General features: G+C 38.8%; 1 protein-coding gene across 7 annotated transcripts; it reads left to right on the top strand.

The window, feature by feature from the left end:
• Positions 1-92809: 92809 nt before the first annotated feature.
• ELAVL2 (ELAV like RNA binding protein 2) lies at positions 92810-232793 on the top strand. 7 transcript variants are annotated; one of them, XM_060014849.1, is made up of 8 exons: positions 97443-97879; positions 158510-158600; positions 161386-161626; positions 193060-193163; positions 218354-218507; positions 221802-222027; positions 229384-229422; positions 230038-232793. In XM_060014849.1, the coding sequence occupies exons 2-8, from the start codon at positions 158529-158531 to the stop codon at positions 230363-230365; spliced, it is 1164 nt and encodes a 387-aa protein (XP_059870832.1). In that variant the 5' UTR covers positions 97443-97879; positions 158510-158528; the 3' UTR covers positions 230366-232793. The 7 variants fall into 7 exon arrangements, with proteins under 7 accessions (XP_059870833.1, XP_059870832.1, XP_059870831.1 ...); XM_060014848.1 differs by having other exon boundaries at positions 230035-232793; XM_060014847.1 differs by having other exon boundaries at positions 161383-161626.
• Positions 232794-288358: the final 55565 nt, after the last annotated feature.

Raw genomic sequence — 288358 nt, 5'->3', positions numbered from 1 at the left:
CACCAATGGATAGATCATCCAAAATGAAAATAAATCAGGAAACACAAGCTTTAAATGATACATTAAACAAGATGGACTTAATTGATATTTATAGGACATTCCATCCAAAAACAACATAATACACATTTTTTTCAAGTGCTCATGGAACACTCTCCAGGATAGATCATATCTTGGGTCACAAATCAAGCCTTGGTAAACTGAAGAAAGTTGAAATTCTATCAAGTATCTTTTCCGACCACAACGCTATGAGACTAGATACCAATTACAGGAAAAGATCTGTAAAAAAAACACACACATGGAGGCTAAACAATATACTACATAATAACGAAGTGATCACTGAAAAAATCAAAGAGGAAATCAAAAAATACCTAGAAACAAATGATAATGGAGACACGATGACCCAAAACCTATGGGATACAGCAAAAGCAGTTCTAAGAGGGAAGTTTATAGCAATACAATCCTACCTTGAGAAACAGGATGGGCTTCCCTGGTGGCACAGTGGTTTGGAGTCCGCCTGCTGGTGCAGGGGATGCAGGTCCGTGCCCCGGTCCAGGAGGATCCCACATGCCGTGGAGCGGCTGGGCCCATGAGCCACGGCCGCTGAGGCTGTGCGCCCGAAGCCTGTGCTCCACAAAGGGAGAGGCCATGGCAGTAAGAGGCCCACGTACCAAAAAAAAAAAAAAAAAAAATCTTCCAACAAACAAAAGCCCAGGACCAGATGGCTTCACAGGCAAATTCTATCAAGCATTTAGAGAAGAGCTAACACCTATCCTTCTCAAACTCTTCCAAAATATAGCAGAGGGAGGAACACTCCCAAACTCATTCTACGAGGCCACCATCACCCTGATACCAAAACCAGACAAGGATGTCACAAAGAAAGAAAACTACAGGCCAATATCACTGATGAACATAGATACAAAAATCCTCAACAAAATACTAGCAAACAGAATCCAACAGCACATTAAAAGGATCATACACCATGATCAAGTGGGGTTTATCCCAGGAATGCAAGGATTCTTCAATATAAGCAAATCAATCAACGTGATACACCATATTAACAAATTGAAGGAGAGGAACCATATAATCATCTCAATAGATGCAGAGAAAGCTTTCGACAAAATTCAACACCCATTTATGATAAAAACCCTCCAGAAAGTAGGCATAGAGGGAACTTTCCTCAACATAACAAAGGCCATATATGACAAACCCACAGCCAACATCGTCCTCAATGGTGACAAACTGAAAGCATTTTCACTAAGATCAGGAACAAGACAACGTTGCCCACTCTCACCACTCTTATTCAACATAGTTTTGGAACTTTTAGCCTCAGCAATCAGAGAAGAAAAGGAAATAAAAGGAATCCAAACCAGAAAAGAAGTAAAGCTGTCACTGTTTGCAGATGACATGACACTATACATAGAGAATCCTAAAGATGCTACCAGAAAACTCCTAGAGCTAATCAATGAATTTGGTAAAGTGGCAGGATACAAAATTAATGCACAGAAATCTCTGGCATTCCTATACACTAATGATGAAAAATCTGAAAGTGAAATCAAGAAAACAGTCCCATTTACCACTGCAACAAAAAGAATAAAATATCTAGGAATAAACCTACCTAAGGAGACAATTACCTGTATGCAAAAATTATAAGACACTGATGAAAGAAATTAAAGGTGATACAAATAGATGGAGAGATATACCATGTTCTTGGATTGGAAGAATCAACTTTGTGAAAATGACTATACTACCCAAAGCAATCTACAGATTCAATGCAATCCCTATCAAACTACCACTGGCATTTTTCACAGAACTAGAACAAAAAAATTCACAATTTGTATGGAAACACAAAAGACCACGAATAGCCAAAGCAATCTTGAGAGTGAAAAATGGAGCTGGAGAAACCAGGCTCCCTGACTTCAGACTATACTACAAAGCTACAGTAATCAAGACAGGATGGTACTGGCACAAAAACAGAAATATAGATCAATGGAACAGGATAGAAAGCCCAGAGATTAACCCACGCACATATGGTCACCATATCTTTGATAAAGGAGGCAGGAATGTACAGTGGAGAAAGGACAGCCTCTTCAATAAGTGGTGCTGGGAAAACTGGACAGGTATATGTAAAAGTATGAGATTAGATCACTCCCTAACACCATACACAAAAATAAGCTCAAAATGGATTAAAGACCTAAATGTAAGGCCAGAAACTATCAAACTCTTAGAGGAAAACATAAGCAGAACACTCTATGACATAAATCACAGCACGATCCTTTTTGACCCACCTCCCAGAGAAATGGAAATAAAAACAAAAATAAACAAAAGGGACCTAATGAAACCTCAAAGCTTTTGCACAGCAAAGGAAACCATAAAGAAGACAAAAAGACAACCCTCAGAATGGGAGAAAATATTTGCAAATGAAGCAACTGACAAAGGATTAACCTCCAAAATTTACAAGCAGCTCATGCAGCTCAATAACAAAAAAACCAAACAACCGAATCCAAAAATGGGCAGAAGACCTAAACAGACATTTCTCCAAATAAGATATACAGACTGCCAACAAACACATGAAAGAATGCTCAACATCATTAATCATTAGAGAAATGAAAATCAAAACTACAATGAGATATCATCTCACACCAGTCAGAATGACCAAAATCAAAAAATCTAGAAACAGGGCTTCCCTGGTGGTGCAGTGGTTGAGAGTCTGCCTGCTGATGCAGGGGACACGGGTTCATGCCCCAGTCCGGGAAGATCCCACATGCCGCGGAGCGGCTGGGCACGTTAGCCATGGCTGCTGAGCCTGCGCGTCTGGAGCCTGTGCTCCGCAACAGGAGAGGCCACAACAGTGAGAGGCCCGCATACCGCCAAAAAAAAAAAAAAAAGAAAAGAAAAATCTAGAAACAATAAATGCTGGAGACGGTGTGGAGAAAAGGGAACACTCTTGCACTGCTGGTGGCAATATGAGTTGGTACAGCCACTATGGAGAACAGTATGGAGGTTCCTTAAAAAACTACAAATAGAACTATCATATGACACAGCAACCCCACTACTGGGCATATATACCCTGAGAAAACCATAATTCAAAAAGAGTCATGTACCAAAATGTTCATTGCAGCTCTATTTACAATAGCCCAGAGATGGAAACAACCTAAGTGTCCATCATCGGATGAATGGATAAAGAAGATGTGGCACATATATACAATGGAATATTATGCAGCCATAAAAAGAAACGAAACTGAGCTATTTGTAATGAGGTGGATGGACCCAGAGACTGTCATACAGAATGAAGTAAGTCAGAAAGAGAAAGACAAATACCGTATGCTAGCACATATGGAATTTAAGGAAAAAAAAATGTCATGAAGAACCTAGGGGTAAGACAGGAATAAAGACACAGACCTGGGCTTCCCTGGTGGCGCAGTGGTTGATGGTCCGTCTGCCGATGCAGGGGACACAGATTCGTGTCCCGGTCTGGGAGGATCCCACGTGCCGCGGAGTGGCTGGGCCCGTGAGCCATGGCCGCTGGGCCTGCATGTCCGGAGCCTGTGCTCCACGATGGGAGAGGCCACAACAGTGAGAAGCCCATGTACCAAAAAAAAAAAAAAAAACAGACACAGACCTACTAGAGAATGGACTTGAGGATATGGGGAGGGGGAAGGGTAAGCTGTGACAAAGTGAGAGAGTGGTATGGACATATATACACTACCAAATGTAAAATAGATAGCTTGTGGGAAGTAGCCGCATAGCACAGGGAGATCAGCTAGGTGGTTTGTGACCACCTAGAGGGGTGGGATAGGGAGGGTGGGAGGGAGGGAGACGCAAGAGGGAAGAGATATGGGAACGTATGTAAATGTATAAATGATTCACTTTGTTATAAATCAGAAACTAGCACACCATTGTAAAACAATTATAGTCCAAGAAAGATGTAAAAAAAAAAAAAAAAGAATACTACATGAATTTTAAGAAAGTGTAAAGGAAGAAATGGATGATAGGAAGGGTAAAAATCAAAGATCCATTAGGAAAAAAATGTGGCAAAAATGCTTTTATGTTTGTATTTACAAACTAAATTTTTATTACTAATCTGATTAACATATTTTTTTAATCTAATGACAAATTTGAACCCTTTTAAGACAGTATTTTACTTTTCAAGATATTTTTTCAAGAACATTAATAAAATCAATTTTCTTTTAAAATGTAAAGTATAACGCTACATTAGCTCTGCGAGATCACCTAAAGTCATATTTTCTTTCTCTCTTCTAGACTCCTATGTGTTTATTTTCTATCTGGCTAGTTTTTACTGAATCACTGCCTAATGATGTATCTTCAATGGCTGAATTGAAATTTTAATAAGAGTTAAATAACCACATTGGATTTAAAGCATAAAATAATATTGCTTTCTTCAAAATCCTTTTTTTTTCATCTCCTTGATATATTTGCAAAGTTCTTAAAGGAATAGACATTTATCTGAGATGCCCCAAAATGGGTAACATGAACCCAGAAAAGACAGGTAGTCTACGGTAGGTACACACAGCCATGGCATGAATATTGTTCAACTTTCTTGTCAATTTTACTCAGACTTTTGGAGGGACCAGTTAAGCATTCATTACCTTTAATACTAAAAAGAATCTTAAAATGTGTTTACATTGTTTATAGTCCAACGCAAAAATCACAATTAAAAGAAAAAAAACACTTAAAGAAATGTGCTGGTGGCTTGTTTTGGCTAGAACCGTGAGGGTAAGAGGTTTTACACTCTGCATTTAGGATTTGGGATAGAAAAGTCTGAGAAGCAGTGCCTCACAACTAGCATAAAGTGACTTGCATATAATGGAAGTTCAGTAAATAACTGTTGATTTGATTTGAGTTGCCATCAGATGTAACTTGGAAGTCTTGGAGAGTTTACTTTTTGACACGTTAAACAGCGTATCAGAGGGAAGAGAAAGAGAAAAAAAACAAAAAAAATTCTGCTAAATGACTTCTTAACATCTCTCACAAGACAACTGGAATTCTCTGCAGAACACTGAATACTCCAATGGCTGCATTAGGGCCAACTGATTTCTCATATGTCTATGGAATAAAATCCAAATTCCTTAACCTGTTATGCATCCAGGATCTCAACACATCCTGTCCCATTTTGTTTTCCCATTTTATTACTCTGCTTTAAGCCAAATTGTACCACTCCCAGGTCTCCATACACATCCAAAATGTTCCTATCTATGTCTTTGGCCAGTCTATTTTCCCTAACTTGGACGCCTTTCCCTGTCCTGCCATTATCATCTACTAGGCACAGTCCAAATGCCACCCCTTCTAGAAAGCCTTCTATGATCTTTGACCCTGATAAGTTATGCTTCTTTCTGATCTGAATAAGAAATTTGTATATGACTCTTTCACTGAATTTATTTTCTGCCTTATGTTATATTTAATATGTCTTACTTTCCCTGTTAAATTAAAAACTCTTTGATAGAAGATAAAATATATGTCTTATGCTATGAACTCACTGCCAACTTCCTTTTGGATTCTGTCAACAGACTTTCAATCATTTTAATTTAAATGAATCATCCAAAAAGTTTATAGCAGTTAATACACCCACTTCTCAGAGATATGAAATTCAGTTTTTCTTTATGTAATTTAATTGATAGTGCCAGATAATGTAGAAAAAAAAACTGACTGATTAATAGCTGTTTCTGGTTTGGTGGAAATCACCAAAACAAAAGCTGGATAAATTACTTTTTACAGAGATGTTTGGTCTAGGTACAGAACTAGACTCAGTAGATAATAGTTGCAAGCCCTTCTCAGGACTGCTTATAACTATCATAGACTGTAAGATACACTTTGAACTGGTTTAAGTGAGGGCATGATTGCAGCAAAATATATATTTGTAATTCTCCCAATAATACACAAACATAAAAGCATGTTTGTTGTTCCTTTAGAAAGCACTGGAGGCATCTGAGAAAAAAAATAAAAGCACCACCACAACATCTCTTTGTATAGAGATTGCCAACAGGAAAATCTAAAATTCAGCATAAGCTTTGGAAACTAGTCAAATGCTGAGAAATCTACAGAATTTATTTTATAAAATCTTGTTTTTCTATTTGTTGAAGTGAGTATAGTATAAAAACAAATGGACATTAACATGTATGATTTCAATAGCTTTCTCTTTATTCCCGGTTTTACTGAGATATAACTAAGGAGTTCCTTTTGGAGTTACTTCCAGAAGGTAACTCCAAAAAGAACTGTCAGTCTGATTGGCTTAGATTTATGCAAAACCGATTTTTGTTGGAGGTAGCTCTTTGAATTGCCTATTTTCCTTAATTGGAAATTATCATTTTCAAGGACCCTTAACTCTAGTCTTTCCTCCTCTCTTAGAATTTCTCAGCTACTTCATCCTTATCCATCATTCATAATATGCACAAGTATTTCTGTTGCACAAGAGCAAATAAGTAAAGATTTTTTTTCAAAAGAAATAAATTATATTAGCTTACTCTACTTTTCCAATAACATGTTATTCAGAAGTGTAAATAATGTTATATCCTTTAGAGCTGGAAATTCCAAAGAAGGTGAATTACACTGAAATATACCTAACATCAAAATATGCTATCAACTACTTCAGAGAGTAACTGAATATCCATCTATTGTGAAGAAGTAGATTTTGCTGAATTCTGTTTTCCCTTCTTTTTTTTTCTTTAATTTATTTATTTATTTTTGGCTGCATTGGGTCTTCGTTGCTGCGCGTGGGCTTTCTCTAGTTGCGGTGAGTGGAGTCTACTCTTCGCTGCAGGTGTGCGGGCTTCTCATTGCAGTGGCTTCTCTTGTTGTGCAGCACAGGCTCTAGGGGCACAGGCTTCAGTAGTTGTGGCATGCAGGCTCAGTAGTTGTGATGCACGGGCTTAGCTGTTCCACAGCATGCAGGATCTTCTGGGACCAGGGCTCGAACCCATGTCCCCAGCATTAGCAGGTGGATTCTTAACCACTGTGCCACCACGGAAGTCCCTTTCCTTCTTCTTAAAGTCAGCTTTATTGAAATACAATTATATACAATAAAACTCACTCTTTCAAATGTAGTTTGATGAGTTTTGACAAATGTACACAGTCATGTAAACACCACCACAATCAAGAATCAGAACATTTCCATAAAGTTCCTTTATTCCACTTTGGGGTCAATCACACCCCTAACCCCCATCCCCAGGCAACCACTGATTTTGTTTTCTATCCCAATAGTTTTGCCTTTTCTAGAATGTAATATAAATAGAATCCTACAGTATTCAGTCTTTTGTTTCTGACTTCATTCACTTAGCAAAATGCTTTTGGGATTCATCCATGTTGTCTCATGTATTTGTAGTTCATCCCTTTTTATTGCTAAATAGCATTCCATTGTATGAATATAACACAATTTATTTAACCAGTCAGCATTTGATGGACATTAGGCTTGTTTTCAGCTTTTAGTTATTATGAATAAAGCTTCTATGAACATTTGACTACAGCTGGGCCTTTGTGTGGACCTGCTTATATTTCTTTCGGTTAAATACCTAGAAGTGAGATTGCTAAATCATATGATGTGTGTTTATCTTTATAAAAAACTGCCAAAGCTATTTTCCAACGTGGCTGTATCATTTTGTATTCCCAACAGCAACGTATGAGATTTCCAGTTGTACCACAACCCCATCATCACCTGTTACTGACAATATTTTAGTCACTATAATGAGTCTATAGTGGCATCTCAATGTAACTTGCATTTCCCTACTAACTAATGATGTTGAGCATCTTTTCATGTGCCTATTCGGTCAAATGTTTATTGAAAACTTTTGTCCATTTAAAAAATTGGATTGTTTGTCTTATTACTATAAAAGTTCTTTATAAACATTAAGTCCTTTTTCAGATGTGGGTATGGCTTTGCTGAATATTGTAGTACATATCTTTTTGAACACTCATCCAATGACTTTACAGGTCAAATTAGACAGGACTGTAGTACTCAAGATCAAATTCCCTAAGAACTGCACCATTCAAAGGTCAATTTCTACTAAGACTATATCACCCAGTGGTCAACTTCCAAAGGACTGTACCACTCAAAAGTCAAATTCTATAAAGGCACCCAAATGGCAAATTCTATGAGTACTATACCATTCAATGTCTTAGGGAGAACAGCTCTCATTTATCATATTCTGAAATCAATCACTGTGTGTTTATATCAAAGATGATCCAAATCTGTCATTCCATCAGATCATGTGTATACCTTGAAAACAAAAAATCTTAGAATTTATACTGAGGGCAATTTTTTAAAATATTTAGCAGTACTCTACCAAACTTACACTTTTAAAGATTCAATAAACCTTACTAACTCCGGTTCCTGTTTTCCATGTCCACACTCATATTGAAGCACTCTGTTATATTAATTTGTATTTGTTTATTTCATTGCATATCTTCTGGTGTCTGTTTTTTGCTTGTTAGTAGTATCTCTCCCCTAAGTTAAGAATCACCCTCTGTTCTGTCTTGACTACAGAGGCTAGTATATGGCTCAATATTTAGCTGTGTGTCACTTGGGCTCCCAGGAGGACAGATTTCACACTCAAAGAGAATAATAAGGGATTATTCATGAAACAGTAGACAAGCGTAAAGGAAACCAGCAAGCCACAATTGCTATTACTCCTAGGTCTGAAAAAAAATGGAGAGGAAGAAGTTGCTGGATCCTGAATAGAGTTAACTATAGCTACTGGAGCAGTGGTCTTTTGTAGGTAGATTCAAGAAACCTTACGGAATCAGGAAGAAAAAATACTTCAATCTTATTTTCCTTTCACTCTCCAATCTGCTGATGGGGACTACCACGGGGAAAACCCAACAGGAGGGTAAGAGTAGTAAATCACATAGATGCACTCCATAAATGTCAGCCTCCCAGGACACATAACAAAAGAGAAGAGTGAAGAGTGGATTTGGATGGGCCATAGAAATTATTAAACATAAGATGATAAATGTGCCCTGATCACTGAATAGTTACTCGAAGTACAACTCTAAGTGTACAAAGGAAATAAAATATAAAATAACAAGAATTATCAGTGTACCACAAAAAAAAATAATAACTCTTATTAAGTCAGATGTTCAACAGGCTCTTTATGTTTGGAAATATGGCCATTCCACATGGAAGAAATAGCACATATATTTAGGATTTTTTTTTGTGTTGTTTTATGACTAAAAATTAAATTCTTAAAAGAGGGTAAGGGGCTTCCCTGGTGGCGCAGTGGTTGAGAGTCCGCCTGCCGATTCAGGGGACGCGGGTTCGTGCCCCGGTCCAGGAAGATCCCACATGCCGCGGAGCAGCTAGGCCCGTGAGCCATGGCCGCTGAGCCTGCGCGTCCGGAGCCTGTGCTCCACAACGGGAGAGGCCACAACAGTGAGAGGCCCACGTACCGCAAAAAAAAAAAAAAAAAAAAAGAGGGTAGGGTGTCAAGGAAAGAAGAATGAGGGAAAGCAGCATTGCTTGATTTTTATTTCCTTACCTATCAACAGCTGGGAAAGATATTGCTGCTGCCATTCTTGAAACACCTACTGCTATCTTAAAAGTTACATTAAAAAAAAAAGTTCTGGGGCTTCCCTGGTGGCGCAGTGGTTGAGAGTCCGCCTGCCAATGCAGGGGACACGGGTTCGTGCCCCGGTCTGGGAAGATCCCACATAAAAAGTCCCATAAATGTTCTCTTTAACATTTTTCATTTCATAAAAATGTTTTATTTACCTCCTTAATCTAAGCATTTATATTACTCTCAGGAAAGAATATTGAAAATGGCATGAATTAGGTATTTGGTAGACATAAGTTGGTATTTTGGCTCTATCTTTATTAGTAGTAAGACCTATGGCAAAATATTTAACCTTTCTAAGCAAACATTTCCTCACCTGAAAAGAAAAAAAAACCAAAAATAGTAATGACTGTTCCTCAGGACCAGAGTAAATTTTAAGTAATGTGTGAAGAACTTCTCATCACTACATCTGGATCATCTCCGTTAATAGTAACCTTCCTACAGTTTTTACTTGGGGGCAGAATCTCTTTGGATCCTAAAGAATGTATTATAGATTCCACTTGTCAAATAATTCTAGATCCATTTTACCTGTAAAAAAGGGACAGACAAATGATGTAGATGACTATGGGAATACTCTTACCTATAATGTTTGCATTCAGTACTATATTACAATTACCTTTTTTTCTACACATAATCTGCGTTCACTCTCTAATTTTATTCAGCCTTGAAAAAAAAAAGTAACATTTTGGACTTCACAAAACTCTTCAAATCATCTATAAAATATGCTAGAAATAAATTATTTCCTTTAACCTCTAACTGAATGTAGGTGGGAAGTAAAGAAAGAACATCTGATAATCTCTGAAAATGGTCAATGGACTAGGTGAACAAGTCACGCATATGAATAGCACAGATGGTCATCACCAAAACCCAACAAGAGGCGCAGGACTAGACTAAGGAGATGCCTTGATCCTTCAGAAGAACAAACACATCTGGACTGACAAAATTCACACACTTTCTAAAGCAATTGATATTTTCTACATATTCTACTTCTAATAAACTTTGTACACAGCAACTCAAAGTTAAGGACTCGTAACAAAAATTATAATTTTATCATAAATATTGGCTCATCAAGTACTCACATACTCAAATATACCTTAACAAAATACTTGGACAATTATTTATTGTGAGTCTCAAAAGCAAGATCATGTGGGACTTCCCTGGTGGTGTGGTTGTTAAGAATCCGCCTGACAATGCAGGGGACACAGGTTCGAGCCTTGGTCCCAGAAGATCCCACATGCCTCAAAGCAACTAAGCCCATGTGCCACAGCTACTGAGCCTGCGCTCTAGAGCCCACGAGCCACAACTACTGAAGCCCGCATACCCAGAGCCCGTGCTCCACAACAAGAGAAGCCACCGCAATGAGAAGCCCACACACCACAATGAAGAGTAGCCCCCACTCACCGCAACTAGAGAAAGCCCGTGGGCAGGAACGAAGACCCAACGCAGCCAAAAATAAAAATTAATTAATTTAAAAAACTGTAAAGTAAGATCATGTGAAATGTCTTTTATTCTATTTATTGAGAAAACAATTTAAATAAATGTTTACATATACATTTACTTAATTTAAATTTTTGTTATTTGTGCGTGACTACTACTGAATTCAATTTTTTGTTCATTATTTATGTAAGTGCTACTGAAAATTATAAAAGTGGTATCTTTTCATTTTGTCTATTGGATAAATTTAGTACTACTAGGTAATGACATAATCTGATACTGGAAAATACAAAAGCCAAGTAATATTTTGACATTTGGATGCTATTACTATCTAGGACTGGTTATATATGCTTAACTAATAAGACAGATAACATTCTGTGAAACATCTGTGTTTATCAGCCAGTTATACACCTAAAATTATTATGTTACCTGAAGTGTTAAGCCTACTGCTGTTCAACCTACTGCTCCGTCTGGATAAAAAGTAACCTCTGGCGGGTTTCCTGGCCCTCAGGTGGAAGCAGATAAGTGCAATTGATGGAGACACTATCAGAGGAAGGACACTCTTGTGCTTTGGAACTAAAATATATAAATGAGACCCAAAAAAATCACAGAAGAAAAATTAGTATGGAAAATTTCAAAGTAACCAAATGAAAGAGGTGGGAGGACGTTAAACTTCTGTCAATGAATAAACCATCCCACCTGCTAATTTCCTCAACTGAGATTAAATCTAAACCACCAGCTTCAATTTTAAATAATAATAGGTACCATTTATTGAAGAAAGAGCTTTACATACATTGTGTCATTCAATTTTCAACATAAACCTATGAGGTATATATTATGGTTTCTATTTTATAAGTAAGAAGATTGAAAGTCAGAGACATTAACGATATGTCTAAAGTCATACACTTATCAGAAAACTAAGATTAAACCTAAGTTTTTCAGGAGACAAAGGTTGTGCTCATAGTCATGGTCCTAGGTTGTCAATTACATCAAGTGCTTCTTAAGATAGAAAACTCCTTAGGACAGAAACAGGCAAATAAACCATAACATCTTTGTACTATTGATAGATTCCAAAAGATTACAGCAGTGATAAAAAAAAAAAGGTTATGAGAGCTAGGTATATTGTTATCTCATGTTTATTTATGGCAATTTCTGTATTACTCTTGTCTTAGTGTAACAAAACCACCAAATTAGAAAATAGATCAACATTCAGTACATCAGAGCACTTCCAAAATGGCAGTTATTTAGGACCTCTGAAAACCTGCTTCTCTATAAAATCAATGAGGAAGAACACTGGCAAAAATCATCAAAATCAACTCTTCCAGAACTGTGAAATTAACTAAAGACATGCAACAATCCATTAAGTGTTTATTCAAGAAAAACAGATGAAAATAGATAAGAAAAGCAAATTTAGTAGCATTTTAACTTGCCCTAATCCTCTTCCCAACCTTGCAATAGCCTTGAAAACCAACAGCTTCACAGCAATGGTAGCTGTGAAACCCTTGAGCCTGGAGAGGGCAGAATGGGTTTGGAACTCCCCCTCAAAAAGCCCTAAGCCCCCAGAATAGCACTATTTGACATAACAGCTCCCTAAAAAGCACCATTCTCAAGGTATGTCTTTATTTGACCTGATGCAGAGGGCACCCTATGAAAATTGACCTTTGTCATTTGTCAAAAACAATAAACAATGTTTAATGTCAATTAATGTGGCAATTGTTTAATGCAGCAGCTGCCTGAAGTGGTATTTCAGTTAGGACTAACACGAGGACAACCAAAAAAACTTAAAAGGAAAAACTGGGTAATGAAGTATCCATAGGGGGCTTTGAAAAGCTCTGACATGTTACTGGAATCTAGAAGGCCACATCACATTGAGGGTTGTGTGCATGCCCAGGAAGGCCTAAGAACATACTAATCTCTCACCTCTGACTGACCATGAGGCTCTGCACAAGCAGAAAGTTAAAGCTAAGGTAAAGTTATAAACTGCCCATCAGAGCATTCAAGATATGCCCCAACACGCACATACAGCCTCTCAGCAAAGGTTGGGAGATTTATCCACACAAAGCATTTAAGGAAATCTCTGTCCAATCATGAGCTGACCACTAGGCTAACCAAGTGGAGACATCAGTAGTCAGACACAACAAAGAACACAGACTTTATATAATTATTCCAGGAAAGTCACAAACAAACAAATGTCAACAAATAGCAACAACAAACCCTGAAGGTGGTAGGAATCTAATATCCAAAATTATCACACTGTATTACTTAAAATGTTCATTTTTCAACAAAAAAGTATAAGACACTCAAAGAACCAGGCAACTATGGCCAATACACAGGGAGAAAAAGCAATCCATAAAAACAGTTCCTGGGAAACACAGATTATGGACTCACTAAACACAGACTTCAAGTCAGCTAATATAACTACATTAAAAGAATTGTTAAAAACCATATCCAAAGAATCAAAGAAAATTATTAGAAAAATGCTGCTACCTCACATCATATACAAAAATTAACCCAATATATATTATAAACCTAAATTTAAGAACCAAAATTATAAAACTCTTAGAAGAAAACATAGGAGAAAATCTTTGTGACATTGGATCAGGCAACGGTTTCTTAGATAAGATATGAAAGGCACAAGCAACCAAAAAATATATATATACATATATATAGATAAGTAGATGTCATTAATATTAAAAATGTTTATGCTCAAAAGAACACCTCAAGAAAATGAAAAGACAACCCACAGAACAGAAAAATATATTTGCAAATCATATATATAACAAGAGATCTGTATCTAGAATACATAAAAGAACACTTACAAGTCAATAACAAAAAGATAAATTCCCAATTTAAAAATGGGCAAGATTCTAAATAGACATTTCTTCAGATATATAAATGGCCAACAGGCACATAAAAAAATACTTAATAAAATTAGTTATCAGATAAGCACAAATTAAAAACACAGTGAGGTACTGTTTCATGCCCACTAGGATGGCTATAATCAAAAAAGATGTACAATAACAAGTGTTGGCAAGTTTATGGAGAAACTGGAAGCCTATAGATACCTAGTGTGAATGCAAAATGGTGTAGCCACTTTGTAAAACAGTTTGGCAGTTCCTCAAAAATTAAATACAGAGTTGCCATATGAACCAACAATTCCTCTCCTAGGTATATTCCCAAGAGAACTGAAAACGTATGTCCACACAAAAACCTGTATATGAATATTTATAGCAGCAGTATTCATAATAGTCAAAAGGTTAAAATAGTCCAAATGTCTATCAACTGCTGAATGGATAAACTAATGCAGCATATCCACGTAACAGAATATTATTCAGCCATTAAAAAGGAATGAAGTACTGACATATGGTACAACGTGAATGAACCTTGAGCACCTTATCCTGAACATAAGAAGCCATAACATAAAATACGACATATTGTATGATTCCTTCTGTATGAAATTTCCAAAACAGACGAATCCATCAAGGCAGAAAGTAAATCAGTTGTTGCCAGAGGCTGAGGGGAGGGACGAATGGAAAGAGATTGCCAATACATGGGATTTTTTTTTTTTTTTTTTGTAGTAATAAAATGTGAAAACTCTTCCGGGATTAGATAGTGATGATGGTTGCACAACTTTTGAGTATACTAAAAACTACTGAATTGTACAGCTTAAATGGGTGAATTGTATGCTATGTGAATATCTCCAAAAAAACTTGTTATTTTTAAAAGAATAAAATGCATTCATGTTGCTGTGGCCTTAGACCTTGGCAGAGGACAAATTGGGGCCCCAGGGTTCCGAGCCAGAAGCTGTTATCCCTCCCGCGCCCCTGCACCCCGCCACTTCAGACTCTTGGAAGGCCATAGTTTGGGGGCCCACCCACATGCAGTTCACTCCCAGGCACGGCATTCGGCCAGAGCACCTTTCCCCTACCTGTTCAGACTTCAGGGTGAGGCGCCACTGCTCTGTGACTCTGACTAGAGGGGGCTGAGGAGCCCCCAGAACATTAGGGACTGCATGACAGGTGGTGTGAGCCAAACGCCTACGGACCAGTCTGAAGGGAAGAACCGTCGGCCCTGTGGCACCGACCCGTCTCTCACCGCAGGGCCTCCCTGACGCGCCGCCGTACATCTCCCGAGATCCCGCGAGAACGGGTTTCCTCTCAGAAGCGAGATCCCGCGAGATCGGGTTTCCTCTCAGAAGCGAGATCCCGCGAAATCGGGTTTCCTCTCAGAAGCGTGGAGGCCGCGGCGGGGCGGGGCCTGGTTCTCACATTCTCTGAACCCCATGGCGCTCAGTGGGTACCAGGTCAGCCTGCCCCTCTGTTAGGACCCTCACTTACTGCCCCACACACACCCAAAGTCACGTACCTCACCCCGCAGGCTCCAACTGTGCCATGTTTGCCTTCCTGGGAAACTGCACACTCCACCCACTCGTACTTGGCTTTGGTCCCAGCCCTGGCCTCATCTCTCGTCCCTCCAGCATCCTACATGGGATTCAGACAAGAGAATATCTCCCGACGGAGGGACTTGGGCGAAGGAGCCAGCTCCCCCATCACCGGCTGCTGTTAGATGGGTTGTGTCGCAAAGAGAGAGCAATGCCCGGAGGCGGCTCTTCAAGGCAAGTGCTCTAGGACAGAGATGGACAGTCTCCTGTGATGAATTTTAGACGCTTCGCAGCTGTCAGGAGAAACAACTAGCCCTGAGGATATTCGTGAATGTCTGGGACTTTGTTGTATTTTTGTGTGAGAGAGTGAGTGTGTGCGCAGACCTGGGGCCCATATGGGATTGGCTGTACTTTCCCCACCCTCACACCCTTTAATTCTTTTTTTACTCCCCTTGCAGCGTGAAGTGCACTAATTTGAGTGTCTTTCTCTTTGTCCAAAAGAGTGTCCAGATAAGCCCAAGGTGCCTAGGGCTGTAGGCTGTGTACTCCTTAGTATATACACCTTGGATTCAGGGAGTAAAGGCCGTTTATTTCTTTGGGCTCAACTTGTGCTGAAAAGGCCATTTCATTCAATGGTATCGCCGCCCAGGTCTAGTAGTGAGACTTTCCTCTGCCATAGTTCAGGGCATCAGGCTGTTGTTTTGGAAGGTTGGTGTGTGTCAGTGAAATGTAGACACCCTGTAGGCTGTAGATGTGACGAGCCTTTCTCTAGGGTGTGAGGGTGGGGAGAGTATGACCAATCCCATATAGGCCCCAGGTCTGCGTGTGTTCAGGCAATCACAGAGCTTGGGTGCCCCTCTTTCAACTATTGGAGGCACTAGGCAGGTGAGGGTGACGCCGTCTATGGTTTGCATGGATGTAGAGGCAAGTGGTCTTTGGAAGGCACCGTACCCAGGTCTGCCAGAAGAGAAGAAAGATATGGCACAAGCTGACAGCATTGGGTATTATCAGGCGGGCTCCTGTTTGGGTCCTCTGCCTGCCTGCCATCTAATTTTCTAATTTCAGAGTAAAATGGCACGTTCAAGTTGCTGCAGCCTTAGACCTTGATAGACGTCAGATTGGGTTCCCAGGGTTCCATACTAGAAGCCTGGGTGGCTGCCCAGGGTCCTTCAGGGTCTTGGAAGGCTATAGATTTGTGACCTGAGTATGTGCAGTTCACTCCCCAGTTTTGGCTTAGGGAGATCCCTCCCATGTACAGCACTTGGGCCAGAGGTAGAGAGAGAGAGAGAGAGAGAGAGAGAGAGAGAGTGTGTGTGTGTGTGTGTGTGTGTGTGTGTGTGTGTGTAGTGTGTAGTGTGTGTATGAATATTGGAGAAAACCTAGTAGAGCTAAGACACCAAAAACTCAGGAGGAAGCAAAAATCACAAAAGAGAGTACCCCACCACAATAGTGAGTTTTTTCTTAGAAACACAAAACAACTTCCTGATCATAAACAGTGAGTGCAGGGAGAAAAAGTGGGCCTTAGAAAGGAGGGTGATTCATTTATTACTTAATTCTACTCCAGGGAGAAAACAGAATGAGTGCTAACACAAGTGAAATGAGACATTGGCCCAGGTAACTTACACCGTCACAAGGGACAAAGAGTCTCCTCATAAAAAAAAAAATCCATCTAACAAAAATGCCACCCAGTCATCAGACTTAATTCCTACTTCACAAAACCATAAAAGCTCTAATAGAAACCTGCAATCACTGTTCTTAGACTAGAGACCCTCAGTCAGAGACTATCAGGATAGCTACTAATAAGATTATGGTAGGCCCTAACCTATAAATACAAATGGGCAATCAAAAATTACCAATAATTAAAATGGACAAACAATGTAAAAGAAAGAAATATAAGAGAGGAATAGAACTCAGATACAGAACTAATCACCAGGGGTCAGAATTAACACAGAAAAAAGTAGAAATTTTTAAATTTTTAAAATAATTCTCAGAAAGTTTTGAGAATATTGCCTCTGTACTTAAAAAGTAAAAGAAAATAAATGATAAGCTACAATAAAAGAGAATAATTGAATCTTTCAAAACATATTTGCTAAAATTAAAATTTAATAAAATGGCTGAATAACAGAATAGATTTAGGTGAAAATTAGTTACTAAACTGAGAGATTCAAATATGGGATTATCCCATAATTTAAGGCAAATGGAGAAAGAAATCATAAGAAATAATGATTTTTAAAATGTAAGCTAGGGCTTCCCTGGTGGCACAGTGGATGAGGGTCCATCTGCCAATGTGGGGGACACGGGTTCGGGCCCCAGTCCGGGAGGATCCCACATGCCATGGAGCAACTGGGCCTGTGCTCCACGGCTACTGAGCCTGCACTCCAGGGCCCACGTGCCACAACTGCTGAGGCCCCTGTACCTGGAGCCTGTGCTCCGCAGCAGGAGAGGCCGCCGTGGTGAGAGGCCCACGTACCACAATGAGGAGTGGTCCCCACTCGCCACAACTAGAGAAAGCCCATGCATAGCAACAAAGACCCAACACAGCCAAAAATAGATAAATAAAATAAAATAATAAAATGTAAGCTAGATCCAGAAATTCCAGAAACTGTTAGAAGTTTGAACTGAATAGGAAAAAGAGACTAGAAGGAGAAAATAATTAAATTACTTATTTCCCTTAACTGAAAATTCAAATCTTTAGATTGATAGGCCCCTAAAAAGCTAAAAATGAGAAATGAAACCATACATAATGAAACTGCACAAGTATATTACACAGTCTGTCTAGTATATAAGATGGAGTTCTCAATAAATGTTTAAAAACTTTTAAAAATGCAAAAATTTTAATGAATGAGAAACAAACTAATGATAAGGAAATGCTAACAAAAAGAAAGCAAAAGTGATAACATAAATATTGGAAAAATAGCGCTGAAGGGAAAAACATCATTAAATATGACATGACAAAAAATGATATTTTAGGGCTTCCCTGGTGGCGCAGTGGTTGAGAGTCCGCTTGCCAATGCAGAGGACACGGGTTCGTGACCAGGTCGGGGAGGATCCCACGTGCTGCGGAGCGGCTGGGCCAGTGAGCCATGGCCGCTGAGCCATGGCCGCTGAGCCTGCGCGTCCGGAGCCTGTTGCTCCGCAACGAGAGAGGCCACAACCAGTGAGAGGCCCACGTACCGCAAAAAAAAAAAAAAAAAAAATGATATTTTATACAGTTAAAAGACACAATATATTAAGATGTTACAACAGTAATGAATATTAATGTACTTAATTATACATATTTAAAATATGAAAATCAAAAGCTATTAGAAATAGGAGAAGGTAGTTTCTGTCTCAGGGAATATGGGGCAATAGATATTTGAAGGACCTTCCACTACAAAACATTTAGATCCAGGGTAAAACTTTTTACTTTCAGGAAACTTCTTTCAGGAAATTAAGGAAAACTCCAAGAGGAAAAGAAAAATAAAGCTATAACTGAAAGAGAAGCAGTAAATTCTAGGAAAATGTGAAAGGTAGGGGTGCCTGAAGGATAAATGATGTACCAGGACTGCACCAGGCCTTGGTTCCCAAGTGAACCAAGATGACCACATTCTTGGTTTAAAGTCACTAGTATCCTCTAGTCTCTAGAAGAAATATTAGTAAATATATCCTAGGGGGAAAACATCATCAATTTAGTCCTTAAGATTTCCATAAATTCAGATCAAACCTAGATGAGCCTACAGTCAAGAAAATATAAACACTGAAGGAAATAAGTTTCTATGAATGAATCTCAGCATCAGTAATAAACACAAATTTGAAAACCCAAGAACTTGAGGTATAAAAATATCAGATATACAATGTAAAAGAACTTGTATAAGATAGTTGAAGAAATTTTTTTTAATGGAACTACCAAACTGAGCAAGCAACAAGAGACTATCTAGAGTGACCAGCAGATTTTTTTAAATAAGCAAATAAAATTTTGGAAATATAAAATTGTTGAAATATATATATTATTAAAGCAGCATTTTAGACACTGATGAACATAATTAATGACAACACAGAAAATAAATAGAAAATATGAAAGAGAAATCAAGAGACCTAGGTGATAAAACAAGAAGGTCCAACATGCATCAAATCAAATTCCCAGGAGAGAATGAAGAAAGTAGAGGACAGGCACTATTGAAGAGACAATGACAGAGTTTTCTAGAACTGATGAGAGATATGAATGCACAAAGACAAACATAATGTATTCCAAATAGGATAAGAAGAAATTCACACCTTGAAAGGTGTAATGCATCTGCAGTACACAAAAGAAAAAGAAACTGATTAACATGTAGATAAATCTAACTAAAATAGTCTGTATTAGATAATAATAATAATGTCTAATTTTGAAGGTTAAACAAAGACACAGTTATGAATTTTCTAGAGTGTTATTCAGGAATTCAAGTGTACTTTAAATGTAGAGGAAGGGTGTTAATATATGAACGTTAGATTTTTGCTTAAATGTACATGTGACAATATCAGGGATAAGGATTAAAAGAATAGAAATAGAAAATACAACTTCAAGCCCCTAGAGAAAAAATGAAATAAGAAAAAAGAACTGGGCTTCCCTGGTGGTGCAGTGGTTGAGAGTCTGCCTGCCGATGCAGGGGACACGGGTTCGTGCCCCGGTCTGGGAAGATCCCGCATGCCACGGAGCAGCTGGGCCTGTGAGCCATAGCCGCTGAGCCTGCATGTCCGGAGCCTGTGCTCTGCAACGGGAGAGGCCACAACAGTGAGAGGCCCATTTACCGCAAAAAAAAAAAAAGAAAAAGAAAAAAGAACTATAACAAACTCTGAAAAAAGTAATGAAAAAAGAAAAACAATAAACATGTCTAAAGCTGAATGAATGGAAAGCAAATAGTAAGGAAAAAAAATTAAAGATATAAAGGATTTGAATAACTGTTTAAGTTCAATTTAATAGATCCATATAGCAATATAGAATTTTGAACCCAGTAGTGAATTCACATTATTTTCAAATAGAAATGGAATATTTACATATACTAGAGTGCCAGATAGGATTAAGTCAGGAGACAAAACCCACACAGTCACAGTAGGCCTCAAAGGAAATATCAACAAAATTTAAAAATAAGAACTTAGACCACACTTCAAGAAAAAAAACAAAAAACTATAAACTAAAAACAAAATGCTCTATCTCACTACTTATCAGGGAAGGAAAATTCAAGCATCAGTGTATTAGTTTCTATTTCTGCTGTAGCAAATTATCAAAATTTAGTAGCTTAAAACAACACAAATTTATTATCTTACAATTCTATAGGTCAGAACTCTAACACAGATCTCAACTGGCTAAAATCCAGGTGATGGCAGGCTGCCTTCCTTTCTGGAGGCTCTAGGGAAGCATGTTTTCTCTTTATTCAGGGTGTTTGCAGAATTTGGTTCCTTGTGGTTATCAGACTGATGTCCTGGTTTTCTTGATGGCTATAAACTGAGGGCAGTTCCCAGCTTCTAGAAGCTACCATATTTCCTGGCTCACAGTTACCTACTTCCATCTTTAAAATCAGTAACTGTTGGTCAAGTCCTCATACTGCATTTCTCTGACCCTCTCTTCTGCCTCCCTTTTCCACTTAAAAGCTTGGGCAGACCAGAGGGCAGAGAGCAGAAGCAGGAAAAACTACAATCCTGCAGCCTGTGGAACAAAAACCACATTCACAGAAAGATAGACAAGATGAAAACGCAGAGGGCTATGTACCAGATGAAGGAACAAGATAAAACCCCAGAAAAACAACTAAATGAAGTAGAGGTAGGCAACCTTCCAGAAAAAGAATTCAGAATAATGATAGTGAAGATGATCCAGGACCTCGGACAAAGCATGGAGGCAAAGATCGAGAAGATGTAAGAAATGTTTAACAAAGAGCTAGAAGAATTAAAGAACAAGCAAACAGAGATGAACAATACAATAACTGAAATGAAAAATATACTAGAAGGAATCAATAGCAGAATAACTGAGGCAGAAGAACGGATAAGTGACCTAAAAGCTTGGGCAATTATATTGGGACTCACCTGGATAGGAAAATGAGGATAATCTCCCCCATCTCAAGCTCATAACTTCAATCATGTTTGTAAGGTACAATTTGTTAAATTCTGAGAACTAGGATGTGGGAATCTTTGGGGGCCATTATTCTGCCTACCACAGTCAGATAGGAACATACACAAAAAAAGACTGACAACATCTAATGGTGGTGAGGATGAAGGAAAACAGTATTTGTGTGTGTGTGTATATATATATTATATATATAATAATATATATATTAGTGTGTGTATATATATTATGTATATAATTATATTTATATATATATATATATGTTAATAAAACATTTTAAAGCCCAATTGGATGATATGGATCTAATTTCAAATGTAAGTTTTGGCTTGTGAGTCCAATTCTAGGATGTGCTCCCAAAGAAATACTGGCACATATGCACAGAGATACTGGATGTTTTTGTAGCACTCTTTGCAAGAGCAAATATTCTAAAGAGTCTAAATTTCCACTCATATGGTAATGATTAAATAAATTATGATACATCTATAAAACTTAATACAATGCAACTTTTAGGAGAATGAGGCAGAAGTTTCTGAATGTACTGATGTGGGAAAAAAGTAGAAATATGCATCAAAAGACAAATTGTTCCAGACTTCCCTGGTGGTCCAGTGGTTAAGACTCCATACTTCCATTGCAGGGGGCATGGGTTTGATCCCTAGTCAGGGGAACTAAGATCCTACAGGCCACATAGAGTGACCCCCCCCAAAAATTGTTCAGTACGTATAATGAAAAACAGCTAAAATAAAGTCTGTCTCTTTGAAATTTAAAAATACTCTCCTAAATTACTTACATTAAAGAGGAAATTGAAAATGATATTAGAGATTATTAGATTACTGACAAAATTTATGTGATGGGCAAAGAAACACAGCAAAAAAATCATAGCCTTAACTGCATGTATTAGCTGACAAGAAATAATTGAAAATAAATAAACTAAGCATTTAATACAAGAAGTCAAATTATAGTAAGAAAACCAACTTAAAATAAATAGTTGGTATTTATTAAGATAATAGAAAAATTAATGAGTTAAAAATAGAAAAAAGCAGAAATAATTTTAAAACTAGTTCTTCAGAAACAAAAATTTTAGAAAATCCTTTTTAGAAAAATGGTATCAATAAATAAAATTAGGAACAAGAAAAGGAACATTGTGAGATAATTTTTAAAGGCAATAACATAGAGATTGATTCCACAAGGTTTGGGGTAGGGGGAGTTAGATGAGCGGACAATTATAGAAAATTTCCCAGAAAGGCTTAAGCTACAAAATTTGAGTTTAAAAAGAGATAGGAAACCCAAATTAAACAATACTGAAAAAAATGTACTGAAAGTATAGTCAATATCTACCCTTCCCCCAGAATGCACAAGGCCCAGTTTTATTGGTCTATTCTCCCAAACTTAGAAAGAACAGATAACTCCTACATTATTTAAAATTATTCAGAGAATAGGAATAAAGATGAAAAGCTATCAAACATTGTATCAAAATTATTGTTTACAAAGAAACAATAGATTTCTATTTAAATAGACTAGAATAGATTCCTCTTACTCGTGAACAGAGATTTTAATAATGATAAATAAATATTGGCAATCAGGCCCAGGATTGTATCATGTTAGGGTTTATTACAAAAAAGAAAAGTACTTCATTAAAATGTCTATTCATGTAATTCAAATCAATAACAGACTGGCTTAAAAAATATGACTGTCTTGAAGTAACAAAACATTTTATGTAATTTCCCCAGCTGGTGGATGCAATCTGAGGCATCATCTATACGCACAACATGCAGGATGATTTCCACAATGTCACTCCGTATAGACTAAGGAATACACATTTGGGAGGAAAGGGGAAACAGGTATGCCAGTAGTTAGCAAAGGGAGAGATGGCGTAATCCTTCCAACATGTCACAGGGAGGCCAACCACCCCAGGGCACAGCTAGACGAGAGTATATGTAGGCTATTCCAGTGCAGGCACGTTAACCCCCACCCCTGCACCCACCTCCATATCCTCATTGTTCTTCCTTATAATTCAGGCATGAAAGTCAAGGTTTGGGGTAGGGAGAACACACAGGCTGCTTAGCATCAGGCTCTCTGGATCTGAGGTGAAAGCAGTTAATAGGAATTACCTGGGAAGGTCAGCCATCTGTCTTACTGGAGACCTTGGGGCAGTAGAATGCTGCAGTCCCTCTTGCAAAGGGACAGTCGTGAGGGGATGAAAGCTGAGTTCTCTCCTCCTGAAGTAGGGGAGGCATTCTTGCCCCAGCTAGCCTGATGTCCAAGCAAGCCCACCTGAACAACAAGGTCTCCTTTGCACAATTCTGCTTGTTGCCTCACAAAAATTCAATTACAATGCATGACTTTTCAAATCTTCATGAACTTGAATAGAAAAAAAAAATTCTGTTATTTTATTGGGGAGAATCTATCAAGAACCTGAAGCAAGCTTCATATTTAATAAAGATCAAAGGCATTCCCTATTGAAAGCAGGAATAAGACAAGGAGGTCCTTGCTTTTAACATTTCTGGACACCTTCTTAATCCAGTAGCAGCAAGAGAAAGATAATATTTTTAAAAGATAAGGTTGTCAATACTTGGAGATATGATTGACTACCTAGAAAAGAGAGGTTTCTGAAATAGTGATCATTTTATTTCTTAATCTAACTGATGGTTATGTGATATGTCTGCTTTGTAAAAGTCATCAAGCTTTTTATTTACAATCTGTGTACTTTATGTATGTACCCTATCCTTCAGTTTTGCTTCAAAGACGAAGCATAAAAATCAAGAAATAACCATGCATATAGATGGATATTTAGTATTAAATAAAATTAACATTTCAAATCAGTGGTAGAAAATTGACATCTCAGTAAATAATGTTGAGACAGCTATCTACTAAGGGAAATTTTGATTTAGATCACTTACAGTTAAATAAAGTTATAGATGGATGAATGATCTGAACATTAAAATCTATAAAACTACTAGAAGAAACTCTAGGGAAATATTTTTATAATTTTTGAAGAAGTTCTATATTAGCAAGTCACAAAGTCTAAGAAAAAATTGATAGATTTAGCTACAAGGTACCAGAAGCAAAGAAAAGATAAGTGACAATGAAAAATATTTACAACATTTATAGGAGAAAAATTAATAACATCAGAATTTTTTTTTTTTTTTTTTTTTTTTTTTTTGCGGTACTCGGGCCTCTCACTGTTTTGGCCTCTCCCGTTGCGGAGCACAGGCTCCGGACGCGCAGGCTCAGCGGCCATGGCTCACGGGCCCAGCCGCTCCGTTGCATGTGGGATCTTCCCGGACCGGGGCACGAACCCGTGTCCCCTGCATCAGCAGGCGGACTCTCAACCACTGTGCCACCAGGGAAGCCCAACATAAGATTTTTTTAAAGAGTGCATAAAAATCAATAAGAGAAAGACAATTCAATTTTTTTTTTAAAGAGCAATGATATGAACTAGAAATTTACAGAAAAAGCAATACAAATGACCAACACATATAAGTAAATATGTTCAGTCTCATATATTGAATGAAAAAATTGAAACTGGTAATATAATATCGTGTCTTACATAACAGATTGATCCAAATGAAAAATTTGGCAATATACAATGTTGTTAAGATATGGGGGAACACGAGTTATTAAGAGGTATACAAATTTATAGAAATTTTAGAAAGCAATTCAGCAGTATGTAGCAAATTTAAAATAGGCATACTCTTTGAGACAACATTCACGTTTAATACTATTCCACAAAAATACTAGTACAAATGAACAAAAGAACAAAATATTTATTGTTTGTAATAATAAAATATTAAATATATTCATCCCACTAGTAATAATTAAATCATATATATTTAAGTCATTAAAAAATAAGGGAGCCAATACGTACAAACAGGGTAAGATGAAGAGAGAAAGAAGGTCAAATAAAATATATAGTCCCATCAATGATGAAAAGAAAACTACACACGTTGCTGGGATTTTGAGCAGAGCCTATCAACGCCAACTCTTCCCTACTTAGAGAACATTAGAAATTAAGAGATAAGATCAAAGAGATGTAGGTAGAGAAAAAAAGTATCATCTTTATGCTGCAACTATAACTGACAAGATATCAAATGGAGCTTCTACTTTAATAGAGTAGTCACGTGGGAAAGAAACTGATAATAAGTAGGTGAAAAATAAACGATTCTCTCAGATGTTGATGAGTGCTTTGAGAAAAAAACATAACAATAGAAAGCTTAAGGGTTGGGATTGGGACAGGAGGAACTACTTTAGGTTGGGTGGTCTGAGAAGGCCTCCTGCAGAGTTCAAAATGCAAGGACTTCATTTTACAAGATCTGGGAGAAAAATGCAGAGGACCTAAGGCGCAACAGAGCTTGTTGAGTTAAAGGAAAAAAGCTAAGACAGTATAACTAAAACAAAGCGAATAAGATGTTGATAGTCAAGAGATAAAATTTTTTAAAGTAGACAGGAAACACACCCTATAGGGCATTTAGGTGTAGGTATGTATTTGGTTTTTATTATAAATACAATGGCAGGGTTTTGAATTCAGGCTTGATATAATCAAATGTAACATTCCAAAAGGACCATTTCACTGCTGGATGCGAAGTATAAGGACCACTTCACTGCTGGCAAAAAGAAAATCCGAAGGACCAAGGGCAGAAAAGCCCCACTTAGTGACTTCTATACTGTGGAGGCAAGAGTTGATAGAGGTTGCTCTACGAACTGTGGAAATAAATGAAAATAACCAACTGAGAAAAGCAAAGGCTATTTATTCAGAGCTTGCCATAGCAAGGGAGCTTGCCACCATCACTTTCATTTTGGCAGATTCAACGGCAGGCAGAGGAATGGGAAAAGCTTTGTTGCCCTGGGGAAGCTGTAGGTGGGTTAATGAGAAGTAAGTTATCCTGTGTGATTGGTGCATATTTGACTTTCTCTGGTTAGTCTTAAATTAAAAGCAGGAAGAAAAATTAGGGAAGGTGTCAGTTGTTAATGAAGTCTCAGCCATTTGGGGCTGATTGTCACAGAAGTAATTTTTTATTTTCTTGGATTGTTTCTAGAGATAGAATTCTGGCTTCCTGCAAGTCTGACTTGCAGCAGGCTGGCTTACAGGGCTGTTTATTGTAGATAAGGGGTTAGTTTCTTGGGCAGGTTGCTTCAGGTTATGGGTCAAAGTTCTATTATTTGGTCTAGCCATTGGCTGGTTTTATATTGTCTCTCTAGTGGTAGTAGTTGAAGAGGGAAGTGACTGGATTCATGACATTATCTGGCTGTGGACCTGTCAAGACTTGTTAATATATTGGAAGTAGGAGGGTTAGGAAAAAAGAAGACTCTGGAATCACTCCTAGTCTATAGCCCTAACAATCAGGTGTGATAGGTAGTTACTCTCAGAATCAAAGAAGTGAAATGTAGCCTGGGCCACAAAGTGGAGCACTTACATTCAGAGCAGGGGTCAGAAAAGTTTTTCTGTGAAAGGCCAGATAGTAAATTTTCAGCTCTGCGGCCATATGGTTTCTGTCTCTTTTGCGGCCATATGGTCTCCTCAACTCTGCTGTTGCAGGATGAAACAGCCATAGACAAAATATAAATGCAGGTGGCTGTGTTCCAATAAAACTTTATATATGAGCAATAAAATTTGAATTTCATATAATGTTCTTTTGGTTTTTCAAACACTTAAAACATGAAAACCATTCTTAACTCACATGCCTTACAAAAGTAGACAACAGGAGGGTTGGGTCCGAGGGCCATAGTCTGCTGACCCCTGATCTAGAGTCAAGGATTGTTAGGTGCATATAGTAAACATCGCGTAATGACTTAATACAAATTATTTTATAGTTCTCACAACTCTATGATGTCAGAACTCATACCATTTTAATAATTAGGTAACTGAGTCTAAGAGATAAGTAACTTTTGCAAGGTCGCTTGCCTCATAAGTGGCAATAACATTTGTTACTGAACTAACAACATTTGCCTTGGACTCAGTGTAAAACCTTTCCTGCCATTTTCCAAGCAGGTAACTTCAACACACTTGGCCTTTCTCAGCTTTAGTTTCCACAGTATTAAGAATGATAGTAATATATATTTATCTTTCTATGGTTGTTGTGAAACTCAAATAAAATAATCCACTTTGTAATGCATTTTATAAATTGAAAGGTTATATCTCTCCTCTTTCCCCAACATAGCCACATGGTTTGCTCCTTCATGTCTTGCAGGTCTTTGCTTAAATTTTACTACATCAAAGAGCTTTTTCCTGACCATCCTATTTAAGCTAGCACCCCCTATATTATGATGCTTTTTCTTCAAAGCACTTTTCACACTCTGATACATTGTACCTTTATCTGATTATTTATTGTCTGTCTTCCCACACAAGGACACCATTAGAAGCAATAAGAGAAAAGTGACTGTTTAAGCTCCTGCTATATCCCCAATGCCTGGAACAGTGCCTGATAGAAATAGATTCTTAATAAATAATTATTGGATTGATGAATACAGACATGTAAGGCATAACTTTGTTATAATTTTTTTCATTGTAGCAAAAACTCTAGTGGAAAATCTTTCTCACTGCACACATTCTTTTAAAAGAGGACAGTAGACACAGCACTAAAGTAGCTATGAAAATAAGCATTATAAGTACTAGAACTTTCCTGCTTCCAAAAAAGAACTCCTCTACAGTCTATTTTATTTTTAAGGGGAAATTTGTTGACTTTACTTTGAAGAGTTAAAAGAACTCTTGAGTTTCAGGGAACTGTGTCAGATGAATTCATAATACAATTGTCCCCCCTCATTTGCTGTTTCACTTTCCACAGTTTCAGTTACCTGCAGTACACCATGGTCCAAAAATATTAAATGGAAAATGCCAGAAATAAACAATTCATAAGCTTTAAATTTTGTGCCATTCTGAGTAGCATGGTAAAATATCACGCCATCCTGCTCCATTCCACCCAGGATGTGAATCATCCCTTTGTCCAGCAAATCACTTAGTAGCTCTCCTCATTATCAGATCAACTGTTGTGGTATCAGTGTTTGTATTCAGGTAACCCTTATTTTACTTAACAATTGTCCCAAAGTGCAAGAGTAGTGTTGCTGACAATTCAGATATGCCAAAGAGAAGCCTTAAAGTACTTCCTTTAAGTGAAAAGGTAAAAGTTCTCCACTTAATAAGGAAAGAAAAAAATTGTATGCCGAGGTTGCTAACATCTATGGTAAGAACAGATCATCTATCCATGAATTGTGAAGGAGGAAAAAGAAATTCATGATAGTTTTGCTGTCACACCTCAAACTGCAAAAGGTGCCACAATGCATAATAAATGGAAAAGGCATTAAATTTGTACCATAAGATATTTTGAGAGAGAGAGAGGCCACATTCACGTAACTTTTATTATAGTATATCGTTATAATTCTTCTATTTCTTTATTAGTTATTGTTATTAATCTCTTACTGTGCTTAATTTATACGTTAAACTTTATCATAGGTATGTACGTATAGGACAAAACAAAGTATATACAGGGTTTGGTACTGTCCACAGCTTTAGACATCCACTGGGGGTCTTGGAATGTAACCCCCGATGATAATGGGGGACTACTGTTACATAGACATTCAGTAAATAAACAAGAAATTTTGTAGTATTAAATGAAAACTATTGGTTGGGTTGGAAGATATCTCTGGAGGTTAATTACCTCATACCTTGACATCTTGTCTGTTACTAGTTGCAGCTACATTCTTGTTTTAACTTTCTGGTCCTAAACCCATTAAGTCATGCTACTTTGGTATAATTCTTAGACATGTCCAGTTTTTCAGGGTTTTTAAATTTTTATTCAATTAGCACTACGCCTCCAATGTCTCCTACTCAACTTCATATATTTGTATATGTGTGTAATTTTCTAGATGTTCCCTGAAACTCTTTTTACCTGTCTCCTATGACTTCCTATTTGTTGATTTACATTTTATTGAAATTTGCTTTCATTATTTTGTTAGTTACTCTTTCATTTCTTGGAATTCAAAATTGCAACATTGAATTATTATATCCATAAATATTTTTGAAAATTTACATTTTAATGATGAAGACAGTCTCATTCACATCTTTTAAGATAAAGATTTCTTTAAAAATCCTAAAGATGCTTTCTCTTAGTTATTGATACTTTTCCCTTTCAGTCATAACCCAGAGATTCACTACATAATCATTTCTTTCTAATATACCTGGAAGAATTTATTTATTATTATCTAAGTATACTTAGATATCTCAGAACAGAACTTGATGTGTAAACTGATGTTGTCTAAAAGAGAAAATAAATAGCAGCAGATTTATCACTATCCTGTTTGAAATTTTTGAATGGGTAATGCCATATTTTGAAACATTGAGAAGCTGCATCCTGTGAAAGTATTAACCACGTTAGAACATTACTTAAAAACCTAATGCTCCAAGTTAAAAATGCATGCAAAGCTATAATGGCTGTAATAACTCTAAGGAAAACCCCTCCAATCGTGGGTATAAAGAGCAACAGAGGTGTAAATATAGCTCAGATTAATAATTTTTATTTTCTAATATTCACTCCCTGAATATGTACATCATCCCAAGTCATACTTAGGTTTGTTTTAAAATGACAGCTACAAAATAAACAGATCCCAGTAGCTTCACAATGAAAGAAATTTAGCAGATATATTCATCCTAGTCCCACTGACAGTTATACTGAGGAGAATAATAATTTATTAACTTTATCAAAGTCTCGTGCCTATTGTCAAGATGGGACAATAATGGCAAACAATGGATGCTTGACCAAATTTAAGTTTTGTTATTTTAAACATTTTATCATGTGCTGATAGGCTGAAACATGAAAAAAGACATAAATTTCAACAGCATGCTTCAGGACACGGGCAGTTAAACATTTGTTTCCTGTCCTTTTTGATGCTTCCTTCCTAGGCAAAGTGAAAACTCTACCTTCATTATATTTGTCTCTAGGTTGACCTCATTCAGTGAATTGGGGCTACCACTGATCAATATCACTCTTTAAAAAATTAACAAAAATTAGAGAATTCTAGTTGTTTCAGCAATAGCTCAACTGTGTCAGTACTTATATTTTGTCTTATGAGCTCAGATTTTTAATTTTCAACTCTTGTGTAACTTTACAGCTGCTTTTTCTGATCCAATTAAATCCATTTGTCCATATATTCATTCAGAAAACGTTTATTGGGAGGGTACTATATGCTAGGCTCTAAACATATAGAGATGAATTTTACCGCTTCTGGCCACAAGAATTGTACAGTGAGAGTAACAAATTGTGTGTGTGTTTGTGTGTGTGTGTGATAATATCAATACAATACCATGTGATAAATGCCAACCATAGTAACAGTAGAGAGCAAAAGATGTTTTTACTTGCCTTGGCAGAATTGGGAAGGTCCTTCACAAAGAAGGTAACATTTCAAATTGCAAGGCAAATAATATTTTGGAAGTCGTAGGGGAGGAAAGAAGTCCAGACAGGAGAAACAGCATGGTCAGAGGCATAGAAATGTATAGGCAACAAAGAGAATTCAATAGGTTTCATAGTTGGAGATGACAGAAAATGTGACTGCAAAGAGATTAACTGACCATTCATCAAGGATGTTCCATAAAGGACTCAAAATTTGGGAGGAAGTTTGAATTCTAAGATCCCTTCCCACTCTATAATAATATCACCTTTATTATAATATAATAATATTACCCATATGGCAGAAATATATATTGTTCTTGCCTCAGTGAGTATTTGTAAAGTGAATAATCAGCTTCTAATTTACTTATTAGCAATTAACAAGTTCACATAAAGAGTTTGATAACACTTTAAGTATCCCTGTACTCACAATAATTGAAAACCTGCTACTATTATTGATGAATCAGTCTTGTAAACTGTTGAAAGCTATTTCCTTTAAGATATTCTTGGAAGGAACATACAGCTTGGTTATCACTTGCCTTAACAGAATGTCTTATGGAGAAATGGGTTGAAAAGTTCTATAATGGCTATATTAAATAAAGAGGTAAAAATGATGGGTTTTGTTGTTATAGTAAAAAAAGTGACTCAATATAATATTAATGGCAGATTTCTCTAGAAAAATGGTGTGATCATGATTACAAGAATCCCAGATATTTTATTCGGACATTTTCAATTTCAAATTGTTTTATTCACAAAATTAAATGTCCCTGAGAAACCCAAATATTCATAAACACATTGCTTAATTGTATCACAGAACTCAACATCTCTATTTTTAAGAATTAGTGTTTGTGATAGTCACCAACCATTCTGTGAAAATAATTTCAGTGTATTCTGCTCAGTTCATACAAAATTAAATTTATAATATTATGTATTTCATTGGCAAATTGAACAGCCTAGCATTTGATCCCAATATCTTGGGAAAAGAAACTCTCTAAGTAACAGTGGTCCTGCCAGAGTTTTCACAATCTAGCCAGATCTCCAAGACCTGCCAAGTTCTAAATGTAGTAGAATAAACACAGGCACACTTTCATGGAGAGAGTGTGCCCGTTTTTAATCATCCCTTTAATCACCTCCAACATCTGCCAGTTTTTCTCTTTCTGAAAGTGCTGCCACTTTAGCATGACCCCCAAGAGGCAGGTGCAATATATAAAAAGCATGGTGTGGTACTTTCCAATTGAGTCCCTCTTGGCTTTCAATTGAATGATGTCCCAGCCCGGTTTGGCTGAGATCAGACAGGTAACTCCTCTCCCCTACCATTCAATTTGACAACACCACAGGAGTACTGGAGTCCTGAAGGCTTTCTAGCAGTTCCTGAAATAAAATAACATAAAGGAGAAATATCTGAACAGGTGGTTCAGAATTCAAAATGACAAAAATAGTGTGATATAGCTGGACACTAATCTACACATGAACAAAAATAAACAAATCAGAAGAACTATGTAAGATTCATCAGCAAATCAGATGCCTTCATATAAAATAGCAATTCTGATTGCATATTAACTGGGGGGGATGAAGTATTGGAGACAGTTTACAAATCAGATAGATTCAAAGAGTGCTCCTACTGGGGCTTGGCTTAGAATAAATCCTGCCTGAGTACCCTGAAATTCTGAGTTTAAATAATCAATTACTATTGATTTTTCACTTTTGTTCTGCCAACATTTGGTTATTCCCTGGGTCACATAGCCTTGCCATTTGAGCTAACGTCAATAAATAATTTATTCATTCATTAGAATCTGTAGAGGTAGATGCAATGCTGAAAAATTACATTTAAGATTTTCTACAGTAAATATCAATCATCTTGTGTGGGATTTTAATGTTCATGACAAATCTGGGTTACAGACACCAACAAGATAAACTTATGTCTTGTGAGGGACTGGCTTTGATTAATTGAATTGCATTACTGCCCGAGAAAAGTGACTTAGAAAGAGTCCAACAATAACTTTTTGGACTTTGTAGCAGGATTATGAATATTAATTTGCTCATATATTAACAATCATGAAGTATTGTCATTATATTCTTTATAATTCTTGAAGGCATCAGATACAAATAGAGTATTATGGTCTGACTTCTATTGGCCAAGTCCATTTCAATGATAAGCTGTTGGTAAGAGCATAGAAGTAAAGATTTCTGTAGGAATATCAAAGTATAATAGCTCCCACTTTGTCTAATGGTACAACTAGTGCTCATGAAACCATCTTGATTAACTAGGAAAAGTTTATTCATTTCTTATTTATTACATTTGCTCTAAGTATTCTCTTTAATTTTTATGCAAAAACACCAGAATGCCTCACAGTGCTTTTCAGTAAGCAGAAAGGTATAGCTCTATCAATCACTTCCAATAATAATATTGGGGTTTTTTTCAGTTGGTTTTTTTACGTATATAAAGATGGTAAATGTTGCTCAGAATATTTTGGTAAATTAATAATGTTCTATTTCATCATATCATTTATCAATTGTTTTTAAAGATGTGTAAGAGTTATTTGTTGATTTCTACCTGGAAACCTCTTTGAAGGTAACAAGTGGTATACAGTCTTAACCACATTCTTACTTTTTTCCATGATTCAGTATGTAAAACTCTTAAATTTATGATTATGGAAACTTCTTGGATCTTCTATATCTTTCTTAATATTATGTAGTGTTTCTATAGTGCTTTTACAATTACAGAATTTTTCTCATCCATTTTCCATTCTATCCCCACATCAGGCATTTCCTCTGTTTTACTCCTGAGGAAACAGATACAAAAAGGTTAAGTGAAACCAAGATGTAAAAACATTACTTGTAGAATTCAAATTAGAACCCGTCATTTTCTCCACTAGATCGCGGTCTCCATTTGTCCTGCTTGAGTTAAACTTTGAGGATAATTCCTCCTATACACTCATTAGTTCCAAACAATGTTACATAAATTCAATGAAGTTTTGGGTACACAATCTCAATCCAGGACAATGAAGATGTGCCATTATGCTCAACTTTTAAAAATTAACTTATGAATATTAATTTATAAAATTAACAAAATCATAGATCATATGAACAAGATTTTCTTCTCCTAAATGAACTATTAATGTAAAGTTGGATTTTCCAAAAATGACCATATATCTTATGTTTCCATTGTAATTTTTTCAAAGGATTTTAAGTTGTGGGGAAGGTTAAGCCTTGAAGAAAATACATAAAACAAATATTTCCCTTAAGTTTCTTTCCATTAGCAACCACTAGGAACCCACATGTGGATATTCCAAATCCATATCCCATCACCAAAAGCGCATATTTTAAGCAATTCTTTAGATTCTTATGGATTTTTGTTCTTTTTCACACCAAGTAATTCATTCCTATATTAAGACTGACATTTTGAATCAGAAGATATTTTTATCAAATAAAAAATTAAATGATTGACTATCTCAACATTTTCATTTTACAAACACAAAATGTCGATTTCAAAGATAGATTCAACAGTGTTTTTTGTGACTCTAAATGATATTTTCTTTCTGCTTTTTCAAAACAGGAAAAGAAATTAAGTGAGGGTTTGTGTGGCATACAAGTGAACACAATTAAGGAAACCCTCATTGTTGTCTTCTGAATAGACTTGTCACATTACTATTCACAGCTTTGTCTAGTGACAGTGGAATATCAAAAAGATACTGAATAATATAGCAAAAATCTATTGTGCTACTGAGATCTAATCTTTGTCTGAATGTAATTGCCTTATTAAAAGATTTGCAAGCTTACTCTTTCTGTGATTCTAAAATAAGCTAAGAAAAACCATGCTGTAAAACTGCAACTATAGTCTCTATGATATGGCAACAGCCTGTAAGTCAAACTGAAAATTAAAACCCCATTCCATGGTTCCCCAACAATGGCATGGATGCTTCTAGTCCTACAATTATCCCTGGTGGTATGAATGGCATTTGGAAGACTTTCTTCCCATGAACTTAGCTTAGAGCGCCTGAGGAACTGCTTATGTAAATACGAGTATCTCATTTAGATTGTAATTTATGTTATGTAGCAGTGTCTGATTCTTCATACCTGTTCATTATAGCTAATAGATTCAGGATAAGCTCTTTTGTCTTTTTCCCTACCCTCTACCCCGAAACACCTTGCTCTAAGCCTTCCTAGGGGGAGAACAGTTTCACTGTTCAGTGGAAGTAAAGAAGTAATTGCACATACTGATGCCAATGCCCATTACAAATTGTCAGCTTTAGTAAATAGTGTAAGTGAATGAATCTTCTTCTACTTTTTTTTTTTTTGCCCTTCAGTCTATTCCTTTTTTATATATTGTAATGTTTTACTTTTATGATACTATGAAAGGCATTGCTTCCCACTCCCCTCACTCCCTTCACTCAGGTATAATAAGACATAATACATTCTCCACAGAAATAATAGCATTAATTCACTTCAGTTGTGACCTCAAGTCTTTATTTGTAATTGAGAAATGAACAACAAACCATTTCAATTTTCTATAATACAGCTATCTCATTTAGGAAACAGTAGGCATTTAACACAACCCCTTCAATATGAGTGGATTGAAGTAGGAAAGCCGGTGAGGATTCATGTGTGTTTTAGCACTGTGTAAGTCAGAAGAATTCTTTGTTATGCATCCAGCCTTGGTGGGTTTTGGTATATATTAGATATGTATAAAACCATGATGTATAAATCAGAGAAAGTTTTTCTTCAGTGTTCCCTTTGCACTTCAATAGCATGGGGGCAATCTAGTCGCATAATTGTGAATTTATAACTGCTTGTTTGCTGAAATGAAAGTATAAAGTTAAGTCTACTCAAACTATGACTCATCATGATGATCACCTGGAAACATCAACTTAACACTGAAAATTACATATGAGCTCATGTTCAAAACATAAAAATTTGACATACCAACTACATAAAATGGTATTTATTCAGTGAAAGTATTAACAAAATTCCAACAATGGAAGCTTGTTTATAATAATAAGTTTCTCCTTACAAATTCAGATTTTGGTTAGCTGTTATGGAAGTTAGGACTATATAACTGTCCTTAAAAGAACATTTGTATTCATATTATAGTTATATGAAATAAGACCAAATATATTTGCACATAATTTGCATGTGCCAATATATCTGTGCCTTCATTTTAAATAGTAACAGTTTAAACATAATTATTGCTTCCTAATAGAAGGCCATCACTTCATTTTTTTCACTTCCTTTTTCCTCAAATCCTCACTAGATGGGAAATTGGAAGACAGAAGAAGATGACTATAATATATTAATAGTCTCACAAGTGAATGTCTAACTGTTAGTGTCCTTGAGCAAGAATGAGGTAAATGCTGTCTTATAGTAAGATTAACCCAAGTCTGTCAAGCACATAGTACACAATTGTCCAATTGAAGCAAAATTAATGTGATAAAATTTAGGGACTCTAACTTTATGCAATTCTGGCAAAGCCATTCATTCATTTTCTTTCCAAAAATCTCTTGGATTAGCTGGAAAAATGTAAGCAAAAAGGAATATCCACTCCACCTTATCCCATCAGCATGGTTTAACCAAATTAAACACTCAATATCCTCGGGTACCCAAACTTAGATGGACAATTCTGATGTAAAAGAGGGAGCTATTAATAATTGTACCAAGACAACAAGCATAAACAGAAGTGTCTTGTGAATACTAGGAAGTATGTGTACTATATCCATCAGCCTAATCTCCCCTTTTCCAGGGCGGGATACACTCATTCTTTTCTCTTAGAACAGAGGTAGTGGGGAATATATATGATGCTGTTAACGTATCTCAGATGATGAAGGCTTAACTACTCCTGGAGACATCCTTCTGTAGTCAAAGGGGTATAAACTGAAAAGTTTTAATCTTTTAGTGTCTCAATTTTTCTTCCGTAAAATGAAGATATTGGAATGGATAGTTTTAAGATCTCTTTTCTGTTATAATATGCTTGGATTTCCCACATGAACTTGAAGTTCTGTGTTGTTAGGAAGAGGAAAACACAGTGAATGTTTTGCTCCTTGTTTTAAAAAATGTTAGTCATACACTAAACATAGGAAAATATCACTTTTTTTTTCTCTTAAATGTGAAATCCTTGATGGCCTGTTTTTAGAGATGATACATAAGCTTGCGTTCTAACATCTTCAAGGGAAAAAACATTTTTTTTACTAAAATCTAAGTATAGAGCAAAATCAAAAATAATAAATTGAAGGTGATGCAAATATTGTCATAAATTTATAACGTTTTAACTATTTTATAAGACAAATACTGATAAATAAATCTCTTCAAATTATGCCAACATCCATCCTCTTCTGAGTTTATATCCTTGTATATAGACTTCTACACCTTCAGTAGAGATTTTCTCTCTCCCATTTCTGAAACAAATTACTTAATCTTTGAAATATTGAATACTCATTTGTTTCACACAAGACAGGAATTTTTCTTAAGTCTCATAGGTTCCTTACAAGCAAGATCAGTTATATTAAAGCTTTATTTGAAGACAATTACTTGAAGCAGATATGGATGATTTAAAAATTAAATCATTAAAATGCATCCAGTACAATCTCATGAATATTCATGGTAAGTTTTCCATTTATTGGCAGCAGTTGATTATGTATTTTGTCCAACTTTTATTTATTTATTTATTTATTGCGGTACGTGGGCCTCTCACTGTTGTGGCCTCTCCTGTCACGGAGCACAGGCTCCGGACACACAGGCTCAATGGCCATGGCTCACGGGCCCAGCCGCTCCACGGCATGTGGGATCTTCCCGGACCGGGGCACGAACCCGTGTCCCCTGCATCAGCAGGTGGACTCTCAACCACTGTGCCACCAGGGAAGCCCTCAACACCCATTTTTGATAAAAACTCTCCAGAAAATGGGCAGAGAGGGAAACTACCTCAACATAATAAAGGCCATATATGACAAACCCACAGCAAACATCATACTCAATGGTTAAAAACTGAAAGCAGGAAGAAGGAAGGATGTCTTCAGGAAGAAGACAAGGATGTCTACTCTCACCACTCTTACTCAACGTAGTTTGGAAATCCTAGCCACAGCAATCAGAGAGGAAAAAGAAATAAAAGGAATACAAATTGGAAAAGAAGAAGTAAAACTGTCACTGTTTGCAGATGACATGATACTATACATAGAAAATCCTAAAGATGCCACCAGAAAACTACTAGAGCTAATCAATGAATTTGGTAAGGTTGCAGGATACAAAATTAATGCACAGAAATCTCTTGCATTCCTATACACTAACAACAAAAAATCAGAAAGAGAAATTAAGGAAACAATCCCATTTACCATTCCAACAAAAAGAACAAAATACCTAGGAATAAACCTACCTAATGAGGTGAAAGACTTTACTCAGAGAACTATAAAACACTGCTGAAAGAGATCAAAGATGACATAAACAGATGGAGAAATATACCACGTTCTTGGATTGGAAGAATCAATGTTGTGAAAATGACTATACTACCCAAAGCAATCTACAGATTCAGTGCAGTCCTTATCAAACTACCAATGGCATTCTTCACAGAATTAGAACAAAAAATTTTACAATTCGTATGGAAACACAAAAGACCCCTAATAGCCAGAGCAATGTTAAGAAAGAATAATGGAGCTGGAGGAATCAGGCTCCCTGACTTCAAGCTATACTACAAAGCTACAGTAATCAAGACAGTATGGTACTGGCACAAAAACAGAAATACAGATCAATGGTACAGGATAGAAAGCCCAGAGGTAGAACTATGCACATATGGTCACCTAATTTACAGCAAAAGAAGCAAGAACATCCAATGGAGAAAAGACAGCCTCTTTAATAAGTGGTGCTGGGAAAACTGGACAGCTACGTGTAAAAGAATGAAATTAGAACAATACATAACACCATACACAAAAATAAACTTCAAATAGATTAAAGATCTAAATGTAAGACCAGACACCATAAAACTCTTCGAGGAAAACATAGGAAAAACACTCTATGACATAAACCACAGCAAGATCTTTTTTGACCCACCTCCTAGAGAAATTAAAATAAAAATAAATGGGACCTAATGAAACTTAAAAGCTTTTGCACAGCAAAGGAAACCATAAACAAGATGAAAAGACAACTCTCGGAATGGGAGAAAATGTTTGCAAATGAAACATCAGACAAAGGGTTAATCTGCAAAATATACAAACAGCTCATGGAGCTCAATACCAAAAAAAAAAAAAAAAATCCAATTGGAAAATGGGCAGAAGACCAAAGTAGACATTTCAGCAAAGAAGACATACAGATGGCCGTGAGGCACATGAAAAGTTGCTCAACATCACTAATTATTAGAGAAATGCAAATCAGATCTACAATGAGGTATCAGCTCACACTGGTCAGAATGGCCATTATCAAATAATCTAGAAACAATAAGTGCTGGAAAGGGTGTGGTGAAAAGGGAACCCTCCTGCACTGCTGGTGGGAATGTAAGTTGTTACAACCACTATGGAGAACAGTATGGAGGTTCCTTAAAAAGCTACAAATAGAACTACCATATGACCTAGCAATCCCACTGCTGGGCATATACCCTGAGAAAACCATAATTCAAAAAAAGACATGTACCACAATGTCCATTATAGCCCTATTTACAATAGCCAGGACATGGAGGCAACCTAAGTGTCCATCAACAGATGAATGGATAAAGAAGATGTGGCACATATATACAATGGAATATTACTCAGCCATAAAAAGAAACAAAATTGAATTATTTGTAGTGAGGTGGATGGACCTAGAGTCCGTCATACAGAGTGAAGTAAGTCAGAAAGAGAAAAGTAAATACCGTATGGTAACACATACATATGGAATCTAAAAAAAATGGTTCTGATGAACCTAAGGGCAGGACAGGAATAAAGACACAGACGTAGAGAATGGACTTGAGGACATGGGGAGGGGGACAGGTAAGCTGGGACGAAGTAAGAGAGTAACATTGACATATATACACTACCAAATGTAAAATTGATGAACCTAGTGTCAGGGCAGGAATAAAGACATAGAGAATGGACTTGAGGATGCAGGATTGGGAGCGTGAAGCTGGGGCGAAGTGAGAGTAGCATCAACATATATATATTACCAAATGTAAAATAGATAGTTAGTGGGAAGCAGGCACATAGCACAGGGAGATCAGCTCGGTGCTTTGCGACGACATAGAGGGGTGGGATAGGGAACGTGGGAGGGAGGCTCAAGAGGGAGGGGATATGGGGATATATGTACAACAGAAACTAACACAATATTGTGAAGCAATTATTCTCCAGTAAAGATCTTTTTAAAAAAAGAAACAAAAAAACACCATGTACACATTTCTTAATTAACCTGCTGATACTTTCAATAATATTTTCAACTTTATGGTTTTTAAATGATAGCTATATATGGAGTTCTAGTAAAATAATTTTTTTTGTAAAATAATTTTTACTATAACTTTTTGTTTTAAATTTTACCATATTTTATTATAAAATTAACATATAACTATTACCTAAATTTTGTAAAGTAGAGAAAAATAAAAGGAAAAACGTACATCCAGTATCCCAACATCTACCGACAGTCCTTGTTACCCTTTTGGTAATCTTCCTTCTGGTCATTATTCCATAGATTCTTTTAAAATTGGTTCCAATTACAATGTGTAAAACTGTGAATCCTGAATTTAACATTTCACATCATAAAATGTTTCTTATATTAATATAAACTATGCATGAATGTCAATTTAAAGGATGTTATGAGAATTACATGAAGTAAGGCATGGAAAGGACTTAGTATAGCTCATGATACACAGTAACTGCATGTCAGCACATGTCAGCTACCATCTTCACATTATATTTATTATATAATATGCAACCATAAGGCTCTACCATAATATACATAACCATCTAATTATTAAAAGAAACTTAGTTTCCTTACATTATTTTTAGCTTTAAAGATAATGCTGTATTTGGCATATTTTGTACATAAAGCTGTTTCCATATTTTTTCTTATTTCCTTAGAGGAAAATTCCAGAACAGAATTACTGAATAAAATGGATGTTCATTGTCAAAGGCTTTTAATATACATCACCAAATATTTTGCAGAGGGTTATTCAACTTCTACTCCCACAAGCAGTGTATAAGATTGGCCCTTTCATGGCACCCTCACTAATATTTAATAATCTCTATTTTTTTTCCTTGGTGTACATTCATCTACTTCAATCATGTTCTTAGCTATATCCATCTCTAATACCATATCAACTTTTTTATTTTGAAGAGTGAACTTATTGACATAATTTAAGAGTACCAGAAAAGACAGAAAAGTAATACAAAGAATTCTCCAATATCCTTTACCAGATTCCCTAAATGTTAGCATTTTATTACAATTGCTTTATCTTTTTTTTCTCCTTCTCTCTCTCTGTAAATATAGATATAATTCTTTTCTGAAATGTATAACAGTAAGTTGCATAAATGACACTCCTTTACCTATACTTATTTTACATGTGTACAGTATAATTATCAATATCAGTAAATTAACATTGACACAATAATATCTAATCAACAGATTAGACTTTAAAGTATTTGTGCTATCTCAGGATTGGTTTCTATTTTCAGTTTTTTTTTTTCTGAACTATAGGTCACATTTTCCTGTTTTTTTGCATGACTAGAAAAAAAATTGCTTTATGTATTGGACATTGCGGCTGACACACTGTAGAGACTGAATCTTGTTATCTTCCTTTGAAGAGTTTTGAGATTTTGTTCTAGCATAAAAGTTGACTTGGTAGTACTCAAACTCTAAACTGTCTCCCCTTAGCTTTCCAACGTGATATCTCCTAGACTCCTCAGAGTCTTCCTCACGCATGCCCAGTTCAGGGGTTAGCCAAAGATTTTACAGATTTAGGGGCTCCCCACACTGTGGAGCCCTCTTTTATGTCATTTACCCCTTCAATTTTAAGCTACTCTGAGGGCCCTAAATGCCATACTTTATACCACAAGCCAATAATTCTGTGTTTCTTTACTTAAGCTGTCCTGCATTGCTAGGACTAGGAAAGGTCCTCAGGGAAAAGTCTATAATAAATGTGGGTATTACTCAGTGCAGTCTTCTTTCAAGGATCAAGTCACTTTTAGTATCTTTTCCTGCTTTTGGTTAAACTCCATGCCTTCCTTTTTTTTTTTTTTTTTTTTTTTCTTTTTTTTTAAACTTAATCCTCGGTTTACAATTGTTACATATATTTGTTACATTTGTTACATATAACATACAAATGTTACATATATTGTGGTTATTCCAATACAAGATCCATGGCTACTACTGGAACCAGAATTTAATAGTTTTTTAGTCTACATGATAATCTAACAGATTTACAGCAGCATTTCACAAAGTATGTTCTCTAGAATCCAAGTAGTTCCTTAAAACAATCAAGAGGAGGTTGTTATGTGGTCAAACAACCCTGCCTCGTCTTTCATCCACTACGCCTGTCAGATATTTACAATTGCATAAGTATATTAAAGGATATTCTAAGTCCTTAAGTAAATAAAACTATTAAACTTTAATATTCAGTGTTTCATTGATTTAATAAATATTTATTAACTCACATTTTAGTGTTTTTTTCCAGGCATATCTCATTTGGAACTCTCTTTTATTTTCTTTTAACACTTTCATATTCCATAACCTAGTGTTCTTTGTAACACACTTTTAAAATATTGCATTAAACGTATGGCCCTTACCTAGATTTTTAATTTTATCTCCTAGAATTTAATTTTAAAACTTTGCTGTTACAGAAAACTGGTGTATTACCACATAAACACATCATATTTGTTTTCTACCTCTATGATTTTATTTAGGACTATATTTATCAATATAGTTTCTCCTTAACTGATTAATTTATACTTCCCAATTATTTTACCATGAAAGTGGATACATTTCACTTTTTCCCTTAAAACCAGAATCCCACTAAAGATCTAAGACAGTTCATAATATTTCTCCCATAGGTGTAGCACATATTAGAGAGCATGCAGAATAAAAGTGAAAGCAGAATTACAACACATAAGGCAAAATGTCTTTTGTTGTTTTGTTATCCAGTAGTATGAAACAAAGTACCCCAAAACTTAGTGCCTAAAACAGTGAACAACTTCATGCTAAAACATTTGAAAATTTAGATGAAAATGAAGACTTCCTAGAAAGTATAACTTATAAAACTAATTCATGCAGAAATAAAATTATCTGAGTAGTCCTATTCTATTGAAGAAATTGAATCCAAATCAAAAATCTTGCCACATGGAACACTCCAGGCCCAAATGATATCACTAAGGAAGATTTCCAAACATTCAAGGAATAAACCATTCCAGTCATATTCAAGTCTTCCAAAGATTAGGAATAGAGGTTATAATCCCTAAATCATTTTATGAGGCTATCATAAGCTCATGTATGATATATTTATTAGAGAGCTCAGCCTGTAATTGCCTTCTCCTGTGCTGTCCTTCTCAGCATGTCAATGATTCCAGTTTTTCATTATGTAAACATGTAAAATATAGCATATACATTCAATATTAACTCACATTTCTGAGGTAGATTAAGAGGTACAAACTTCAGTTACAAAATAAATGAGTCGGGCTTCCCTGGTGGTGCAGTGGTTGAGAGTCCGCCTGCCGATGCAGGGGACACGGGTTCATGCCCCGGTCCGGGAAGATCCCACATGCCGCGGAGGAGCGGCTGCGCCCGTGAGCCGTGGCTGTTGAGCCATCGCATCCGAGGCCCGCGTACCGCAAAAAATAAATAAATAAATAAATAAATGAGTCACGAGTATGAAATGTATAGTGTGGGGAGTATAGTCAATAACTATGTAATATCTTAGTAGGAGACAGATTGTAACTAGACTCATTGTGGTGATCATTTGGAAATGTATAGAAATATCAGATTACTATGTCATGTAACAGGAACTAACATAGTGTTGTAGGTCAATTATAATTCAAAAACAAACTCATAGAAAAAGATCAGATTTGTGGTTACCAGAGGCAGGGGAGGTGGTAGGGGAAGAGAGAATTGGAGGAAAGCAGCCAAAATGTACAAACTTCCAGTTATAAGATAATTCTAAGGATATATAAGGATATACAACATGATAAATATAATTAACACTGCCGTATGTTAATTTTTTTCTATTTCTTTAATTTTGTATCTACATGAGATAATGAATGTTCATTAAACTTACTGTGATAATCACTTCATGATGTATGTGAGTCAAATCATTATGCTGTACACCTTAAACTTATACAGTGCTGTATGTCAATTATATCTCATTGAAACTGGAAGAAAAAATACATTACTTACATTAAAAACTAATTAAACATTAACATGTGTTAATGTATGATGATCAGTTCCTCTCAGTAAAATTAAGGGACATAGATGATTGGATTATAGGCAGTCTTTTTCCTTTAGATTTGCTGGATATACAGTCAGCCTTCCACATCTTCAGGTTCCACAAACTCGGGTTCAGCCAAACGCAAGTGGAAAATATTCGGGAAAAATATTTCAGAAAGTTCCAAAGAGCAAAACTTGAAATTTGCTGCATGCCATCAACTATTTACATAGAATTTACATTGTATTTACAGCTATTTACATAGCATTTACATTATATTAGGTATTATAAGTAATCTAGAGGTGATTTAAAGTATACGGGAGGATGTGCATAAGTTACATGCAAATACTTCACTTTATATAAGGGACTTGAGCATCCTCAGATTTTGTTATCCTAGGGCGGAAGGGCTGGTCCTGGAACCAATCCCCATAGATACCAAGGGACAATTGTAACGAGGAAAGGAAAAAAGGTTTTTAATGTGTGTTCTGTTTTCTTCTCTTTCTCCCTATAGCTGCTGAAGATAATTTTGTCATTGCCCATTTAGATTCTTTCCCTTCCTGCTTAGAACTCCTTCTTTGCTGGACCTGTTCTTTTGTGATGCAAAATATAAGAATGAGAGAGTGAGAGAGGGAAGAAGGAGGGAATCCTTAGCCACAACGTTCACATCTATTTACATAACAAAGAACTAGGAGAGAGGGGACAGGGAGATTAGAAGACCTGGGTATCTGGGAGAGTTCTGGGAGGTTCCTAAGTATGATCCTTCGGAGAAATCTTTACAAGATGAGTAAGGTGTATTTTAGAGAGTATAGTTTGGTAATATAAATTTGATCCCCTTTTTTCTTCTACAGATGCAGGTAAAGATTGAAATTACTTCTTAGTGACCATTGTAGGAGTAAGTATTGTTACAGTATTAGTCTTTGTTTATTTATGACACACTTCAAAGAATAAGCAATGTGGAGCACTGCAGTGAGCATGTTCCATTTTTCACAATATTAAAAGAAAAAATTAACCAGATATCAGCTGGGGGATTCCCATGTTTGTGACATGAGCAAACTTGGCTGATCTGATTTACAAAATACAAAACTCTACCCAAAATTACAACAAATTACTGAGGGGCTTATGTTCTCAAAGCTTCTTTAGCCACCTTGGTTCTTGCTGCCATGTTGCAGAGCCTGAACCTGGAATGAAACTTAACCCTCACTCCACTGTACACACACACACTAATGGCATGAAGTATTCATGAGTTTAATGGTTAATTACTGACTTGGTAGGGGAGGATGAGAAACAGGCTTATATCTCAGCAATTCAAACAATTTCCCATGGAATATTAAGTCTGAACTACCTTTAAATACCCTTTTGCCATCCTACTATTGCAATATAGTCCCGGGTTTTCCCCCAGCTTCCTGCTACTCCTGCCTCTTCTCTCTTTCTCCATTCTTCATGCAGAGGAACTTTCCCTCTTCTGATGATGAAAATACTAGTTAACATCTATTGAATATGTCATATATTTCAAACACAGTGCTAAGTGTTTTATACGTATTACCACACTTATTCTTCACAACAATCCTAGGAAGTAACTATTAATATTGTTATCCTTTTTACAGATGAGGAAACCAAAAGGCCTAGTAGTTTTTCCAAGTTTACACAGCTAGTAGTAGAGATGGAATTTGAACAAATGCAGTTTGATTCTAGAGCCTATCCTTTGAACCACTAGACTATGCTGCCTCCAACTATATATTGTGAACTTGGCAACTGCCACAACTTGCAACAAAATACAATTTATTCCACATGAGCTTTTTACCTGAAACCCTTCTCACCAAGAGAGGAATTCTGAGGCCAATTGCTAGGATGATAAAATATTTTCTCATCTCATTAAACTTATATTTTTAAAGCTTGAGACGAAAATCTGGCATGAAACAAACAACAAAAATTATTATTTGATCACACTAAGGATATTTATATTGACAGAGCAATACTTAGACTCAAAGCATGATGATCTCCTTGGGGAATAGAAGACAAGAGGGAAGGATGGGGAAAGGACTGGGAGCAGAGAGGATCTGAAATGGAACTTGTATCCTAAACTGAGTTAGGTCCTAGGGAAACTGTCCTGGTTGCAAAAGTAAAGCCATGTAAACAATGTTGTATCCTACATATATAGCTTTAGTATTCTCAGTCCATTAATTGGAGATCAGAGTCAGGAAATATAGGAATCAAACAATAATTAGGCATTAATGAGCTAGATGGTAGAAATGCAGGAATTCATTGTTCAGTATAAGTTCACCTGAGGGGAGGAAACCGGTAATATAAGATCTAAGGCAGAAGTTAGCTTTATTGACTGGACAAACACAGAGTAGGGGAAGCTACAAAGGAGTTCCTAAGAACATTAGCCCCTGAACATGAGAGTTATGTGGGCATCTGGAGGTTTTTGTACCTGTCAGGGTTCTTCAAAGAATCAGAAATAATAGGAGATTAGATAGATATAGATAGATAGATAGATATAGATAGATAGTTGACATTGATAGATAGAGATGTTATTTATAGATCTTATATTATTCTTATATAGATAGGTAGGGATATTATATAGAGAGATAGATAGACACATATACATGTGTATATATATATGGAATTGCCTTATGCAATTGGGGGAGCTGGCAAGTCTGGATTTTGAAATCTGTAGGGCAGATCAGCAGGCTGGAAACTCAGGCAGAATTTCTACATCACAGTCTTCAAACCGAATACCTTTGTCCAGGGAAACATTAGTTTTATGCTCTTAAAGCAACTGATTCATGTTATCTAGGGCAATCTCCTTAAGTTAAAGTCAGCTGATTGTAGATGTTAATTACAGCTACAGAATATCTTCAGAGCAACAGCTAGGCTGTTGTTTAACCAAAAACTGGGCCCTGTATCTTAGCCAAGTAGATATAAAATAAACCGTCTCAGTATTCTTTGGAGACATTAGATTTTACATCTAGCTACTAGGGGAAAAAAATGTGGAGCAACACAGGCGATTTGCCTCAGTCAAGAAAGACTCAGGACTGAGAGGAGGGAACTAGACTGGTGCTGGTTCTTTGAGCTGGACCTTTCTCTGAGAAGCTAGTGAAATGGGAGGCAGTACAGAATAACTTAGAGGATCATGGTTCTAAATGTTAGGTTAAATGGGAATCACCCGGGAAATTTGTTAATCCCTGCGTTTTTATTCTGTAAATGTGTGCTGGAATCTGTATTTTAACAATCATCTCAGGTGATGCTGATGCAGTTCACACAAAAATGACACTTGAGGAACAACTGAAGTTAATAATGACATTCATCCCATGACTAAAAGAGAAAGTGAATTCCTAAACATAATACAGTCTCAGCGAGGACAAGCTTCACCCACCAAAATGATAGAATGACCAGCTAGACCCGAATCTTATCAGCCCGCTGAAGGAAGATAAGCTCTATAAAACAAAAGGAAGCGATGGCCTAGATATGCCAAATGAATTTAATTTCAGAAGAGCCATTTTTGAATGTACAAATGGAATCAGAACAAGTCACAATTGAAAGCCAATTAAGGATATGGCCTGTACCCTACTTCCTATCCCTACGCCTTTCATTTGTTTGTGGTAATAAAATTAGAGCATAACACAGAGAAATAGAACAAAGTAACTGCAATGCTAACTGAACAGTTTGTTCTCTGTACCCAGTTTTCAAAACTGCTGTTTATGAAAAAAAAAACTTCATTCTTCTTGCCAAATGAGATACTCACCAGTTTGAATGACTTACATAGGGTATATTAGACTGCAAGCATACCAAAGACAAAGCTTCTAATAGAAGATGAGCTTGAAATAAAATTGTAACTGAATTATCGTTGGTTATAGAGAATGGAAAGTAGAATCAAACTTTCATCTTATGGCAAAGCATTATTATTATCACATGTTTGAAACCATTGTTGTAGCCATGCAAGCAGAAAAATAAAAACTTCTCCCCGTTTGAACTCGATCTAATTCATAATTGCCATCCACGGACCTCTAACCAGTTTCCTATCTTTTAGAATCATGGATTTCTAGAACTTTTAATTTGTAAGTGGGCTTGATACAGGCATATCTTGTATATATTGCAGGTTTGGTCCCAGACCACTACAACAAAGCAAATATCGAAATAAAGCAAGTCACATGATTTTTTTGGTATCCCAGTGCACGAAAGTTATGTTTGCACTATACTGTAATCTATTATGTGTGCTATAGCAGTACGTCTAAAGAGATAATGTGCATACCTTAATTAAAAAATAATTTATTGCTGGAAAAATACTAACCATCATCGGAGCCTTTCAGCAAGCCCCAATCTTTTTGCTGGTGGAGGATCTTGCCTCGATGTTGACGGTTGCTGACTGATCAGGTGGTGGTAGCTGAAGGCTGGGCGGCCGTGGCCATTTCTTAACATAAGACAACAGTGAAATTTGCCACACCAATTGACTTTTCCTTTCACAAACAATTTCTCTGTAGCTTGCAATGCAATTTGATAGCATTTTACCCACAATAGAATTTCTCTTAAAATTGGAGTCAATTCTCTCAAATCCTGCTGTTGCTTTATCAACTAATTTTATGTAATATTCTATATCCTTTATTGTCATTTCAACAGTCTCCACAGTGTCTTCACCAGGGGTAGATTCCATCTCAAGAAACCACTTTCTTTGCTCATCCGTAAGAAGCAACTCCTCGTAGGTTCAAATTTTTATCAGGAGATTGCAGCAAATCAGTTACATCTTCAGACTTCACTTCTCATTCAAGTTATCTTGCTATTTTCACGTCTGCAGTTATTTCCTCCACTGAAGTCTCAAACCCTTCAAAGTCATCTATGAAGTTGAGAATCAACTTCTTCCAAACTCCTGTTAATGTTGTTATTTTGACATCTTCTCATGAATCACGAATGTTCTTAATGGTATCTGGAATGGTGAATCGTTTGCAGAAGGTTTTCAGTTGGCTTTGCCCAGATCCATCAGAGGAATCACTATCTATGGCAGCTATAGCCTTATGAAATGTATTTCTGAAATAATGACTTGAAAGTCTGAATTACTTCTTATTTCATGGGCTACAGAATGGATGCGTTGTTAGCAGGCATAAAAACAGCATTAATCTTTTTGTACACCTCTATCAGAGCTCTTGGGTGACCAGGTGCACTGTCAATGAGCAGTAATATTTTGAAAGGAGTCTTTTTTCCCTAGCATCAGATCTCAACAGTGGTCTGAAAATATTAAGTAAACCATGTTGTAACAAGATGTGCTGTCAACCAGGCTTTGTTGTTCCATTTGTAGAGCACAGGCAGAGTAGATTTAACATAATTCTTTTAAAGGCCCTAGGATTTTCAGAATGGTAAATGTGCACTGGCTTCAGTTTAAAGTCACCAGCTGCATTAGCCCCTAACAAGAGAGTCAGATTGTCCTTTGAAGCTTTGAACCTAGGCATTGACTTTTCCTCTCTAGCTATGTAAGTACTAGATGGCATCTTCTTCCAATAGAAGGCTGTTTTGCCTACATTGAAAATCTATTGTATAGTGTAGCCTCCATTGTTAATTATCTTAGCCAGATCATCTGGATAATGTACTGTAGCTTCTACATCAGCACTTCCTGCTTCACCTTGAACTTTTATGTTATGGAGATGGCTTCTTTCCTTAAACCTCATCAATCATCCTCTGCTCATTTCAAACTTTTACTCTGCAGCTTCCTCACCTCTCTCAGCCTTCAGAGAACTGAAAAGAGTTTGGGCCTTGCTCTGGATTAGGCTTTGGCATAACGGAATGTTGTGGTTGGTTTGATCTTCTAACCAGAATGTTGTGGCTGGTTTGATCTTCCATCCAGACCTTTTTCTATATCAGTAACAAGACTGTTTTGCTTTCTTATTCATATGTTCACTGGAGTAGCACATTTAATTTCCTTCAAGAAATTTTCCTTTATATTCACAACTTGGGTGACTGGGCCCAGAGGCCTAGCTGTCATCATTGTTCTTTTTGTTGTTTTGAGTGACCAAAAGTCAAAGAAAAAAAGATTCAAAACAAAAGCAGAAACATTAGTTTTTAATGTGTTTATGCCAATCATTTGATTTTAGAACTTGTAACTATTGAAATATCATTATTGATAATAAAAATTCTTATATTTAGTGAGTTTCTAGGAAAACCTTTCATGATAAATATTATAATTATTTTTAAATAAATATTAAAAGAGGTGGGAATTATCACTATATGACTGGTCCTTGGAGAAGTCACTGCTTGATCAGGATCACACAGGTAGTGCATTGAAAAATCAGAACTTGGGGCAAGGTCTTCTGAAATAAGGTTCAGTCTTTACAGTGATAAAATAAGGAAAATCAGAGTTAAAAAAGAAATCTATTTTCTATAAAACAGGAAGGGTCCAATCTGAGAACATGAACCAAAGGTATATAAGCAAAGGCATTTTGAATCACTGTCCATTATCATATATCTCAAATAAAAAAGATTACCTCTTTCAATTGACATTATGTTCATATAGTAATGAAATCAAATGAAGGATCTGTTTGTTAAGATATCCCCGTGAATGTTTTCATTATTATTAACTATTTTAACTATAGTAATTATATATTAATTTATTAATATATTAATAGAATTAATTTTAATTAATGTTACTGTATAATAATTATGTTTTTATAATATATAAATGTATTTGTGTAATTATACAATATCATAAATATTTATATATTTTATATAATTATAATATATATAATTATATTTGTTACTCATCAATTATTCTAAACATTTGTTGGGAATCATATTGATATAACATTCACTACACTTAGAAAAAGTCTTTTGGACTTCCCTGGTGGTGCAGTGGTTAAGACTCCACGCTCCCAATGCAGGCAGCCCGGGTTCTATCCCTGGTTGGGGAACTAAGATCCCACATACTGCAACTAAGCCAACATACTGCAACTACTGAGCCCACCAGCTCTACAGCCTGCGTGCCGCAACTAGAGAAGCCTGTGCACTGCAAGTAGAGAAGCCTGTGTGCCACAATGAAGACCCAGCACAGCCAAAAATAAATAAATAAAGATAGCTTTAAAAAAAAGTCGTGTAAGTCAATATTCATTAAAGTACTCTCCACAGTCCATTTTATTTATGAGGTGAATTATTACTTTATGATACCTAACGTAAACAATTCCATTACTAATGATTTATCAAAAGGAATTATTTTCTCCCTTTAAATTTCAGTCAGTCAGTCCGTCAGTGTGTAAGTTAGACTACTGCCAAATGGTAAAACAAGTATTTTGAATTATTTATTTTCAGTTTAAGTTTCAGCAAAAAGATAATATAAGACATCCCCCTAAAGGAATAGTTCACTTTTTGTGAACCATATCTTTAAGCATCTAATTATATTTATATAAACAAGATACATTTGTTTTCTATATTGCTTCAATTCTCCTACATTGTCAAAAATAATTTTTATTAAATATTTTGATGGACACACTTCAAACTTGAAAGAATTAAGCTAAAAATAGCTAACCCATGTTTCTTAAATATAAAGTCATAGAAAAAGAAACATCATTCCAAATTTATATTTCTGTAATCAATGTATTTTCAACAAATTAAAAATTCACAGTTCATTTGTATAGTTCTTTAACTCATGAATGCTGTGTTTTGTTTTCCGTCATAATATTTTGCACTAGATGGTGGAGGAGAAAGCAGGTTCATGAAGAAAAGAAAAGAAGAATGGAACAAGGACAGGGTGATTAAGAACAGAAAGGCTAAGGAAAAATAGAGGCCTTGAAAAGTCAAGAATAAAAGTAAAGTAAGAGGCAATTATCATGTTTAACAATAGAAAAGGAGCCAGAAAACTCTCCATAGGGAAGGGAAAAAGGAGCAAATGGAACATTACAATTATCCCTGTTTTGGGGGCAGGGAGAGGGGATTGGGAACTCTGGAAGTAGTATAATCCCAGAGTGAAATACCATAATACGACAATAAAAATGGACAAACTACATCTATAAGTAACAACATGGATGGATTTTATAATATTGAACAAAAGAATACATATTGTATGATTTCATTTGTATAAAATATAAAGCAAATACAACTAAATGATAATGTTAGAAGTCAGGATAGTAGGCAGAGGCAATAGCGACTGGGAAAGGGCACAATCGACATTTCTGATGCTTTGGTGCTGTTCTATTTTTTGACCTGGAAAGTACTTTTATGGGTTTCACTTTGTGTTAAGTCACTGAGCTATACATTTGCATTTTGTGCACTTCTCTGTGTAGGTGTTAAATTCAAAGTAGAGCTATACAAAGAAGTATTGAGGGAAAAAAAGCAATGAGATGATGACAGGATGCAAAGCTAACCGCTCAACTTCAGTTATACAATTATTAAGGCTCAAATACTAATACTATTTCATCTGCATGGGCATAACTGCCAAGAAAACAAATTTTTTAATTAAAAAATAATTAAACCAGTAAGCTAAAATAGTTTTTAAATGTCAATTTTTTAAAATCCTTTCATTGAATTAAACAAAATAGGTTTTAAGTAAATTTTAAATGCCAACTACACAGCATTGGTCTTAATGGGGAAACAATAAAAGCATTCTCATTAAATCAGGGACAAGTAAAATACATTCTTTACCATCATTATTGTTTAACACTAATTCATTCATTCAACAAACATTTATTCAGAGTCAATTGGTGCTAGGCATTATTCTAGGCAGTTGGGACAAACTTTGTCCAGAGCAGCTAAATATCTTGCCTCCATAAAGCTTACAGTATTAGGGGAAAATCAATAAATAAGCAAACAAATAAATAAAGATTTGCCCATGGATAACTTCACAGAATAGAAAAATGAATAGTCCTTATGAAATGATTTTACTTTCCCTTATAGTAAAAGAAATGCAAATTAAAATAATAAGATATAATTTTAAAAATTTATCAGAATGACAAATCAGGAAAGCTGAATACACACTGTATTGTATTCTCCTGTGTATCAGAAAATAGGTACTTTCATAAAATGCTGCTTGGGGTGTAAATTGATATACGTTACCAAAATTTTTAAAGTATAAATCATTTTACTTAGCAATTCCACTTCTAGGCATTTTTTCTACAGATGTGCTTGCACAGATGAAAAATGACACATGTAAAAAGAAGTACAAAAATGTTGGTAATAGCAAAATATTGGAAAAAACTTAAATGTCCATCAATAAGGAACCAGACAGATAAATATTACAGGATTTTAAAACTGAAGTTTCCACCAAGGTATATATGAAGTTCAAAAAAAAAGTTGTTAGGGCTTCCCTGGTGGCACAGTGTTAAGAATCCGCCTGCCAATGCAGGGGACACGGGTTCAAGCCCTGGTCCGGGAAGATCCCGCATGCCGCGGAGCAACTAAGCCCATATGCCGCAACTACTGAAGCCCACGTGCCTAGAGCCCGTGCTCTGCAGCAAGAGAAGCCATAGCAATGAGAAGCCCGCACACCATGATAAAGACCCAACGCAGCCAAAAATAAATAAAATTTATATTTAAAAAAAAAAAAAAACCCCAAAAAACCAAGTTGTTACATGTTGAATTTACAAAGCACATTAAAAAACAATTACTTCATCAAACCTAAAAATTTTTGTTCATCAGAGAACACAGTCAACATGGTGAAAAGGCACCTTACAGAAATGGTAGAAAATATCTGCAAACTATATATTGGAAAAGGTGTTAATATTCAGAATATATGAAGAACTCCTAAAATTCAACAACAAAAAATCAAATACCACAATTAAAAAATGGGCAAAGGGGACTTCCCTCTTGGTCCAGTGGGTAAGACTCTACGCTCCCAATGCAGGGGGCCCAGGTTTGATCCCTGGTGGGAAAACTAGATCCCGCATGCCACAACTAAGAGCCAGCGCAGCCAAATAAATAAATAAATAAATAAATTTTTTTAATGGGCAAAGGACTTGAATGGACATTTCTCCAAAGATGATATATAGATTGCCAACAACTGTATGAAAAGATGCTCAGCGTAATAAACATCAGAGAAATGCAAATCAAAACCACAGTGAGATATCACCTCACCCCCATTAGGAAAAACAGAAAATAACAAATACTGAGTGGTATTTGGAGAAGTTGGAACCCTCGTACCCTGTTGGTAGGATTGTAAAATGATTGCAACCACTATGGAAAACAACATGGGAGTTCCTCAAAAAAGTAAAAATAGAACCACTATATGACTCAGCAATCCCACTTCTGGGTATATAGTCAAAAGAATTGAAAGCAGGGTATTGAAGAGATATTTGCACACCTGTGTTCACAGCAGCACTATTCACAACAGCCAAGTAATAGAAGCAACCCAAATGGAACCCATTCCAATCTATACAATGGAATACTATGCATCCTTAAAAAAGAAGGAATTTCTTTCACATACTACCACAGAGATGAACCCTGAGGATATTATGCTATGTGAAATAAGTCCAAAAATGACGAATTCTGTATGATTTCATTTATACGAGGTATCTAAAGCAGTCAAATTGATATATATAGAAAGTAGAACGGTAGTTACCAGGGAATACAGACAGGAAGCAAAGGGGGGTTGTTGTTTAGTAGGTATAGACTTTCAGTCCTACAGGATGAACAAGTTCTGGAGCTCTGTTTCATAACAATGTAAATAAACACCACTGAACTGTACACTTGAAAATGGTTGAGATGCTAAATTTTATGTGTTTTTTACCACAATAAAAAAATTAAAAATAACCACTAATATTTAAACTGGCATTACTAACAAGCACTTTATATGAGTTAATTCTTTTAAACCTTACAGGAACTTCGTGAGGAACATAATGCTATTATCTCAATTGTACAGATGAGGAAATTGAAGTTCAGAGAATTTAAGTAATTTCACTTGTAACTGGCAAGACCAAGATGTGAATCAAGCCAGTTGATTTCTAGAGTATATTTCTCAAAGACCTAACCATACTACTTCTTCACTACCTACTCAGAGCCAATTTCAAGACTGGTGGATGCCTCAGCCAGATCAAGGTATGAAAATAACTTAGAGAGCCCAGAATTAAACCCACACTATGATCAATTAATCTACAACAAATGAGGCAAGAATATACAATGGAGGAAAGATAGCCTCTTTAACAAGTGGTGCTGGGAAAGCTGGACAGCTACACGTAAACCAATAAAATTAGAATATTCCCTCACACCATATACAAAAATAAACTCAAAAATGGTTTAAAAACCTAAATATAAGACATGACACCATAAAACTCCTAGAAGAGAACATAGGCAGAACACTCTTTGACATAAATTGTAGCAATACTTTCTTAGACCAGTCTCCCAAGGCAAAAGAAATAAAAGCAAAAATAAGCAAATGGAGCCTAATCAAACTTATAAGCTTTTGCACAGGAAAGGAAACCATCAATAAAACAAAAAGATGACTTACAGAATGGAAGAAAATATTTGCCAATGATGCAACTTATAAGAGGTTTATATCCAAGATATACAAACAGCTCGTACAACTCAATATCAAAAAAACAAACAACGCAATAAAAAACTGGGCAGAAGACCTGAATAGACATTTTCCCAAAGAAATACAGATGGCTAACTGGTACATGAAAAGATGTCCAACAGCACTAATTATTAGTGGAATGCAAATCAAAACCATGATGAGGAATCACCTTATACCTGTCAGAATGGCTATCATCAAAATGTCTACCAAAAGGGATTTTTGACCCATTTAAAAAAATTTATCAAGCATTTCTCAAGATTAGCCATTTGATTTACTCAATAATAACAGTCATTATTTTTAAAAAAATTAATGGAATAAATGAGAAAAAAATGCCAATATGAAAAAAAAAAGTCTACCAATAATGAATGCTGCAGAGGATGTGGAGAAAAGGGAACCCTCCTACACTGTTGGTGGGAATATAAATTGGTGCAGCCACTATGGAAAACAGTACAGAGATTCCTTAGAAAACTAAAAATAGGACTACCATATGACCCAGCAATTCCACTCTTGGGTATATGTCTAGAAAAAATGAAAACCCTTATTTCAAAAGATACATGCACCCCAATGTTCATAGCAGCACTATTTACAATAGCCAAGATGTGGAAGCAACCAAAGGGCCCATCAAAAGATGACTGGCGGGGCTTCCCTGGTGGCGCAGTGGTTGAGAATCTGCCTGCCAGTGCAGGGGACACGGGTTCGAGCCCTGGTCTGGGAGGGATCCCACATGTCGCAGAGCAACTGGGCCCATGAGCCACAACTACTGAGCCTGCACGTTTGGAGCTTGTGCTCCACAACAAGAGAGGCCGTGACAGTGAGAGGCCTGCGCACCATGATGAAGAGTGGCCCCCACTTGCCACAAGTAGAGAAAGCCCACACACAGAAACGAAGACCCAACACAGCCAAAAATAAATAAATAAATAAAATTAAAAAAAAAAAAAGATGACTGGCTTAAGAAGATGTGATATATACATATGTGTGTGTGTGTGTATATATATATATATAAACATATATGTATATATATATAATGTACTATTACTCAGCCATAAAAAATAATGAAATATTTTTTGCAGAAATGTGGATGAACCTAGAGAATAATTGCTTAGTGAAATAAATCAGAGAAAGATAAATACTATATGATATCACTTATATGTGGAACCAAAAAATAATATAAATGAATCTATATACAAAATAGAAACAGACTCACAGATCTAGAAAACAAACTTATGGTTACCAAAGGGGAGAGGAATTGGGGAGGAACAAGTTAGGAGTATGAGATTAACAGATAAAAATTACTGTACATAAAATAGATAAGCACAAGGATTTACTGCATAGCACAAGGAATTATACCCATTATCTTGTAAGAACCTATAATGGAATATAATCTGCCAAAAAATGAATCACTGTCCTGTACACCTGAAACTAACACAATATTGTAAATCAACTGTACTTCAAAAAGAAAAAAACTCAGAGTATGGAAACAGAGAGGATTTTGTGAAGAAAATTTTTTGGAGAGAAGTTTTGCACTGATATGAAGGGGAAAGAATGAGGGATTTTCCCTCTTTCAGCTCAAGGAAGGAGCAGGGCCAAATGCAAAACTTAAGGGAGCTATCTTTTGGCTATTATAAATAATGCTGCAATGAATATTTTTGTGTGGACATATGTTTTCATTTCTCTTGGGTATATCAATAGAGACAGTAAGTACACTAGTGGTTGCCTAGGGCTGTGGAGAAAGTGGGGGTAACTGCTAATGTGTTTTTTGGGAGGTGATTAAAGTATTCTAAAATTGTGATGGTTAAAAACTCTGAGAATACACTAAAATCCATTCAGTTGTACACTTTAAATACATAAATTCTATGATGTGAATTATATCTCAATAAAGCTATTATTTTAAAAATTTAAGAGGATGCCAAAAACACAGTAATCAAGATAAATAATAGTTAATGCAAGATTTTTAAAAAATCAAAATTAATGCAAAACCAATCCACATTGAACAAAATTTCTGGGAATTCCCTGGCGGTCCAGTGTTTAAGACTCCGTGCTTTCTCTGACGAGGGCACAGGTTCGATCCCTGGTTGGTCAGGAAACTAAGATCCTGCAAGCTGTGCGGCACAGTCAAAAAATAAAATAAAATAAAAAACAGACTGAAAACTACATATTCTGGTGGCATCTAAAAAAACAAACAAAAAAATCAAATTTTTAAATAAAGATAAGTTGTTTGTTTTAGGACCTTGCATTATTGTGCAAGGGAAGAGTCATTTCTAAACAGCCCTCATTCCAGGACAGCACAGTCATTGTGTTCTTCCCTCTGGGCATGTTTATGTGGGTTGGCAAAAGTGTGCAACCACAATGGACAAAAGTGAGGCTTTATATATAGTCATAAGGGGAAGCTTTTAACTTTCTTTCACTTGGTTCAAAACACAGGAGGATATTTAGTTAACTATATATAGGGGTGTACATCTTCTTTTTGCCTCAGACACCATTGTAGTTCAGCAAAGTACTAGAAAGGAGCTTTCATTGAGGCTGGTGGGAGAGCTTGAGATGTGTTCCCTGTAGAGAACCCCATGGGAGCTGAGAAGTTCAGAGGGTAAATAAAGGGGGCTAACTAACCACTTGATGATAAAGCCAAGAGAGTTCTGTTGTGTTTAGAGTAGACCACAGTCCCAAAATTGTCAGGGGAAAAGATATGATTCTCTATGGACCAGCTATGGACATTAAATAAAGAACCACACTGGGGCCATTTTTAGTCTGGCCTAAAAGGGCATCTAGAAACTGGCAGAGGGTGAGGGGACCCATCATTGAATAATTATGTAGGGTGAACTGCCTGCCAGGGAAATGTAAGTTGAGGCAGGATAGGAAGGGGCCTGATGAAAGAAAAGGTACATGGCCCATGTCAAGAGGGTCATGTTTGGTGGGACCCCGCAGGGAACCTCTGAAAAACCCACTAGAAAGTCCACTTTAAAAATATGTCTGGCCTAGAGGGCATGAGGAAATGCAGCTTGAAAGGGATCAGTCCATATGTCTTGCCTTTCCCATCCTCCCAGCTCTGACCCCGGAGGGCTCAGAAACTAGCAAATTTCAAGTGGTTAGGGGAAGGGGGTTGAAGGGGCTTTATACGGAAAAAGAGTTTCACATCAAAACAACCCTGTTTCCCTTAAGCTTGGCGTGTTAAATCAATTTCAAATTGATTACCTCTGAATTTTGACTAATCTCTAAGACAGTGCATTCTGATTTCTGAATTCAGTCTCTGTGACAAAGTGAGTATAGAACTATATAATTTCCTAAAAGGGAGCAAAAAAGTCTTGGGGATCTGCCCAAGCTTCCACCTTAGGAGCAGGGGAAGATTATGCCCATTAATTATATCTTATGAGTCTCAGTGACACAATTATGCATGGATATAAAATAAAATATTGTGCACAGTTAAAAAGAATACATCAAAAGGGAGGAGATATGGGGATATATGTATAGCTGATTCACTTTGTTATAAAGCAGAAACTAACACACCATTGTAAAGCAATTATACTCCAATAAAGATGTTAAATAAATAAATAAAACCAAGCTGTACATTCCATAGATTCTTTTGTATTTTGAATAAATCATTCACCAAAAAAAAAAAAAAAAAAGAATGCAGCAGTTGTATATGTTTGTATATGGAACTACCTTCAAGATAAAATAAGTTCTTAAAAAGTATAAAACTGTATATGCTGTATGCTATTATTTTTATTTAAAATACTAAAAATAATATTTATGCATACATGTATACATATATATATATATACACAGATATATATGTATTCTGTATACACAGAAACCATTCATTTCTGGAGATTTACACTAGAATTGGTAACTGTAATTGCCTCTAGGGAAAGTATCCATATACATGGAAGACAAGAGTAGGTAGAATACTTACTTCTCACTATACACACACTTGTATATTTTGCATTTTGTATTGTGTATTGCCTATTTAAAAAATTAATGTTAATTAAAAAGAAAAAAATGATTTCAGACTCACATGTAAGGATAATCAAATGAAATTAAATTACAGAATTGACTACAAAAATAGTAAAAGCCAGACCAAAAATGTCATATATACAAGAAAAAGGGCATAGCCTAAGGGCATTAAAAAAAAAGATAGCCAACAAAATAAGTAGAGGATTTTGGAAGACAGCATGATGTATCTCCCAACATCAACCTCCAATCTGCCCTATCCCCACCTGAACTATACTGTTGAGGTCTCTGAGGGGGTCTTTCTGGCCTACCTGTTTTCTGAAGGGGAAAAATGAAAAATAACACAAGGTGTAGGCAGACAAGAAACATAAATATTACATTTATAGCTGAAAGAATTTAAGTTGATGACATAGCTTAGAGTAGGAGCAAAATGAGCTACCAACTAAAATCCAGAAATAATCATATTTATCTACCAAATCAGAAGCATCATTACCCATCAGAGAAGTAACTCTATCACCTTTGGCACAAAGAGAGTTAAGAAAGGCCAGAATATAGGCTAATGGATCTCATTCAATAGGAAAATTACCATCAGAAGTGAGCAACTTTCTCTTTTCCTTATCCTGACTGGAGAGTAGTGGAAATGATTGCTAAGGAAAAGGAGATAATACAAACAAAGTGAATGATGTGGGCTCTCTCTTTGAAAGAGGTGAGGTCTACACTCAGAATTAAGAGACCACCCTAATTGCAAGTAAATTCCCCAGTAAGAGTGAAATACACCACCCCTGCCCAAGCAGGAGCAATGAACCCTGGTAGAAGACCTTTAATAAAATGTGTGAAGTGATAGCAGAACCCAGATGTTCACATAATCTTGAGTTCTCCTTCTTCCTCACTTTGCCTTCTTGGTCTAGGAAAAAAAAAATCTAGAACACTAGATCCCTAGCCATCAACTATTTATAAGAGGAGAAAGCAAGCTTGTCTTAGTTAAGGCAGCAAGTTGTCAAAGCATTCCTTTAATTACAGGAAAACAAAGGCAGGTCTGGACAGATCCCAATGCACATGCACAATGAAAATAAATAGCAGGCAATAATACAAACACATTAGGAAGGGAGGAAAAATATATTAAAGACGGACATTGAACCAAGCCTAGAAAAAACATAATGCAAGAAAATGAATTACGTTCTCTGCAACGGCTTTGCCATTTAGAATAACTTAAGAAAAACAAAAACACAAATTCAAAAATGAATTTTAAAATAGCAGAATGAAGAAAAGAGGGATTGCAAACCTAAGGAAGTAGAGAACTGAAACAATATTATTAAAGAACTAATAATAAATATTAAAAGCAAGAAAGACCTGAGATAATCATAGAAATGCAAATGAAAAATAAAGAAATTAAGAAATTGGAAAGAAGGTAATAGACACGGAGGACTGAAAAATTCCATGCAACAGAGCAGTGTCTCTTAGGTAGAAAACTCAGGAACACAGCAATGTACCCACAAAGATGTAATTTTTTTTTTAAATTAAGAAGAAATTTTCTTTGAATTGAAGCAAAAGTTTAATCTGTAGATTGAAAAGAAGCATATGTTTTGATTAGGAAAACTCATCTCTGAGATAAATCCATAGTTAAATTACCAGTCCTCAAGGATAAAGAATTCTTCAGGCACCCAAAAAAGCAGAGCAAATCTCCATCAAAGGGAAATATCTATGCTAATCTCATGTTATTCCACAGTAACATTCAGTAACAGAAGCCATTGGAAAATATCTAAGAAATTTTGGGGACTTCCCTGGTGGCACAGTGGTTAAGAATCCGCCTGCCAATGCAGGAGACATGGGTTTGAGCCCTGGTCAGGGAAGATCCCACATGCCGCCTATGCACCACAACTATTGAGCCCGTGCTGTAGAGCCCGTGAGCTGTGGCTGCTGAGTCCCACGTGCCACAACTGCTGAAGCCCACGTGCCTACAGCCCATGCTCCGCAACAAGGGAGACCACTGCAAAAAGAGGCCCACGCACCGCAACGAGCGAGGACCCAATGCAGCCAAAAATAAATAAATAATTTTTTTTTTAAAAAGAAATTTTAGAGTAAAGAAATATAACAGTAATATAAACATCCAAAATACACAAAGTATACATGTATACAAAGTATACAACAGCAATATGTAGAACAGGTAGATGTTTTCAAACATGAAAGAAGTCTGCAGAATACAACACCCATGCACACTTCTTCACCAAAACCAACACAAAACATAAACCAAAAAACAGGAACACACACTACTTGCTAATGAAATCCAACTACTTAAGAGATGAGGGAAAAATAAAGAGGAAACACATGAAAAGTCTTGGGTGAACATTGAATCAATTTAAAATATATCTAATTATAGAACAGAATGTAAATGTAAAAACCTTGTCAATATATAAATAATAATATAAATACAAAGATTGAGAGGTGGGAAGAGGGGCAAAGAGAGAAGCTAATGTCTTCATCTTTCAGAGCAGGGAAACAATGGATGCCATCTACAACTGAAACGTGTAGGTTTTAAAGCTATGATTTCAACATTTTAATGTTTTCAGTTATCTCTTCTTAACTTTAGAGGAATCTCTCAAGAGATAATGTTCTCTGTACTGGATACAACATTTATTTGAAGTTTAGCAATCCATTCCAATTCATTTCAGCTTCACTTGGCTTCTTTCTAATTCATTACTTATTTATAAAAATAGCAAGCATTGTGTGCTAATAATGGTAAAAAGGGATTTAGGGTGATTTTTTTAAAAAGCTCTTTTTACTTTTCTGCATGACTTGAACTCATTAAAATAAGCAAGTGTTACATTTACAAAATCAATAAAGTAATTCTTCTTTTAAAAATGAACAGGAAAGATAAGAACGGGGAGACATTTAATTTTTTTTAATAAACTGATGTTGAGCTCAATAGAAACAATGTTGTAATTTAATTATTTCTCAGACTTAAGATTTTCTGTGCACTTGGATAGATCTCATCTCCAAATTCCAGATAAGCGCTTCCATTTGAAAATCCTTTGATTCTGTAAACAGACTTTCGCATGCAGCATAAGTCCTAACACTTAAATTACTGACTTGGCTTCTAAATCAACAGCATAGATGGGATCCAGGGCTGGAGCCAGAGAAAATGATGAAGTTTGAGAGTGGAATTATTACATTATAATAAGAATTCAAAAAAACTGCTTCTACTTTTACAAAGCTATCTTCTGTTCCTTCTCCTTATTCCTGCACCCATTTGAATTGGTCCCCATTTCTTTGGGGGAAGCTCGTTTTTACAGATGCTCTCCTCATATACATAGGTGTGATGCTTTCAGGGTAAAAACAATACTCACAGAACATGAACTCTAGAACAACACAGGCTTTTAAAAACATACATTCCTACAAGCTACTAACTGCATTACAATTTCCTTCTCAATCTCCTTAGAATTTTCAGTGCACTACATGAATTCCCTAAAGTCAAAGAGCCTGTGATAGTTTTACTTGTATATTGTCTTTGTAAATCCTAGTGAATAGATATCGTTGTGGGACTCGAGGGACATTGTTCCAGCTAATGATTAAGAACTCTCCAGACAATAGGGGCTTCTTAGACAATGGGTGAATTTCCAGGATGTCCGGCCCCCTCCCGAGAAGGAGGGAGATAAACAAAATAGGTGTCTGTCAAAGACCAATCAGGCAGCTGGGGAGAAGGAGGGAGATAAACAAAATAGGTGTCTGTCAAAGACCAATCAGACAGCTGGGGATAAGTTCCCTCTCTGGTCCGAGCCTAAGTCGGGACCAGTCAGCAGGAGAACACAACCAAATCTATAATTTACATACAGGGAAGTGGGAACCTATAAAACTGACATATTCGCGCCCAAAAAGGTTCCTTCTTCGACCTCCTGCGTGAGGACCAAGGAACCCCGGTGCACCGGCCTTCAATAAACCTCTTGCGTTTTGCATCGACTTCCGACTCTTGTTGTTTCCTGGGCGAGTCGAAACTCCTAGGAGACCGCGCAGGTCTAACATCGTTACAGATACTTGTTTACCATGAGAAATTTGTTTCTTCACTACACAGATGTGATAGGCAGAATAATGGCCCTCCCTAAGATGTCTATGTCGTAACCCCCAAAATTTGTAAATGTATGGCAAAGGGGAATTAAGGTTGCAAATGGAATTAAGTTTGCTAATCAGATGACCCTCAGATGAGGAGAGTATCTGGATTATCCAGGTGGACCCAATGTAATCATAACAGTCCTTATAAGTGGAAGAGGGAAACAGGAGAGTCAGTACCAGAGGGGTACAACGGGAGAAAGACTCCATCACCATCACTGGCTTTGAAGACGGCAAGGGGTCAGCAGCCAAGGAATGTAGGCAGCCTGAAGAAGCTAGACAAGTACAATGAAACAGATTCTTCCCCAGAGCCTCCAGAAGGAACGCAGCCCTCCTAACAACTTGATCTTAGCCCGGTAAGACCTGGGCTTTTGACCTACAAAGTTTTGTGTTGTTCTATTGTGTTGTTTTAAGCCAGTGCTTGTGGTAATTTGTTGTAGCAACAATAGACAACTAATTCAGTAAATAAAAGGTGAAGACATAGCACAAACTTTCTCCCTGGACCATGCTTCTGAATTTCCATGGATCCAGGGCAGAATTTCCATGGATCCTTAGGCAAAACGTAAAGTGGCTGTCTAGGGCAACTTGCTCCCTGTCAGCACCTTACTGCTCCTTTTGGGTAACTTTGCCTCATAAAAACCACAGAATTTAAAAAACGAAAAGGGCACTGTCTGCTATATACCTATACTACACTGCCTTTCCAGGACCAGGCAAGTAACTCATGTTTCACTTTCCTCCCCCTACCATTCATTTCTAAGACCTGGGTGGTGGGTGAAACAGCTGCAATGAGAGAGACTGCAGTGCACAAAAAGAATGGGTGTCTGAACATAGAAACAAGGCAAGAGATTCATTATTCAAAAGATAGGCATTCCAATGAAAGATTTCCATCTTTTATCTTCTTGGGGAAAATGTAAGGGGGATAAGGAAGCAGAGCAGACAGGACACAAGGACAGCTGGCAAGTAAATCCTGTAGCAAAAAATGATCAGATACCTAGGCAGGTAGGTGTTTGTTTAATATTGGGGAAGTCGAAAGGCAGGTATTGAGCACTATGACAGGTTATAAGATCTGTGCACGGGCATACCAGTCAGTTAATTGCACATAAGGATTTAATAATAACCATTAGCAAAGAAAACGGAGAACAAATCAGGAGAAAATTATGGTCAAAGTAGAAAAACCTATAGACTGAATCAATGCTAAGCTAAAAACTTCAAACATAGGGATCCTTATATTACCCTACCCTGAGACAGGTGTTATCTAAATGTGGAGTTGGAGTTACATGCTACCAACAGGTAACGGTTTAAAGCTGTATGAGCAGGACCCAAGCTCGTCATTTTATACTTACCGTGTTCAAATCATAATACTTCTGAGTCCTATTCTCACTGAAGCTTTTATTCATTAGATTTTACTGTGTGAGTACATTTAGCCAGATAAAATAATTGAGGCAACACAACGCAGTGCAGTAGTACTTCTCAACCTTTGTCGTTGTTAACCCCTACACACCTGGGGGCTGGAGATGATAACATAAATCTATCAATGACAGTAGAGTACTGTAGCAAAGGTTCTCATTTGGGGAGAGTGAGGAGAGGGTTTGTCAGGTGATCTGAAAAGTCCCCTTAGGATGATTCTATCACAAACTGCCTTCTGCCCACACTACACCACCAGAGGGAATCCTCCCTATCTTTTGAAAATCACTGGTGTAGTTTAAAGTTGACCTCACTTGAGTCCTGGCTCCAGGATTAGTTTGACCCAGGCTTTCTCGGATAATTCCTAGCCCACCTGCAGCAGAATCACCTATTATGCTCACTAAAAAATGAAGCTTTCTCAAAACAAAAAAAAAAATGAAGCTTTCTCTAGAGGCCCATGTTGAAACGACTCATTGCTCAGTGTTTAATTTTGCAATCACAGGTGAGTATTTGGCACTCTAGAGATTGAAAACTTTATGTTGTGAATCACTTTAGCCAAGTTATTGCACTTCATTGGTTTCTTTATCTGAAAAATAAGAGGCTTGGGCTGGGAGGTATTTACAGTCCTTCCAGTTCCTACACTGTAGCAGAGTGGGAAATACAGGTGATTAAAAGACATGGGTTCCAATATCAACTCCACCACTTACTGTGTGACACTGAGTAAATTATTCAACCTATATTACTCTCATCTGTAAAATGGAATATTATTAATAGTAATATCCACTTCTCTGCAGGGTTGCTGTAAGAATTAGCAATGGTGTGTATAACTTGCTTGATTATTCTTAAAATGATCTTTATAAAGCAAGTGTTAACACCTCACAAATAATGTGATATCTTAACCTCATTAAAGTGTTATCGACGGAAAGCTTCTTAACGAGGGACTGGAATAGAATGTATTCTACACTTTGGGTAGGGTGTATCAATCAACATACTGCTGCATAATGAACCACCCCAAAACTCAGTGTCTTAAAGCAGTAAGCACTTATTATTGTTCATGTGTCTCTGGGTCAGCTGGGCAGTTTCACTCTTGGCTGGCCTTACTCATGCATTGGCTGTGGGTCCTATAGGCAGCTCTCCTGATTTTGGCTGGGTTCTCACATGTGTCTGGGAGTTGACTTGCTATAGCCTGGTCCTGATGCCCTCAGCTGGGATACCTGGGCTCTTCTCCGTGTGCTCTCATATTTGAATAGGCTATTCTGGGATTGTATACATGGCAGTGCCAGGGTACCAAAGGAGAGGAAAAATGAAAGAATTCTTGAGGCCAGGGTACACAACTGGTACACTGTCAGTACTGCCACATTCTGTTGGTCAAATCACTTCACAAAACTAGCCCAGATTCCAAGGGTGTTGATAGAGATGACTTCTCTTGATGGGAGAAACTGCAAAGTCACATTATAAAGAATATATTCCTTTGCTCAAGCCTGCAGCAGTCGTTCTCAAATTTTCATATGCATCAGGATCTCCTGGAAGGCTTCTTAAAACTTAGATTACTAGGTCTACTTCGGTTTCTGATTCAGTAAGTCTGGGATGAGGCCCAATAATTTTGCTTTTCTAACAGTTTTTCAGATGATGATGATGATGTCTGCAGATACTTTGAGAACCATTGGTCTGCAGTTGAGTCCTTTCTATCAAAAAAAATTTTAATTTAACGTACATGTAATTTTATTTCTGAATAAACTATTTCCTGCATAGCATAGCATATATTATTCATGCTATATTTCTCTTCTAGTAAAATAAGAAAAATCTAAAATCTAAGTAATTTTTAGAGGATTTTGCTTTTCCCTTTTTTCTGAAAAATTTAATTTCCTTTTGGAGATGGTACCCTAAAAACATAATAAACTCTAGTCAATCAAAAACTATTGAAAGATTTTCTTTCATCTCTCCCCTTGTCTCTCTCTACCTTTCTACATCCCATCCTCCTCCATACAACTATAATTAGGTCAGTGGGGGGAAGGTCTTGTTGAGTCAAATGAGAAAATTTTATTTTATATTTTGTTAAAATTAACTAGAAGCAAACAATTGAATAACTTAAAAGCATATTCATATTTCACTTTCTTATCTAATAGGTCTTTTTATCTTAGGTCTCCAAGTAATGAAATGCTTCTGGAGATCTTTTGTAAACTCCAAGTTAATTGTGACTTCCTGGTTCTTAGCAAATGCATCCAGTTTTCTATTCTTTACTTACAAGGGGTAAAGAAGTACTTACTGGATTCTTACCTATGTTTTGAGAACACTTCCCTGGAAGACAGACATTAGTTACACTACACTGAAGAAATGAGATTTAGGTAGGTTAAGTGTTTTATCTAGATTCATACACTGAAACCAGGACTGCATCAAACAAAATAATAAAATATCCAGATTAGTCCATGTTAACTATCCATGATTAACTCATAATTAACTCACAATAAACATATTGTGCATTTCTTTAGTCTTTTTTTCAAAGTGCCAAAGAAAACAGCTTTATTACATTTAGTTAGCATACCGATTCCTTCCTTGCGGGCCTCTCACTGTTGCGGCCTCTCCCGTTGCGGAGCACAGGCTCCAGACGCGCAGGCTCAGCAGCCATCGCTCACGGGCCCGCGGCATGCGGGAACTTCCCGGACCGGGGCATGAATCCTCGTCGCCTGCATCGGCAGGCGGACTCTCAACCACTGCGCCACCAGGGAAGCCCCCTTCCATTTTTTCTTTCCTAATAGATGTGGTTCTAGGTTGGAGGACCTGAAAGGGAGATCAGGGAAAAATGAACTCAGTAAAATATGTTTTTCAGAATGCCTTCAAAACTGTTGAAAGTTAGAATTGTAGAATTTCATGCAGTTCTTGGTAGCAACTCCTATAAATGGCCTAATATTATTTACCTTTTAAGTATTCCAAAGACTTCACTATTTGCCTAACATGGTATTATCCTAAGTGATGCTTGTTGATCACCCACTACATCCCAATCATCACACACAAAGCCCATATATATTATTTAATATTCACAACAACTCTCTAAGATAGGTACTACTTTTATCTTCATTTTATAGATAAAAAATAGGCTTAAATGATTGAATAATCACTTAAATTACACAGCTAGTGAGTAGTAAGGTTGGAGCTCAAATGAAATTCTGTTTTATTCAAAATCTTATTGGTGATATTATTTTGTCTTGCTATTTGTACTTTTTTTTAAAGAACTATAGTAAAATTATAGTACAAAAATGAACTATATGAACTTTGAATCAAATGAACACTGAACCTGTTTCAGAATAAGAAATGTATGACAGAATGGAAGGGGAAAGATGAAAAGGAAACATCTGGTTTATTCAAAGAAATTGCAACTGAGCATAGCTATGAAACTGATGAGTTTAGCTAACACATGTGACCAAGTGTGTAGACCTCCAAAGCCGCCACCTTGGGAAGACGTATGTTTATTTAAATCATGCCATCATTGCTGCAACACATTTTAAATTTGATTATTTTGTGTACATACCTAATTGTTTTTAACAATAACAAAAAATGTGTATTATCGTTTGTGATTGCTTACTTAATTTACTAGAGTTGACTCTGAACAACTTTTTGGATATTCCCCAAAATCGAATTCAATCTTCAGAGTACATATTCGTTGATATTGCTGGCATTCCCCAAAATTGGGATTCAGATTCTGAACATAATTCCTAAAAAGGGGCATTTAAAATTGTTTTGGCTATGACAGTAAACTGGAGTCATCAATTAAGTAGGTGTTTATAGTCTTCCAACATGAGTATTCTGAATATTGCAATATGAATACATTCCAAGGTGACTATACCTATATGTTTGTTTGGAAACAAAAGCAAAGAGATATTTTATTATGAAAGGAAGGGGGAAAGACATTTGGATTAAATAAACTTTAAGTTCAATCTATTATAGGACAATTATGGGATTTCCTCAAAAAGAATTGTCAATTGCAGGATTTCCTCAAATAAATGGTCCTTAAAAACCTACTCCTGGCTCTATAATTTGAGCGAGCAGATTATCCCACCAGTACTAGTGACCTGGTTATGTGTGAAGTCTCAGAGAAGACTTTACCTGGAATTCTTCAAAATGGTTGATATCCAGAGTCATTTGAATAATTAAGCAGATTTTATTTACAGGCAGGAAACCACAACAACAGTAGCAGATATGTCAGTTAGGAAAGCTTCAAGTTACAGAGTATTCAGCTAAATACAGATTAAAGAACAGTATGTTTTTTCATATAAAACAAAAAGTCCAAAGTTAGGCAGTCCACGACTAATTGAGCAGCTCAAATATGCCATCAGGAATCTAGGTTCTTCCCATCTTTCTTCTCCACCATCTTTCAAGGATTGCCCTTCGATTTATTGCTTCATAAATGCAGATGGCTGCACCACCTCCCCATCACACAATATCCAAGTAGGAAGAAGGGGGTAGAAAGGGGGGAAAAAGTGGTGGTAGCTGTGTCTATTCCTCTTTCATCAAAAAAGCAAGTTTTTCCAGAAGACCCCTCAGCAATTATGTATTAACATTTGCTTTTCCAGCAATGTGTCAAACAGCCATGACTAGCTGCAAGGAAAATTGGAAAATCAAATATTCAACTTTCTAGTCTCTAAATTAGTTTAAGACAAGGAGAAAGGAGGTTGAGAATTTGTGTTGAGTGCACCCAATTACAATGTTTGTCTCAATAGTGCTTACACTTTACCAGGCAGTGTTTTTTCACTCTTCGTATCGTTAAATCATCACAACAGTAGTTTATCCTTGCTCTTTTAATTTTACTAAAAAGAGAAGTGTAGTCTAGAGTGGTTAAGAGAATTGTCCAAGTCATCCAGTTGATAAGAATTGGAACCAATTTCTATATGACTCCAGAAATGCTGCTACCCAACATGGGTCAAGAAATCATAATAGCACGAAAATAATGCTTTCCCACAGACTGAGTATTGAACTTGCTCTTAAAAAGGCAGCATGCAGGAGAATCTTTAGATTCCTTATTGGAGTCTTACACAATCACCTTGTTCTTACTTGTAACAAAACTCATGGAGGAGTTCCCAAAAAGGGGAGAGTCAAGGTCTCTTGGGATTAACCACTATATTCCATCAGTCACTGAAGCCTTAGCATGACTCTCAATATTTACCCACTGGTGGGAGATTTACAGTTGGTAAATTACTTATATAATACCTAGCCTATATATTTTCTAGACTTGTTTTGCTTTTATTGATTATAATCTAGTTCTTGATGTATGCCAAAGAAACTATTTTGTCCTCTATTTTTCCCTGCCACATACAACAGGGAAAATAAATCAGGCCCCTAATCATAATTAAATAGATTTAATAAAAATAGAAAATATTATCTTCTTCGGGTATTAAACATCCTCTTTTCAGAGTGTACTAATGCTATCATATAGGTCATTATGGAACGGACTAGAAAATTTCGGTAGGACAAACACTTTTGCAGAATGGTAGTTTTTTTGTTTGTTTTGTTTTAACATATCTACAGTTTTTCTTTGGGCTTGATATAACCTTCTCTCCTAGAAAAATTTCAATTTACATTTAGGTATACGGTTCTTGCCAGTTTGGTACAACTGTTTTCCACACTAGGCTCAAGTTCTCATTAATGCTGAGTGAGTTGATACATCTTAATAATCTCCAACTGTGTTAACTTCTCCCAGGTGCAGTCTTATGTTTTGCAAGGTTAATACATTTAATGCATACATTTACTGGAGATATTTTTATCACATCTTAAAATTTTCATTTGTTAAAAGACCCAGTTTCTAAATTTATTGTTCATTTCTTTAGTCTGTTTAGAGTGTCGAGGAAAACAACTTTATTCCATTAGTTAGCATTCTCATTCCTTCCATTTTTCCTCTCCTAAAAGTTGTTCTAGTTTGGAGGAGCAGACAGGGAGATCAGAGAAAAGTGAACTTAGTAAAGTACATATTTTCCAGAATGTCTTCAGAACTGTTGAAAAGCTCATGGGAGTGTGGGGGGAATTTACCCAGCCACCTAATGAGCTATTCTTTTTTTTCTTTTTTTTTTTAATGAGCTATTCTTTTAAAAATGTCCTGGTTGCCTTCAACCAGGGGAATATGCTAAAAGTCCTAGTGTCTTGCCCATCTAGGTCTTGAAGAAATGGCTAGTTTTAAGAACAACATAAACTTTTATTCTTTATTATTACACTTATAATTAATAATATAATACAAAAGCCATTCAAGCTCTGTTTCCACTCAAAACTGTCTTTATGAACTAACACTTGTACATTATGCAAATTATTAGTAAAACAATGTAAGAGGAAATGTCTTTTTAAAAAGTTTTCTATGTTCTTAAAAGAGCTGTTTACATGGAAACAATTATTTTGTTAAGTATATATAATTCTTATTCTTACTCATTGAAGTCTATCTTTAAGGAGTTCTAAGCATGTTTTAAGTCGGTGTTACTGTTAGTCAATAATTAGTCAATTAACTTAGATTCTCACTAATTCCAACTGGTCTTCTCCCCAACCTCCCCCCTTTATTTAATTATAAGAAGTAAGTGAACATAAGTCCGGTACTACCTTCAAATCATAGAATTGTAAAGAGTTGTAAAAAGTAATTGGTTATAAAGGGGGAAGGTTTTTGTGCCCTTGAAGGTTTATAAGAACTGAAGGAACCACGTAAAGTCAACACCACACCCTTTTTTCTCCTATGTTGAAAGTCTCTGACAAGATCTCTCCTTCCTGTCACTAAAAGTGGTTTCTTATCAGAAGCAATTAAAACCTGCCTGTTCTTTTGCTTTCCCTATGGATCAGAAGCTCTTTGAAGAGTGGCATAAAAATCGTCTTCAGTGCTCTCCCATGGCCTAGAACAGCCTGCACAACCTATATACACAAATTTTAAGTGATAAATAGCAGACATAAAAAGGGAGAGATGCTTCATTAGACATAAAGGTCCTGTTTTCTCTCTGCTTCTTGCTTTCTCTTAACTGCTATCAGGCATCAGCGAAGAAAATACATAAGTCGATTACAGTGTCAGAGAAGTGGAGCCATAAACTCTAATAAAAATAAATAAATATCATCCACGCGGTTCTGGAGAAATCGCTCAGGATGTTCGGAACAGGTGCTTTGTAGACACATCGAGTGGATAGCATCACAGTAAGTTGGAAATGGTAAGCTGAGTGTAAAATAAGTCTATTTGTCCACGTAGAGAAATAGACTGTAAGGCTTTCCTATACTTGAAAAATCAGTGCCTGTGACTGGGAAAAAAAGTATCCGCGGATGTTTTCAACGGGGCAATAGGACGGCAGCGAAGCAACGATTCAAGACTCTCCACAAAGGGGGCGAAAGGAGAGGCGTTTTCACGTGCTTTCTGCCTTCTGGGGGCTGCAGGGGCGAGACTGAGGAAGGAGTGAGACTGGGAGGGATGGCAAGGCTGTCAGGACGGGAGAGGAAGAGGCGGGGTCGCGTCCCGCAAGCTGAGACTTAGTGGCGCATCTGCGGCGCCGGCGCTGCCGGACCCGGGAGCCGCGCAGAACTAGCGAACGGGACGGGGCGTCGGGCCGAGCGGTACCCAACGGCCGGGGACAGAACCCCTGGCCCGCCCCTCCCGTCTGGGACCCGGCACTCACTCCAGCACCCCGGCAGCCCCTGCCCGGCCGGTCCGGCTTTGCGTCGGGGTGCAGGCTTCCTCTCCCGCCGGCTGCACGCGGTCCGGGTGCCGGGACCCCTCCTGCAATCTCCTCCCGGTCGGGGTCCTCTCGGGTGGGTTTTATCCCCTCTCCTCCCCTGAGCCCGGCCCCCAGGTTGGTTCTGGGGAGAACGCGGGGCGCGGAGAAGTCCGTCCCGTGCCTCTCGGAGCCGCGCGGAGGTGCTGGCGCGAGTTGGCTGACAGCTGTAAACTATCGGCCAGTGAAGGTCCCGGACGCCTGCCCCGGACCCCGCCCCACCCCACTCTTATCCCCACTCCCCCTTCCGCCTGTATTTTTCGATTTTAGGATCTTCTCTTTCCTTAAGGATAAATTCGCTATCTGTTCAGATGAAAATGACACGATGGTTTTCATACTTTTTTGAACGCTGACAGCAGAAAATCCCATAGGGAGGTGGGGAAAGAGGGAAGTGTGTGTGTGTGTGTGTGTGTGTGTGTGTGTGTGTGTGTGTGTGTGTGACAGAGAGAGACAGAGAGAGACAGAGAGAGAGAGAGAGAGATCGTCCGACCTAGGGGTGGCAGGGGGCTTCCCTCTCCTGGAGGACAGACAGAATGATACATACTGTCATTAACAGTTTTGACCCACCCAGACCCCACCCTTCGGTTGCATCCATCACACAGTCATTACAAAGGGGCAGCGCTGTCACACTGCCTGCCCTGCTCTGGGGCTCTCGGGCTGGCTTAATGAGGTGCACCCAGCCGGGGCTATTGTGCAGCGCGAATGAGGCAAGAACGAGACGGCAACGATCCTAGCAGCTGATCGCAGCCGCCCCGCAGCAGCAGCCAAGCCCAGACCTCAAGTGGATGGATGCCTCTGGAAGTGTTTTCCTGAACGAACCCAGCAGGCAGTGGAAGACTGTGGCAGGGCTAGCGAACTTAGATGGGGCATTCCTCTCCTAAGGTTGAGCTGGCTGGAGGCAAGTGCAGTCGCTCGGGTGATCGCGGGGGTGCTGGAGGCGGGGGAGGGGTGATAGTCGTGCTGGTTTTAAGCCCTTCCTCAGTCTAAGGGCGGCTTGGATCGATTTCCCTTCCAACCACTCAACTCTCCCCTTTACCTTTTGTCTCGTTAGCTTGGCTTTTTCCGCCCCCATCCCCTCCCCTCCCCGGTGTAGTCTGAACCGTGCGTCTAGCTCTGGGGGTTGTGCATTTTAATGTAATTCTGATTGGTGAATGTTCTCTCCTTTTTGTTGTGATTACTAGAGATACTTTAGTCCTGCCTTCCCAGTTCTGCGCCCTGCACAAGCAGTTTTGAAAAATTAAGTGCAAAAAGCATGACAAAGCAATATGAGGTTGCCGTGGTAAGTGAACTTTTAAACAAAAAATTACCATTTCTTCTTGGGTGCTCGGTCTGTGGGTGGTTTGAAGGGGACTCATCACACACAAAGGGCTGGCGACTGGGAGCTGTGAGCAGGGGGTGGTGAAACAGAAAATAGTAGTTTTAATTTTTTCTCTTTACTATGGGCAGTAGAGGTGTTCCGTGTTTATCTGTTTGATACTCTTGGGAAGGCAATGGGCTTGATGTATTTCAAGTGGGTGAGAGTTGGCAGTCAGCAGGGTCGAGGTGCAGAGGATGGAGGAGAAGGGAACTAGGTTATTGTCTGGTTTCAAAAGAGCCGTGCCGTTCTCACTTCCTGAACTCAGCACAGTAGCCGGGTCATTCCTGACCAAAATCCTAAGGAGAAAAGGAACAATGGGGTCACGCTAACTTACTACAACTATCTCTGTGTCCTCACCTGCACCGTTAGACCTCCCCCTTTCTTCCTTGCACTTCCTCAGGTAGCAACCTTAGAAACCATCATTCTTAGACAAATTTTAAACGCTAACTGATGATCACATAATGCATTTGGAAAGTTGTGATCTTAAAAGGTATGAGGCTGGAGAAAGGGATTGCTTGCTACCCTCCTTCCCACTTCTCCCTGCTTTCCTCCCCACCCCATCCTCTTTTTAAACTAAAATGAACAGGTTCATATACGGGTCCTTCCTCAATCTCCTCTCCTAATCCCTTTTATTTGTTTTAAATGGGAGGTGTATTCCAGGGAAAGATTTCTGAGTCTTGCCCCTTTATCTCATTCACTTTCTGAGAATAACTATCCAACTTAATATTTGTGGTAAAATTTAATAATTTCAAGTTTGGTAAAAGGCTCAACCTTTCCTCTGGAAAATTCTAAATTGTTTGGCTAGCTCTCAGTAGTCTTAACTTTTTCTGTTTGTGAATGTAGTTGCCTTTTGACTTGTCAAGGGCTGTTGCCATGGAGATGACTGGGATGCCCTATATTGCAATGGACCTGCACATTCTCTGCTGAGGCAAGGCCATCCAAGTTTTCTCATTTGGAGGATGAAATGGAGGCAAAAATGCCCCCTTGAAAGGAATTGTTCTCATGTTTTGTTGAAACCATACTTAACTTTATATGTGTGTAGATGTATAATTGTATGTGCTTACATTTCTCAAGATCTATTCTGAAATAAAGATTTTTTAAGTTATAAATATCTTCTGATCATAAGAAACACAGATAACTTTTAAACTGATTATATTGCAATAATGATTAATGTATTTTATTGGGCATATACTTTAATAACTTATTTTAACAACTGACTTATTTTTTGTCTATTCTACATGAAGCTACTGTAATTTACCAGTAACTATCACAAGAAAGTGTTACCTTATAACTAGCTTTCAAAATCATCACTATTTCAATCACCATCCTTAAAAGAGTTTTCAGTTTGAGAGCTTAAACACAAAATGACTAACTAAACTACTGATCTGTTGGTACAGGAAGAATCAATTCAGTAAAGTTTTGGCTCTCAAAAGAGTTTAGATTAGAATATAGTATTTTATATATTTTTAGGATATATATTTAAATCCCATTGAAATTAGGAAGTTTGTTTTTCTTATGTACTGATATTCTTAGAGTACAGATAGTCAACTAACAATGTTTTTAACTATATAATTTGTTTTGGACCATACTACTCAACTCTCATACCTATTTAATTTAAATGTATGGCCTGTACATACGTAAAATTAGATTGCTTTGATATTTGAATTGAGAAAAACATCTTTAATCAGATTTATTTTTATCATACTCATAATCTCAAACAAACCCTCAACTTTACTGTAGTTTTTCATTTGCACATTAAAAATACTATTTCAGTTGAAGATAATCATAACAATTATTATTTAAAATAAGTTGGATAATTGAGAGTTGTCTTCTAAATGATAATTAATATTAGTACATATGTTTAGTTTCCTATATAAGTACTTAGACTAGAGCTGTATTTTCCTGGCACTTTCACTTACTAATACCCTAATTCTGTGGCTATTGTAGGTTTGCTAAATATTCTCAATATGGAAATTTCTGTATATCAGAATATGATACTATAATCATTTCTTTCTTCAGTGTTCTAATTATATATTATTGGCACATTGGAAATACAGTGGCCATGTTTTGATATTTTCCCTAAACCTCTGTCCATTAGAATAAATTTTACAAATAACAGAAACCTTATAATGTTCATAAGAACAAAATTCTAAGTGTTTTCAACTAAGCAGTATTTCTATACTCTCATAGAAATATGCATTGTTTCCCATAAAGGAGAAAAAAATGGGTGAGATATGGGGGCAGGGGGAGGGTAGCCAGGGTCATCTAATGTTACATTGTAGGTTTTGCCTCTTATACCATTCTTGGACATAAAATGTGCTTGCAAGCAAAAAAAGTAAAAAAGAAATGGCTGAAGTGATACTATGATTTTAAAAATTCAAAATAACTTTCATTTATTATGTCTAATTAGTATTAAACTTTAATGTGTATCTTATATCAAATATAAAATGTAAAACAGCTAAGAAGCTAACTTTAATAATTAACATTTGTTGTTTCTCTACCATGATCCAATCACATATGTAAGTGCTTTACATATATTATCTCAGTTAATCTTTAGAACTCTCTAGGTGGTAGGTTTTAGCATGCCTAGAAACTGAGTAGTTAAAATCAGACAGCTCATAAACCATAAAGTGAGGATTTGAATCTATCTGACTCTAAACTTGGGTCTAAAATCAAGCAAAATGAGAATCAAATAATAGAAAATATGAGCTGATTTACTCAATTTAAAGAAACCTTCCACATAAAACCCATATAATCTCCCCAATTCCAAACATAGGAAAGATTACCTGTTAATCTGGGCACTTTCCTCAATAAAACATTTTGAAGAAAAAAAAAATCCTAGTGAAACATTCCTAATTATATTCCCAGATTGGGATTGGATACTTTATGCTGGTTTGGCCGGTTGTTTCTTTTTGGGGGCACTAATGGAGGATTTATTGCCTCCTCTGTCCCACCCCAAAAATAAACAAAAGGAGAGGAAGATTAAATCAATTTAATGACAGAAGTATTTTCAAATATGTACCAATATATTTGAAACATACACAACATACACAGATATGTACCAACAACTTAATAAAAGGAAAGCCTAACTGAAAACCCAGTTTTCCTTAAATATAAGGGACATAAATAAAATAAGCAGAGTGATTTTTTTTCATTTTACCAACTTAAATTCAGATTTAATTTTCCATTTTAAAGACTTTAAAAATTCAGTTATAATAACATTTGATAGAGCAATGAAATATTGTATGCTTTTATAGGTAGTAAATCATTTCATGATTTTTTTTGCCATATATTTATTTTCTAATTTAGAGTTTAATCAGTTAAGTTTTACACTAATTATTCAGTGAATAGGGGCCTCCATTTTAAAAACTACCTTCATTTAGTGAACTAAAGAGACTTAAAGATAGAAAGTGATATAGAAAATATGGGGTCTCATTTTATGATTCCTTTTTAAATATGAAAGATGATAGACTCTGAAATACTGGGGGAAAAAACCTTTCCTTTTAAAAAGCTCTAATTTTGCTCTTTTTTATTTATAAAATCTTTGAACCTAAGAGATTGGGACATAGATATTAAATTTAAAAATATTTAAGGCCATCATGTACATTCAACAGAAAACTGTTCAATTTTTCACTTTCACCTGAGAGGAAATGAAAGCACTCTATCTGCAATTTTTGCAGTAGATGGGCTCCTGAGTTGTTTTGTGTGGACCTTTTTTTTAAAAAAATGGAGTTACTTTTTTAAAATGCAGAGAACACACATATTTAAAAAGGCATACATACATATTTTAAAAGGCACACATATTTAAAAAGGCATACATAATTAAAAATTTTGAATTAATGCTCCTGATAAGTGAAGGACTTTTTAAAAACTGATTTATCTATTTTGTAAGTTTGATTTTTAAAAAGTGAAATTGTCCAGCTCTATCATGTTTAAACCCTATTACTATGAGAATTCCAATAGCTTTTTTAAGAGTCTGATAATTTTGGACTTTTAAGAACCATGTTATAAAGGGCTGAATTGCGAGGCTTAAACATTTCAAACTCCCAAATAGTCTAGCAGTCAGTCACATATAACTCAATTCTACTTCACTTTGACCTTGGAGACCATAACTTGAACTTTTACCTCTCCAACCTAATTCTAGTTATTGTCTCATTTTAATTAAAATTCAGGCTGGGTCTTCATCATAGTTAATAAAATATTTGTATAATCTATTTTATCCTTGATTTGGAAATTTACATTACATTATTATGTACTAAAATCATAGAGTTGTATGTACAATTTTCTTTCCCTTCAAATTCATCAAAGCACACAAATCTGTATATATGAATAATAAATGTACAAAAAGTTATAGTTATATTAGTATAAAGCAAAAAAAGTTATTAAAGCAGTTTTTCAGTTTCAGTTTGTGGGATAATGCCACGAAACTGAATTTTACCTAATGATAATATTAACATTCATTATTAACTAAAAATATAAGAGTATTTTAGGATAGGTCTGTGGAGTCTCTTCTTGTACTTCACCACCCATCGCTGTCCCATAACCTCATACAAAATAATAATTTCACTTGAAAAATTAGGAGGAAAATGTGGAGTATGTTTAAATTAGGAAAAGAATGAAAGGACCTTAAGATAGTTCCTGCATAGGTCCTGGAATCCTTCATGTTATGCATTTCAATTATCCCTTTAAATTCTTTCAAACATGAAATCTTTACATTTGTGTTCAATATAAAGTTACATGTTATGGACTTTCAAAGCCTCTCAGAGCATGAAAAGTTTATAGGAAAGGGCAGAATACTACTAGCTAGGTACCACCAAACCTGACAGACATTGACAAAGGCTGAGAAAGCAGTGTTAATGGTTCTAAATTTAAAAAAGAAAGAAAGATATGTAAAGCTAGTAAAACCTGAAGACGTCATTACCATTCAGAAATGAGAATTCCGTTTTTTTAGTGTTTCCAGTAAAAATAACCGTTGGACACATTATAAATATTTAATAAAATCTAAAACATTACCCTTATCTTTTGCTAAAGATAAGGGGAATAAAGATTGCTACGGAAATCTAGACTTTGGAATTTCTAATTTCTCATTGCTTAATATATCACCATTAAATTTGATGTTATGGCAGAGATGGTATTTAATATATGGTTGAGCCTTAAGTCACCATAACATTTTGATGTGTCTTGGAATACAAAAATGATAAACTTCACTCAACAAACATTATTGCATGCTTATTAGGTTTAAGGTACAGTGCTAGAGCCCAGGAATACCCTGCTGAAAAAGATGGCTTTGCTGTCAAGCAATGCAGTCTGTATAGGAGACGGGCATGTCAACAAATGGTTATACTGCAGTGACATAATTGCTATCAGAGGTGTGTACAAAGTGCTTTTAGAAAGATAGAAGAAGCCATCACCAGTATGCCTGCAGTTGGCTTTTGTGTGGGTATTCAGGAAACGCTTCCCAGTGGAGGTGAAGTTTTGCATCCCGACTTGTTTTTCCATTAAAAAGAAAAGTGTAATAATGGAACTTCAAATAATATAAAGAAAAATGAAAGTATTCATTTTCCTAGTCTTTACATTTTGATATGTACTTATTATGAGGGAGAACAAGTTGTCTGTGTAGGATGCTGAATTTTTCAAGATTCATTAGTGTAATTTCTTAGACACACTGCCTTTGACAAATGTGCACAGCCGGGAAAGCCTTTAATATATTGATTATGTTAGTGTTTTGTTGCTAGTAGCATAATGGAGAAAGCAAAGGCTCCATTTTTATTCTTCTGTGCTCTACCAAAAAAAAAAAAAGTATCTTGTAAACCATGAAAGGCACACAAAAGCAAAAGTAATTAAATAACATAAATGGTGAGGGAGATTGCCTGTGATCTGGGCTAGAATTAGAAAGAGAGGTGTAAGAAAGAGGTTATTTGAGAGGAAATGATATGAAAATGTTTTAAAATAGGAAAAAGAGTTCTGCTTCATAACAATAGGGCATCAACTTAAGCGATTTCACTTTCCTTTGTATTGCTTTCACATTTACAGTGGAGGAGGAAAGTACTATTAATCTCTAATTTTCCTTATTTATGATTAAGTTTCATCATTAATGAGACTAAAGCCACCCTATTTCCTTTTTTAAACTCCCAAGTGCATGAAAAATCTTCTCTTGAGAGTGATTAGTCCTTCCTGTGAATATCATTTTGCATTTTGCTCTCTGATATCTTGACAATACAGTTTAGCCCATTCCTGCTGGGATTCTCTGCTGGCAACAATTTTTTATTTCCTTGTGTTCATTTTTAGGAAAATCCTCTCAACATTGTTATATGTATTATTTTATAGGAAGGAAGCATGTAAAATACTCTTGAACTCATTTTACTTGTGAGTTTGAATAGCATTCAGATTAGAATGATTTTCCCAGAATTTTATAGGCTTGCCCAATCCAGCTGTATATTTTATATGCTAATGTAAATTCTATTTTTGTTCCCCTTGGGGGTTTAAGTGATTATAATTGTTGCTCTTCAAAAGCCAAACAGATGATGATTGCTGCTTCAGGAGTATACCAAAAGAAACTGGCTTTCATTAAACCTGCTCAAACACTTCATAATTATCTCCATTTTATCTAGCTAAGAAGCAGGAAAAAATGGCAAGTACAGTTCATTGAAGCCAGTTCAGTTATTTAAACATCGCTTTATTGAACTAGCAGGAGGTGTTAAAGCAGGGGGAATGTTTTCGTTCTAACACTGATATGTAGCCAGTGGCCCAGCTCAAGAGTTAGTTGAGCATCAAATGCCAGAGGCCACAGGGAATGAGAGGGGAGATATTTAAAGCCATTCTGAGAGGTGTCCTCTAGTGGATACAGTAAATAGTACTGCAGTGGCAGCTATTCTGAAACAGTCTTTTTGCTTGTTCTTCTTTCTGTAAGTTCAAAACGGAGTTAGTTATTTAGTATCCATTAAGAAACACTCAGAAATGCACGCTAAATGAAAGGGAAATTTCCTATAAAATGTAAAAAAAAAAAAGGGGAGTGGATATTTATAAAGTCTAAAAGGATGCTAAATCCTGAGACTGACTGACATCAAAAGTCCTTCATGGAATCTTTATGGTCACATGAGCCTTGTGATCTAACCATGGGTCGGAAAGAAGACTTTTATGGAGGTTGGTTTTCCTCAACTGAGAGAATATTTCCCACAGGTGACACAAGGGCTCTGAGTTATCTGTGCCCCAGTCCTAGTGAGAGGGTGGAGGGGTAGCCTTGGAAATAGGTTGCATTGGAAAATATTTCTGACCACATACATCGCTGGCTGTCCTCCTAATGGCACAGTGAGGGTCCATGAACTCTCACCCAGAGGAATAGAAAAGTGCCAGAGTCAACAGCTGTTCAAGCTTCCAGCTGTGAGAAAGCAATTCTCTGCCGGTTAAATGAAAAATTCTGAAAGGGCTCTCTCCTCTAAAATTTCAGAGAGCCACGTTTTAGACACCAATTGTCTAAGGCTAGACTTAGATAAAACATTACATTCATAAACCAAAAAAAAAAAAGGAAAGTTTCACTTTTTCTACAGATTTTCACGTTCCAAGATAGTTCAGCAAGTTTGAGGCAATTTCAATTTTTGAAGTTTTAACATAGGTTTATTATCTTACAACTTGATTTTGAAACTTTGGGGGAATCGTATTGAAAAAGGAAAGAAAAAAGAAAGTTTACTTAAGAAAAAGGAAATATGTTCCTGAAAGGCTTTGGATAATTTGCTAGTAAGTTGTGTACATTAAAAAAATAATTCTTGGGCTTCCCTGGTGGCGCGGTGGTTGAGAGTCCGCCTGCCGATGCAGGGGACACAGGTTTGTGCCCCGGTCCGGGAAGATCCCACGTGCCGCGGAGCGGCTGGGCCCGTGAGCCATGGCCGCTGGGCCGGCGCGTCCGGAGCCTGTGCTCTGCAACGGGAGAGGCCACAACAGTGAGAGGCCCGCGTACCGCAAAAAAAAAAATAATAATAATAATAATTCTTTTCCTCTCCATTCTTATGCGACAACAATAAACGTTTTCTCCAGTTTTCATATATGTCATCTTATTTTGGCTTCACAATAACCTCATAAAGTAAGAAAATCAAATACTATAATTTCATTTTACATATAGAAACATAGAGATTTACAAATAGTTTTAAAACTAGAATTTGGGTAAACCAACTTCTTGATCAACATCTTAATCAACATTAAGATTTGATCTACAAAGAGCTTGGCAATACATGATGTTGAATTGTATCTAGACTATTCTGAGTCATTTCTGAACCCTGAGGTGGGGTGGGAGGTAGAATGTTCCCAGGTAATATTTTCCCAACTAGATCTTATGTGAATTTGCATGTTTAGATCCAAGGAGAGAGTATATCAATGGCCCGCTCTCTAAAAACTCTCTAAATTCAAAATTCTGTTTGGTGGTATGGCAGTATCGGAATATTCTTGGATTCCTGCACAGAGCTGTGCCGGGGTATAAATAACTCTGGTTGCCTACAAGCAAGGAAGGCCTTAAGTCTGAGACCATACCAGCTGCACCTAGAGCTACCCTAGGCAAAAATGGTGACAAAATGGTGAATGATTGGTTATCTCACCTCCCCATCACCTTCTCTTGATACCTCTAGGACCTGCTATCCCATATGTCCCTAGGCTCGTGCTGCCCCCTTTACAGACATTGGTAAAACCCAAGGTCTACTAGGACAGTCTCTCTTTCCCTTCCAAGGTGACAGACAGGTTGTTAATCTAATAAACTAATCTCCACTAATGGGAAGATATTAAGGAGAGTCCAGGTTTCAGTTAATATTTAAAGGTTGCTCCCAGGTAAAATGCCCTCATTTTTGTTAAACGATCATGATGAGTAACTCATGGGGTGGTCATGTCAGGCCAAAATACATCTTTTTCTAGTAGCTGCTTTTCTTAACTGTGTGGCACTCCTGATCTCTATCACCGAGGAGAGGAGACTGCTTACTTATCTCGAAATAAGACAGTTAGAAATGAACTCAACAGGAAGATATAACGCTGAAAAAAATTGATTTGGTAGTATTGGCTTATCTGCCTATGTTATTAAACAGAAGCAAAAGCTACGAGATGTAGTAAACACTGAAATATATCCATGCCAGTGGAATGACTGTAATCTCCCAGGGTTATCTCACGTGTCTATTCCTATCATAACAGGAACTTTTGGAAAATCATGCTTACTCTGTGACCTCACAGACATCTGAATGTAAATAATATATTTAAAGAGTCTCCCAGGTAAATCTCTTTCAGCATTATCCAGAATACATATTTGGCAATAACTCCAGTTCATCTGCTCAGTGGTGAAAGCCAAACCAAAATAGTTCAAGCCAGAGTTTACTTTAACTCCATGTTAACTGAGCAACTGAAAAATCTGTATCAGTTTTTGCTTTAAATCAGTGGCTCATCAGAATCATGCATAGAAGTTTTTATAAACATGTATGCTTAGACCTTACCTCGGAGTCACTGAGTAGAATTACTCCTGGGGTCAAGCTCAGGTATCTGTACTTTCAAAGAAAGCCTCCACAGGTGGGTTGAGGTATAGATGCACAGCTGTGTGTGAGAACCACTGGGCTTTCACCTCATCTCACCAGTTCTGTCATTCATGGAAGATCCACTCTGTGCCAAGCACTCTCCTAAACACTTGACAAATGTTTTTTCACTTAATGCTCACAACATCCCTAAAAGGTAGCTATTATTTTTATACTCATTTTACCAATGAGAAAGCTGAGGCTTGGAGAGATCAGGCAACATGCCTAGAGTCATATACCAAGGACAGGGGAGAGGCAGAACCAGAATCCAGGTCTGCTTGAATACTTTGAACAGCTATAACCCTGAAAAGGCCTTTTTAATATACAGATTGAAAATGTATGGCTGCATTTTATAGCTGTAATTTCCAACCTAGAAGCTTCCATTTTGCTGCTTTGATTACCCTAAGATTATCCGGAGCGCACAGGGATTGTTTCATTTTACGGCCTTAAAAGAGAGCCACTATATTCATGTGAAAGGAGACATGGTCTAATAGGTAAAAGATACTTTAAAATTATAGGTAAAATGTTTTGCTTTCTTTTGTATAAAGGTCACAGATGGCTTTCTACCTTAGTTCTTAATTCATAAACTCAGGAGCTGCTGTAAACTACCTTTTAATTTTGTGGCTAAAAAATATTTAGAAATGAGACAATGTTAGAAGAGCACGATTTTCCTTCCAGGTCAGTTTCTTACTAAAAAACTTTAAATTGTATAAAATCATTGCTGAGAAATGCAGTTTCCAGTGCGGAATATGCAATTTTAGGACATGTTCCTTCTGATTTGGGGCTTAACACCATTATTTAGAATAGTGATGACTCATGTCTAGGACTGAAATCTGTTTTTCATGGGTTTATACATTTTTCCCCTTGAATTGCACCAAAAATGGTTTTTTAATTGGCTTTAACTCATGCCCAATAAATTGGACGAAAATTGATTGCCGCAGTCATGTTTGGTTTAAAATTATTCAAGACTGCACCATGAGTCAAATGAGTCCATGAGTGAGAGCAGCAGCATTTTGTGTCCTCTGTTTATGACGAATAACTTTTTTTCCAAAATGGCCACAATTCATATATAAAAGTTAATATACATTTACATTTTATAAAGCTTAAAAGATAGTACCAGGGTCACATTAAAACACATCATGTTAAAATATAAAATTCTCTTATTTTGATATTGTTTCTTAGTACCTTCTTTTTCACTTCTGTCAATACAAATGTATTCATAGCATTCCTTTAAAAATAAATAATACCTGCATTTAACTCTTGTTAGATTCTTGGTCATAATATTAGAATATTTTTAAATGGCAAAATTAAATAAATGAGGATGTTTGGACTGTACCATCCTATAGACTTGAGACAGTGAAGAATGATTTTAAAGACAAAAATTAAACAGTATGAAAATTGAATTAACTCAGGTGACTGTTTAGGGCATTGAAATAGCAATTCACTAAATGGTACCTGTCAGGAAGCCAGTTTTTGCTCAATCTCATCATAATTCTTTACTGTATTATGGTTTTCATTTATTTATTTGCCATAGAAATATAAGGACTTTGCTAGTTGGGAATTAAAGTTCATTTTATGAGAATCTCCAGCAATTGCAAGAAAGGATAGAGCAGGGAAAAAGAAATGATTAATTAAATGAAAAGAAGAACATCCCTTGATCATAATATAGATAGGCAGTGAGTGAAGGAAATAATTGTTGTTCCTGTGTGTAATTAATATTAGGCAATTTGGGACTTCCCTGGTGGCGCAGTGGTTAAGAATCCACCTGCCAATGCAGGGGACACGGGTTCGAGCCCTGGTCCAGGAAGATCCCACATGCCGCAGAGCAACTGGGCCCTTGCTCCACAACTACTGAGCCTGTGCTCTAGAGCCCGTGCACCACAACTACTGAGCCTGTGAGCCACAACTACTGAGCCCGCGTGCCTACAGCCTGTGCTCCACAACAGAGAAGCCACCGCAATGAGGAGCCTGTGCACCGCAACAAAGAGTAGCCCCAGCTCGCCACAACTAGAGAAATGCCATGCGCAGCAACGAAGACCCAACACAGCCAAAAATAAATAAATAAAATAAATAAAATTTTTTTTAATGTATACATTAGGCAATTCTAATGGGACAAGATAGTTACATCTGATACTGTATTATTCTAAGAAACTGATAGAGCAATTTCTGAGATTTTTTTCATTTTCCTCTATTAATTTATTTTTCATATGTATTAAATCTCAAGATTTGTCTTTATGAATGAATATTATTTTGTTTAAACTATACAGCTCCAGGGCTGTTAATCTGTGCTTCTCTAAATCTAAATTGTCTTTTAAGAGGTCACTGGTCCTCACGACTCAGTATCTACGTCCTGCTCCCACCTGGTGGGTACAAGGCTGAAGCTTGAGCTCTGGAGCTGTAAAGTTTTTTTCCTCCTCAAAACACTAAACTACCTGTTTTTCTGATTTGTATAAAAGAATGCATGCTGAGAATTTTTACAAATTCAATAATGCAGAAAATGTTAAGAAAAAACTGAAAGTCCAACTCCTATTACCTCAAAATAGGCACTGTTTAATGTTCTAGTGACCATCCTTTATATGATGTTTAATACTTTTGACAATTCCCTAAAAAAGCTAAATAATTAAAATTTCTTCAAACCCCCCGAAATTGCTGGTGGTTAGGACATCTTATGTAATATTTCTCAAAATTTTATTGTATTTGACCTGAATCATTTAAAAGAAGCTAATCATCCAATTATCACTTTTATCTCTTTTTCATTTGTCAGCAATAGGTAGCACGGCAAGACAGTATAATTATTTTCATTATAAAACGTAGAGTTTTGTTTGTTTATGTTAACTGTAATATCTATTTTCCTGACACTTTTTTTCTCTTACAAGTATTAATTTCTGCTATATTTTTTTGGAATTACTGAATTTTACGTCTGGAAAGTACCTTACAGGTCATCTAATAAATAGTGGTTTAGGACTTGGGCCATAAGAATGGATACTTAAGGTCAAATCCCAGCTCTGTCAAATTCTGGTTGTGTGATCTTGGGCAAATTACTTAACTTCCTCAGTTTCCTCATCTTTAAAATGATAGGATTATTGTGAGGATTAAATGATTTAATGCACGTAAAGCATTAGAATGCTGCCCAGCACATATTATATACTCAGTTCTTGTTACCCATTATTATTATTAATCCAGTCTTCTCCTGGGAATCATGAGGTTTAGTCAGAGGGACTTGCTGAAGGGAATCAGCTAGTTAGTGGGAGAAAGAATACTAGGACTCAAGTCTCCTTTCTTCAAGCCTAGGAATCTTAGCATGATGCATCCTCTCCTAGCATTGTTTATACAGCTCCCTCTTAGGCACAAAGGTGTTTTAGGGGCATCCATAGCTAAGCAGGGTGCAGCATGATAGGCTCTGGTTCCTGGTTTCTTTCCCTCATAGCTTTCTTGGGCATTTTGGCTCAAAAGTATTATTTGTTCAGAACCCTATCACTGTCCTAATACCTGCTGTAAATATTTGGGCCATCAAAACATTTTCATTATTATCAGTGTAAAAAACCTGTAAAGAGGCTCAAATTTTCATGTATCCTTTTGATATGACTAATATGGAGACACACCTCTATTTTAGTATTCATTTTACATCTAGGAAATGTTAGTATTCTACAAAACAGTGCTCTATGAGTTAAAAAATGAGCCTTGACATAAAAGAAAGACTTTTCTCTTTATTGTCTCCACAAGAAATCTAGAAATATCAGCAAGAGAAAAGAAGAAATTTCACAGTAAATTGTGTCAAAATAATTCAAGGAAATGTTTATTTGTTACTCAGACAGCTTAAGCAGTCTGTAACACCATTCATTTATGTTACATCTTCCAACTCATGTTTACAAAAACTGACATTTCAAACAACGTATTCTCTAATTTCTTATACTGAAATGACAGTGACCAAAGACAGTGAAATGACAGTGCCCAGACATATTTCTATTACAACAGTATTCTCAGCCTTAAAATGCATATACATATGCTCAATCAGAGAAATAGATTTTCCATTTAGTCACATCAACATGAAGGGTTAAAAGGGGTTGGTGTGAAATGGCAATAAAGAGTAGCTCTGGCTCTTCTGTGTATGCTTCTGTTTCTTCTTGGTGCTAATTACACTTCCTCATAAAAGTCTGGCATTCACATGATTGGGCTTGACTTTGAGTGGGTCAGTCCTATCAAATTATAGGATACATTTAGGCTATAGATAGATACCTATTGAAGTTTAGAGAACAGTAAGTTTGTTTTTCCATTGTAACCTATGAACTTAGACATCCAAATATTTAAAGTTTATTCTTTTATCTGGTTTTTATCAAGTTTTGTTTCCTTCTGTTCTAGTTATTCACTGAAAGTCCACACCTGTAGCTGAATCTATACCAATCCATGGCAAAGTAAGCCCAGGAAGGAACTGAAAAACTATAAACCATACACAAGTTTTACTATTCTTCTGACATTCTTTGTTTTACAATGTCAAGTGGACATTGTCTCCATTTTGTTTCATTCAAAACAAACTATTATAAAAAGCATAGTCTCTTGTGCCCTTTACACAGTCTACCTCTATGTTCCTTTGGATATTTATTTTGTTAGATTTTTCAAGCACAGAAACCTAAGAAATAGAAAACTAGAGCAGAAATTACTGTTAGCCTATGTAAATGGAATAAATATAATAGCCTATAAAAATATATGTGGAGAGAGGAAATGAGCCTGGGGAGAGGCGAGTGATGAGGAGATTGAAACTGGTTTCTTTCAAGGCCATAAATGACTAGTAACTTTGAAAATCTTGCCATAGAGTTAACATAGAATGGTAAATAAGAATGGATAATGTATGCATATATATGACACATATATATTTGAATAATAAAAGTTTCTCGGCATAAAATCAAAATATTTTAATTTGATTAGACTGTGATAGTATATATTTGACTCAACTTGATTTCAGTGAGTAATTAACCGAATTATAACCTATACTTAATGGCAAACACTAACATTGTGAGCCTAAATAAAGGAACAATGGTTGTAATTAATGCCAAAGAGAGTAACATTGCAGAAAGACTGACATTCAGGAAAGCTATTCTGTATTCCTATTAATCTTAGAACTGTTACCTAAATTCCCAGTGCCTCTGCTATGCTCCTGAAAATGAGAAATAATTTATATCCTTCCTTACCTCCTGAGTTACAATGATAAATATGGAAAAGTGCATTGAGCTTTTTGTGATAAAAGGTACTATAAAAATCTAAGGTGTTTTTATTATTATATCAATCAAATAGGTTCTCAGACTAAGTTCCTTTTTGAAGACCCACAACTTTTTATGGGTGAATCATGAAATTGTATTGGGAAATATATTGAAGCTACATAACAGGGCAGACAGATTTTATGCCTTTTGGGGCCTTTTAAACTTGGTTACAATTAGAAATGTGAGAAGATATTTATCATAAGATATATCAGTTAGGAAATTAATGAGAGCAAATGAAAATGTTTAAGAGACATTTTATATAAACACAGGAATTCTAATCCTGGCTTCATCAAATAAATGTGCTAAGTCACCATTTTGTTCCATAATCGTAGTTACCGTGTATTGACTACTTCCTCTATGCCAGGAAGTTTGAGTATTTTACACTCATGACTTCGTTGAACCTCACAGGGATCCTAAATTAAGCATTATTATCACCATTTTGTAGATCAGGAAATCAAGGCTTAGAAGATAAAATAACTTGTCCAGGACCCCACAGTAAGTGGAGTCAGGTTCAAATCCAGATGTGTCTGAAGTGAAAACCCAAGCTCTTAAAATTTTCAAAACTGTAGCTCCTAATAAAGCAACATATCAATTTCCATTAAAAGGATTAATTTTTGGACAAACCATACTATTAAAAAACTTATAAAGAGATATTGTATAAATATAGGCACTCAAAAGATGATTGAATCAAACTGAAATGGGTCTTTTGTCAAAGATCAGGAATAAATAGTTAGAAATAGGAAATGATTATGTATTACTCATTTGACCCTCACCTGAAGATAAATGTTATATCTGGAAAGACAGAATTAGTTGTCTGATTGGTTTTTTTTTTTTTTTGGTAATAAAATCATAATCAGTTTTAAATAAAAACATTTATAACTTTTAGGTATTTCCAAAGCATCCAGTATTTTGCCTTTATACATCATAGAGAGACTGTTTATCTTAAAAATCTATGATCCCATTTCCCACAGAGAAGAATTAATAATGGGGAATCACTTGAAAAATAAATTTTGCATTTAAAATTTTAAAATTATTTTTCATCTTTCATAATGAGTTGTTATGCCTTTAGAAAGTGTATCATTTATTTGTGACAAAAATTAGACAGGAGTGGTTTTTGTAATAATTTCATGCTAAAACATTTTTCTGTTCAGTAATGAAATTTTTTCTTTTTAAAATTATCTTTTAATTTTGAAGTGTTATAATGATTTATATTTTTAAAGTATCTTTTTCTCACATTTCAAACTTAGAATAAATCTTTTAAGCCTTATGCAAATTCTCATCTTTAAAAAGTCCTACTTGTAATGACAAAGAATAGGTTAAGCAGTCCCTTGTATGCATATTTTCAACTTACTTAAGAAAAATAAAAATAAAAACCATAACTTGAGACATTTAAGTTGGCAATTCAAATTTGTTTGAGTAAATACTCAACAATACTGTGCTTTGTAACAAGCAGAAAAATGTCTCATTATCAGAAGATAATATAACATTGCCTAAAAGTTTGGGATTCATTAAAAGAATATTTCTTAAAATGCCTATATAGCAGCCATTATTTAAACCAACATGATAACATTATGGAAAATGATGTTATGGAGGGGAAAAGCTAGCTAACATAAACTTAGATTTCTCTCTCATTGAAGAACCCATACAGCACTCATTCATTCGTGTGCTTGAATATTTTTTAATACCTCTCAGTGTTACAAGGCATGAAGGATTTTTGCAAAAAATGTTCAACAGAAACATGTTTGAGATTCCATGACATATTTATTTGATTACTTCCCTATGAGTAATCAAATGACAATTTCAAAGATTAAAATAATTGTTTTTTAATGTATCTAAATAGTTTAATAACTATTGAAACGTATACTAGCATCTTACATTTTTTCTCATCATTTTTTCCCAACAGATTTATTTTTAATTCTTCTTCACCCCACTGTGATTTAAGCAACCTTTATATTGCCAGTTAAGTGCACTCTGACATTGATCAAAATTTTGGGGTTAAACAAAGTAAAAACTGATCGATTTTCTAAAACTGTGTTAACCATGTGTTATCAGCTGAAGGTACGCTTTTAGAAACGTTGCTAAAACTTAAAATATAAATGCTGCCTGGAAAATGCACTGCATCCTCTCATACTTACACACTCTCATAAATGCACACCAGTGAATTTACAATCTATTCAACCACATGGAGAACCAGATACAGCACAGAGTCATCAGTGAATCAAGGCAACAGGGTCACTGGCTATATTCTGGTCATTTTACATCTTAAACTTTTTGTGAAACATTTATTCAAATAATGCATAGAACTTCATGCTCCATACCCATAAAAGCAGACAGAAGAGTGTAGATATAAAGTGTGCTGAAAGAATCAAGTGATGTCAAAATACACATGTGGAATTTCTTGAGTTTCCTGAAATACCCCATAGTAATTATCTAGGTAAAGGCAGAGGGGATGAAATATAACTCTTATTCTTGTAAGTAGCTAAAGCAGATTCGTTTCTGTGGTTGACAACTTCTTCGGCTATTCTAAAAACCATCCTGGAATCTCTCCTGTGGCCCCATCACTTCAACAAAAAGGTCAGGTTTACCTCAGTTTATGGTAACTCCTCTGCATCTGATTGATCTACTTTTCTTACAACAAAAGGAAAACTTTAGAGCCCATTTGGAATCTGTTTCTAATACTGTAGTCAGAGAGCTTCCTCTGCCCTATGCTCTGATAAAGACACAATTCAGTTTTTCATCAGATTGGTTTAAATTGTCCCTTAATCTCTATTACACCAAACTTCACACAACTTTATTCTTTTCAAATTGTTTCTACATCGTAGTTATGACTAGGAATCATGACCAAGATGATGTGTCCCTCTGCAACTTTTCCTCACAGCTTCCTCTCCCCAAATAATTTTTAAAACCGGTGGACTTTTTCTCTCACCGCTCCCCTCCCCCCATTAAAAAATATATCCCATTCCAGGCGCCCCCTCTCTGCCTGCCGAAAGCATTTTAATGACAGTTTACTTTAGCGGTCTGTCAGCCGACTGCTGCCTCTGCCACCTGAATTTCAATTTCTTAATTTACAGCCCAGATAAAACAGAATGGAGCAGGATCTGGGCTGCTCTCTACATTGGGTTGGCCTTATCAAGCGTGAAGTTTGGCGCATTGCAAACGTATTCAAGTGATTATCTGTTGAGGACCTCTCGAGCCATCTCCATCTCTGCAGCGGGCTGATAAGACAGCTGTTTCTCTAGCCGCTGTCTCCCCGGGCCTCAGTCTTCTTCTGCTACAAACTCTGCCTTTGTCCCCGGGCCCTGGTACGGTCACTTGCTCTATGGGGCAAGGGTTTGATCTGAACACACGTGGGGGAAAAGTGTGAGTGTGTGAGAGGGCAGAGGAGAGAGGAAATAGGAGGGGGAGAGCAAGGAGAGCGAGATAGAGGGGAGGAGGGAAAGAGGGTTAGAGATCCGAGGAAGCTGGGGGCAGGGCTGCGTGCCGAGCGCCGTTGATAGCTCTGATTGACTGGTTGCTCAGCCCGGCTTTATTATTTCAAATTAGACGTGCATCGCACACAAGTGGAAACATAAATCTTCAATATAAGAAAGAGCCTCCGAGCATCGGAAGCAGAAAAACCGTTTCTTCCCAGGTCCCGGTAAAGGGGCCGGCGAAAAGACTGATTGCCACCAGCTGAGACAGATGGTTTCCTTTAACTTTGGAATCTGCTATTTTTAATTACTTGTATTAATTTTGCATGAGATGTATCGGCTCCAGGAGGAAGCTTAGAGAAGGCTGTTATCATCCCTGGAAGAAACGGACACAAAGCTCCGACTTGCCCTTTCTCACCTCCAAGTTTTTTCTTACCTCACCCTCCCTCGTCGCCTAGATCATCCTTTGCATGCTCAGGAAAGACGTGAGTTTACCTTGCTAAAAGTTGGTCCTGAGTAAAAGAGAGGAGGGGAAGAAAGCTGAGGGCATTTGCAGGAGCGTTTAACATAAATGATCGTTGATCCGAAGCTGCAAATAAATTTTCCGAGACACTCCGGGGCACGTGCAACAGATTTCAGCCTGAATATCCGCAGGCAAATCTTCTAAAGGAGAATGCACCTCATACACATTTTGCTGAGAGGAGGGGGAAAGGCGGTCGTGGTAGGGGGCGGGGGGGAAGAACAATACAGGCTGGTCTTAATTTACCGCGACACATTACGTTTAATTTTTTAAAAAACCTGTACAATTCACGTGTCTTTAAGTGTAAACAGTAACCTCGGAATTTAGGGTAAATTCTCGCTGAGTCTGCTCCTTTTACAGCCTTTTCCCTTGAACAGGAGTTTAAAGGCATGATGTAAAGAGAAAGTAAAGGATGTTTGTGGTCCTGCTCACTGCCGTCTCTGGCACTGTTCCTAATGGAAAGTGTTTGCAATATAAAGGGTTCTTTGCGAAATAGTCTCGGAGGTCACTCACCTTCGGATAAAAGGCTTTGCCCCTTTGCCAGGAGATGGAGGGAGCCGGGGGAAGAACGGGGGGAGGGGAGAGAAGGTCGAGCGTGTAGGCGTTTTTGTTGCGATTCCCTCTGGGAATTTCGAGGATTAACAAATCTGGAGTAGGTTTAGCTGACTTTTCGATGACTACCTGGATTTGCATTTATTTTGTATGACCTCTTTGATGAATGACAGGCTCACTAGGGGAAGAAGTGTCTGGGAAGAGGACAGTGGAGGGTGCGCAGCGAGTTCGGGGCGCTAACCTTCCTGGCGGTTTGTCACTATGGCCGAGTCCTAGCAAAAGCCAGCCTAATTCAAAATAAACGTGTTTCTATGGAGTAGGACAGCCCTATAGTCTGTAGAAATGAAATGTTCCCAAGAACTGTAGTTTCTGTGTCTCACTGGGAGGGACAGAAAACTCCAACAAGCTTTGCAAACCTTTATTCAGGCTCGGCTTGTCTCTGTCCATGGTGCTAACTCATGCCTCTTTCTTTAGCCCGGTTTCATGTTCTAAACTCACATTGGTATCAATTTTCTCGACATTTTTTCTTTCTGTTTTCTAAACTGTGGAAGTAAAGTTGACGTACTTCTTTAAGAAGACTAAATAAAATAGTAATCATCAAGCTATATAATAGCTCTATTTCTCACTCAGGCAGTAAACTGTCACACTTCTAACATTATGAACAGCAAACACCCCCCTCCATCATCCCAAACAGCCCAACAAATTAACACAGAATAATATTTTTATACATCTGAGAGGGTATAATGTTTGGAACTATCACCCTAAGCCAAACATTGTAAACTCATTTAAATAGCTTAACTGCTTTCTTTACTTTAAAAAAGTTACAATTGTACTTTACAGCCACCTTTATCATAAAACCCTAAAAGTATCCTCTCTTCCTCCCCAGAACTAGTGTAGGGGGGTTATTTATCATAAAAGACATTGCCCGCAATAGCTTACGAGTATTCCTATGAATGACTGTTCCTTTATAAAGATATTTTAGTAAAATAATCAATTGAATTCATTACTTTTTCTGCTTTGAGAACTATTCTTTTTGCAGCTTTCTCCACGTCGAACTTTTTCTCCAAGCTCTCGGTGACTCCCTATATCTCTCCCTTCTCTGTTGTGGTTTAATATCAAGTACTTTGAAGATATATCAGAGCTAACAAGACAATCATAATTCAAATGCTTTTCTAATACAAGATCAGATGCTGTGGATAATTCTTTACCTAGCTATGAATGAAGAGGGATTGATTACAATTGCTTAATGTGGAGTGTGATGTTTACACATAGTCTTTATTAATTGCAAGATAGAGTATGTTAATATTTCAGGCTGTAACAGCATGAATTTCAAAGTGAAATATATATCCAGGTATCATTTGTGTTAAAGTGATTGTATTCAGTTTTTATTTTTAAAAGTTGGAAAAGTACGTGTTACTTATACTATATTTATCCATTTAAAAGTTTTTAAATGTAAAAACATCTGTTTGAGGAAGTAAACTAGTATTTTAAGACGTTTTCAATTTCTTAAATAATTTAACTCCACTTTATCTACATAGAAAAAACAACTTGTTGAAAATGAAAACATTCTGAAAAATATTTGCTCCTCTGAAAAAACTGAAAAAAGCGTACATACTGAAGCCATAAAATTTAGCATTTGGCATTTGAATGGACAAGTTTGCCATTTTTCAGGTAATTTCTTTAACTACATAACACACAGGCTGGATTTTCATCACTCCACACCACACCCAGCTTTCCATACCCACCCTCCCCCAATCCTTGCAAAAATATACTACTGTAATCCACAAAATCTTTCTTGTGGATACAAACATCAAAAAATAAAACAAAGTATTAGTTTCCACATAATTAGATGGAACTTATGTAATTGTAAGTTAATGGTAAAGATTTTCTTCAAATTGTTGAGAATATTACGTGAACAAATGCAACTAATTCAATATTAAGAGCATACTAACAAGGATAAAAGACAATTCACTTCATTGGTAATTCTGACTAAACAGTATTACACTTTTACCCAAATTGTATTTATTACCTTACTCTTTGTACTGATCTAGGGGTGAAGGGAGGGGTTGAAGGAGAATGACAGCGAACCCAATGTTCCAACTGTTTATTCATACAGTGATTACTTTATTGTGGATGAGGTGGAGGTTTTCTGTTTTTTCCCTTTATTTGTTGTTCCCTCAGCCCCTTGACTCCCTTTCTTCAAACAGCTTTTCTTTCTTCTGCCCCTGAGTTCCACCCAGGTCTAGAGAACAGTTTTATGTTGAAATTAGGACTCCAGGCCTGTTGTTATATAAAAAGTAGGGGTGGGGATTAAGGCATGATAATTATAAATGTCAGTTATATAGATTCAGGCCTCCTTTCCCAAGTCCCAGTTATTGTTATCCAAAGTATAGAACTCGGACATTTTGTACGGGCTATATGGGAGATAAACAGGTCTTCTGTTCTTTGCCATTAAGCACCTATCAACACTCAAAGACACTTTCAAGGAACTATGATTTACTTCAACCCTGACTTTCTAGTCATTTTGCTTTGTGACTATCTGTCCATTTTCCCTGCATTCCCATTCCACCCCCCTGCAATCTCTAACTCTTACCTGTGCCTCCTCTTTCTGGCATTTTCAAAGATAGAGGCTAGTAATAAATAAACAAGTAAAGGAATTTCTTTTGGAAAGGAATGAGCTTCCAGAAAGATGTTACACTGTGCAAGAATTGTAAGTACTGTGTAGGAAGCTGGTGTTACCTTTCAAGATTAAAAGAAGAAATCCAAGCTGGAAAAGAACCTAGGTCAAGTGAATATTGTCTCTACTTATACATCAAGTCGATCCTGAGAACTACAGTTTCACTTGGAGGAAGAAATAAATACCATGAATAAAGCTATATTTCATCCTCCTGAATGTTATTAAAATATGGGGTTTAATAAAGTAGCCTTCATCTATAAAACAGAAGGATTGACAGCACTTGGTCTTCTGGTTAAACTTTCTAAATCCTCAGAGTAAGAGTCCAGATAAAGGCTTGACTATCTTTACTGTCAGCGATACATGTGTGGCCCAAGAACTGTACTGCCACCAAATGCAGAGGAGTGGCTTGTTCTAATTTTATATACAGCTGCTCTTTTTGAGTGTCATCATACACCCCAAAGTGAAGGACCTTAGCTCAACTCAGCACCTCTTCCCCTGGACAGGATGTTTATCCTGCACTTTTCTACTCTGACATGAAGTGAAAGGTAATTCAAACCGTGCAGCTTTATTTGAAAGCATTTCTGACTTCATTCTTATCCTAAAAGACGCTTAAAAAAACCCAAACAAACAAGAGAGCAGCAATATGCATATATTAAAATAGAGAAAGACATTAAATTACCTAATATCTAATATAGAATACTGGAACACAAATCGAAAAAGGCATGCGTGCAAGTAATGGATGTACATTCATCCCTTTCACTCAGTTCAAAGAGAGGGAGCTCTCAGTGACTCATACATAGGGGACAGAGTTTAATGTTATAAAGAAAAGTGCCATAGATGAGGCAGTGATGGCAAAGGAAATGAGTCTTTCCAAAGCAGAAAGATTTAAGAGGAAAGGAGATCGTGCCATATCGCAAAAACTCTGATAGTACTGTTCCAACCCTCCCACGTTGCTCTCTCCCCATCTCTTTTTGCTTCTTGCATTTCCCTTCGCCACCAGTGTTAAGCGTGTACCTCCCCGCACAACTTACCTTGAAACGGGACTCCATTGAGCTCTCGAGAGTGACACAAGGACCTAACCAATCATATCGCGCGGCCTCTCCTGGGCGGCCTCAATAGAAGCGTCTGGACCAATCAGGATCCTGGGTAGATGAGCAAGTTGCGTTGTGGCACGACTCAGCGTATACTTCCGCGCGTGCTGCCCGGGATAGGAGCCTGGCAGAGCAGCTGCACACACGGCAGTGCGGAGGCAGAGAAGGGGTTGGTGATACGGTGCTATAAATCTGTGGTCCAGTCCACCTCCCTTTTAAGACGTCCTCCCCCCTTATTTCTGTTCTCAGTTAGAGATGCAGCAGCTTACTCCTGTAGCGACCTACTAAAAAGCAACAAGGAGAAAGACATCGTCTTTTTGAAAAAACGTTCTTTCGTCTCTTTCTTTGTTCCTTCGTTTGTTTTTCTTGCCCCTTTTTGTTTAGTTGAACGGCAATAGGAGGGTAGTCTCCGTCTTTTTAAACTCTCTTTTTTAAGTTCCCCCTCCCCTTTCATATATTTTTTTTTTTCGCCATTTCTCTTAGCGTTGGACTTTGGGGTCGAAAGCATTTCTTTTTATTTGCTTCTTTTAAGCCGAGCACAGTTTTAGGTTTCGTGCTGTCTTAAGAGAACTATCCAGCAGCCTCTTGCTCATCCTTATTGGGAGAACTGCACCGTTACTTTAAAAACACATATACACAAAAACCTTAAGGGAGAAAGGTAAGTTTCGGTTTGGTTTCTTTAATCATTAGTTGCAGCGATGCGCTGGCAAACCCAGAAAACCTGTAAGTGAGCAGAATACAGAATACGAAGTTAATTGCACATGTTTGTATTATTTCAAAGATACTGCTCTGCTTTTTAATTCTAGAGACCTAGACTAAAAGACCGTGGACGCATGCTTGACGTACTGAATATTCACAAATGTCAATGGCAGAAACTTAAGTGGCAAATGTGGCCAGGGAAGAACAGGGGTACAATGGGAGTCTAGATATTGAGTGAGCTTCGGGATTGAGGTTGGAAGTTCATTTCGTGGGAAGAGAGGGATAACTTGGGTTTGGGGGGGGCGGGGGGATGCATGCCTCTACTTTCGCGAAGCAACCGAAGGACCGGAGAGGCTTTAGGACCATTAAGGGGAATCAGAAGCCTGGACTTGGAGATTAGACCAGCGAAAACCCCCGACTTAATTGCATTAACCAGATAACATGTGCTGGGGAGATGGGATTGCCAGATGGAATTTATATGCTGCACTAGGCAGCTAGTTGTAGTTGACTGAAAAAAGTACATGCCGCCTGAGGGCTGGGGCTGGGCTGGGGCTGGGGTGGGTAGAAGCTGTCAAAACTCATCGTTGCGAGGTGTGCGGGCTCTAATTCACGGCCGCCAATGATCATGGTTGTGTTTAAAAAGAAGATAGACAATTTAGGGCCGAATTCTTAAGCCTGTACCGGATATGAGATTCCCTTTGTTCAGAAAAGCGTAAATAAGATCCTTGGAGCTGTGTCTGTTGGAGGGGCGGCTGCCTGGGAGCCTCGCTGTGCTGCGCGCTGGGAAGTGGATTCCAAGCCCTGTCCTTGGTCCTACGCGGCTGACTTCGCCTTCTGGGTGAGGGGGGAACCCCCTTCGCAGCCGACAAGGCTTCGCAGCCACTCAGTAGCCAACTCGGCTACACATCCCTCAACCCCTTCCTTGCGGCCCCCCACCCACCCCTTTTCTCGAATAGCTATTGTTAAACTGACGCCTGGAGAAAGATGGTTGGGGATGAGACGCTGGGCAGACACTTGCTTCATTTTAACTTTTGTGATTTCTCAGGGTTTAGGAGAAACCAGCTGGCTTTCTACTGCGAAAAAGAGAACACAGGGTAGAGGTGGGAAAGGGGGAGGATGTTCGCGGGGCGGGGAGGGTGGAGGGAATGGTGGTGGCAGTGCCCTTGCCTAAGAGAAGTTTAAATTATTGGCACGAGGGGGTGTGGGCGAGTGTGTGCATGAGAGCGCCCGTGTGGTGCTTGAGAAGGAGAGGATTGGGAAAAGGTACAAAGCCGGCTGGCTTAATTTCTCTCTGCTCTCCATCCCACCCACCCTCCCAGTTCGAAAAGCCAACGCGCGGCCGGTCTTCTCCGGACTCGACTTTGCCATCTCCGGGGTCCTGGGGGCTGGGGATAGCAAGGTGGCAGTGCCCACCCCGGGATCTCAGCGGCGAACAGGACTTCGCGTGGCCATTGTTGCTTAATTTATGCCCAGCACGTTGCCACGTACCCACCTATTTCACGTCTGTAAAGAATTAATATGAGAGCTGTATAACTGTGGGAAATTGGAGGTTGGATACATTCTCTGTTTTCCATTTGCAAGTACGGGTTAGCGAAACTGATGTCGAGACTGGGTATTTTCTCTCGTAATTACCAGCTGCAGATCTGGCTTTACTGTGGCCAGAGTGAGAGAAATTGTCAACCATTTAGAATTTACTCTTAACACCGCTGGGCCAGGATGGATGTCTCTGTACTTTCTCCCCGAAATGAACAGGTTCTTTCCCCTCCCCCGCTCATGTACAAACATTCCTGTTGGTTAAGATTCTAAACCTTCAGCCCTTCCCTACACCCTATTTATTATACCCATCCTCTGGATGTTGAGAGTGGACGGGAAATGGAGGTGGTTTATTTCTTAGGCCTACAGTGCAACCTATAAAATGTAGGCTTAACATGGGGGGGGGGCGGGGTACAGAGCAGACAATAGTAACCTAAGAAATTATTTTCCTAACTGGAAATCAGTTCCTAAAAGTCAGGGGGAAAGGTGTGAGTGTTTGGGGGATGGAAGGGTATGAAATCTGTTTAGGGCCCATAAGATTTCCTTGGTAAAATGGCTTCTTAAATGGGACATCTGAAAGATTTGTTAGAATCTAAAATAAGTCAAAAAAAAAAAAAAAGACGGAGAGAAAATGTTGAGGGTTTAAAAATCACCTTTTGGGGCATTAAGAGAATAACTATTTCTCTTAGTTTTTGCTGAGTCTGTCTTACACCAGGTACTCCTGGGTTCCCCTTCCCTCTTTTATCCAAGTGCTTGGCAGCCCCACTTTATAAAGCTTAACCTGTTCTGGAGTTCTCCACGAAAACGCAGTGTTTGCCAACTAGAAGTGGTTTGGAAGACTTAGGGAACTCTGTTGAGAGAGAGGTCTCCCATGACTTCAAGAAGTCAGTTTCGGGAAGTAGGGCATCATAAGGCATTCTAAGAGTTTTAGGCTTGGATTGGCAAATTTGGTAGGCCCATTTTTGCCTAACGTTTGGAAACAGGCATTCTTAGCAATCCCCCCTGCCTGGGATGGGAATATTATAATTAACTGTTTAGAGGGAGGTCAAAGAGGCGCAGGCGCTTTGAGCCGTTTCCCCAGGAACCCGTACAAAGTCAATTAAGGTCATTTAATTGCAAATCGTAATTGGGGTGACAATAGAAATGCTGATATAGAATCAATTAGCTATTTCTGGTGTCCCCAGTCTGGGTCCCCCAAATTGAGGGATGGACTGTCTCCATTTCGATCATGGCTGAGCCCCCTACTTTACTGTCTGATTTGACTTCGCCCAGGAGGGCAATTTTGTCTCCTCTACCTCCCGCCCTGGGTTAGAGGAGTCCTTCCCCGCTTCTCCCCCAGCCCCGCCCGTCGCGTGGGGGGCGGGGAGCGCTGGCCGCCCTTAGCGGACCTTGCTGCATCAAACCCGCATCATGCCCTTGAAGCTGTAACCTCGGTCACGTTCTTGCGGCGACTCAGCCGCCCACTGCTCAGTTCTTTCTCTTACCTCGTGCGATTACAGGTAGGTTTGACAGGTGATATTTTTAAATGTAGTTTTTTAGGGGGAAGGGTTAAAACGGAAGCCTTTGCATTGAAAGAAAACAAACACACAAAAAAGCCCCAATATGACAGGTGCTCTCGTAATTAAGCGGATGAGCAGGTGTAAAAACGTGCTTCCGCCGCGTGGTTTGGGGTCGGTTTTGACTCCCAGTCTTGGGTCTGGGTCTGAGGACTGGCACAGGTTTTTCCTGGGGAAAGCGATTGAACTGGGCGTGGGGGCGGGCCAAGGAAAGGCAGCGATGGGACGCCCCCTCGGTGAAGAGTTGGCCGTTTCAGGGCTTCGGTGGGGGGCGTTGGAAGGATGCGGCGAGCGACAGGCGCTTATATAGTCGAGTGCAGGATTTCCTACTTTGTGTTTGAAGCAGAGTATAGCACCCCACACAGGTACTCGGGGCTTATTTGAACATCAGATTCCATCTAGACAGGCAGAGAAGGGCAGCGGGGGCAAACCTTTAGTTTTTCGCGGAGGGACCGGACCCTTAAGCTGTGAAGTAGGGAAAAAGCCCTTGAGCTTTGCTTGCAATATGTTAATATATGTATGTATATATATTTGATACACATATATCAAAGTACCCCTGCGCGAATCGCTCTGGCTGCCCGTTAGAGTCCGGAGCCTCGGGGTTTGCAAACTTGCACCTGGTATCTGACGCCTCTGGGCGCGCGACGCTCTCCGCGCTGCCAGGGGAACCTGGTCCAGGAGCCTGCCTGGAATCGGAAGCTGGGAGGGAAGGAGCCAAAGAGTCCGCAGTCGGGCGTGTGCTCCCAGGCACCGACCCTCGGGGCTGCCGGGCAGGGCACGCGCCGGCAGCAGTAGCCGCGGCGCCGCGAACTCGCCGCCGGCCCCGCCTCCTGGCGCTCTTCCAAGCAAGCCCCTCCTCCCCGCCCCGCTACAAACGGCGGGACCGCGGCGCCGGGGCGTCACTGAGGCAGCTGCGGGCCGTGTGAGGAGGCCGGTTGCTGGCGCGGCGCGGGTGGGGCGGGGGTTCCGCTGGCTTCCAGGCCGCCTTCCCGCCACCGTCAGACCTGGGGACGCCGCTGCCGCCGCCACTACCGCCTCTCCGCGGAGCCCGCCCGGAGCGAATCCTCCGCGGCTGTGTGACGGTCGGCAGCGCGAGCCGTAGTAGCTGCAGCTCTGAGTCACAGCAGGCAAGTGCGGGGGTGGGGTGGGGTGGGGCGGGGGCGGGCACGCCTCGCCGGGCCGCGAGTCTGTTTCGGACGCCGAGGCTGAGGGCGGTGCGCGCCGCCGCGGCGCTGTGTTGCGGAGTCCGGTCTCGGCTCGGCGGGAGCCCTCGTCCGGGCTCAGGGCGGGAACGTTGGTGGAGGCGGCGGAGGTTGTGCACGGGAAGTTCCTAGAGCTCGACCCCTGGCGGCGGGAGTCGAGGGAATTGGTCGCCTCGGGAGGTGGCACCGCCCCTCTTGTGGGCACAAGCTGGTTGGGGGCGGCGGGAGCCGAGCGGGGCCAGTTGCGCCAGGCAGCGTGCACAGGCGTGGACGTGTCGGGTTACGGCCGCGGGTGGCGCGAGAAGAACTGCGCCGAGACGCAGGTGAGTGTATTGGAGGGAAAGTGGGGGAGGGGGCTTTTCTAGAAAAAGGGCAGGATTCCTGTGGTGGACTGGCACCTCCGCCTTGTGGGAGGCTGCGTGCACTGGGTTCTCCAGCCGGGTGGTGTCTGGTGGCGTGCCCACTTGGTACGGCGCCTCCTCGCGCGTGGTCCTTTGCGCTCCCGGGGCGTCTCGAGACTTGCTGCGGCCACGCAGTGTGCGGAGGTGGGTTGGGACCGTGGGCGCCCAGGACAGAGCAGGGAGGATCCTCGGGCCGCTCTTCCCCTTGCGCCGTGTTAGGTGAGATCGGGCGCAGCCGCGCGAGGTCGCAGCTCGAGGTCGCATCCCGGGTTTGCGCGCGAGCCGTGCGCTGGGCGGGAACCACGGGGCGGGTCGGGCCGCCGGGCGAGGCAGGCTCTGGGCTTTCGCTTGCTCGCGGCGGTTGCGGCGGCTGCCTCCAGCTCGGCCAGGAGGGCTGGCCAGCGGCGCCCCGGTGCACGGAGGTGTGTGCGCGCCCTGGTGAGACTCGTGGAGTCTCGGGTGGACCAGCCTCTGTTAACCAGCAGGTGCTCCTCCAGTGGTCGTGACAGTGACCAGCACACAGTCTGCCCACGGCGTTTCCTTAAAAGCTGACTTGTTATCCTAGAGGTCTGGAGCGCAGGACATTGCCTCTAGATGTGAGCCACAGGCACGGAGCCGTAGCTGTCCAGATGGTCATTTAAAATAGTGTGCATTTTCAAAGATCATCTTTACGATAAAATGTTCATCTTCTATCGTCTATGTTTTCTGAAAATGTGAGGAAAGGAGGGTTTGTTACCGGCTATCCTGTCTCCTTTATTCCTTCCCCAAAGGATGGTGCTTAATGCCACACGAAATATGTCCGGCAAGGACAAAGAGCTTTTTAAAACTTAATAATTTTGTGGACCTACCCATAATAATTGTCTTCATAAAAATGTAGCTCAGCCCCAAACTTATGGCAATTAAGTCCATTTAAAAACTCTAATAGCAGTTGGGATGTAATTTTCCCATCCTTTTAAGTAAAATCGGTTTGTTTGAAATACTGTTCAGTTGCCCTTGAAGACAACATTGTCAAGAATCGTTTCCCCCAGAGTCGTCTGAATTTTTCATTTGTGCTAAGGCCGCTTTTTCTTGCGGAAGCTGACCTGGAGTCTCCATTTTGGTGAGCGGGTGGAAAAGCTTTCCTGGATCTACTTTCTCATCTAGACCTTTGGTTCTAGAAATGGGTGACTCTTGCTGGAGGAACTGCAAAGTTACTGCCTTTGGTTTTGAGCTATTCTTCATAATACGTTTGTAGGAATGTTGGTTTAACACTGTTCAGGTGTGTGTGGGGTACATACTTAAAGTTCTCTTGGAAATGGGGGAGAGAATAGAGGGGGGAAGAGGAAAACAGTTCTGAAAGATCATGGCTGGGGTGCGGTGGGGAAAATTAGATTTTGAAGAAACACGTTCCATCCAATTTTCTATGCTTCCTCTACTTTCTTTTCCTTCTTGAGAGAATGTTCTTGTGTTTGTGTGCTCAAAACTGGCCCCTTAATGCCCTTTCGGGTAACTTTGTGCTGCCACCTTTCGGGGGAGTAAGGTTTTTTGTTTTCTCTTCAAAGACCCAGCCTTAGGCCTTTAAGGGCCCCCCCACACCCTTTCTCCCTGTCTTTAGGTGTTTCCTTCACTGTGTCTTGTTTGCTGTTAGAAATCATGTCAGGTCAGCTGTTTAAGCTGCCACGCACTCTTTCCCCGTGGTTCAAGAGAATTTCAGTTTTAGGATATGCTACTAGAATAGAACAGGTACCCAAAACTGGTCAGTGTCCGCCAGGCCTGTCTGTTATTTCCTACTGAACCTTATTTTCCTTTTCTAGGCTCAGAATGTATTGGTTGTTAGAGTTCCTTTTTTGGTTTTGGTTTTTTGGTTGGTTGGTTCTGGTTAATGCTTCTTCACCAGAGAAGCGAGGTCCTTCTCTGTCTGGTTCAGTGCTTTTAGTTAAGACTCAGCTCCCAGCTGGTTACTGAAGAACAATGCTCTAAGTGGCATTTCTACTTCCTCATTTCTTAATCCAGCTTTTGGTTCTTTGTATACGGACAGGTGTTCCTGGCTGAATCCTTGTTGCCACTTTCAGCCATTCTAGCCTTCTGTGCTTTTCCTGTTGATGTTATTTTAATTAAAAAAAAAATACTGCTTTGCCCTCTCAAACGTCTCTTTCTCTTCTTCTCTACTAGAAGGAAGTCCCAAGTTCTCTTTAAGGACACAACAGAGCCATCCAGAATACCCCAGCTTCTAGGCTGGGATCAAACTTTTCCTCTTAATTTGATTGGAAGAAAAAATATATTTTTTAATTTATGATGCTTTTCAGGCATCAGCATGGCACAAGAGCACCACAGTGGCAAATTACTCTTCGTGTTCTTTGTCCCCAAAGAGCTGGGTACTCCTAAATAGCATCTTATCAAGACTGACTTTACCTTCACCTTTTTGATGGCTTGGTCTGCATGGTAGGGTCAGTTCTTTTGCTTCTCGTTTGAAATCTTTTAAAATCTACCACATTATTACATTCTTGTTGCCACCTTTGTCACAGATAATGTTTATTTGGAAGTAAGGGAGGTTGGAGATCCACGGTATTTAGCCTGGTCAGGTTAATTTTTTTGATGGCATTGGGAGGGGCTCTATAGGTGAGATGGTATGGGGCCTGGATGGTGTGCCACCCTGTGGAAAACCTGCCCATAGCAGTCCTCCCCAGCTGTTTCTGATTCTTTGGAAAATCAACTGAATGGGCCAATAATCATAGTAAGCTACCACATTAAAGTGTTGATGATGTTGTGTTTTTTCTTTCTTTTTTTAAAGCATGGGTATTTGGTTGGAGGCAGGGCCACTGAATGGGCACATGACCATAATGCCTTCCCATTGAAATTCTTGATTTTTGAACAAGGGAGCCAGTACTTTGATTTTGTACTGTGACTTACAGATTATGTAGCTTATCCTGCCTGGTTAGAGGCTTTCTTGATTGTTAATATTTAGCTGGCAGCATTGCTGCTTTATGCTAATACTATATTATAGAACTGTTGGAAATCCAAGGCTCTGTGCACTAGTGATGCCACACCCAACTCTTGAATTAACTCTGGAGGACATTAGATGCATAGAATGTTTACTTGCTTTGGCCAATTTCATTTTACTGATGTGGCAGTCTTCACTGGTTCTTGTTACTCACAGAACCCACCTGTTGTGTACTCTAATGCCAAATCCATTGTTTTGTTTCTAATTTGGGAAGAACATTTATCATCTATTTATTTGATTCTAGATACTGGTTGGTTTGCAGCCCTTGTCGATTTCAAGTGCTAAGTGGAAACAGAAGGTGCTTAAGCTTGAAAGGCAATAATTTGTTTTAAGCCTTTTGTGTGTTAAAATATACACTTTTTTTTTTAACGGTTTAAGTAGATTTGGTAACTTGAAATCTGAATTAAAACTAGGAATTAGTGTCTAGTAAAAGTCTACAGAGGTTTTATGGTGTATTTAGGAAAATTTTAACTAACAGGAAATGAACAGATTTGGCTTTTAGCATTCATGATGTATATCATGACTTTAATTTTAGTAAGGTCAAAGGAGAACTTTTTTTTTTTAACGGGGAGACGACTTGCTATATCAATAGCCTTGTAGTCCATCGTATAAAACAAAACAAAAGGCTACTCCTCTGTAACAGTGGGTTAGGTGCATTTTCATAGCCATCATCCCCGCTATTACCAATGCTGTGTTTCCCAAGATTAGTCTACATAAAAATATCTGTTTTTGGTAAAGGTGTTATTTTCTCAGAGCTATGGGTTTGGTGTTGAATGCATCAATTTCATTAATATTCTTAGCCGTATGTTTCCCTTTCGAATGTTGCTTGGTAGTTTTGTGTGATGACAGATAAGGGTTTTCCTTGTAAGCAGGGTTTATGAGGAGGAGGATAGGTGCTTTGGCAAGGAGTGGAATAAGGAGTAAAATAACTGAGAAGGTCATAGGAATAGGTGGCGTGGGGTTAAAGCCAAACCAATTTGGAGGGTGCCTTATTAATTGCAAGTAATTGTGTTTTATGTTTTTTTTTTTTTAAAAACTTGCACTTTCCTAGTACTTGTCTATATTACTGATTTCTGTTATGTCAGTTTCTGACTTAAAATGAATAGCAAAGAAGGTTTGACAGGCAAGACCCTCTTTCCCGCTTTTAGAAATTGTTTATTTGAAAAAACTGGATGATTTTTCTCAATAGACTTATGTATCATGAGACAGTTATAGTAAAATGTTAGATTTTTTTTTGAAACATGAAGGTTTTATTTTAGCATCAGATAAGTTTTGAACTACTAGGTTGAGTTTTCTGTATATTTTCCCCTTGTCTAATCTAATAGTGATAGATTTATACCGGCCTTTTTCCTTGACTTAAAAAAGGAGTCTGTCTCATAAAAAGGAAATTTATATTCTATATGATTAGCTTTCCTTTTCCTCCAGAATTTTTGTTGTTGTGGGCTATTCATTACTGGGGATTATTTCAGCAGCTTTAAAGACTATATTAATGGAATATCACAAAAATCCCTATTTTCACAAATATCAGACCCATTAACTGTTCTTTCAGGATGGATTTTCATTTTATTTTGTTTTGCATTTAGTTAGCAGTGGTCAGACTCACTTCAAGCTCAGTATTTTCACTAATTTTATCTCCTTATGAGAATATGGGCAATAGTTATTTCAGAGTTCTCAGCTTTCCTGTATTTCCTTATTATGGAGCCACTGTAAAATTGAAATTTCTTGTTAAGATTGAGGAGTTTTGAGTCTCTTTGAGCATCTGAAGAAAGCTGCGGGCCCTCTTTCCCAGGAGAAAGTCACATATCCAGAAATTTCCATACAGTTTCTACCATCTTGCCCTCTGGAGTAAAGACTATTAAAATAAGGTTCTATTTAGGAAACAGGACTTTGAAAATTGGAGTTGTCTTACATTGGTGAGAGCAGGGAGAAATTCAGATTGGTTCTTGTGTGCCGTCGTGTTAGTGGTGTGGGCCTTTAGCTTTCATCCAAGGCAGTCTCTAAGCTTCCTTTTCTCCTCATAGGTTGTTTTAAAATCCATTCTGATTTTGTAAACAAATATTATACATGTAAGGTCTTCTTGTGAACACAGTGCTGCCAGTTTAACTACTGAGTTGTCTTGCCTGAATAGATTTTGTCACTTTGGTTGAAATTCTTAATTTAGCAGATCCAGGTGGAAAATACTAGGCTGGTATTCTGAAGTTTCCGTCATCTGGTTTTGGCTCAATTACCTATGTCCTTGGTTTTTTAACCTTTCTTTGAGTGTGAAACCTCACACCTCATTGACGGGGTGAAGATGAGCATATTGAAGTATGAGATTTCTGGCAGCGGAATGACAATGTTTCCTGAATTGGAAAAGTGGTAATAGGTGGTCCCCATAGATGAGTTTTATATATTTGGCCTTCAATGTGTTATTATGAACCATTGTTTTTATAACATACCATCTTTATAACATACCATCATACAATGTGTATTTCTGCCACACAGAAAGAAAATTCCCAGACTGTAGGGAGGTTTTGGGAGAATTGTGACTTTGAACATTTCAATATGGAAATAGATATAAATATATCAATGGAATTTGGAAGGGAAGTTTAAAATGCATTTTTTTTCTTGAAAATATAAATAAAGCTAAGAGATTACATGTGAAATTATGAGAAGTTAGCCAGCTAACATTCCAGGAATATAAATATCTTAATTTAAATTTTCCATCTTTTTTCAATGAGAAGTCAAATTTTAAAATTGAAGCATTTACATTAAAATAATCAGCCCATATCTTCTTGATTTGAATTTTGTTTGATCTCTTATCAAGGATCTATTCCTATACATGAAAAAAAATGAAATTTACACTGAAATAACATTTTTCCCCTGTTGGTTTCAATATCTTTTTACCACCCCAAGTGAAAAGTCATTGATGGATGCCCTATCAAGTAAGTTATTGGAAATTGCTCACTTGTTCAGTTTTTAAAGGATGTTTAACACTTTTTTATTCTTTAGGCATCATTTGTGCATATCAGAAGTATAAGAGGTATGTCTCAAAGCAAATAAGTCACAGTGTGTTTGAAAATAAATTCACCGAATTGGGTAAGGTAGGGAAAATACTCCTGGACCTGTTTGTACTTGATCTTGAATTTCCTCTGAGCTGCTTTTCAAAAGTGAGCTTTTTCTATTTCACTGTTGCTGCTGCTCTACGGGGGGTACCTTTGGTGACACGAGGACCATCCATCTTTATTGCAGGACTATCTAGAACATTTTAAATATACAAAGTTTATTATAGAGTGAGCAAGTTTTTATGACCTCTTCCCCGGTAAGGCCTATTTCTGTATGAGTTTGCTCAACACCACTTTCTCTCCCCTAGGTGCTACTTAACTGGTTGCTGGCTTATTTTGTTTAAACCCTTGGGGTCCTTTTTGGCCTATGGCTGTGAATGACTCATGGACTTTTCCCAAATACCAGGTCATCAGTGCTTTAGGTTTTCATCCCTTCCTTGCCGTTGTCCCTGCAAAGAACTTGAACCACCCACAGCCTTCCTCTCCTCTCTGTGATGCCTCTTGCTAGCCCTCTGTCCCTTAGTCACCTGTCTATGCTTTGGAGCCCTGTGCCAGTTCTGCTTCTAGCCTGGCAGTTCTGGGTCAGGCATAACCTACGCACTTGTCCCTTTCTTTTCTTATTCAGCTTCCACTTTTGCATTGGCTCTTAAGCATTTTGTTACATTTTGTTCACTGAAGATTATTTTCTGTCATCAAGACAGTTGCCGCTATTAGAGGACGAAAGGGAGAAATGGGTTATCAACTGACAAGTGGATTCTGCCACGGGTCCCAAATGGTGGCCCATGGGCTGCATATTCTGGGGCTGTTTCATTTGGCCTAAACTGTGTTTTAAAAAAAGTAGTGAGTTGTTGATTTAGGCATTGGCCAATATCATGTAAGGATCTAGAGCCATATTTTGTGTCTCTGGAAAACGTGTGAAGGTGGAGCAACGCTGAGCCCATATTCACTGCACTGTTTACATGGAGCATGGTTTATTTCACTTCAGAATACATTGTTGCTTGGCCTTTGTGGGTATTTGAGTTTGTGATTCTAATGCTGCAGTTCCTAAAGCCATGGGAATTAAAAAGTTTATTAAAATATCTAGACAAAGGCAGTAGTTCTGAAGACTTCAGTTCTTTTGATTTTCTTTGTGTTTGCAAATAACGTTTGAATTATGTTAGATTGTTCCTTATAAATTTACATCTTGAAGTCTTCTTTATTTTACATAGAGAAGTCTCGTCTTGGACCTCCTCTTCCTTAATGCCTGGCTGCAAGACAGCTTCTCGTTCCTTTACAAGATGTGCTTGCATCAGGGTATCTTACCTTTTTTCCCCTCTCCCTGGGATTTTAAACTTGCCCTCATTGGGACCAGAGATTTCTTCCTGCCTGTTGCCTGCTTATATTTGTTCAGATGCTTTGAGGTCAGCAGAAGTTGCTTGGTGCTGTGAAAACTAATAGGATGTTATGAGCTGTTTCAAAGAGCCCCATGGCCCACCTGCTAACCTCATTGCTGATGGTGTCAGCTTAGAAAAGACATTCTCCCCTCAGAATGCTGTAAAAAAGAGCTGATATGAGAGGTTACCAGGTGTGAGGTTTATGTGTGTGTTGTTCTTCTCTCCTTTTCCCCCTTATTTTTTTTTTTTTCAGTTTTCAGCCTTTTCTAAACCCCCTCTCCAGAAACAGCAGGGCAACCCAGCAAAGCTTTCTCCCACGTGTGCAGTAGAGCAAGCTGATACGCCAGCAGAAGTAGAAAGAGGCCCCACATGTCGTGTTTGGACCAGTGTTGTAATTTTATTTTACAGTAAGGAAGGTGGATATTATTAATCTACTCCTGAGCATAATAGCACAATTTGAATAGCAGAGAGCAACTTTGGTGTGTGTTAATGTCTAGTGAGATGAATACAGATGAATGGTAAGTAGGTAGAAAATGTCAGTGTAGAGCTTTCCTTTTGGTGACTTTAAGCACTTACATTTCCAGTTAACTTTTTGTTCAGCCCAGCACACAGATATGAAGACCTGTTTTATCAACCCAGCATTAATGTAGCTTCTGAGGATGGAACAATGCCTATCAAGCCCTGCTCTCCTGGCAGCCACTTGAGCTGGGCCAGTCATAACAAGGAATTAGAATGTGTCCCTGTATTGAACATCTTAGCAAAACCTTTCAGAATAATAGGAGCTTAACGCTGGCAGTTTTAAAAATTGGTGCAGTTTCTAGCCCAGCCACATTTTTTTTAATATTTGGGAGTGAGTGAAAGTGTGTGCTTAATTTGAAAAAAACTAATTTTGAATTAACTGTGTGTATAGTTTAAAAAATACTGTAGGTCTATTCTGAACTAATTTTTAAGAGGCACTTTAAAAAAACTCTTGGTACCAAGCATCTTCCATGATTATATGATTCTTTTAGATGAATATATTGCTTATTTTGACATGCCCTGGAGTATCTTGTTGAGGGGCTTCCAGGGTGTCTTCATTGTTGGGTGGGGTGGGGCATTGAGAATTTGTTTTTTAGAAAAAGAATCGTGTTTTATCTTCCTAAAGGTTGAGAATTATTGTCATGGAGCTTCTACTGTGCTATTAGAAAGGCTTTGGTTTTGGTGGGCTGGTAGTTACCTTGGAGACTAGACCTTTTCCAAATTCATCTAAAGTTTTTTCTTCTAGTTTTTTTTTAAAGGATCTTAAGAAATGTCTTCACGTTTTTTGTATTGGGACCATGTTCAGAAGCCAGGGAGTTTGTGTAGTCCTTATGGTTTCATCACACATTATTACTGAGTGCTAGGTACTGAGAGAGCTTTAGAGAAATTTATAAAGCATCCTTGTACTCATTCCTTGGTCTGCCTGCTTAAGGAGATGCAGAAAACGATATCACAAGCCTCCCCCTCTAACTTTAATAGTAGTTTGAGGACTTGAGAAAAGGGACATATCTCTATAGTCTGGGCATTAAGGATATGGCCAGGATTCTGCATATTGTTTTGGGGACAGGAGTGTGGTTTTCTTGGTCTCAGTTGTTTTGTGTGTATATTTGCTTAGTTTTTGTGTCTTCCCTCCTCCCTCTCTCCCATGTCATTGTCATTCCTTTTGGGTCTCTCTTTTGTTGTATGAATAATTACTTCCTAGTTTGCCAGGAGTCCAGTCACAGGTAAAGAATGTTTATGCAATGCAGAACCTGTCAAGTTTAAGTTGTGGCTGGAGAGAGACACCACTGCGACTGTCTTAATTCTGCTCTTGTCCAAAGAAGATCGGATCCCAGGCATGTGTGTGTAACCACTTGAAGCCTCCAGTGTTTCCCCCATGGTTTTACTCCCTTGATAGCATGATGTGCCAGGAGCTTCTTCTGTGTATAACATTTATTTTTCAAAACATTTAGGAAAAAGTCATAAGGATGATAAAGTTTCTTGGACTCCTTCCCTGTTAGTATAGTTCCAGTAGTAGTAAGCCAGTGACAGGTTAGGATCTGGGATGCTTTTAAAAACACTGATCTATACCTTCTCCTTGATTCTTGCTCATGCCTAAGACCACGTCTGCCAGGAACAAGGGTTCTTAAGGCTGCTGATTGTAGCTTTCTCATGCCAGTTCTTGATGTTCTTAGGTCTGCCTGTTGCTTTTCTCCATTAATGGCATTTACATTTCTTACTTCGGAAAGGTGATTGGACAGCCTGTATGCTGCTTCATCTCCTTGTTTTGCTGGAGAGGCTCATTCCCTCAGGTGGAACTGGCTCTTGATTCTTGGACTTTTTAAAAAGGATTTGGCTAATCTACCTGTATTGTTTGTGGACAGTAGGGGGCAAAGTTTGATTTCTTGGTGAATAACATAGTTTGTGATCTAGAGAAGAAAAGTGAAGGGGTTGGTTTTTCCCCTTTTGTACAACTTCTAAAAGTAACTTCTAAATTATTGCCTCGTGAGAATGCAATTAGAGTAAGAAATTTTGTATTTGATAGGACAGTAAGGAGCTGCCTGTTTTTAGTTGCTGAAAGCCCTGGCTGTTAGGACAGAGGAACAGGTGGAATCAGTAATTGAAGGTGGTGTACTGCCCACAATGATGGAACCAGGAGACACGAGCATTGTGTTTTCTGTTCTTCCAGGACTTCACCACAGTTCCCTGGGATAATGAGTTTACAGATGAGGGAAATGAGGCTCAGAGGTCAGGTGGTTTGTTAAAATCATCCTGCTGGGTGGGTGTGAAGGACTTAGGTCTGTGACTCCTAGTTCACTCCCTGTTACCCTGGTCTCCAGAATGATGTTCTTTCTACCTCTGGTAGTTCTGTTGGTTGTAGTTTCAGGTGGCTGAGGACACAGAGACAGATCCGAGAGGCAGCTCGACGACTGTGTCATCTCCAGGCCTTATTGTTTGGCCCCTCAGTGGTGGGGCTGTTGTAACCTGTAGCACTCCCAGCAGAATGCCCATACCTATTTCCCCAGGGCCAGGATTCTGACCTTGCATTTTTTTTTTTTTTTTTTTTTGCGGTACGTGGGCCTCTCACTGCTGTGGCCTCTCCCGTTGTGGCGCACAGGCTCTGGACGTGCAGGCTCAGCGGCCATGGCTCACGGACCTAGCCGCTCCGCGGCATGTGGGATCTTCCCGGACCGGGGCACGAACCCGTGTCCCCTGCATCGGCAGGCGGACTCTCAACCACTGCGCCACCAGGGAAGCCCCTGACCTTGCATTTTTTAAGGTCTATGACCAGATGACTTCTGGAAGAATTCCATCACAGGCTGGTGTCTTGTTGCCAGCTGGCAGTCTCCACTTGCAGGATTACTTTTTGGAACTATATAAAGTATAGATCTATAAGTGAGGAAATGAAGGCACTGTCTTCACACTTATTTTAGGATTCTGTTAAAATCAAGAAAAAAAGATTGTGATACTGTGAGCTCTATTCCTGGCGAAGGTGACATTCTGATAACCCTAGCTCGTTGTAGTAGAGAATCTGTAAGGGCTATTCCTTAAAGTTGTTACGTTTCTGGGACTAATATGTTCCAAATCTGGTGGGCTTTTAGAAATGCACCTATCTTTGTTCTGAGAAAAAGTTGCAGGTCAGGTGCTCCATAGGATGTATGATGTCCAAACTTGAATCAACAAAATATCTACCCAGTAAAGATGGTTATTGATTTATCTTGTTTCTCCAACTTAACTGTCAGAAAAATCTGTTGGAGGGAGGGTGGATGGTGAAGAATACAGATTCAAGATAATCTTTCTGTTCTTCCCTAGAAAGGGGACATCTGTCTTGTTTATTATTTTATCTCTTGCACCTAGTGTGTTACTTGTTTGTAGTAGAAATTCAGGAAGTTATTTTTTTAATTCAATTGAATTCAGAGTCTGGAATTGAGATAATACAGTACTTGAAACTTACTGTCAATTGAGAAAGTTTTATTTGCATCTGTAGGTAAACCATGAATGATAGGTGATCTTATTAAAATTTTAATCACTACAAGGAAATTTTAGCAAAAAATGTTGGTTTAACTAATGCCATATTTCCTCAAGTCTTAGATGTGCAATTTTTACATAGTTTTTGAATCTCATAAATATGTCCACTTAATGTAGTGATGTTTATTTTTCTTACAGCTGGGAAGCTAGTGGTGCATCTTTCAATCCATGATATTGTAGAATAGAGACGCTTCTTGTTAATGTGTCCCTTGGTTTCTTATCTTTGTGTATATTTTACTCTTTCAAGCCTATAAATATTATCCTTGTGCTCTGTGAAGCTGTTGTAAACCTAAAAAAAAAAATAAAAGAAAATCATCTCTACATATTTCAAGCAAGTGTCTCTGGTGTAAAATTGGCCCAACAGGCTATGCACATAGCGAAGGAGTATAGCATAGCAGTCAGGTGGAATCCTGCCAAGGGTGCTCCATGCTGTTTAGCCAGATTTAGGACATCACAAGATGAAGCAGAAGTTAAGATAGGTATTGAGAATTCAAAGCTGAATAGCTTTTTATATCATTTCATCGTATAGGACACTGCAATCCTAACCTTTGACTTTAATAAATAGCCTGCACTTCCTTTTCTGTAAGTTTCTTTTTTTTTTAAAGTTGGCCTCCACTATCAAAAGATTTTGAGTGAAAGGTTTCTGTAGTTCCCCAGTTCTCTAAGAAATTCAGAAACATAAAGAGATCAGGGGACTTGTTGTCAGGTCTTGGGTATTTTATATTGAGCTTCCCTAAGGAGTTTTATGGAACTTTACCTGTAAGGAATTTTTCATTGTGGCTGGAACCTCTTTCTCTTCCCCATTCCCTATGATTATTTCCTGTTTGTTATTGTTTAAAGAAATGAAGCAGATTTGCTGACAATTTATTAAATGACTGTTTGAAAATGTTCACTATTCCTTTTTGCTAGAAAGTGGCTTCTTAAAACTTTAAACTTTCCTCTAGACCTACAGCTTTATAGGATTTAAATTTTTATGCTTGTGTTGTGCCTGGCCTCCTGACCTTAATGATATTTTGTTGTCTTCTTGATTTCTTATCCATTCACTTTTTTTGGATTGTTTATCAACCTCTTTTACTCTGCAGTAGTTTAAAAACAATTATTTTTCCAGCTTATACATGAAAACATCTCAGTTTCCTTAGTTTCATTTACTTAGTAAACATTTTGTTCATACTGTGTACCACACACTGTCTTAGATACTGAGACATAGGGGTGAGTGTGATCTAGTCTTTGCGGACATGAAACTCAGAGTATTGGGGGAGACACATGTTAAAGCTCTAGAAGTTATTATTTATAATGGTGATTTGTGTTACGAAGGGCAAGAGTCTTTGGGGCTCCTAACTTAGTGTGGGGTGGTCAGAGACGTTCATTTGTTAACTTCATCTTCCCTCCCACCTACCCTCTCCCTGCCTTACTCCATCAAAGGCAGACGTTTTGTTTTTTAATTTTATAGGCAATAGAATATTAGAATAGAAAGGGGTCCTGAAGTTGAACTCTCTTTTTCCCTGATAAATTCATGGTGAACTTTGAATCCTGGATCTGATCCCTGCCATCTAGTTTATATCCCACCAAAGGTCTGGCTTTTTTTTTTTTTTTTTAAACAGCCAAGAAACAAACTGTAATGTTCTCAAGTATACCAGTAATTTAGCAGCTTTCACACTAAAAACTATACAACCACTGCCAAGTCCAGCAGTGTTATCTGCATAGTCTACATCTTTCACTCGTGGCTTTGAAAATGCGCTGCTCTACTCAATTTTGAAGTATAATTTATCAACATTTTTTTGATAGTACTTTTCTAGTGTATAAATTGCGGTTGTAAAAACTATAAAGAGAAATGTCTGTTAGGCTTTTTGATTTGGTCTAAAGGACTTTACCTACTCGCCCCAAATTATAGTTTGTCATTGATTGAATTGTTTGGTTAATTTATGAATAACCTTTTATAGAATCCCTCTGCCAGATCGAGGCAACCCACCCCATTTCTTCACAATACTGTGTTCCTCCCAGTATTCATTTAAATTTGAGCTAAAATCAAATACCATATTATTTTGGAATTGTCTTTGAAACATTCGTTGGGATGGGAGAGGCTTAGGCAGTTTTCTTTGTAGAAACCTTGGAAGACATTTATTGAAAAATACTTCTTTCTTAAAATGACCTGAATGGCTTTTGGGCAGTCCCTTAATTCTAAAGGGCTATGTGTGTTTGTAAGAGATTGGTAGCAGAGTCTGGGAAATTGCTCTAAGTAATCAGAAAAAGACAAGAAGAAAAAGAGGTTAGAGAAAATGAGGAAGCGAATTCTCCATGTGGCTTGTTTCCTCAACCCACAAACATCATCAGAACTATAAACAGTACCGTGAATTTATGACATGGTATTTTAAAATGATATCCCACCTACTTATTAGATCATTACATTTACTAGAGTATATTCTTAACTCATTGTTTTCCTCAGAGAGGTAGACTCTGTTTGCATTTTTTGGACACTTATTAAATGTTGTTTTCAAATGCATTGGAAGCTCCTTGATGTCAGTGATCCTGTTTACAGCTTTGTTCCTCGATATAGTAGATCCCTATATTTTTAAAATAAAGTTTAAAATTATAAAATTACACATGCCAAAAGTAAATACTACATGTAAGTTTTTTTTTTTTTCTTTAAGGCATACTCAGCCTTCGTACTCAGGTTAGTGAGAAGTTGCCATGTGTAACATACATATTTGACCAATTGTAGTTAATCAGAATTCTTAACATTTAAACTGAGCACTTTGAGGTTTTTTATGGACATTAATTATTACTATACAATACTATTTAAGTGCTGGATAGTAGATAATACAAAAAGTCATCTTAGAATATTAAGTTAACAGTGCTGTTTGTCTTCATCCATTCCTGTGAATAATTAAGACTTTACCATATCTATTTGCAGTCTCCTAGTTGGTGAATTTAACAGTGGACCACACAGGAAAAGATCTGGGGTGATGCTTCTGTAACCACTTTGACAAGACTGAGATTATGCCTTTTACATGTATTTATGACCTGTTTTATACAGCTTCAAAGCATGCTATATTAAAAAAAAAAAATCCCTGCTTTAAGACTGGATTGAAGTGGCCGTGTTTGCCAGGATTAAGGAGGCAGGCTCCAGGGATGACTGCCAGGCTGGTCTAACAGCAGTGTGAAACCTCCTTTGGCTGTTGGGAGAATAGCTGCTTTCTGCTCAACACTGAGTCTTTTTGGAAGCAGATAGAGAAGTTGAGGTCCAAGGTGGATGCTCTGATCAAGGATGGCTAATCTTAAGAAGGGTTATTGGGCTGGATATTCCTGAGGTATATGTGTGGCCCCTGTACACACACACACACACACACACACACGCACAATCCAGGGTACAGCGGCAGCTCCATCTGGTATGTTGCAGGCCTGCCGTGACATAGAACTGTTTGTTCTAAAGCAACTCATTTTAAAGCTGCAATATGTTAAATGGGCAGCCCTTCATTTGAAGGCCCGGGGTATGTTGGCAGTTTATCAGCAGCAGGGTTGTGATCTTGTCACTTCTTGTTAATAAAGGCTTTTATTTAGCTTAGCAAATCATATCTCCTGTTAACATCCACTCTTTCAAATGGTAAGCTTGAAAGGGATGTTTGTGACTTTTTATTAATTAGTAGCCATCAGGGTGCTTTGGTCCTCCCTTGTGATAGCCATTTAGCTGCATTTCTTCTACTGAGATGCGGCTTGTCTTAACTAGGAAAACCACCAGATGATTAAAATGATCCTTTTTTTGTTTGTTTGTTATTTTTGAAATGGTTTTTTATCTTCCCTCTAAGGTGGCCATTTCCTCCAGTCTCAATTTCACTTCCATTTTTAAATTCCTAGCAGGGGTTTTATCAGAGCATTTACTTTCCCAGTGCAGCAGTTTGACTTTCCCAGCACTTGTTTGTTTATTTCCGGGCAGCCCAAGAGAATAAGTATTTTGTCTTCAGATTTAATGTGCATTCTTATATATAGCAAATTCAAGGACATCAGAGAATGTCAGAGCTGGAGGGGCCCTTATCCACAGTGTTGATGAAAACCCTCATTGTATAAACATGGAATTTGTGGTAAAGGTGTTGCCTAATGTCTTATAAAAAGCGATAGCGGTTGGTGACTCTAAACCCATAGTTGGTTCCTGACATGCCTTTCCTTCTCCCAGTTCCCTCTCGGCACTGCTGCATTATTTCCATTTCATTTTTAAAAATGCAGGCGAAGTCTTGGTGGGATTGTAAGTTGATAGGATTTTTTAGAGGGCTTTTTGGCAGCAACTTAGCATAATTAAAAATATAAATTGACTATGAACCAACAGTTTCTATCTTTAAATGTATATTTTTGCTCTCTTGTATAAGGTATTTATTGCAAGCATTGTTTGAAATAGTAAAACCTTGGATATTTATCAGTAGGGAATCATTTATATTAATTTGGGCCATCTCAGTTATAGTCAGCTCCTCTGTATCTGCAGGGAGTGGGTTTCCACGTCCACAGACTCAAACAATTGTGGACTGTATACTATGTTTACAGTCGGCAGATGCAGAACCAGAACCGGATATGGAGGGCTGACTTTGGGACTTGGGAATCCTCGGGATTTTGGTATCTGTGGGGATCCTAGAATCATTACCCTGAGGATACCAAGGGACCACTGTATAGCCATCTATAAAGAAAGAATTCTGTTATGTGCTGATATTTAACTGTAAAAAGCAAGTTGCAAAGATCATTACAGAAAGATCTACCTCTGTGTATCTACTAAAGTATTTGCTTTCCTCACCTGTGCTTGTACATGTTTGTATTGGCTTTGAAAAGGTTCGAATTGTTAATGAAACTGTTAACTTCTGGTGTGTGCGTTGGAAGAATTAGATTTCTTTCATTTTATAGTGTTCAACAGTTATCTTTTTGCGTCATGTATACATTTTAGTTTGCAAAAATATTAACATGCAGTTACTAATTACTTCAAAAGATAATCCCCCTTGTATTTTTCAAAGCATTTTAGCAGATTTTCAGTATTCTCTGCATCTCAACTGTTTATTAATGTTTGGTGCCTCGATAGAGCCTAGCACTGTGCCAGGTCTTTGGGAGTTCAGGAGCAGTAGGATATGGATGCTATCCTTAGGTTAAGTCTAGTTGACAGCCTGTAGTCAGGAAATGTGATGAGTTGATTGTGGGAGAGGGGGTTTGGTGAGGGCTGCTGCATAGTTGGGAAAGGTTTGAGAAACTAGGTAGATGTGAGTAGCACTTTGGGGAGGTTTTATAGAGGTAGAGGGAGACTTTTTTCCTTGGATAAAAAGAGGGGGATTAAACATGATGTACTCCCAGCATATTGAGGAAATAGCTTTGACTATTAGAGTGTGGTTAGGTTTCTAGAGGGCCTTGAAACTCAGGAAGGAACGTTTCCCTTTCTGTATGGTGTAGGGTGTTGTAAAGCCTTTGGAATATGAGCATAGTAGGAAGAAAACTTGAGAGAAACCAGATTGGGGACAATTTTGTAGGATGACCTGGTGCAAGGAAAACGGAAATAAAGGATGTGGGTTGGTATGGCAAAAGCAGCCCTAGAAAAGAAGGAGCAGGACTTCAAGAGTGAAATGAAATGTGATTTGGTGCCTGACTATGGTGGAATCTAGCAAATGGAAAACTACTACTTGGCATATTGTATACTGTTAGTATTCTCTAAACCAAAGTAAGTATGCAACATGAAACATAACTTATTATGCTTTATAAAGTGTCTTTTCTGAGAACCAGAATATAGAGTTTATTCATGGTTCTCTTATCATGGTTTTATAGAAATTCTATATCAAAGAAAGTTGAACTGACTAAAGTGAGTACTGGGCATAAGAAGTACTTCACACAGTCCCAGGGCTGGAGAAACATGTCTTTGAAGGTAAGGAGAGGAATAGGACACCATTCTAAGGTTTACCTGTATATGCTTAAAAGATTCACCATGGGATTTCCCTGGTGGTCCAGTGGTAAAGAATCCACCTTCCAATGAAGAGGACTCGGGGTCGATCCCTGGTCTGGGAACTAAAATCCCACATGCCTCTAAGGGACAACTAAGCTCACGCGCCACAACTACTGAGCTCGCGAGCCTCAGCTAGAGAGGCTGCATGCTGCAAACTACAGAGCCCTCGTGCTCTGGACCCCACTCGCCACAGCTAGAGAGAGAAAACCCGCACGCTACAACTAGAGAGAAGCCTGCGCGCTTTGACGAATACCCCAAGTGCCACAATCAAGACCCATCGCAGCCAACAACGACAACAACAGAAAATCACCACGGAAGAGAACTTATTTAGCACTGGTGAGACTAGCGATTCTCAAACTTTTTGTTCTTTGGACTCCTTTTTACACTTAAATTATTGAGGACTCGAAAGACCTTATGTTTATGTAAGTTATGTTTATCAATATTTTTTGCATTAGAAATTAAGATGAGAAAGTTAAAAACAGATATTTAGCTCAAAAAACTCCAATAGCATTAACAAAAGTAACATTTTAAAAATGATGGATATGTATATTTTGCTAAAACAAAAATAATGGTAAGTGGCATGATTTTACAGTTTTTCATCTCTTTAATGTCTAGCTTAATAGGAGTCAGCTGTATTCTTATATATTGCACCAGGCTGAATGCAGAAGCAGCTGTCACACATCATATAACCTTTGGAAAGCTCTAGTGTACTTTTTTTTTTTTTTTTTTTTTCTGTATGCGGGCCTCTCACTGTTGTGGCCTCTCCTGTTGCGGAGCACAGGCTCCGGATGAGCAGGCTCAGCGGCCATGGCCCAGCTGCTCCGCGGCATGTGGGATCTTCCCGGACTGGGGCACGAACCTGTGTCCCCTGCATCGGAAGGTGGACTCTCAACCACTGCGCCCTCTACTGTACATTTATGAGAGAATGAGAGGAAAAGATATTGTTTTGACCTTCTGGATCTGTGAAAAGGTCTCAGGGACCTTCAGTGGTTCCTGGACCACACTTTGAGAACTGCTGGGTTGGACTCATGTCTTCTTGGGATAAATAGGGCAAAGCTCACTTGAGCCTTAAAATTTAGAAATCTGTATTACAGGTATTAATGGACAGTCATGTTTCCAGTGGAAGTGCAAATTTAAGAATAAAGGCATGGAATTAGAATAACTGAAGGTGAGATTGTGCTGGGAGTTGAAGCCTCGAATAGTGTGACCAGGTTCAGTCACTAGCAGGTTTTACCTTGGTCCAAATCTTGGTACTTATCTTCCTTACCTTAAAATCAAAGCTGTGACTAGCTTTCAGAAGTTCCATGTAGCACAAACATTCTATGATTTATTCATGTATTTTTTTTTTATAGTGCTCTCAACACTTTCTTTCTATAAATACACACATGCCCACACATCTACGTACACACATTTGGAGCACTGTAGAAGGTCACATGAGCTAAAAATGCACTTTGGAGTACTTCACCTAAGCATTTTCTTTTTCCCACATTGGCTTCATTGTCCTAGTTTGTTTTTAAATAGAAATTGACTAAATTGTATTGTGGGTGTATATAGAATCTTAACCTCTTTTGTCAGCTGTTGAACACATCTGCACTTTTTTTTTTTTTTAACCTTCCACTGCATTTATTCACCCCCCCCCCCCCAATTTATTCAAGACTAGGTGGGTAAGAAGGAGGCAGGTGAGATATCACCCAAACCACTGTTGTCAGGCAGGGCTCCGCTTGTACATTCCAGGTTGCTGAGGTCCTTGAGAGAAGAAAATGGCACAGTAGTCCCTTCCTTTGAAATGCAAAATGGGATTGGTGGTGGTGAGGTGGTGCCCATTTAATTTTTTGTGATACCACATTTGTTTAATATTCTGATAGAATTAATTACTTTCAAGTCTAAATGAGCAAATTTGAAACATTTCCTGGATTTTAATTTGGATAAAAAATTCCTGAACATTATGTTGTTATATATTAAGGCCTTCATATGTCCAGACGGGATCAAGAAATATCCATTTACATGTGGAATCTAAAAATTACAACAAACTAGTGAATATAACAAAAAAGAAACCGACTGAAAGAGAGAACTAATTAGTGGTTACCAGTGGGGAGAGGGAAGGGGGGAGGAGCAATAATACGGGTAGGGAATTAAGAGGTACAAACTATTATGTATAAAATAAGCTATAAGGCTATGTTGTACAGCACAGGGATTATAGCCAATATTTTATAATAACTATAAATGGAATATAACCTTTAAAAATTGTATAACCAATATAAATTGTATAGCCAATATTTTATAATAACTGTAAATGGAGTATAACCTTTAAAAACCTTTAAAGTGAATCACTTTATTTAACACCTGTAACTTATATTGTGTATCAACTATACTTCAATTTTAAAAAAGTTTAGTTAAAAAAAAGAAATATACGTACCAGCATTGTCTAACATTCTTTTTTTAATTAATTTTTATTGGAGGATAGTTGCTTTACAATGTTGTCAGTTTCTTGCTGTACAGCAAAGTGAAACAGTCATACATATACATATATCCACTCATTTTTAGATTTCCTTCCCATTTAGGTCACCACAGAGCATTGAGTAGACTTCCCTGTGCTATACACTAGGTTCTCGTTAGTTATCTATTTTACACATAGAAGTGTGTATATGTCAATCCCAATCTCCCAGTTCATCCCATCTCCCCCCCTCCCTCCTTGGTAACCGTAAGTTTGTTCTCTACATATGTGACTCTTGTTTCTGCTTTGCATAAAGGTCCATGTGTACTGTTTTTCTAGATTCCACATATCAGTGATATTATATGATACTTGTTTTTCTGACTTCACTCTGTATGACAGTCTCTAGGTCCATCCACATCTCTGCAAATGGCACCATTTCGTTCCTTTTTATGGCTGAGTAATATTCCATTGCATATATGTACCACATCTTCTTGGTCTGTTCCTCTGTCAGTGGACATTTAGGTTGCTTCTATGTCCTGGCTGTTGTAAATAGTGCTGCAGTGAACATCGAGGTGCGTGTATCCTTTTGAATTATGGTTACTATAAATACTATGTATTTATAGATATACTTATAGATACTGTAAAACTCTTAGAGGAAAATATAGGCAGAACACTCTCTGACATAAATCACAGCAAGATCTTTTTCAGTCCACCGCCTAGAGTAATGAAAATAAAAACCAAAATAAACAAATGGGACCTAATTAAACTTAGCTTTTGCACAGTAAAGGAAACCATAAACAAAATGAAAAGACAACCCTCAGAATGGGAGAAAATATTTGCAAACGAAGCAACTGACAAGGAATTAATCTCCAAAATATACAAACAGCTCATGCAGCTCAGTATCAGAAAAACCCAATCCAAAAATGGACAGAAGACCTAAATAGACATTTCTCCAAAGAAGACTTACAGATAGCCAACAAACACATAAGATGCTCAACGTCACTAATTATTAAAGAAGTGCAAATCAAAACTATAATGAGGTATCACCTCAGACCGGTCAGAATGGCTATCATCAAAAATTCTACAAACAATAAATGCTGGAGAGGGTGTGGAGAAAAGAGAACCCTCCTACACTGTTGGTGGGAATGTAAATTGGTACAGCCACTATGGAGAAACAGTATGGAGGTTCCCTAAAAAACTAAATATTGAGCTACCATATGACCCAGCAATCCTACTCCTAGGCATGTATCCAGAGAAAACCATAATTCAAAAGGATGCATGCACCCCGATGTTCATTGTAGCATTCTTAATGATGTTGTTGATTTCTATTTAATACCAAAGTCCCTTTTCCAGGATACCTCTGGTGGGTGGTGGTGAAGATTATTGATGTTTTGGAATTTCAGGTTGCAAGAAACTTAGTTCTCTGAAAACTTTGAAGTCCTTGAGAGCAAAGAGACACTTTTATATTCTTATAGTTCCGTGTACATAGAGCTTAATATTTATTGAATGAATGACAGTGAAATTTTTATTTCCTTTCAAACACAAAATTCAGGACAAGAAACATTAATCACTTTTTATTTTGGAAATCCCTGTAGCTGTAAAAATGAAATCTTCAACCTGAGAAAATTTCTGCCTAGTTTAAAGAAATAAGGCCACAGTTAAAAAAAAAAGAATTACACACACACACACACACACACACACACACACATATTAAATTTGAGACTATTTCCAGTAGTGCTGCTTTTGTATGTCTTTGGGGCTTTTATATTTCATACTTGCAGGTGTCTCAGGGTAAGGGTGACTCTAAAGGTCAAGAGCTGTTTGGAGAAAAAAGCCTGGAGGGCAACTGTGTCTGTGTTATACAGCTCCAAATGGAAATGAAAAGTGAAATTAGAAGGAGTAAAGGGGTGATATACAATACATGATATTTCGGCTTGAAACTGGGTCCAACTGTAAGGTTTACTGGTACATAATGTGTTCTTAATCTGAAAAGCCCAAATGAGGTGTTTTTGCTTCAGAAGAGCAGGAAGAGGATGTTAATGCCAGTTTTCCTGTGGTTTCTGCTTAATAAATGAGAATGAGATCCTCTGAGGAGATTTAAGAAGCATATTCATTGCCCTTGAAGGCACCCATATCGAAGGAAGATAGATCTAAGTTAGTATTTGGGTAAGAATTTCAAACATGGTGTGCTTCTGCAAACTAAATTTAAAAATTGGTTTTAAACTTTTACTGTAACTTTATTTTAAATAAGTTGATTTTTTCTAATTTTGCAGATTCATTTGCTAAGAAGGATTCTAGACTGATTCTGCACTCACAGACACCAAGTCATCTGAAGTAGCTTTTCTTTCTCACACTACTTAGATCCCAAGGAGTTACTCTTAGTAAAGATGAGGACCTCAGTCCTTTGAAAAGTGTTTTAAAATTTCATTTTTAGTTTTTTAAGAAAGTGAATGGGGCTGCAGTCCATTTCAAGTTACCCTTAAATGAGAGGAAATGAAGTTGGGGGAAGAGTTGCACTGCAGGTTTCAGAGTCACTTTTGGCATTGAAGCATGCTCCTACCAGCTTGGCACAGTTGCTCTTTGGCTGCACCGTTTGGGGTGTGAGGTGACCCACCCATGTAGGACCTGACAACCTGGTTACTTCTGCCAGTGTTAGAAAAGCTAAGAGTAAGAAATAGGAATGCTCTCATCTTATAGCTTGATGGTTACACCTGAGGTTAAGAATTCAGGGACCTTATTTAAGTCACCCAACCTCTCCCAGCCTTCCAGCTTCTGACCTACAAAATGGGAATGGTGATGATACCTATGACGAAAGGTTAAGTGCGATGCTATAGTAAAGCTCCCCCAAACAGTAGCTGTTTTCTTTTTTCATTCCTGAATTGGAATTCTTTGGAAAACTGAAGATAATGAGATTGTCTTAGGAGAAATTTAAGGCTCTGTTTCTACAGTAGAATCCTTCGAATCCTGCATAAAGATCAGATCTGTCCTCTGCACTAGAGTTCTTGGACAGCTAAGTTTAAAGGCACAGCCTTGGTTTAGATTTGCTGGGAGACCTCTCATAGCTTTTGAGAAAAGAAAAAGAAAGGAAAACTAAAGAGATTTCTCTTTTCAGTGATAAATAGAGCCCTCTCAGTGTTTTCTAATTCTTAATAGATTTCTTGCCCAACTGTGTGTCTCTTGTTTGGTGTATTAGGGCTGTAAAGAAGCTTAGTCTAGCCAGAAGGGACTTGGGTGTGGTAAGGCAATTATAGGCTCTCAATAGATGATGCACTAATTAGTGATCTGCATCCCTTTCAAACTAGGGTGTTGGCTGCTGAGAGTAGCAGGAGTTACTATTAAGCATCAGTGACTAAGAATTAATCTTATTTGGCTGGAAATGGGGATAGATATAGTATAATTAGATGTGAGAGACACAGCTATCAGGCTTGAAAATGTAGGCTCTCAGAATTATTTCAATTTTCTGTACTCCCATGATGGAATAGAGGTGTAGAGTACAAAATACTGTTTTTTTTTTTTTTTACTGGAGGAGACCTAGGTTCTAGCCTGGTTTGACCCTGAATGTCTTAGGAGGGCACCACTTCTCAGGGTCTCTGTTTCTTATGTCTAAAATGTGGGATGGGAAACAAGCATAGGGTTGCTTTTCTCCTTTCAAGGTCTGATTTGCAGATGTCAGAACCAGGGGAAGGGTTGGATGCTGTTACCAATGACTTTGTTTTCTTGTTTAGAAGGTAGTAGGTGAGAGTTAAATACTACCTTCTATATTGGGCTTTTTGTGCGCCCTTGTTTTTCACTGAGATGGAGGTGAAATAATTAAAGAAAAATGCTGCTATGAGATTGCATTAGGTTGTGTTAGGCTTTCTCCTCTCAGATTATGTCTGTCATAATTGGGTAATAATTAGCACTTTAGGCCATTATGATAAGGGTTTTTAATAGTTCTTATGCCCTTCACTTTACATGACCACCACCTGGGAGAAAATTTTGTGCACCTATCAAGGAAGAAAATGATCAAGTTCTGGATTTAAGAACCTAATTGTTAAGTCTTGATTAAATGATGCCTATTAGGTTGTAATTATATCCACCCATAAAAAAAGATGATAGCAGATTTGATTGCTGGGCTTCCTAAAGCAGTCTTTTAAGATAATGAATTTTAATTACATATGTGTGCCTGGGAACCATTTTAAGCCATTGAGAAGGGAAAAATGGGCAAGACATATTGAAAAAGGAAAGTGTTCACCTAGGTACATAGCTTTTGGCTTGTGGTTTTGGAAGGATAGGAACAGAAAAACATGACTCCTCACTCCATCCCCACACACAGACTCCTCTGCAAAGGCTCCTGGATCAACATTCCTTCATTTTATAGGAAATGTTATGTAACTTTGATCAGATGTCAGAAGGATGTGGCATAGTAGAAGTGGTTGTATCAGCGTCACTTGGAAGCTATTTCTCTGTGCCAGGCCCTGTTGTAAGCAGTCTGCATTCTTTCACTCAAGTTATCAGAACTCTAAGGTGTACGTAGTAAAAATTCACCAGTTTTGCAGCACAGAGAGAAGTGGCAGCACAGAGAGGTTTAAGTTACTGGCCCAAAGACACAAAGTAAGTGGCAGAGCTAGAATTAGAACCTGGGCAGTCTGGCTCCCGAGTGCATGATTTTAACCATGCTAGAGTTCTCTGGGCCCAGGTATTAGACGTAAATTGTGGATCAGCTGGAGTACTATTCTGCTTTTGTAACCTTTTTAGCATTGATTTTTATGAACCATCTCCTGGGATAAAAGTAGCCCTGTAGAATTTAGACACATTTGAGTCAGAACTTTGTAGAAGACAGGTAAAGGGCAGCTCTGGCTGTCACTCCTGCCTGAAACCTTCCTTGGCTCCTTGTGGCTTTCAGAACAGATTTCAAGGACTTTTGAACATTCACATTCTCCATTCTTTCTCAAATGCAATGTTCACTTTGTGAACTAGCCAAATACTCTTTTTTCCCTTGAACATGGTCAATGAATTCTTAGCCCATACTTTTTATTCACTCATGTATCTTATTACTGCAACCCTAAATCCTACACATGTTGCCTTTTTTCATCTCCTCTCAGCCCATCTTTTACTAGTTCTGTCATCACCTCCCCCACTGCTCCTTCCCCCCCAGCACTTTAACTCTGTTTTGAATTCCCATTGCCTGGCATTCAGGTCTCATTTAAATGTGTATTACATGAAATTTACCTAATAACAGGAAGATGACTTACAGATTCCTTCACCTGGTTTGTGTTTACACTGCTCCTACTCAGTATGAGGAACTTCCTCAGGGATCACACATTTACTTTGGGCAGCTTATATTTTAAGATTCAATTGATGATTTTCAAAAAATACTTCTCTTTTCAAAGTGCTTTTGTTGGTTTGCATTGTGGGAAAACTGCTTTTTTCTTTTTTTTTAGTAATAGGATGACGGTTCATTTTTGGGTTTAAACAAAAAGTTGGATTCATTCTGGATTTTGGTTCATTTTTGTCTCAGATCTTAGGCCATTTAAATCCTATTGTTAGCAGCTCAGGACTCAGCTGGGCAGATAGTATCGATTGTATAAATCAGGACATTGTAGCATAAAGGTCAGGTTAATTCAACCTGTATCCACTTAGCAAAATTGGCTACTGTGTCATGCTTGTGGGTTGGACTCTACATCATCCAGCTTTGCTTTCCATTATCCTCTTCCTCATCCTTTATGGGTTCCTGTCTATCAAATGCATCCTTATTATTGGCCATAGGGAGAATGTGGTTAAAGTGACAGGATAAGCAAACTTAAATTTAGTCCCTCTGTTGTATTTCATGATCATGAAATTGAATCAGTAGGGAAATCTATACAAAGGACACAAGCAAGTGCAGTTGTTCTCAGAATACCTTTTGCATATTGGGGATATTACTCTTCGTTTTGAAGATTCTTAATTATAGAACTATGACTAAATGCCTTTTTGTTCAGGGAATCAAATCTGTATGTAGAATTGACAATGGTAGTGTCAAGGCTCCCTGTAAGGATAGTAAACCCTGAATACCTTACTTACAGAAAATCATTGCTCCAGTGAGGTAAATCACAGATCTTTGGACTGTAATGACTATGTAGCAGAATTATAATCTGGCAACTTTGGCTTTACCGTTAAGAGTGTGAAGCTGTTTTTGCCTTTTGGCAGTATTTGCTTTCATCAAGATGATCTCAGCTTTCATTAAGTTTTCATCTAATTGAAAAGATTGATTTTTGAGTAGGTGAGAGTCCTTTTATGTAATGTCTCAGAGGACAGAGTGGGGGTCAAATCACTCTTCAAATGGATGGTAATTGTGAAGAAGAGGCTTTTAAAGTGGAGATAGTAAGTTATCCACAGCTTATTGGAACTAAGAGCTTTTATATGTAATAAGCTTCCACATTTGTAAATAACCGGAACCTTAATAACCCAGTAAAAGCCGGGAGACCAAGGTTTGAACCACAGTTATGCTTTCCCGTTCATCACCCTTTGAACACTTGAGTTTTGTATTAGGCACTCCTGTAGTAGGACCTGAAAAGTTCGTCATTCTTCCTTGGATTGCTGAGGTATTTTACTCTTTGTAGTTTTGTTTCTTGTAAAATTAAGACTCAGAAAAATCCAGGGACCAAAATGAGTATACTTCCTATGTATGATATTCCACAACCTGGTGGGAAAAAATATTGAGATCAAGTAAGTCATTGAAGCATTTCCCCTGATCCGTATGGGGGTGGGGTACCACAGAGCAGGTTGTGAAGAGGAGTCAGCATTAAAAACTATTGCTTAGCTCTTGGAACTACTTCCTTGGATACGCTAAATAGCAATAAATCCGCTTTCAGGGAGGAGACACATTGCCATTAAATGCCCTTTTTTTTGTGTCAGCTTTGTAAGAAACAAAGGAATGTTCTTTCTTAAATGCATGGAATCCTGGTATTTTAAATTCCTTTCTAATACTGGCAATTGAAAATTTCTCCTCTGTGTAAGATGTTCTACATTTTATAAAAGTCCCATTCCTTTGGGGTAATTTTATATGCTGTTAATTGTTATGAACTTCTTATTGTTCCATACTTAAAATTCTGTCTTCTCAGTGTCTTAAATAGTCACTGGTAGGATCTTGGACTCTTTGGGAATCTTTATATAAAATGTGAACAAATAAATTACCCACTTAATCATGAGCTATTACTCTTATGGTCTATGAAGGTAGGGGCTTAATTTAATTTTCAAGGTTGTGGGCTTTGAAAATATTGTTTAAAAATGTGTTTTTAAATGTCTAAAGAGCAATAATGTTATTTTACTCCTGCAGTTTATTTTGATAGCTGTTGATATGTAGAGTGTGTGTGTGTTTTATGTATGTGTGTGTGCACGTACATGTGTTTTCTGTGTGTGTAGAACAAAATAAGAGGGAAAATTTGATTAAGGAGGAATGTTAATCGTTTTAGCTTTCATTAAATATTATTTTTCTAGGAGCTATATATACCAACCAATATGCTCCTGGCACTCTGTTTATCACTGTAACAATAGAGGGTAGAAATATTAATACTTACTTTGCCATATTTTATCTGTATTTCATTGGTCAGGAAATCTCCCCAGATTTTAGAAAGCAGTGCCAAGTGGTTGGTGTACTGGCACTGAAAAGATTAGGTAGCCTTTAACCACATGAATTTTAAAATGATTTCCCTAAACACTAGGGATTGATTGTACAAGCTTTGTGGAATTTTAATAATTAGTCTGGTTTGACAAATGTAGTTACTTGATCTGAAAAGGGTTGGTATTTTGAAATTCTCAAATTGTAGGAATTTTTAAAACAGAAAGGTAGTTTATTAAGTCCTGAATTTGAGAAAGGGTGCTGTCTGTCAAATATGGGTTAATATATATCTTTGCACCTCTTAAAAATTGCTGTTCTCAGAAGCTTTTGAGAACTCTGGCAGGACAGCTTGCCTTTTCCCCTTTGAGGCCTGCTGTACATGTGTTTAACAGTCAATCTGTCTTAGAAAGTGGGTGGTTCTTTCCCCCTTTTGATAGGAAGCTGATGGCCCAGCCCTCTTGGGCACTTGGTGTCCCAGGAAATGAGAAAATGTGAAATAGTCACTGAAGTCCCTGAATGTTATACTGTCAATTTGCTTCTGGTTCTGGACCTAGATTGTAGATCTGCTTGGTATCATTTCTCTGTTCTTTCACTCCTGAGTTAGAATGGGAAAGATAAGCTCATCAAGCAGTTTGAGTGCTCTTAGGGTGCTAATCAATGACATTGGAGTATCTCTGGGTGCTGCTGACTATAGGGTACTTTGATTTGGGTTGGAGCAATAGAGCTAAACCTCTTCTGATATAAGTTTCTACTCTGGTTAGGTTTCTATTCAATACATAAAAACTACTACTTAGAAGTGAAGTTATTGGTGGGGTATTAAAAGCGTCTGTATGATACAGTACATGCTAAGTTAACAGGAAAAATCTCTTGGAGGATAACTTTTAAAGGAACGAGGGATTTGAAGGTACGTGAAGTTTTTATAGTGATGAGCTTGTATGTGTGTGAATTGGAACTAGGGGAGGGAAGATGCCAAGTGGAGAAAATAACAGTTATGAAAGTATGGAAGAGAAGGCCCAGTGAGTGGGACAGAGGCTATTTTAGTGCATGCAGAATTAAGAGCCAGGGATTCACTTTGTGGAGATCTTGGCATGTTACTGTTTTTTTGGTCACTCACATGATAAAAATCAATAAGGATATAATGTAGGTTATGAAGCTCAGTTATGTCCTCAGGAAAAGAGGGTTGATGAGGCTTGGGAAGTTCTTTGGAGAATTGATAGGGGACGGGATCATTGAAAATCGGGAGAATCCAAGAGAGACTCTGTTTAGAACTTTCATTGCTGGGATTTAGGTGCTGGCTTTGGAAATAAAGTAGTGTGTTTGAGAGGGGAACTGGTTGAACTTGGAGATCAAGTTCTTGGGTGCCTCATGGTGTCTCTAGACCTTCTGTGATGCTTACTAGGATGTAAGATTTAGGGGGAGATAAGAGTCTTCGGAAACTTTCTGAATTTAACTATGTGTGATCTCCCCATTTCCTATTTATATGGAGCTGAAATTTTTATGTGTTGTGAAAGTTAAACATCATTGACTAAGTAGAGCATGTAGTCTGTTTTCAAATGACTGTTTTCAAGGGCCAGTTGAAAACTCATGGATTTTCTCCTCTCTACTCCCAAACCAAAAATAGTTGGGATGGGGATGTATTATGAAATGCATGGACATGATGTGGAATTTGTGGTGTCATGTTGCCTACTTCTCTTTTACTGGATGGTACCATCTTCAGATCTTGTGTAAGACCTTGGCATGATGCCTTGGTGAGGCTAAAAGCCTATTTGAATAAAAGTAAATCGGCAGGCAGCATTTTGGAGTAGAAGATTTTGCCACAGCCTCTTGTATAATGTTCTTCAGTAACTTCTCTTCCAGCCACCATTTAGAAAGAGGAAGTAGAGCAGAGAGGACATTCTAAGTTGTAACAATGAGAAAAAAAAGCGCAAAGAAATAGGCAAATTTGAGAGGTATTCAAAGGATGGCTATGGGTCATTTTGACCTTGTGCAGGGTTTTTGCATGAGAAGTTGGAAGAAAACATGAGGGCAGGTAAGTTGCTATAAAGTTGAAAATGCCCTTGAATGCAAGCCTGTATGGATGTAATTGATGGTATTTGAGCAGGTGATAGAGTGAGATGTTTTTGGGAAGTTGAAGCTAGCCAGATGGGGATGAAATGTAGGTGATGGGGGGAGACAAACAGGAAGCAATGTATATGGTGATAAAGGTTTGCCCTTGTGTTTTGGAAATTGTAAGATGGAAGTGTGGATGTCAGTAGTGAGAGGAAAATTAATGGTTGTGAATTCAAAAGTAAGGAGGTATTGTTTCGATGCCAAGGTTCCGATGCCAGGAGCCTGTGAAGGTTGGGTGGCAGCATTAGGAAGAAAAAGATAATCGAGAGGAAGAATTAGTTTGGCGGTTATATCAGTCTACTTGGGCTGCCATAACAGAATACTGCAGACTGGTTGCTAAAACTAAAGAAATGTATTTTCTTATAGTTCTGGAGGCAGGAAGTCAAAGATGAAGGTGATGGCAGGGCTGGTTTCTGATAAGGCCTTGCTTCTTAGCTTGTAGAGGGCCGCCTTCTGAATGTACCCTCACATGGTGTTAACTTGTGCACACTCCTGGTGAATCTTCCTCTTCTTATGTGGGCACTAGTCCTGTTGGTTTACAACCCACCCTTATGACTGCATTAACCTTAATTACCTACTTAAAGGCTCTGTCTCTCCATATACAGTCAGTCACATTGGGGGTTAGGACTTCGACGTTTGAATTTTAGGAGAGACATTCAGTCCATGACAGGGGTAAAGGTATTTAATTCCTCCAAGGACGAAGAGAAATTAATCTCTTTTTCCTGCATTTCTGATCTATACTTTTCCTTTTTTCAGTGCAGAAGAGAACTGCTTTCTGATCCTTACAACCTGTCAAAAACTTCTTTTCTTGCTCCTACCCTAGGGATTGGGCATTTCCAATGTGGAGAGTTTCTCCTCGCTTTCACCCTGTACAACAGTTTCTGACCAACTCTACCTTTTAAAGTTGCTTTTTGACAATTGATACACAATTGATTTCTTGTCTCTTCAATTTTATAGTCTGACCTCTTATAAACTGCTTTTAAAGGCACGGTGCTTAAGCTTTAAAAGCCACTTAAACAGAACATGTATTTAAAAGACATGATGCTTTTGCTACAGGTGTCAAGACAGTCTTGGCAATGGTTTCCCTGAATGTCTGCTGAAGTGTCCGTGCAACTCCGAGATCCTCTGGGCCCCCTTTACTTGGAGAACATTAAGAGGTCAAGTGTTCATGGAACTGGTGATATTTGTGTTGGAAATGTGAAAAGATGTGAGGTTTGGGGTGCCTTCTGTTTCTTTTGCTTTGTGTACTTATGCAGAGTGCACATCTGCAAGTCACAACTTCTTAGTGAGGCCCTGGTTTTCAAACTTAAAGAGAAAATGAGCAGTGGAACTCTAATACAGAAACTAAAATCAAAGCTCTGGGATAAATGACCAAAACCTAGTTAAGTTATTAGCTAGTCAGTTTGTGGTTATTGGCCCTGACCTTGCTTAACTATTGCTTTCCTATCTATCTCTTCAGGGTAACTATGAGAGATCCAAACCTTTAAGTTTCTTCTCTTGTGGGAATGTAGCAGGATTTCTAGCTTTCTTTGGGCTGAGTTATAGGTGTTAGTGAGATTGAGTTGTGAGAACGGAATGGAGCCTGAGATGGATATTATCCCATTTCCTTCAGTCAGGTTTTTACATGGCCTCATTTTATTTGAAAGTAAACTCCCAGGGCAGCCGATATGCCTGTAATTAATCTTAAGTAGAAAATCCATTCCAAAGCCAAAACTATATTTTTGCTTTACCTGTGCAGGCACAGAATGGGAAAGGACATGTGTGGGTCTCTGAGAATGTGAATTCAAATGATTTGGTGAAAATATCCACTGCCCTTTCATCCAAGCAGTCATTTCAGTATATTTTTGTGTCCTCTTCTACGCTTTTCACCAAAAAAAATGTTGTCAACTTCAGGATTCCCTCTCTGATCTCTTCCTGTTAGATATACTCTGTTTCCTGTACAAAACAGGAGAACAGCGGTAGGACACTTCACTTGGTTCTCTAGCAAAAGGATGATTTAGGAGAAAACTTCTCACTTGCTGAAAGGCTTTTTTCCCCTTCTTCCGGCAACTACCATTTTATTTGTGTCTTAAAGAGTTACCCAAAGCATTATAGTGTTTCCCTGTGAGAACTGGTTTCAGGGATTGGAAATTAATGTAATTACTTCACTGTAGGAACATGAGTTCTTCTGAGTTGCCCTACCTTTCTACAGTCAAGAGAGGGTTAAAAGAACACAGCTCTTTTAAAAACACCTTCAAATATCTTTTTTCTAATTTGTAAGCTATACTTAAAGACTTGGACAGTAGAAGAAATTAACTCTTTTTATATCTATACTCTTATTTTTTCCCCATGTTGGCTCCCCTCCCCTTTTTTAAAGAATATTTATTTTCTTAGAGAAGGAACCCAAGTTCTTTTCTAGTTACCAAATCAGGTTTCCATCATAATGAACAGACATGGTAGCTTATATCAATATATTGTAATATAACAAATTATTAAGGAAGCAATTTTTTGCCATTCAGAATGTGGGTTTAAAGGTCACTTAGCTAAAGGATTATCTACTAACTGTGTGGGAAATCATCTGAAGACAAAATAAGGTATATGAAAGTGAAAGTTAAATGGGAAATCTTGCAGACTACAAGATTTATTTTGTGTAGGTTATTTTGATGAATAATTGACAGTTTAACCAATCCTATTACTAGATTTGTTTCCTAAATAATATTTGTCTCCAAGAATTCAGTTGAGGACATACAGAGTATATCTTAATATATACTTTTGTATATAAATTATATAAAGTTAGTATATTGCTTAATATATAAATTCACTAACCATCTGTAAAATGACAGTCACTTGTGGGCGGTAGGGTACATTCCACCTTACCATTTAGGAAAAATTACCATTTTTTAAAAGTTATTTATTTATTTTTACATCTTTATATTGGAGTATAATTGCTTTACAATGGTGTGTTAGTTTCTGCTTTATAAAATATTACCATTTTTAAATGGCTGCATCTTAGCTCCTTGGGTACTGGCCTGGACTGATGTAGAGAGTAATTGAAAATAGAAACTAAATAGACAGGTCATGCTTCTATTCTACATTACTAAGTCTTTAAAGCTATCAAGGCCATCTAAAGATGTACTGCTAAGAAGGAAAAAAATTGGGGTACTATTTTCTTATACTTCTGGAATACAGATGCTCCAAGTCTATTTTCTTTTATTTGGATTATCTTCTCATTTATTCCTTCCAGTAAGTGGGCAAGATGGCGTGATTATTTTCTCCATGTTCTAAATGAGGAAATCGAGGCTTAGAATGGTGAATGTTAGAAAGGATCACTGCAGAGCTTGTCGTTATAACTACTGAGCTACATCTGATTGCTCAGCAAGCCCTACTCGTTATCTGTCCCTTCCTATATTTTGTATCTCTGCCCATTTGCTTTAGATTAGTCAATTATTATTTCTTATCTTGCTAACATTCAAAGCTCTTTTGTCACATTAGCTATAAAAATCATTTTGTGCCCCTTTCTTACTATAGTCTTCCAAATACAAATTTCCCAGCCTGTACCTTGCTTGCGTTGTCAGCAAAAAAGATTCCAGTTGACTTTCTCTGCCTTTTAGTCACTGCTCTGGTGAGACTCCCTGAATGACCTCTGGCCTGGCTCTGCCTCCACAGCTTCACTGATGCTCAGTCCTGTTTCCCCCTAAAAGTTGGATGCCTTTCCTTTCTCTGATTATTTGGATCTTGTCTGTTCTGCACATCCCAGCTGATACTCCACTTGTTTTATGAAGGTCTTTGCAGTGGCTCTCAACCTTGGCTGCACATTAGAATCAAATGAGGTGCTTTTAAAAATCCCAGTGCCATGGGCCCTTTCGGGAGAGATTCTTATTTAATTGGTCTGGAGTGAAGCCAGGCATTGGTTGTTTCAACTGCTTTACTGAAGTGGTGCAAAGAGCATGTGCTTTACAGTCCGATAGACCTGGATTTGCAAGTTTTGTAGTTCAGGGCAAGTTAATCTTTTCTAAGCCCATATCCTCATCTGAAAAATCGGGATAAAATAACCCATTTCCTTAGGTTGTTAGGATTGCATGGAGATGGTGCCCCTGAAAAGGGTTTAGCACACTGCCTGACACACCCTAAATTAAACCAATACTACCTAGTGTCTTTCTCACCCCATCTAACAATGCTGTCTTTCTTTTCAAAATGCCCAGATTTTTTGTCACATTTGCCATTTATATATTGCCTTTTCCCCCATGTTTGTATTTTTCTTTCCCATTAAAATTTGTTTACAGGTCCAAGGTTGTCCTCAGTGATATTTTATTCCATTGTGTGCTTAAGTAAAGCCATACCTTTTACCTCTTAAAATATATTAGATATGAAAAGCTTCCAAAGAAAAATAGATATATAGCATCAGAATTCTTTGAATAGAAAAGTACTGGGTCATGTAAGTGTCATTTTAAAATTTCAGTGGCTTAGGTTTTTAAAGGCTTTCTTTTCTTTTCTTTTTTTCTCTTGCCACTAAACACTGTTACTGAATCCACTGCAAGTTTCCTGCTAATATGCTTTTGAACACTTAGGTCTTAGTTTTTTGTCTTAATAGGCCCCTAGTCCTATCCTTACCAGAAGTTTAATTCCCCCCACCCACCCAAGCTTCTTTATAGCTTCAGGGTGACTTTCTGAGTGACATATTCTATTTCCAGTGATAAAGGGCAGATCAGCACCAGTTGAAAGGGATAACTCTTGCTATTTTTTAAAGGTGGGTGGGTTTTTGTTGAACTGCCTTTTTCTTTTTTGAGAGTAAAACTTTCTTCTTCAGAACTCCCATTGATTTTCTGATATGTCAGTAATCACCTTTGGGTTGTCACCATTTTAGTAGCTCAGGGTCCATGTACATTTCTAAATCATTCATGTCTTATAAATCTCAGTATGAAATAAGCATCCATCCAATTTCCTTGCTTAGAATAGTCTGAGCTATGTATTAGTTTGTCGTGATATAAATTATATCTTTATTGCTTACATTATTTTGATAAAATTAGATATCAAGGTTTTAATTTTCTTAAAGTTCACCTTGACTTTCCTTATATATAATGGAAGAGCGTTTTAAACTACTTCTCCTGTTCTGTTACTTTTTTATTAGTGCACATGATGTGGGCTTTCATGGCAATTCTTCTGGAAGGTGACTTTCCTTCAATAACAGAGATAAATGCTCTGGTACAAAAATGTTTCGGATGTCCTTGAAAGATTTAGAAATCTCTCAAGTTCAGGTAGCTTGAGACAGTGTCCAAAATAGAGTGTGGCATCAGTGAAGACCAGCCAGGCTGTTCTTCCACTAGATCAACCCACATTCTGGGAGAATTCCTCTTCAGGGTGACCTTATCTGGTGACCTTCAGGGCACAAAGGTCTAGAATTCTTACTTAGGTCACTGTTTTTTCCATTGAGACTGTAAATTAAAGTGAAAAAGTTGAGAGAAGCCTTCTTCACGTGGGAGCCAGTGTCTTGTCAGCTCTATGCAGAATTCTGTTAAATGGATTAACTGTTTTTCCCATTTCTTCTCTCTCCACTTTTAACCTGTTATTCTGCTCAGGCTGAACCTGGTCATACGCTTTAGAAATGCCTGTTTGCAGGTTGACCTGGACCTTGAGCAGCAGTTAATGGGCAAAATAGGTCCAGGTTTCTGTTTTAGGGCTGATTGTGTTTGTGGTGGGAGTTTTGGGTTAACCAGACATAAGGCAGTGAGGGCTGAGTGGTAATGGCTCCAATTTGAAAGGCATTTCCCCCCATGTTATTTTTGTTTCCACATGATCCTTAAAGTATAATGTAAGAATTGAAAACTACGTGATTAAAATTTAATGATTCTTTTTTTTAAAAATTTATTTATTTATAGCTGTGTTGGGTCTTCGTTTCTGTGCGAGGGCTTTCTCTAGTTGCGGCGAGCGGGGGCCACTTTTCATCACGGTGCGCGGGCCTCTCACTGTCGTGGCCTCTCTTGGGGAGCACAGGCTCCAGACACGCAGGCTCAGTAGTTGTGGCTCACGGGCCCAGTTGCTCCGCAGCATGTGGGATCTTCCCAGACCAGGGCTCGAACCCGTGTCCCCTGCATTGGCAGGCAGATTCTCAACTGCTGTGCCACCAGGGAAGCCCCTAATATTTCTTTTTGACTATATTTGGTTTATAAGGGCAGCTGTAATAACTTAAAAGATTATAAATTCCTTTTTGTCCTGAAGGACACAGAATTAAATTGATCAAAATTCTGTTTGTGCTATACTTTTGTCTGTGCGTGGGCCCTCTTATTTCACTGCTGAATAATACTCAGTTGGTGAATGTATGACCATTTATTTATCTTCACATCTTCCTTGCTGTTTATCTTCCTTTGGTAAGCACTGGAGTTGTTTCTTTTTTTGCTTTAATGAACAGTGCTGCTATGACCTTTCCTCTTAGTGGCTCCTCACATTCTCCCTACTCTCTGTAACTCAGTGTTTGTATTTCTCAGGCAAGTACAATAAAAAATAAGTATATGGAGGGGAGGGGACTGATAGATTTGCCAACTCTTTTTGCCAAGGAAAGGCATTGAAAATAATCTGACAGAATTGCTATTATCATCATTTCCTGGATGCTTAGATACCCCAAAGTAGGATGCACATAACTTCAGAAGAGAAAATGAATACATTTCACTTCACCAAAAACTGGCTACATTTCTCATTGTGTTCTGATCAGGGAAAATTATTCCACAATGTCTAGTGAAGTGCTTGGAGCTTAGATCAGAGTCCGCTTATTTTCCCTACAGATATTAAGCATTCCTTGTACATTACTAATTTACTGAGCTCTGATTGTCCAAATGAGTTTTCTGATCAAAAAACTAATGGGCAGTGCCAAGTACTGAGAGTTAATAATAGGCTAGTGCCCCACCTCTGCCTCTGCCTAGTTCAGGGACCCCTGAGCCAATCTCTGGGCTTCATTTCCTTCATTTAAAAAAAAAGGAATGGTTAAGCTAGATGGGTTTCAAGATCTCCTCGGGTCCTTAAGGTTCCATACCGGTAGAACCCTGCTTACTGGGTTTCCACATTCTGCATGTGCCTGCTTCCCTAAGATGAGATTCCTCCGGGCGTAGGTTGTATCTTATTCACCGTTACCTCCTGGTCCTCCATACCCACAGCATCTACCATGTGGCATGGCACCATCCCCTCCCTCCAAAGAGACAAGTATTAATACAGCTAAACATGTTCCTTATCTTGAGGTCTCAGTTTAAATGTCACTTCTCTAGAGACGCCTTTCCTGATCACCTTGCCCATTTTATTCACATGGATGCTTTTTTTCTTTTCCCCATGGCATGGGTTACAGTTTTAAACAGTAGTTTTATCCTTTTGTTTGTTTAATCTCTCTACCACTAGGTTCCCCAAGTGCCTGTTTTGTGGACTCTCATAGTAGGCATTTATTAAATGTCTGAATCCATGCGTGTCTCATCCCCTATGTGAACATATGAAAACAGATAGCTTAGTGCATATGTCCTTTCTGTTTTCTGAACCTTTCTGATTTTTTTTCCTCTGTCATCGAGAAATAATCCCTCCTCCCCACAGGTTGTGTCCTGTGTTGTGGTTCTGCATGTGTTCCCTTCTTTGCTAGACACTAAGTGGGAACTCCTTATCTGAGCCATCTGAGCCATCTTGAGTATCCAGCACAGAGCCCTGCATGTTACAGGATTTGCATATTAGAATGAATGTGAATGTCTTTGTCCTTAACACATGTTTATTTGAGGCGCATCTATTTTTTTCTGTGTCCTTTTAGTTGTGACTCAAGCCTCATTCGAAAGCTCCATCTCAAAGGATTCCTGATGCCTTTTCTTATGTAATGACCCTCCTTGTTTGCAGGCTCGTAGATGGCCACTTTGTAGTTGTCCAAATCACACGGGTTTGTCATGCTGTCCGCAGTGATGTGTGTTTCTTCAGTTGAACTTTGGTTTTGCTTGCAGTCACTCCATTTAAGTGGCTTCTGGATTGTAAGCTGAGATCTTGCCGTTTTCCATCCTTAGCCCTTTGAGCATTTCCTTTCATGTTCACTTTAGCTATTTTCTTTTGAACAGTAAAGGTTAACAGATGAGGTAAGGATTGTTTTGCCCAGTGGTTCCTCTGGGAATGGGATGACTGCATCCTCCAGAGAGTAGATGTTTGGCTACCTTTCATAAGTATTGGAATACATTTAGAGGTATTTCTTGCCTTTTGAGGCATGAGTTTGTTGGATGCATAGAAAATGAGATGGGCTTCTTCTTTCAAGCCAGGTATTTACCAGTTAGTGTCTTGGGGTATTATTTGGGGACCCAGCTGAACTCTCACATGGGAGAGGGGATGAGGGTTCATTGAGCAGCAGAGATGAGAAGCTAGGAGGGAAAAAAGGGTTGGTAAGATAAGTACAAGACTGTCAAAGAAGTTAGGCCTCCCTGCTTTTCTTCCGATTCCCCCTACCTCACCCCCATTTTTCAGTGCTCTGGGATTTCCATCTTCAGTTATACTTTACCCTTGTGCTCAAGTCTGTTTGGTAGGCTTGTAAGTAGTTTCTTTATCAGTATCAGTATGATACTTTATCAGTATGTTCAGGTAGGAATGCCTCATCAGCAGATGATACCAGAAAGTATTTGGCTTTGTAAAGTGGTTTTCTTGGTGTGGTATGGTACATACTAATCATCCTTAGGCTTAATTATAGTTCATAGTTGTAGCTCTCTAAAATGGCCTAATCTCTTATATGTTTTAAAGAATGCTAAACATTTAACATTAATTACAGGTAACTGTCAGTATGTTGACCATGCTAACAAGACCCTATGTTATATGCTAGGCTCCGAGCAGATGCCTACCATGTACTTTAATTACTGATTATGGCAGGATATCTGTAGTGCATGGTTCTTAAGTCGGCATCTGAACATCACTGTCAACTGTTTAGCAAGAAAGTGTTTTGACTTGGTATGTGTTTAAACATTTTTATGTTAAACTTTACTCAGTCTATTACGTCTGCTGTTGGTGGTTTAAATATTTGGAACTTGGAACTTAGTATACGAGAGTTTTTGGTCTGCTTGCAGGTCAGTTTAAGGCAGATACTGGCCTTATTATTATTATTATTCTTTGGACCAAGTGAAGAAAGCACAGCCTGGCCTATATGCAGGACTTTTGTTTATTTGAATTTCCCGAGTTACAGTGATTGTGACAGCTTGACCTTAGCACAAATTAGAAATGTGCTGTTAGAGAGAAGAGGAGGGCAGAAAACAGTTCTATAGAAGGTTAGTGTCTTAAGAGCAATACTGTACATAGTATTTTACAATTTTTATAAGCTATTTTTTTCGTTTTAATCAAAGAATTTATTTAAAAAACAACCTGTATATAAGTATATATTAAAAGTATGATGAAAACAATGGAATAATATATATCAAGCTGTTATCTCTATGTCAGGTGGGGCAGGAGGGGTGGTTTTAGAGGAAGATTTGGGAGGGAGATTTAAATTTGAATGTGTAAGCTGTTGTTTTATCCATTAACTTATTTCTTATAAAAGCTCTGTTTGCTAGGCGAAGTGGGAAAAATCTATACTTTATAGATGAGGAGAGTTACTAAGGTTAAAAATTTGTCAAAGATCACAAACTACAATATTTGCCCCCTGCCCTCAATCAGTTCCTAGCCCTAACTTTGTTCGATGGCGAAAGCTTAAACTCCAGATTTCCCTCAAATGCTCCATAGAATTGAGACTTGTCTTTTCTTGACCTTGGTTTACCTGGCCATCACTTAACTCTTCTGAAGAACTAAACTGAAGCCTTCATTTTAATACAGGTGGATGCAGTTTGTATCCATTTTAGGATATTCTGATATTTTAGGTATGGGAAATAGTAGCCATACTTGGGAATTGCTGTGTGTTATAATGATAATTTTGATTTGAGTACAGACTGATCCAGTGCACTCATTTCTGTAACCTTGGCCCTTAATGAAGAATATAATAAGAATCTTGACATGGGCCAACATAATTAATGGGAGCTAAGAGGTGTACCTCTTATCTGAAATTCACATATTCTAGAGTTTAGCTTTTATAAGGTTATAGTAAACTGACCAAAAATATGAGAAAGTGATTATGCAAAGACCCATAAGGAGTCAGTGCTTAAAAACTTCCATTAAGTTGGAGGTATTTAGTATGTGGAAAACCATTTCCCCAGGTTTATTAGGCTGAAAGCATACCTTAAGAGTTTATAACAACCAGGCATCAAGGGGAGAACATAAATAATTGACAGTGTTTAAACCTGAGAATTTCAGATTCTGTTCGGTAAGTTCTCTATTGTTTGACTACTTTCTTGTTTTGGAATCTCATACTGGATTAGTAAACAAAAAAAATTTAATGCCAAGTGTTGGTCTGTTCCCAGTTCATGTTTTATAATACAGTCCTGGAAGAAGAGAGAATCGACCTAGGTTACATCCGAGGTTTAGCACAGTGGGCAGTATACCCTGCACATTTAGGAACTCATGCCCCTTGACCTTATTATAAAGATTGGACTCGAAGTTCATGAGGAGTTTTGTTTTTAAGGAAAGTTACCATGGATTTTGGGGGTGGTGGTGGAATCAATAGCATTAAAGTAATACTCTGCAGCCTAAAGATTGGCAGTTGATAAAGCATAATTTAATGTGCCCTATAAAACCCTTAATCTTTTAGTTCCCCTGGCTTTTTATTTTTTAGCTGTGGCTTTTAGTTAACGAGAAGAGGTGAAAACTGTAGTTTTCTCTTAGTCTCTGCAATTACTGAAACTTTCAATGCTGAGACAGTTCAGGAGATCCTCGGGGGAGACCATTATTTGGCATTGGGTGGTGGTATCTTCTGCTTTGTTCAGACCTCTATTTCTAGAGAATTCTTTATTTCTGGAGAATTGGAAAGAATGGTGAGTTAATTATCTTAGGACTTTAACCAAATTGTAATTTCTGTGATGTTGCCAAATGGTCCTAGGGACAGTTTTGCAGTTCTTTAAAGACTTACAGTGGAAACAAAATAGCAGCTTTGGGGCCATGGAAGAATACATTCAGCCTACCCTCTAGTGGTTCATTCCTTTAACCGCCTCCCAACGGGGGCATTCACCACGCTGGGAAAGCAGCCAGTCTTTAGGCAGGGCTTTCGCAGGCTCAGGGATCACCTTTGTCCCACTGCCTGCCCACTCTGCAGGTTTGAAGCAGGTTTTCATGGGAATCTATTTGGGTACACTGAAGGCAGCAGGGAAAGTGCAAAGTAAGACCTCTGTACACTTCTGTTCTGTCCCTACTTACCCTCTATTCTATCTCCAAATATAATTCGTGGTATGTCATGAGACAGTGTTTAGAGATGATGACCTTGAAATTTGTTTATATTAATTTAAGGGCTTCTGGTATAATGCAAGGTAATTTTTATCTTTTTGTATATGGATCACTTGCCGCCTGCCCCAAATCCTGGGGATAAAGCACTTAATGTGTCCCTTCCCTTCTTTATGGTCTCAAAATATTTAATTAGGTCTGAATTAACTTTCTCCTCAGTCTCTGGAAGGGACAGGATATACTTAATTCTGTATGGACAAGATAGCTTTTAGTTAGTCCTAATCCAGAGTAGTATAACATGCCAAAATCGATCTCCTTTTAAGAGTGCTTTGAATGTATGTGGAAGACTTATTAGGATGTATAGTAACACGGAATTGATACTTTTTGTTTGTTTGTTTTTGGCCACGCCCTGTGGCATGCGGGATCTTAGTTGTCTGACCGGGGGGTCGAACCCACACCCCTTGCATTGGAAGTATGGAGTCCTAACCACTGGACCGCCAGGGAAGTCCCGATGCCTATTTTTGCTTCTTTATTCTTAGTCCTTGGAATATTTCATAGATAATTAGCTCTAAAATTAAAGAACTTGAGTTTAGATGAACTTGATATGTCAAAAGTAGTTAAGATTAATTCATTCCACTCCAGGCCATCCTTAATGTATCTCTGTACTGTACCTACAGTGACATTTTCACGCATTTTACACTAGGCATTATTGTCTTTTCTATTCCCCCACCCACTTGCCAATATTGTAGTCTTCTGAAACTTTCCATCACCATAGTAGAAAAGCTGTGCGCCCTTCAGCATGTTTGACCTTTAGGCTGTGATGTTTTACTTGAGATCCAGCCCTTGCAGGGACTAGGACAGTCAGGCTGAAGAGAAAAGCTGGTACTGGGAGAACAGCAGAGAACATGCTCCATTTGAAGGGCAGCCTGCTGGCTCATAGCTCTGTGGGAATATGGCCTCTGTTGCCAATCTGTTTGTTTATTTTTTTAAAGAGAAGCTGGGAATTTTTTTTAATAAATGTGAAATCGCTAAATTGGTAAAGTTTTATATGCTGGACACTACTAGTTAAAAAAAAAAAAAAAGGACATTGAATAGACCAAATAACACATATTTGCAGAATAAATCCCCCCTCTGGCATCCAGTTGTGACTCTGGCCTGAAGATCTTGAGCGTTCATTGCCTGACTGCTTGTTTCCATCTATCTCTTGGCTTTCCTCCAAGAGGCATATGCATGATCATATGTGGTTACTAATGACTATATTTTTGGCACCTTTCCTTACTTCTTCTTTTAGATGTGATCCTGTAACCTCTTAATGACTTTGTGCATGAATTAAGAGAAGTCCATTGTTGCCTTTATTCTTGGTGTTATTTACTCTGATCATCTGACTTAGCCATGTACTTGAATGCGTTATACCTTAATTAGAAAGACTTCTGACTTCCTACCCCAGATTTTCTTCCTGCTGGTCAGAGCCACTGTTGGGTATTATTCACCATGCCATTGGTATATGATGAACTGTATACCACGAAGAATGTCAGAAGTGGCCACCTGGCTGTTGTCATTTCTGTTGGCCATGTTGAGTAGGTCTTAGTTAATGTGTAGCCAACCTTGACAGATAAATAAGAGGATTCATTTGTTTGCGTTTTGGTCCGTTCTTAAATGTAGGAAACCAATCGTTTTTAGTCTCAGCAAGTCAAGAGATGGGTCATTTTCAATTAGAACAAGAAGTTACTTTGGTGAAATACTGCTTTGTCTTGGCCAGTGATGCATAGTGATTGTTCTTTCTTGATCTGATGGCAGTGAAATTCACTCTAATGACTGTTCCAATGCAGTGAAAGTTTTGTCCAGTCTTAATTTACTACTCCTGCTTCTACCTCAGTGATTCCCTTCCTCTGTTCTTGCTCTTCTTGAAATACAGACCGAAGAATAGTATCCTGATTCCTCAACTTACTTCCAAGGGCTGCACTCCCCTGACCTTTGCTGTGAATCTTGGGTTTTAGCCTGAGACAAGATGGCTTTAAAAAGCATGCTTGAGGGGGCTTCCCTGGTGGCGCAGTAGTTGAGAGTCTGCCTGCCGATGCAGGGGACACGGGTTCGTGCCCCGGTCCGGGAGGATCCCACATGCCGCGGAGCGGCTGGGCCTGTGAGCCATGGCCGCTGAGCCTGCGCAAACGGAGCCTGTGCTCCGCAACGGGAGAGGCCACAACAGTGAGAGGGGCCCGCGTACCTAAAAAAAAAAAAAAAAGCATGCTTGAGCAGGGCTAAGGGTATAGAAAATCACATTTTTAAACCATTCTACTTCCCTTATATTGATGATTCTCAAGCAGAGATTGGCAATCAAAATCAAGTCAAGAAACTCTTTAAAATATGTCTTAGAGCGTACTCGAGTAAATTTCCACTCTCTTTACAGAAAGTGAAAAATTTGGGTTTGGGGCCATAGGCTCAAGGATGGCTTGAGAATCTCTCTTTTTTTTTGTTTTTTTTAAATCTATCTGAGATTAAAGTAGTAGATGATGGTAAAAATTTCTTTCCTTTTAGGTTGATCTGAAAGAGATTGCAGTCATAACTGCTCTGGACTAGGATGTTGCTTGTTACATAGTAGGTACTTTCTGAAAGTCTTGTCAGTGGTAAAATACAGTGCATTTCCTGCTAAGCAATTTATGTGTTAAATCTACTGTACTGAGAGAATTCTTTTAAAGAAACTTGCTCTTTATATGGGATAAAAGTATAGCAGGAAGTGGGTACCAAGAAACTCCTAGCAGTCCTAAATCAGGAAAACTTTTCAGCTTGTGATTGTAATTTCAAATTTTCATAATGCAGAAATCCAGTTTAATGTTGAAATGGGAAAGATGTGTACAATCTCCTGTTACCCTCTAGCATTTTAAACATTGGGAAGCAAGATGCTTCATTTCTGCTCAAATATATGTTCAGGCTCAGATGTTTAAGTTAGCAGTGGTAGTTTCCATGGCAGCAGTGACTTTGCCCTTTTATCTTTTTCTTCGACAGCTCAATATTTAGCATAGGTTGTCCAGAGGGATTATTATTCCTGGCTTTGTGTTCTTAAAGACTTTTTTGGGAGCCTTTGACTTCTCTGGGTGCAGGTGTGTTCCAGAGAAGCTCCCTGAGAGGTGGAATATGAGTCTGTTTTGTATACCCTTGTTTTCTTAGCATCTTGCACAGTATGCCTGTCATATCCAGTGAATCAGAGATGTTGCTTCTCTCTCCTGGGTGGTTTCTTCTGTACTCGCAGCTTCCTGAGACCTTGGCTGTGCTGGAAGAGAGGTGTTAACTGCCCAAGTGGTCTTGGTTTTTCACATTGGTGGTGAAGTTTGCTTTTTTAAACTGTGATGTGATGACAATGGACCACTCCTATATTCTCCTCTCTTCCTTCCTGAGGCTTGTGTTGTTTTAAACAAAGGCTTGTAGCTAGGATTTTTTTTTTTTTTTTTAAAGCTGATTCAGCTTAACGCTTGAGCTCAAAATATAAGAATTAGTAGGTGTATCTGGAAAGGTGTGTCTGGAAAGGGATGTGTGCATATGTTAGTGGTGGGGAATGACAGCATACTATACGTCTGCCTTCCTTCCCCTTCATTATCAACCTGCGGTGACTTTGGCTCCTCCAGGTATGTAGAGTTGCAATAGAAGGTTTCCTGCATGGCAGGGAATATAAAACCACGTGAAAAATTCCATAAATAAATGGGATTTTTTTTTTTTTACTTGTCACCTTGAATTGCACTTCACAGCATTGATGCTCTTTCTTTTATGGATCTCTGTGCACATTTATTGCTGAAGAGACAAAGGTGAGTGTAGGCTAATAGGAGCACAGAGGAGGAGTGTCTGGCTCAACTGAGTGGTTCACAGAAGCCTTCCTGGAGGCGTTGTGCCTCCTTTTCATGTGCTGAGGATGTTTCCATTACCAGGAGAAGAAAGGTAGTGAGGCTCTTGCGGGTGGAGAAAAGACCGTGAGTAACAGTGGGAAGCAGCCTGTGTGTGGGAAGAACCGCTGGGAGATTGTTCGAGCCTCATGTGTGCAACGTGGAGGGGTGGGCATGGAGCGGTGGGCATGCCCGTGGAGGGGGAGGTGGGAACCAGGTCAAGTCCGATGATGCCTCACTGCAGGCTGAGATGTTACTCTGTATGCAATGTGGGGTCAGTGAAGGCCTGAAAAAGAGAAATGGTCCTGGGATGCTGACTGTTTTTAGGTAGATCACTGTAGCAGTGGAATGGAGGATGGATTGGAGAAGGGACAAACCTGGAAGCAGAGATCAGGTAGGAGGCTTCAGATGGAGTCTCAGCGCTGGTTACAAATCCCAGTTTCTCTACTTAATAGCTGTATGGTTTTGAAATCCTTATTTGTAAATGGAAACTAATGTATATAGCTCATAGTGCACAAGGTGATTAAATGGGATTTTGTCTGTAAAATATGAAGCTTCAGGCCTTGCCCAGAATAAGGAATCAAGGAATGCTACTTTTCCTTCCTCACTTTTCCCTACTCTCTTTCAGTCATAGGATTCATTAAATTCTACTACAAGAGGCAGTCAGATCATCTTTCCTGTAGCAAAAGATACCCAGATCCTTCGGAGAGTTCAGGAGGATGCCTTTTGTATTTTTATTTTAATTAAACATGATCTTAAAACCAACATTAGTGCAGTCTTAGAAAATGTGTAAATTCAGGTCATTTTGAAAATCATGATAGGAGAAAGATGGTAGGAGGCCATACAGTTGTGTGTGGATGTATATGGATCATTGCCCTGATTTGTGAATTGTAGCAACTGTGACACTATGCAGAACATCTTAGTGTGCAGATTATCGATCAGGCATACAATCATGGATGAGACTTCTGCGTTCTTTTTCTGCCTTGTATTGTAAATAATAAATCTGAATTTAAATAGAAGATGCTTATGTCATCCTTGGAGTTCTTAGCAAAAGGAACAGTGAGGTAGCAGTTTCTAATCTTAAATACTAAAATTCCAAGAGGCTGAGCAGCTGATGATGAGAAGATTGAATTGGGGAGGATGGAAGGCATGTGTACTCTTCTGTGCGTTGGGTGCGGGGTTTTACTCTTTAAAGTAAGGTAAATTAAAATAGACAAGGCTGTAATTCCTATGTGGAACATTTAGGCTATTGGCATCCTTTGTACTTAAATATAGTATTTGGAGGTCAGGGGTCGAAAATTGCAGCATTTTAAGTAAAAATTCTAATCCTCCTTAGTCACCATTTGTGACCATGTGCTAAATGTAGTTTAACATAGCATGTGCTTCAGGGGCCCTACACAGGAGTTGACAGTCATGATTGGGCAGTCTGCATACTTCACTTTCTGTCCGGTTTTCCCTTTTCAAGTTAAGAAGCTCCCAACACAGCTCTGCACCCTGTTGCCCATTGAGACATGGAAACAAAACAAAACAACTATGCCTTAACCTAAAAGACAGATGAGCAAGTTCTCTGTGCCAACACTTTAAGGTGCATCTTCCTTTGCCCAGCAATAATGATAATAGCACTTCAGAATTTGTAAAGTGCTTTGACATATCTGTCTAAATTATATGCATATAATTGAAGCTTTTATAGAGAACAGGCCCCTTTACCTCCTCTCCCTCTTACCAGAGTGGAAATAATTCAAAGGCTAGATGTGTGGGGTTTTTTCTTTGTTAAAATATAGCCTGTGGTTACACGTGCCCCCTTTCCCAACTTCAACCTATGGGTGATGGAGATTGCTTCTCTTCAACTTTTGGAACTATGCATGTACATACACAAATAGGTTCTGTATACATATATATGCTCACACCCTTGCTTCATTGTTCATTTATACAATGGGGGAACTTGCCTCAATGCACTTTTAAAGATCCTTAACTGTTTATTTAAAATATGCTTTACCTTAGTGATAAGAAGGTAATTTGCAAAGTGGGAAGTCTGACAGAAGTTGAAGTGACAGTCATTGACAGGGAACCCAAGCACCTTAACTCCTTTTTTCCTGTTAGAGAGGTATCCAAGATCTGGGATTGGGTGTGTATGCCCACTATGGATATAAGCAGGCAAGGTCTGAGGCTAAGAAAGACCTTACCCTCATCTGTAGTGTATCGCATTAATTTTCTTTTTCTTTTTAAACATTAACTCTTATTTTTTTCTTAGTTTTTCTTTTTTTTTTTTGGTAATGAAAAGCATCACTCGAGATAGATTCATTTATTTTGTGAAGGTAACACAAGTATGCACCATGGCCATGTGAAAAGAACTTAAAGAGTCTTGTTTTCTGTGTCTTAAAATGCACACTTCCCAACACTTTAGAATGCTGATCCCTGGAAAGGGGTGAATCCATACGCTGAGAATCTTTTTCTTTTTCTTTTTTTTTTTTGCGGTACGCGGGCCTCTCACTGTTGTGGCCTCTCCCGTTGCGGAGCACAGGCTCCGGACGCGCAGGCTCAGCGGCCATGGCTCACGGGCCTAGCCGCTCCACGGCATGTGGGATCTTCCCGGACCGGGGCATGAACCCATGTCCCCTGCATCGGCAGGTGGACTCTCAACCACTGCGCCACCAGGGAAGCCCTTTCTTTTTTTTTAATTAATTTTTATTGGAGTATAGTTGCTTTACAATGTTGTGTTAGTTTCTGCTATACAGGAAAGTGAATCAGCTATACGTATACATATATACACTTTTTAGATTTCCTTCCCATGATTTCCTTCCCATATATACACATATATACGTATACATATATACACTTTTTAGATTTCCTTCCCATGATTTAGGTCACTAAATCATTAGGTCATTTAGATCATTGAGTAGAATTCCCTGTGCTATGCAGTAGGTTCTCATTAGTTATCTGTTTTGTACCTAGTAGTGTATATATAAACATTAACTCTTACACACATTTCTAGGCAGCAGATTAACCAGAAATTTCCTTGTGATTCTCTCCTTTAGGCCCCCTCCCTCAATTGGAATCACTAGAAGTTAAAATAACACTTTGATTGCCAATCCTTGCCCCCTCTTGAAATGTAGTTAATAACCATAAGCTTAATTACCATAAGAAGTCACAGATGTATGTAGCTTGTTTTTTCTAGCTGCCATGTAGCTTTTAAAGAAAGCCATCTTTTGGGGAGGAGGGGAAGAGATGGACCAAAGGAAATAAAGTATCTTTCTTAGTGTGAATCATGTTTTTTAAGATGCTCCAACTTTCTGTACTAAATAATTCGTAGTCATGTTTCTAAATCAAACGCAGTTGTCTCTTGGGAGTCTCAGGACTTTAAACATCAACTGAAAAGAAAAATACATTTCATAGGTGAATACCAGTGAAATGTTCTACATTTCAGAGAGGAAAGGAGCTGGCCCTCTGTGTTGATCAAGGTTTACACTCTCACAGTCCTTCCGTGGATGGAGGAGAGCCCCTTGTTCTATGCTCCACAATGCATTAATGAACTACAAGATTTTATATGTCCTAGGGTAGCGTCTCTTAATTTCAGTTTCTTTGAAGTTCAGTAGAAATATTTGTAGCCCCTCAGCATTATTAAGGAAATATGCCTTCTTCTGTTGACATTTTATTTTGTTCACTTTATTTTGGTATAAGCTACTTGGGGTTAAACACTAACTATAGTTTTTAGTTTTCTGTGTGATGACAGTTAAGAGTAAAATAACCTTAGTGGCCAGATGGAGTATTGTGGCCCTTTATAACACTTCTGAGTTAAAAAAAAACAACAATATTCGTGACCATAAACCTTCCTTGTCTTTTATACTCCCTTTAAGACTAGGCATACTTGCTGTTTTGGAGCTCAAATATGGCAGTATTCTACTGTCTGTATCCTACAGAGGAGCTATGTTTTTAACCTACCTAATGAAAACACTCAACTAGTGGGATTAATTTGAGGATTTCCAATCAGCCTTTCACAATTTGTACTACCCTGAGGGGGTTCCTGTTAGCTGTGACTTTTGTAGAAGAATGTGAAGTTAATCCAATTTCTATGTTGATTACTATTTTAACTGTCTTAATTTAGCAATTCAAATTTATCTGCCTATACCAAACAAGAACTCTGCTACAAAACTGTGGGAGTAGTTGATTTTATTCTTATTATGCTCATAACCTATTTTAGGTTCTACAGACAAATAATGGCATGGAAATTAATAATGCCCACTGAGGTTGGAATGATTCATCACTAGATGGTAGTGTATTCTAGCCTATAACCAAGATTGAGTTAACCCCTGGCTTAACCTTGACTATGGTGGAGGTGTGTAAATGACCCTGTTGAAGAATATGGATTTTAAAGTTTAATTACACTTCACAAAAATGTAACTTATTCTCGTTATCTTCATCTACTTTGTCTTTCACCTATTGGGGTGAACTTTGAGATTTCTTTTTATTTTGAATTCTGACAGCTTTAAGGGGCTGTCGTAGGTTACAAAGCCAATTTCTGACATGCTATACTCTTAGTAAGTAGTTTCATCTTTTAAGTTATTCTGAGTTTTTAAAAATTTTGCATTTTCTATTAAATGAATCACTTGCTTAATTCTTTAAAGAATCCATAGATAAAGTGGATAACTCTTGATTTAATATTATAAACCCAGATTTTCATATATTGGGTTTTCTTAAGGAGATCCCCCCCACCCCCAAAATAAGACATAACTTTCTATAGAAGTTTAATCCCTTTCTTAATCGTCATGTATTCCTAGTGCCCAGAAAGTAATAAATGAGTTGGTTTGTTTGAATGTGAACAGTTAGAATCTAAACCAGTTTCTTGATAATGAATTTAAATAGTTTACTGATGTAATTATAGTAAGTACTATAGTAAGTAATATGTTTCCTCCTGCCTAAGTCCACTTCTCACCCTGATCGGGGTCACTGTCATTCTACATCTTGGTTACTGCAATTATTTCTTGATTGATCTTCTTGTTTCCACAGTTGCTTAGTTCTTCCACACAACCATATCCAGTTTATTTTCACAATAGCCACGTGCTACTGTTTTTGCTCAAAACCTTTCTGTGGTTTCCTTTCTTTTTATGGTGACCTCTGATGGGGTTTAGGACACACTACCCCAAAGTACGGTACCTTGGCGTATTGACTATCTTAAGCTGAAGAAGTTTGAGAAAACTGCAGAAGCAGAAAGGTTATTCTGACCGTCTCTCTCTCTCTTCTTCCCTGAAACAGGTAATAAAATTCCCATGTGGAAGGTACCCTCCCTGTACCAGGAGGAAGGAAAACATTCCTATCACCCGTACAGGGATTTGGGACCTGGAAATCTGTATATGAGCAAACCTTATTAAACTAACCCATATCTTTTTAGTTTAATCCTTATCACTTACGACCCCCAGCCCAAACCCCTTTGTCTTGTCAATTCTTCACAACTTTATTGTTTATTTATCTAAAAGGTATATAAACTTTCTGCTCAGATCGCTTCTTTGGATCTTCATTCTCTTGTGAAGATTCCCATATACATGCACAAATTCGATAAAATTTGTATGCTTTTCTCCTGTTAGTTTGTCTTTGTAGTTTAATTTGCAGACCCAGCCAGAACCCTAAGGGTGTTGAAGAAAACTTTTTCCTCCCCTGCACCTCCAAGATCCTATGTGGTCTGGCCTTATACCTCTTAGACTCATCTCCCTCTGGCCTCCTCCTAGCTTCACCCTAGCTGGTCTCTGCCTGGAGTGCTTCTCTTCTAGATATCCCTATGGGGATGTATTTATTTACTTTTAAATCTGTAACAAATAACCATGAACACTTGGTGCTTAAAAAAACACAGATTTATTATCTTACAGTTCTGAAGGGCAGAGTCCCCTGATGTGGGTCTCCTGGGCTGTCATCAAGGTATTGGCAGGGCTGCATTCCATCTGGAGATGCTAGGGGAGAATCTGTTTCCTTGCCTTTTTCAGCTTCTGGAGGCTGCCCACATTCTTTGGTTGATGGCTCCCTTCCATCTTCAAAGCTGGTGACTGTGGGTTGAGTCTTTTTCAGGTTGTACCACTCTGACACTGACTCTCCAGCCTCCCTCTTCCATTCATGTGGACTCTTCTGATTACACTGAGCCCACCTGGATAATCCAGGATAATCTTCCCATCTCAAGGTCATCTGATGAGCAACCTTAATTCCATCTGTATCTTAATTCCCTTGTCATGTAACGTAACATGTTCAAAGATTTCAGAGTTTAGGATGTGGGCATCTAAGGTGAGCCGTTATTCTGCCTACCACAAGGGCTGGCTTAACTGTCCTTTAAATCTTGGCCGAAAGCTCACCTTCTCAGTGAGATCTGCTGTTTAATACTGGAAAGTATCCATCCTCCATCTCCACATTTTCAGCACTCTTACTCTGCTCTACATTTTCTTTTATTCCAAAGCACACTTATTTCTAGCTAATGCACTGTTTTATACATGTGTACACCTATTGCAGATGTACACTCCAGGGTATTTCTTCATTGCTGTATCTCAAGTACCTAGGACAGTCCTTAGTTCATGGGAGTTGTGAACAGATGTTTGGTGGATGAATGGATGAGTGAACTGAGTGTGAAGATTAAGCCAGTCTTCTTCACTGGATCTTTGTTTTCCTGTTGCCCAGCATAGAAGCCAGATACGGACCTAGAATGAAGGAAGGGACTTGGGACCGACCCCCTAAACTCACTTGCTTTACTCTCTAACTGCAAAGCTTTTAATTCTGCCAGCTCTAGAACTACAAAACCTCAGAAAGACTGGCGTCAGAAAGACTGTGCAGTTTGCCTGTAGGAGCCATAAAGGGCTAAGAGACAGAGAAATGTTAACATTCACTGCCAGAGAACATTCTCCCTGTGACTTCTGCAGCTGTTTGGTGCAGTGTCTCTGGCAGCTCTTGGACCCTTGTTAGCCCCAAGGCCAAAAATCTGAGCTTGACAAGGCTGAGGAATCCTTGGAGCTGGTGAGGCAGCTAAAATGGTATGGGGGGGTAGGATGGGGAGTTGACAGGGATTCCAGGATTGAGGAGCTCTCTTGAAGTTTAAAGCCACAAATGTTTATTACTTTAGGAATGACAAAGCAAAGTGAAAAGGCTTAAAGAAAACAAACTAATGGTTTATTCTTAGAGCTGACATGTCTGCCCCATGAGTGCTTGGTTGACTCTTCTGTTGTTTTAATTCAGTAAAGCCAAATTGTATCCTGAAAATGCCACTTTAGTGATTTGAATGGGAAAGATAAAACATTCTGTAGGAATGGTGTCTGCTAGACAGATGACCCCACCTGCTGCTTACCCAGCTCTCATTTGTGAGCTCTCATTACTCACTTCACTGAGTATTTCGAGAGCTTTAGCTACTTGCCTTGAGTTCCTCAAAGGAAGATGCCTTTTGGCCAAGGCTGCTGTCTTTATCTTAGTGGGTTCTGCTCTTAAACTTTAAGACAAATTGCTTCCTTTCATCTTGTGACTTGGCCTTTAGAGAGGTTTGATGTCATCTGAGGGAAGGCTTTGCACTATACTGATTCTGCCCCGGTTCTGTGTTGCTCAAGGCATTGAGAACCCTCTAGCTGTAAATAAGTATCCAGACCAAGGTCACTTTATCCAGGCCAGACCTTTTGAGTGTGAGAGATGCTTGCCCTTTCCCCTAGCTATGATTCTTTTTAGAGATGTTACCTTTTGTGTTTGCTTATTACATTTTCTAGTTTCTATCAAATTAAAACCATTTGAGATCCACAGCTTAATTACGATGTTTTTAAATACCTTTGAGTTAAAATTTAATTTTTTCACATTTACCTGTACTTCTGCTGTTTTCTTGAAGTTAGACCCAGATTCCAGATGCCACAGCTCCATAACCCTGCTGGACAGAGGGTTACCATGTTTTTGGATTTGTCTTGGCTTCCGACTTTTTTGTCGTGGGCATATGGTCATAATAGGCTCTTGAAATAACAATCCACAACTGATCACTCAAAAGATAGTTTCCTTTTTCGTGCCATTGAACAAGAATTTGGAGTTCAGTGGGTGAGGGTGGCTGATGGAGTGTGCCAAAAAATGAAAATATGCTTTCCTGATTATCGATGGTTTGAAGTACTTGAAGTGAGATAGAAGAACAAGCTACCAAGTTTGCATGTTATTTAGAAAGGTGATTGCCCTTTCAAGCTCCAGTTTTTTAAAAAAGGAACTACTCTTGTCCTTACATCTGTTTTTGAATGCTTAGTCTGTACAAACCCCTGAAATGGAAGTGGGATAGGTATGACTGAGGGCCTTCCAGGCAGCTGGAACTGCATGAGCAAAGCCAGAAGAATGTATGGTTTTCAGTGCACTGTGATTGCATGAAGGACAAGGAGCAGTTCAGATTTTCAGATGCTTGAATAAGTGGGCTGGTAAAAGCAGTTGTAGAGGATCTCAGATGTTTATACTCTTAATAATATAAGTAGTTTGTACTTTATTTGATAGGCAGCAGAGAGCTGTTGAGAGTTGAGGAAAATCTACCTGGGAAGAGTGTAAAGTGGGGATTAGGATGATGGAGGGACCTTTTGGGAGGCTGTAATTTGGTGGTCCAGGTAAGAGATGAGGGCCCAGATCAGGATGGTATACGTCACAATGGACAGACAGGCTGGTGCAGATAGGCAGGCCTCACCAGGGTATGTGCAGTGACCCTTTCAGCAGTCCTGCTGTGACTTTAAACCAGAGATCTGATCCCTGAATCAGGTGGATTCTAGGTCTTGGAAACCTTTTTTTCCCCTTGCAGACAGTGTACTTAATGAGAATTCTCAGACTATATTTAGTATGTTTTTGATTAGCCATCTGTCTTGTTTGGTGGCTGTCTGAAGGAGGTTTGAAAATAGGAAAGAAGCTGATTACTTTAGTTTTCAGAATTTTTTATTAGGAAGTTTGGAAAATAGAGACTTTTCTTTTTCTCTTCATGTGACCAGGAAACTGTTAGTCCCAGCTATAAGCAGTCAAGCAGTAGCGTTGGTTTCCTAAAATCCATTATTGTAAGAAACTTAAGATATGAAAGTACATAGAGGGCCATTTAAGTAAAAAAGGAAAAAAATTCCATTTTAAAAGTCTTTATAGAAATTTGGAAGTAAGCTATGAGTGAAAACATAAAGGCCACTTCCTCGCCTGTCCTCCACTCCCTTCAAAATCCATGCTCCCACCAAACTAACAACTCATCATTATCTCTCGGAACCCAGGGAAAGTTTAGAATATTCTAGACTGATCTGTGCTCAAGTGTCTTTTCATAAATTATTTCATGGAGAATAACAAGAGTTAGTCTCAGTTGACACAATTGATGTCTAAATTAAGAGGCGAACATATATTGAGACATTTTTTTTTAAGCTTTAAAATTAATGGTTCTTTGTTGCTGGAATATGGCCTTTTATTTTCCTTCCAAAGAGTTTCAGAGCCAGTAGAGTCTATAAATAGTGCACAGCCTGGTTGTCTGTGGTAGATTGAGTAGAGCAGAATTGCCTGTCCTTAAGCGAAGGGGAAGTAGCTTTACATTTTTAGTAACTGAATTGTTGGCCAGCATAAAGGTAAGGGCCATGTGAGCAACTTATTTATAACTTCCCATAAAGGTATGTGTCTGCCTCAAGCAGAGAAACTGTCTGGGGTGCTTGAAATGTAAAAGTGCAGTAGAATCATTTTCCATACACAGCCTTCCTAGCTAGTTGGTGCAATAAAGTGATTGTTCGCATCCCTGGGGCTTTCAGAAAGAGGGGTGTCAATAGATTAGCTCATTAGCGTCCGCTTCCTGTGGAATGGAAGGGATGAGGCGATTAAATTCGAATCTATGGTTTTATGTAGTGAAGAATGTTTAGGTATTAACTCCTGAGGGTATGGAGGACATAAATTTAAGCTTGGTTTAACCTGTTAGGTGTGGTCCTCCTAACTGTTCTACCCATGTAGTCTAACCACAATTAGGTTCTTGTCAAAATACTTGATGGCTATGAAAGCACTTTATTTTTTCACAGGTTCAGTTCAACTGTGTGTTCTTTTTTTTTTTTTTTTTTTTAAATAAAGGACATAGAATCAGACTGAATTCCCTGGTAACAGTGGGAGAAGGGAAGAAGAGTAAAACATTTTCATGGCATCCCGTAAAGTGTATGTTAAACCCTTTAGATAGATGCCGGAAAATGGAATCTGTTGTCACATGTTACAAATTTCATCGCACTTGCCTCAAGAGTAAATAACGTACAGCCAGGTTTAACTCTAAGGATGAAATTTTTATAATCATAAATATGCACATAAAAGACATTTTCAGCCCTCCTTTGTTACTCATTTATTTTCATAGACCGAGTTTTTCTGAATATTATGTTGACCATTTAAAGCATCTGCGTATATGGCTAAAATGTAAACCTTGGCTTTTGTGCCAGTATTGTGGCTCTGTTTAGTATTTGGGCAAGTTGTAATAAGTGGTAAATGGCCCATTAACTATATTGGAGGCCTCATAGCAACACTCATTTCAAATTGTGCTGGGTTTACAATTTACATATTAAAAAATGTTCACTTGATTTCGTTCAGGGACAAAGCTGACATCCTATATAAACATTGCTTCAAACGATCCTATTTATTGGTCCAATTATTTCAATTGAAGGATGCTGGTTTACTGCCTCTTAGTATATGTGAACAATTCTCAGCAAAACTGTTAGAGATCCTTTGACTATAGTGGCAGAAAAATCTCACAGGGTTTTGATTCACTTTTAATTTTAAGTCCCAGGATTAAGGATCATTTATTTATAGTATAATGTGACAGTGTGGGCAAATATAGCTTCTCTTAATGCCCTTTTGATATTTTGGGGAAAGAGTGCTTTTATGCAAAGCATTCACTAATGACTGCCTTTTCTCACTCTAAATATAATTTCATTCACATTTCCTCCCTTCTCCCACATCCTTAAGAGATAGGACAGCATGCAGCGTTTTGCTTCGTTTTATTATTTAAAAAAAATTTTTTTAAGATGTGGTTTAAGGTAGTTCTTTAGGATAGATGCCAAGGTAACTAGTTAATACTGTTTTAAAATCAGGCTCTTAATTAAAAATGCTTAATTTGTGCAAGAAAACTACATGTTAAAATGAATTTGGAAAGATTAGATTGGAATTGCCTCAAATTCAATTAAGCCACACTGCATGGACGTGCTGGGAATATCAATACAATCACTGTAAATTTTGTACAAACTGATTTGTTGCATTATCTTGCTCATCTAACATACGGTACTTTTTGTGTCCATATTGCAGACGGCAACTCCAAACTAACATGGCAGTCAGACTGTGTGATGTGGCTTCTCTGCTTAGAAGTGGTTCGTGGGCAGCAGAGCCTTGGACCGGGGTCTGTGGGATTTTTCTTAAATTCTGTAGGCTACTTTTTTTTAGCATGTTGCAGGAGTGCTGAGGCCATACCAAACACTTGAACTTTTCATTTGGCGTACTAATTATTCTTACATTTAACCTATTGTGGTATGGCCATCATTAGGATGTAAAGCACATTGCAATTTTAGTGGTACATGTAGCATCAGAACCTGCTTTTGTATGTAACTTTTTATTATCTTATTTAGGATTTAGTACAGCCTCAAAAGAGTGACAAGCTTTTTTAAAAAAAAAAAAAGTTTTGGTATGGTCTGAATACTAAGTTACCGTAATTCTTTACATTCTGTTTACTATGTATTTTTTTGGTTACTAAATTTTGAAGTTATTTATAATTCCTGATGCTTAAAAAAAATGTCGAAATTGTAAATCTGGCTGAAAATTATTTGCCCAGTAACTGTTGAAAGAGTTTGCATTCTGTGAACAGTTGTGTTGAGCCTATCAATGGAATATGCATTATTTGTAAAATATAGCACATTAGTATCATTTTATTCTGAGCAGATGGTCCTATAGCTGAGAGATGCTGTAATTTTCAGCGCACACAGCCTACTGCAGCTGTTCACTTGAATGTTGGCTTAGGAGCTCATTCTTGCCACCTGAACATGGAAATAAATGTGCAATTAAGTGAGGAGTGTTTGTTGTCCTTGCTAAATCCTGCTAATTTCTGTCAATGAACGCTTATATATTTCAAATGCCATCCCAGTGAGCTTTAGTCCGAATCTCTTATTTGGGTCTCATATAGTCTCCACATATACCCTAAGGTTTGAATAGTGATTTGTTTTAATTGGCCTTGGCCACTCATCTTGTAGCTCATTGTTTTCCTAACTGCTGGGCAGAGGTTAATCCCACAAGCATTTTGCTGTGGAAAGAGTGACCCATGGCTAATATTCTATAAAGTGAAACAGTTATGGTTTATTAGGAAATCTGAAACCTCCTTTCTCAGTGTCAGATAAATTTGTTAATTATAATAAAATGCATATCTTGAATTGTTTCGGGTTTTTTAAAATATAGATTTCCAAAGGTTCCTTTATTTTCCTTCCCCCCCCCACCCCCAAAGTATTCTCTGAAAATACTTGCTCAAGAGAGGTAGCTTGCAGTTTGCAGAGTAAACAACCCATTTCTTTGAAAAGGAGATGAAGTTATGGAAGGGTTATAGGTGGTTTGATATTTCATAGATAGCCTGGATTTTTGTCTCCTGTTTTTTATCCTGATAACACTGATTCTTGTCCAGTTTGACCAGTCTCAATCTGTCCTATGCTGGCTTCCTTTATAAATATCTCTTGGCAGTAGAGATTTCTTCCTATTGCTTATCCACGGTTGTGCCCTTTTATTTTTCTTAGGCAATATGCTTTTTAAAAGACTTTTTTTCTCTTTTCTTGTAACAGTCTTTGCCTCTACTTTGCTTTTTTTATTTTACCTCAAATTCTTTGCCTTTTATATGTTAAAACTTCCCTAAAAACTAGCATCCCATCTATTCAAAATTGTCAATTTTGAGAAGTACTTCTTTGTGGAGCTGAGAGATGGATGAAGTATGAAGGATAATCCTTTCAGTGATGCTTTGATTTTTTTGGATTCCCCTACAAGCTTGGCTGTCCAAAGTAGATAGCTATTGGAGGATGGTTTTAGAGAATTTGGGGCTGTGGTTTGTAGCTCTGTTGCTCAAAGAGCATAGGATTGGTTTTTAGGAAACTAGATCCAAATTTGCTTACTAAGTGATTTTTAGAGTAGCCTGAACAGTTTGAGGCCATTTCCCCCAACTCTGCTATTTATTCTGTATCTGGAGTTTATAGATACCTTATCACTTGCATTTTCAACAGGCTTACATGCTCAAATGAAAATTCCTTGGGCTCGTCTGTTTGCAAAAGTTGATATATTTACATTGTTGTTTGGTGGACTGGATAGGGATTTTTTTATTTTTATTTTTCCTTTAAAGTCAGAGTCAAGGCAAAATACCATTTTGAATTGTTTGGGGATTTTATTTTGACGCTGTAGGTCAGCTACCTTGTTGGTGATCTTTAGCTGCCAAGGTTGACAAGAATGGCTTGTTAGATTCTACAAGGCACACTAAGTACTCAGTTTATTATTCCCCAAGTTATCCTACAAACCCTTTTGACGCCCTAACATATAACATTTGCTATTTTCTTATTTCTTACCAACGATAGAGGTATAAGATATTGTCAATTAAAAACATTTTCAATATGTAACCAAAACAGTACATGTTGACAAATTTATATTTTTTTAAAGTACTCTTGCTTCTTGATTTTAAGTTAATGGATGTGTCAGTTTTAGAATATTTGAACTTTTAGGCTAACTGAATATCTCTGCAAAGTTAGGTAGACCATTTTTGGGGGCTTGTTTTTGGCAGCATGTTAAGCACTTTTATTTTCTGGTATTTTTAGTCAGGGTTTAATTCTATGCTCTTTGGTACTAAATTTCCTCAAGTCTGTGGACACATAGCAGGTGAGTAAGGGTATGTGAGTTGACCCAGAATGCGGTTCTAGAGAATGTTAAAGATTTAAATTGTGCTTATGTGCATGTATGGAATATGTATGTGAAAAGTACAATTGTGATCTTAAATCGAATAGCTTAATGTGAAGTAAGAATTGCATAGGTGTCGCACTTTTTGAAGCTTTGTTGTAATTTCAGCTGAACGACTTGTGTTTAGTGACAAGTGTTTAAATTCTTCGATGGAATCTCTAATAGTTTGTGAAATATGAATTCTGACATTTCTTATCTTCTGTTTTTAGCAGGTAATTGCTGCCATGGAAACACAACTGTCTAATGGGCCAACTTGCAATAACACAGCCAACGGTCCGACCACCATAAACAACAACTGCTCGTCACCAGTGGACTCCGGGAACACAGAGGACAGCAAGACCAACTTAATAGTCAACTATCTTCCTCAGAACATGACACAGGAGGAACTAAAGAGTCTTTTTGGGAGCATCGGTGAGATAGAGTCCTGTAAGCTTGTAAGGGACAAGATAACAGGTATGCAGTTTTATGTAAGGTTCCTCACGTGTAAAGGATTGTGTTTTAAGGTATGGGAAAATAAGTTTACTGCTTGTAAATGATTCAGTGCTCGAGTTTTACACATCTAGATTTTCTCTCTGTTTCTGGTTACATCAACAGTATGAAACAGTTTTAGAGAGTTTTAAGTTTTCCTTTTAAAGCATCAAATAATATAATAAGTAGACTTTTTTTATAATCTGAACTATACAATAACATCTTTGAAAAATGCTTTAAAGGTGTGTGTGTGTCTGGAGCAGCAAGTATCATGTTAACCTTTAGTTTTGAGATCTTTGAGCTTACATGATTTAGCATTTCAACAATGAAATACAAGGAGAATTGTTTTAGGAGAGGAAAAAACCTCTTAAAATGTCCTTTTTCTTAAGTCTCTATAGTCCTCCATTTGTATGGCCAAGTAAATGGTAATATTGACATTGTCAGTACGTAAATATTTGTACTGATACAATTTGAGTTTGGTAAGATCTTAGCTTCTGGAAAAAGTGGTGTATGAGTGCTCCTCTTATAAAGATAAGAATTAAAAGATGAGTATTTAGCCTTTAATGATGGTATATTTTGAATATTGGGTAGTGGAAAATCTCCTTAGTGTTTTGTAAGATTTGACTAAATTTTTAGAATAAGGCAAAACCTAATTAAGGAGAGTGTTCTTGGCAGAGAAGGGTTAATGCTTCCTGCGGGAGTTGTTTTTAAACACTGAAAACGAATGAAGTGTAGACAGACTCTAGCTTTTACATGTTACTGTTAAATTTGAGTGATGGTGTGTATTAAATGGCTTATAACCAAAATATTAAGCTAAATATTTGAAATGAGGAAAGGATACTTAAAGGCAGTTTGAGGAGTTGGACGAGGAGTCTGAACTTTGACTGGTCGTATGATGTTGGTCACGTCAACCCTTGGCTTGAGCTTCAGGTTTCCCTTGGTAAAATGAGGTAGAAGGCAGAGGAAGGGGCGCCTAGCTAATTTCTGAGGCCAATTCTGACTTTTTCTGAGACGGTACCTTTAGCTGTTCTTTTATCAAGACAGCAGGGCTTATTGTCTCCAGGGTGACTTAGAGCTGTCACCTGGGCTTGGCCTCATAGTCGTATTTACTTGAGATACAGATTGAGGTTCACAGAGAGAATTTATTCATTAAAATCAAGTAAACCAAGTAAAAACTAAGTAAAACCTGGTTGTCATCAATCCATACATAATTATATTGTAACTAATTATGTTACTTAGACGTTCACCATGATTATCAGGAAGGTTTCTTTTTTGTTTTTGAATATTGATATTTGAATGGATGAGATTTTTCCATTTCTTTTTCCAAAATCAGTGTGAGCAGCATATGTAAAATTTATACGTGAAATTTATTAAAGAAACAGTTTTTGAAAAGTTGGGAAAAGTAGAGAACAAAGGCTTTTTATTACATGTGTCTGTCCTGGTACTGAATTTTATTTTATGTTTTTAGCAAAACAGCATCCTTTTATATGTGAATTTTGCAGTCTCTTCGACATAAATGTGATAAATGGTTTGAAGGTTTTGACATAAATGATGAGGTTTCTGGTTTGATTGCTTAGTAGTTATTCTTATTATTTAAAAAAATGTTGCTTGAACTAGGCATAAAGGTCACATTTTTTGTTATGGTAAATGAAAACAGTAAACCAATCATACATCCTTTGTATTAGGCATTTTCCACAGGAAACATTGCACAGATTTTCATCTCTTACCTCTGGTCAGTCTTGAATTATCTTACTCTTCTGTAAACCTTTTACTAGAACTATTATGTGGCAAAATTGGATAAATTTGACTTCTGTATCTTCAGACCCTTTGCTTCTCTGGCTTTACGTGGAGGATGGTAGTAATAGAACCACAGCGCATGGGTAATCTGAAAGAGTACCTGGTTAGATACTTAGATACTGGCAAAGTGTGTTAACATTTGTTGTCCATTTCTTTCACTCCCTCACCCCATTGCCTTTTCAGGGAGAGCTGGATAATGGAGGTTTCCACCATAGTGAAATTTCTGTTTAAAATCTCTCATAAGCTGAGTACTCAAGAAAATGAACAGTGAGCACCAAGGTCAAAAGATGTTTTTTCTAAGCGTAGTTCCATGATTTAGTCATAAATATTCCTCAAAATAACTGTTGCACTGGCAGACAAGTTTGAGAAAAATCTGTACTCTGTAGTTTTTAAGAACCATATTGCAGATCATTAACATAATAAAAACTATATTAAAATCCTGCAGTAAAGAAACCAGTTTGATTTACAGTTCCCCAGTCGTATTTAATCACAGAACTCATGGCGGGGGGTGTGTGGAAATACCTCCTTGATACTAGATTTCCATCGAACGTGTTGCTTTGGAAGTCATTTGTTAACTGGTTATCAGAAAATCTGTAATTCTTCCATAAAACTTGTTCATGTCAATAAAATATGAGCACGTTTCATAAAATGAACATCCATGATAATGAACTATAAATTAAAAAGTTGAGTAGGCACATCGGAATACTAAGGACCTCTTCTAGTAACCCTGTTTTGATTTGGCCCACTAATGTCTTATTCTTGGTATGTGTTAAATCAGTATTTAGACGGGTCTGAATTGTTTAGCTTCAAACATAAAATTACCTTAGTTTTTTTTTTTTTTTGTTATTCTGAGTTTCTTAGTAAGTACTTGTATTGAACAAAATAGTCTAGTACGTAGATTTCTAAAACTGGGTTTTGAATTGTTGCACCTGGCAAAGTGGGCATGTCTTCTGAAGAAGCTACTATTAACATATCTCTAAAAAGGTTTTGAAAGAATCTGTGGGGATTTGGACCCTGCCCTGTGGCATTTAGCATTAGTCATCTTGAGCAGTTTTTCAGTATATGTTTTTAGGGTCAGGGCAGAGTTTCTCAGTCCCTCTCTAATTATACAACTTATTCTACCTCCTGGGGAGCTACCAGGGCAGTTCCTGGTATCTGATTTTGTAGGAGCGGGAGCATTAATTGATTGGGTTGTAAGAAGACTGGGATCACTCAGTGGGAAGAAAATTTAAATCCCTCCTTTTCACTTTTCTTAAGTCTTTCCTTACTTACATGGTGCTAAAACTAAGAAACTGTGTTTCAGGCACAAAATACCTAGTTAGGAAAGTATGTACCTCTTTCCTAAGTCCTAAAAGAGAGTATATCATTTTTAGATTGTGTCATTGTTAGCAAATTAATGTCACTATTTTGATAGAATGAGGATTAGGGCAATACATTAAGAAATGTGTTCAGTTTCAAATACAATTATCTTCTCTCTAGTCGAAATTCTATTTATTATGTTGTACATCAGGCTCGCTTTGGGCTTATGCCAGCTTTATGCTTCACCCTGTTTCCTATCTATAGGCATTAATTATGAGAAGCTAATGCTGTTTGTACAGCTTAGCTGATGTCGGTCTGTCCCTTTGAGTTCTCAAATGCACTTCAGAGTCCTTGACACCTGCTGATGCTGCAGGAGTGAAATGGATTTTATGAAGCAGGGAATGAATAATAGAGCATTGAGAGTCAGAAAAACCCTTGAGGTGACCTTAGCCAACTCCCTCGCTGACAGGTGAGGAGAGGCCCAGCTTTGTTGACATGTTGAGTCCAAGACTACACATCTATTAAATGGCAGAGCAGGGACCCTAATTCTGGTTTTCTCATTCTTCCCTAGCATGTTTCCTCCTTGCCTTTGTTGGAGGGCCAGAACTCACTCTTTAAAAGCTAAGCACAGGACCAGCTGATGAATTTCTAGTGAGACGTATAACTTGTACAGGGGTCACGAAGGGGCGTCTTCTGGTGAGTGGTGAGTCTCCCACAGGAGGAGAGTGGAAGATTTTTGAGGGTCAAGGAGTGAGGGATACATAAAACTAATGAAAGCATCCATGCTTCTCTAGAAACTTTAAATCTATGGTTGTCAATTCAGATAGTCTAGCCCTGTGGTTCCCAAGTCTGGCTGCATATCTTTACCTGAGGGAGTTTTAAATAATAAAGATTTCAGGGCTTCCCTGGTGGCGCAGTGGTTGAGAATCTGCCTGCTAATGCAGGGGACATGGGTTCGAGCCCTGGTCTGGGAGGATCCCACATGCCGCAGAGCAACTGGGCCCGTGAGCCACAACTACTGAGCCTGCGCATCTGGAGCCTGTGCTCCGCAACAAGAAAGGCCACGATACTGAGAGGCCCACACACCGCAATGAAGAGTGGCCCCTACTTGCCACAACTAGAGAAAGCCCTCGCACAGAAACGAAGACCCAACACAGCAAAAATAAAAACATAAATAAATTAATAAACTCCTACCCCCAACATCTTCTTAAAAAAAAAAATAATAAAGATTTCAGAGGCCCTGGGAATCTGTTGTCAGGAAAGCTCCCTAGGTGATTTGATGGGCAAGTGAGCAGTTTGGGGAATCATAGTCTTTATGGTCAGTAGAGTACCTGCATTGGAATCGCTTGGGATGACTGTCAGAAATACAAGTTCCTGGGCCCTGCCCAGATCTACCTATGGAATCAGTCTCTGTAGGTAGGGCCTGGAATGTGCCAATTACCTGGGAGTTATTGACTTCTTTTCCTGAATATTTTGCAGGGAGATAGAACCAGGGATTTCCAGGTTTATCTGAATTCTGGCTGGAGGTGGGTGGGACAGGTGGGTGTAACTGCAGTGCCTAATTGTATGGCAAACTAAGTTTCAGATGCTGTTCCCTCCCCAGCTTTTGATCTCCTGGGGGTCAGGACTAGAAACGTTGAATGTAAAAGTCACTGGGCTGTGTCTTTACTGAATGCCTGACCTGTCCTTAAAAGAGTGTGTGCGTATGTAGGTATGTGCGTATGCGCGTATGTAGGTATGTGCGTATGCACATATGTGTCTGTAAGTGTGTAATTAGTTTTCACGACTCCAGGATAGCTTGTTCTGTAGCTGTTAGTTTTCCTTCAAAAAGAGGAGATAAGAGAATTATAGTTGAAGACCTCAGGTAATGAGTGTTGCTCTTTTTAGTTTTGATGTGATAGCTTCATTCTTAGCCTAGGAATTGCTTGAGGTGCGCCCTATGCTGACCCTATAAGCTGCCAATTAGAAGCTTTCAGACAAAATGGAAAAACAAAGGCCAAAACAAACATATAAAAATACAAATTACAGGGGCCCAGAGGAGGGGAGGGGCTTTGCAGATGTAGATTATCTGTGGACAGGCAGTGCCTTGGCTGGGGTAAACTTCCTGAGGGCCCATGGGGTAAAAAATCTCATATAAAATGTGAGGGTTCTTAACTTATGTCCCTGTTGCTTCCTGAGAACTTCAAAGTTAGTTTTAATGCTGGTTTCTTTTATGAGGATAATGTGATTTTCAAACTTTATTTTGATGACACGATATTTTCCCCTCCTCTTTTTGACAAATATACTCTTAGCTCCTCAGGATTGAAACAGATAAGTGGTATTTTATAAGTCTAATGCATACCTTCAAATTTAATAGCATTTATTTACTGTGATGAAGTCAGTCAATCACAGTGAGCCCAAGGCTGTGATGAACACTAATTTGAAAATGTGGTTGTGTGCATCAATTACAGTCTTAAGGTCAGCTGTTAGTTGTAGGTATCCATAGTATCAAGAGATTAAGAATTCTGATTCTTGCAGACAGGTACTTGAAAAGATCTGGGCAGTTGGGTGGGTGGGTAGGTGAGTGGTGGTAGCTTAATAAATACCTCATTTTGCTGACTCTGGGTGCTATTTAATTAGAAATTTGGCAGAAAGGCTGGGTGTATGCCCAGGTATTCATAAAACAAGATAACTTGGCAGCACAGGGTAAATGCCGTGATGCCTAGTGTATTAACTGTGGAATATACATTTGAATATGGCTGTCTTTAGATATTAGTGGCTAAATTTGTATAAAATGAGATTTATATAATATGAGATGAAATTTACTTTTTTGTGGTATTGAAGAAACTATTTGTCTATTTATCAATATATCTTTAAACCACATTATTTTTCCATGTACTCTTGTTTTTTCCAAACATCATGACTAATCAGTCATTTCAAAAATTTGATGTTACTATTTGATGTTACTGGTTTTTATAAAGTTTCAGGGAAAAACTTTAAAATTTATTCTTTCAGGTGTATTTTTCTCCACTCATACCTAACTTGGGTGTCTTATAGAACAATTTTCAAAGTGTCAGTCTTGATTAATTTAGATGAAGGATTTCAGGATGATGAAATTAGAAATTTATAAGATTTAAGAAACCAAGTACGTTTTTTTTTTTTTTTTCTTTTTTTAAAAAAATCATCGTCAGGGAGGAAAAACTTTCCTCCACCCTCTTAGTTAATTTGCAAGCCCCCAATTATTGAACCTAACAAAAGATAGGTTATACAATGTTATATGTCCATTGTATCTCAGTGAAACTGGGGGAAAAAGGGATTAACAGGAGAAGAGGCAACACAGTTTTTAGTAATATTTCACATGCATTGGAGTTCACAGAAAAAAAGTGAAGCAAAGAAGTTGTTAGACTCTGAGGCTTATATACCATTTTAACAAAGCAAAGGGGGTTTGGGTTCTGAGGGTGGGTAAATTGTAGGGGAGTGACCAAGAAAATATATAGGGGGAACTAATGGAAGATGAGAGCTATTTTAGCAAGGTTTATCTATGCAGATTCATCTTGGTGCTGACTCTCCATCCCCAGTGGTAAGAGTTGCTCTCCTCTTCCTGGTATAGGAGAGGGGAACGCCTTCATAAGGGAAATTTATAACCTGCTTTTAGGCAGAAAAGAGTAGGGCAGAGAAAAGTACTCTTCCTGCATCTGTTGATTCTTAATTGCCTTTAACTCAAAATATTCCTTATGCTTATAACTGGCATATTTGAGGGGTGGCAAGGCATATTCTGACTCTCTTCACCATGAAATAAGTTTAACTCTCAGCAGACTTAGAAGAGTTTCTTCTTCTGATAGCCTGTGGTAATGAAACCTTAAATGACTAGTTTCTGGGAAGAAAAACATCTATTGTGAGGATATGGAAAAGTTTGAAAGAGAACCGTTCCTGATTAATTTGTAAATCATCTGGATTTTTGTTTCTCTGATTTCTTGATGGTGATCTTTGTATTAATTTGTTTTATTCCACTAGAAGGAAATGAAGAAAAGTATTGTAACTCTGAAGAGCAGGTTGCACAGTTCTCCAGCAGCTTTTGAAGACTATTTACTGTGAAAATGAGGTTGAACCTGTTGGTTAAATGAAGTTTAGGAGTTTTGACTCTGTGCTTTCTTGGCCCTTGTTGTCACTGGGACGTTTTGCCAATAGATTAGGAACATAGTGTTTTAGTGCCCTTGGCCTTACTGCGTTATTAGTTTGATACAAAACATAAACTTTGTTAATGTATGCAAATTCATAGAAAACAGAATACAGTTGAAGTTCTTTTGTAAGGATTCACCCCTTGAAATTTAGCAAGATATGAATGCGTGTGTGCTCTTTGCTATTCCAGACCTTTCCACAGTGTTTCTTCTAGTTTTTGTTTACTTTTACATCAGAAAAAGTATACATACATACATATATCTATACATCAGGTGGTATAGAATAGAAACCATTTTCAATTTATTACTTAGTGGCTGTCATCATAATGATGGAAAAATGTAGATGAGAAAAAGATGAACTAAATGGAAGAACGTAAAGAACAAATTCTGATCCAGGAATCCTTCTTCTTTTTAAAATCTATAGAATGCTAAAATTCTGTTTCTCAGGTACGCAATTGATTTATCAATCTGCTTTTCTTTTGGTGGATTTTACTCTATTTTACTGCCTTATCTGTTACACTACCTTAGCACCAGCCTTTGCGTTCTTAACTTTCTAAATTATGAGTAGAGCAAAGTGTTTTTCTTTTGCACCTATTGGAACATTTCCTTTTAAGTATTACTTGAACAGAATAGTTGATCGTTGAAACTAAAGCTGTGCTTCAGAATTTGCCACCTTCTTTTGAGCTTGTTCTAAGTTACTTGACTTTCAAGTCCACTGCTGCTACTGAATTTTGAGAGCTGGGGAAACCATCAGAGTGTCCTTTCCAGCTAAAAACACTAACTTTAAAAAATATTTTCTGTCATTTTACTTGTGAGTGTCTTTTGATCTGTCAGGCCTATGCAGTGACTCATTTAGCATGATTTACTTCTTTTTTTAACATTTAATTAATTACTTATTTTTTGGCCGTGCCACGCAGCTTGCGGGATCTTAGTTCCCTGACTCAGTGATTGAACCCGGGCCGTGGCAGAGAAAGCATCAAGTCCTAATCACTGGACTGCCAGGGAATTCCCTAGCATGTTTTACTTCTTAATGTATCTGGTTTTGCTTCTTAAAGTATCAGAATGTCAGTTTTTGACACCATTGGATATCCCTTTTGTTGGTTATGGTATCTGTCATACATTTTTTGAGAGACTTCAAGCTGTAAAGCAGCATTGGCAGCTCTTCCAAGTATTGTGAAGAAATGGAGCCTCATTTAAAACTATATTTCTTGTGATCTAACTACTCAGTAGTCTCTTACATCATACATCACCGTAGGTAATTGAGGGGTGATGGCAGAGGCCACGGTCTAAGACCTGCTGTCCTCCCTGTTGGAGGACCCCTGCCCATCCCAGAGGGTCTTAGACATAGCCTTCCTTGGCTGGCCCAGCCCTACCCTGAGCCAGAGCACAGGGTAAGTGTGTTCAACCAGAAGAACCAGGAGGGCTTTCCTGTCTTTCAGATCAGACTGTCATCCACTTCTAGCGTGCTGTGCCTGTGCTGAAGAAGTTCATTTCTTTGGAATCCAAAGAGCAAAAGTTGCACAGGGTTCCCTGAAGCCTAGAGCCTCTGGGTGGGGCTGAGTGGGAGGAGGGGAGACAACCATCTGTACCTCTTGCGGCCCAGGAGACTGTCTGACCATTTAAGAAGAAGAAGAAGAAGAAGAAGAAGAAGAAGAAAGCAATATTCAGTTTAAACTGTGTTGATAAGCGTTTCTTCCCATCTTTCCATGTGAAATGGACTTTGAATGCAGGGGTGGTAATAGTATTTACCAAACCCCTATGTACACTAGCGTTGTTATTATGTTATTAGCTTAGCTTGGCATCAAGTTCTTGGGATTAACATTGAAACAAAATGCCTGCTGTCTTCAACTCCCCTGCTAGGGAGGTGGGCTCATGAGCACTACTTTTAGAGGTTTTAGCCTAGAAAGAACGCATTACACTTAAGTTTAAATCCCAGCCTAGCCACTTACTTTATATGAGCTATTTGACTCCCAACTTGAGTTTCTTCCATAAAGTGCCTAGCATGTTGGGGTACTCTCTGTGTCCCCAGTCCCTTCTTACCAGTTAATATTCATTTGGTTAGAAGACAGTTGTAGATGTTTTTTTCTTTGGGTAAACTGATTTTTGAAAAAAATCTCCAAATAAATCTGTTGTTTTAGAATTCTTAGATTTTCTCATGATGTGGGAAGTTTGCAAAGCTAATTTCCTGTTCTTTGCTTTCTAGGTGATTTGACGAACAAAATTGATTTTCTAGGAGTGGGACAAAGTGGGACTAGGAAATACAAGGCAGGACTTGTGAGCCCAGAAAGATGATTAATGATATTACACCAGCTTCTCTGAACTAGAGCACTGGAGTATGGAGTTATTGCTCTGTGTGGTATTGTGTGAATGTTATTCAGAATGAATTAGCTTGACTTAAAATATGGACGTACTCTAAGCCAAGCTTCCCCAGTGGAGTGTTATTGATCTGGAAGGTCCGCAAGTTGTTAAATAGAGCCATGAGGTATCAGATAGATGAAAACTAACTGAGGCTTGTTTTCACTGTTACTGACAGCTTCTTCCTTAAGATTAATACCCCTTTAATATAAATTGTAAATACCAGTACTAAATATTCTAATTTCATAAAGTAAGGTTTTCAAGTAGAGAAATAGAGATGTTTGTGTGTGGATATTAAGAAGCCCAGTATTCCTGTAGTGTTAGCAGATCAGAGGACTTAGAAAAAAAATTGCTGTCCCTTTGTTTTCTTTCTGTTGAAATATTCATTGAAAGCATTTAAAGCATTGCTTTATTCAGTCATCACAGATTTTACAGATTCTAGTTTGTGTAAGGGGGGGGTGGCGATTTCCATGAGGGCATGGTTAACTTAGCAGATGCAATTTTACATCTTGTTTTCCTTTTTTTGTTAAATCCTTATGCATATTGTGAATTAGAGTTTATTTTTAGCTCTTAATGAGTTCTTTTCTCATCATTGTACTTTTTGTTGGAACTCTGTTTTCTACATAATGCTTTGATTTTGAAGGGGGAGTGTATATGGCTCACAAGACTTGTATCCATCCCCAATCCCCACTCCAACTCAACTAGAATTTGCATTTTTTCATTTGAGGCAATAGATCTGGTTATGTTACCTTGTAGAGTAGATGTGGTGATGCCCTTGACTCTTCACAACCTGTTTGACCTTCGGGATTTATCCTGAGAAAGTCAGATTCTCCCTTTAAAGTAAGGTTTAAAGGAGACATATCTGCATGTAAACAGGTAAGCCAGAATCATTTCATTGTATTCAAGGTCACTGGAGCCTGAGGGAGCAACTTTATTTCTTCACGTTTTGAGCTTTAAATCCAGTCTTAAGGAGTCACTGGGTCATTAACACTGGCCTCCAAGGTACTGTGTTCTGAATCCTTCTTCCTAACCCTGATACTTGTCTCTGAGAGCTTTTTTCATACCACTAAAATGAATTATAGTTGCTTTTAGTCCACTTTAAAATGTATCTAAATAGGCTGGTTATGGTGTGTCAGATCAATTGATTTCTATAAAATAAAGGCACTTTCCTAAATGATCTGAAATCGTATCTAGCCCTAGAATTCTGTGACTTTTCTCTTGTGAACATAACTGCAAAGTTAGTTCTTCTTAAGCATAGTGCTTAGGGATTCTGACATGTATGGTGCAGACAGCATATTACCTTTTCAAGCAGAATGATTTGGGATCTAACATTTAACCTCAAGATATTTAACCAGGGTTGTTTTTTTTAGACCCTTATATTCTTGTTATTTCTGGGCCTTTATTTCAGGGGTAAATTCCCTTCATTCATGTTGTGATCAGGTTAAAATACAGAATTGTCAATACTGATTTGTTACTGTGTTTTTTTATCAATACATTTCCTTTTGTAAGTGCTGGAAATTGGAAGCCTTTCCAAAAAGGCATGATAAGGTTGTTCACTGCATTATATTCCCCAATTCCATATTTGGGAACATTAAAAACAGACCTAATGAGCTATTAAAAATCAGAATGTGGAATCTTCTGAGCTTAGGTTCCTTGATTTTTTTTGAAATTTTACTTCTCTAAGTGTTTATGGAAAACAACATTATGTGGACATAGCCATCATGTAAGGAGGGCATCTAATATTCTTTCCTGGTTTCTAGAGCTGCACAGCAGAGTTTTAGAGTCCCTCCCGCCTTTTTTTGAGGGTGGTGGTGGTGAGATATTGCAAATAAACTTAATTTAGTGTATACAGTTCTTAGGTGATTTTGGGTAGGTGAAAGTAAACATCAAAGAGGGAGGAGTGAGGCTTAGCTGTTTCTCAAGACCAAATTCTGCCACATGTACAGACATCTAGCAAGCTGGCCCTAAGTGACTGATATAGTTACTTTGCAAGCTTAATGAAGTCCCAGTTCTCTGTTCTTTTATAGGTGCTTCGAACACACCTTCTGTGAAATGTTCACTTGAGGCTGACAGCATTCCAGAGGTGTGGATCTGTGCCCTCTGTTTGCATATGCAAAAGGAAATCCTTCTAAACAAAGGCTAAACCCAGGACCATTTCATATTTAGGGGTCCTATCCATAAGGGTACAAGTTAAAGCCATCTTGGATTCTTGTGTCCTGTTTATACAGGGGTGGGTAGTGTTTGTAAACTACTTTAGCACATCTGCATATCTTGAATACCTTTGATTTTACCAATGAGACCCCATTTCTAACTCTCATTACACTAATTAACAATAAGTAGCTTAAGGAACTAAAACCCATTTTGACATTCATTATACTAATTAGCAGAGAAATGGTTGTTGATTTAGATATGGATAGTAGATAGTCTTGTTAACTAGTCACTTTTGGAGGTTGGTCCTTTCTTGTGTTTTGCTAGTTAATTATTCCTGGGCTGTGTGTGCATTCAGGATAGTGTGTTAGATGACCACTCCTAGAATTAAAGCTACTGGCACATAAATAACATCACACTGATTCATGACAAATTAAAAAAAAAATTAATTGTGGTAAAATATATATATAACATAAAGTTTACCATTTTAACCATTTTAAGTGTATAGGTCCATGGCATTAAGTATATTCACAATGTTGTGCAGCTGTCACCACTATTTGTAGAACCAGTTCATCATGCCAAACAGAAACTCTGTACCCATTAAACAGTAACTCCCACCCTGTTTCCCCCAAGCCATTGGCAACCACCATTGTACTTTTTTTTTTTTTTTTTTTGGTATGCGGGCCTCTCACTGTTGTGGCCTCTCCCGTTGCGGAGCACAGGCTCCGGACGCGCAGGCTCAGTGGCCATGGCTCACGGGCCCAGCCGCTCCGCGGCATGTGGGATCTTCCCAGACCGGGGCACGAACCCGTGTCCCCTGCATCGGCAGGCGGACTCTCAACCACTGCGCCACCAGGGAAGCCCCCATTGTACTTTTTATCTCTGTGAATTTGCCTATTCTGGGTACCTCATATAAGTAAAAAGTGAAATTGTACAGTATTTGTTATACCAAAGTACTTTATTTATTTATTTTTTATAAATTTATTTATTTTATTTACTTATTTTTGGCTCTGTTGGGTCTTCATTGCTGCGTGCGGGCTCTCTCCAGTTGTGGCGAGCAGGAGCTACTCTTCGTTGCAGTGCGTGGCCTTCTCATTGCGGTGGCTTCTCTTGTTGCGGAGCACGGGCTCTAGGGTGCATGGGCTTCAGTGGTTGCAGCTCAGTAGTTGTGGCTTGTGGGCTGTAGAGCACAGGCTCAGTAGTTGTGGCACATGGGCTCAGTTGCTCCACGGCATGTGGGATCTTCCAGGACCGGTACTCAAACTCGTGTCCCCTGCATTGGCAGACAGATTCTTAACCACTGTGCCACCAGGGAAGCCCTACCAAAGTACTTTAAAAGTAAATTTTTTTTATATATATATATATACACACACACACATATATATAATTTACTTCTAAAATACTTTTAAAAATAATATATATAATATTTATAACATATATATTGTATATACAGTAATAGTTTCAGGAGATACTAAATTTCTTTCTTTGGACCATGGGCTTTTTCTGTGTATTTTATTTCCTTTCATTTCAACTTGCCTTTAGGAATCAACCCCTCCCTTTGAAATAATTTCTTTGTTTTCAAACTTAGTTCTTGCCAGTTTCCCATAAAAGGAATATCCAGGTAAAACAGTGAATTTGTGCAGTATTTAATCAGATTGCTCACTACTTGCAGGGATTTCATCTCGCCCCTTTGCAGTGGTCCCGCCTGGTTCAGGCTTGTTTTCTTCTTTTGGAAGTTGCCTGCAATCTCCATGGCATAACGGCAGGCCACCTGGAAGAAGAGGCAGTGGCACACACGGTAGATTCAGAATAGAACTAAAGCAGCTTTGCTCTCCAGCAGTTTTCTCTGCCTTCACACTTTTTTTCTACTTCTTCTTCTCCCAGAGAGTCACAGCGTCCAGGGATGACCGCCTGAGGGGTGTCCTGGGACACAGGGCGATGGCTCCAGACTTCTTTCTCTTTATCTCACTTCATCCTTTCCTCCACTGAGAACCTGAAGGAAATCTTGGCAGAAAGCTGTTGCTTAGTAGAAGGAGCCAAAGAGGGAAAAATAGAAATTCTCTTCTATAGTTTTAGCTTTTCCTTCTATTTTTCTTCCTTCCCCAGCACTCCTTCTACCCACCCCATCCCATCCCACCTCCCCTAAAAAAAAAAAACACCAAAAAAACAATTAACCAACCAACCAAAAAAAAAAACAAAAAAACCCCAAAAACCCAGCCAGGGACATTCCTTTTTAGACCACAGGAACAATTACTGTAGTAAAGAAAGCCTTAAGCATCTTCCTGCAGCAACTTTGGGAGACAGATGCTGATGTAGGTTGAATTTAGAGGCAGGTGGTGGCCTGTTTCTGCCTTTACATTATTTCAGATTCTATGCTACTGAGTAGAGCAGTCTTCCTTTAAAATTTTCGGTCTCATATCTTCGCCTCCTGCCTTCTCTGTTGGCATCTGCCAGATGCCTGCTGTCTATAGGAACATCATTCCACGCTTAGTGACTGTATTTATTTTCAGTGCTGGCTATTGACAACTTAAAGAGCAATTCCATGAGTTGAGACTTAGCAGAAAGGCTCCCCCGGTGGAGGCTTTAATAAAGTAATAAAATAATAAAAAAAAGTTAATACTTTTTATAGTTTAAGGTCTTAATTCAGGCTTCATGCAGACTTCTCCGCGCTGCGTTCTTTGTGGCGAGCTACCAAAGACCTCTTATTGGGATAGGGAAGATGTTCCTCTGGAGCTGTAAGTTCTTGACCGGTATTAGTGGTGAAAGTGACTCAGGTTAGCAGCCTTTGTCGAACTAAGAATCTTGGCATGCTGGAGAATATCAGCCAGTGTTGGGTACTTGATTCAGGGTAGTGACTATCTGTTAAAGAGATCCTGAGTCACAACATACTCTGATAATGTAATTTCTTACATTTTTTGCACCTTATTTTTAAGGTGTGGTAGAGGTGGAGGGAACTGGTCATAGTTTGCAGAGGGAGATGCAGAATGCTCTAAACTGGTGACTTTCTTTTGTTTTTGAGCTAGGAGTTAGAAGCAATGCTTTCTATATGCAGGGGATGGTCTGGTCCACTAGTGATTTGTTGATTATTCCATTTTATGGTCAATCTTTGAAGCAGTCTTTTATTTGATCAGAAGTAAGAGAGGTATTTCTTTTCAGTTTGTATGGAGAAATTTGTAAGACCCTTCATGGATGCAAGAGAAGATTGTCTCTCTGATTTCATAAGACCATTCCATATTGAGGTATTCTCTTTCCTGCTGTACAGTTGGTGGGAGTATAGTTCCAGAAGCCAAGAGACAGGTGCTCTCTGTCCTTGCCTTAGTATAGACAAGGGGCCAGTATGGGACCCAAGCAAAATCAGTTAAGTATTTTCTCCCAAGACCTCAAGGAAGTGATGGAAGGATGAGATGGTGATGGTGACCCATCTCATCAGACTGTGTGTTTTAGATCTGAGATGATGGCTGTTCTTTTCACTACTTAGCCCACTGGAGCCTGGTTCCTAACCCCTATTGATTCTGAAAATTTCTGTGCCTCTTCCAATAAATTCCCTTTTGCTAGTTAGCTAGAGTCAGTTTATGTTACTTATAATATAGAACTCTAGTGAAACAATTCTTGCTTAATTCACATTTCTGTCTCTGTGTGTCAGAGTTTACTTTTCTACACACCCAAAAGTAAGCTTACTGATTTTTTTTTTTTTTTTTGGTTGACATCACATTGATCCATAAGAAAGTAACTTTTGAAATTGCTTAGAAGTCCCTGTTTTGAACTCACCATCTTTCCACACAGGGCTGTCAAAGAAGGTGCAGGTTCCAGGCCTTACTTTCTAGATAACATCTTGTTTAGACCAGAAAGTTTTCCATTAGGAAGTTATTTGAATTGAAATGGGAGATTGAGCCCTTTTTTGGCTCAGGTCATATTTCCAGTTAGTTGGATACCTTTCACACCTGTATCATTCTAACTTGAATTTTTAGTTCTTTAACATACCATGTGTGTTCAACTAGATTCTCGAAAGCACCTATGATGTGGAAGAAGTTAAGCTGCAGTCTAGAGTCATCAGATACGCAGACATATTACTGCTTCGTAGGGATAAAGGTGTTGTGATTTTTATTTTTATTTTGGTTTGTTTGGAACAGCTTTTACCTCTGATGGAGTCTGAGGGTTGTTGTTTAAGGACTATCTTTCACTTCTAACAAAACAATTACCCCTTTTTGTACGGTACTCTTTATTGCCAGTAACTCTCCAGGGTTCACATCCTGACCATTTTCCCAGTGTCTGTAGGGTCACAGTTTTCCCTCCCTTGAACCTGTTAAATTTGTCATAGCTATAATAGATGAACTGCCCAAGCTGACCGTTTACTTGCCCTGAGACTTTTAGCTTTGAGGAAAACAAAAGCTATTGGTAAAGATGTCTGTCTCTGTTTTGCGAGGTATATACGTATGTGTATTTTATAAAGTCACTTGGCTCTATCTTTCAAAGAGTTGACTCATATTTGATTCACATTGTCATTGGTGGAGGAAACCGAAGTTCTGATATAATTATGCAAAAGTCGTAGGTGCAATGAAGATAATTGATATTCTGTCCTAAATAACATCTTGTGACTTCTCCCCCATTTCATTATGTTTTGTGGTCACTACTTTCCTCCTTGAGTGAGATCACCAGTAGTAATGGCATTCTCTGTGGTCACTCAGCTGGTTAATCTTCAGAGGTCAGTAATGTTCGGTGGCTCCTGCTGTTTATAGCAGCTGATGAGAGGCATATACCTTGTAGAAAAACAAGTTTGCTGTGATTAACCTTCGTTTATTCCCTCTGCTTACTTAGTCATCATTTAATTAAAACCCCTTGGTTTCTAGCCATGTGGGGACATAGGTATGCTTAGAGGCATTAAATTTCTGTGTTCCATAGAGTCAGTGGTATACATCATCAGTATCCATTTTTTTGAACAGTCTTCAGTTCTCTTTGAAAAGATTAAATTCTAGTTTTAGCTTTATTTTTGTATTTTTATTTCTAATCATTGATGCAGAATCTTAACTTTGTTTGAAATACGATCAATTTTATGTTCTTACCATGCAACCTGTTAAGATATTTATGTAAGCTTTAGAGGATTAGAATGGGATTTCTGTTCAAGTAGCTTTAAGTAAAAACACAGCATGGAGGTGGGAAGAAGGATGGCCTGGCCAACATATTACCAGGTTTTAGGAAATGATACAGAAAATCTTTGAATAACACCTTAATTAGGCTGTAGATTCTGCATTCAGAAAACAAAATCCTGTGGAGATTGTAAAAATCTCACTTAGCTCCTGGTCGCTTGATTTGAATTTCCATAGAAATTTTGCTTCACTTTTTTTTTTTATCCTAGATGAAAGTGATAGAAAATTAAAATGAAGGAACACCTTAGCTTTGTAAGGAATGATGGAATCAAAGGCTTAGGCAGCAGTCAAGATTGGGAAGTAATTATATCTTATGGTAAGATTTAAAATTTGACCAAGGACAATTATTTGACGAAATTTGGTAACTAATATAGTTATCACTGTGGTTAACCTTTAGGGGTTTTTTTTCTGGATATTCAACCAGAAGTCTTGAATTGCTAGGGAAGAGAAGAAATTATGGGTTAATTCCCATGTTTTAAGAGTGGAAGGACTATAATTAAGATGGCCAAGTAGCATAGAATACTTAATTGAATTTTTAAATTATATGTTTAATGTAATCTTTCATATTGTGGAGGCTTATGAAAAATAATTTGCCCCTCTTCCTTGCTTCAAAAGAATGCTGTTTAGAACCAGTCAATCTTTATCTGAATCTTAACTAAATCTCAGAGATGTCTGAGGTTTTTACACATACACAAGTCACAACTGTAAGATGATAAAACTTTTTAAACCATAATACAAGTTTTACTTCCTTTAGTTTTAGGTGTATGTTTTTTAGGGAAGAGCAGAGGATCAAGAACCCAAATAAAGTATAGAAGGCTTTTGGGTTAACGAAATGCAATTCAGAGTATATATATGTGTGGTTTCTTGCTAGGAAATATTCTTCCTTGGGGAAAGTAAGATTGGTAATTTAGGTATATATGGAATACCTTAATAATGTTAGTGTTTATTAAGAGAAGTAGAATAAGCATTATATTATATTTGGGAATAGGACTTAACTAGTAAGTGATCTGGCAGCATACATGAGGTTTTCAAGTTTTTCCCCAAAGAAAGGAGATTAGTTTGTAATATATAACTATTTAGTGTTCTGTTGCTTTATAAAATAGCAAGTAAGAAATTGTCAGCAACAAAATAGGAAAACTCCTCGACACTAAAGGTTTTTGCATACTAGAATGAACTAAAGACTAGTGTTTAGTGAAATCTTTGAGTGATGTACTTGTAGTCAAATACCTAGTGTTTTGTATAGCATTCTCCTGAATAGGATGCTCTTTAAGGTGACTGATTCGAATGCACAGGTCTGAAATTATTTGTGAAACTTACTTGACAAGAGCAAGGTAGATTTTGTCACTGATGAGGTATCATTTAATGGATCTAGGTCTTAGACTTAGCAGGAGGCCATAAACTCCTTGACCCCTTTCCTTTAAGGGACGCTTGGTGGCAGAAAGATGAATTAGTATGAATGAGCGCTCTTCTGTTACCTGTCTTTGCCCTAATCTTGAAATGTGTTTGTAGAATTATGTAATATGGCCCCTAAAACCTAGAAGCTCTGTCTGTAGAAGTTGCTTTCCCACATCCAGAGGGTCCTTAATACTAATCTGGTGCCATGAAAACACAGCACTTTCCCCAAGAGTGAACCTCAGATATGAGAATAAGCAAGTAGTCCAGTAACTTTAGTAATAGCAGATGAAAGAAAACATTTTAAAAGTTCCTAAGTTGAATTAGTTGAGATGCTCTTCTTGAATAAAATTTTTTACCTGCACCCTGCTTGTAGATTTGTGGGTATATGAGACAATAAAATGGTAACAAGTTAAAAAGATTATTTTCGTGTTTAGGTTTTTCCTGTCTCACAGGGTTAATGTATCCAGGAGTTAGCAGCAGTGGTCAGGTATACTAAGTTGTGGACTATATAATTTGAATATTTCATTTTTAATATACTTTTAGTCAGTGGTGAAAGACACACCTCTCTAGTTCCATGTGATGGTGCTTTTGCTGTGATGCTGCTGTGGACAGTGCTGCATCACCTTTGTGTGCTGAATGATTGTCTAGGCCAAATCTTTTAAGCATTTGCTTTTCTGTCCTTGTGTTTTTGTGAATTTTTAATTTAGAGGATTACAGGACCTAATTCTTTCAACTTTTAAACTAGGTGATTGTGGAAGAGATGCTTCTGTGTGATATGAATGTGGCAGTTGCAAGAGCTGGCCCCTTTTGTATTTCTGTTTAGATGCCATCTGTTAATTGGGGGAGAAATTGCACTGGGGTCTCAGAGTGGTTTGCTGTAACATAGCTGTCTCTTAGCAAGAAACAAAGTGGATATTTATTTTTGTCAGGGCACCTCTTTGACTTAATGGTAGCCATGGCTCCCACCTGACTTGCAGCCTTTACCACTTTTACTGTGTCCTGCTCAGCTTCCTCTATAGATTTCGTTCCATTGGGATTCTTTCCTCTTTACTGCTTCAGAGAGGGCTTTTTTTGAGGTCCTTGAAGCTGTATCTGCAGTATTTAAATAGGTTTCCTTTATAGTCAGCATTTATACCCTAACCTGCCAAAACACAATTGGTCTGTTTGGGGATTTCTCCTAAGTATAAAAATCAGTGCTTTTGTGTGACTATTTTAAATTGAGGGGGAGGAAAAAAAACCCTGCTCCTCACATCGTCTTGGAAATGTAACTGCCTTTCTTTATTAAATATAGACTAAACAAAATGTCCTGTACAGAGAGAAGGAAAATCGTATGTTATTTATACCTAAATCTTTGTGTAGATTGGGGACAATGGATTCCTCTGGAATTTTACTTCCTTTGTTGTTGCTAAAAATATCAGTAATTTCATTCTGGTCTGTCTTTTTAAAATAAAATGAACTAAAGTGGAGAGTTGTCCCCAGATGGAAGCCTTGTCACTTGTATGGAGGATACTTTATCAGTGATGCAGATAAGAAGGTGAACTATGTGCTTTTTACTTTATTTGAAACTTTCTTTTCTTGATGATAACAGTGCTCTCCAGTGTCTCCTCCTTAAATGACCTGGCCTTCCTCCCTCCCCATCTTTATTTTTTGACTTGGTATTACCATATTATATGTAAAGGACTTAGATATGTGTGTGAATTCAGAAGTCGTGTATAACTTCGTGATTGCTACACAAAATGTCAAAGTGAGGTTTGTTAACACTTTGCGCCCACTTAGGGTGGTTATTAACACTTTCACTCATAATAGCAGCTTAACTGGGAGTTGGGGAGCATTCAGGTACATATGTTTTTATAGCTTTGTAAAAGAGATCTCAGAAATCATAAGCCTTCCCTGGGGCCGTCATCTTGAGTGCTGCTCTTTGTTGGCTGGAGGTTATCTACACCCTGTTAGATTCATAGTGAATGAATATTTGAGAGGTCATTAGGAGGGTGGTTCTGTAGTCATGTCAGGGTATTAACCTAAGGTTCTAAAGGTTCCTTGTGTCTTGTTACTCTTGTGAAGGTGAGACGTTATCGCGCCAAGGAAATACAGACCCTCCTGGGGTTTGAGGGGTTGCTTTCAATTCCAATCCTGGCCCTTAATCTGGAAGGCCCTCTGAAGGAAAAGAGTACTTGTTCCGAAAGTTCAGTTTTGGGGGAAAAGGCCACTTGGATTGAGTTAATCAGGCTCATTTTCAGATACAAGTGTATTTGGCAGGGGCTCAGAGAACTGTAATGTGAACAAAAGTTTTTGTGGAATAGGAGAATTAGGAATAGAAGGTTTGGGCTGGGATTTGTCCAGATGAGGAGTTTGCGATTTAGGATTGGGGCGATTTGTAGGGACTTGTGAAAGATATGATGAGTTTTCATCCTCTCATTTTTGTCTTTTTAGAGATCTCTGGGGACTTTATTGAGAGGGATTTGGGGTCAGATCCCAGTTCTGGGTTGTCACGGCTTCTTCCCCAGGAGTCTCCTTGATGCTAGATCTGTGTCTCCTTAGTGATTGTTCAATCCGCCAAAGTTAACCTCCGTAGGTTTCTCTCATGTGTTTCATCGTCACTTCCTGCTTGGTTCATCCTACAGTATGACCACTACAAGCCTTTACATGGGGTGCCCCAGTTCTCAAGATGGAGGGTCTGCTTCTTACCTCTGCACAGACTACTTGTTGTTCAGTATGCCTTTGGTCTAACAAACTCCTCTGTACTTCTCCACCAATTAGCTCTTCTCCATATGCCTGTTTCCACAGTTTCTCTGACAAGAATCTCCTTAAATTTCACCTCCTCTGTTTGAACCAACTAAAGCTTTCTCTTCAAGTTCATCCTGGTTAAGCTTGAAACGCCAGTGATTAAATATAGGTGTTCTGTCTTCAGTAAGTGCCTGCATCTCTCTTGGTTATTGTCTTGCTTTAAATTTTTGAGCTAAGATCTTAGAGGGCAGAGACCATGTGGTACTGATCCCACCTGCTTTTCTACAGCTAGAAAGCCATGCTATGCGTGTGAAAGCATTTCAATGCAATCTGCTGATGAGGGAAGTGTCTTGTGTGGGAGACGATTTTGGCAGTAGCAAACACGTTTGGCTTTAGCCATAAGAATTGCTTTCTGAGTTTCTGGAAAAGGGAGTATGTAAAGCAAGTCCTGTTTTAAATGAATATTTTTATAATGCGGAGATCTCTAATCTATGCGTTTTGTAGTGATGGATTTGTTTTTGAGGGTTGAAGTGGTTTGTGTACCTGTGGGGCGATAAACCTTTTCGTGGTTTTTTCTTTTAATACATAGTGTCTTGATGGATTGAGAAAGAATGGTGAAGTTCCAGTCAATCAGTTACATGACAAAGAACAAGAAAAACAATGCAGGTGTATTTGGAGATTATGAATATCCTGGTTGAAAAGTTGTGTACTTTGGATGCACAGGACTCTGCCTCAAAATAATTCCCAAGCTTGGCCAAAGGCAGTGAAATGTATGCTGAAAAGACCGAGTTTGGATAAGTCAATTACGGTTTCGAAAACTACACTACCACTTACCAGCTACCTCTGTGCCTTTTGAGCAAGTTAGTTAATATCTCAGGACCTCCATGTTTTTACTGTAAAATGGGTTACAGAGAGCTTTGTTGTGAGAATTAAATATGTTGGCTCTATGTAATACAAGGCTCATAAGATGCTTGATAGCAGTCAATAATTAGGTAGTGGTACTGTTTGCTTCCAGAAAGCTAGAAAAAAGCATTTATGGGGCAGTGGGAACAGACTTCTCTCCCAGACTTACAGAGCTTTTCCTATTGGAAGGTTTTGGCTGGTGAACCTTTAACTTTGGGGCGAGTGAGAGACTTTTTTTAAAAAAAACATTGTGTGTTCAAGGAGAAAACTTACCCTCTGTAACAATTTTTTTAAATCATGTGGACCTGGTGGGATTTGCATGGTCTGACTAATGTTTCCCATTCTTCTGGACAAAACACCACACCATAGTGGTTGGCAAAACTCTCTTATACAGCTCAGAAAGGGCACTGGGCTAATTATAGTGTTTAGGGCCTTTACATTTTTTTTCTTGCAATATCTAATTTTAAAAAATCTCTTACAAAGAGAGAAGCACATTAAGAAGCTGTACTGCTTTTTGATGGACTGCTTACGGATTTCCGTGTGTGTGTAGATTGACACCAGCTGGTAGTGCAAGCAACAGCAGATGCCCTTTTTACTACTGCAGTTGTTAACTGGTTTCCCTCTTTACCACAGTAATATTTTGAGGAGTATAGTTCCCTGGCCCTCATCTCAAATGATATTTATTTGAACAACTCTACTGCTTTTTAAGTAAGCACAAAATAAAGCAGGTAACACAAGCCGCTTTTTGTTCTTTTGGGTATTTTTGGCCGTGCCCTGCGGCTTGCGGGATCTTAGTTCCCCAGCCAGGGATTGAACCTGCGCTCTCGGCAGTGAAAGTGCAGAGAGTCTTAACCACTGGACTGCCAAGGAATTCCGCACAAGCCCCATTTTGTGTGTGTGTGGCAGGGGAAATCTGTATAGAGTTAATTATAAGAAACGAAGTGAGACTATTGTAGCAGACTCAGATCTTTAACTGAGAGTTGATTTTGCCCTAGCTCAGGGTATGTTAATATCCTAACGTTTTTTGAATGGTAAGGTCTGACTTTCTGGCCAACTAACAGTTTTCTGGCTTTTGCTTTCACCACGGGGATAGCTCCAGTGGTTGAAGGTAGGCCTGCTGAGTTTTCTTTTAGAGCAACTACCTAAATCAGAGAGTAATGAGAACTGTTTTTTTGTTGTTTTTTGTTTGTTTGTTTTTAACAATGGTGTTGAGATGCTATAATATCATATTCGAATACTTTTTCTCAAGCTAGAGAACCTTGTCCAAGTTAAAGTCTTCTCCTAAGATGGGTGTACTAGAAGAAATAGTTTATTTTCCCACTTTAAATAAAGATCATTTTTCCTATTCTTCCTGGTCTCCGATGCAAGACATCTTAGTACCCATATGCACTATTTGAGAATTTAGAGGATTTAATATGCTGTTCTCAGAAGCCTAAGACTGAATTGTGTGGGAGTTCTTAACGTCTGAAATGGTGATGTATTAAGAACCCACAGTTTTGCCAACTTAAGCAAGGTCATGCTGCATTGCCAGCAGATTCATAATTACTGGGACTGGAACTATAGGAAAATGGAGCTCTACCAGTTGTATAATCGGAGGACAGATGTGGCCATTAAAATTAACTCAGTAGGAAAATGCTCCGGTGCTTGAGATCATTAACTGCTCCCTCTCGAATTAGGCTACTTAGGTAATATTTACCAAGTGATGACTGTTTACAACTTTGATTTCAGCAGAAAAGTTACGATTTAAACTCTTCTATGTTATCTGAATATATCTGTAAAGTCCTGAAAACCATTTTAAAATATTGGGCTCTTTAGTCTCAGGCCAGCTTTATTAGCAGTTGGGTAGAAGATGAGTCTTCTGGTGAGCCATCTGTTTTCTGTATTATGTGAGTGTCTAGGTTGAATTCTCCATCCTGGTGATAATCCCTGGTAATATCCTTTGGGAAGCTGGTAAAAATGCTCTGAGCTTTCAAGGGAGTCTGGCTTGGTCTGTAGTAATAGGATCTCACCAGTTCTCTGCCTCACAATTTGATCTTTCCCATCAGAGGGCGGTGAGGAGGACCTGTTTAATTTGACCTGAGTTAGTTGAATATTTAAATGGAAGGACCTCCTGCATCTGGCATCTGAGGAGACTCAGGCTAAGTCAGGAATTAAAATTTGGAGAGACTGGAGAAGATTACATCCCTCTGTTCTTCTAAGATTCTCTCAAAGCTTTCCCCTGATGTGTGGTACCCGCATGGTTTTGTTACACATCAGATCTGAGATGTTGAGAAAGCTCCTTTGTAAAGTCTGGTGCATGTTGTTGTGGTGCCAGAGCTGCAGTGCACAGCCTGTCTGAACAGACACACAAAACCAGTGCCCAAGAACAGAAAGTCCATCTGAAGAAACACAACACATTTGCAACTTCATTTTGTGTTTGGGGGAGGAGGGAAGAATGGTGTTAGAATGAGGGAAAGGAGTGGGTCTGTCTTTAAAAACAAAAATTGTCCCCCCTTGGAGTGAAAACTTGTTTTCCTAAATCAAATTATTTGCTTTTTTTGTTAAGGGATGCAGTTTTATATAGGGACTATGTTTAGAAACAGTGTATCTTCCCAATTTGCTTTTTTGTTGTTGTTGTTAAGTGTTACATTATTAAACCTCAGCTTGCAAATAGTCTTGCTTGTCAGAGAGGACCATAGTGACCTGTTTCTGCTTACTGGGGAATTTAGAAAAGAGTCATGCTGCTTTTGTCCTTTTTATTTCATAAAGCATTACTACTGCTTTAAATAAAATAATAGATACACATCAATCAGCATAGTCACCTTTTATTGTTGATTCAACTACTAGGTTTTTACAGAATTCACTCTGCATTTTATTTGACTTGTACATGAATAGTCTCGGCAGACTTAATTATATTAGTGAAAAAGCACTTTCAACAAAATTATATGCTGACATCCCATAATTTATACTTACAGATTTGTGAAACAGATTTATGTAAATCTATCAAATTACTCTAGGTGACATTATTTTTTTAAATTGAGATTTTATTTAAATGGTATTCGTAGAAAATTTTCATATGAAAAATTTTACATGAACTGTTTGAAAAAATGTATCTTTACATCACTCCCTTATAAAGACAGAATACTGTAACATTTGAGCATCTTGTCTCCTTTTGTTCTGTAACCATCTGGTACGATGTAGGGACATGGGGAGCATGTTTATAAGGGCATCTCTCTTCTAAACCGTAAGTTCCTGGAAGGCAGATGGCTGTTTCTTCGTTTGTTCATTCTTTTTTTATTAGCTTGTTCGTTCATTCATTGTTTCAATGAGCATGTTAATAATCTATGCTAAGGTCTTTTATATCAGGAACTATGCTCAGCTTGCCCTTGCTCAACAGTCTAAGGGAGGCGACATCCAAATTGACTCAATACCCATACGTATTAAGATAAAGGTATATAATATAAAGGCTGTGGAAGGACTAGGGAGGGGCACTGAACAGTGAGCATTGGGAGTGGGACAAATTGTGGTAGGAAATGGTCTCAGAGAAAGTCCTAAAGGATTTGTCAGGGCTGGCCAGTTGGAGATGTGTATTCCAGACACAGGGAACTGATTATGCGTTTCAGGGTATACGTATGTATAGGAGTAGTAGAAGTAAGCAAGAAGCTGATGGTGACCTTGGAAACCAGAGTGTGATTGGGATTTTCTTCTAGAAAGATACCCCAGACAACATTACAGTTGAGAATGACTGGTTTTGGAGTTAACAGGAGTCTAGGGAAGGGATGATGGGTTAGGATATTGTAGCAATAATCCAAATTAGAATAATACATGAGGACCTGTGCTAATGCCAAGGGGCTGGGGCTTGGGGTGGGGGCAGATTTAGCTGGTAGAACAGACGGGATGTGATACCCCTATGGTAGAACTTGCACTGAAATGAATCTGCTTGCACAGCTTCCCTAGTAAACTATGAGCTACTTCCTTGAAGTGTTGGATCAAATGTTATCTTCAGGGTGGGGCCTGCGCTCACCACTATATTTAGGTCAGCAGCCCTGACCCTGCACTCCAAGCTCTCCTCTTTCTGCTTTTTTTCTCCTTAGCCCTTAGTCTCTTGTAATATATACTGTAGAGCTTGTTCTTTTGTTTCCTTCTACCAGAATGTAAGTTTTACGAAGAGGAATTTTTTGTCTCTTTGCTTATCCTCAGGGATTAGCAAAGAGCAGATTTTCTATAATCACTGAACAAATGAATGCTGAATGTTGGTGAGAAATATGTAGGATGACTTTTTTTAAAATTTATTTTATCTATTTTTGGCTGCGTTGGGTCTTCGTTGCTGTGCGCGGACTTTCTCGAGTTGCGGCGAGCGGGGGCTGCTCTTCACTGTGGTGCGTGGACTTCTCATTGCGGTGGCTTCTCTTGTTGCAGAGCACAGGCTCTAGGCGTGTGGGCTTCAGTAGTTGTGACTCGCGGGCTCTAGAACGCAGGCTCAGTAGTTGTGGTGCACGGGCTTAGTTGCTCTGCGGCATGTGGGATCTTCCTGGACCAGGGCTTGAACCCTACATTCGCAGGCCGATTCTACACCACTGCGCCACCAGGGAAGCCCTAGGATGACTTTTAAATACAGAATTTTATTTTTCACAATTCCATGTTGAGAAGGGTCTCACTTAATATTGGTTGGATAAAATTAAATTTATGTACCAGGTTTGTAATCAAGAATTTTGGTGATCTATTGCTTTTACCTTTAAACCTGAGGGGGTAATTTGATACTTAGGACATTGATAATCATGTGAAATAGAAAAGACTAAATAAAGTGACCTTTGAATTAAATGGGTCCAGAAGATTGTGTATTTTTAATTAAAATATGCAATTAAATTTGTAATTAAAGTATGCTATTAAAAGCAATGTAGGTGGCAAGGGAACGGCTGCTGCTTTGAATTATGCACCGTTTGGGATAAATTGGAGTTTACTGTGTTTCCCACTAGCACTTTGTCACTAAACAGATTCTATTCCTGCTCTGACCCCCGCGCAGCTCTCAATGTGCCTCAGTCCCATTCAGAGGCCTTGGAGTGTTTCAGCTCTGTGCTTTAGATCACTTGACCATGGCTCTAAGCAGCCTGTTTATAACTGTTCTCCTTATGCCAAGGAACAGTTTATAAGTAATTGTTCTGTCTCTTGTGAAGAAGTGATCCTTCTCTGTGGCATATATTTAGATTAAAAAGAAGGGTGCAAAACAGAAGGCATCCACACAGACACTGTCTACAGAATACCATGCGCGGAAGTGCGGTATTGAGCTGGAGCTTTCAGTACCTGCTTTTGAAGGTTTTAGTCCTATGACTGTAGAGATACCTTCCTCCATAGTGAAGTTTTAGAATCCCAGCTGTGACTGTTAGGACCAAGACTTAGATTAATGCTTCCAAAATCCCTAAGAGCATGGGACCACGAGTAGCTTGTGAGGATAGCTGGGGACGAGTGGCATTGACCTTATTCTTGATGTTCAGCTACCAGAGGAATTTTTTGGCTTCTAAAGACAGGATTTATTTGTCTTGAAGGCTTTTTGGGGTGAGCCTTAGCTTTGTCATTTTGTTCAGAAGTTTCTTTTGATCATGTTGGTTTCCATAATTGTTATACTTGGAATTTAAATGTAGAGCTTTATAGGTTTTTTAAAGAAGTGATTCTTGGTTTTGAGATTGTCAATATGCACATTCTAAATTCAGAATGACGTGAAAAATAGATTTGGAGGATATGGTTAAATGATGCTTGGTTTCCAAGCCTTCCTTGGTAGTTTATGACTGTTACTAGCTGATGCATACAAAAGTGGGAAAAAGTGGGTCCAGGCTAAATATTTTTTCTTGATGTTTGACTTGCTACTGCTTCTATTTATTAAAACTCTACTCATAATAACCTGAAACAGGCACTATATAATATATAAATAAGGTGCCTTTACATTGTCATAGGAATGAATAACAGTGTAGGAATTCATATATACTGAAATTGATATTTGCACAAGAAGTACTGGAATTTGAGACAGTAGGCAACTGTCTCAAAACAAGTTTTTGTGGTAGAGCTCTGTTAGAAAATGTGTGGTTACATTATATTTCAGGCATACTGAAGGTGACCCAGGTTCAGATATAAACTAGTTGTGAATTGAGGGGAGAAGAACATAGCATTTCAGAGTCTTGGATTCAAGTCCTGACCACCACTTTCTGCCTGTTTTTTCCTTTAAGGAAGCTGATTGACCTTGCCCAGCTTCAGATACCATTTCTTCCTTACAGGGAAGAATATGAGTATCTCACAAGATCAGTGTGAGGCTAAAATTAAACACTAGAACACCACACAGCTTAAAGATGAGAATGGGGAGAGTCTTGCCTATCTTTATATCATTTGTGATGCCTCTGTGTATTTTAAGCATCCAACACATATTTGCTGACTTGATTAACTCACTTTAAAATGAAAATCTGTGAAGTTACTAACTCCCTTGTAGTTCCAATGCCAACATGTTAATGCATCTACTACAGTGGATTTGGGAATGCAGCCGTTTAGCAGCAAATATCTCCTTTCATATTATTTTACTTAGGGTAGTAATAACATTTTGCTTACCTTAAATACTAATTGGCAGGTGTTGCTCTTTCTAATACTACCACTAAGCAAATTAGAAACTTTGTGGCAGAGAGCTCATCTGGGCATAAATATTGATTTTACTCAATTTCCAACAGTTGAAATTTGGTTGACTCCTCATTAAAACTAGCCATGGGTGCTTGAGGGGGTCAGGTCAAAGACCCATTCATTCAATGGCTAGACCATCTGATGGTGACATTGATGATAATACCTTTGGTTAAATTAATAACACCACTGCGCTTCTCATTCGTGCATTTAGCAAACTTCTTGAGTGCCTACAATGTGCTAGGAGTAAGAGCTCAGAGGACAGGGCAAGAGACAGCTAAGCGGGTTAGGATTTTTTACTTTACCCAGTGACCCAACTCCAGCAGGCAGTGCTCTGCTAGAGAGTGACCTCGGTAGGCAGTAAACTGTTTCTCTGAAGTGATGGATAACTTGAAGATTTTAGAAGAAAGACATCTACTGGTTTTTTAAAAATGCATCTGTAAAAAAGGCAGTCTTCTTGCAGCGTCACTTCGCATGCCCAGACCATCAGCATCTGGCCCCTCTAAGAGCTCCCAGAAGCCTTATTTGCAGCCTCAGAGTATCTCTCACTATTAAAACTGTGATTCTCAGCCTTGGCTGCATATGTTAGAGTCACCAGGCTTTAAAAAACCTGGTATCAATGCTTCATAATAGACCAATTTAAAAAGAAAAACTTGGGGAAAGGGACTCAGGCATTAGTTTTTGTTTTTGTTCTTGTTTTTGTTTTTTAAGCTCTGTAGATGATTCCAGTGTGTACCAAGATTAAGAAAGGACTTTGATTAGAAGCTGCCAAAATACAGGTGTGAGGGTGGTGGAGAGGGTAGGTAGGAGAAATGGACTCAATGCTAGTACAATTGATAATTTGATTAATTTTGTTATAGAATAGCAGTGTGACAAAACCACCCAGTGTTCACTTTGCCTTTCCTTCCCCTGTTATATTGGTAGCATCTTTCTGGTTTAATTTTAAATGAATACATGTAAACTCCTTAACATGTAGTAGATATATGTTATTTTTCCTCACTTTATTTTTTGACTGGAGTGGTCTACCTCCGTCAATAGTGAATGTTCTCATCACTGCCTTAGCAACTTCACTGGGTAGGAATTATCCTCATTCTAGAAATAAGGAAGTTAATGACTCAGAGAGGTTAAGTAGTTTCTTCAAAGTCACACAGCTGGTAAACAGCAGAGCCAGGATTAGAACTTCTGTGTGTTTATCTCCAAAGCCTGTATTCTTTTCATCATAAACAGCTTCTTTGAGCAGATTTTTTAATGTTCAGCCTATTTGAATCCTGCTCAGTGACAACAGAACTGCAACACATTTCATAAGAGGGCACTGTGCATGCAATAGACACATGATAAATGTCAAATTAGGAAAAAACTGAATGCTTAAAAATGCAGTGGTTTCACATGCAACTTTTAAAAAACAGAGCCTCGAGTAAAACACAATCTATATGAGTAGTGTGAGAAAAAAAAAAAGAACTGAATTAGTTTTAGCTCTCTCCTAACCCTCTTTTTTAAAAACAGAAAAAAATATAATTTGATAAAAGGGTATAAGCTAGCAATGATTATCCCCTCAAAATTATTGTGGTCCCCAAAATATAATCCCAAGTTTTCATGGTTATTAGGCATTGTGTTTAGCCTTCTCTCTCTCTCTCTCTCTTTTTGTATACTTATAAAGAACCACATTGACCACTCTGGTTAGCCTATTCTAAATATCTGTATTCATAACCACTTGGACCTAAGGTGCTGCTTAAAAGAAAAAAAAAAAATCCCTTTTTTTTTTTTGCCATGAAATTGATCCAAAAATGGTAATTAATAAGAAGTATTTGGACCTTTACTGGGAATCTTCCAGGAAACCCTCAATCGGTTTGGTTTGACTTTTAGTAGACTAAATCTTTTTAATGTCCATTTTTGTCACCACCCGTATAGTGTCTCTCGCCTTTTCAAACTGAGAAACTTGCCCTTAGTTGAAAAATGGAGACCTTTAGGATTGGCTTTACTTGTCTGTGCGTTCCATTGATTCCGATCTCTTGTTACTTCCTATAGAGTCGGGACACATCAGTGAGCCAGAGGCGAGAGGGCTCAGGTGATGGATAAAAGCAACAATAGACTCATTTGGAAGCAACTCTTACTCCAGAATTATTCTGTTTTTTATCTTTGTTTATGCTTTTCTTTCTTTTCCACATGTTCTCATGGGCTTGGATGTCCTCAAGTGTAAATCTTTGTGTTCATATTTCCCTGTATTCCTTAGCTAGGTCTTCAGACCCCTTTTAGAAAATTGGATTCAGTTTATTTGAATAAGCTCCTCTAAAATTAATGTACTTATGCATATACACACATATATTACATGTACACACACACATACTCACGATTCTCCACCGTTTTAGAATCTGAAATAATTGTACTTGGTAAAGGCTGTAAATTTGTCAGGGTAATGTGTACAGAACACTGACAGATTCTTGGTTGATGCTTTTCACTTTCCAATTTTATGGGTAAGGAAACTGAAGCTGAAAAAGTCGTGCCCATGAAGCCCACACAGCAGCTCAGTGGAGACTTGCACCCACAGTTTCCGAAGCTGAATGTTGCCTTGCTGCTGGGTGCTCTGGCTCAGGCAGGACATGTATGATGGAACACTTTGGGTATGTGTGTTTTTTAAACAGCGCAGCTTGCTGAGTTCTAACTGATGTTTAAACTTGCAACTGTAATAGACAGGAGATGAAAAAAGGCCACATGTATATTTCTAGAAGAATTAATGTAGACTTTTTTTTTCTATTGAGAGAATGTGCTGGCATTAATGACAAGACCATATGCCAGAATGAAAGTGGATGTCTGTCATCAGTGGTGTAGAGCTAATGTATGCCTTTTTCCCATTCCCTTTCATTAGGGCAGAGCTTGGGCTATGGCTTTGTGAACTACATTGACCCTAAGGATGCAGAGAAAGCTATCAACACCTTGAATGGATTGAGACTTCAAACCAAAACAATAAAAGTAAGTTTATGGTTTTTTTTGTTTTTTTTTAATATCTGCTTGCAGAACAGAGGTTAAAAGAATTAAGGTCTACTTGCAGTTCTTTCCTTTATTCATTTTGTGCCCGTATGGACACTTCTCTGGGAGGCATAGCAGAATTTTTTTGTTTGTTGCATGATGAGGGAAACTTTATTCATGAGTACTACATGTAATTACTTACGTGTTAACAAAGGGACAGAGCAGCAACTTTCTCAGATAAGTACTTTATGAAACTTACTGAATTAAATTTCCTTCTTTGATAGAGAATTACTTGCCTATAATTTGAAGAAACCTTATACCATTTCTTCTAGCACAGGGGTTGGCATTCTTGTTCTGTGAAGGGCCAGGTAGTAAATATGTTAGGCTTTGCCGGCCGTGCAGTCTGTGTCACAACTTCTCAATTTTGCCCTCATAGCTTGAAAGAAGATATAGCCTCCATATGAACAAATAGATGTGGCTGTGATCCTATAAAACTATATTTATGGGCACTGAAACTTGAATTTCATGTAATCTTCATGTGTCACAAAATAGTCTTTTAATTTTGTCCCAATCATTAAAAAATGTAAAAATCATTCTTAGTTCTTGGGTCATAGAAAAACATGTCCTTGGGCTGTAGCTTGACTCTGTTCTGGCAGATTCAGTTTACTTTGAGGAGACTGACTAGAAGAGTGTACATGCCACACAGGTTATTTTTTCTGTTACAGTTTTCTTTTCAAGACAAATGGTAAATAATTTTATGGATGTTTTTCCTGCTTTTTTGAATTTTTGAAATTCTGATGTAAATTCTCTCTGGATAAGAAGTTAATCCAGTTTGCTGTGTAGATTTCTTTTCCTTTAGAATATGAAAGGGACATTGCCTCTGGCAGAAGCTTAGTTCACGTGCCATCAGTTTTCCCTCTCCTGCCCAGTGCATCAGTCTTTCTCACTGAGTCTGGATGAGGCTCCCAAGTATTTTTTTCAAAATAGTGTTCCAGACAACCTCTGTCAATTGACTCAAGTTGGAACCTATTTTCCACCCTTGATTTAAGAACTCAGCTCAGACCATCGCCTGGAGTGGTAAGGGGAAGTTAGCCACAGCTGACTGTGGTATCCATCTTGCTTAGAGACGTGTCTAGAAGATTTCTGCTCATTTTCTCAGGTATCTGGAAATGCAGTGTCATCTTTGTGCTTAAAAGTTGCTTCTCTCAGGGCTTCCCTGGTGGCGCAGTGGTTGGGAGTCAGCCTGCTGATGCAGGGGACATGGGTTCCTGCCCCGGTCTGGGAAGATCACACATGCCGTGGAGCGGCTGGGCCTGTGAGCCATGGCCGCTGAGCCTGCGTGTCCGGAGCCTGTGTTCCGCGACGGGAGAGGCCACAACAGTGAGAGGCCCGCGTACCGCAAAAAAAAAAAAAAAAAAAGTTGCTTCTCTCAGAGTTGTCAGTTAAGGTAATTCACTAGCCCTGGGTAGTTTTGACATCTTGTTCTTTATATTTTTTGGCCCAGAGGGAAAATGCCTCCCACCACTGTCTCATCTAAAGGAAACTGTATGCAGTGGCCTCCAAATATACTTGGATGTAAGATGTCCGAGATTCTGCATGTTTCTTGGTCAAGAAAATGTCCTACGTACAAACCGTCTGATTATTAGATTTCTAATCCATTCTAAGATTGCAAACACTTGTTTATTTTGACCTTGTTTTTTCAATCTGGATGATTTTTTCTAATTGTCCACACTTCTTTGCACGCTCTCTGTTTGTGTCACAGAGATTAACCTTTTAATAGTACTGTTAAGTGTAATGATCAAGTGTCCTTAAAAAGAAGACATCCAATGTCCAGTTACCGTCAGATTGTTTTGTGAATGCTGTATCCTACTGCAGATTTTTGTGAGGCTCCCAACTTAAACTGACTTCAGGATTGCTGCTAATTTATCGTAGTTTTGAGGTCCTGAGTGGTGGTTAAGAAGAAAATGGAATAGATGGTTGGATTGACATACCCTTTTCTCCATTCCAGAAGTATCACCCTCATTTCATTCTACGGAGTCAGCTCTTTTGCTCTAAATCAGTTCTTTTGCAGTAAGGTCCACGAGAAGGTAGAAATGCAGGGGAAACAGGTCTCCATAGAAGAAATACCCATGGCCTGCACAGAGACCACTGGTGACAGCTGCTTCCTCACTGTCCATCACCCGGCCTTCTCTTCAGGGCCCAGCTGCTCAGGCAGAATACGTGGAAGAAAGGACAGTAATGCCTTGTGGCTTTTACGCCACATGTGGCATCTGCTACTTTTCTTTGGATTTTCTGAGATGGGGGTGGAGGTGGTGGGTAAGCAGCAGGCTACTTCTTTCCCCACCCCCATTCAGTTCCTGCAAAGATACCAGATAACAGCTGGTGTCCTCAATTTGGCCCACATTTCTCTGAGGCAAAGCAGACCATTTTCCAAAACTACATAGCACCATTTTTGTCTATTTGTTCTTTCTATGTGTGTTTTTTTCCCCCTTATTTTCAGTTAGATGTGTCTTGTGTTCTTATACAACATCTGAGCCAGGTTTTTCCTAGTGTTCACTGCTCTAAGTACCCTTTGGAAGTTGTATTTAAGCCTTTCCGGTCCGTATTCTGTAAATTAGTCTCTTTTTCCTTTCTCCAGTCCGTCCTGGTTGTGACCGTCAAAAAACACCACTTTCCTCATATTGCTTCTCACTCAAAATTCTCTCATATTCCCCTACTCTTTTACCATATCATTTGGCTTAACTTTGGAGTGACCCAGTGTTATTACTGTTCTCTATGGTAGTCAGACTGGCTTTTTGCTTGCAAGTGGATCTTATTTCCAGCCTCTGCATATATGCTCATACAGCTCCCACTTCCTGGCATACTCTTTCTCACTCAGTTTATTTTTTATTTATTTTTTAAAATAAATTTATTTATTTATTTTTGGCTGCGTTGGGTCTTTGTTGCTGTGCACGGGCTTTCGCTAGTTGCGGTCAGCGGGGGCTACTCTTTGTTGCTGGCGGGCTTCTCATTGCGGTGGCTTCTCGTTGCGGAGCACGGGCTCTAGGCATGCAGGCTTCAGTAGTTGTGGTGCGTGGGCTCAGTGGTTGTGGCTCGTAGGCTCTAGAGTGCAGGCTCAGTAGTTGTGGCGCACGGGCTTAGTTGCTCCGTGGCATCTTCCCGGACCAGGGCTCGAACCCGTGTCCCCTGCATTGGTAGGCGGATTCTTAACCACTGCACCACCAGGGAAGTCCCTCTCACTCAGTTTAACAGCAATCATCTCATCTTTTAGAGCCTGTCTGAAGTTCTTTCTTCAGCTGCTGCCTTCCTGGGTTGTTCTAACTTGTGTTGGGTTCCCCCCTTCTTTGAAATATGTTCTCTTTACCCATGAGGAATCACAGAAGTTTTGGGGTCGAAGGGACCCATATATGATTTAGACTTAAGCACTAACCTCTGCCCCCAGTAAAAGAGTTGAGACCTAGGTAGTGGTCATAGAGTTTAGCTTAGACCAGGCAGTTGAAGACAGAGCTGTGACTCAAATCCTTGTCTTTTGACATCTACACTAAAACTCTTGCCGTGACACCATGCTTTCCGTTAGAAAGCTGCAGTAGATTAATTCATGTATACGTTATGTACAAGTGTACAAGTGTTTGTGCACCCTTGAGTTCAGGTTTCTCATATGTCTTCCAGACCACCTAGCATTTATGCATTTTATAGATTGGAATATTAAAACAGTGAATCAAGTGCTGTGAAAGGTGGTTTATTTAGCAGTTTCTCCTGGGGCTTCCTAGTAGCATTAGCCCAGTAGGGTTTTGTGCAATAGAGGGATGGTATGTTGAATAAATGACGAATATTCAGTATTTCTGCAATGAGTAAAGCAAAGTCCCTCAGGCACTGTGAAATCCTAAAGCAGTTATTCCCAAACTTGGTTGTATCAAAATCACAAGGAGAGTGAGTTAGAAGTACAGGTTCTGGGACCCACTTCAGACCTACTCAATCAGTGTCCAGAGGTGAGATGCAGGAATCTGTTTTTAATATGCTTTCTAGGTAATTTGTGACAGTGAGCCTAAGACCTAGCACTTAGAAACTACCAAAATGTACGTTTTTTTGAATAGATGGTTTCTCTAAACACTTGGTATTTTTGCATGCAAAGTTCCATTTGTCTTCATCTTTTACCTTGATAATCTTCTTCTGGATAATTCACTTAACTGGAATATTAACCATGCTTTTTTTTTGCGCGTGCTGAATGCTAGTTTAGTATTCGGAGTAAAAAGCAGTTCATGCAGTTTTCACTTTTTAAGAGGTGTGGCTTAGAAATTAGAAAAACTTAATATGTTCACCTTATGTTAGAGAGAGGTTTATTTATTATGAATAGCAGCATTCATAGGTTAAAGGTTCAAGATGAGGATCACTTTTTTTTCCTGGTTGGGTTAATGTCCCAGCAGCTTACATTGCTGGTGACATCACACCATCCTTGAACTGCACAGGAGACAGTCATGATGGGTTAAGCCTACCCGCGTTGTCCCTAATAATCAGCTGGTAAATAAAGTGGATATTACAAGATGTTTTTAACTTTTGATATTAAGGAGGGTAGTAAAAAGGGAGTATATGCACAATTCTTTCCAATCCTAAAGGAAAATGTATTTTTTTGCCTAGGTTAATGGCATCAGACTTAAATTCATAATTAGCAGAGTAAAAGCATTCATTTCTGAAAATACTTAGACTTTCCCCCCACATCAAGTACTCTGAATAAGAGAATATCACATACACAGTAAAATGGATATCTTGACTCCCAGCATCTCTTCCAACTCCTCCCCCTCCTACAACGGGCCTAGGAAGCTTTATTCCACAAAGTGGGCTTGCTTCATCTGAAAGTAGTAGGAGCTATTATCTCAAGGAATAGAGAACTTTTCAGCATTATTGATAGGTACTACCCTTAGAAATCCATGTCTTCTGTCTCACAACAGAAGAAACCCTGTCTAGAAATGCTACCAGCATAGAAAAACTGCCTAGATTTGGTTTTGATTAAATTGATTTTTCTTAATCATTCAGATGTAAGTCAGATTAAATCTTACCTTGGCTTAAAAGTTATTAATTGACATACATTAATTTGGAATTTCTCATATTAAAACTAATTAAACTACCATTTCAGTCTGTATGGAAAAACTGTTATAAAAAGTTGGAATATTAATTACAAATAGTAATATCCATTCCTTAAAGTGTTCAGTTTATTAGAGAGCAATTAAGTAAAGCTTAATAAACCTTTATTCTAAGCTACTGTATTGCTTTTAATTTTTTGTTAAATTTATACCATTTCCTAGCTTATCCTTTTCTCAGTAAATGTCATGTTTGCAGACTCTTTTGCTGTTTAGCATGAACTATATCCTTAATCTAGGAGGAATATAGAACTACATTTCTGAAATCTTACCCTCCCTGGCATTGCGTAAGTGATTTAACTGGCTCTGTAATCTTGGACTTATCTTTTAACCATTTAAGTTTCTATCTATATCTGTAAAATCTTTAAAATTAATGAATTAACTTATCACTGAGTATGTTTATTACCTGACTCTTAACTTTCCGTAGTCTTCCAAATTGCATATTAAGAAAAGGTGTAACTGTTTTTAATGAACTCATGGTTATCATATAGAATGGTTTAGTTGAGAATGCATTTAGAATGAAATGAAGCACCCTGTCCTGAGGAGGTAACAATTTTAACCGTTTCCCTTTGCCACTGTTGAATGTGTAGCAGCCACGGTAAAATTCATACTGGAAACACTTTTCTGGCTCAACCTTCTTTTTGGTTCAGGATTATCTGGGATGGGGTTGGTTTTTATTCATTTAAGTTGTTCATTTATAAATGTTCTGAACATGAGGAAATATCTTGTAGATAGACTGCATAAATCTGCTCCCCACTGTAGAGAAAGAAAGAGCATGGAAGCAGGAATGGGAGAGTGAAGCTTGGTTACAGGCTTGCCTCTTGGTGGATGCTCTGTTTAAAATATCTGCAGCACCATTCTGGGGTGTGGGTTTTATAATAGTAGGAAAGCTGAGAGTTCATACTTTTGTCGGAAGTTTGAAAGCGGGTGTTAGGGAAATCACATAGATTAGCTAGAGGAGAAAGCTGGGTGGGGGTGATGCAGAAATGAGCCTGAGAGCAGTTAGGGATCCGAAAAGGTATGGTACGTGTGGTTTTATAGTGTATGTGAGGGAGAACCACCAAAGAGTTTTGAGCAGAGTAGTGACGGAATTGGACTTGAGTGTTTATTAGGAGGGGAAGATCTGCTTTGCATTTAACTCCACATCTCTCTGAGCATCTCAAGCCACCCTAGTGTTCTTGTGGCTTATGTAGTTGATATTTCCCTTGAAGGTACAAACTGTAGGTGCTTGTAGAAGTGTGGGCTTCACAAATTTATAAAGCATCTTCTATAAAGTGCCCATCAGTTCAACACTTGAGTACAGATCATCATTTACCTTTTACCTTGACCAGATTTGGAAATTTTGAAAGTAATAGTCTGAAGGACAGGCCTCAGATTAACTGGCAACTTTTGAGACGTTATCCTAAATTGTTATTTAGCTGGTCAGATCTCTGAGGGGAGACAAAAAAGTTGAAAATGTGGAGGCAAAAATGGAAACTTTGAGTAAATGATTTCTTTGCCTTTTAAAAAATACAGACTGAGTGCACGTTTTTCTAACTTCATTTTTAACCCATAGTCTGGAACTTTCTAGAGCCATGTGCCAAATTTTAAGTGTACTGCCATATCTGATTATCAGAAACTCTTCAGTGCATTTAGATAAAATTCTTGTATCTATATTGAGTCCAGTTTACATAGTCCTTATATGAAATGAGGAATAACAGATTTTTTTTGAGTAATGTGTTATTTGTATAATGCACATCATGTGTTTTGTGGAATGATTTATTTTCAGCTTTGATTTTTTAAAACATAAAAAGCCCCAGAGATTTTTACTTATCTCAGGGACCTAGCAGGGTCCAGACTTTGTTTGTCCTGACTTCAGGCCTGTTGTGTTACTTCTGCTCCTTACAAGCTTTGTCCATATTGGGAATTAGACATTTGAAAGTTCCTAGAGGGCAATAATTTGGCATTCTCTGAACAGCTTTTCTGTAGATACTTTTCCACAGTTGTTGGAGCAGAGGCTGAGACTGTACAGAGGAAAGGGTGAGGAGGATGGTTCCTGGGGGCAGTGTCCTAGCTTACTTCCTGTCCATCCCTGCTTGTGAGCCATGGAGGGTGGTGGTGGGAGAGTCTTAGCAGCTGAACTAACCCATTTTCCTTGGGAGGGATTTTATAGATCACTTTATTACCCAAGCATGGCCCTACATTTCCTGCCTGTTTCATAAACGTACATCAGCAAAGGCATTTCTGCAAGGCACTGTTAGCACTTGTCTGCTTAACTTTTCTACTGCTCTTTAAGGGTAGGGTAGGACTTGTTGTTGTTCACGTATAACTCAGGGTAAGTAGTGCTGGGTCAGTTTGGTGGCTTCAGTCTGTTCTTCCAGAGCTAGCTGGAGAGGTTAAGATAGGTGTGCTACCTTCTGAAAAAGTCTCTTAATTCCTTGCTCTATCTGCTTTGTATAGTATTTTCATAGGACTTTTATCCTTTTGCTTGTCTGGATTCATGCCAAAACAATAGTGTCTTGTAGCCAAATACTCCCTTTGGCCAGTGAAAGGAAGCTCAGGTTAAGGGACTTGTTCAAAAACGATATAGCTAATAATAGTACTACTAGGACCAGAAATAGGCCACATTGGCTGATGCCGGCACCTTTTATGGTTTTCTTTCCGTTTCACATTATTGATGTTCAAGCGTCCGTACACTATAAACAAACTGAATATTCTCTTGAGGACCTTGATTTGGGACTTTTAGCGTCCTGAGATTTTCTGAACCAGGCCTCTGTTAGGTGCGAGGGAGTGGAGCTGTGCCTGGTGGTAGAAAAACTCTTTCAGGCTGTGCATGTGAGACAGCCAGACCTCCGGTTTGAGAAGAAAACTGGTATCTGGAGGTCCTATTTAGCAGATAGGTGAGTTAACATCGATTTAAGTATTTCAATGGTAATGGACAGTAAAAGAAGCATTATAGTAACTTTTTGAATCTCTGTTTTATAGGAGACCACTCATTCTTCAAGAATGTTTTTCTGGTAGGTTCCTTTTGAGTCCTAGATGCTAGTTTAAAAATCACAGAAAAGTGCATTTGTCTCTCTTTAAATTTGTGTGGGCTCTTTACAAAAGCATGTGTAGTCGATTTTCTTTCACTCCCACCTCTGCCAGGTTTTCCTGTAATTGCCTTTAGCATCAGTTCTCAGCCATAAGTACTACATCAGAATTCTTGGTGGAGCTTTTGCTTCGGGAAGTTTCTTGGCATGCTGTTTATGAGCAAGGAAGAGAGGCGGCTATATTTTGAAAACAATACAGGAAATTGATTACTTACCCCTGTCCCTGCCACCCCACCCCACCCCACCCCACCTTTGAAGAACTCCTTTGAATGCTGCATCAGGACGTGGAGTCACAAGTCCTGGGTTCCTGTTCTGCTCTTGCTCTGTTGGCCTAATTCGCTCATTTATAAAATGGTAGAGATGGTCCCAGGTTACATAGTTCCGGTGAAACGATTGACTTGACATCTAGAGGTAGAAAATACTTGTGTTGACCTGTTGTTTTCAGAGACAGAATATCAAGAATATTCCATTGTTTTTCAGTCTGCATTTTCTATATTAAAGTGGTATTTTAGAAGTCTAGTTGGGGAGGAATTAAAAAGCTACTTTTACTCTGAAGAAAGTAGTCACAATGTTTAATTCTTTGGTGCAGTTTTGTTGGATATTTTTAAAATGGCTCTAGTTACCTTGTGTTATAGAGAAGTAGATTTTGAAAAAAATAAATCATGCTAATAGGCTTTCTTTTGGGTCATTAGTACCAGGTTACCTCCTCCCAGGGGAATGAGAAGTTTAATCCTTCCTGCATAGGTTCTGGGCTTGCTAATGAGTCTTGAAATGACCCACAGGTGAGCCGAAGGAAGGGCAAGCAGAGTGCCTGCCTGGCCCTGGAAACTTATAATTCAGAAAATGCTTTAGTTTCCACAAATTTTGTTAAATGACTCTTTAGAAATTTGACCATTTCTGACCACCCAGACGACCCTGTTCACCTTCCTAGAAAGATTCCAGAGCCATTGAGAGAGGCTCTGACCTCATAGAATCAAGCACAGCAGCCTTTTCGAGACTGGCTATACTGATGGGCTCCCCAACCCAGCTGAGCCGCTTGCAGCAGGTCCGGTTCTCAGAAATACCTTTGGATGGGTTTTATGGGCTTTGTTTTACTTTTGCATTTTTGTATTTGTTGGTGATTTATAGTCACATATACTTTCAAGCTACCTGGGAGTTTGTGTTATCCAGAAACCAACACTGGTGGATGGTGAAGAGAAGGGCTTGACATCTGTAATTTTTATGAGCTCTCCAGGAAACCCAAACACGCCCCAGAGTTTGAGACTTTTACCTATTTAAAATCCCTCAACATAAGAGACTGCTAAAACTTTAATGTTCATCAAAATCACTGGAGTGGTCTGGTTGATAAAATGCAGATTTCTGGACCCTAGTCAAGACTTACTGAATATGATTATCTACAGAGTGAGACCAAGGAAATTGTAGTTTAACAAGCACCACAGGTGATTCTTAGCAGGTGGTGGCCTGACCTGAGAACCATTGTTTAGTGGACCTTGATAGTTTACACTTGGATAGGTCTCTGGTGCTTGTTTCAAAACAAATCTATTGATACATGTAAGTAAGATTTTCATTTGTGAGTCCTCTCATAAGCTATCTGGAATGCTTGTGATTAACAGGTGTAATTTTAATGAATATAATGTCATACTTACCCTTTCTCTCACACACATTCATTCTCTCTGTCTCTCATACACAGATGCGCGTGCTCATTTTCAGAGCATTTGAATGTCATTAAATACTTCTAGCGTTACAAGTACGTAAACATCATTTAATGTTTGATTCTGAGAGTGGAGAATTTGCCGCATGGTTCTTCTGGGGCTCATTCATTTACAATGGGTATTTCATAGTATAGAGTTTAGGACTTGAATTTTATGATCCAAGATGGTTGTGAATCCTTAGATTATAGAGGTTGCTTTTACAATACAATAAAAGTTTGTCTCATTTTTATAAACTTCTAGCAACACTCCTGACCCACCCTCCCTAGTATCTGGATACTTGAACTTTCTAGTCAGGGTCTGAATAAATGGGAATTTGCTCTTATCATAAAGGACTCTTACACATAGCATGTTGAAAATATTTAAAGAAAAAAAATTTACTGTGTGCTACCTTAATGTATAAACCTTTTGACCTATAAACTGTATTTTGTCCCAAAGCTGTGGGAAAGTAGTGTGTGCATACTGTTGCCCAAAGGCTTAGTATGTCTCTGTTCCGCTCAGATTTGCAAAAATGGGTTAATAAGTACTTGTCACCAACTTGCAGGGTTTTCCTTAGTGTTCTTCTTCATTAACCAGTGTTCTTGGGGGAATTGTGAAATATGCATTGTCTGCAAACTACTCCGAAGCACAAAGTCAAATGAACTGTGAAGGTGAGGGCTAAAAACACCTCTCTCACCTTTGTACTTTGTTCTTTGAGTATTAAAGAACATTGATCTACCAAGTGGCAAAGGGGATACTATTTGGCGGTTTAATTACCGCCAGTGAATGTTATTGATGCTATCAATCAGTGAGACCCAGGGAAAGGGCATGGTGCCAGACCATTCTGTGCTCCCAACAGTGTAATTAAATACCATAGAACTGGATTCTCAAGGTAAAGTGAGGTCATCTGAAGCAGGGGAACACTTTGTCTTGCAACAAAGGTAAAGGTGGTTATCTCCTCCTTGCTTCCCCTCTTTACATTTCTGGAGGAGTTCTATGAATGGCAATGAATGATATACAGTCTCTTCTTTGTGTACAGTTAAGGTTGTTGGTGTTTTCCTTAAAAACCCTCTCTCGTAAAATCTTCACAACTGTCATACAAAAGGCTTTAGGAGTACAGTAATTACTTTCTGTTAAAGCTGTTTGGGGGAATATATAGCTCAGGTGTCTAATAGATATTTGGAGAATCAGAGATTGTCTTTGAATGAGACTATTAGTCCCGCAAATCAGCTCATTTAAAAAAGCTTTCCCCATGATTATTCTCTAATGTCTAATCATGTTGAGAGAAAAATATCTTGGTAGGTTTGAAGTTATAAAACATTCAGTAATATTTCAGGGGTTATTCCTTTTAAATTATCTATTGAACACATTTTTCATAGTTGTATAACTTAGGTCAGGTCTACAAAATATATGTAGGTAAAACTTTCTTTGGCTCTGGGGAAGGCTTTTAATAACATTTCTATTATCCTTTTACTGTATGTTTTATACACACACACACACGTATCTGTTACGCAAATCTCCATCTAGGCCTATTTGAGAGGTAAGAAATGCCATAGCTAATCCAAAATGTTTTCTGTTACTGCCTCTTTTTTTTTTTTAATCGATGTATAGCTTATGATGATCAAGTCTTATTTACCAAAGACAGTCTACCCTTGAAAGAGATTTTGGTTTCCTAATTTTTTTTTTTTTTTGAGAGTATAAGTGCATACACACACACACCAGATCCCCGACAAATGGGTCAAAACAAGCCCTAAAACAATAATAAATCTTGGCTATTGTAGTATACTTGTAATACAGGGTATGGATTGCAGACTGTTTATATTTCTAACAGGTGTTTGAAGGGGGATTGTTGAAATAAACTATCTTCTCCTTTGTTTAAAAGAGGAAGATCGTTAGAAAATTTCCTTCAGAAGTTTGAGGAATAATTTTTTAACATACATTAAAGGTTTAGTAAAAGAGTCTCATCCTATTACAGCCTTATTACATTATATGGAACTATAAAAGACCAGTGGGGTCAGTCTCCAAGTTTGTAAGGAAGGTCATGTGCTTTAAAAGTTATTATGTTCATTATACATGTGCTTTCCCCCCCTGCTTCTCCCCCACCCTAAAGGCAAAGATATCAATCATAATATTAAAAAATAATTAATTGCAAATTATTGTAAGACTGTACAGTCATGGTTATACAGTCTTGGATAGGGAACACCTATGAGTAATTAATTAATTCTGGAGGCATTTTGAGTGGTTAGTATGTACCAGCCAGCTTTGCTAAATGTTGGAACAGTGCTAAAATGTGACAAGATGTAGTCTTGTCCTTGATGTCATTGTGTAGCAGGGGAGACAGCACTTGCTTTATGTGACCATTATTTGGATGTATGGTAAGTGAATGCAGAGTGCAATGGAAAAGGATATGTCACCAGCTGTTGAGAGGCCTCTGTAATGGTTTCAGAGATGGTAGGGTTTTACAAAATAGGATTTATCAGGGAGAGAAAGAAGAAAGATATTGCACATGAAGGAATGTCTCATCCAAAGACATAGAGGCCTTTATGTGACATGTACTTTTTTGGAGGACACTTGCATCTAAAAACTGTAAGTGTGCTTGTTCTATCAAGTAATAACCTTCTACAAAAATGATTGGTAGAAAAATTTGATCCATCCTAGCCCCATATTTTACATTTATCCTTTTTAAGTGGAGACCTAATTTATAAGAGGAACTATAGGAATGAATTTGGGGCAGATTAATTCATTTGTTCATAGACACATATCTGCCTTGTTTTGAAAAGATCCACTGTGACCTTTGAGACTCATTTAAGATATTTACAGATGGTACCAAGAAGAAATTTCTCTGTGGAGTATTTAGTGTACACACAGAGATAGGATCATTATAATTTCATTACAGTATGTATAAGTAGGTCAGAGAAGACTAGATATCTGAGGTAACATTACAGTGAAGCAGTTTTTTTCTTCTAGTTATAGAACAAAAGGGAACTTATTGTAGATGGTATTCAAATTAACTTTTTTTTTAATTGCCACACTGATTTTTTTTTTGTTTTTTTTTTGTTTTTTCGGTACGCGGGCCTCCCACTGCTGTGGCCTCTCCCGTTGCGGAGCACAGGCTCTGGACGCGCAGGCCCAGCGGCCATGGCCCACGGGCCCAGCCGCTCCGCGGCATGCGGGATCCTCCCGGACCGGGGCACGAACCCGCGTCCCCTGCATCGGCAGGCGGACTCTCAACCACTGCGCCACCAGGGAAGCCCGCCACACTGATTTTTGACTATTCTCCTCACCTAGCTTATGATGGAAAAACTATCTCAGTATTGTATATGTATATGACAAACGCATATACATTTCTGTAACCTGTTACTCCCCTGCTTATAAAAGCTTCACCTTGACGTTTAGGGCTCTACCATTACTATTCCAGTGTTGTCACTGTCCTATAGAAATTTTTATCCTGTCACATCTGGGTTCTTTACTCTTGAAGATGCAAGTCTGACTCTTACCTCCTGCCTTGCTTGGGTCATCCCTGCCTATACTGCCTTATACCACCATCATTACTTACCAAGTTTTATTTGGCCAACAAAGCACTTATTTTTCGCTGCACGTTACCTTTCTCTCCTATTCGGTGGTCTGCTCTCTGAGGGCAGGCATCTTCATCTTCAGAGCACGTCATAGAAAACTTATGCTTTTGTCTGTAATTTCTGAATGAGGAAGTTTCTATTTATTGTTCACAAGAAAGAGTGGGAGACCTGCTCTATGTACTCAAAGATGGGAAAATTCACAATTTAAGTGAAATTAAAAGTGAAACTGTGGCTTCCTGTTAGGTGTTAGGATTCAGTGAAGATACGGGCAAATGATGGGTGTATAAGGGACCTACTGGCTTTTTTTTTCTTTTCTACAATAAATGAAGATTTAGCTGTTATTTTTTTACGTGAGATTTTCTACATAATGCACATGAGCCTGTGTTGTTGTCTATCATCTGTGTCTCTTCCGTATATTCTTTCTCTCTCAAACCTTAGATGGAGTATGTGAAAGTCCTAGAATGTGTAACCTACCAAAATTGGCCTGTTGAGAACCTTTTTCTTTTTCCACACGTTACCAACCAGTAAAAAAAAAAAAACTAATTAGCTTTTATTCTAAACAGCTCCAGTTTACTTATATCACATGTAGCGTGTAGTCCCTTCTTTAGGTTTAACTTTGTAACTCAGCTATTTAATCTGTTGACAGTGCCTTAGACATGCTAGATGCTCAAATATTACATAAATTATATTTTAACTTTATTTTGGGGGGTAAAGTTGTGACAGGTATCCTGATAGTATGGTTTTTGTTGGAGATTGCGTCTGATGAAGTTTCAGAATCTTGAAAGAACCCTTAAGAGCTTTTACTGCAGAATAGCTTTCTAAGAATTGGGTGAGTACGGCTATTTTTCTATAAGCCAATTTAACTTGTATTGTTTCCAGTGAAGCACAAAAAGCCAGATTGTTTGGACAAGCATCACACCTTCTAGTCATCTTGTCTGAGAGGTACTTCAGAAATAGCCCCTGCAGGAGGCCGTGGAATAGATTCACTCAGCAGGTATTGGAGTGCTTACTTGGTAGATGGGGCTATCCATACATACACACATATAGGCAGCCCTCGGGTTCACATCTGCAGATATGGAGGGCTGACTCTCTTTGTTGTACTACACTGTTCTATATGAGGACCTTGAGCATCTGTGGATTTTGGTACCCACAGGGGCTCTTTGGATACTGAGGGATGACTGTATGTATAAGAATAAGTTTCAACCCTTTAGGAGCTTAAAGCCTAATACTGTAAAAGCGTTGTAAGTGAATTGCAGTGCTCCCAGTTACTTGGGGGCAGCAGGGAGGCTCTGAGGCAGTCTGCTGCTCTGCTAGTGTTGGAGAAGCCCAAGCACATCTGGGTATTGAGTCCTAAGTACTGAAATTTCCCTTCTCTAAATCTCTCTAACGTCCTCAGAGTATATTTAGTGAAAGTGTCTAAAATGAAAAATTTACAATTCTCCCTGCTAGTGTAGGATTCTTAGTGTTTTTTCATAGTGTGAATTCACATTGAGTCATTAGGCCCTGGTTTCTTGGTGACTCTTGTAACCATCCCATATTCAGAAACATTCATGTAACCCTAATCTAACTTGATGTTAGGCTCTATTTCATGAAGTCCATTTATTGTGTCTACTACTGTCTACCAAAAAAGTATCCTGTTTCTCATTCTGCATTTCACATTAAGCTCTAAGAGACCTCTGAGAGGGAGTGAAGAAGTAGGAGGATTTGATATGTGGCAGTTTCTTTGGAGAAATTGTTGGCTTTTCTTATCAGCCCATTTAAAGATGCTAGATGGGAATTCCCTGGCAGTCCAGTGGTTAGGACTCCACACTTTTACTGCCGAGGGCCTGGGTTCGATCCCTCCGGTTGGGGAACTAAGATCCCACAAGCGGCACGGTGCAGCCAAAAAAAAAAGATACTGGATGTTGACCCTGTGTATGACAGTAGGATGGTCTTTCCATCATGCTTTGTTTCAGCCAGGCTCAGGCTTTCCAACCTACTCATCTGCTCTTCTCTTAAAAAATACTTGTTTTGTAATATTGTAATTACAAATTTTATTGTAATGAGAGTTTTGATAATAACTGCAATAGATTTGGAAGAAGCTTTACTTAATCTTTGAACTGTTTTTCTGTTAAAGTACATACATCTTCCTTGTGCCAAACCTCAGAGATACTGGTAATATATGAGTTTTTTTCTTCCATAAATTGGGGCCTCTGATAATAATAACCAATTAATACCCTGGTTATGAGGATCAATTGAATTAATAAATGTGACATACCCAGGACAGTACCTGGCACATGGTAAGCACTTAATAAATACTAGGAGCTATCATCATCTGTATTGTTACATAATTTTATATATGTGAAATCATTATATTATGATGAAAACATTATTATTGTTCTCCAGCTCTATGCTCTTAGTTTTCTCATTCTGTTTAATCATTGTAAAGTCACTGTGAGGTAAGGACTATCATTAACATCAAATTACAAATAAAGAAATACCCGCTTCAAAGGACCTAAGGAAATTATTCCCAAGTTATATAACTGGTGACAAAGCCAAGACCTGAACTTAGTTCTGTGAGACTCCGTGCCCTATGATCTTACTCCCTTGTAACTTTGGAGAGTTCTAGTGCAAGCACCAGTTTCAGGCCACTAGTTCAAAATATGATCTCTTGTGGCCCGAATTTCACCAGTAATAGTGCATTCCCTTTTGCCGTAAGTTTTTTGACCTAGTACTAAACTAACTCGTGTTTGCCTCAATTCCAGCCTATTCATTATTCATGTTACTTGACGTTTCTAAAGATTATGTGGCCAAAGAAAGAGGCTCATTTCTCACTTTAGATATTAAAAGTAAGGGAATCTGCTTTCTTAACCACTATTGAAAACAACTTAATATAGACAAAGCAGGAATGGATTCTTCGGTGGTTACAGCTGAAACTCCCATCTATTTTTTTTTTTCATGCCACTTTACTGAAATCACTTTCTAAAATTTTAATGAGCTAAGTGAAGGTATGGGATTGGAAATGGAATACGGAACACTTTAATTGACGGATTCCTGCTTAGACCTTGGAATGACTAATCCACCACCACTGCAGTAGTGGATATGATTTAACCACACACTGCATTCAGATGTCATATCCACTACCATTGCTCTACTTGTGTTTTATTTTTTGGTAAATTCTTTGCGTGCAAAGATCTTGAGGAATTTGGAAGGTATTTGTGGCCTCTCCAAGTTGCATTTCAAGAATATCTTTACCATGGACTTCATGTTTGCTTTTACCAGCATGAGAGTCCTTGCTGAACCAACTGTGTACTACAGCCAAAGCAGAAGCAACAATAAAAGGACAGATACCTGCCAACTATGATAGTTTAATAAAAAATAAAGATGCCTGTCATGACAACCTATTTGGACCCTCATTTAATTGATGCACATGGATGAAACTGTTTTGGGTAACATTTAATAAACTCTGCTTAAGGTAATTTTTCAGAGGGTGTTTAAGATGTGTGAAAAGGGAAATCTAATCTGTCAAGTCCTCCGTTTATGATTAGTTGTGTCATACAGATTTCACAACCAACATACTTTTGTTTTCCTATGGCTCTTTAGTAGTTTTAGTATTGTTTTTAACAGTGTCATATATGATCACTTATTCTTAGCTTCACCTTTAAGTTGGGTATAAGAATCACCTGCCTTGAATTTTATTTAATGATGTTGCACTAAAACTTGGAAATGATGTGAAACTGGGAAAGTCCCTCTGGTGTAAAACATCCAGTTGCTGTTTTCCCTTTATCTTAAATGGTACGTGATTCTTTTAAAAAAAGAAGGTAAAGCGTGTTAGCCTCAGGATTCTTTTTTTGGCCACGAAGTGCACTGCATGAGATCTTAGTTCCCTGACCAGGGATCGAATCCACGCCCCCTGCTGTGGAAGTGCGGATTCTTAACCACTGGACTGCTAGGGAAGTTCCAGTCTCAGGATTCTTAGTTTGATTTATTTTTTTCTCTTCAACTCCCCTCACCCCTATTAGATTTTTCTCAAATATCTCATAAATCTCCTAAATAATTCTCAGGCACTACTAGTAGGAGAAATACAGTAACTGTCCTAAGGGAAAGACTCATTTGATGTATTTCAGATTTCCTTATGTATAAGAAAACATTTGGCAAAATTAAGGTTCTTTCCTTCTCGCATATCTTTTCTAGTATCTCCTTATAAATGTCTGATCATTTCTCTAGAAATTTGCATCGTTTCAGACTGTGTGTTGCAGCCAGTGGTGTAATGGAAAACCCCTTGACAAAGAGTCAAGACTCTGGTATTCCACACCCAACTCTTTTGCTCTGTGTCTTTGGACAAGTATGAAGTTTCCCTTTTTTTCTAAATACAAAGAGTTTGGACTAAATGATATCTGTATTTTTGCTCCAAAATTACGACACCCCCCACCCCTGCAACATATAACTGTGTTTAAGGTTTTATTGCCTCTTGAGATTTGAATCCCCAGTTTACAAAATGAGACTTCATTTTTTTTTTTAATGTTTAGTGGAATCTACAGTCAAGTATATTCAGAAAGTACCATCACATAGGATTTTTGGTATATTAGCAGATTGTGGCCTCTCCTAACTTTCTAGACAAGATTTCAAAAATAAAGTCTCCTCAATAAGTGTGTGATGATAAATCATCCTCATTACAATATATGTTTGGTAGGTACTAGGGTGAACAAAGAGGATAAAGACAAGGTTTCATATTTCAAGCAGTTAAGCCACTCACAAGACACAGTAACAGATGAGTACATCTTCGTTTCTTCAGTATTTAAGAGAACAAGGCATACAATGCAGTGTGGGCACAGGTAAGGGGTACCCAGCTCAGACTAGAGTGGAGAGGATGGATGAGAGTTGACTTTAGAAACTAGGTGATGCCCAAGCAGAGTCTGAAGTGACGAAAATTTAGATGACTGGAAAGAGCAGCTTACACTAACACAGGGAAGTGAGAGCAGGAAGCTTTGGGAAACTACTGAAGGTTGTATGTGTTTATATAGAGAAGCTAGTCAGTACCCTGAGTATAATGGACTAAGAAACTTGAAATTAATCTTAAAGCATTAGGGAGTCCCTGAGAGATTTTAAGCACAGAATAACCCAATCAAATGTATTTTGTGGTATCTCTGAACTTCTCATTTGAATCAAGACAATCTTGATATAGACTGAAAGCATTCAACCAACCCAGTCTCAGTAAAATTTGAGGTTCCGTGTGTGTTTTCCATGGATGCAGTATTCTGTATTCTTGGAATACCTCTTAAAGGCAACTGCTCTAACCTACAGTACCTTTACTAAGTCTTCCTGTTAGGTATGATTATTCCTTTTATCTCCAGCACCTTTGCTAGAGGGAATCTTTAATTTCTTATGGACTTACTTCTGTATGCTTTGTTCTCTCAAGTCTACTCATTTGCAGCCCTCTGTGAAACATGCTTGTCCTGTGCAAAACCTAGTCTTGGACGGATATGTGTATGTCTTGGTGTGTGTTTGAGACCTGTTCCTGGTAGGGTTTTGCGTTTAGAAGTAGATCAAAGGACATTGCTTCCTTTTGGTGGGTTTTGAGGTCTGTGGCCTGAATTGTGGTTAGAGGTCACATCTTTCTGTGTGTTTCTGAGCTCTCTTGGAGGGTCCAATATAGCTCCCTGCCTGTAAAGCCTTGATGCTTTCATAAGACCTTTGCTACTGCCTGCCAGAGCTGGAGCTAATTTTTATTTAGCGATAGTATCATTTTCCTCAGTCCCATCAAGACTCCGTTTTTTGATATGAGCAGCAATTAACTCTCAGTTTAAATAGGCATAACTATGACCTTGTCCACTTCTTTCAGCTGAAGAGATTGAATGGAGCTTTTCAAAAAAAAAGTCTGAAGTGGCAAGTATCTAATTTTCAGGTTTAATGTTTGTAGTCCTGGGTCAGTAATTGACAAGTGATAGAAGTTGTTCAATGGTGATCTTGCCAGTGGGAGATTTTTCAGATGTCCTTAGTTTAATAAAGAAGAGATTGCTTTGTTCATTTATAGTCCTTATCACTTTAATCTGTTGGTATTAATGTTCACTGTCACTGATCATTGATGAAGCAGAGAGAATTGAGAGCAGTTGTATTTTTGGACAAAAGCATTTAGATGGACTGCTGATAAAGTGATGTGCAGGGATTTTAAACTTTACTATGTACATGAAGTATCAATTCTTTCCATAAGATATTTTCATTTCTTTTAGTTCTGTGTATTTTGATTAACTTGTGTTTTGATAGCCCATTCTTAGTATATGTGTTACTTGTCCTTGAATGTTTAATGTATAATTAGTTTTAGTTGCTGATGAAGAAATGAGGTTTTAATTGCAAGGAACATACTGTGTCTCAAACTATTCCATTTTCAAGACCTAATTACTTTGATAACTCTGTTTTTATCTCTGTTTTGTCCAGTCTGATCTCATTTGTGAAGAACAGTTTGAGAAGCCATTGGCTAGAGCATTTATTTGTCTGGTACTTCCGATTGTCTCCCATCCTTTTCCCTTCAAGTAATCTCAGCACTGCTTGTCTTTGTTTATTATATCACTTGTAGGGTTGTGAGGAATTCCAGAATAAACCTGAGTTTTAAATTGCTATCTTTGGAGTAGATTGGTATTCAGTGTTGTACTTTCTGTATCATCTTTAAATATTTAAATTGAAGACTCTCTGGCTGCCTCTTAAATTAGATCCTTCACTTAGTAGTTTTGATATTTCATAACCTTGCTCCTCAGGCATTAAATATTTACCTGTTTAAATGGCAGTGAAAATGTAAGATCCAAACCTATCTATTAATCCGGTGAGTGTAGATTGGAGAACAGCTCTCACTTGGTGAAAGAAGAAGCTATTTTGACCCCACTGGAACATATGCTGGAGGTTCATTGTATCAAAGTATTTCTTTTTTTTTTTTAAACATCTTTATTGGGGTATAATTGCTTTACAATGATCTGTTAGTCTCTGCTGTATAACAAAGTGAATCAGCTATATGTAGACATATCCCCATATCCCTTCCCTCTTGTGTCTCCCTCCCACCCTCCCTATCCCACCCCTCTAGGTGGTCACAAAGCACTGAGCTGATCTCCCTGTGCTATGCGGCTGCTTCCCACTAGCTATCTATTTTACATTTGGTAGTGTATATATGTCCATGCCACTCTCTCACTTTGTCACAGCTTACCCTTCCCCCTCCCCATGTCTTCAAGTCCATTCTCTACGTCTGGGTCTTTATTCCTGTCCAGCCCCTAGGTTCATCAGAACCATTTATTTTTTTTTAGATTCCATATATATGTGTTAGCATACAGTATTTGTTCTCTTTCTGACTTACTTCACTCTGTATGACAAACCCTGGGTCCATCCACCTCACTACAAATGACTCAATTTTATCGAAGTATTTCTAATAAAGAAGTTGCCATAAAACAAGACCATGTCTTGGATCTTCTCCACAGGGTTTTATTTTAGTCTTGAAGAACCACAAAGATAGACTTAACACTTTGAGGTTTCAGGTAGCCCAAGAGTAGTTCTCTAGGTAAGTATTAAAGCCAGGCACCACTTAGAGCTCCAGACGCACAGAAAAATCAGAGTCAAGAATTGCTGATAATTGCCAGATAGAAAATTTGGTCTGGAAACTGATTTGAATCTCCAAAGTAAAATACAAGTCCATATCCTATTGCAAGTCTTCTGCCTACTTTGGTCTAAGTATGTTTTCTGTTTATAATCCTTTGAGGTAGAAGAAGAGGAAGAAATACTTTCTGTTTCCTGGAAGGGAGGATGTTGCTGACAGTGATATCCTTGATAGAGAGGGAAGGGGGGGGCTGCTTTAATCCCAAGAAACAATAAACGTATAGAGGGGAGACATAGCACATTGATCTGGGAGGAGAGAAGTTGCCCTTCCTTCATCTTTATTTCCTGGAAGTGGGCAAGGGGGAGTGGTGGTATGATGCTCATTTAATGGAATTCTAAAACTTAGAAAGTAATAAAACTAATTTCAGAATTCTTATTATGATGTGTAGTTTTTCCAGTTAATTGCAATTAGTGGCCACTCATCGTTTCTTGGGAAAAGTTGCTTTAAAAAATATTAATGGGAAAATAAAATAACTTGACTTAACCGTAATTTTTGGTGTCATCCTGTTCTGTCTGTCCTCCTCAGTTTCACTGTGCGTGTGTGTTTAAGAAACAATCAAGATTAATTTAATTTTTCAAACTCTCAGAACAAGTGCACTGATGAACTAGTTACTGTAATGTGGTATTGTGGCATGAAAACCGGACAAAGGAGACAAGGACATGGGTTCAGAAGATCAGAATTTTAAGCCAGAGTTCAACACTTGTGTATAACCTTAGGAATTTTACTTACCTTGTCTATATCTGTTTCCTCAGCTATAAAATACTAATGTGTGCCCTCACAGGGTTGTGGTGAGGCACAAACAAAATACTGTATCTGAAAATGCTTTGCAAATGATGAAGTCCCATAAGCCCCTAAGTGTAAGTTAAATGGAAATATTGTTACCACCATGAGCTTCTATATAATCAATCACCCAGTCTGCCTGTGGTGATAGGAACCAGTTCTTTGACAAAATTACTGAAAAACAATATTTTGAGAAGGTTTGTTATTGGTTCTTGGAGCCCTTTTAATGTAGCTGTGTTCTAAAAATGTACCTGGGATTTGTTTTAATCAGGTGTCTTACCTTACATACAGACACATAAATGATTGTTATGAAGGAAGAAGTTTATACTTAACAGATCTCTAGAAACAGGAGGCACAACGTTCCATGCAAGGCCACATGGGCAAGCACCAGGGATGGCTAGGAGGCAGAGGGGAGAGGGCAGAGCATGGCCCAGAGCTTTTGTTGGGTCCTAGTGGAAAGCTAAGGACAAGGCAGGACAGGTACACTGAGTAGGTTTGGCGTTGGGTAGTTTGAGTAGTTTTGGAGGGCTCTGGTCTATAGGGGTGGTCCCTGATTGTAAGTTACCTGGCCCTCAGCTGATTTAGAGCAGGAGGAATATTGGCTTGATGTGAGGATTTGATAAAGGAGTTGGGGGTGTGGTCTCTGGATTGACTGGTTTGTGTATCAGAGGTACCTCACGGGGGAGTCATTTACTATCTCTAGAATTAGCTATTCCTGGGAGGGGCAGTCTCTCCAGGATCAAGGCCACAAATGCCAGAGCATCGAGAATACAGAAAATAAGAAAATATAGTCAATACAGGTTGGGAATTAAAGAAGCAATGTGAACTGAAGACCAGACACTGAAAGAAAAAAAAAAAATGCAGATAACATAACTGACCCAAGTATGTTTTCAAAGCTTTTACATAAGCACTAAATATAAACCCGTTTTCCTAAATATATTTTAGGATAACTTTTAAAACACTCCACCCACACTCCTCTGAAATGCACAAAGCAGTGAATGTCACTGCGTGAGTAAATTATTCTGGAACACAGTAAGGGACTCAGGTTACTCTCAACTGTAATGGTTGAGGTCTTTACCTATATTCTCAGATGCATGTAGAGGTAAATATAGTGTAGTCACCTAGCTTTTTAGGCTCTGTGCTAATAGCAGTTTAGGTGGATTAGAGATTATTTTATTATTCCTATTAACCATACAAAGAAGGTAAAATTTGTTCAAATTCAAGAGCCCTTAATGAATTAAACCTGGTTTTGAGCCCAGGCATATTGGTTAGAGAGGTGTCACCTTTGCTTGAGCTTGTGTTGAGGCTGCCTGCTTCATCAGTCATTGGAAGTAAACCTCCTAACTCTGAGCATGTGTAGGTGCCTATTCTGTTGCCCATGGGAAGTGGCTCTTTATAAGGGGAACACTTCAGTCACACAATCTGGAGCAGACTAACAGCTGACTTGGTGAGAGCTCCCTGCCACTGAAATAAAGCCTTAGAGTCCTAGATTCTAAGAGTGTCTGAGTGGTGGGATTTTTAGCTTACCCAGGTAATGAAGGATTGTATTTTAGAAAAGAAATTGGATGTTCATGTATTCACGTCACTGAATGCACATATAGTTAATTTGCTTTGTTTTTATCAGTTTTTAGCAGTCCCACGATTAGACTCCATTTGAATTATTTTGAGCACTTGGAAATTTCTTTCATTTCTTAATTTTCACTTATATTTAAGTTCCCCAATCTTCATTGTTCTTAAGTATTTAGGCATAAAGAAAAAAGGAGTAGTATGTGAATAGTTATATATCTTTTCTCCACCACTATTCCAAATTACCTGTGTCTGTAGTATAAGACAGTGCTAATGTGACTTCCAAATACAGCTTTTGGAACAGCAGGTATAGTTTCACTTGTGATTGAGCAAACTTGTTGAATAAAGGGTAAGAGTATTAAATGTTAACACTACGGGGATTGGGGTGAAAGAGAGCAAGACCTTTATAAAACCTGTCTTTTTTTCTGGAAAGAAAAAAATAGTGATAACACAGAGAACTGTGGACATAATTGAAATCATGGAGAAAATATTTGGTGTTTCATACCAAATATCAAAAACTATTTAACTTGAAACGGTATTTTTTTATTTTGTTTTGCAGTAAGCAGTGAGCCAGATTAAAGGTGGATACTAATGGCTACAATGAACAGGCAGAAGTTATCTTGTCATGGTACTCCACCAAATCAAGCCCAGGAGTAGACTCATTGGCCATTTTTATGAATGGTCTGGCAGATGGGGTATACTGTGAAGGTCCTGTCCTAGTAGTCAGTCCGGAAGAGCTTACAGTTAAACTAAAGGAAATGAGGTTAAAATAGCACATGAGACTCAGCGCTAACTTAAAATTGGCAGAGATAGGTTATAGGCACAGAGCTATTGGTCACAGTTTGGGCAAGATCTAGATGACGTGATGAACTCTCCTTGAATGCCGTGTGCCTTGCAAACTGTTGTGGACCTACGGGATCAATGGGGTACTATCCTGGCTTTACTCAGCAGATATTCTAGCACGTGTGATGTGCTAAGATACAGTGATAAGAGAGACAGATACAGCTCCTTTCCTCCTGGAGTTCATGTAAAGAGTGTTGATGATAGATACACATGGACTTGTTGTGTCTTCCATCCTGGTAGAAATTTGTACACTATATCTCAAAGATGGGAAGCTTTTTGAAAGGGTACCTAAAATGGCAGGTAAAGTCAATAAACCAATAGACAGACTTAAGACCTTTTGAAAATCAAGATTAAAGAGATTTGTGGACAAGAAGACAGTAGGCAAAGGATAACGGGAGGTACAGTTCATTCATGCTTCAACTTCTTGCAATTTAAGGACGATAGCTATTTTCGAATAAATCAAAAGGAAGTACTTATAATAAATTCTTCAGAAACTTTGTACCATCACCCCCAACCCCCGAGATGGGAGAAGTGCAAAAACAGTTCACACAGATGTGTCAGGTGAATTTAGAATCTTTAAGCTTGGTCTTCTGATTGAGCCTAAATCCCTAGTTTAGGGGGATTTCCCCCCTCAAGGATAACTTATTGCCATGAGTAGTACTCTGCTATGTGCACCATTGGTCTGTTTTGAACACTTACAAAGCTAGGGGTAAATACTGTCTTCTCTCCATGCAAGGGAATGGTGTTTCTCACTTGTCGAGAATTTCTCCAGAAATGAAACAGTTCACTCTGGACTTGCTTGCACTTCAGTGTTTGTTGTGTACTTCTAATGCAGAAGCTGCTAACTAACTTGAGGCAGTTTTCGAGTTTGGGAAGGGAGGTCACTGAGTGTGCATATACGTTTCATTGCTCTCTTCCAGGTTTCCTATGCTCGCCCAAGTTCAGCTTCTATCAGAGATGCAAATTTGTACGTCAGTGGACTTCCGAAAACAATGACACAGAAGGAGTTGGAACAACTTTTTTCACAATACGGACGCATTATTACTTCTCGTATTCTGGTTGACCAGGTCACTGGTAAGTAGGCAGCTGCTCTGGACAATCTTTTCTGCTTTCCGACTGGCAGATGGTGAAATATTCTGCCTTCCCATACAGAAGTCTTACCTGTGGAACACATCAAAGGTATATGTGGGACAGAAAATGCAGTTTTCTGCTGGGACTGTTCATAGATATGCATGGATAAGAATAGATTGTGGAGTGTAGTGAGCAAGCTTGAGTCATTTCCTCCGCAAAGGTGCAGGTTTGGAGTCTGTTTTGTGGCTTGTAATAAATTTATAAGTATAATTATTACATGTAAGTTATTACAAATAATTATTACAAATTAATCTTCATTTCCAAGCTGCTGCATGAAAAAAGCTCCCATCCTCCTTATAAAGTACTAATAAACAATCTTATTTTTGTGAAAAACATAGTTTAGTGCAGCTAATTCTCCAGGAGCGGATTACACTACATCTACGCTGGTAATTGCTGTTAAGGCTATTTTTCAGGTCCATGCTTTGTTGTATAGGCATGTGTAAGAGTTTAAAATTTTGAATGTTAAAAATTTATTTTAGCCCTTATATTACTTTTAACCAAACCAAAATAAGAAGACTAATATGTTTATTAAAAATTTTGTATGTAAGGGAGCTAGCTCTTCTGCTAAAGCTTTGAGTTAAAGAAAAACTAGCAATATAGATTTGATTATGGATCTTAAAAATAAGGCACTGGCATAGTTTTCTATTGTAAAAGCAATATTCTTTTTAAAACATAATGAAATTAGGGAAACATGGTAAGGAGGGGGAAAAATAACCTATAATGCCATATACTTAAGCAGTCACATTAAGATTTTGTGAGTAGTCTTTTTTTGGGGGGTGGGGTTTCTTTGTTTTTTAAGAAAATAGGTTTTTCTTTTTTCTGTGCGTTTCTTCTTTCTCCCCTCCTTCACTCTCCCTATTCTCTTTCTCTCTCCTTTCCCATCTCTCTCTCTCTCTCTCTCATAATTATTGTACCTGTGGAGATAGTTGTACATTGCAATGTGTGATTTTTTTTCTTTTTAAAGAAACAACGGACCACAGAGTAAAATTAGGCCAAGTTTTTAATTCTTCAAGTGACGATCAATTTAGTTGATCTGAATTTGATCAGAAGCAGCCTATGTTATGCCCCTCTGTGCTGTTAGTTTACCTCTTACAGAGTCTGAATACCATACTTCTGAGTTCTGAGTAAAGTGATATCTGCCATCATTCACATACTTGGGAGAATGGCCTGTAGGTTTTGCTGTATGGAGAAAATTTAGTCCAGTGAGGTATATACAAATGTGGTCTTTTCTTCTTAGCTGCATTTTGTAATTATCATACATTCTATCACAGTGTATTGTACAACACAGACTGCTAATGGGGTCAAATAGAAGTCCAGGCCTAGCAATCTAGGTATATTTGTTTAGAGCAACAAAAATGGCCTGATATTTTGTTCATATTTTTCATGCTTTTTCATTCATTCATTCTCAGTGAGGACTTGTGAATCAAAAGTAGATTTCTTTCCCCTGTGATACAGAAAGCCCATCTCTTAACTGCAAGTCCATCCTGAGTATATAGGCTCACAGGTGGATTTATCTCACCACCTCCTGGTTTAGTCAGTGGTTCTCATGTGTGATTCTGCACCTGGAGCATCAGCATCCTCCTGGAACCTCCTTAGAAATGGAGCCCTCCTTTGGGCTCCACCCAAAACCTAATGAATGAAACTCTCAGAGTGGGCATTTTACCAAGCCCTTTGGGTTATACTGATGCATGCTCAGGTTTGAGGACCATAGGTTTAGATGACTCATCCTATATAGAGGCCATTTCGTTGCTTATCTAATGCTTTCCTTATGGAATAGTCAAGTCCTAGGGGTTATTCATTCTTAATAGATAACTGAAAGGATAGATTTGCTGTCATTTCACCATTTCATCTTTATACTTAAGACTTACAGAGTGAAATTATCCACTTTACCTAAAATGAAAAATCCTGCAATTTTGTTATTCAGCCATCAGGTGGTAATACTGTGCAGCAGGTATAGCTTAAATAGGAAGGGTGAAGTGATAGGGGCTGTCTGAGGTACGTGTATATGGAAAAAATGCCTCATCTACCTTAGAGTAAAATTCTAAGCCATTCAACTTACACAGTATTAATTGTAAAGCAAGCAGACCTTTATTCTTTTTTAAAGTTCCTATAAATCATAATGGTCTAGTGCATTTTCTTAGCCTATCTTTCTTAACAACCTCTCACTCTTTTCTTCAGTGACATACTCTGAATCATCTAGGCTTTTCTCACTGCTAGTCCCAAGCTGGTACTGCTACTACCAATTTGCTTGCCAAGAAAGTCTTTCCCTACAACTACTAATCTCATGATGGCCAGCTATGGCCACCCCAAATAGCCTGTTAAGCTAATTAAATGGAATGAGTTGGGTTTCCTGCTACCATTTCTCAAAAGCTGGAGAGGAATTTGGCCATCCCTCTGCCTTCCCCCATTCTTGTCTCTCAGGGTGGGGAGAGCAGGAGCCAGGGAATGACATTCCGTAGTCAGAAGTAAATGCTGCCAAAGAAAGAGAGCTTTGAGGCTTTACTTCTATCTTATTTATTTTTAAACTCTACCTCCTCTTTCACCTCTTTTTCTCCATATAATATTATTTCTCTAATAAAGAACAGCCAGTTAAAAACAGTGGGGGAACTTCAGGGAACCAGAAAAGCCTCTTCAGGCATTTTTCTTAAAGGGTCGGTTTCCTATATAATATGATTAAGTAGAATTATATTGTTTAAAAATGTAGCTGAAATATATTTTTCTACCACTGTGCATATATTTTTAGCATAGCTTTTTAGCATTTTTAACAAATGTCTGTTTCTGTTCTCCTTGTAACAAGAAAAAGAGCTACTGTGCCCATGATTTCTGAACTGTTTGTCCAGTAGCATAATTTGAAAAGTACAAGTCAGGCATACTGTTGAGTTTTTTAAAGAGTGTGAGTGCATGAGAGGGAGAGAAGAAGGTGGGGAAAGGAAACATGGATATGCTTGTGTGCTTTCTTCTTCTTCTTGGCTTATTGGTAGCATGTGGTAATGGACTTTAAAATGCGTTAATTTAATTTAATGCATTTCATGTATTTAAAAAAATACAAAATTGTAACGCTATACTGAATTGCTACTAAGTCAAGGTAAAACTTTTCTCCTCATGTGATTTTGTGGCAGATGTTATATGTGGGTGAAAACATGTTCTTGAGAAGGAAAAATTAATTTATCCTTTCTTCTCTCCCTCCTGTCTCCTTCCACTCCCTCTTTCCCAAATCCTTACCCACATCTACCATAGGCATATCAAGGGGTGTAGGGTTTATTCGATTTGACAAGCGGATTGAGGCAGAAGAAGCTATCAAAGGCCTAAATGGCCAGAAACCTCCTGGTGCCACAGAGCCAATCACTGTAAAGTTTGCTAATAATCCAAGCCAAAAAACAAATCAGGCCATCCTTTCCCAGCTGTACCAGTCTCCAAACAGAAGGTATCCAGGACCACTAGCTCAGCAGGCACAGCGTTTTAGGTAAGTCTGGTCTGGTTCTTATGCCCAGCTACTCAACTCAGAACTCTCAGGTTCATTGTCCAGTACTTTTACGGACAGGGTCTCCGGTTTGCTATTATTATTGTTGTTTTCTTTCTTTTTCTTATGGGCATAGAGAAAACCTACTTGGGGAATAGTGTCTGTTGCAAATATCCAGGGTGGGGACAAAAGGACAATAACCTACAGCAGTGGTTCTCAACCAGGAGTAGTTTTGCCCCTCTGGGGGCATTGGCAGTGTCTGGAGACGTTTATGTGGGCACAGCTTGAGTGGGGGGTGCCACTAGCATCTAGTGGGAGAGGCTAGGGATGCTGCTAATCACCTTGCATGTACAGTTATAGCCCCCAACAGCAACAGATTATCTGGCCCCAAACAGCAGTAGTACTGAGGTTGAGAAACCCTGACCTACAGAATGCTGGGGGTCTTCTTAACTGTTTCCAGTGCTTTCAAATTCCCCTTTTTAGTTTTTTTCTTGATAAGATCTTATTCTTGTGTTTCTTTTTTTTCTTTCTTTTTTTTTTTTTTTGCGGTATGTGGGCCTCTCACTGTTGTGGCCTCTCCCGTTGCGGAGCACAGGCTCCGGATGCGCAGGCTTAGCGGCCATGGCTCACTGGCCCTGCCGCTCTGAGGCATGTGGGATCCTCCGGACAGGGGCACAAACCCATGTCCCCTGCATTGGCAGGCAGACTCTCAACCACTGCGCCACCAGGGAAGCCCTTGTGTTTTAATTTTTAGGTCAAGCTCTTTCATTTACTTCGTTTTATAATATGTGCACCACTAAGGGTACCTAACTTATGTGATGACATTACGTTTTTATAATTTAGTTCCTTCTTCCCTTTTTAGGTTTTTATTCCTTGCAGTTTAGAGGTTGGCAAACCCCTGTAAAGGCCCAGATAGTAAATATTCCAGGTTTTGTGGGTCATGGTCTCTGATGCGTGTCTTTTTTTTTTTTTTAAACAACTCTTTAAAAATGTAAAAACCATTCTTAGCTCCTGGGCTGTAGAGAAACAGATGGCAGTCTGGATTTGGCCCGTGGGTGGTAGTTTTCTAACCTCTCTCTAGTCCATAGAATGACCATGCATTTTTAGCCCAAAGAGGATATTCTGTCTCATAGATGGGTATAAATATTCTGATTTTTCAAATTTTATTCTAATACTGGGGCAACAACCAGATTAAGTCACTTAAAAAAACCCCTAATCTGCATGTGAGAAGAATGATGACTTTTAGATGTTAAACAGAACACAGAGACATAAACATTTTTTATTTTCCGTAACATTTTTAATATCCTTTTTGGCCATATGGTATACTGCAGCCATAATGCCATGTAACCTCCATGCTAGTATTTTTTTGTTTTGTTTTTTATCACCAGTGAATATCAATTTTATTTCCTTGCTGGAGCAAAATAGTTAATTACCAAAAATATAATCACAAATTTAGCTTAATAAAGAGTTACATGTTTTCTAGCTTAAATCACATGCATTTTTTTCATTCAGGTGTTTTAGAGTGCTGAAGAGAGTAAAGATAAAAATTAGTAAAATATCTCCTTTAAAAAAAAATTATGTCACCTGAGGTGTGAGAAAGAAATTTTCCGTAAACACCATGTTCATTTCCTACTTAGGGTGGCTTTTGCCTTGGGAGAAGAGGGTTTACTGTCAGAGGCTCCATTTGGAGCTGTATGACTTGGTACCCAGTTTACTAAGCCTTGTGTTCACTTCGCTCTCTGCTTTAACTTTGTAAGGTTTAAAAAAAGCATTGGTAGAAAGGGAACACTGCCACTTTTGACTGTGGTGGTTGGTGATTGGGCTGGAGGAAGACATGCATGGGGCTGCTTGCTCCTCGCCCTTGCGGAGAAAGAAATTTCACAGTCATTTCTTAACTCTGCCTGTAGGTTTCCTGTGTGGCATCTTAAGTGAGTAATATTTTTTTGCAAATTTAGCACAGACATGCATGAAGGAATTTTAGAGGTGTTTCCTAGGCAGCCTATCCAGTTAACTTCAGAGCTCTTTGGGGCCTAGAAAAGAATTTTGAGCTTATTAGGTAGAAGAAAGTTGTTTGAAACTTACTGGTTGATTTTAATACTGTGAAAATACAAGATGTTTGATGTTAGTAGAAAGCTGTATTAGTTTAAATTGTTATTTTTGGTGTTTCCCAATTTAACCTCTGGTTTTTGTTTTATGGTAGTTACTGAGTAAAACTGTGCTCTTAAAATCAAGATTGAATTCTGAGAAAGATTGAGCAAGAGGACTGAAATGATAGGATCTCCAGGAGAGTGCCTGATTATTGAAATGGCAAGGCATGTAGGTGACTCAAATATTAGGTTGTTGATAGCTATTTCATCTGCTCTCAACATCATCTAGCCCCCTCCCTGCATGCTTTTTTTTTTTTTTTAAATTCGGTAAAGCTTTACAGGATGTTCTGATGATCAGATTTAATATTTTAAAAATTATCTTCTGCCCATTCTGTGCTTTTATCTTTTAGTTCTGTATGTGATTAGCGATTCTTACTTTCCTTATCTCCTATAAAAAGAAGTTTTGGAAAAAGGGAATAAGAGTTGTCTGTTTTAAGGGAAACTGGGTTTCAGAAAATCGGGAAGAAGTTTATTGTACTTTCAGATTCTTAACTCTTGTCTCCGTCACCCCATTTCTCATAATCCATCTTCAGATAATAAATTATGAACTAGTCTTTGAGCTCAGTGAAGGTGTTTGGTTTAGATTCAGTGTTATAAGAAATTGAGAGCCTTTATTCCTAGATTTTAAGTTTACCCTGTTGTGTATTTGGTTGCTTTTCTTTAATATCTTTGAACCTGGTCTGTCATTACCTTGATTTTTTTTTCCTTATTCGATTGAATTAAGGTTGAATCTTCTTTCATCTCAGAAGGACTCTTGAATTGAAGGACTGGCTTGCTTTGTTGGTATTTTGCTCTTTTGTAGTTCAGGCCTAGGTCATTACCTAGATCTTTTATCTCTAGTATCTGTGTTCTCATGCTCTCAGCCTTGAGTTTGTCACCTTCCTGCGAACACTTAGAAAATTTTGCACTGTGTGTTTTTATGTTGTCATAGTGCCTCGGGAGTTGAGAGACATTAGCGAATACAAGTTATAAATATTAATAGCCAAGGATGTTTTTAATATTTATGAAATGTACCTTATCTTTTAAGGTTAAAAAAAATTAAAATCCATGTAATAAGAGTTAAGTTTAAAAGTGGGCTTGGGAGGTTTATGGCTCAGTCAACCCATATGAATAATTAGAAAGAGAATTATTTTAACATGAGCACTGCTAATCTAATATGCTTATTTAATTGACTACAGTTTTCAAAATAAGACCGGCCTTGTTTATTTGGATGGATAGTGTAATTCAAGCTCCTTAAGTATGTTCTTGGGACATGGTATCTGAATTAAACTTTCAGCCAAATTTTTTTCATCTCTCTTCTTGTGCAGCAGCCTTAATTTTATTAAATGTGGTCTAGTCTAATGGCTTGTGTGCCTGCTTCTATAATAAGCCTTTATGCATTTTTAAAGGAGCCTTTTAAATCAGCATTTGAGTTTCATTTAAGGCATGTGCCGGTTGCACTATCACAATTTACTTTGGGAAGAAACTGGTATCAGTCGTCCCGAATAATTTTTTTCCTCTGTTTACAGGAATTAGATAAGGAGATGAGTTGATGATCTTGTTGTGGGTTGAATTCAAAGCAGATCTTGGTCAGTGATCTTTAGTGAGGTTTTGAGAACCATTATTTGTAGAGTTCAGAGTTTTCTTTTCTCACCCATTAGTAATCTCTCTGTATATTTTTATTTCTCACTTTGACTGACATTTCCCCTTCCAACTGCGTGTAGGCCCTCCCATAGTCTGTCAGCTAAATTTCTTGGAAACTGGGAAGGTACCTTCTTTTCACTCTCTACTTATAAACATCTAGCTTTGAAATGGGAATATTCTATTCAAAATATTGCCCACTTATAATCAGAAAGTAGGCATGTAGTCATAAACTATATGCACATGGGGGCTTGTGCTATTATATTCATTAATTCATAAACCCTAATCATAAACAGAAAATAAAAATAAGGATGAAATAAACAATATATCAGTGTTTTGCTAATCATGCTAACTGGCTCATTTTTCACTTACATAATATCTTAGTAAATAGTATACCTTTAAAGCAAGAGTCATAAAATTATGATCTTGATAATTTGGAATTTCTTGTCTGACTTCATGTGAGACATGTTAGATTATTTTGTCTAACCGCATAGTGTAGCTTGTACTAGGAGTAGGAGAGAGAATCAACTCTCTCTTTTCTTATTTACTTGGGCTTTCCTTACTGGTGTCATCCTCCCTCTGATGATGGTGATGATGATTTGTTGTTTGCAGGAATCTTTTTAAAACTACCTCTTCTTTGAGGGTTGTTTTAATTAAATCTAATCCCGTCAAATCCACTTAACGTGTTATTTGTAAAGTGGATCATACCCATGCTAAAGAACAGGTGACTGTGTCACTTTCCCTTTGAGGACCGCTCAGTCTTCCCTCAGGAGAGTATGTGATGCATGGGGACTGAGTGAGGGCTTTGGATGCAGTACATTTATTCAATATGAGTAAAGAATACTTTATTTTTAAATTAGAAAAAATTTGTATTGGACACTTTAATATTTATTTGCCATACAGCTGTATATCATCACACACACCCCTCCTAGGTCATTCTGGAGGCTATTAACTTGGTCTCCACTAAAAATTGGCTTCTGTCATTAAATGATCACATGCAAAAGATGGCTGTCCCTGAACTCTGGACAGACCCAGAAAAAATGTATAATTCTGGAGAGTAATAGTGGTCCTTGTGTCTGAGCTAACTGCCGAATTGACAGTTTTCCAACTTCTACAAGGCTTGGGGTACATGGTACCCTAGTGGAGCACACACTGCCTTCTCCCAGCTCCTGTGGGTGTGTGGCACTGAGAGCAGGGTAAACTGCTAGGTCCAACTGTGGGCAGGCGGGGGTTTTCAGTGTTGCCTAGGTCCTGTTTCTTAGATGCCATGTTCCTCCTTGTTGATGGGAGAGGAGGGAGGGGCAAGGAGAGCAAAGAGAGAGAGAGAGAGAGGGAGAGGCAGATAACTTGGCTTGAATTGCATAGGATTGAATTTTTTCTAAAGTGAATATTGAGTGAAGATATCAGTGGGCAGGATTGTGGTATCACACAGGATTTCACAGGTAGGGCAAATATGAGGCTCATTGAGAGGGTCCTCAGAGATCCTAGTATAAAAGTCCTAGGCCTCCTGCCTGGAGAATCCTGGGGTGGAGAGTGAGAAATGAGATATCTCTCCTTTTAACACATGTAATCCACTTCTGGGGCAGTTTTGGTTTCTACCCTACTTAGAAAATACTGAAAACTTGCTTAGGAGATTCTGTCTCTGGACTTTTGGTTAGTGTCCTAAGCTGGTGGTGATAGAGTCTGCACAATTAATGGGCAGAGATGATGTGACTCTGTTTTGGTGTCTCTGCATCTGAGCCTTTGAGTACTTTGGAAGCAGACCTCAATATGTTATTCTGTTCTACTGGTGTCATATGCCAAATGCATTCTGTATTGATCATTCAGCAATTCTATGAAATTATCTATATCAGATTACTTTATTGTTGATGCTACTAATTTGTTTGCATCCTTATTTCTGGTATTTGTGGCCTCTACTTTGGAGTATAAGGGTATGGCATCTTTGACTATACTCATTACCTCTGCACAAAACAAAATCCCCCTCCCACCTGTGTACTTTTTCCATACATGTGCTCTCTCCCTTGCATGTGCAAACAGGCTCCCCAGTCTGCCCTTCTGATAGTTCTTACTCTGGATTAAGTAGTTAAGGGTAATGTTAGTAACCTCAATGCTTTGATTCAGTCAACAGATACTAATTGTAAACCTGTAGTAACCCAATCTGTCTGTGCTCCATGATTAGTGGTACGATGAGTAATGAACTTGTCCCTGCTCCTGAGAGGGTAGAGGGACAAGGCACACACCACACACAGATGAGGCTCCTTTGTCACTGTGATTTGTTCCTTTTTTTTTTTAATAGTACTTTGCATTACAGTCAGCTCGGTTCTTTCTTTTTAATTTTACGAAACACACAAATGTGCAGAGGTAATTGGGAATAGGAACCTGTGAAGATTCTTTGTCCAGTTCTGAAAGACCAGAAGGAGGCGTCTTGAGGCTTTTATGAAACTAGGAGGAGTTGCTTTCTCATGTGTGCTCTAGCCTCACTTGAGGCCACAGGTTAGACAATAAGGTTGAAACATTTTTCAAACTTAACTGTTCATGGCTGTTAAAGAAAAAAATGTTCTCCTGACCCAGGGTCTTACTCGGAGAGTGTTGAACATTGTGGCGTTGAGGTATTCAGTTATGCCTACCTCCTCTAAACACACGTCATTGATTGGTACTCATTGCACAAATGTGGAACATTGGAATGGTTTCTTTGAAACTGATAAAGCAAGAAGAATCAAGTGCTTAAAGACATCAATTTAATTTTTGAAACAGGAAAAGAGTAGAGAGTTTTAAAGAGTACCCACCCACCGCCATCTACTTCGTAAAAAAAAAAAATTGTTAAGAGAAGCTCACTTAAGTTTGTTTCTATCTACCTGCTTCTTACACCCTGAGTAGTGGGACTATACTTCTTGTAGGACAATCAAAATAAGCGTCAGACTGGGGTCTGAAGTCCTTGCTTTGTTGCTCAGTGAGTCTGTCGTCTTAGGTTCTGTGGACCTCAGCTGAATACATTGAGCAATGGGAGGTTCAGCTGAGGTTGTCTATAAGGTTCTTTTTACCTACAATAACACCACTTTGATTCTAAGAAATGAAAGTCCTTTGTATTTGGGGGGTTGAAGGGAAATTTATGGAATTCTGTGTAAACTGCAGAATTTGAATATCGATGCCACCATTTCCTAACTCTTTGGCCTTGAGCAAGTCCCTTAATCTGAGTGCCTTATGATACTCAGGAACTAATAGCTCTGAAAACTAAAAATAATATAAGGACATGTAGGTGCATGTGGAGTGCTTAGAACTTGCCTGCAAAAGGTGAGAACCCAAATGTTAAGTATTCCAGAGCCTCCACATTTCCTCTTGAAAGGGTTTCCTCAGATGACCACCAGTGATTTCCCTGACCTTTGTAGAGATAAACTATATCCATTGGAAGAGCTACTGTATTATGGCAGTGGGTACCATCCTCTCAGAAATGTAAGAAGCCCCACTGTTCTGAGACTTCACATACAATTAATATATAAAAATCCCCTTGGAAGATGGCAGTAACGAGCCCAGCTTTCTTGGACATCAAGGGGAAAAATTAAAAACTGAAGTTTGCTAAATGTGTGTTTTGCAGGTTGGACAATCTGCTCAATATGGCTTATGGAGTAAAGAGGTAATGATAGAGGTTCATGATAACCATAATCCCTTCCCATAATTGACTAGTTTCTTTGATTTGGGGAGTGACACCCTTCATAAGTTTGTGTTGGGTTTTCTTTTGCATGTACAGCCTAATGAAAAGCTGTTTTTGAAGCACGGTTGACTCAAGGAATATTATTATACCACTGGATGCCACCTGGCCTTTAAAAACCCCATTATTTGTTTTCTCTTGCATTGCGACGTTATAGCATGTTTCTGTCTGTGTTGGTCCTTCTTGCCCCCAGTCCTGCTTAAGTTCATGAAGCCAGTTCCAAATTTATTTCTTTGCTATTGTGAGTAATATTTTTCAATACAGCATATGTGGCCATTTCATAACTTATTAATACCGTGATCTTATAGCATGCCACTGCAAGCCACACACCGACTTTGGTTGAAACCTCAAATAGTTGTATGTATCTGTTGTGGGGAGGGGAGTTACCGAAACTCTTGGGATGGGAAAGGGGAAAGAATTAAGTCCATTGCTGTAACCAACCTCTGTTTCTATTTGTGCGTGTGTGTGCGTGCGTGTGTGTGTGTGTGTGTGTGTGTGTGCGCGCATGTGTGTGTGTGTTTCTCCTATTTTGTTTAGTAGGTTTTCTCCAATGACCATTGATGGAATGACCAGTTTGGCTGGAATTAATATCCCTGGGCACCCAGGAACAGGGTGGTGTATTTTTGTGTACAACCTGGCTCCTGACGCAGATGAGAGTATCCTGTGGCAAATGTTTGGGCCTTTTGGAGCTGTCACCAACGTGAAGGTCATCCGTGACTTTAACACCAATAAATGCAAAGGTTTTGGATTTGTGACTATGACAAACTATGATGAGGCTGCCATGGCGATAGCTAGCCTCAATGGATACCGTCTGGGAGACAGAGTACTGCAGGTCTCCTTTAAGACAAACAAAACGCACAAAGCCTAATGAGCTCTTGTCCTCAGTCCATTTATATATGAAAACTATACAACAAAGGCAAGTTAAGAGAAACTTTATACATTAGTAAATGTCTTTGTAAGTCAGTGTTGAGATGGGATAAAACGACTACTTAGCATCCTAAGAAATATGTGAGATTTTTTATTGCTAGTATTTGAATTAAAACTTCTTAAATATCTTTTATGTTTGAATATGGACAAGAGGTACAGGGTTTTTACCTGTCACATTGCATTCTATTGCCTTCTTTGAAGAAGGTGGACCTTTTAAAGTGTTTCAGCTAAGGGAAGTCATTTCTTTTCTTTTTACATAACTGCCTTGAACCTGTGAGTAAATATTGAGGCTTTGTGTTGTAATTCTTTAGTTGGTTGTGTCTTCCCCCCCCCTTTTTTTTCTTTTTCTGATTAGCTTTGTGTTTGGTTTACATTTAAAGCATTGCTGTTATGTCTGAGAAAAGTATTTTGAAGTTTACATTTTTATTTATGAAGTTAAAAACAGTATTTATTTTGTAATTATGATTTGGGTTGGGGAAGGGGGGCTACATTATAAACGCTTATTGTAAGAATACTGGAGAACTTTTCGTAAAGCAGTACCTTGCCAAAGAGATAAGAGCCTCTTTGATGTGGGTTTAAAAAAAGCATCTATTTTTATAAAAAAGAAAATTTGGAGAAACTTTTTACTGGTCCTGGAACAAATATTTTGACTTGAATACTTTGAGAAATCTCTTCATATGACACCTAGTGAGCTTTTAAAATTTACCAGGAAATTTGCAGTGGTTGGAAAATTTAGAAAGATTTATGATGTAGAAAATACTTTTGAGATCTTTGTATGAAAGGCGTAGAATCAATGGGGGAAACACTGCTGGTTTCGTTTTTGTAATCACCAGTGGAGCGTCTGATCATCCTGGTTATTATGTGATAGGTGGCTCACATTGATTTGTGATTTTGAAACAAAAAAAATTTACAAAAGAATATATAAGAGCAGGCAAGAAGTTTAAATTACCACGAGATGGGGGAAAAAAAATCTGTTCTTCCTAAAGAAATCCCTTCAGATAGAGCTCATGGTGTTTAGTGATGTACTTGCAGTATTGTTTGAAGAATTGTTTTGTCTTAAGGAAAAAAGATGTTGCACATGATTTGTACTGCAGCAGATCGGCAAAAGTGATCTGAGTTGGATATATTTGAAGGTATTTTGAAAGTTATGTTCAAGGCTAACACCTGAGCTTTGTGTAATGTAAATAAGACCTTGTGTTATGAACCTTTCAGCTAATTTGATTTTTTTTTTCCTTACATGCCAAGTGATGTTCAGGTTTTGAATGTTTTTGTATCAGTTTTTTCCTTTGTAAATGGCATTAACATTGTTATTTGAGGTCTTGCTTAATCACTTTTGTTGTCCTGAGGACTTGAATTTACAGTGCATCAGATTTGTTGCTAATTTTGTCTGTAGATAGTCTAGCTTCAGCTGTTTATGGTGATGCTACATTTTCGTTTATAAATATGTTTGTGGTAAAAAAAAAAATGAGTATAACCATAGGTTTTGAACAAATTTCCTTACATTTTTCATACAAAAGTCATAAATATCTGTATGCTATTGAAATTTAACTTTGTATGATGCTTAAACCACTATTTGGGGAAATAATAAAATAAGTCTTTACCATGTATGAAAGAAATTTTAAAAAATACAAAATATTTTCTGATTAGCATCTAGCTTATAATAAATTTTCAAAAAAGCTGAAGGCAAAAATGCCTTCATCAGGATGCACTGAGAACTATATAGTTACGTCCTGCTTTTTGTATAAACTGAGATGCTCACATGCTTCCCCTTAGAACAGGCAATGTGCTATGCATAACATAGTTGTACATTATCTTTGCAGTTGCGTTGAGTTTTATTTTTATTATTTAAAATTGTAGTTATAAAAATTTTCAGTATAGTACAGTACATATACTGTGAGGCGCGTGCTGAAGTGAATAAGCGAGTTTTCATGCTGACCCACTCAATGCTATTCAGAAATCAATTGGCTTAGCACTTTCTCATATCCTTAGGTGCATTTAGATTGTCAGAGTTAACCTGCATTTAAAAAAAAACAAAAAAACTAAAAAACAAAATACATGTATATACTTAAAAAAAATAAGGTTTCCCTCACGGGAAAACAGCAGCTACATGCTTCTTTCCTATACTACTGTAGCAAACCAAGGCATTGATGAGAGGGCATGCAAATTGTGCTTCACTTTACAGTGTTTATCAGAGCACTTAATAAAATGTAAGGCTGGTATTTATTTGAAGTTGTACAGTATGACTTAATTCACATCTGTTGGAATAGAAAATATATTCTGTTGAGTATTTAAGAGGCTGTACATGTTTTCTTTTGTGTTTGGATTCTTTGTACTTTTTCATGTTCAGTACATCAATAAACAAAGTTGAAGGGAAAGAACAGTGTGGTGAGTAGGTCTTTATACATTTTTGGGGGCTCCTGTGCTCAGTCTAATAAACTTGCTCTCTTGAGTTAAGAGGTTCCCTCAGAGCTTTAGTTGAAAGCAGTGTTATGTAAAGTATTCCAAAAGGCATGTTAATTGAAGTAGAATGTGCAAAAAAATTTTTTTGAATGACACCTTCTGATAAGTTAGCTTTCAAACATTAACTCGATGGGTAATTTTTATAGGGATACGTGCTTTCATTGGCTAGTTGTACAGTTTGGGTAATTGGATGCTGACATCATTCTATACCTCTGATTGAATAACCAGTAACTTTTTTTTTTTTAAACAAATGGAAATTGTCCTCACACATTTACTTGAGCTAAAGAAAAACCAAATAGAAGGAAGGTAACTTACTCTGCTGCCACTGGCAAGATTTAATTCACCCATAGAATCAACTGTTGTTGAGTGTAACTTTTGTTGCCAATGCCAGATTATCAAGAGACTCCTCTAAAATCAGAAACTCAGTTTCCATTAGGTTAGGGTTGATGTATGTAGTACACGTGTACAAATCATGACCTCTGCCAACGCTGTGTTTCACATACATATTCAGCCCTGGTAAGCATCCTTAGCAGATCTGTGGAGGAAGGAAAATATTTCTTGCTCATCTTTTATACAAAGGTTCTACTTCTGTAGAACTTAAGAAAACTTGATACGATAATGAAGTGCTTTTTTTCTTTTTTTTTAAACAAAGTATACTAAATGGCTTCTTTTAATTTGATTGTGTCTGTCAGCTTTTTTGGTAAAAAGCCATTCTAAAAGTAATTGTCCTGAATTCACAGTTTAGTAGTCAAGAGCTCAGCTGAGTGACAAGACAATTTTTTTTTCTTCCAACATGCAATTAATCTCAAATCTCCATGCTCCCTTTTTTATTACAGGAATTCAATACTCTAATTTTGTGATTTTGGAACATCCTCCCCTCACCTCTCTCCTCTTGTATGCTTATCAGTATTTTGACTGGTTTGCATGTCAGCAGTTCTTTTATATTTGAGCAGATAAGGGGAAAATTCTCAGTAAAGGTTTGTGACACTGTTGGTGTGCTTGAGGAAATAAGTTTTTTCCCTCAGAATTCCTTCTCACCTTATGCTTGCAAATCATCCAGGTTATCACAATTCAGTGTTAGATTAGCCAGTATAAATTTTGAATCTTAACATCATTTTACATTATTATAATCTGATTTGAGGAAAGGTGTTAGCAATTTAACCTTAATGTTTTTTTAAAAATAAACAGATTGCAAGTGTCCTAGCCTTATTTTATGCGACGATCAAAAAAATGTAGTGGAAACTTGTAATTTCCCACTCAGAGGGGTACCTAGAAATAAGAAAATGCATATACTTTAGTAAGAAGTATGTTGACATTTTAATATACTTCTAGAACAGTATGTGTATACCTTGTTGGTAGAAAATACAAAAAAAAAAAAAAAAAAAGAGGCAGTGGTTTTGATCCTTTATGCCTGTATTACCATATTGGATCCTCAAACAGTGGAAGAGAACAAAAGTATTGCTAGAATTATAACAGAATTGATTATTATTTGGAGAGCATTTATAGCCTCAGTTATTTCAGCAAGTGGTTCATTTTTTTCTCTACTGTTGTTTGTATTCTTTCTCTGAAAATTTTCAAAAGTGGGCTCAATTCCCTTCAGGTTGGAAGGACTAAAACATCTACACATTAATACAGGTAGCCTGTTGACATGGGGTTACTGAAATGAACCTTTCCGGTGTTCTGGTTCATAGAAATAAACAGAAGTATTTTTTGGTTATTCAGCACAGGTTTATTGGTTATCTATGCTGTGTCCTGGGTCTGTAAAAATGAGCAAGATGTGGCTCTTACCTTCTTGGAAACTGTTACTTAGAAGTGAGAACAGACAAGCCACCCTGCCATGCCACCTGGAAGCAGGTGTCCAGCTAACTTGCTGTAGTTGTTACAAACCCCTTTACAACTCATAAGAGTGAACCTGCTCTGTTCTTCTTATAGATTCTGCTTTTCCTTTCTTGGATTGATTATTAGCTCATTTGTTACTAATTTTGTTTTTTTTTTTTTTGACCGTGCCCCTCGGGCATGTGGGATCTTAGTTCCCCTGACCAGGGATTGAACCCACGCCCCCTCCAGTGGAAGCGTGGAGTCTTAACCTCTGGACTGCCAGGGAAGTCCCTCATTTGCGTAATTTTCAATCTGGCATCCGTATCATTTAGTTTAGTCAATCTTGAGATGCTCTCCTGTTCATTAAGTTGTCCATATCCTTTCTGAAGCAAAATAAACGTTATTATACACAATAAAGACATTGCCTGTGTGAATAGTTAGGTTGATGGAGGAATTGGCTGGATGGTCTTGCTCTCTCTAAACATATAAGATATGGAGTGACAACTTGCAAAGCACTCATGGTAAAATATCCTGAATATTAAAAGTATGCTGACTAGCTTTATTCTTTGAATGAAAACATGTCAAAATCTTAGGGTCTCACACTCATTATTAATACTACTTTTAGCTTAAAAAACTAAGATGTAGATTAAGATGTAATAGATACTAACCCCCAGAAATACTCATGGATGTTACATTTTGGAATACCTTAGAGCAGTCAAGCATGAACCCCTGTTTGGAAGTCATATGCCTCTCTGTCCTTAACATAGCCTGTCTTATTCTCCAGAAGATTTGTCCGCATCCACAAGTAGCTATACAATACAAAGAAAGACAAGAATGCTATGAACAGAGTACATTAAAAAGAAAAGGAAGATGGGAGTGACTCATACATGTCTGCGTGTGTGTGTGTGTGTGTGTGTGTGTATTGGGTGAGGATAGTTAGTGGGGTGGGAATGGGCAGCCACACAAAAGTGGTAGCAGTTGAGCTGCATCACTAAGGGTAGGTGGGATTTAAAAGAGATTGGGGGAGGGAATCCACGAAGAGAACACTGATTAAAGACATGTAGGTAAGCTTCTGTCTACTTGTAACAGTTTCTGGGCTATTAAGTCACATTCAGTACAGACCTATGAGCTCATTAAACATTTTTGTGTTCATGACTAGTTAAATCTCAGATTAGTCAGAAAATTGAGTCCATAATGAAATACAAAGTATCTAAACATTGAAATTTTGTTCTTGTTACCTTGCCCATTTCTATTGTAACACTAGAAATACTTGCTATGATAGATTATATGTGATTTTTGGAGTTGCAGAGAACTTGCTGGTAAGGACATTGACTTCTTCTAAAAGAAGTCATTGGTATTTGGAGCATGTTGTTCAGTGTATGCAAAGAGACCAAATGAAACTAGATCTCCCTAGTAAGAGAATAGTGGATCAATCTCTTTCTCACAATGTATACTTCTCAAACTCAATAACTTAAGATGATAAAGTGATCCTTCTTTAGTGGTTATGCTATTTATAGTGCCATGGTACCTGGTTCACTCTTAAATGTTGGATTTACATTTCATACTTTTCTTACCTATCGCTCAGGTATCACCTGCTTGGAAGGTGAGGGGAAAATTATAAAATTGAAATATTTCTCAGATATTTCCAAGATGAGGTTTTAGTTTGACAGCTTTTTACCTTTCTGTTGTTGTTTGGGAAGCTCAGTTAATAGCCATACCTTGCATTTCAGTGAAGAGCCACAGAAAAGGCAGCCCATTTAAATAGCCCTTCAGGGGAAGACGTTTGTTTGTTTGTCCTGAAGGGCCCTTTGACCTACAGATTGTCTATAGCCCAGTGCTATCTCTAACTCTGATCTTTATTGTGCACTCCTTCCGAGAATTCTCCTTGTCCAGTTTCGGAAGCAGCCAACCCTACTGTGGACCTCCTTGCAGATGTGAAGAAGCTGGCAGCCATCTTCAGGGTGACCCACCCTGTGGAATGAAGCACAGCTGTCGAGGTAGCTTTGTTCTCTGGATTGGGCTGGATTGTGACAAAGGTGTGGCAGCTGCGGTGAGGATGGGGGGAGGGAGGCTACAGTGCACAAATGCAGGTGGTCAGACATCCAGAAGATGCACAGCTTTTAGTTCTCAGACCCGGAAGTACCATGTTGAGCACCGTGTTGAAAGTAAACCCTTATATGTTCACAGGCATGTTCTAGGTCTTTTCCTTTATCAAAACGTAGCTTTTGTGAAGTTGCAAGTAGTAATAATTACAAGAAATAATGCAGATTCTCACACCAAAAAATCCCTGAATACTTACCCAAAAGGATAAGTAGCTATTGCTGTATATGTGGAAGCAGAAATTGCAGTTGTTACCGTATTACTTAAATGTTTAGCAGAATTTCATCTCTTGAGAATGGTTGCTGCTGTGTGTTCTCCATTTGAACTCAAGTATATGTTGAGAGCATTCTGCTTTTCAGGAATTACTCTTTAAGAAGTACCTGCTTTGCACCCGTACATCACGTAAGGAAAGCCTCTTTGCTTCTTCAAGTAAATTGCTCCTCATGTTTTCTGTCTTAGGATTAAATGGCCTGAGTACCAAATGATAAGGCAGACATTCTGCGTTTCCTAAGTGAAGAGTGGTGAGAACTTCTTAGAAGTTTATCTGAAACTTATCCTAATACAGATGATTTGTTTTTTGCTGTGATGGTAGTATTAAGTTGTGCTTCTCAAACTTCTTCATGTTCTTGGCTCCAGTCCTGAGGAGATCAATATCTCTACACACCCATAATCCTTCTATGATAAGGCAGCTTGCCATGGCACACAGGTTGGGAAGCTCTCTTTTAAATACATTATTTTTTAAAAACTTCCCTTCTGTTAACTCTTTCATTAAATGTATATTAAGCATCTACTCTATACCAGTTGCTTTGCTGTTTCAGGGCTGAAGATTTAATTTGTGTCTATTTTCGCTCTGGCTTTGAGCAGGAAGACACCTCAGGCATCTTTTAGCACCTTAATTCTTCAGATTTGAGTCAGGCCCAGAGAAGTTAAGGTTCTCCAAGGTTCTTTTGCTAACACGAGACCTGGCGCTTGAACCCAGTTCTCCTAACTCTTGGAACTCTGCCCATTGCTGTCATTCAAGTACCAAAACACACACTGAATTAACTTTCATAAACTGTGTCCTTTTGTGGGATGAGATTTCTTGATTCCTGCAGGATATGTAGGGTATCTAGAAATTGAATATAGGTAAGTGCATGTAGTATTTTATTGTGGTACACTCAGTATAATTTACATCCTTGTGGATAAGTTTAAGCAGTAAAAATATGGTCACTGTAGGAAATTTATACAGTACAAAAAGTAACAAGTCAAAAATTACTCAATCCTTTCCTGAAAAAGATACCTTTTTTCCTCTGACACTTTTTTTTTTTTTTTTTCCGGTACACGGGCCTCTCACTGCTGTGGCCTCTCCCGTTGCGGAGCACAGGCTCTGGACGTGCAGGCTCAGTGGCCATGGCTCACGGGCCCAGCCGCTCCGCGGCATGTGGGATCTTCCCAGACCGGGGCACGAACCCGTGTCCCCTGCATCGGCAGGTGGACTCTCAACCACTGCGCCACCAGGGAAGCCCCCTCTGACACTTTTTTGCTTGAAGCTGTGATTATGTATCTCACCTTCTTCATAAAGATTTTAAACATTCAAATTTGTTTTTTTCTTGATAAAGCTGTTTTCCTTCCTTTTGATTTTGTTCATGAGTGTATGGAGAAATTTTTTAACAGACGTAAAATAATGCGTTTTGATTTTGGTTTAAGATAAGGCACGTGAAAGCTGTTATGTAGTTTTGTTTGTATTGATTGCTGCTCACATGTCAGGGAGGTATAGAAATCAGGAATTCTACATGGTTTCCCATTACAACTCCATTCCTCCAGGTTTTAATAAAGACTGAAGACCAATTGAAGTATAGAAACTGCGGCAATATCTCCAAGTCTCAGTGTGGGGATGTGCCTAAATGCCTACTTGCCACTGTCTAAGGTGGGCAGTTTGGCTGCAGACTTCAGCTAAGCATCAGGGGCCTGAATGGGAAGGCAGAAGTGTGAAGCTACTTCTTCTCTGTCTGGACAGGGGACACGCAGATACCCTACCATACTGATAAGTCAACTGCTTCTATCCTTTCTTTCCTTAGAAAAAGGAAATGCTCCCTTCCTGAATAGGGGCTCTGAGGAGAGGAGGACGATGAACCCAAGTGTGGGTGAGTAAATTTTCCTCTTTCCATGGGTCTCTGATTGCCGTGATCTTCTTTCCAGCGAGGGTCTGCGTAAATACTGGCTCCTTATTGCATGTTCTGGGAGAAAAAGCTGATGGTAGGAGAGCACTTGTAAAAGGATGGAGGAGACTGAAAGACGCTCGTTAGAGTGCACCTGGATGCTGCTGTGACATCACAGGCGGACCATAAACGGCTCTCCAGAAAATACGACAGTCTTTTTTCACCCCTTTCTTAACAATGAGACGTAGATTGGGCTTGTTCTCTATTCAAGCATCCTTATGAGTAAATGTCTATTTTTACAGTAGAGCTGCACTTTAAAAATAGCTCCAATCAGTGCGACTCTTTTCCCCCATATGTTAAAAAGTTATGAGTTAAAATAAATTTTAACTCAGATTGCTTAAATTCTTCCAGACACAAGGCACTTTCCTTTTTTTCTTTTTTTGGGGTGGGGGGAGGAAGGGGACAGGGGAGGATTAAATACAAAATAAGGACTTTTCTTTCTGGGCCTCCTCAACCCTGTGTTTGTTCTTTGAGACATTTTATTTTTACCGGTAGCAAGGCCTTTAAACCAAGATTTGAGATTTCTGACTGTTAAAAAATTCATTAATATTTGGCGGGTTACAGTCTTCTTCCTGGAGTGATTGTTTATTTTTGTTGCTGAGAGCAATTAGCTAGAACAGTCATAGTTGCAGCTGTTAGATACTCTAAGCTCCAGCGGAGATCACAAAAGGCTTTCTGCACATTTAGAGTCTGTATTTGGATTGTTTTTAATGGGTGATTCTTCTGGAGTCACTGTGTTAGCAAATTCAGTTGGGTGATCCCGAGCCAAGTCGAATGTACAATGGGATCCTGAGCCTGCTGTGTTGATCAGAGTCACCTAAACCACTAGCTTTGTAGAAGCCGGGGTGGCAGTGGCTGCTGTGTGTGGAAAGAACCTGTCCCATTCCTTTTCTCTGTATCTTTACCATGCAAACCTGGGTATGGCTTGTCCCCAGACACTGTGCCCAAAACACTGCGTTTTCTCAGGGATTTGTCCTTGGGTGTTTACTCCTTGTTTTGTTGCTCTTAACTTGCTAAGGCTTTTGTGGGATAATCTGCCTGTGCAAATGTGAGAAGGAGATTCATGGGTACAATCTGGTGCCCAGTGACTTACATCTTTAGGAAAGACTGGCTTCTTAGAAAATCTTGGCTCCAGTTGAATGCCTGACACTTCAGAAACAGCAACTCAAATGAAAGGATTGTTTCACTATTTTTATAGTGTCTGTACTTTCGCCTTCGAATATAGTTTTGATAGAAATGTATTTATGTGTGTACATATTTAATAGTCATACTGCTTTAGGGTTCACAGTATGCTTTTCTAATTTGAATATCACAGTGACCTGTGAGGCAGGGAATTCTGTGTTGTCCCTATTTTACGGAAGAGTAAATAGTCTCACAGTTGGTGGATAGCCAACCACCTGCTTGGTTTTCTGTACTGCGGCCATTTACTTTGTGTAAATAAAAAATACATGTTTTGTATATTTCACTGCTAGCATATTGAGCAAAAGCAGGTGGATGGACTTAGCTTTATTTTAAAGGCTGCCAGAGATTGCTCTAATGTACAAGGCTAGAGTGACAACTCAGTAAAGTGGTATAGAATCAGGATACGTTACTTCGTCTTTCTTTCAGGGAAATTATTTGGGAATCTTGGAGAGGTTTGGTAATCGTATTACAAGTAGGAATCTAAAATGTGCAGTGAAAGTTTGTTTCCTGCTAGCTAACATAAATTAGAAGTCATTACATTTTGATGAGATTTAGGTACTTATATGAAGGTATTTTTAGAACAGCCTTTCCAATGGCAGTTGATTGACCAGATGGCAGTTGGCTTGATCAGCCAGCTTGGATCTATTACTAAGTCAGGTGGGTAGTTCTTCTTTAATCACGCCTCCTTCCAATAAAAATTCTCATATAATTGGAGAGGTATGAGCACTGGTAAATTAAAAATTAGTAATTTTAATGAAATTTTTCTGTAAATATTTTATGTCTCTCATATTTTAAATGATACTATAGTCTCCTGAAGTATCATGATTTGAATTGAACACACAAAAATTTCAAGCAAAATGCAAGACTTTCTTCTCTCTTCCCTTCTTGAAGATTAAAATAATTGTAATAATATGAATTATTGATGGCTTTCTTGTTTCCTCAAACTTTTAAAAATAATTAATGTTTTAAAATCTTTTGGAAACCTAGGCAGTATCTACTAGGACACCACAAACATTAGAATTGACATATGTAGACAAAGTTTTTTAATACTCAGAGTTGACTGTAAATATATTTGAAAGCAATGTGGCAACATCATCTTGGATAAATTAGTTAAGGATTCACTGGTGATGCAGATAAGTGAGATGAGAAGGATGTGGAAACAAAAGGATAGATGGGATGGCCAGAACATCTGAATGGAGGAGTGAGGGCATCTCTGTGTGATGCTCTCCTTTCCATCACAGTGAATGGAAGCCTGGGGGGAGGTGCTGATGGATCAGCAAGAACCCTGTTAGGAAGACTTCTGGATAGAACTTTGGACAGTGATCCTGAAATTTTTTTTTTTTTTTTGCGGTGTGTGGGCCTCTCACTGTTGTGGCCTCTCCCGTTGCGGAGCACAGGCTCCGGACGCGCAGGCTCAGCGGCCATGGCTCACGGGCCCAGGTGCTCTGTGGCATATGGGATCCTCCCGGACCGGGGAACGAACCCGCGTCCCCTGCATTGGCAGGCGGACTCTCAACCACGGCACCACCAGGGAAGCCCGATCCTGAAATTTTGAAGCCTGGAATCTCTGTTAGCCTCAAAGTAAAGCATCAGATCTTAGCTGAATTATGACTAAAACAAATACTGAAACACAAAATATTTTGTCTTCCACAGTCATTCTCAGACTTAGGTATGCATGATACTCACCTTTTTTTTTTTTTTTCCCTTGCGGTACACGGGCCTCTCACTGTTGTGGCCTCTCCATTGCGGAGCACAGGCTTAGCGGCCATGGCTCACGGGCCCAGCCGCACCGCGGCATGTGGGCTCTTCCTGGACCGGGGCACGAACCCGTGTCCCCTGCATCAACAGGTGGACTCGCAAACACTGCGCCACCAGGGAAGCCCCATGATACTCACCTTTGAGGCTTACTAATATAGATGCTTGAAGCTCACCTCAGATTCTGATTCAGGGGCTCTAGAGCGAGTCCCAGATAGGCTCCAAAATGGAGGGGGCTTTTCAGCCAAGGTAAAGACATACTGGTCTAGTGTATATTGAAATGAGCTATCAAGAGTATAGGAGTTCAAAGTGTTCCTACTCTGCCTGTTGCCTGTTTCCTCTTCCTTCTCTGTTGTATTCTCTTCAGTTTCCAGGAAGCCTGTGGTTGTCTATTCCTACCCCAATTTTCACCTAGAAAACTGAGTGATAATTTGGGTCAGACAACATGCTAATAAGCACTCTGTTCGCAGTATCTCAATCTTAATATCACGAGAGAGGTACTCTAATAATCCCTACTTTACAGAGGAATAAAATGAGACTTAAAGAGGTTGAGAAACTTGTCCAAGGACTTTAGCTAATCGGCTGTTGGGCTGGAGCTGCAGCTCACTGACTTCAGAGCTGTGGTCTTAACGACACAGTCTGCTCTAGTGGTTAACAGTGGGCGACCGTGGTGGAAATACTTGATTTTACCCTAACATGAGCTAGTTTGGTTTTACTGCTCCAAATACATCTACTCTTGGAAAAGAGTTCCAGATGTTTGTTGTTGTTGTGTGTGTAGTTTATAATATAAAGATAGGTTTGTTTGTGTTTTAGCTCACTTTCTAGACTGGGAAATTCCTTAGGGTAGGATCTTTCTGTGATTCCTCTTGGTGTTTCTTTCCCCTTATGTCCACCATGGTCCCTTGCACATACATCGTGAGTGCTCAGAGGGTTATAGAATACATAAAATGGAAAAACGAAGTTTGAGGAGCCGCTACCTACTCAAAATTAGGGCTGGTGTGAGACCTCGTGTATCCTTACATTTATTTTCTCCATTGGGAAATTAGTGCTGATGCTGTTCCATGTTTCTTGAACATTTCAGGTTGCTTGCTTGTTTTGCGGATGAGTCAGGGTTGACAGTATACCAAATTGTAAAATGATGACTCCAGGAAAAGTATAGAAAAGGAATTACTGTGCTCCAGGAGAAAGTGCAAGTCTGTACACCCAGGGATTTATTCTATACATTCTGGTTTCTGTTCTCCTCGGGTAAAAAAGTCTTCTAAGTGTGAATATTAGGGATATGAACAGTTAATTTCTTTAGTCTTGGACAGTGTTTCAGCTGGTCCTATGTCTGAATAGGGTATGAGACAGAAATGTAAAGAAAAGTTGAAATGTCTGATTCTATTGCTCAGGAGACTCAGGTGAGCCCGGTATTTGGTGTACATTTTTAAATAAAAGATTTCATAGCTCTTTCATTTTTTTAAATGAAGATATTATGATGTTAATAGCCAGAAAGTAATTATCCTTTTCAGATTTACTCCGAGTGATAGAATATCCTCTGCTTAGAGTTCATGCCATTAATGCCACTAATGCCATTTCTTGACTAAATTGAAGTACTTAGTGAAAGTCGTACAAAAATATCAGGATGTTAGGTACAGTGTGTTAGTTCAGGTTGCTGTAACAGATTCCCATAGACTGGAGGCTTATAAACAACAGAAATTTATTTCCCATAGTTGTATGTCTGAGATCAGGGGGCCAGTATGGTAGGGTTCCGGTGAGGATCCTCCTCCAGGTTGCAAACTGCCAACTTCTTATTGTGACCGCACAGGGTAGAAAGAGAGTGCATCAGCTCTCTGACCTCTTCGTATAAGACCCTCATCCCATTCACGAGTCTGCCCTCACAACCCAGTTACCTCCCAGAGGCTCCACATCCACGTAACATCACATTGGACACTACATTTTTTTTTCGCAGTTTGTCTTTTTATTTTTTTTTCTTTTTCTAATTTTATGAAGTATAGTTGTTTTTTTTTAAACATCTTTATTGGAGTATAACTGCTTTACAATGCTGTGCTAGTTTCTGCTGTATAACAAAGTGAATCAGCTATATGTATACATATATCCCCACATCTCCTCCCTCTTGCGTTTCCCTCCCACCCTCCCTATCCCACCCCTCTAGGTGGTCACAAAGCACCGAGCTGATCTCCCTGTGCTATGCAGCTGCTTCCCACTAGCTGTTTTACATTTGGTAGTATATATATGTCCATGCCACTCTCTCACTTCATCCCAGCTTACCCATCCCCCTCCCCGTGTCCTCAAGTCCATTCTCTACGACTGTGTCTTTATTCCTGTCCTGCCCCTAGGTTCTTCAGAACATTTTTTGTTTTCCTTAGATTTCATATATATGTGTTAGGATATGGTATTTTGACTTGCTTCACTCTGTATGACAGACTCTAGGTCCATCCATCTCACTACAAATAACTCAATTTTGTTTCTTTTTATGACTGAGTAATATTCCATTGTATATATGTGCCACATCTTCTTTATCCATTCATCTGTCGATGAACACTTAGGTTGCTTCCATGTCCTGGATGTTGTAAATAGAACTGCAGTGAACATTGTGGTACCTGACTCTGTTTGAATTATGGTTTTCTCAGGGTATATGCCCAGTAGTGGGATTGCTGGGTCGTATGGTACTTCTATTTTTAGTTTTTTGAGGAACCTCCTTACTGTTCTCCATAGTGGCTGTATCAAGGTACATTGCTGCCAACAGTGAAAGAGGGTTCCCTTTTCTCCACACCCGCTCCAACATTTATTGTTTGTAGATTTTTTGATGATGGCCATTCTGACTGGTGTGAAGTAATACCTCATTGTGGTTTTGATTTGCATTTCTCTAATGATCAGTGATGTTGAGCATCCTTTCATGTGTTTGTTGGCAATCTGTATATCTTCTTTGGAGAAATGTCTGTTTAGGTCTTCTGCCCATTTTTGGATTGGGTTGTTTGTGTTTTGGATATTAAGCTGCATGAGCTGCTTGTATATTTTGGAGATTAATCCTTTGTCAGTTGCTTCATTTGCAAATATTTTCTCCCATTCTGAGGGTTGTCTTTTCATCTTGTTTATGGTTTCCTTTGCTGTGCAAAAGCTTTGAAGTTTCATTAGGTCCCATTTGTTTATTTTTGTTTTTATTTCCATTTCTCTAGGAGGTGGGTCAAAAAGGATCTTGCTGTGATGTATGTCATAGGGTGTTATGCCTATGTTTTCCCCTAAGAGTTTGATGGTGTCTGGCCTTACATTTAGATCTTTAATCCATTTTGAGTTTATTTTTGCGTATGGTGTTATAGAGTGTTCTAATTTTATTCTTTTACATGTAGCTGTCCAGTTTTCCCAGCACCACCTATTGAAGAGGCTGTCTTTTCTCCATTGTATATTCTTTTTTTTTTTTTGCGGTATGCGGGCCTCTCACTGTTGTGGCTTCTCCCGTTGCAGAGCACAGGCTCCGGACTGAGCCTGCAGAGTGCAGGCTCAGCCGCCATAGCTCACGGGTCCAGCTGCTCCGTGGCACGTGGGATCTTCCCAGACCGGGGCACAGACCTGTGTTCCCTGCATCGGCAGGTGGACTCTCAACCACTGAGCCACCAGAGAAGCCCTCCATTGTATATTCTTGCCTTCTTTATCAAAGATAAGGTGACCATATGTGTGTGGGTTTATCTCTGGGCTTTCTATCCCATTCCATTGATCTATATTTCTGTTTTTGTGCCAGTACCATACTGTCTTGATTACTGTAGCTTTGTAGTACAGTCTGAAGTCAGGGAGCTCAGCTGATTCCTCCAGCTCCATTTTTCTTTCTCACGATTGCTTTGGCTATTCGGGGTCTTTTGTCTTTCCATACAAATTGTGAAATTTTTTGTTCTACTTCTGTGAAAAATGCCATTGGTAGTTTGATAGGGATTGCATTGAATCTGCAGATTGCTTTGGGTAGTAGAGTAATTTTCACAATGTTGATTCTTCCAGTCCAAGAACATGGTATATCTCTCCATCTGTTTCTATCATCTTTAATTTCTTTCATCAGTGTCTTACAGTTTTCTGCATACACATCTTTTGTCTCTTTAGGTAGGTTTATTCCTAGATATTTTATTCTTTTTGTTGCAATGGTAAATGGGAGTGTTTCCTTAATTTCTCTTTCAGATTTTTCATCATTAGTGTATAGGAATGCAAGAGATTTTTGTGCATTAATTATGTATCCTGCTACTTTACCAAATTCATTGATTAGCTCTAGTAGTTTTCTGGTAGTGTCTATAGGATTCTCTATGTATAGTATCATGTCATCTGCAAACAGTGACAGTTTTACTTCTTCTTTTCCACTTTGGATTCCTTTTATTTCTTTTTCATCTCTGATTTCTGTGGCTAAAACTTCCAAAACTAAGTTGAACAGTAGTGCTGAGAGTGGGCAACCTTGTCTTGTTCCTGATCTTAGTAGAAATGGTTTCCGTTTTTCACCATTGATAACGATGTTGGCTCTATGTTGGTCATATATGGCCTTTATTTTGTTAAGGTAAGTTCCCTTTATGCCTACTTTCTGGACACCCAGAAACCATAAATGGGTGTTGAATTTTATCAAAAGCTTTTTCTGCATCTCTTGAGATGATCATATGGTTTTTCTCCTTCAATTTGTTAATATGGTTTATCACATTGATTGATTTGCGTTTATTGAAGAATCCTTGCATGCCTGGGATAAACCCCACTTGTTCATGGTGTATGATCTTTTTAATGTGCTGTTGGATTCTGTTTGCTAGTATTTTGTTGAGGATTTTTGCATCTATGTTCATCAGTGTTATTGGCTTGTAGTTTTCTTTTTGTGTGACATCTTTGTCTGGTTTTGGTATCTGGGTGATTGATGGTGGCCTAATACAATGAGTTTGGTAGTATTCCTCCCTCTGCTATATTTTGGAAGAGTTTGAGAATGATAGGTGTTAGCTCTTGTCTAAATGATAGAATTTTGTGAAACCATCTGGTCCTGGGCTTTTGTTTGCTGGAATATATATATATATATATATATATATATTTTCTGCGGTACATGGGCCTTTCACTGTGTGGCCTCTCCTGTTGCGGGACACAGGCTCTGGATGCGCAGGCTCAGCGGCCATGGCTCACAGGCCTAGCTGCTCCGCGGCATGTGGGATCTTCCCGGTCCAGGGCACGAATCCCTGTCCCCTGCATCAGCAGGCGGACTCTCAACCACTGCACCACCAGGGAAGCCCTGGAATATTTTTGATCACGGTTTCAATTTCAGTGCTTGTTATTGGTTTGTTTATATTTTCTCTTTCTTTCTGGTTCAGTCTCAGAAGATTGTGCTTTTCTAAGAATGTGTCCATTTCTTACAGGTTGTCCATTTTATTGGCATATAGTTGCTTGTAGTAATCTCTCATGATCCTTTGTATTTCTGTGGTGTCAGTTGTTACTACTCCTTTTTCATTTCTAATTCTGTTGATTTGAGTCTTCTCCCTTTTTTTCTTGATGTGTCTGCCTAATGGTTTATCAATTTTGTTTATCTTCTCAGAGAACCAGCTTTTAGTTTTATTGATCTTTGCTATCATTTCCTTCATTTCTTTTTCGTTTATTTCTGATCTGATCTTTATGATTTCTTTCCTTCTGCTAACTTTGGGTTGTTTTTGTTCTCTCTCTAAATTGCTTTAGGTGTAAGGTTAGGTTGCTTATTTGAAATGTTTCTTGTTTCTTGAGGTAGGATTGTATTGCCTTAAACTTCCCTCTTAAACTGCTTTTGCTGCACCCCATATGTTTTGGGCCATCGTGTTTTCATTGTCATTTCTTTCTAGGTATTTTATGATTTCCTCTTTGATTTCTTCAGTGATCTCTTGGTTATTTAGTAGCGTATTGTTTAGCCTCCATGTATTTTATTTGTATTTGTATTTTTGTATTTTTTACAGTTTTCTTTCCTGTAATTGATATCTAGTCTCATAGCATTGTGGTTGGAAAAGATACTTGATACGATTTCAGTTTTCTTAAATTTACCAAGGCTTGATTTGTGACCCAAGATATGATCTATCCTGGAGAATGTTCCATGAGCAGTTGAGAAGAAAGTGTATTCTGTTGTGTTTGGATGGAATGTCCTATAAATATCAATGAAGTCCATCTTGTTTAATATATCATTTAAAACTTGTTTGTCCTTATTTACTTTCATTTTTGGATGATCTGTCCATTGTTTAAAGTCCCCTACTATGAATGTGTTACTGTCAATTTCCCCTTTTCTGGCTGTTAGCATTTGCCTTATGTATTGAGGTGCACCTATGTTGGGTGCATAAATAGTTACAATTGTTATATCTTCCTCTTGGATTGATCCCTTGATCATTATGTAGTGTCCTTCTTTGTCTGTTGTAATAGTCTTTTATTTTAAAATAAATTCTGTTTTGTCTGATATGAGAATTGCTACTCCAGCTTTCTTTTGGTTTCCATTTGCATGGAATATCTTTTTCCATCCCCTCACTTTAAGTGTGTATGTGTCCCTAGGTCTGAAGTGGGTCTTTTGTAGACAACATATATGTGGGTCTTGTTTTTGTATCCATTCAGCCAGTCTGTGTCTTTTGGTTGGAGCATTTAATTCATTTACGTTTAAGGTAGTTACCGATATGTATGTTCTTGTTATCATTTTCTTAATTGTTTTAGGTTTGTTGTTGTAGGTCTTTTCCTTCCTTCTCTTGTGTTTCCTGCCTAGAGAAGTTCCTTTAGCATTTGTTGTAAAGCTGGTTTGGTGGTGCTGAATTCTCTTACCTTTTGCTTGTCTGTAAAGGTTTAAATTTCTCCATCGAATCTGAATGAGGTCCTTGCTGGGTAGAGTAATCTTGGTTGTAGGTTTTTCCCTTTATCACTTTAAATATGTCGTGCCACTCCCTTCTGGCCTTTATAGTTTCTGCTGAAAGATCAGCTGCTAACCTTATGGGGATTCCCTTGTATGTTATTTGTTGCTTTTCCCTTGCTGCTTTTAATATTTTTTCTTTGTGTTTAATTTTTGATAGTTTGATAAATATGTGTCGTGGCATGCTTCTTCTTGGTTTTTATCCTGTATGGGACTTTCTGTGCTTCCTTGACTTGATTGACTATTTTCTTTCCCATATTAGGGAAGTTTTCAACTATAATGTCTTCAAATATTTTCTCAGCTCTTTATTTTTTCTCTTCTTCTGGGACCCATATAATTTGACTGTTGGTGCATTTAATGTTGTCCCAGAGGTCTCTGAGACTGTCCTCAATTCTTTTCATTCTTTTTTCCTTATTCTGCTCTGTGGTAGTTATTTCTACTATTTTATCTTCCAGGTTACTTATCCATTCTTCTACCTCAGTTATTCTGCTATTGATTCCTTCTAGAGAATTTTTAATTTCATTTATTGTGTTGTTCATCATTGTTTGTTTGCTCTTTAGTTCTTTTAGGTCCTTGTTAAATGTGTCTTGTATTTTCTCCATTCTCTTTCCAAGATTTTGGATCATCTTTACTATCATTATTCTGAATTCTTTTTCAGGTAGACTGCCTATTTCCTCTTCATTTGTTTGGTCTCGTGGGTTTTTAACTTGCTCCTTCATCTGCTGTGTAATTCTCTGTCTTCTCATTTTGCTTGACTTACTGTGTTTGGGGTCTCCTTTTCGCAGTCTGCTGGTTCATAGTTCCTGTTGTTTTTGGTGTCTGCCCCCAGTGGGTAACGTTGTTTCAGTGGGTTGTGTAGGCTTCCTGGTGGAGGGGACTAGTGCCTGTGTTCTGGTGGATGAGGCTGGGTCTTGTCTTTCTGGTGGGCAGGTCCACGTTTGGTGGTGTGTTTTGGGGTGTCTGTGACCTTATTATGATTTGGGGCAGCTTCTCTGCTAATGGGTGGGGTTGTGTTCCTGTCTTGCTAGTTGTTTGGCATAGGATGTCCAGCACTGTAGCTTGCTGGTCATTGAGTGAAGCTGGGTACTGGTGTTGAGATGGAGATCTCTGGGAGATTTTTGCTGTTTGATATTATGTGGAGCTGGGAGGTCTCTGGTGGACCAATGTCTGGAACTCGGCTCTCCCACCTCAGCGGCTCAGGCCTGACACCTGGCTGGAGCACCAAGACCCTGTCAGCCACACAGTTTAAAAGAATAGAGAAAAAAATAAGGAAGGCAATGAGGGAGGGAGGGAGGAAGGAAGGAAGCAAGAAAGAAAATAATAATAAAATAAAGTTAGTAAAATAAAAAATATTATTAAAAATAAAAAAATTAAAAAGTAATAAAAAAAGAGAGAGAAAGGAAGAGAGCAACGAAACAAAAAAACAAATCCACAAATGATAAGAAGTGCTAAAAACTGTATTAAAAGAAAACAAAAACGGGCAGACAAAACCCTAGGACAAATGGTGGAAGCAAAGCTATACAGACAAAATCTCACACAGAAGCATACACGTACACACTCACAAAAAGAGGAAAAGGGGAAAAAATCATAAATCTTGCTCTCAAAGTCCACCTCCTGAATTTGGGATGATTCGTTGTCTATTCATGTATTCCACAGATGCAGAGTATATCAGGTTGACTGTGGAGATTTAATCCGCTGCTCCTGAGGCTGCTGGGAGAGATTTCCCTTTCTCTTCTTTGTTCACAGAGCTCCCGGTGCTCAGCTTTGGATTTGGCCCCACCTCTATGTGTAGGTCGCCTGAGGGTGTCTGTTCCTGCTCAGACAGGACGGGGTTAAAGGAGCAGCTAATTCCGGGGCTCTGGCTCACTCAGGGCGGGGGGAGGGAGGGTTACGGTATGTGGGGCGAGCCTGTGTGGCATAGTCTGGCGTGACGTTGCACCAGCCTGAGGCGCACCATGTGTTCTCCTGGGGAAGTTGTCCGTGGATCACGGGACCCTGGCAGTGGCGGACTGCACAGGCTCCCTGGAGGGGAGGTGTGGATAGTGACCTGTGCTCGCACACAGGCTTCTTGGTGGTGGCAGCAGCAGCCTTAGCATCTCATGCCCGTCTCTGGGGTCCGCACTGATAGCTGTGGCTCGCGCCCATCTCTGGAGCTCGTTTAGGCAGTGCTCTGAATCCCCTCGCCTCGCACACCCCAAAACAATGGTCTCTTGCCTCTTAGGCAGGTCCATACTTTTTCCTGGACTCCCTCCCAGCTAGCTGTGGTGCACTAACCCCCTTCAGGCTGTGTTAACGCAGCCAACCCCAGTCCTCTCCCTGTGCTCTGACCGAAGCCTGAGCTGCAGCTCCCAGCCCCGCCCGTCCCGGCGGGTGAGCAGACAAGCCTCTCGGGCTGGCGAGTGCTGGTTGGCACCGATCCTCTTTGCGGGAATCTCTCCACTTTGCCCTCCGCACCCCTGTTGCTGCACTCTACTCCATGGCTCCGAAGCTCCCCACCTCCGCCTGTGAAGGGGCTTCCTATTATGTGGAAACCTGTCCTCCTTCACAGCTCCCTCCCAGAGGTGCAGGTCCCATTCCTATTCTTTTGTCTCTGTTTTTTCTTTTGCCCTGCCCAGGTACGTGGGGAGTTTCTTGCCTTTTGGAAACTCCGAGGTCTTCTGCCAATGTTCAGTAGGTGTTCTGTAGGAGTTGTTCCACATGTAGATGTATTTTTGATGTATTTTGGGGGAGGAAGGTGATCTCCCCGTCTTACTCCTCTGCCATCTTGAAGGTCCTCCAAAGTATAGTTGTTTTACAGTGTTGTGTTAATTTCTTCTGAACAGCAAAGTGACCTAGTTTTGTATGTATATGTCCTTTTTCATATTCTTTTCTATTATGGTTTGTCATAGGATATTGAATATAGTTATAGTTCCCTGTGCTATACAGTAGCATCTTGTTGTTTATCCATCCAATATATAATGGTTTGCATCTGTTAATCCCAAGAGATTAGATTTTAGTATATGAATTTTGGTGGGGACACAGACATTCAGTCCGTAACATATAGTGTGGAGTTCTAAGGTATATTTGGGCAGACATGTTTCTGACTCAGTGTGAGACTCTCAGCATATAAAACTGTTCTCGTTATAATGGCTTTCTTCTGTTGACTCAGTCATAAGACTGTTCATTTCACATGGGCTATTGTTACTTCTCCTGATGATGCTGCGAAGTATGTAATACTATTTCCATTTTACAGATAGGAAAACCTGAGGCTTGGAGAGACCTCTGATGGAATAAAAACATTTTAGCTTCTTTCATCATTGCTAAGTAAAATGGAAAAGGCAGTTCTCCATTTCCAGGTAAGTTAATGATAAATGATGTGTTTAGTAATTAAAGTGTGGTCAGGGGGATACATTTTGGGACTGGAACTCAGATTACTCCCTTTGTGTCTTGTGGTACATGCACCTCCGAGAGATCAGAAGAAATCTTGCAAGCTTTATTGGAACCTAGTTCAAATTAAATCTTTATTTTTCTGACTTCAGAGACAAGAGAGCATGTGTTATTTTCGGTGGTAAGATACTCAGTTATCTTACTGCTTTTTATCTCAGTAGCAGTTGTGGCTCTTTCTGTTTTTACTGTTTCCTGTTGGTCATGCATGTTATTGTCCCTGTAAGGAGTATATAAGTCTGTGGGTTAGTTGTAAATGCCTTCATTTGACAGGTGAGAACGTCCGATAAAGGAGAAGCAGGTGACTTGACTAATGTACAGTCTCTGTGTAATTAGAACTGCAGACCCTCAGGTACCAGGCTTTGATTTAGAAACTGAGCAGTATCATGTGAAATGGTACCTGGAAACACATTTGGCAGTAGCACTCACTGTCTAGACGGAAGTGCATACAAGTGGAAGGTATGGGCTTTTCTAAAATAAAATGCACATTTCAGGGAGTTGTCCTCTTACCTACCATTATTACCTCTCCCCATTCAACATCACGCAATTTATTAGCAATCCTGGTTCCCAGATTTGATGGCTAATAAATTATTACAGTACACAGAATAAGAGTATTGGATTCTGTTCTGTAAGACCTCGCTCTTCTAAGTATGGTCCGTGGGTCAGCAGCATTAACAGCATCTGGGAACTGGTTAGAAATGCAGACTCAGTGTATCTGCAACCCCCAGCTTATTCCACTATAATCTGCATTTTAGCAGAATTCCTGGGTTCATCCATATGTATATTAAACTATTAAAGTTTAACATGAAGTACTCTAAATCGGTTTCTCAAATTTGAGCATGCTTAAGATTGACCTGGGAGAGTTTGTTAAAACACAGATTCCTGAGCCCACAGATTAACTTGGTAGGTCTGGGGGCTATGCACTGGGAGTTGTCCTATCTTTGGACATGTTGCAGCATTGGTTGGATGGCCCCTGGTGCTGGGATGTTCCAAGTATAATTTGGGTAGTTGAACTCAATGACCTTTAGATCCTGTGCAACCAATTCTGGGAACTTTTACCAAGGGCCGAAGATGGAGTCCACACGAGTTCCACATTTATTTATTGAAAAGTTACCTTGCAGAGGACTAAGGTCGATGGAAAACTGTTCTGTGGTCACTAAGGAGAAGGGAAAATCTATCTATATATATAAAGGTAAATAGAACAGGAGAATAATGTGTGAACAAGTTCCAGTAAACCATTTAATGGGTTGACCAGAAGCATTGCCGTCTTTATCCATGAAAAAGGAAAAATTGCACTTTTCAGCTTTTCTAAGATTCCACTTCCTTCTATGAATTCTGATTGCTTCCCTTGCCAAGTATAGCAAACACAGATCAGAACTTAGTAGCTGACATGACCATCCTGCCTCCCCTTTTGTACTGATTTAGGGCAGCTCTTGTACAGGTGAGGGTAGGCTACCTACAACTTTGACTTAAGGCATATTTTTATGTGTTTATCCATTGAGAGCATAGGTACCTTTGAGGATTGCAAGCAATTCTGGTGATCCAAGCAGTCAGGAAGTACTGAACTCCCCCACCCTTGTACGACTGCTAAGTCTGCAGGGAAGTAGATATTGGATTTTTTTTTTAATTGAAGTATAATTGGTTTACAATGTTGTGTTAGTTTCTGGTGTACAGCAAAATGATTGTTATACATATATATTTATATGTTCTTTTTCAGATTCTTTTCCATTATTATTACAAGGTATTGAATATAAACTCTTGGTGTTCAAGTGTACTCTTGTTTGTATTATGAAATTTTTTTTTTTTTTTTTGCAGTACGCGGGCCTCTCACTGTTGTGGCCTCTCCTGTTGCAGAGCACAGGCTCCGGACACGCAGGCTCAGCGGCCATGGCTCACGGGCCCAGCTGCTCTGTGGCACGTGGGATCTTCCCGGACCAGGGCACAAACCCGTGTCCCCTGCATCGGCAGGCGGACTCTCAACAACTGCGCCACCAGGGAAGCCCTGTATTATGAAATTTTAAAACAGTAGAGGCACTGGAAAATTCATACACACCCCAAAAGTACGTTTTTCTTGAGGACTTTTTTTCTGCAACGTTTAAACCATTGTTTATCTTCAGTGGTTAGCATTAAGTATTTGATATGTCTTAAAGGAAAAAGCTTTACTACTGGTGGTGGGTGGGATATTCAGCAAACTCTGCTTCTTTTAAGTTTGCAGGTGAAGCTTTGGGTATGTGAGGTTTTATTCATTTGCCATTAATTTTTAACGAACTCCTTTAATTATACTAAGTAACTTATTCATATATAAAGTACTATTAAGAGGGAGAAATTACTATATGACAGATGTCGGGATTTTAAAAGCTGCTCACCCTGTAAACTTCTTTCGTTTCAGCTTTTTTTTTTTTGCTTTTGAAACAGTGTAGTAGTTGAAAAAGTTGGATGCATATTTTCTAGAAAATGTGTCCTAGAAAAACGTTTAGTGTTCATTTTGGGCATGGCATGTATATGTACTTACTATATTATGTCATATATATGAGATATATATCATATGTCCTGAGATATTATGGTATCACAAAGCTGATAAGTCCAGAAATTTTATTTGGAAGAGCTCATGAGATTAGAAGAAGAAAACCAGTGTTTCATGGAGTGGCCACTGTTAGCCTAGCACTGTGAGGCCCCTCACAATTCTGTAAAGCAAGTTGTATGTTCTTACAGCTAAGGAAACAGAGGCTTAAATCAATTCCCAAGATTTATATGCAGAGCTGAGATTTAAATTCAGTTTTGCACATGGACTCTGGAGCCTGTTGTCAACATGTGCCTTACTTTGTTGAAAGCTGGGTAAGAGAGATTTGAGTCTGTGCATTCATGGGGAAAAAAAAAAATCTAATGCCTACCTCAGGATTTCAGAGTTTTAAATATATATTTTAATTTGATCCTCAAAATCTTGTGAAATAGACAGGACAGGTGCTAATGTGCTCATGTACAGGTAGGAGGGAGTGGGGGTAGGTAAGGATCTGAGACTCAGGTTGAAGGACTTGCGGAATTGAACAAAGCTAGGAAGTGGCAGAGGCTCTGATCGGATCCTCATGTTGACTCTTCAAACCTCAGGCACTTTCTCATGCCTGCCCTCCCTCTTTGCTAAAAGTGTATTTCAAAGAGGCTGGAGGAGTTGTTAAGCAAGAGTATCTCAGGATTGTAACATTTCCTAAAAAAGGCTTTTAAAAAAACACCTTTCTATCCATGCCTTCCCTACCACAGCATCCTTTATAAATTGATTCTAGCAGGAAGCTGTGTGCTGCCCACGGCCAGCTGGATGAAATGTGTTAATAGTTGGGGGTCTAATCTAATCATATTTAATACCCATGTCTGCAGAGCTTAATTTTCTTAGGAAAAAAGTTTTTAAATGTGCTGGTGCCCTTTAAAAATATTCTATCCAGTGGATTGATCACACTGCTATAAAAGTTTATTCATCTTTAGGCTTCTGTTGCAGCTTAATGTTGACATCATTACTTGTTATTTGCATAAAAGGAGGTTTTACTTACCATGAGAACATTTTTAGCCTCTTTGCTTCTCAAGAGACATTTGGAGTTTGAAGGTAGTGTCCAGTGTGAACACTTGGGACTTTGGTCGAGATTGTGGCAGGGGTGGGTTTCTAATTCCTGCAGGGTTACTTTGTGTTTGTTCTGACCAATCAGGCCCGCATGTCTGGCTCTATCTAGTCATGCGTGGGGGTCTGTTCTTTCTGTCTGGTCAGCCCAGGCTTAGAACGTGACTGCCCCGAGAGCCTGCTTGCGAGGCTTGGCAGACTCTCTTGGTCATGCTGTGAATCCCTCAGGCTTGTGAGGGACGACAGATGGTCGAGCTAAACCCAGAGCCACCCCTCTACGTAATGATGAAAAATGACCAGCCTCCTGGTAAGTGGAAGTCAGAACCCATGCACCTTTTTTTTTTTTTAATTTATTTGTTTGTTTTTATTTTTGGCTGTGTTGGATCGTCGTTGCTGTGCGCCAGCTTTATCTAGTTGTGGTGAGCAGGGGTTACTCTTCGTTGCGGTGCGTGGGCTTCTCACTGCGGTGGCTTCTCTTGTTGCGGAGCACGGGCTCTAGGCACGCAGGCTTCAGTAGTTGTGGCACGTGAGCTCAGTAGTTGTGGCTTGCGGGCTCTAGAGCACAGACTCAGTAGTTGTGGTGCGTGGGCTCAGTAGTTGCGGCTAACGGGCTCTAGAGCACAGGCTCAGTAGTCGTGGTGCACGGGCTTAGTTGCTCCGCGGCATGTGGGATCTTCCCGGGCCAGGGCTCGAACCCGTGTCCCTTGCATTGGCAGGCAGATTCTTAACCACTGCGCCACCAGGGAAGCCCCCCATGCACCTTTTAATTCCGATAAACAGGACATTGAAACAAACACAAAGGGAAGAAGGGGAGGAAAACCTTTCATAAGTTACCAGTCTGTCTTCGTTGGTACTTCTTTTTTTTTTTTTTTTTTTTTTTTTTTTTGGTGGTACGCGGGCCTGTCACTGCTGTGGCCTCTCCTGTTGCGGAGCAGAGGCTCTGGACGCGCAGGCTCAGCGGCCACGGCTCACGGGCCCAGCCGCTCCACGGCATGTGGGATCCTCCCGGACCGGAGTTCGAACCCGCGTCCCCTGCATCGGCAGGCAGACTCTCAACCACTGCACCACCAGGGGAGCCCCGTTGGTACTTCTTGCACTGATTAGTAGAAAACTCTTCATGTTCATACTGTTTTAACTGTATATTCACTACACATAGACTACTGGGACTGAGAATTTATCCTTTGTGCCCCTTTGGGTATAAATAATCTCTGTAAATGCCAAAAATATGAGGCAGGATCCAAATGAGGGTGCAGTATTGCTTTCTGTATATGATGGAAGCAGCATGGGGTTCGTGCTCATGGCCCCTTCCAAGGTTGTCTCCCTCTCCTGTAACTCGTGCTGAGTTATGGTCCTCTGCAGCCCCTGCGACCCAGGCTTCTGTAACTGGCCTCCAGTAAGACCTCTGGCACCTGACTCAAGGACAGCCAGGTTGTAGCCTAGCCAGTGAGTGACTTGGGTTAGTTACAGAGTGGAAACAAGTTAGTTGAAAGCAGAGAAGCAGGCAGGCAGAGTACCTGAATCCCAATAATCATGGCACTCAAGGGGGAAGACTCTTGAACTTGTGCTGCCTGCAGTCCCTCTAGTTACTTAGGCTTCCCAAAGCATGGCACTGGATTCTTGTAAGATCTGTCTTCCTCATTACCAGTATATCCTTATGATGACACTTCCTTATTTAAGCTGGGCTACGTGAGGCCTGTCCACGGGCACCGTAGTGCAGTAGTTATGAGTGCAGTCAGACAGCTTGGCTTCAGTGCCAGCTCCACCCATTCCTAGCTGATGAGTTCTTGGATGCTTACCCCCTGTAAGCATCAGTTTTCTTCCCTGGTACAATGAGATAACAGTACCTGCCTCAGAATGTTGGAAGAATTAATATATAGCAGATGCCCCCCCTTAACACAGTGTCTGGTACATGGTATGTGCTCAAAAGATGTTAGCTTCTTTCGTTACTATTATTGTTGTTTGTTATTACTGTTATTATCATCACTCAGAGCAGGGGATCATAGGAATATACTTCCCTTTTCTGAGAGTATACAAAATCCCAAGATTATCATTGTCCAGTTCTTGACCACTGATGTGACTGATTGTGTTGGGGCGTTATAACAGTGAGAATAAATTGTACAAGGCTTTCCCTTCCTTTCCCTAAGCTCCTTGGAACTCTGTTGGCCTGATCTTTGTCGACAAACCTGAGGCTTTTTTCTCCTGTTCTGTTTGAGAAAGAAACATGTAGCATACAAAGAGGGCCCCAAATCCCATGAGTTGCAGACTACTGAAGGATTATCGTACCAGGATAAAATCATATGGTGTCTTTCTTAAGTGTATGTGCACTTTAAATGTCTCTCTGCCAACCAGTTGTAAAAGAGAAATGGATTTTAATAACATCCCTATATATTTTCCCAAATAGCTGTTGGTCAGTGAAATATACAAACACGGCAGTCTTTTGACTGGATCTCTCCTCCTTCAATGACCAAGGCTCTCTGGGTGCTGTCTTGCTGGTGCCTGGAGCAGGAGAAGAAGGTAAGCAGAGACAGTCTTTCATCTCTGGCCTGTTCACCTTTGGCTCAGTGCCCTACTGCTTGTATAGAGGAAAGAGAAGTAAAAAGTAATTATTAAAGAGAACTCCCCCACTGTCAGTGCCATGACCTCCTTCCCTGGCAGCCAACTTTTAAAACAAGCGTCTTAATATTTCAGCAGATGGTGATGAGGTTTGTTAAAGCAGCCTACAGTATTCCCAGTTCATTCCCACATTTCTGGATTCTTTGTAATTAGCTTCCAACATGGGTGAAAGTGAGCTCAGATGTAACCCAAACCCGGGGGAGCTTGGAAAAAGAGAAGCATGTGGTGACAGGAGGAGGATCATCTCCCTTTGCTTTCAGGGAGTTTCCCTCAGAGATGAGCTCTGAGGGGTTAATGGCAGCCAGAAGTCATTGCAGCTGTGTCCTGGAGTCTGTCCTGGCTACCCATTTCCTTCCAGATACAATTCAAGTATTGATTTTCATGTATAAAGCCCTTTGTCATTTTCATCCCCAGCCTGGTTTTCTTGAAAAATGGACCGTCGCTCCTGGGTTGATTATTTGTTCACTGTCTCTGTTCCTGCGTTTTGTACATATGTCTGGGGATCTCATGTAGAAGGTGATAATTTTAGAAAAACACTGAGTTTAATTTTGTAAACAAATAAATAGTATGTTGTTAAGAAAATCTTGTAAGACTAAGTGATTTACTGCATCAGGGTCAGTGATCGTATTTTGCTAATGTTACAGCTGCTTACACTTTCTTTGTCAAAGGAGCTCGTTCTTTCACAACCCACTCTGCCTAATTCATACTGGGTAGGTAACTATTTCTTGATGAATTTATGTGGCCTAGCATCATTTGCAGGGACCCCCAGTTATTTGAGGTGACATCTTCTTTCCCCTTGATGTTGCACCTGGGTGAGGTAGTGTCGGACGGCCTGCGTCAGTAACCCCACAGAGGGCTTTGGGATCAGAAGCACTTAATTTTTTTATTTTTAAAATTATTTATTTATTTATTTATGGCTGTGTTGGGTCTTAATTGCGGCACTCGGGATCTTTCGTTGTGATGAGTGGGCTTCTCTCTAGTTCCGGCACACGCGCTCCAGGGCGTGCGGGCTCAGTAGTTGTGGCGCATGGGCTTAGTTGCCCGGCAGCATGTGGGATCTTAGTTCCCTGACCAGGGATCGAACCCGCGTCCCCTGCATTGGAAGGCGGATTCTTAACCACTGGACCACCAGGAAAGTCCCCCAAAGCACTTCAAAGGTGGGAGTTGCTTTAGTATTGCTCATGATGAGAATAGCAGAGGTAGAATTTAAAACCATCTTTTCTACTGAGAATTTGCCTTTGTCTCCAAGTGAATGGCTTAGAAGAAAGTCGAGAAGGATATCTTCCCCTTGTGACTCCTTCCCTAGCCCATCTATGTTTCTGTTTATAACAACCACTGTGTTCTTAGCAGGAACTTTGCTCAGTAATGGTTCTTAAGTATATATTAAGGACTTAAGTACATATTAGGAACTTACTATGACCCAGACACTGTTAATGATTTATATGCATTTTCATTTAATTCTTCTAGAGATAACTCCACAGGTAACTTGGTTATTATTTTGTTTTATAGAAGAGGACCCTGACATTATCCAAATAGTAAATGGTAGAACTGGAACTTGAACTCAAGTCCATCAGGCTTCAAAAGCCTGTCAACTGAGACTGGATGGAAAGAATTTGTTTGGACTTACTGTCCTTGATGCTCTTGTTTCTTCTTTGTCGGTTCTTAATTTTGTCTCTTCCACACTTAAAGACAAAACAGAAACGTATACGCTACACTGTGGAGTAGAATTAGGAGCAAAATGGAGGAAAACATCAGTTTTTCTGGGTTAATTAACTTTGCAAATGTATGGTTTGTTACCCTGGGAGAAAAACTCTTTAGAAGAAGGTCAGTATCAGAAGCGAGTTAGGGCATTTAATGAGAGGAGAAGCATTGCTGTGTCTAGGGGAGAGCAGCTGGTAGCAGGTCTGAAGGTAAATACTGCTCCTCCTACTTTCTGCACATGGCACAAATATCTGGGTGTTATCTTCCTCCTCTGGGGGATTATTTACTGTAAGAGGAGTGAACAAATCCTTTGAAATGGGGCCCCTAAATGAGTGTTAGCTGTTCTTATCTTCAACCTTACAGTCGTCTTCTGACCTTATAATTTTTTGAGATATCTTGTCTCAAGGGCAGAGTTGGAATGCATTACTGACATTTTGTCAGAGAGCAAATACCTGAGCTTCTAGCCTTGTACCTAGGGTTTCCCTCCTGAATGCTGAACAAATTCAAATAGCAAAGGTACTCCTAAGGAATCCTTTTTGGCCAGATGGACCAGGGATACATTTCCAAAATTAGTGCTGCACAGAGAATTCTCTCTCATGGACTAATTCTTCTTCCCTCTCTAAGGACCATCTGTCTCATGGGCAGAAGAAAAATAGGCATCTGTTCAGATCTGCAGGGTTGCCACCTGGACCTGTTCCTATAGTGCTTCCAAGTGGAGGGTTGGGCTGTCTTTGGGCCAACCCAAAGCCTTAAGTAGTGGTTCTTCAGTGAGGAATTATAGAATGAAGACAAAATAATTTTGATCCAGAACCTAGTTTTGTAGAGCAGGGATTGGTGGATGACCCATCACTCTAGACCAGGGGTCAGCAAACTTTTTCCACAGAGAGCCAGATGATATGGCTTTGCAGGCCATACAGTCTCTGTCACAGCTATTCACCCTTTCCTTTGTAGCACAAAAGCAGCCATAGATAATTCGTAAAAGGGTGATCATGGCCGTGTCCCAATAAAACTTTATTTACAAAAAGAAACGGCCAGCAAGATTTGGCCTGCAGGCCATAGTTTATGACCCTGTTCTAGACTGCAAGAATTCAGTATATATGGGGGATTTTTCCACTGAAGGATTTGGATTCATCAGTGTAGCTGTCCAGGCTGATGTTGTGAAATCTATGCTTCTGGATTTGCAGTTTTCTTAAGGCAGTTTTGCCCTCCACTTCCACGGTGTTCACTGTTTAGTCACAGTTCTGATTATTTGGAAGTAATTTCATCATCAACACAAGATGACACCAAGAAGATTCTGTGCTGATGTTGGACTCCCAGAAGAACACCAGATGCTTTTTGAATGTCAGTCTGAACACATCCACTTAAATATGCTGCTTCTAAACTGAGTGTGACCAGCTCAGTCCTGACGTTGTTGTGTATACTGAATAAAGTCAGTCATCTCGAATAGACTGTTCCTTTACTTCTAGATTTTGCCTACATATGGGTTGGAGTTCTTCATCAGGAAACTAATAACTTCCTTCTAAAGATGCTGTGGGTGGTACAGCTTATCACAATTACAGTGATGGATTTAGGCCCAGTAACTATGTTCCCTTCCCCGTTTTGGCTCTGAAAGGATACACTGAAGGGAAAAAGCTGCAGATGTGAGCCACCAAAATAAATGCACTTGTGACAAAACTGATGCTTCCTGTTTCTTGGTTGGGCTTAAATTCTTTACATCCAGACTGATAGCTAACTATCTAGGCAAATGAATTAGAAATTGTTTACAAGCTAGAATGTGAATACCAGTCAAATATTCCCACATTATTTTGTATCATTTCCTTTCTCTTCATTCTCCAAGGGGAGGGATGGTAATTGCGCCCATCTGAACATTCTGCTTTTCCTGCCCAATTTAAAGAGACAATGCCTTGTTAGACACGTGCAATGTTTACTTTTTTATTTGTGATCAGGAATATGCAGTAGGGAGAGGTACTAACCTCTTTGCTAGGTGACTGAAAAGCAATATTTATATTTAAGCATTGGTTTTAAGACCTAATTTTCTTTGATTGGATAAGTTGAGCAACTGGGCAATGACTTGTTTCTCACTTAAATTAAATATCTTGTTCTTGGAGATACATGGAAACCTCAAATGCATGTAGTAGGCCTTATGTGCACTTGAGCTTATTTTTACCAGGAAAATTCACTGTCAAACAACAGAGAAGAATGAATGAGAAATGAAGAAGGTAAGGAACTGTAGTGAGACAGAGGGATGAATACTGGTGTATTTTCTCCCATCTTAGTCCAGTGAAGTATAAGCTTCTAGGAACCATTAATTGATGTTAATGGAATTTATATAGTAGTGTCATGAAAAATGGTACATGTGAACATATAGTTTTTTTTCCTATAGTGTTTTCCTCAGAATTGGAGGGAGAGTTGTGAAAGATGAGTAATGAGTGAATAATACATAAGTATCAGTAAATACAGTAGTATTGACTTACTGTGGAAAATAGTTCACTTTTTCATTTGTGAGATTGCAGGGATTTGATGAGATCTTCCACAGCTTCTTAAGATAATGAGTGAGAAAGACAAAAAGGCAATTGCAATGCAGAATGTGAGGGTGCTGTGGAGAAGAAGAATAGCTCCTAACTGAGACTTGAAGAGATAGATCTGTCTTTCTGGTAGAAGTAATGTGCAAGCTGAAACACTGAAAGATGAGGGCAGTTAGCAGGGAGCAAGGAGAAAGCAGGGAGATGCATGCCATGTGCAGGGCCTGGCCTGCTCAGAGATGAGAAAGAATATATGTGAGTTCAGGAACTTTCCAATAGTTCATTTTAACTAGAGTATAGGGACAAGGGAGAGAAGAGTGGGTGAGAGGCAAGGCTTGCAGATATGAAGAGGGGTCAGATCTTGATAGGTCTTATACACCATGTCAAAAAGATGAGTTTAAAAAACATTTTTTTTAACCCCTGCAGGGCCAGTGGGATGCCTTGAGGAGTTTTAAGCAGAGGAGTGATTCGATTAAATTCAATCACTATGGAAAATATGGATGAAGGGTTGGGAGGAAGATAAGACCGGAAGGAAGGAGATTGGTTAGACCATTGCTGTAAAGCAAATGAGAGATGATGGTATCCATTTCTAAAATCTGACTAGTCAGGGAATTAGTGGCTATAGAATCTTCTGAAAAATTATATTCAAAATCAGAGCAAGGGAAAGGTAGGAGTTTTGGTTGATGGTGAGGTATCTAACTTGATTTTGCCATGTATTCAGTTGCTCATTTGTTGAGATGGGGAGCAATGGGGGAGAAACAGGGTTGGGAAGGGAGGAGATGAGTTAATGGTTTATTATCAAAGCCATTACAGCTGATTGGGAAGAGGCCTAAACTGAACAGGTGTAAAAGAACGTTGAGAGGTGGAGCAAAAGATGAGGCTTGGGACCAGGTGTGGGGGGGTGGGGGGGGTGGTCTGTGAATGCTCCACGTCAAGCCAGATTTGCAGATGAGGAGAGGTGACAGGATTTGAGCTCTGTTTGAAGGAGAACTCAAGAGAGATGGAAAAGGACTAGGAGACTAAGTGGCCTTCGCTTTAGGCCGAGTGAGGGAAGGGAAAGTGTCCACGGAAATGGAAAAAGAGGCTTGCAAGAAAAGGCAGGGGTAGATGTTGGAATGTAGCAGTGATACAGAAGAGTTCAACATAATTCGGAAGCATATCTCATTTGCACAGCTGGCCCAGTTTTACTTTCCCAGTCTTTTTTTTTTTTTTTTTTTTTTTGCGGTACGCGGGCCTCTCACTGTTGTGGCCTCTCCCGTTGCGGAGCACAGGCTCCGGATGCGCAGGCTCAGCGGCCATGGCTCACGGGCCCAGCCGCTCCGCGGCATGTGGGATCTTCCCGGACCGGGGCACGCGTCCCCTGCATCGGCAGGCGGACTCTCAACCACCGCGCCACCAGGGAAGCCCTACTTTCCCAGTCTTACCTTATACTTCCTTTCCTGCCCTTACATCTTAGCCAACCTTGATAGTTTGCAATTTCATGAACATGTGAGCTTCATTGTTTTTTGTATTTTTCTCCCTACATTTTTCCTTTACCTTAAATGCCCTTGTCCCACTTACCAAACACCGATGAGCCTGAAAGAAAGGGTAGGACTTCAGTAAGAAAAGGGAACTTTTTCCTCTTCGCAGGCTTCACTTCAAAAGCCACCTTCCCTCATCCTCCTGCCTTGGCCTGAAATCTGTTGTAGGGTTTCATAGTGACTGGTTCTCACATCTGGCTCCACTAAGCTTTAACCTCATTGACAGCATATGTCTTGACTTACTCAGGCCTGTGTTCGTTCTGATGTACCTAGTAGTTTCTCAGTGAACGTCTGTGCATGCTTACTGGGGTCAGTCTGGGATTGAATCTGTACCATATCACTTATTGGTTCTGTTACCTGGAGCAGTTTATTTCATCCTTTGAGCCTCAACTTCTTCCAGTGTAAAACAGATCTGTTGTGAAGGGTAAGTTAGGTCACGCATATTCTGTAACGTAGCGCGGCGTTCGGTGCGTGACAGCTGGCATTATTGAGTGCTGCTACTAATAGCTATGTGGGTATTGGTTTATGAGGGGCACTTCGCATAATGATTTCTCGTAACTAAGAGAGGACACCTGTACTAATGGATGTCCCAAGGTGTAATGATGAGGCTATGTCCAAATGATGGATTCTAATCATTTTCCTGTACTTCTCGAAGAACTAGCAGATACCTGAAACTTAACTAACAGGAGTCTTGTGAAAAAGAAATCTGCAACCAGCATAAACCCATCATGTTTTGCTTGGGATTAAAGCATATCCAAAATATCCCCACCCAACCCCAACCCCCACCCCCCCACCTTTTAGTCTACTAAATTACAGAACGAATCTTGTTCCCAGATCTGGAAAAATCTGATTCTGTATCACGAAGGGCCTTGATTCCTCCTCCCATTTTGGAATGTCAAGACCACTCAGGGAACTTCTTAGAGGTGCCCTAGATAAGTAATATGCTTAAAAATGTAGTAAGTCTGATGATCAATGGGCTCATCCTTATTTGTTTAGTTTGAAGAACGTCTAGCAGCTTATTTCTCACATTTATACACAGCATTGCCGATTCTTAAAGGTTTTTTAAGATTTTATTTTTCTTTATGTTTTCTTAGAAGAGTTGATTTTATGAATTCTATAGACTTTCTTTCAGGTCTCACCTGTGTTTCGTTAGGACAGGTAGATCTTGTCGTACTTGAATAACTAATAAATTGGCTGTTTTAGGATTCGGGTTACAAAACCCTGTTTTCCTCAGTTCATCCAATAGACAGGGCAGATTCCTGGGTGTTGTGAGTCTACGCGTTGTCTCTTCCCCATCCCTCCCCGTGGACCTTTTTGGGTGGCTCACGGTCTACAGATATTCTCCATATCCTGAAAGTTTGGCTCCTAACACAGTTATCTTGACGTGAACGCTGTTTCTGTTTTTAATCCACACAGGCAGTTTCCCATTATAATACAGCTTTCTTTCACAGTTGAGTACTGCTGATCTCTTGTGTTCTTGAAAATGATTGGTGATTAAAATCACCCTTTTTGCAAGCAGCTACCCACGGCTGCCCTCCACAGAGAATAATAAACTACCATACACAGAAATATTGAGATACCACTTAGAGTATTAGACTTTTAACCACTTCATGTGGCTGAGACAACAGAGGCCTTTTCAGCACCAATGCTAGTTACCTCAAAATTGGTAATGGCCTAGCTTAACTTGGTGTTCCCCTGGGGCCCGGGCTGCCTCCTGCAGTGCAGTGTGAAAGTTAACTGTAATGTGTTGTGACTGATCCCTAATGCAAGTGTTGACAGTGGCTACTTGCCATGAGTAGGAAAGTGAGAGTAAGTGTTGTTTATCCAGATAAGAAGTGATACCAAAATGAGACTGGAGGTGTGATTCTAATTTGCACCTCCATTTCATTTGCCCGGAGGAACTACATTTCTTTGTCATTATTTCTGAATATATATAGTGACAGGAGAAAGCTTACCAAATGCACTGCTAACAGATGTGGCAGTCACACTGTGCAGCCCCTCATTTTGTTCATTCATGCTTTCTTCAAACCGCCGTGTGCTTTGGAGAAAAGACCCATACCAGAATTGCCCGAACTCTTAGCCAAGTAGGAAATATGAGTAATAATGCCAGGGAGCATTTTGAAGCACATTCATCGTCCTATTATCTTTTCTATATTGTGATATACTACATATTAGATTGCACTATGCAAAATATCGTCATAGAAAAGTGGGAAATAGTGAAGAGTGTGTGTGTGATAGAAAAGATAGTAGAAGATTCCTAACACTTTTTTTTTTTTTTGGCGGTACGCGGGCCTCTCACTGTTGTGGCCTCTCCCGTTGCGGAGCACAGGCTCCGGATGCGCAGGCCCAGCGGCCATGGCTCACGGGCCCAGCCGCTCCGTAGCATGTGGGATCTTCCCGGACCGGGGCACGAACCCATGTCCCCTGCATTGACAGGCGGACTCTCAACCACTGCGCCACCAGGGAAGCCCCCTAACACTTTTAAGTGACCAGTTCCAGAGATTCCAGAAGTTTGTCCCATGGAACACTAGCCCTACAAAACGTGGCACTTTATGAAAAGGAATTCAGTGGTAAAACGTTAAAGAAGATTTAGAATACATGTCTGAATATTAAACGCTCAGAGAAATTCTGCAGAAAAGCATCCAGGTTAACTTTTATCTCACTCTGAATTTCTTGTACTTATTCCTGTACTTGTTTGATCAGAGAAGGCTTCTTAGTCCCTACTTAGTAAATTACACTTTTGAAAAGGCCAACCTGTTCTGATTGTCAGGCTAGATAGACATTTCTTGTCACGTGAATCGGCTTTTGTGGCCCTGCATTCTTGAGTAGACCAGTAGTATGTTCAGGAATCTAAGCGAAGCACAGCAATTTTTCAGCAAGAATATTCATGACATTGCCATTATTTATTTACTTATTTTACCACTGCAATTGACTTTAAACAGCTCTATCCTAAAGAAAACCAAAGTGTAAGTTCAGGGAATAAAGTATAGTTGGAATCAAGCTGTGAGACCATTGTATTTCTCACTCATGCAGTTGAGGAGAGAGGGACACGTCCTCCTAGAAACCTAATCTTAGCAGCTGTGGGAGGCTTCACGAGTCAAATGCTGAGGAATGCTTTTACCCTGTAGTCTTACTTATTAGAAAGCCATGTTGGAGGTTTTCAGGCAAATTGAGACATTCCCTCATTTCTAGCAGTTACCCGTGTATTGTGGAAATAAAGCTTTAGGAGATGTACGATCAATTAATGCCCTCCTTCCCTTTGTGCCTTTCAGCAATAGCTCACAAATACGTACTTTGAGTCAAATAAAGAAGTATTGTATAAAGGGAACTGCAGTACAAACTGAACTGCATTGCCTTGTAAAAATGCAGGGCTGGAAAATGTATTTCTAGTGAATCAAAAGGAGCTCCGGCTTCACCGGCCAGCACTTAATCACTTTAGAGTGTGACCCACATAATTGGTTTTCTTACTGTCACATGACAGACATAGCACCCCAACATTATATCAGAGAGCTGAAAAATAAAACAGCCTGCATAGTAATGTCCAGAGCTAGGAAAGAATAATGCCTGCAGTTTTGCTCTGGTTGCTGTTTTGAAGTTTGCACCTCAAGGTACTGCTTTGTGAAGAAAATCTAATTCAAAGGGGAAGTGCCCAGATGTAAGTCACAATTAAATCAACGATCTTTTTCAAGAGATCTTGGGGAAGCATCGCCACTGATACTCCTGTTTGCCTATATGAACAGAAAGTTGGGCAGGTATAACAATAACTGCCTCGTTTTCCAAAACTTAGCCCCTTTGCAGCATGAAGTTCACACTGGAAAAGTGAAGGAATTAAGCCTTTTTCAGTAGAGCAAGTACAGGGGTCTCCTTACTTGGAAGGAAAATTGTACAGAAAGTGAACACATTTCACAGTCCAATCCCATCCATGTTCTACATTAAAGAACTAGGTGAGCAGGATGCTATCCCAGGCACACACAGACCCGAAGATCTTTTAGGGTCTGAATTCCCTGTGATAAGAAGCAGTTCTAGCAAAGGAAGATTTCCCAGGGCCCAGTTCCCAGAGTTGCTGGCAGGTTTCAGATAACTGTATCTGGCCTCATTGGGGAACTCGGGTGTAGGGAGACAAACTCACGTAACTAGTGTTGACAGGTTATTTTATCTTCAGTTAAGTTGTAGCATGCCCTGAGATCAGATTGTTCTACTTAAAGATGTTCTTTGTATTGCAGTTTGTGAAGCAGGGGAGGGGCTCAGAGGGTGAGTTGGACCACAGCAGTTAGAAGCTCATCAGCTTCATCACCTACCAGCCACAAACAAATCAGTGCATACCCGTCCTACTTTCACTTTGCTTTCTGCGCACTGTGGAAGTTTATCTCCTCACAGGCCACTGTGGGGAGTAGGAAGCAAGCACTGACTGGGTGGAACCTGCCAAAGGTAGCTGTAAGTCATAGGAAAAAACAATTTTTGTTAGCAGAAGATGATGTTAAGCCAATGGGTGCTCAAATTCTACTTTTCAAGGCAAAGACTCTCCTACTCTTGGGCTGTATGCACTGCTGAAGGTCCTAGGTACCTCAGTTCCCAGCACATGGCAGGTACTTAAAAGTTTGCTGAATGAATCAACTTACCTATTTGATTTCCTCATTCACTTGGTGCATTTTGCTGAATCAGATCGGCGGGGGAGAAGATTAAAGGGTACGAGCTGGGACATCATTCTTCTGCCCTTGGACTGGACTTAGATCTTGTGATTCCCCAGCCTTCATAATCCCACTAGCCAATCTCCTATTGGTTCTGTTTCTTTGGAGACCCCTGCCTAATACAGAGGGCAGTCTGTTTTCCTCAGTCTGCTGGTTGAAATGTTAATCTCATCTAAAAACACCCTCACGGACATACCCAGAATAATATTTGGCCAACTGTCTGGGTACCCTGTGGCCCAGTCAAGTTGACACATAAAATTTAAACATCACACAGGGTCAAAGACAAGGAGAGGAGTACAAAAGAGGTTGGAGAGAATGGCACGGGCTTATGCAGGTCCTGGTAAGAAGTTTGGAGTTTATTCTGAAAGTACTTGGGGGCTATTGAAGGTGCTTATTACACAGGAAATGACTCGGCCCCATCTCCTTTCCAAGCCCATCACTCACGTTTCATGCTTGGGTGGAGGCTGCTCTGACGGCATGAGTTGTGCAAGATGAGGCAGGGTGATGGGAGGTGGGGAGACACGTGGATCCACTGGAGGAATATTTGGAAGGATTGAGTTTGGGGAAGGAAAGGGATAAATCGGGTGTGACCAAGCCTCTGAAGCAAGGCTCTGTGCTTTGCATTCTCTGGGGTAGGATGCTGAATATGACAGTTGTCACATTGTCAGTCAGGTATCAGCACACTACAGCCCACTTCTTTTTGTGTGGCCTGCAAGTTAAGAGTGCTCTTTACATTTTTATGTGGTTGAAATAAAGGTCAAACAAAGAATACAGTTGACCCTTGAGCAAGGCGGAGGTGAGGGGCGCTAACCCTACACACAGTCAAAAATCCCCATATAACTATGTATTTTGTGACCTGTTAATAATTACATGAAATTCAAATTTCAGTGCCCATAAGTGGTCTTATGGGAACGTTTGCATGGTGTCTGTGGATGCTTTTGCCCTAGAACGGCAGAGTTGAGTAGCTACAACAGAGACCATGGCCTGCAAAACCTAAACTATTTATTATCTGGCCTCTTACAGAAAGTTTACTGATCCTGTGCTAGTAGTCTCTGGAAAAACATGTTGGTGTTCATTCGTCCATCTTATCTAACCCTGAGATACGTCTTGGCAGGGGCGTTGTCAGAAGTGTGCATTTTTCTGTCTTTGCTGTCGGTGGACTGAAGAAAGCCAGCATTAAAGAGGCATTTTGTTCACCAGCCTTAATGCCTTGACCTATTCCAACAACCAGTTAAGGAAGCTTCTGAAATTGAAGAGATTATAGAGGTGGTGAACAAAGATCTAGGATCAGGAACACAGCCTCCTCTGTCCTGGAAGGGACCAGCTGGCCAGTGTCCCAGGGAAAACAGACCAAAGGGCATTGGCTGCCTTGAGGATGGAGGGACCAGCTGCCAGAGGTAAAGGAGGAAAGGTGCCTGGCAGTAGCTCAGACCTAACCCTTTTCATTTTTAAATTTAAATTCTGCAGAGATTGTTTTTGGCATCATTCAGTTGTTCTGGCCCCTTGAGATGTGAAGTTGTGTGTTAGGCGTCCAGCTTCCGCCTCCATATAGGGCCAGAGGTCGTTCTCTTGATCAGCTCTTGCTGGGGCTGAGTTTTATACAAATAGAAGCTTCTCAACAGGGATCCTCCAGTACCCCCTGTCAAGATAAAAGCAAAACCCACCCAGCCTGCTTTTCAGATACAAAGGCCATATTCCTGAGTTCTTTGGGGGTAGGTACTGCACCTGCGTGGTAAATATCCTTTCATTTGTATGAATTTGATACATTTAAAGTTTTCTTCATTTGGGGGGATAATATCTGAACATTTATGGTTGGGACACAGTTTCCTAAAACTGATGTTGTTCAGAATTTACATTAGTGGAGTGTATTTCGATAAATGTGAGTGTGACCTCATGATTGGCCATCACAGAAGCATAGAATGGCTCTTTGGTTGGAGGTGGGGTCTTGCCCTAATCCTTTTTACTAAGGCTCCAGGGGGTTGAGGGAGTTTGCAAGGCTGCAATCTGGTCAGTGAGGAAGCCCAGCCCGGGGCCACAGGCCGCTCCCTGAGGCCGTCAGCGGACTCCATCCACACCGCCCTTGTGCTCTCTGCACAGTCATCTGAGAGGCACTTTTCTGGGCTCCATGTCTGCAAGCTCTGCAGGTTCACTTTCAGTGACATTGAGAGGGAGAGTACTGCTGTCAGAGAAATGGCACTATAGCTTTCGATGGCTGAGATCGTCTAAGTAGGACTCAGGCTTAACACTGAAGCCAGAGAAGGCGGGCTTCCCCGTAACAGCTCTTGACGCTGGTCCGTGCAGGCGAAGATGCTCAGGCTTGGTGAAATTTACAGCGCGGTGCCATGTAAATACTCTTCAGTAAAGAGTATTTAGTGTTCCTTTCTCATCTTTGTTTACTTCCTGTTTCTGTCTTCTTGACCTATTGTTCCATCTCACCTTTGCTTATACCTCCTGGAGAAATCTGAAACGAATACTGAACAGGAAGCATTCTTTAAAAAAGTAGAAAAATATTCTGCTGTTCCAGCATTATTTTTTCATACTATGCTAATCATTTTCGAATACGTTGTACAGATGGTAGGTTGTATTTTTGCGGAGAGTTTTTTTCAAGCCAAGTTCATAGACATGATCTTGAATTTGTAATGCTGTATTCCTAAGTGTCTTTTTTGGCTGTCAAAATAGTGCTGTCTTTAAAAAGTGCAATGTAGATACTCTGGGTAAGGCTGATTATATCTGCTTGCTTTCTTTATAAAAAAAGAAGTATTTTTCCCTTATTATAAAAGTAACATCTATTATAGAAAATTGGGAAAAGGAGAAAAGTAAACAGAGGGACAATGAATTAGTTTAACAACCACCCCCTCTTTCTTATCCCCCCACCCTTTTTTTTTTTTTTTTGGCCGTACAATGAGCAACATGATACAGATTCATTCAGTTCCATCTTAACTGTCTGTATGTGTCAGATATGCAGGGAACAAAATATCTGGCTCGGAGAACAGATTAATTTTATGGAGTTTACATGATAGAAAGACCATGGGTTTTAGGGACATAGAAATATGGATTTGAATTCAAGAATTAGAGTTAATTGTATGTTTTTGGGAAGTCACTTGTCTGCATTTTAACTGTAAATTAGACACATGGTTATTTTGGGAGGTGTTGCATGAAGAGCCTCAGGTACTGCTGGCTGGGTGTCCACCTAGTCCATGTGGTGGCAGAGGGCAGCAGTGGTTCTCACCTCCTGAGCGCCCGCTACTTGCAGACCTGGCTCAGGTCTTTATAATGAATTTTCATTATAAAGGGTCACATGGGAAATATTTTAGGCTTTGAGGACTAAGGGCACAATCAAGGATATAATGCAGGTACTTACATAACCGTTTAAAATGTCACAGTCCTATCAAAACAGGCAGTGGGCCTGTTAAGGTGTCTTCCCATATTGTTATCTTTGCGACCCCGTGAGGTCGTCACACTTCTAATAAATGGTGGAGGCCCGATGCACACCGAGGCAGCCAGAGCCAGGGGCCACCCCCGTCTGCACCACCCTCTCTCCTGCCTGGAGGTCCGTCCTTCCAGTCAGTGTAACCACCAGGACCACATTTCCCTCATGCTGTCCCCTCAGCTCTGTCCCTTTCTCTGCCACCCGCACCCCCTTCCTCCCCCTCAACCCTGCCCTCATCCTTAAACCTGCCAAGCTCTTGGCACCCTTGGGACCTTTTCACCACAGATCTCTCTTTATGGAATGCCCTGCCCCTGGGTGCTTGTCGGGCTCGTTATCCCTCAGGTTTCAGTTCGAATGTTACCTCATTTGGAGAATCCTACTTCAAATACTCATCCTGGTGCTCCAGGCATTTTGTCACATCATCCTTTACCTTCAGATTCTTTCCTTCCTTTCCCCTACTTCTTAGCATTCATCACATTCTGTAATTGTGTTGTCTCTGTTTCCAGGTTTATCTGCTTCTGCCCAGTAGGATGTAAGCCCTTCCTCAAGGGCAAAATCAGGACAAAGTTCTTTTCATTGATAAATTCTCAGGGCCAGAACAGTGTCGAACATAATAGGTGCTTAGTCGATATTTGAGAAATGCCATTATTTGTCAAATAAAGGTGGCTGTCCTTATTCCTTTGTAGCTACAAGAGCCACCTATTATTTGGTAAGCCCAGCATCTGAGAAAAAGACCCATTGCCTCTCCTGTGGAAGGTGTGAGCCTCAGGAACCAACAGCGGCCAGGATTCCTGCGTGAGATAGAACCTCATCCTCAGCGGGAGGAGGGAGATAATGTAAGGAAAGACTTGCCTGGTGAAGGCATTGCCTGACTCCAGTTGTTACTAGAGCAGTAGGTAGTGCTTCTCAAGTCTTGGTGTGCTTAAGAGACACTTGGGATCTTGTGCAGGTTCTGATTTAAGTAATTTGGGCTGGGATTACAGTTCTGAATTTCTGACCTGCTTTTAGGTGCCACTGAGAGAGCTACTGGTCAACAGACCATATGTATAGTAACGAAGGTCAGTGTTTCTCAACCTTAGCAGTATTGACATTTTGAACCAAGTTATTCTTTGTTGTGGGGGCCTGTCATGTGCCTTGTGGAATGTCTAGCACCGTCCCTGGCCTCTCCCGACTAGATGCCATTAGCATTCTCCCAGTGTGACAACTGGAAGAGTCTTCAGACTTTGTCAGATGCCCTGGGGTTGGGGGTGGGACAGAATCATCTCCCATGAGAACCACTGGCCTAGATGCGCCTCTGCTCTTAGTTTGCTTTTCAGTGCTTCTTTAGATTCTCTGATGAGCCAGTGAAGTTCCTTTTTGCTTAAGCTAGTTTAGTTATTTTGGAACGTGTAATTGAATCCTACTACTTAGATACACATAAGTATGTACTTATTTGTGTGATTTTATTTATAGTGCCTGTGTATTCCACCAAGCTCTGTAAGTGTACATTCTGTGTATCTTTATTTTAATACCTAGCATGGAGTCCCGTCTTTGAGAGGTAGTTGATAAATGCCAACTGAATGAGTGAAATTCTATAAGGGATGGTATATTCATGCCTTTTTTCTCCCTTTTGGGCTCTATAATATATTTTTAAAAGTGTCTTATTGAAGTATAATATATATACCTCAAAAAGTACACATAAGTGTATAGTTTGATAAGTTTTTACCTATCAAACATTTGTGTGTTACAGATACCCAGATCAGGAGCAGAACGTGCTCAGTATCCCAGAAGCTTCACCTTGTACTCCCTTCTACTCACTCTATAATCTTTAAAATATTTCTTACTTTTTAATAATGAGAGGGAATCCATGTTCACTGTTGAAAATTTTAAAAGTACAGAGAAGCAAAAGGAGAGAAACACTGTACTCTTTTATACATAAATTTTAACTTTCTGATGTATATCCTTCCAGTCTTTTCAATGCCCACATATGCACATAGATGTATTATTTAAACTAAAATGGGATCCCGAGATTCATCTTGTACTGTGACTGGCTTTTCTAGCTTAATACCACATTGTGTCCATATGAGGAAATGCACATCTAATCACTGTTGTAATGGCAGTGTGGAATTCCACTGAATGGATATACCACAATTTATATAACTCATCCCCTCATTTCTTGGAAAATTGGGTATTTAAGAGGCTTCTACTTTTCACTCTTATAAGCACTTCTTTTTTTAAAAAATTTTTATTGGAGTATAGTTGATTTACAATGTTGTGTTAGTTTCATATGTACAGCAAAGTGAATCAGATAAACACTCTTTCAACACCCAGTGGATTTAAGATGACTTCTTTATCATTACAATTGCAGAGTTAAATAAAATGAACCCTAATTAAACTTCTAATCCACATAAATTAGGTTGTTAGAACTGTTTTTTAAAGAACTAATTAAAAACTGTGCATGCATACATATATACATAGAAATTGAATTTAACACATGCTTTTGCTAAAACAGTCAAAACGAACAGGAAGAATATGGTAGAGAGTAGCTGTTTCTTTCCCAACCCTCCAGTCCTTCTCCTCAAAGCAAGGGCCATTATCAGTTTCTTGAGGGTACAGGAATGTCGACATTAGTGGTCAGATAGTGCCTTTTAAAATAAAGTTAGTGGAACTGTTCTCTAAAACCTGAGATTTCCCAAAGACAACAAATGGACTTATCGGTTGACTAAATCTATACTCTAGATCAGGGGTCGGTAAACTTTTTCCCTGTAAAGGGCCAAATAGTAAATAGTTTGTAGACTTTACAGCCGTATGATCTCTCTTGCAGCTCCTCAGCCCTTTGTAGTGCTGTTGCAGTGCTAAAACAGCATGGGCAATACATAAGCAAAGAGGTACGACAATAAAGCTTTACTTACAATAATAGCTCAAGGTGGGATGCACACGTTAAAAGGTGTCGTAGGTAATGGGGACCCATATCCCATGGCTAAGGATAGTCTCCCTTTGGGCCAGTCTGGTTACCCCTTTTGTGCCCTGCTCATTGTCCTGCCCTGTACTTGTTCCTCCCCAAGAGTCTGTTTTGGAATCAGTTGCTTTCATTGCAGGGGCGTCTCAATCTCATAATGAAATCAAAACTTCCTTCAGGTACAAAATCTTTTCAGTTGGTTTGAGTCCACTTTCATCCACAAAATACATGCAACCAATCTCTGGTAGTCTAGGCACTGCTGTCTCTGTGTTGTGGTGTGGTGGCTCTACCTATGTCCTCCTCTCATTTCCTGCCCCTGCTTTCAGCCTCCCTGCAGTAGTGGGAGGAGTTGCATGCTGCTCTGTTGGGTGGTAAGATTTCTGCCTAACTGAGGTTCAACTAGAAACTATTCTCTTTACGGGGTACAGATAGCCTGAAACCTCTAAATTATTACTATTAAGAGCCCTGTATCTGCCAAAGCCAAGGGGCTCACTTCTTCCTTCTTGAAAGGGCCGTGTTTAATGTTACGTGACTACTCCTACAGGAGCAGTTTTGGCGCTCATTTGATGAAGGATTCAGAAATCAAAGGTGATTTCCTTCTTTTTTTTTTTTCCTTCGGCCGTGCCTCGAGGCATGCGGGATGTTAGTTCCCAGACCAGGGATTGAACCTGTGCCCCTGTGGTGGAAGTGCAGAGTCCTAACCACTGGACAGCCAGGGAAGTCCCCAAAGGTGATTTCCTTCATTAAAGTTGTGCAGAGTTTTCCCAGTTCAGAGTTCTGTGCCTCAACTGAGGACTCTGCCTGATGGTCCGCACCCTGGGGTCCAAGCTAACTGAACTTTCTGGCCTTCTTCTGGGTGCTCTATTCTCTCCAGTTTACATATGTGTAATGAGTTGCCCATGAACCTTTGGATGGCGGGTCTTGTTTCTCCTTTTTAATTAACAGTTGAAAAGTCATTACCTGACTTCAAGACTTACTGTAAACCTGCAGTAATCAAAACAGTGTAGTACTGGTGAAAGAACAAATAGATCATTGGCTCAGAATAGAAAGCCTAGAAGAAGATCCACACACAAATACAGTTAACTGATCTTTGACCATAGGAGCAAAGGCCACACAATGGAGAAAGGAGGTCTTTTCCACAAATGGTAACAGCTGGGCATCCACGTGTGAAAAAAATGAATCTAGACACAGACCTTGCACCTTTCACAAAAATTCACTGAAAATGGATCATAGACCTAAATGTAAAAGTCCTAGAAGATAACCTAGTGGAAAATCTAGGTGACCTTGGGCTTAGTGATGAGTTTTTAGATATAACACCAAAAGCATGAGCCATGAAAGGAAATAATTGACAAGTTGAACTCCATTAAAATTAAAAACTTTTCTCTACAAAAGACACTGAGAGAATGAAAAGACAAGCCACGGACGGGCAGAAAATCTTTGCAAAATCACATATATCACAATGGTTGTGTATCCAAAAGATACCAAAAAACTCTCAAAACTCAACAATAAGGAAACAACCCTATTAAAAAATGGGTGAAATATCTGAACAGACACTTCAGCAAAGAAGATATACAGAAGGAAAATAAGCATGGAAACTATGTTCCACATCATATGTCATTAGGGAATTACAAACTAAAATGAGGTATACACCAGTTAGAATGGCTAAAATCCTAAACAACCACAACAGCAAATGCTGGTGAGAATGTGGAGCCACAGAAACTGTCATTGGCTGCCATTGGGAATGCAAAATTGTACAGCCACTTTGGAAGACAGTTTGGCAGCTTCTCAGAAAGCTCAGTGTAGTCATACCATACAGTGCAGCAGTCACACTCCTAGTTATTTAACCGGGTGAGCTGAAAATTTATATCCACAGAAAAACCTGTACATGAATGTTTATAGCAGCTTGATTCATAATTGCCCAAATTTGGAAAGCAACCAAGATGTCCTTTAGCAGGTGGGTAAGCAAACTGGTACATCCATACAGTGGAAATTTGTTCAGTGATCAGAAGAGTTATCAAGCCACGAAAAGACTTGGAAGAAACTTGAATGCATATTAGTAAGTGAAAGAAGCCAATCTGAAAAGGCTACATTATGATTTCAACTCTATGATGTTCTGGAAAAGGCAAAACTATGGAGTTTTGGAGTAAAAAGATCAGTGGTTGCCAGAGGTTCAGGGAGAGAGAGGAAAGGAGGGAAGAATCAGTGGGGACAGGGAGATTTTTAGGGCAATGAAACTGTTCTGTTTAATACTCTACTTGTCGATACCTGATATGGTGCATTTGTCAAACCCAGAGAACTGTACAACACAAAAAGAAAACCGCATGTAAACTATGGACCTTTAGTTAATGATGTATCCATAGTGGTTCATCAGTTTTAGCAAATGTACCACATTAATGCAAGGTGTTAATAATGGGGGAACTGATATGTGTGGGGTAGGAGAAGAGGTATATGGGAACTCTCTGCACTTTCTGTGTAATTTTTCTGTAAACCTAAAACTGCTTTAAAAAATAAAGTCTATTAATTTAAAAAAATTAGATGCTTGCCTTTTCCACACAGTTATTTCCATACAGTTTTTAACAAAGTAAGATTCCAGAAGACATTCCTGTGGGGAATAGTGCCACGTCCTTAGCCACTAGCCAGTGTGATGGCTCTCTTTACCTGTCAGAGATCTTTTCACTTTTGGAAGGTTCTCATGAGCCTGGTTGCTTGACAGCCAGAGCTCTGGATAGATGAGCTGTTATTGATACTTTATATTTATTGTCTCTTCTCTTGGAAATTCTCTGTGATAAGTTTATAATGGGAGCATGTAAAAAGTGATAAAACTTTTAGATTTAGGAAAGAGTCATGTACCCAACTGAATATATGCATTTTGGGAAATATTATCCTGGGTAAGTTTTAGAAGGTTGATTAAAAGTCATACATGCAGAACCTTTGACTTGTGATGTAAGAATTCCAGTAGCTTGTAAGCATTATCTCCCTATTGTTGGTTCTTTTCCTTCCTGAACTATCCCGTCTCCTAAAGGGAAAAAAAAAACAAACCTGTCCTAATATGTGGGTGTTTTTCCCCCAAATCATGATTTTAACTCTCTGTGCCCACCATAAAAACCTTCAGTGACTTTGCATTGCTTTGAGGATGGAGTTCACTCTCCTTAGCAAAGATATTACCATCATTTAGTCAGTGGGACTAGTGTTTGAGGGTATCACAAAGAGTGCCAAGCCTGTGGTTATCACTCCCCTGCCAGTATGTGAAGCCGCATCTTTTACTACTTTCCTCCATTCCATTCTCCACAGGACCCACAATCTGGCCCCTTACCACTTTTTCACATGGTTTTTCCTGTGATTGGAAAAGCTTCTGTCATACCTGTGCTTCAGAAATTAACTTGGGAATCATGGCCCATATTCCCCTAGCACCACTCTCCAATTTCCACAGAAACTTCCAGAACTCCACATGTATTTCATTCATAGGACTTAGGAACATGCATCCTTGGATCTTTGTCTACTTGTGTGGTTTCCTTGACTGGCAAGTTTTCTGGGTTAAGTCCTGTGTTTCCTCATTTTCTGGCATGTGTGGAGTAGCCAGTGTATTATTGTTTTTAACTGAGTCAACATAGAAGTTAACAAATTAAGCAAAGCAACTGTATTAAGCTAATGCTAGCTGCTTCAAGAAATAAAGGCAATAGTTTATTCCTCCAGGTTCATTTGATTTTGTGGCTGTGCAAGCCTTCTTTAACACATGGCTCCAAAGGCTGGTGCAGAAGGATAAGGAGCGTGGAGAGTCATCTCCTTGGGGGTCTGTGGGCCAGGCCTTGAAGCGATGCACATCACTGTACCTGAACTCAATCCTATATTCAACCCTAACTACCTAGAGGCTGGGAAATCTAGTCTAGCTAGACTTTCATGAGGAAGATGGATATGGTTTGTGAATAGCTAGCAAGTCTTTGCCATATGTTTATTTAGAATTGATCTACCTTCAGATCTGAATTCCCATTACTTTCCATGGAGATACTCAGCCACTTTTACGTAGAGTGTGGTGTGGCATGAGTAGTAGGAAGGGGGAGTTAAGTCCCTCTTGTAGAAAAGTGAGTTGTGTAGATAGTTATCCCTGCATTCTAGTAGTTATATATCATTCTTTCCTTATTTAGGATACATTGAGCTATCGATACTTTATTATTTTGCAAAGCCAGATTTTCTAGAAGACTGTGTGAAAAAAATATACCATGCCTCATCATACTCCTTGTACGCAGCACCACTACTTTCATCACTATGTGGCAGTAACTCTGTCTCATTCAATTAAGTGTCATATAAATTACATTATTTTTTGGAGGATGAAGGAGTTCCTGTAAGTGTGGTATGTGTTTGAAGGAAATGGCGTTCTGGAATTCAACCTAGTAAGAGAATTAGAATTCAATCAGTGTGATAAATCATTGAACTTACTGTTGAAGGGCCTAAATTTAAATTAAACCCTTAAAAGCAATAACCTCTTTTCAATTTTGGTACTACTAGGAGATAATGGAGCTCTTAAGTGGAATGAATTTCATTTATAAGAACAGCAGTTCTTTCTTCAGTTGCTGATGTTTTTCACAGTGTATGTTTTATTCTTTCAAACTTTAATCAATAACTAAAGTAAGTGAAATGTCTCTTTCTCATTTGTTTCCTGTATAAAATATTCTCTGGTTTCTAGATTCGTGGAGCTTTTTGTTTGACGTCGGGATTATAGGTATATGTATAACTGTGCCAGGTGCATGTTTTAATAATATCCTGGCCAGAGAGATGATTTTAAACAGATGCTAAAAATGTCAGGGGATAATGTATTTAATGATAAACTCACATTACCCCAGGTAGCTTTCACATGACTGGACTCCTATCTCCTAGGTTTAACTCACTTTAACAGTGTGCCACTCAGAGGTGCTATGTCCAGAGCTTGCAAGCCAGTGTCCTGGTCATTCCTGAACCAAGGCCAAGGGACGGTCACTCAATGGTGGGGATTGCCTTCAGGCACCAGCTGGTCAGCCAGAGAGTGAATCTCCTGTGTCCTGGTATAAATCGAGACCACTTGTGTACTTTATTTAGACTGGGTCATTGCATTCGTTTCCTAGGGCTGCTGTAACAAATGACCAGAAACTTGGTGGCTTAAAGCAGCTGAAATTTGTTCTCACGATTCTGGAGGCCAGAAGTCTTAAATCAGATCCATTGGGCTGAAATCAAGGCATTGGCAGAGCTGTACTCCTCCTTGGAAGCTCTAAGGCAGAAGCATTCCTTGCCTCTTCCAGCTTCTGGTGGCTCCTGGCATTCCTTGGCTTGTGGCTGCGTCACTCTCACATCTGCCTCTGTGGCCACAGGACTTCCCACCTTTGTTTGTCATATCTGTCTCCCTCTTATGAGGATACATGAGACTGCGTTTAGGGCCCACCCAGATAATCCAGGATAATCTTCCATCTCAAGATCCTTAAATTATTCACATTTGAAAAATCCTTTTTTGCCATATAAGCAACATTCACAGGCTCTAGAGATTAGGATGTGGATATCTTTTGGGGGAGAAAGTACATTATTCAGCCTACCATAGGCATGTAAGCTGTTCTGGAAGTGACCGTTCTGGAATTGACTTACCGACTAGAATGCTGAATTTTTTTTTTAGAAAAAAACAATCTGAATTCTAGGTAGGCAAGAGCGTATCTTTAGGTGGTGTGCTGTGAATCTCTTGCGAAAGTGAATGTTTTCCTTTCTAATGAAGGGCAGCTCCTATACTTTGCCAGAGAAAACAAAGGCCAATTTGGCACTTTCGCCTCATTTTTCATGTTTTAGTTTTAATTTCTGATCTAGGTTTTCTATAGTCTATTGGGTGTGCAGATGAAAATGATGACATTGTAAATAGTTCTGTTATAAAAGCTCCCCTGAGAAGCAACTGCATTAGACTACCTTTTAAAATGATATCTAACATTTATTTTGCAATTAGAAAAGGATAGCTCATTTTAGGAAATTTATAAAACCCGGAACAGCATGAAGATGAAAAAAAGCCTCTGTAATTTAACAACTAGAAATGACGACTCTTGATATTTCGGCTTCTTTTATCGTGTTACATTGGTTCTTTCCCTAGAGTGTTTAGCAGTTGTTACACCATTTGTCCACACTGGGTTGAAACACCATGATTATTGTTGGTAGGATTTTCTGAAATGCTGGAGAACTGAAGAAACAGTGCTGTTGTTCAGCTTAGACTCTGCTTTCTTCCCACAGTTTTAAGAGTTGGCCTTACTGACCCTGAGTTTGAGTTGGTACAGAGATATCCGGATTTTGCAAGCATATCCTTAAATGGAAGGCCATCAGTTGTTGGGGTAAGTTCTTCCTGAATGCATCTTTAAGCCATTTTTCTAGCATGTTTTAGTAGAACCCCAATCCTGAGAGATGCTCTGAGGGGGAAACAAATGTTGTTCAGGAACAAGTAAGTTTGGGAAACCGTGCATGCACGTGTGTGTTTTAATAGTCATGATGCATATTAACATTTTAAAAAGCCAAAGACCTTCTAGAATAAAGGAACCTGTTTAACCTAGAGTTTCCCTCCAGCCTGTTATAAAGAACTATGTGGAGCATTATTTGTGAAACACAGTGTTAATGAATTTAGATAAGGGATAGCCAAATGTTTTGGTGTGATATGATTTTGGTTGGTCAAAAAAATGTGTGTGTGTGTGTGTGTGTGTGTGTGTGTGTATCTGTATCTCTATGTAAGTAGTGTTGCTGTCATCCTTGCCAAAATCAGAGTTTTTAAAAAGTGGCTTATTTGATTCTAGTATTACAAAACCTTTTTTTTTTAAACTAAAGATATCTTAAATTATAATACATTAGATAGCTTTTCTCTAGCCTTTGGGGAGTTAGGAACTAAAATCTAGGAATAGTACCAAGCAAAGTGAAAGTTCAAGGGAAGAGTGAAAGAAATGTGTATGTTTTAAAAAAATATAGTGTGAGAGCTTCCCAACCTCTCCCACCAAGTGTCATTTTGGCCTGAAGCTGAATTAGTTCTCATCTGATTAAATCAGAACTAAATTCTGCTATTTTCTAACTGCTGTGAAGTGCAGATTTTTAAAATGTGTCAAAAAAGCAAGAATTTAATCCTGGTAGGAAACAACTCTCTTAAAAGAGAATAATTAGCATTTCATTTATATCATCATTTTACAACTTTTCAACATATAAAATTATTCATCGTGTTTATGTAACATGTAATTATTAAGTGCCCCGTCAGAACACCAGCTTTAATTTTGAAATTCAGGTTACTAAATTTAGATCTTTGAAGGCTTGAGAAATCTGCGGGGGGATGGTGGATGGAAAACCACACTAACTTTGTTTTAGTGTCCATGTCTGTCAAATGAAAATGGTGATCTCAGAACCATAATTAAACTTCTGATTTTTATACTTATGGGATCAAGAAGGGGCTCAGGTAATGTAAGCAAGTGGCTAATCTGGAAACTGTGTATATGAATTTAGGAAGCAACCACAGATGTATACTTTTACGCATACCCTCTCTACGCAAACACACTCCTCAAGTATTTGGAGAACAAAACCCTCATTTCCCTGGTCAATTCAAAATTAAAAGGCCTGTAAAGGAAGAGAAGAGGTAATTGTAATTGGATACCCTTTGCCACCAGATGATGTTATGTTTTCTCACTTATCTTCACCACAGTCCTGTACAGCAGTGGCTCTGAGAGGACCCCAGGACTTCAGCATCACCTGGCATAATGGTTAATTTTAGTGTCAACTTGGCTGGACTGTGGTACCAGTCATTTGACCAAACACCAGTCTAGATGTTGCTGTGAAGGTATTTAAATCAGTAGACTTTGAGTAAAGCAGGTTACCCTCCATAACCTGGGTGGGCCTCATCCAGTCAGTTGAAGACCTAAAGAGAAAAGATTGAGGCTCAACCATTGTCAACATGTGACTTCCAAGGTTGCCATGTTAAGGGAGAGAACATGGAGGTTTCGACTGGGCAGGCTGGGAAGTGGTGTCATCAGTTCCATCTCCATTCTGTTGTCTGGAACTCAGTCATGTGGCCGTGCTTAACTACAAGGGAGGCTGGGAATAGGGTCTGACCGTGTGTCCGGGAACAAGCAGAAATTAGTTTGGTGATGAGCTGTCAGTCTCTGCCACCTGAGCTCTAATTGCTCTGATGTTAGTAGGTTTGTGCTTCTGCTCATGTTGGATTTATGTTCTTTCCTAATAACCAGAGCAAGGAGGGTGTGAGGAGTAGGAATAGACTCAGTCACTACTGGCCTGTGGGACCAGATAGAACCACAGAAAAAATAACTCAGATTGTACTGGCTGTTGCCCACAGCTTCAGCAGGGATCTTCTACCACCTCTAGGTTTTCATCTAGTTATGTCTAATAGGTCAGTCTGTTAGCAATACTTTTTTGTCTCCCATTTCATGTGCACCCCCAGCCCTTATCCATAGTTTAAACTCACTCCCTGTTAGTCACCTGAGGGCACCCTAGTGTTGCTACTGTGCCACGAACACTGACTTGGGCTCCATAAATCCTCGTCCCCTGAGAGGCTGGAGTGGTACTGTATTCAGGGCAGAAATAAGGAGAATTCCTGTTGTCTTAGTTATCTATTGCTGTGAAACAAACAATTCCAATTCATTTTTTTCCACAAGTCTTTGGGTTGATTGGGCTCAACTGGGCAGTTATTCTGCTCCATGTGCTGTCTGCTGGGTCTGCTCAGGTAGTTGCTTTCAGCTGGGAACTCGGCTGGAGCTGGTAAATCCGAGATGGGCACCCACTCTCCAGGGCCGTGTCCACATGGCTCTCATCCTTCAGGAGTTTCTCCTGGACTTCCTGACAGCTCAGTGGCTAGGCTCAGCGAAGGGGGAATCTGCCAGGTCTCTTATGGTCTTGGAAGTCTCAGAACTTCATTTCCGCTGCATTTTATTGGTCGAAGCAAGTCACAAAAACAGCCCAGATTCTAAGAGAAAGGAAATAGGTCTCGTGTGTTTGGGGACGGGAGGAATTGTCGGTGGTCATATTTGGAGGTTATCACCATGCCTTGTCACCCTGTCCACTTTGTTACCTGTTTCCTCAAGGGTGTGCTACCTGTATTTTGGTATATCAGAGTCACCCATGAAATTATTCCTTCATTCCACCCACCAGGATAATTTTTCTTCAGAGGGTTTAGGCTACTAACATCATCACTGTAACCCTGGGCAGAGAGGCCCTGATTCTGGGAATGCGTGAGGTGTACACAGGAAATAATGAATGAGCTAGTTTGATTGGTGATGAGGGTTTGTAGTGAGGAGGGTAATGAGTTTGAAGAATTAAGTGGTGGCCTGAATTCAAGACTAAAGGCTCAGGGAGCCTTGAACTAGTAGTGGTAACTCACAAAGCAGTGTTTAAGGAAGATGAACCTCACAACAGTGTTATTATAAAGAGGACTGAAGGATAGTGTCACTGACCTTGGCCACCATATGTGGGCATGAAATGAGCAAGGCTTGGACCAGAGGCAGAATAGCGGGGACTAAAAGAAACGGTCATGAAAGACAGAAATAATCAACGTGACTCAAGAGGCAGTGGGGAGGCAGAAAGGAAAAAATGGAAGGCTGGGTGCAGTCAACTCTGCCACAAATAACAGTTTTAAAATACTGTTAACAGGGAGGTTTGTACTAAACATGAAACTCTAGAACTAATCAGAGATAGGTAACTGAGAGGCTCTTATATTTACATCTGAGTTTGGTCTTGTTTGAGTGGTAGTAAAAATTCATACATCAGTCAGCTTAGAGTTTATTATGCTCTGGCAACAAATAGCTCCGAAATCTCAGTGGCTTATGACAACTGAAGACTTACTTCTTCTCACTCCTATTACGACTATTGCAAGTCAACTCGAGTCTGCCTCACATCTTCTCTATTTTGTGATCAGGCAGAAGCAGCAGCCCTATCTAGAACAATCCTGTCTCAGGGTGGAAGGAAACTAAATTAAAGTACATGATAGCTCTCAGAGTTTCTGCTTGGAGTCACACATGTCCCTTCGATGTTTTATCTTTCTTGTATTAGCCAAAGCAGATCACATAGTTAAGCCAGATGTCTATGGGGACAAGAATTATATTCCTCTCACAAGAAGAGTCATCAGGAAAGAGCTGCATTGGGGCAGCAAATACATATGAATAAATAATGGTCAGCTATGGTTACATTTATCCCTATTTTGAATTACACAAACAATGAAAATCGTCATAGACAACACAGAAAAGCACATGGCAAACATTTCCAGTCACCCCAAGTTTCTCTCACTAGAAATAACTGCTGTTGTTAGAATCTTGATATAAATATCTTCAGATATTTTTCCCTGGGAAATTTTTATAATGGAGTCAAATGGTCTATACTATTCTGTCACTTAGGTACTGACTTCAAGGTACACAATGGCCATGCACCCATGCAAGTAAACACACATCTGTGTCCTAACTCATAATGACTCTCTGGTATTCCTCTGTACAAATATACCATAATTTACTTAATTGTTGGACACAGATCTTTTTCCAATTTCACTGTATAATAAAGTACTATTTATAAGTCTCTTATATGTATATTTGCACATTTATCAGACTATTTCTCTTGGATAATTTCCTAGCAGTGAAATAATTAAAGAAATTTCTTGATAAACTCTTTTTGATACGTCATTGACAAGTTTTATAGCTTAGTTTTTAAGGCCCACTCTTTTCCCTCTCCTAAAATGGAGTAGTGTTACCATAGCAATAGGAAAAAAATAATCAGTACTCTTGGAAGGGGCTAATTTGTCTTTGTCTTCATTTTAGCTCAGAAAGTTAGATTTTGTGCCAAGACACATAAAATACCTGTTTGGAATCTCTCCTGGGTTAGGGGGTCAGTGCTTCTGGCGATGGCCTCAGCATCCCTGGTTATCCTGTTTGACAAATTGGCTCCCCTGTCATCTGCTGGAAAGGCTTTGTCAGTCACCGTCGGTCACGTAAGTTGCTCTGTCTAGGGAGACTCAGTGACTGATGAGTGTCCTATCAGCCTGTAATTTGGAAAGAGGTCAGTCATAAACAAGGCAGTTTATGTAAAGATCATTAATTTAAAAAAAACCAATTCGTTATGGTAGATTTATTTGGGGATCTGATTCATTTCTCAAAACCAATTTAAGGCATGGTGCCAGCTACCTGTCGTCTGGATTTTCTTGAAGACAGGAAGAAAATTAGTGCATGATTAAATGATGAATTTAGTGCCTTTCACTTTAGACCAGCTTCTAGGGAGGGTCTCCTGTTTTGGAAAGAGAGCTTGAAATCTGGATTCTCAAACTGGCGGTTGAATTAAAAGATGGTCAGAGATGGTCCTAGTGTAACTTCAGAAGCATCCGTGTGAGGCAGGTGAAGCGCTCATGGGGTGAAGGGCGGAACATGGTTCTTGGGAAAGTGGAGATGAGCAGCAGGAAAACGTCCTTTCGTTACACAGCTGCTGAGATCGGGCTGGGGAACCCTGAAGCTGGACTTAAACAACTCTGCGGTGGTGCTAACTGAAGTACCAGCTTGCTTATTCTGTGTGGCAGAAAATAAATTTACATTCACGTTGTAAAATGCAGAGTCTCATGTGGTAACTGGAGCGAGAGCCATTATATGGCATTCTTCACTTGTTTGTTGTTTTTCTTAAAGAAGGCGGGTAGCAGTTAAGACTGCTTTGGAGAAAGACAGCGTAGGGCTTGAGTTCTGGCTGTGCCGCTTTCCAGCTATATGACCTAGGCTCGTCCCTGTTCCTTTCCCTGGGCCTAAGCATTCTTATTTATGAAATGAGCCAGAGTAGCAATATCTCCCTTATCGGATATTTGTAAGAGTACAATGGCATAAAATACATAGTAGGATCCCTGCCTAGCACATGGAAAGAGGTCAGTAAATGCTGGCTCTTTTTCAATATGATATATAGTATAATTACGATTATTTTCTTAAAGCAATAGCATACTTGATGGGTTTGAGTCATATAATCAAGGGCAGTACCACAGCCCTCATAATCATGCATAGGAAGATGACTTGAAATAGAACCTTACTGGTTCTAGTCTTCTCGGGTTTTGTGCTGTAATAAAGGAAACTGCAATATTTCAGTGACTTAGTACAATAAAGTTCATTTCTTAATGTATCTGTTAAATGGGATGTTGCTGGGCAGAGGGTAACTTTCCTTCACGTAGTGATTGAGATCCCAAGCTTCTTCCATTCTGTGGCTCCACCAGCCCTTAAGACCTCAAATTTGATTGGTGCCAGCAGAGAAGGGAGAAGCATAAAGGGACATTGTGAGAGGGTTTTCCATGGTTCTGGCCTAGAAGTGGTGCATATCACTTCTGCTCACATTCCATGCTCTAGAACTAATTCACGGCTTCACATGTACTGCAAGTAGTGGGGCTGAGAAATAGAACCTCTGGGTGGGCAGCCACTTCCCAGCTCTACACCACAGAGAGGGTGCATGAATTCTGGAGAAGAGCTAGCCAACTTGTGATCTATGCTGAGGTTCCAAAGCATGGTCAAGTGAAGGTTTAGATGTTTTGTCTGTCCCTAATATTTTAAAGGAAGAAGTGATGAGATTTTGGTGACAGAGGAGATTAAAGGAGAAGGGAAGAAGGATTTGAGAGTTTGAAGTAGTGGTTCTAACTAGGCTGGTGATCGTGACATTATAGGAAGTAGGGTTTGGGGCAGGTCAGCACCTTTGTGGGAAAAAGACCAAGGAAGGGTGTTTGAGGCAACTGTGAGCTGTACCGTGGAAATCTTCCTTAGGCGCTTGGAAAAACAGGCCCAGTGCTTCAGCGTGGCCATCTTTCCTAAATGAGGGCACATTTGCCTGTATCCATCTTAGATACTGAGCTGTCAGAAGACGAAGCTCAGGACTTACCTTTCCTTCATGTGCAACCCAAACAGAGGGAAAAATCTAGGCTTTTTTTGGATATCTTTTTCAGAATATGCATTTTCAAGAAGACCGTGCCTAGCGTACCTTGGGAGTGGATTTACCATCACATGATTTATATTTGTTCCACTGCCACCCAGGGAGAGTGAGCCACCCTTGAGTACAGGAGATCTCTTGAGGAATACAGATCCAGCAGAACTCCGGGCAAGCCATTGCGTGATCCATGTTCATTATACCATCATCGATCTGGTGTCTGCAAACTTTT

Source organism: Delphinus delphis, chromosome 6, assembly GCF_949987515.2.
Source record: "Delphinus delphis chromosome 6, mDelDel1.2, whole genome shotgun sequence".
Classification (NCBI taxonomy): domain Eukaryota; kingdom Metazoa; phylum Chordata; class Mammalia; order Artiodactyla; family Delphinidae; genus Delphinus; species Delphinus delphis.
The sequence above is the reverse complement of the archived record's forward strand: the minus strand, read 5'-3'. Positions and strand labels throughout refer to the sequence as shown.

What these genes read in the sequence shown, in the direction of transcription:
- ELAVL2 (XM_060014845.1), top strand. Translation starts at nt 158,529, where the DNA reads ATGGCAGTCAGACTGTGTGATGTGGCTTCTCTGCTTAGAAGTGGTTCG. An exon ending in TGTAAGGGACAAGATAACAG is followed by an intron (nt 161,627 to 193,059) that starts GTATGCAGTTTT and finishes CCCTTTCATTAG; the next exon opens with GGCAGAGCTTGGGCTATGGC. An exon ending in ATGGCTTATGGAGTAAAGAG is followed by an intron (nt 229,423 to 230,034) that starts GTAATGATAGAG and finishes TATTTTGTTTAG; the next exon opens with TAGGTTTTCTCCAATGACCA.